The sequence below is a fragment of the Gopherus flavomarginatus genome, chromosome 5, assembly GCF_025201925.1.
Source record: "Gopherus flavomarginatus isolate rGopFla2 chromosome 5, rGopFla2.mat.asm, whole genome shotgun sequence".
NCBI lineage: Eukaryota > Metazoa > Chordata > Testudines > Testudinidae > Gopherus > Gopherus flavomarginatus.
In genome coordinates, this window is record NC_066621.1 from 46,182,458 (window position 1) to 46,441,268 (window position 258,811).

General features: G+C 46.7%; 5 protein-coding genes and 1 long non-coding RNA gene across 7 annotated transcripts in view; 3 read left to right on the forward strand and 3 right to left on the reverse strand.

Moving 5' to 3' along the window:
* Nucleotides 1–40,410: 40,410 nt before the first annotated feature.
* PHRF1 (PHD and ring finger domains 1) lies at nucleotides 40,411–87,395 on the forward strand. 2 transcript variants are annotated; one of them, XM_050952777.1, is made up of 18 exons: nucleotides 40,411–40,612; nucleotides 49,507–49,621; nucleotides 50,035–50,151; nucleotides 52,734–52,972; nucleotides 53,295–53,378; nucleotides 54,512–54,636; nucleotides 57,201–57,301; nucleotides 57,868–58,040; nucleotides 63,308–63,437; nucleotides 64,027–64,151; nucleotides 65,931–66,118; nucleotides 67,781–67,900; nucleotides 74,315–74,469; nucleotides 76,138–78,945; nucleotides 80,266–80,417; nucleotides 80,968–81,228; nucleotides 82,961–83,089; nucleotides 86,419–87,395. In XM_050952777.1, the coding sequence occupies exons 2-18, from the start codon at nucleotides 49,531–49,533 to the stop codon at nucleotides 86,554–86,556; spliced, it is 5,136 nt and encodes a 1,711-aa protein (XP_050808734.1). In that variant the 5' UTR covers nucleotides 40,411–40,612; nucleotides 49,507–49,530; the 3' UTR covers nucleotides 86,557–87,395. The 2 variants fall into 2 exon arrangements, with proteins under 2 accessions (XP_050808734.1, XP_050808735.1); XM_050952778.1 differs by having other exon boundaries at nucleotides 40,415–40,612; nucleotides 80,266–80,342.
* A 9,167-nt stretch (nucleotides 87,396–96,562) lies between these two features.
* On the forward strand, nucleotides 96,563–128,319 carry LOC127051030 (malignant fibrous histiocytoma-amplified sequence 1 homolog). Its single transcript, XM_050952843.1, has 11 exons — nucleotides 96,563–96,632; nucleotides 98,268–99,147; nucleotides 99,768–100,059; nucleotides 102,388–102,574; nucleotides 108,354–108,544; nucleotides 117,648–118,129; nucleotides 121,951–122,108; nucleotides 123,445–123,604; nucleotides 124,765–124,835; nucleotides 125,919–126,025; nucleotides 128,028–128,319. Exons 1-11 carry the CDS (start codon nucleotides 96,614–96,616, stop codon nucleotides 128,043–128,045), a joined length of 2,565 nt encoding a protein of 854 aa, XP_050808800.1. The 5' UTR covers nucleotides 96,563–96,613; the 3' UTR covers nucleotides 128,046–128,319.
* Nucleotides 128,320–133,050: 4,731 nt separating this feature from the next.
* On the reverse strand, nucleotides 133,051–148,437 carry IRF7 (interferon regulatory factor 7). Its single transcript, XM_050952866.1, has 11 exons — nucleotides 148,339–148,437; nucleotides 146,829–146,991; nucleotides 144,274–144,481; nucleotides 143,074–143,162; nucleotides 141,313–141,364; nucleotides 140,109–140,318; nucleotides 138,071–138,325; nucleotides 136,628–136,879; nucleotides 135,665–136,048; nucleotides 135,169–135,287; nucleotides 133,051–134,211 (listed from the first exon to the last, which is right to left on the reverse strand). Exons 1-11 carry the CDS (start codon nucleotides 148,359–148,361, stop codon nucleotides 134,062–134,064), a joined length of 1,905 nt encoding a protein of 634 aa, XP_050808823.1. The 5' UTR covers nucleotides 148,362–148,437; the 3' UTR covers nucleotides 133,051–134,061.
* Nucleotides 148,438–167,148: 18,711 nt separating this feature from the next.
* LOC127051105 (proteasome subunit beta type-6-like) lies at nucleotides 167,149–167,449 on the forward strand. The gene has a single exon (XM_050952994.1). The coding sequence runs from the start codon at nucleotides 167,149–167,151 to the stop codon at nucleotides 167,404–167,406; it is 258 nt and encodes an 85-aa protein (XP_050808951.1). The 3' UTR covers nucleotides 167,407–167,449.
* Nucleotides 167,450–198,593: 31,144 nt separating this feature from the next.
* Nucleotides 198,594–204,550, reverse strand: LOC127051117 (uncharacterized). The gene is made up of 4 exons (XR_007774398.1): nucleotides 204,339–204,550; nucleotides 203,458–203,750; nucleotides 202,335–202,520; nucleotides 198,594–199,891 (listed from the first exon to the last, which is right to left on the reverse strand). It is a non-coding gene; the product is annotated as an uncharacterized LOC127051117 (long non-coding RNA).
* Nucleotides 204,551–241,582: 37,032 nt separating this feature from the next.
* Nucleotides 241,583–258,811, reverse strand: part of CDHR5 (cadherin related family member 5) — a 23,320-nt gene continuing 6,091 nt past the window's right edge. The window contains 9 exon segments of the mRNA XM_050955969.1: nucleotides 241,583–242,113; nucleotides 242,587–242,753; nucleotides 249,905–249,977; nucleotides 251,498–251,614; nucleotides 253,421–253,627; nucleotides 254,593–254,690; nucleotides 256,355–256,445; nucleotides 257,809–257,982; nucleotides 258,266–258,372. Of these exon segments, the coding sequence (XP_050811926.1) occupies nucleotides 241,583–242,113; nucleotides 242,587–242,753; nucleotides 249,905–249,977; nucleotides 251,498–251,614; nucleotides 253,421–253,627; nucleotides 254,593–254,690; nucleotides 256,355–256,445; nucleotides 257,809–257,982; nucleotides 258,266–258,372 (1,565 nt within the window).

A 258,811-nucleotide genomic window follows, 5' to 3' on the forward strand; every position in this document is an offset into this window, starting at 1 on the left:
CACTGTATTAGATGACAAATGCAGGGTGGACTAGGCATGTGATCAGGCGAAGTGGAAACATTTAATTGGCTTCCCTAGGTTTGATTCTTTAAAAAAAATAAATCATACACAAACACACGTGCTCACATTAAATATCCACAAAATGACCCACCACTAATATCTGATCTGAGCCTACTCATCCTCCATCCAGAAAGCCTGAGAACAAAAGCCTTGCGGCAAGAATTAACAGCAGATCTGGTTTCTCTCGGGCCAAGGTGAAGTGTGAGGTCTGTAATAAAGGATCTTTTCACTGCAGATGCCCTGTCATCAGATCCTGCTTGTTTGAAGCTGGAGGCTGTTCGCTTGAGCACCTCAGTTAGATGCATCTGCCATCCTGTTTCACAAGGTAGGAGAGAAATAGGTGTGTTTATACTTTAAAGGAACTGAAGAGTAAATTTGCAGTAACTGAGTAATTGCAGACAAAATTAATATACTAGAAGAATAAACACTGTTGTGTAGCAAAAGAAAACACAGCGGACACCTTGATTACTTACTATATTACTGACTGCTATGTAATCGGCTACTGAAATGGGTACCTGCAGGTCAAAGTCTGGATTTTTCCAGGGAACCAAACCTAGTTAGGTTCCCATCTGCTATTAAATCCCAGTTCAAGCAGCAGCAGGGAGAAAAGCAGAGAAAGAGACAGACTATGGTGCATGTTGCAGACAGACTTCTATAATAAAGCCCTATTTTAGCACTTTTAATCTCTGGTTCAGAAAAACCTGTTTGCCCTGGAACTTTTATTTGGAGGCAGAGGAGAAAGAACATTTCCCCGAAGTTTGAAGAAGAGTCAGACCTGTTCGAGTTGCAGGCTATTTAAAAAAACTTCACTGATTTGAAATGTTGACTTAAGTGTAATGTTTCCTTCCTTTAGTTCGACACCTGCATGTTATTTAACCCCCTCAAACATTCCTTTGAACTGCATGTCTCCAACAACTCATCCACCCACTGGCTATGTAAAATAAATAAATAAATTTGTAATTAAGCAATGCTGTTAACTTCTGGTGAGAGCTTTGGGCTTAATCATGACTAGGTGATTTCAATGGGAGTTCTGTGCCACACTTCAGTGAGAATGCGGAGGAGGGGCCTATGGAGGGGGATGAGTATAGGAGTTCCGGAATCAGTTCTGGTCTTGACTCTGGAGGTGGATGGAGTTTGTTATAGTGACTGGGAAACTTCTTTGTATACATGGTTGCAGACATGATGCTGGTAGAAAAACTTTTAAATCTCATCTTTAAGTCCCCCTCCCCCCAAAAAAAATCCGTATGTTTTCAGAGTTTTAGGGTGAAGTCTCATCATCACCTTTAACATGGTCTGGAACTGATTACTGTGAGATTTAAAAAAAAAATAAAAATAGCGCATTTTAAAAATATTTGGTATCTTACCACATCTTTTACAAAATAGACACAAGCAGAGAAATGAATACAGGTCATTTATCATCTAGAACAGGTGAAAAAATTGTGGAAACTTTTGCCATTGCTTTCTGTAACTTTTTTCACAGTTTTTCCTGGAAATTTAAAAAAAAAAGTATAATGGATTTTTCGGGCTGCCTGCCTAGTTTGGGGTCACTTGAACTTTTTGTTTCCCTTCCTCAAGAGCTGTGACCTCTTCACTGTTGTGTTGGGAGCACGCTGCTGTCACCTGGAAAACATCCTGTTTCACAGGAAATGATCTCCTCGCCTCGTGCTCAGCAGGGACGATTTCTGGAAGTAGTAACAGCAGAAAAACTTTCTAGTAACAACACAACCTTGTAGCTTCCTGCATTTCCTTCTGTATATAACTCAGTGCAAGGAGTTAGGGTTGGCTGCTTGCTATAGGTGTCTTTTCCTCTGACTTTTTAAACCCCTTTTCATAGACTGATAGAATTTGAGGCCAGCAGAGACCATTGTGATCACTGGTCTGACCTCCTCCAGCATGGGTTGTGCCAATGGCTCAAGGTGGTAGAAAAGCTGCATGCCGGGCTAGCACCAACTGGAGCAACTCCTCCAGGGCTGCATCTGCACCAACCATTTTCAGATCTTCTGCCATGGCTGGGCTAGCAGTAGAGCTAGTGCTGAGTAAGAGCATTACTATAGGCCAGGGGCAGGTGTTTGTGGTGTTGGGTCTAGCCAATGCAATGGAAATACTTGCGCCTGGTGTACACCAGCGCTCCTACTGGTGGAGCTGCACTGGTGATAAACCATTTGTGGAGAAATCCTGAAGGAAGAGGTCATATAAGGAATTGGATATTTGGGAAGGGGAAGGGTTTAGTGGTAGTGTCATGACTTGGACTAATGTTGGCTTACGTGCAAGAACACTGCACCCTTTCCCTCACTGGAATTTCTAATTGGAACATACTAAATTATGTCATGCTGCTTTTTTTCCCCACTGACTCCCTTTCCTCTTGCATCAGGTGTCTGATAGCTAAGTACCCTGCCATGCTCTCTGCTCCCAACAGAGGGAGTCCTGCTAGTATCAAAATACCCACCATCCTTCCAGGCAGTGCTGGCAAAGTAGCAGCATAGCAGGGCTCCAATTAGAGGGTGGCTTCAGACTGCAGCAGCTCAGATCCAGATGTGATCAGTTAGTGACTGAACACCTGGGGCCAGCAGCCAGGCAGGTACAAAAGCAGCATTCTATGGAGCCCCCAAGGGGAAAAGGAGCCATGGTTCAGGCTGGGTCCTGAGCAATTTGCTGCTTGTAACCACTCTTCACATCCTCCTCCAAGGCAGGCTGACTAACTGTGGTCAGGTTTAGCTAATAAACCCTGGGCTCCAGCTGCCATTCTATACAGGCCTCTGCTGTACTGTAGTAAACAAACTCCCTTTAGCCTGATGATTGCAATGGATGTGGGAGGGAAATTCTTCTGGTATGCTGCCTTACAGCTGTGGAGCTGCAGCTTTCACATCTCTGACCTGGGAAAGTGGAGGGGAATCTTCCATAGCACAATTCCCTGGGACTGTCAATGGGGTCTGTGCTCCTAAATCCCTTAGGCACATTTGAAAATTGCTCTTGGGTTCAGGTACAGCCCCTCACTTGCTTTTAGCTGAACCTAGCCTCATACAAATTTGATGAGAACATTTAGCCCTTTAGCTGGTCCCCCTCTCAAGTCTATGGATGTGCTTAATTTAGAAGTTAGTGTTGCAGGTGGGAATCCTGAGGTACAGCTGGTTAGGGATGTGCCTGTGGAGTTAGAACCCAGGTGGTCTGAATTTCCATCCTGTGCTCTAACTACCAAATCCCATTAACTCAACTGGATGTTCATTACAACACTTGCAGCTTATTGCAAAGCATCAGACCCTCCCATTCCCGCTGGTTGTTTCTGTATCTGATCCACTAGTTACATATCTAGTGTTAAACTTCCAGCAAATCCCCTGCCCCTCTTTAATGTATGTTGCTTTACCATGTACCATGCTGGTGGTCAAACTGCTCATCTTGTCTTTGTGTGTTTCTATGCTCCTCTTCCATGTCGCTGCACAGGCCTAGAAGGGGGGCAGATTTCAAGGCCTGCAGTTGAAATGAATGGATATCTCCCTTTGAGGCATGAGCTCTCCGAAGCTGTAGTGACTCTGCAGGGCTGATGGTAATAAGTAGCAAAATCACATAGTCAGTTGAGCAGATGTGACTGACTCCACACAGGGAACAGATCTATTGAGTAGAGAGCTGTCATTTTTACCCATGCACTTTTCTGACCACCCCTTCAGTTTAGGTTCAACATGCTCTGAAACTGCTAAGGCAGATTCAGTGTCTGAAGCACTCAGGCTGCATTGGAAAGAAACTGTTTATTGCACACCAGAGACTCAAGGGGTTTGTGTATTTAGATGCTGAGTTTCTGCACATGTGGCTGCTGGAGCATGCCCTCTGCTATGCACACATAACTCTCATTGACTTGGGGGGAAGGTTTTGCATGTGTGCTATCTCTAAGGGTGGAATTTGGCCCTTTCCTTCCAAAGGCAGATTACCATGGCAAATAGGCTGGCTTTCTCCTAGTAAAGTGCTGCTTGTGGCCAGGTTCCTCTCGGGACAGTACCATTTTCAGATTGAGTAGTTGCTCCAGGTCACTTGAATAAAATCCCTATGAATGAATAGGTAGGGTGGCATAGGTCAGGGATTGGATGGCTGTGTAAGCCAAGGAATAATGATTGCGACTTGTGGAAAGGGATGCAGCAGGCATAAAGTGGGACAGAGCTGAACCTCACCACCGAGTCATCAGCCAAGGAGACAGATGCTGCTGGAAAGCAAACAGCTGGAGCACAGCCTCAGATCTGCAGTATGTGCCACAGAAGGAGGGGCAAGCAGGGAGATAGTTCATGAAACACGGGGACAGATGCCCGGGGCCTGCAGTGTAAATAAAATCCAAGCTGGGTTTAAGTTCTCAGCCCAGCACATTGCTTTGCATGGCAGAAGCTGAACTCTTCCCATTCATAAAGGAGGGGAGGGTGTTGAGCCTCATGTGCAGGGCTGATCTGAGCAATGGGCTACACCTGTTCTGTATGGGAGGGAAATCCCCTCCAAAAGGGGCGGGCTTGGCTAAAGATTGAGCTTTCTTCTAGAATAAAAATGGGCTGCAAGGTGCTGCCTTACACTCTGTTTTCCCAACCCCCTGCTTCAAACAAGTCTTTTCTTTTACAAATGAGCTATTTCTCAGGTACGTGCCTTTTGTCCTCAAGAAAGTAAGAGCCCTTGTGATTCCTGCTTGAATGTGAGTGACCCAGCTGCATAGTCATTTTTGCAATATGCAAAAACCAGTCCTCTTTCTCACCCTCCACTCATCAGCTCACTTGTAGTGTTCTCACCGAAGGCTCCTGCTTGCCTATGCCATGCATGGGCTGGATAAAGGGGGCAAGTATATTTCAATTCAGATTAGCTCATGTGCAAGAGGAACTCTGTGTCACTTATAGGGATGGTTTTAAGAAAACTCCACTGGCATGGAAACTCAGCCTTCTCCAAGACTCTAGAGTCTGCTGCATTGCCCTGAATCAGAGCATTTCTAACTCTCCCAGTGGAGTCGTCTCTTAAGCATTATTAATCACGACATTGCTGGTCGAAGTGCCCAGCTCCTGTGTTTAGCTCTTGCAATGGCATGTGGCTCTCAAGGGCCTGATGATTTCATTTATGGGCAAGATGGCTGCAAGTTTGGCTGATAGGAACACTTGATCAGGTGCTCTTTTGCTTACTCCCATAAGTGAGATGCTTGCTCTTGTCATCTCAGAGTCAGCATAGGTATGGAGAGGAGATGGGGGGAGAGGCAGTTTGAAGGCTAAAGTGACCAGCTACATGGTGTTGGATTCCTGCGATGCTGCTAGTGGGATCTGTGGGTCTCGTATAAATCGTGGACCAGCACCTGCAAAGGCAGTTGAGTTTAACAAGGTAACAAATGCCTTTGATAAATGACCCTCCTTGTGTCTTACAATGTCATCTGCCATTACAAAGAGAGGAATAAGGCCAAGTGGAACAGAAAACATGCCCACCAACTTCCCCTCCCTGAGTGTGTGTTAACATCCCTGGAGGAGTCTACTGATGGTGGTAGTGTGCACCTTGATTCTTGAATAGCATCTCCACAGTTAGACAAATGTATATAGATTTCAGTATTACAGTTCCCACTGTTTGGACAACAGGAAAGAGACATGGACAGACTCTCCTCTGCCACTTTTGCAACTCAAAGATTTTTAGATTAGATTGTGCCCCCTCCTTCCTTTACAAATGTTGTGTTGATTGCAACCATGTCCATTAAATTCATCTCCCAAAGCACTTTGAAATGAGTTCACTGGGGAGTAGTGTGAGTTATACCTTCACCAGCTACGGTACAGAAAACACAGTTTGGCAAGGGGGAGACAATTATCACAGCAGGGCCCTGACACAATTAGCACCTGGAGTGAACGTAACAGAGGGACTGAATCATATATTAGTGCAGTGCCTTGGAGTCCACCCCAGGCTGTAGTACAACTAAGATGGATTGGCTGGTACAAGGGAGCTCTGATAATCTATATTAATCGTGTCATGACACTTCTATGTTTTAGGGGGAGCTGGTTACAGCATTTTCTCTACCACATTTAGGGCTTTCTCGAGCCCCTGTCTGAACATCAGCTGTGACCGAGATGTGTAACAGGGATCTAAACACTCTGATTTGATGTAGACAGAACCAATCTCATTAGCAGTTCTCTGGTGAAGACCTCTGGTCACAAATTCACACTATCTGACCCTTTTGTAGCTAGTACTGCTGAAATACTCCCCTGGGGATACATTACTCAGATCTGGCACCTGTTTGGGAAAAGGGCAAAGGTTTTCTGAGCTTTGTTCTTATCAAACTAAATTCTCTGGTCTTGTCTCGGGCTGACTAACTTGTTTAACCTTGGTGCCTTTGTGCTGTAAAGCTCAGAGGCTTGTACTGAAGGAGTACTCCAGGCAGAGTCTCCACGATCCTGCGCACATCCCCCATTCCATTCCAATAAGTGAGCTGAAGTGCCAGAATTCCTCCTAAAATGTCATCTCTGCAGTTCGCAGTAGCTGGACTTCACTGCCCACCATCCCCTCTGCTGTAATAGCTGGAGCAGTAGTGCTGCTACACAACCCAGATCCACGGCAGTGTTCCCTGTGGTGAGCGTTTGCTTCTAGTTAATGCCTTATGCATTTAACCTAACAAGACTGAACAGCGCCCAGAACTCTTAGGCTAACTAGCCACAGCTCTCTGCCTTTTGGCTCTTACATGCTCTAAGGCTGTATCAATAATACATTTTGCCATTGAATATTTTATTGATGATTTGACTTTTGCTGCTTGCCATTCCCATTTGAAGGCAGCCTGATTGTTCCTAATTAAAATTGCATGCCCTGGGAAAACCCTTTGTGCTACAGTGTAGATGATGCTGTCCTTTTCTAGGCCATGACAGAGCAGCAGCAACGAATTATCCTGTGTTGCAAGGCTGAAAAATAAAGTGTACTGGGGAGGGAAGAAGGCTGCTCGTGTGGTTAAGGTGGTGTTCTGGGTGTATGTGCAGAGCTGGCTTCTGTTCCCTGCTCTGTCAGATGTACTATGACCATAGGCAATTAGATGGGTGTGCCTCTGTTTCTCCAGCGGGGGAAATGACTTCTTTCCTCCCAAAGCAGGGGGAGGAAGTGTTAATGGATTTCTAGTGGGGATGCATTCAGGTATGTTGTTGTTAAAACTCCATTGAAAAGCTTGTAAGTGCAATTAGTGACCTATACCATTTAAACAAAAGAAAACTTTCTGATGGAGTCTCCATGCTGCTCTGTCAAATCAGCTTCTCTCACACCTGCTGTTTTTTGTGTTAGAATTAATCTCTTTGGCAAAAGGCAAGATGTCTCTTAACAGGCCAGGGATGAGCCCCAAGGACCACTTCTTTAGTAACATGTAAATCAGGGATTGGCAACTTTTGGCATGTGGCCTGCCAGGGTAAACCCCCTGGCAGGCCAGGCTGGTTTATTTACCTGCTGTATCTGCAGGTTTGGCCAATCACAGCTCCCACTGGCCACAGTTCACCACTCCAGGCCAATGAGGGCTGCAGGAAGCAGCAGACAGCACATCCCTTGGCCTGCAGCCCCCATTGGCCTGGAGCGGCAAACCGAGGCCAGTGGAAGCTGCGATTGGCCAAACCTGCAGATGCAGCAGGTAAATAAGCCGGCCTGGCCCGCCCTACTGGGGGGGCCTACCCTCACAGGCCCTGTGCCAAAGGTTGCCAATCCCTGATATAAATAGTAAGGGAAATAAACTGATGACAGCAGCTGTATTTGTAAAGCAGAGGGAGAGATTTTTAAAAACCTCAAGAGCCAGACACCTCTGGGTTAGGACACTAGCATGTCATCACTGATCAAGTCTGCCAGTTACAAGTGAAGTGAGTTTGCCAGTCTCTGCATGGGAAGGCTCTTGCTGATCAGTAGTAAGACAAGCAAGAGATGCCTAGTGCTGTTTAAGGGGGTGGTGGAAGGAGTAAATCTTGCCCCCTGTCTGCCAAGGTAAAGTCAGTGCTATCTGTCCTTCAGTTAGGAAAAATCCACCCTCTCCCCTCCCTCATTCATTCAGGAAAGCTGATGGCAGCATGGCCATTTTCCCACCAGTTCCTGCAAGCTCTGGGGCTAGTGCAGCTGGTTGGCACAGTCAGGAAGAGTACAGCTTCTAGAACAGCTGTGCAGTAGCAGCAGGTGGCTCAGAGCAGCACTTGAATGCATCAGGGAATGTAACCCTCTATGCAGCTGCAATCCCTCTTCCTCCCAACATGAGGAAAGACCTGAATTCTCCTTCAAATGTAACAGGAAAAGAGCACACAAATGTCAGCTAAAAGAAAAAATTCCCTCTTGCCCTGGACAAATAAAAACAAGATGTCTGTAAGGAAAAGAGAGAGTGACTAGCTGTTAGAGTAATTTTTTCAGGGTGGCTGATGGGTGACTTTAGTGAAACTGGGAGTCTAAAAGGTAGTAAGGAATAGAGAGAAAAATCCCTTGTATTTAAAATGCAGGTAAGCACCTGTCTCGGGTGATGGTGATGACTGTATTATTGTGCAGGCCCAACCCTGGCTTGAATGCTGTTTGTGAGGACAGAAGCATTGATTTCTCCCCCCCCCCCCTTCGCCCCCGATCATTTACCAGTGACAGCATCAGTCACATCTTAACTGTCTAAGGGAGGCCAGAGCACCCAAGGTCTCTCAATGCTGGTGTGCTAAGGCAGTAATGCTCATACTTACCATGCTCATATATCCTGCACTACACCACTGGAATGTGCAGCTCAGCCATAAGCCTCATCACCAATGGCCTCAGGACGGTGGTGAGCACGCTCAGCTAAATTAGAAGTGGCAACAATTCTGAAATTAGTCTGATGTTCCCTGGGCTGCATAAAGGTGAAGAAGAAATGGACACCCAACTACAACACCACCAGTTTCCTTGTCTCACAAGTGGGAAGAAAGGTAACAACTTCTGCAACCTCTCATGTCCTCATCCAAGGTGAACTTACCACTGATGTGGGCTCTCTTATGTCCTTGTATTGACAAAAGCTCTCTCCCCTCCATCCCTAGGAGTCAGGCCATGCCAGTTATAAATACAGTATATCCCTGGTATCACGCTATTCTAGGAAGCTAAAAAAGTAATCGACTAATAAATATGTGGACCAAGCTCTAATATGTTCTGAGAATTACCCCATAAGGGGGAACTACGCTGCATGGCAACTGTTTTCCTCTCCTCCCCTTCACCCTATCTGGTGTCCCTTGACAGCTGTCCCACCCAAAGCCAGTTCATCTGGAACATTCACAATGTGTTCCTTCTGGACAACCTGGGGGGCCTTATGGGAGATGCCAGAGTGATTTGGAACTGGTTGGCTGGATCCATTTGAATAGCAAGCAACTTTTACCCACACCTGGACCTGGTGTGCATTGCATCCCCATGCTTACTCTGGACAGTCAGCAAGCTACAGCCAAGATTGCTCCCGCTCCAGCTCCCACAGAATATAAAACTGCTGCCCAGTACATCCTACAGAGCAAGTTTGACTAAAGCATCCTAGTACATGGCCGCAAACACAGGCAATAGGCATCTTTCAATGTGTTATGAGGGGGCAGAAAATGATGAGTCCAGCAAGAACTCCTGGTTGCTTTAGTTATTTTATAATCTAGGTTGCTTTTGCAACTTCCTGCCATGTCATTAATAGAGGTAACTCCCTGGAGCCCACAACCGCATACTCCTATCTGCATTTTAAAATGTCAGATCCCTCAGCTGCTTCCTCCCGTTGTGTAACTCAGGGCTTTGCTATTTCCAACGTCCCACCAGGAGGAAGGACTCTGCCTCCCTAACAGAACTTCAAGTCCCTGCTTCTTTTCTGCCCATGTAACCACTGCACCAAGACCCCATGTTGCAGCCACTAATCTTCCTGGCCAGAGAGAAATGGATGGGAATTCCTGGCATAGCTGCTGATTGATCACTCAACAGTGCCTCCCTCTGGCAGAGTCTAATCACTCCCTTCCTGAACTGGGGATGGAGCAGGCTGCGGGCGTGGGGCACCAAGAGTCTGTGTGCTGTCCCCTCTGGCGAGTACTGCCATGCATCCCAGCCTGTACCTTGCATTTAAAAACAAACTTAACAGCTACATATTTGTATTTGAAATACAGATACTGTATAGGCAGAGCAGTCAGTCACTCTCTAAAAGCCAAAATGACCCCCATCTGCTGATGTAGATCGTACCAGTATCAGCCATTATGCTAATGGATGGTTTCAGTCTGACTCCAAGCTATACTAAAGTCTATTACAAATGCTTTCAGCTCCCCCTGCAATAGAACTAAATCCACAGACTTCCAGGGACAGCCTGATAGAGCAGGTGCCATATTCAGACAAGCAGACTCTGTCAGAAAGGGCCCTGCCCAGCACATCAGTCCAGGACTACACTGACTTTTTCCAAGCCTAGTTGGCCATGAGTGATATACTGTATTGGATTTACTCTGTTCACCACAGTGGAGGCATTTGATCTTTTTAACCAGATAAAATAAAACCATATAAATAGGTATATCCTAACTGGCCCAGGGTCCACCTAATCCAGCATCTCCAGAATGAGTAAGATTCCCATAATGCACCTACAGCCTACATCAGTATGGAAATCTCCTAGGTGGAAGTAATCAGAGCCACGGGCAGAATTTTAGTCATCTTGTGTCAAGTACATGATTTTACTTCAAAGGTCAGTGAGTCTGCATGCCATGCACTACACTGGAAATAAGTGCCACCATGACTAGATGCAGAGCTGTACTTGGCAACTCTCCACACACTAGTGGCATCTAGAAAAGGGAAACAGGTTTAAAATTGTACATCATAAGAGGAGGAAGAGAGGTGACTGGGAAGAGAGAACATGGATGTAAGACAGGATGCAAAGGACACTGAAAGAGGCTACAGAGAGTAGTCGTTACATCCCTTTACTCCTCTCTCCACCCTAGCGTACAGTGGGTTCTGTCTTTTTACTGTAATAGCCAGTCATATATGGGCATCTGTCCACTCTTCCCACAATTAAATTAAGATCAGAAATTTGTAGTATCTTGTCTTACATGCCGACCCAACCTTCAACATAGCACAAGTTACCAAAAACACATGCACCAAACACTTGTAAAGTCATCTGCCTATCTTATTCCCAGTTCTTATGCCAGGCATTCTGCTTGTTACCCTAAAGCACTTAACAGATTGTTAATGAGCTTATAAGCAATTACTCTAGGCTTTCTGGTTTCTATTAGGTGAAACAAACAGCCACAAAACACGTTTGTTTCATGCAAACTGCAGTTATGAAGTTGCAGTTTAGTGCTCCCAGCCCCTGGTCTGACCCACTGTGGCCATTCTTATGTTCTTAATTCTTGCAAATAGCTTCTACAGAGTGCATTTCTTCAGGATACAGTGCAAGGTGTAGGAAACTAGCAGAACATGCACCTGCTGGCCCCACAGCCTCTCCCAAGTGAGAGACAAGTGCTCCATTTATTGCACCTGGGTGTACAAACCATAGAAGGGGTGATTTGTTTGAGCCATAGAATGAAGATCACTTGATTAACAAAGAACAGAGCAAAGGGAAGTAAAGCACATACTCATAATTTTCCTCTCTGATGAAAGCAGATAATCCCCTACCATGGTAAACAGAGACAAAATAGATTCTACCTTGCTTTATGATTTCTTTCAGTGGTTCTTGCTCTGTCCTGGAGGAGTCTGGGAGATTTGCTTAGTGGTTTATGGATGAGCAAGTTTCTCTCCCAATGGAATCTCCTGCCAGCAGATTTTTTTTTTTTTAAAGTATTATATAAACTCATACTTGCACTTACGTAAAAGTAACAGACTCCCTTTTAACTACTGGTTATTCCTAACATACTAGCTTTTCTCTTCATTGATATTCAGATCTAAACACACCTAATATACACCATGGGATTTGCAAGTGGCATGTGCATTACAAACACAAAAGGGTGCTTCCATTTCCTAGCACTAATAGGTGAACGACAAGTCTCCCAGCCTTCTTTGCAAGGCTTTGCAGTCAAACCAAAATAAATATATTTAAAATATCTGAAGGATCTTTCTGCTTAACAGGCTTCACTTCAGCATCCTCTGCTACTACAAGACACTCACTTTGACTGTACAACACGTTGCACCATTTTTCACCCACGGTTTTTAAGACCTTGCTTTAATTTAGCCCTGAACATTCCTGCTGTAAGTGTGAATTCCATAAGACAGTATGTTTCTTAACAATTCTTAATTTTTTATATTATACAAACCCCTGCCCCCCCATGCAACTGACACACACACACACACACACACACACACTGTTTAACTGGGGATGTATTTTCTCAGCAGACGTGTCTTTCAGAGTGACTATAACCCACCTACATCAACGGTTTTTATGCTTCAAAGCTGAGAGGGTCTTCTCAGAACTATTGGAAAGAGGACAGTAAGGTGAACAACATTTCAGCTTGTTCTAGTATGGAGAGACACCTCCCAACACCACACCTTCAGTGCAGCTAGTCCACTCCACTTTCCTACTCAAGCCAACAGACAGTCCAGTGCTGCTGAGGCAGTGAAAACAGAGGCAAAAACCCCAGAGGCTTTAATATTATGTAGCAGAGATAGTGAAAGGAAGTGATTTACATTTTCAGTTGTTTGGGCCAGCCTATCATGCCTCACAGCTGGATCTGCTTAAGCTTTCACCATCCCAGGGTCATGAATATATACACAGTGATATTGTAGTATTTATTGAGGACTATTGGTGACAACAGGCTAGTCTGATCAGGTCACTAGACTCTTACCATAGAAGCATTATTTCTTAAACCAGCAACACACAATTCTCCATGGGGATATACAAAGGGGGTGGGGGTAGGGAGTTTGTTGCTTCAAGCTCCCCACTTATCTTACTGGAGCTGCACAGGATATACAAGTACAAGAACCTTGTAAATTTGGGGGGAAATATGATTCTCAAATATGGTATTTTCACTTCGGTATCATAGGTAGAAATGCAGCTACCAACTAAGAGGAAATTGAAATCAACATGTCTGCAAAGATGATAATCACATCCAGCAAGTACCAGCCTAGAGAGTCCACACTTTGACACTATAAAGCCTCCTCATGACCAGTCCAAGGGTCTCCTTTTCAGGGTGTTATTGACTATGTACACACATGAAATAAGGAACTGTCCCATTGTATAGGTGTAAGTTTCAGCTGCAGACTTAAGTGGAGGCTTCCATACTACAGCTAAGTTTTGTCATAGTTTGAACTGACAGTCACAGTGAAAGGTGCAAAAGCACCAGGCCTCATCTATACACACTAGTGTTTTTTCAAGTTTCCCCACCAGCGCAGCTCTGTGGGCAGAAACATTTGTGTAGCTAAGCCACTGACTAGTTGTGGGAAATATAAATACTGATCAGAATAGATGGCCTCAGAAACTGACATCCTCTGTTTGTCCGCAGAATTGTTGTGCCACAGCTATCTACAGTACAGGAGTCCCCTGCTCTACTCTTCCACTGACCAGCCTCTTAACTGCCCTAGGAGAAAGCAGTTCTCAGTCTCTCTACTGAGCAAGCCAACTTTGGAGAGGGAGGTTTGAGTGTTTGCATATTCTTGATGGTATATTTGGGGGTCGGGGGAACACCCTGGTCCTATTTTTAGGATTACAAGAGAGCCAGGCAGCTATTGTGTAGATGCAGCCACCAGCAGCTGCCAAAGCTGCTCTCCTCCCTTCCAGGGTATTTGGGCTAAGAGGACACAGCTGTGTTTCTGACCCAGCCAGCTGGACTTAGTTACCCTGATCAGAGGACAGAAGAGTTGACTTCCTCTCAGGAGAGCAAACATGCCGACTTCAGGATGTGAAGGGAAACTGCTTAGCAAGAATAGCTGATCAGGAAGGTACAGACTTACACCTTCTTGCTTTACCTGATTTGTAGCTGTAGAAGAAAGACCTGACTTCAAGCTTTGTGTTATTAAACATGTACAAACAAACCTGAGCCTTTTTGGCTGCTAAAAGAACATCTTTTTCTTTCCCAGGATGAAATGCTCAGTTTCACCCAGGGTCTGGTTGGAATGAGATGGAAAGCACCAAATCATTTCACAGAGGCCACTAAACAGCCATCAGAAAACAATAAGTGGTCTCTACTAACCTGGCTTGGATTCATGAAGTTATCTAGAGGTAAAACAGCCCCACACCACACCCCAAGAGAAAACTCTGTAGCTAGTGAGTTTCCATAATGGAGCAAAACTGAAAGAACTTTATACCAAATGCAATTCGCTTGGTCACTTCCTCTAGCCTCTTCACTGTTGCTATTTAATACAACCACAAAGATCTGAAACTTCCCTCTCATCCCAGCTTTGCTTTCCATGTGATGCAAGCAATGAAATGCTGATTCTGCATTTGTGACATCACATTCTGTTGCTAGAGAAATGAACAGAGTCACTTGTGTTTATCAGTAAGTCTTCACCGCAGGATCAAGCCAGGAGAGAAAACTGGCTTGGAAAAGAGCAGAGCCCTCATTTAAGACACAGCCAGCTACAAGAAACTGCAAAGGTGGTAAGAAAAAAAACTGGAAGGTGAAACTGGTTTATGCTTTACCTTTAAACACAGATTAAGAGTCTTTAAAGTGACTCACCAGGGCAATACCAGGCATAGTTTATTCTGTTAACACACCCTTGGCCTGCAGGAGTTCAATTAGTCATTGACTGGGTACCAAGATGTCACTGGCTGGCTGAAGAGTTTCTCCAGCTAACATGATTTAAACAAAACCCCAAATCACTAGCTTTTTGGAGGGACTGGGTGAGGTGGAGGGAAGCGAGGTCTCATTTTCAAAGATGTGCTACTGCATTTGCAGTCTTCCCAGGAAGACTTTATAACTGCTTCCTGTCACAGCAGCCCTAGCTCATGTCATAATATATACAGTTCACTGGTACTTTTGTTGCAGAATGGCCCAGAAGCATTAAGTCTTTCAATGCTCTGCCACTGAGAGGTTACTAATTAAAAAAAAAAAAAAAAAAAGTAGTAGTAAATACACAGAGCATCTGAAAGGCACAGGTATCAAAGGAAACTCATTGAACATAGTACAATAAATGAACTTATTTTAAGAAAAGGTACTGCGCTCCCTCTCAGCTTGAGTTTTAAGGGAAAAACAAATTGCAAGCAAACTTTTCTGAAGATTTCACAATAGTTCAGGTTGGTGAATGTGTCAGGGGCTGCTGATAGGATGCGAACAGCTCTCCTACATGTTGATGGAAGCTAGGTACAGTCCCCAGGATCCAGTATTGCCTCTTCATGGGGCAGGGTGATGAAGTATATACAGTGATGTCCGAAAAGCAGGTTAGCCGCTGTCACACGCACAGTGGAGTCTTTAACAGCACAATGTGCGTTAGTCAGTGGCTCACCAGCTTCTGGAGGATTAACCCAATGCAGACAGATGCATGCTTCCAGGAAGCCAGCAACAACCTCCCACCCCAGCACACTGATCTGAAACACAGAAGAAACAAATCAGATCCACAACCAGGAAGAGACAAGCTACCATTATGCATTGAGACATGAGTACTATATTTATGACCTTCCCCCGCCTAGGCATAAAACATGTCATCTAGTCAGTCCTTAGAAAACTTTCATGCAGTGCTTGGGTCAGTCACAACTTGCAACGGGGCTGGTGGTTTGTTTGATTAATTTCCTTTTGAGGGTGTCAGTAACAGTCAGGACCCCCATTGAATGACACATACCAAGCTGTGGTCCTTGCCCCAGAGAGTTTACAATCCAATAAAAACTTTTAAATGATGGAAAATCCTCTACTGCATTAGGTCCACGGTCCATCCAGACCAGTATCCTGTTGTCAACAGGGGACAGTACAAGTCTTCAGAGGATGACACAATGCTGTCAGCACTTATCACAGCAAAATCCACTTTAAGCACCCCCTTGTCTAAATGCAACACTTTAATCTCCAAGGTTTCCTATGCATTTTTTAAAAACCTTTTAAAAACACCAACTGCTCAGATGGGCTTTTGCTGATTATTTGTCAGGTTTCACTAGATTATCAACTTTTTTCTTTTTGAAAGGCAAGCTTGGCATATTTTTTAAATCGATGATTGTCATTTTTTTGGGGGGAGAGAAGAGGGCAAGGTGCCGCTTGCTTCAGCCGCACTGACACTGGCAGTTCGACACTTGACATTAGGTTTCGAAGAGCTTCACCCCTAACATTCCCATTGCAAAACTGAAAGCGCATCTGACTCTGCTCGGGGAGTTTGGAGAGGACACAACACGGGGGGCGGGCGTACTTTGCACACACGGTCCATGGTTTGGAGCATGGGGGGAGGCATTGCAAAGCCATGGTGAGAATCATGTCCGCTGCCCGGGCGGAGGAAGGGGAGAGCTGGCCCTGGGGAAGAGCCCCTGCCCGGCCAGGGACGCGGAGAGGGCTGGGTTTGCCAGTGCATCCCTCTGGCAGGGAAGCCCCGATGTCTAGCTCTTTGCTCCCTTCTCCAGCAGCCAGCACTCACCGCCTCTGGTTACCCCTCTTGGAGGGGGCTGCACCCCCAGATAACCGCGCGCCCCGGCCGTGCCCCGCTTCCCAGCCCAGCTCCTCGCTCACCTCAACTTCGGAGGCGCTGGCAGCTCCTGTCTCTGTCTCCCCGGGGCTCGGGCACCCTGCGTCCTGCCCCGGCAGCAGCCGCCAGCAACTTCTCGCCCTGCCCATGCCGCTGCCGTGCAGCCCACCCTCTCCCCCTCCCTCTCCCCCATCCCGCTTCATGCAAATCACACATTGTGACGCGCTGCCGCAGCCTGCCAATGGGGAGTGCGCCTGGAAGCCTTGGGGCCCCGCCCCCTGCCGCGCCCTCCAATCAGCGGGCGTTCCCGCTGCACAGCCGGCTCGGCCGGTCCTCCTTTCCCCTCCCCTGCCAGTTACAGCGCGGGGTGAGGGCGCGTTCGGTTCTGCACGTCCTTATTTTAGGGCGGAACCATTTGTACCTGTTGATCCGTCTCTCGCGCCCCCGCCCCCATCAGAGTCCAGCTCCGAGCAATGGACGGCTCCAGCCAGGAGCTGGTTCTCAGGAAAGCGCCCAGTAGGGGGGAAGGACTGCACCCATTGATGTGGTGGTTGCTCCCATCCCTACATTCCCCCCCTTCGCAGGGAGTGCGCAGTGGTACGGCCCATTTGGGCTTTGCCATGAGGACAGTGTCAATGTGCACGTAGCAAGCGCTGCAGCAGCAGTAGCAGGACAAGACCCTAGTGGCGCGAGGTGCTGGCTGGGGCTGCCCTGCCGCGCGCCACTAGGGGTCACTCCTGCAGCTGTGCGTGCAGGTTTGCCTGCTGGCTGCAGCATCCCTAGGCGAAGCTGTCGCCCTGAGCTGCGCATCCCATTGCGGGGCTGTAGCCTTCTGCTCGTCTCTGGGCAGGGCGCACGTCTGCCTGTGTGACTCGGGGCTATTGAGCGCTAATGATTAAAAGTAAAGTGCAGTCACCTCCGCCACCTGACCTCTGGAGAGGAGGCGGGAAAGGGAGAGATTTTACAGTGCAAGATAGTGCATCTGATTTGCATATTACCAGTCCCTCCCAAAGCACATCGTAAGGAATCTTGTTTAAAGTGCAATGCATAGTAATCTGCACGGAGAACCGAGACGGTGTCGATTATTTGCACTGCGCTCCAGAGCTCCTATGCATTGTATTAATAGTCCAGTGCAATGTGCTTTGCAGAACTAGTGCAGATGTGGGGGGAGGTGGAGAGTGGGAAACTGGTGCAGATAATATTTGAAGAGGGCATGAAGTATTTGTACAGCACTGATAATATGCAATAATACAATCCTCCAAAGTAATGCTAAAACGGCACTTGATGAGGAGAGTTTCAAGTCCCTCATCATCTGATGTATTTTTGTGACTATGCTATATGGACTGTCCACTGGATTGTAAAAATCCTTGGAGCATGCATGGCTGGTGTTTGCAGTATCTCTGCTCCCACCACTAAGCATGTTAGTGGTGCTCAACAAAGTATGATAGGGAAATTGTACAGTACCTATAATTGTGAACTGTATGATTCTATTGGAGAGCACAAATGACACTGCGATGGCGGGGGGTGGTTATATTTTGAAGGTTTTAGTGTGACCAAATAAGTTAGCATTTTCCCAAAAAATATAATGGGCAAATTATAAGACAATCCTTTGAAGGGTCAGATATATTCTCTTTAACCTTTGGGGGTTTGATGCTGTCCTCTCAACAATTGTAGCACTTTCCACTTACATGGTATCTTTCACTTGAGAATCTCAAGAGTGCTAAAACAAGAGTTAAGTAAGCCTAACAACACCCTTGTGAAGTAAATTGTACTAGACCAGGTTTATTTTTACGTATAGATGAACTAAGCCCCAAAGAGTACCTTAGTTGAGGTTACACAATGAGTCAGTGGTAGACTCTGGCATGCAGCTTCAGAATTCTCACTCCCATCCACCCCTGCCGCTCTGACCCTGAAACCACACACTTTCCCTAAAGTTTATTACACTGCACAAATTAGAAACTGATACGCTGCAACACTTCTTTGCTCATCTCACTACCCTCTGAGTGTCCTGCAGAAGTGCAATCACAACAACCAACTTGAATTTGCAGTTTTTGGGACAGCTGGCAAAGCTAAGAGGTGGTCTTCAGGATCAAGATGAAGCATTGTATGCTGGGCCTTGTATTCTGCAGACCACGTTTCTGTAAGTACTAATGAGGGAAGCTCTGTTCCATTTTATGCAAATTTGGTTTGACCATTAGAGTCTTGTAAAGTTGCCAGTGCTGCCCTCAGCTGGGCAAAGTTTGGGCAATCCCGGCTGAAGCTGGTGAAAAATTAATTAAATGTAGGAAAATGGCCACCCACCCAAACTTCAGAGAAGTTTTTGAATGATAAAAACATGATGAAGTCTCATAAATTCTATATACATTATCACCCTTGCCTGGCTTAGAATCAGCTATAGCATTTTTTTTAAATGTCCATGATTATATTTTATATGTAGGTTTCAGTGGTAGCCGTGTTAGTCTGTATCAGCAAAAAAAATGAGGCATCCTTGTGACGCCTTAGAGGCTAACACATTTACTTGGGCATAAGCTTATAGGTGCCACAAGGACTCTTCATTTTATTTTATATGTAGTGTCCTATTCAGCATTCCTTACTCAAGCAAAATTCCCTTGGGCCCTGATTCAGCTCTCATTTACACTGTTGTATATCCAGAGTAATGCCATGTAAGCCAACAGAGTTATATGGGTGTAAAAGCACTGTGAGATCAGAATCAGGTCCATTGACTTCACTGGGAATTTTGCACAAAATGTAAAGATCCCCCTGCAGAGGTCATCAACAAGATTTGGGGAAAAAAAAGCTTCAGCATCTTCTACCTCTTGAGGAACTTCATTAGCTGGTAGCAAGCTGCTGTCATCTAGTAAATCAATCACTACAGGGGATCAAGGCACACAGGTTGCCAGAGTGTGTCAGGAACATTCACAGCCAATTCAGACATTATGACCAAATGATCCTCCACTAATCAGCACACAACACAACAGTAAGGGGAAAAGAGATGTGGTTCAAATGTCCTCGGTCAAGTCCCTTTTCTTATGAAGAATGCCATGGATCTTTATAGACAGGCATCTGGTTAGGTTGCAGGATAAAGGCTTTTGCACAGTAAACTGCACAGATCCAAGTTTATTTTCACTGGAAAGACGAAGGGCTGAGACAACACTGCTGAGAGTTGAATCTGGGGCTCTCAGGATTTCAAACTTGACATTTAACTGACTAGACCATCCCAATTAGGTTGTCTTTGCTAATCTTTGCCCCAGAGATAAATGTTACAGCCATGATGTGAACTCACCAGAATAGGGTTTCTGAGGGGAACGTAGCTGCTGTTCTAATTATCACAGTGCCTAGCTGTGCGTGACACACAGTGGAGAGCAAAGCTTGGAGTAGGTTCAAATCCACAGTGTGAAGACAATAGGTGGTTTTTACTCAGAAGCCAAAGTACACTTCCTCACTGTGTAACACTAAAGATATTACATGCTGTAATATAGAGAACTGGTGCTAGCCAGTACATGTGCCTCTGAAAGAGGTGGTGCCCATCCACCACTCCAAACAGCAATGACATTTTCATTTTTTTTAAATTATTTATTTATTTGGGATGCTTTAACAAGTTTACAAATCCTTGCCATGCAAACATCAGAAATGAAACAATGAGTACAATAGGTTTCAGAGTAGCAGCCGTGTTAGTCTGTATCCGCAAAAAGAATAAGAGTACTTGTGGCACCTTAGAGACTAACAAATGAGTACAATACTTAGCTTTTGTTTACAGAGACATTATACAGAAATACTGTCATCAGAGCTTTCTATTTGACAGAGTATTACCATATTGCAGAGTAAGCATCATCACACTACCTCTGTTGGTTCTAGTGATGTTATTAACAGCAGTGACATCTTCTATGCCATGACTCTCCGATGTGTGGCCAGTTTGGGGGAGTAGAATGAGGCATGTGTACTTCTGTGTGATAACGCAGATAATGGCAATCTCTGGTATTTCCGAGGGTCAGCCAGAGATTATTCAGGGCCTTGGGAACAATCAGATGTATGGATCTGAGGAGTCTGCCTGAGTCTCTGCCCATCTTACAAATACATCAGTCTACGATTCTAGTCAGAGTCAAATATGGAATACTGGGGTCAAGGAAGGCACTCGTCATGGGGAGGATCAGGAGGGCTTTGACAGCCAAAAAGAAGACCCTGGGGGGTCATTGGAGAACTCAATTTCCCTCCTCAGCTTCATTTAGCAGCATCTTATGGGGGACTGGCACCTGGCCATTTGTCCTGCTCTCTGCAGCAGCATGCTGGAAACACAGCTGATACTATGAACCTGGCCTATGCCTGACCATGGGGATGAATGCGACAGAGTGCACATCACTGTAAGGGAATCTGCAGGATTAATAGCACTTTATAGGAACAGAGATGGCTGAAGAGCCTGTGCTCACTGGTGGCCTTTGGTGTGCCGTCCCTGACTTGGGAAGCCATAGAGTGGACCCAAAAAGCAGGGATTGATATGCTTCTCTGTGCAGTTACTTTGCAGGACACAAACCTGGCTCTTTCCGGCCATTTGCTTTTGGCTTCATTTTGGCAGTTGCATCACATGATTCCATGGTAACTGATTGACCTAAAATTCCTTTTGGATGTTTAACAAAGGGGGCTAAATTCAACCACTTACGTAATCTGGTGCAATCTCCTTAGAAGTCAATGGGAGTGCCACTTGCTTGCACCAGGGTTACCTTTGGCCCTGTTTTTGTACACTGAGTGGTTTATTTCTCCATCCTGCCTGAGTTCTGCTTGAGCACAGTGGAAAGGGAACCTAGAAAGCTGGCTGCTGTTTCCTGATCCACAGATGTGCAGCCCCAGTGTAAGAGCCCTTCCCACTACCCTCTCTGTGCCTCACACTTTGAACCAGGGACAGTCCTACAGCTTTCCACGGGCAGAGCTTCCTTGGGCAGGGCCAATTCTCCACTGGCTCTCTCTCAAAGAGGCTTTAAGGCCACTTTGTGCTGCTATGAAGCAGACCGGAGAATCTGATCCTGATACATATATGCATTCAGAAATGAAGGCTAAAGCAATGATTTGTCTCTTTGCTTTTCTGCCTGAATCTGGCCTGGTTGATCTTGTAAACACAGTAGAAGAGGAACTGAGGAGAATCATGTGAAAGCCAACTTGATTAATTCCTCTGCTGTGTTCCCTACTCACAACTTAAGTTCTGACTATGGTTAACAACCTCGGCGTTGGAGTTACTAGAGCCATCCCTCTTTCTGCAAAACTCTTCTGCCACTGGCTATATTTCACAAGTGCTTCAACCTTTCCTGTGAGTCGAGATGGACCAGTAGATTTCTGTGATGCTGATGTTAGTTTAACTTCCAAGACACACTTCATCCCCTTTGTGCTATGACAGATCTAAAGTTTTCTCATGTAAAATGTGATCCTTACAAACTGTTGTTATTTATTTATTTATTACTTTATATTGCAGCAGTGCCCCCGGGCCCACATCAGGGATGGAGGCCCCCTTGTGCTAGACACTATAAATCTGCATGCAAGCCTTAGGTGAAAAGCAAAGGAGATCTGGAGTGTGTTTTCAAAGCAGCTCTGGGTGGCTTAGCTGCATGATTCCCACTGTTAATACAGTAAGTGTTGCACACGACTAAATCTCTGTGCCTCATATTGAAAACATATAGTGTAAAGCAGGGGCTGAAACCAAGACAACACAGCAATATGGAAAGAAGCAGCTCTATTTGCTATACTGGAAAATGGAAGAGGTGTGATTTTAAGGTCCAGTTCTGTATCCACTGATGTAAGCTGAAAGACCCTCCACTGACTTCAAAGGAGGATGGATCCAGCTTTTAGTCTCTGGGACATTCGTGGGAATACCTCAATGTACTTCAAAGGAGTAGGACTTGCTAACCCAAATGGAGAATTTGGCCCTTTGTCTCCAGCTCAGTTTCAAATCACATTGAAACCAAGAATTCGCAAAAGATTAAATTTATTTTTAAAGACCATCATTTTTTGGGATGATGGAAGGTGTCCTGCTCTGGTATAGTCTAGGATAGGAATCAGCATGGCCTCTCTCCTTGCTAGGATCATTGCCAAGCTGAACCTGATATCAGAACTGGCATAAACAAAGAGGAACAAAATTATTTTGTTTGTTCTGTTAGTAAAAAGAGACCAGGATGGGACTTTTCCTGCTCCCTGTAATAAGAATGATTCTCTCAGTGGGCCACAAATGCTGTTTTGTATCAAAACCGTGCAATTCCAAATTCCTAACAATATCTAATTAATATTTTCATAATGAAGGGCTTATTTTTCTTTTAAAGTGTACAGTGGTTAGTAGCTGTTGCTTTAAGGCAGCCTTCTACCTTCTCTTACTTCATCTCTCTCTCAGATCGGTGAGAAAATAATAGAATACACTGGCACATTCACTTAGCTACATTTGTATCATCGGGGAAGGGAATTCTGTTTCTCTCTTTCATCAGCTTCTGACAAGGTGCCAGTCCAGTGCTGACCCTGGAACATGCCTGTTTCTTGGTTGTATGTGTGCACCTGTATGTAATTGCTCTACAGATTTCACAGATCCTGTGCTTTATTTTGCTTCCTTTTTTCATAAATAGGGCAGTTTTCTTGACTGACTCATAGGTAATGTGGGTTCAGTTCCCCTTTCCAATGGACTGTCAAGTTTTAAAGACCAATAGAAGACTGTAGAGGATGAAATAATACAGAAAGAATTATTTTCTCCCTACTTGTGTGATTTCCCCAGCAGGTGAGCCAAATGTTTGAGTTGAGCTCAGCTGTACAGATTTGAGAGGGAAATCTCAAATTTTCAACCAGGAACTAACCTGGGAGTGAGGAATAGTTCAGTGGTTTGAGCATTGGCCTGCTAAATCTAGGGTTGTGAGGTCAGCCCTTAAGTGGGCCATTAAGGGAACTGAGGTAAAAATCTGTCTAGATATTGGTCTTGTTTTGAGCAGGGGGTTGGATTAGATGACCTCCTGAGGTCCCTTCCAACCCTGATATTCTATGATTCTAACTTGGTTGCTTAAAAAAGATATATAAAAATCTTTAAATATTCTAATATGTTATATTGTGTATTAATTTTATTTCCAGTGAGTTATTTTATGTTAATTTCAGCTTTCACTTCTGTAACATGTCTCGGGGGACCCATTACAATGAAGCCAGACCCCCCAATTCCTGTGACCTTTTGTACAATTTTTAATCAGGATAATCTCAGCAAATGTCTCAGGCTGACATGTCACAGGGAATAATCCTCACCGGCCCATGCGAGCTAACTAGGTTAAAAAAACCTCTCTAGCAAAACAATCTGATGGTGGAAGGGGCATGGTTAGCAATTACCTCAAACACCTCAGCTCCTGGGCCAGGAAAATCAAGGGAGAATGAGAAAGAGGGTTGGGTATAGGTAAAATGATAAAACTATAAAGAAACCAATATAGATCCACACCCCTGTGATGTGATTCACTCTTGTTTCATTTACTTAGTTCCGTAGGTAGTGGGCGTCAATCCTGTAAATAAAGAAAGAGCCTGCTGGTTAACATGGCATCTGATAACACAGCCTACAGTATAAACACAAATTAAGCAAAGCTGCTATCCTGCTGGTTCTGTGTCTTTGTGCATCTGCTAGAAAATAGGAATGCTGCTACTGGCCACTTTCATTAGTAAATGAGAGATAATGTGGGGGAGGGAGGGTCAGCTCAAATCCCAAGCAGAGAGAGAAACAGGATGTCTGACAAGGGAGTTACAGTCCAGCAAATTCAGAGGTGTTCTGAGTGAGAGCTGATAGGCTGATGGTGAACTCCTTGTTGCCAGGGGTCTGACTAGATGGCACAAGGGATTCCTTCCAACCCTTTCATCTATACGTAGAAATACCAGCATTTTCTTTTCAAAATGAGATTCCCCAAACCATAGTCTGGGTTTTTTTTCATGCATGATGGAGCTTACATATCTTTATGGAGTTAGAGAAAGACGCCCGAATGAAGTCCTCTGCTTATCCACTGAACAAACCATGAGAGTCCAAGTTTTCCTGACACAGCCTTTCCTTGTGCCTGAACCTTGTTTGAGGTGGGAGAGGATCACTTCTAGGGAATCAGAGGGAAATTCTGTTTCGTCTTCCTGGTGCGACTGCTGAAAATGCTGGCTCTAAACAAAGGAGGATTTTGCAGTATTAACACCTTGCGGGCCTGATGAAACAGTTGGGGGCCTGATCTAAAATTCTCCAAAGCCAAACTCCTTTCACATTGGACATCAACCTTCAGATGGTAAAAACTTCCAGCCTGGAGTTAAGCTGGTGACCTAGTGTCACGGAGTCAGTGGGGCGATGCTCTGGAACTACTCCATACAAAGCCAGTCAGGACTCTGGGGAGCCTCCTCTCTCTGAGCGTATACTGTTCCAGGGCAAGAAGCTAACACAGCTTTGACCTTCCTGGGTCTGACCTTGGAGAATTCAGCATCCCCTTCCACACAGTGGGCTTCCTGCAGCCAGGGCTGTCCCACAACATTTTGGCACCTGAGGCGGGAAGCTCAAATGATGCCCTCATGCCCCCACGCTTGGGTCAAAACTTTGAAAGGTCTCAATTCTGCCTTCTTCCTGTTCTACTCCTCTCATGATACAGCTCTGTTACCTACCCCAATAAAGGAGCACTAACAACTTAAAATGCCTTGTTCAAAAATTTTAAGTAACACTTAACTTTCAAATGCCTGAACAGCAAATGTAACTTTTTTTGTCTGCATAGTAAACACTGGCATTTTTATCTGTTTGAATAATCAAAGTGGTGCTTTCCCTGCCTTCTTGGTTGCAAAGATTTGAACTGCTTCCTGAAGGTCCACAGTCTGGGCCAGCTCATGCTCTACGGAGATGGTTGCAAGGCCGACTAGCCTCTCCCGTGTCATTGTGGAACGTAGATGTGTTTTTATTAACTTCAGCTTGGAGAAGCTGCGTTCTCCACTGGCAACTGTTACAGGAAGTGTTAGAAGTATGCACAGAGCAACAAAAGCATTTGGAAAGAGGGTGGTCATCTTATTGGTGCACATATATTCCAGGACAGCCTTTGGAGTTGATCCTGCTGAAATGTATCTTGAAAGAGCTTTCACTTCATCACCTAAATCACTCGCATCAATATTGCGCATGAAATCATGTGTCAACACTGTTTCTAGTGCCCTACATTGCTGGTGTAGGTCTTCTTCGGGTATAGTGAGGAGTTTTGGAATATCATACAACATCCCAAATATACTGCTGGGTCCTTGAGCTGCATGAAACGTTCTTCAACTGACTGTATTGCACAATCTATCACCTGGTTAAAGAATTCAACTTTGAATTGTTGTTTGGGGTCTCTTATGGGATTATCGCATGCCTTGTAATCAAAATGTCTTTTTCTTTGGTGACTCTTGTATTCTTGAATGGGTGGGAAAATAGCTTCAGTATGAAGTTCCTCTGCCAACTTCTGTGCACTCTTCAAAACGTTTTGAAATCCCTCATCTGACCGGTAAGATTGTAGATATAGTTACTCAAAATTGGGCCAGCTAGTAAGCTTAGGGAGGACTAATGACCCACCAGAGTTTGGCAGAAAGCAGCACGTTTATTATACTTCCCAGGACAGGCACAGCACTGGAGATGTTAGGATCCTTGAAGGTAAGTGTCCCACAGCGCAGTGATGGATGGTGTAATGAAGGTAAGTCTTCCCGAGGCACGATGAAATGCAACGCAGCGAACCACTGGCCAAGCGGTCCAGGCGAAGGGCCTTTATGGGAGGTACACACTTGTGAATGCATTCCTGAACACATGGCCCCTTCCCCTTTTAAGGACCCGCTCCTCATGGCCTGCGACTAGAGATGATTTGGCCGCATCTGGTTGGTCACACTCCACCTCGGGCAGTGTCCATGCACTGGGTGTGTGATCGCAGCCTAATTAGAGTCCCAGACACCTTGTCTACCTGGAAGCTCTTCTGATCTTCCAGCTGTTCAAGCAGCCCATTCATCCCACAAGCATTCCAGGAGGGGGGGTGGAGAGGGAAAACCACTTCACAGGTATTCAGAGAGGGAGAGGAGACAAAAGGGGTGGGGGAAGTATAACAGACCTTTTGAATATACAGGTTATACATAGCATAGTTATACAGAGCATACAGATCACTGCTGCTCCTACAACGAGTATGACTTTGCTTTGTCCAGTTGTTCCATTGCCCCAGATATATCAAGGTCAACACCTTGGAGTCTCTTGCTTACAACATTTATTTCAAGCAGTATGTCATGCCACAACACTAATTTGAAGTTATGTGTGTTTCTGGTGATTCCATTTCCCTCTGCCACTGTTCTCCCACGAACAGTTCTTTTCATAGCATTATCCTCCATAATGGCAACTATGGCATCATCTATCTTCCCAATTTGCTGTTTGATAGACTTTATCGCCTCCAGTCAACTTTCCCATCATGTAGCTCTCAGTGGTTTTAGTGTCAGAGAGGAAGTTCCCAGATGTTGCTTCAAAATTTGCCACCGATGAGTTGATGCAGAGAAAAATACATAGATGCTTTGAATTACATTAAAAAAATTCAGCAGCCTCACTAGAAGCTGTTGCTGCATCACTGACCACCAAGTTCAATGAATGAGAACTGCACGAGGGTTGAACTCTCGGATCCCCATGTCTACATTCCTCTGTTCTTTCCTCTCATGTTGGCACCATTATCGAAGCCCTGACCTCTCATATCAGATATCGCAATTCCCATATGTTCCAGCTTTTTAAGAAGCACATTTGTCATACCACCTCCTGTAGTATCATCAATGTCAATAAATTCTAGAAAATGCTCTCTGACAGTCACCATTGCAGGGATATTTTCACTAAGTTCTGTTGTTGTTACAAAACACACCATTAAAGTCATTTGTTCCGTATGGCTGACGTCAGGTGTGCAGTCCAGAATAACAGAGTAATGTCTTGCTGACTTCAGATCTGCCACACTCTTCTGTTTGACTTTTGTTGCCAATAACTGTATGATCTCATTTTGAATTTTTTCCCAAGGTAGTGGTGTTTGTACATTTCTTGGGTGGTGACTCTTCTTAGATGCTCCTGGAGTACAGCATCAAACTCAGCCATCAGATCCACAATTTGAAGGAAGTTTCCATTGTTTGTTACATACAGCTGATCTGAAGTGCCACACAGTGCTAGGTTTTGGGTAGCAAGCATTCTCACAATGGCAATGAGCCTTTTCAAAACATTAAAGTTAGTAAAGAGACTCTGATGCAATCTTCTCTTGATGCTGATCACCTATGGTGGCCTTTAATCTTAGTCTCATCTCAAGATCTTTCCACCTATGGAATGCTCTCTGGTGATTTGCTGCCTTCTCATGGCCTGCTAGTTTTCTAGCCAGATTTTTTCCAGTCCTTTTGTGACGTTATCGATATAAACTGGAACCATACAGAACATGGTTTGCAACCAAGGTCCTGTAGTGGCACCAAGTCTTATGTAAAGGGGGTCATATAAGGTGTCTAAGACCAAGTTATGAGTTACTGGTTATGATTATGCTGTCTGTATGTCTGTATCATTTTGTAGTTGAAGTTATAAGTATTGGCTCTATACTGTCTATATTTCAAACTTGTGCTGTGTTACTGGGAAAGATCCGAGACAAGTTGGTGTCAGCTCTGTTTAGCCTGCTTGATGGCCCATTAAGGACCATCACCTACACAATTGTCCCATCGAGAGAAGGCAGTTACACCCTGTGACTCAGCAGGGTGTGCAGAAACTGGCCCATGTGACTGCAAACTCCATTTTGCTGTAACTTTCCACAGCAGGAACAAAGGAGTGTTCTTACACTTGGAAAAGCCTATATAAGGTGGAGGCCTCATCTCCATTTGGTCTTCAATCCTGCTTCTTACCTCTGGAGGGACTTTGCTACAAAGAGAAGCTCTGCACAAAGGACTGAATGACCCATCCCAACTGGGGATGTTCTCCAGAGACTTGATTTGAACCTGCAGTTTACTCCATCACTGCTACAAGCCTGAACTAAGAACTTTGCCATTACTGTATGTAATTGATTCCATTTAACCAATTCTAGCTCTCATCTCTATCTTTTTCCTTTTATAAATAAACCTTTAGATTTTAGATTCTAAAGGATTGGCAACAGCGTGCTTTGTGGGTAAGATCTGATGTGTATATTGACCTGGATCTGGGGCTTGGTCCTTTGGGATCGAGAGAACCTTTTTCTTTCACTGGGGTGTTGGTTTTCATAACCATTCATCCCCAGGACGGGTGGCACTGGTGGTGATACTAGGAGACTGGAGTGTCTAAGGAAATTGCTTGGGGTACTTGTGGTTAGCCAGTGGGGTGAAACCGAAGTCATTTTTGTCTGGCTGGTTTGGTTTGCCTTAGAGGTGGAAAAACCCCAGCCTAGGGCTGTAACTGCCCTGTTTGAGCAATTGGTCCTGAATTGGCACTCTCAGTTGGGTCCCGCCAGAACCGCATCGTCACACCTTTGTTCCTGTAGAACCCAATGTGGCTGGAACATTAGACTGGAAAAGTTTGCAACAAAAACAGTATGCAGCATTCTGGGTTTTTGAGTACATAAGCCCTGGCCTTTCCACTTTGTTGCCATTGGGGATTTCACGCCAGTAATGTGTTGGATGGAAACTTCTGTTTTCATTGTCTTTGGGGAACATGAATTTTTTCACTTGCTGTGGCCCATGCAGTAAAAGGAACTCCCTTAGGCTACTACTCAAGTGGGTCCACAGTCCTGGATCATCTAGCTTTAAGGAACTAAACTCAGCAGCAGCAGTTTCTTGGGCCGCCACCATAATCTTCTCTGATCTACACTTTTCTTCAGGAATGTGCATGGTTACATCCATTTGAGATGCAGATATGGATGCTGCAGTAGCTGCCAGGTCACCTGCACTCTGACTAATTGGAAGATCAGGCATCTCCTCTCCACTCACATCCTCACTGGGGCCGGAAAGCTCACCGTGAACATTTGGGTCTATGTATCTCAGGAGAGCTCCTTCCTGCTTAGATAGAACAGCTTCCTTTGCTTTCTTTCTTTTTCTGAATGCTGCCCCAGAGGGGCATTTTCTTCTTTCACTCACGACTGCTGTTCTGTGCCAGCTATAGTGGCTCTCAACACTCAACTGAAGGGGACAAATAAGCAGGCTGGTAGCAGGGCCTGAGTGAGGGAAGATATCAGTGTCTTAAGGGCCTAACTGGCTCCTACTACTTCAGTTGACTGCCTGTTCTCCTCAAGTGGGTTCAGGGAAGCAGCAGGAAACTGGAAGCTCCTTGAGAAGCTGGTGTTAATCAGTCCAGGCTCCTGGGGGTGCTAGGGAGGCACATAAGAGGCTCCTCCTTCTCTCTCTCCCTGCAGCTCCTGCTGCTTTCTGTTATTCCCTCTCACCTTTTCTCCTGCCTGCCTGTTATGTATCTTGTGCCCTCCTTCCTCCAGTACAGCACTCCAACATCTCTTTGCATCTAGAGCAGAGAGAATACATATGCACCAGCTGCAGACACAATCTTCTACACTCTGGGTTCTAGTGATGCCCCCCCGCCCCCCCCCGCCACCCGCCCACAGTCTGGCACCTGTGGTGACTGCCTCAGTTTGCCTCATGATAAGGCCAGCCCTGCCTTCAGTGAGTCTGCACAGGCGGGGCTCCTGGGGAAGCCAGAGGGCCCTGCACCCCAACTCCACAGTCAGACATGACTCTAAGCCAGTCAGTAAAACAGTACGTTTATTAGATGACAGGAACACGCAGGGCCATCCTTACCCATATGCAAAGTATGCAGCTGCGTAGGGCACCAGGAAGTTTGCCCTGCCTTTTCCCACCCCTGCTCCACCTCAGCCCACCCCCACTCCACACCTTCTGGAAAGCCTCTGCACCGCCCACTCCACCTCTTCCTGCCCCTGTCCTGCCCTTTCCCCACCCCAGCCCCGCCTCTTCCCACCGCTGCTTCTCCCCAGTCCTGCCCCCACGCCTCTGAGGAGTGGAGCAGGGCTGGGTCTGCACACACCGATGGCGGGAAGTGCAGCAGCCCGGCCCCAGTGAGTGCTGGGGGGTTGTTCCCCCCTGTCTCCCCAAGCCAGCCTCCCTCCTCACACAGAGGCCTGGGGCCCTGGCCAGCCTGATCCCCAGGCCAGCTGAGCCAGCCAGGAAAGCTCTCCCGCCCCTACCCCACATCTTCTGATCCCTGCTCCGCCCCCACCCTGCCTCTTCCCACCCCTTCGCCTGGCAACATCCCGGGGGACTGCAGCAGGGGTTGGGCCTGCCCTGCACTCACTGGGTGGCGGGAAGTGGAGCGATCCGGCCCCAGCCCGGTCTGCTGTCCTGGCTTCCAGCTACGCTGCCGGTGAGTGCTGGGGGATGGTTCCCCCCATACTCCCTAGTCCCAAGGCTGGGAGCCAGGGGAGCAGAGTGGGCTGGGGCCAGGTCGCTCCACTTCCTGCTGCCCCGTGAGTGCGGGGTCGGGTGGCAGAAAGTGGAGCGACCCGACCCCAACCTGCTCTGCTGGCTTGTGGTGGGGGCGGTTCCGCCCTGCTCTTCAAGCCTGGGATGGAGATGGAGCAGTGAGGAGAAGGAAGGGGGTGGGATGGGGAGGAGATGGAGTGGTAGGGAAGGGGCATGGGATGGGAAAGAGAAGGTGGCAGGGGAAGCAGGGGCCCAGCGTGTGGATCCCCTTGGCAGCAGCTGGGGCTCCCCGTTAAGCAGGGCCATCAAACCCTCACCCTGACAAGCCTCACTTCCCCTGCATCTGTACCACTCTGATGAGCCCCCACCCGACACCCTCCCCACTGAGCCCCAACCATCTTCACCTGGACCCCCACTCAAATGAACCCTACCTCTCCTGCATCCAGACACCCCTCTGCTGAGCTCCAACCACTTTCACTTGGTCTCCCCGGAGATTCCCATTGCCCCTGCACTTGGAACTTCCCTGTGTATCCAGATCCCCCGCTGAGCTGCCTGCACCTAGACTGCCCCCCACAGAACCCTCTTACCCCCATCTGAATACCCCCACACTAAGTCCCTCTGCACTTGGATTCTGCTGTCAGGCTGAGCCTCCCTGCCCACATTTGTTGCGCCTGGAGCAAAAGGGGCCGGGTCCCAGGATGTTTTTGTGGCAGGCATGGCCCTTGTGCTGTGTCAGGGTCAGGTCAGCCTCACTGCCAAGTCCCTGTCCCGGTATTCTCCCACCTCTGTGCAGTCAGTGGCCTGTACTCCCCACTGCCATGGTGGAGCTTCCACTTTTTTTTTTTTTTACAATAAATAAAAGTGAAGAATTTTAAAATATTATGCACAGAATTTGATGCAGAATTCCCTCAGGAATATGGAGTGCTGTACAGCTGTGGTAGCGGGACTGTGAAGGGGGTGCTGGACAGTACGGGATCACTGGGTGGGAGAGCTGGGCAGGCAGTATGGTGTGCAGGGTGCTGTGCAGTTGTGGTGTAGGTCAGCCTGAGGGGTCTCTGGGCAGGGGGTGCTGGGCATAGGGCTCTGTGGGGGAGGGCTCTGGGCGAGGGGGCGCTGGGCATAGGGCTCTGTGGGGGGAAGTCTCTGGGTGAGGGGGTGCTAGACATAAGAGCAGGGGGCAGTGTGGAAGGGGCACTCTGGGCAGCCCTAGCAGTTGTGGGTTTGTAAACAGTGCCCTTGTGCTGGGCTGAGTGGGGCCACTCCTGCTGCACTGTGCCTCATTGCCCCCAACCAGCCCCTCGCTCTGCGGACCGCCCCCCCCCATCACATGCCCTATTTCCCCAATAGGGGCCCACAAATATGTTTGGCACCGGGTCCACAAAAACCTAATCTGGCCCTGCTAGAAGCTCTATATCCTGTCACCAACCCTTCTCCCTTCTATAGCCAACTGTTAGTATATTGACAGTGCAACAGCCATCTTGGGAGCTTGGGCCCAGCTCCACAGAGGTATACAGGCTCCTAACTTCCATTGATTTCAATGCAAGTTAAGAGCCTAATACCTTTGTGAATGTGGGCCCTAGGCAAAGGGACTGCAGCCCCATGCAAGCCCCATCTACACTAGAGAATCACACTGTGCAACTTTAGCTCTTATCCCACAATGCCTAATGTTTATGATTAGGTATCAAATGTATGTTTGCATCTGTTATATATTTGTTTAGTTGCTCCAATAACTGCTTTGAAATGTTCTGTCCTACATGGGATTCTGAACTATGCGTCATGTGAGGCAGAGGCCATACACTCACACCATCAATGAAGATGTCATGGTAAAGGGTCACCAGCCTTTCCCCAAGTCACTGCCTGCATTGAATCTGGGCCTGGATGAGGCAAGAAGTATATTACTCACTGGTGCAGATTTTGTCTTTTCCCGAGGAGTGCTTGACCCCTGCTCCGCCCCAGGCCCTGCCTCCACTCCACTCCTTCCCCCAAGCCCCTGCCCTGCCTCTTCCTGCCGCATTCTGCCCTCTCCCCTGAGTGCAACTTGCTCTTCCTCCTTCCCCCCAGCACCTCCTGCACGCTGCTAAACAGCTGATCCGGGGGAGGTGCTGGGGGGAGGTGCTGATCAGTGGGGCCGCCGCCAGGTGGGAGGCACTGGGAGCACCCATGGAGTCAGCACCTATGATATTACTATTTAGTCTCTGTTATAACTCTATTTTCTTTTCATTCCCTCCCATGTTTTTTTAGAGGGGGAAGAGGATTGCTCTTGTTTGTAGCTGAACTACCTATTTCCTGTTCACCCTTCCTCCAAGGGATGGGAATGGCCCAGTTCAGGAGGGAAGCTATCCTTCCATAAATCCCAGTAGAGTTCTTCCCTCCCCCAGTTAATACAGTGGGGACCCCGGAGAATGTACCATTAGTGGCATGATAGCTGGGTGTTGGGATACTACGAAGAAGCGATCAGGCTGGCAGTAACTGGGGATGGGAGGAATGTGAGGTTGCCTTGTTGTGTTATCTTTATCTGTGCCCCCATTCCGCAATTTGCAGGGTGGGGGGAAACACTGATAAAGCAGGATCAGGACTTGTGTAGCAACCTCCATTAAAGTGAGCACCTTGAGGTATCTGTGTCAGCAGACAGACTGCTTATCAGCTTTCGAGTTTTGCTCTTTTTTGTTATTCAGGTGAACTCCCATCAGGTGAGGATGAACTCCCAATCTATGTATTGGTCACATGTTTCCAGTGTGTTGTTAAAACCATATGTTTGCAGCATCCCTTTATGTCCTTCATTGCTGCTCTGGAGTTGAAGGTCTCAGCGACACATAAGTGCAGTGGAGTAGAGGTCAGCTGACTACCGCTTAGGTGCTCTCAGACATGCATGCAGCCAGTAGATGAGTGGTTATCAGCAGTTCTTTTCATCCTGCCTAGTTTCTAGTCTCTGGCTGCATGGAGACAGCTGTGTTCTCTCCTCCGGCTCTGAGCATTAATAGCAGTAGGCTTCTCCCTTCTATAAACGGTGATACGAGAAACAAGGTGGGTGAGGTAATATCTTTTATTGGACCAACTTCTGCTGGTGACAGATACAAGCTTTCGAGCCACACAGAGCTCTTCTTCAGGTCTGGGAAAGGTACTCGCGGTGTCGCAGCAAAAGGCAAGGTGGAACAAAACATGGGTGGCAGGTCAACCCCTTCTTTGGGGAGGCTAGCCTGCTGGCCCTGTCTTTCCCCTCCATCCTCCCGTAACAGGAGAAGCCCTGAGGGGCCTTCCTGGGACTGGAGGAGGCCTGGTCCGCCCCAGCCATTCCGGGCTGCGCCACTGCCCCACTGCCCCCGAGTGCCGGGCCAGAGCCAATGCCGCCGGCTCCCCCACTCCTGATGGCCTCCCCAGTCGACACCAGCCCCATCTGCCAGCACCAGGCCAAGCCACCAGCCCCCTGGGCACCAAGCTGGCTGCAGCACCAGACCGAGCCACCGCCCCCATCCCTGAAGGTCCTTCCCTAGCTGAGCTACTGCCCCCCCGAGCACCAGGCCAGCCCCCCAAGTGCCTGGGTCCAGTCGCCCTTGAAGGTCCCTCGCCCCTTGTCCGAACCACTGGCCCGTGCCCAGCCGAGCCTCCTCACTCCCCCCGCCCGCCGCTAGCTCTCCACGTCCCTCCTCACTCCCCTGTCCCTGAGGAGGAGGGATGTGGCAAGCAGCGGGGACCTCCGGGATGTGATGGGGACTGGAGGAGACATGGCAGGCAGGCAGCAGCAGCAGGTGGTGGGGGCCTCGAGGAAGGGGCGGGACCACTGTGGCCCAAGTGTCTGGCGGCTAAGCCTTCCCTGATCTTATACCTGCGGCCCATGGAACAAAATGCCGCCCACCAATAATCCTGGCGCCCTAGGCGATTGCCTAGGCCACCTAAATGGAAGCGCCAGCCCTGCACCAGCAGACTTTGGTCCAATAAAAGATATTACCTCACTCAGCTTGTCTCTAATATCCTGGGACGGCCACAGCTATCCCTACACTGCAGATAACATACATTGTCCCTGGGCTAGTCAGATAGGAGGGTGCAGTGTTCTTAATGAGTATAGGAGAGACCTCTAGTGGTGGAGCTAGTGTATTGTCTCCTTTATCACACCCTCAAACGTGTATTTGAGAACATGCGAAGGCCAGAGTTTTCAAAAGATCTCAGCACTCACAATCGCAGCTAGAATTTCATAAGCTCAGGACGTCAGATGATCCCCTGTTTTGAAAATCTGGCCATAACGTCACTATGGGAGCAGCTGTCTACTGAGCCCTTTGGAAAACTTCAGAAGTGCTGAGTCCTTACACCTGCAGTTGACTTCAGTAGATCAGTAGTATCCCTATAAAACCAGGCCCTAAACATTTATAAGCAGCAATCTGCTTCTCGTTCTTGTTCTTTTCACCATTCTAGCTTGCTTCTTCACCATACTCCCACTGTCATTTCCAGTATTGCCAGTCCCAGGCATTCAAAAGTCATTAGTCACACTCACAAAAATCATGAGATTGGCTAGAAAATCACAAGAGGTTTTTTTTTCCCCCCCAAAATTGTACATTTTGAGCAGGGTTTGGGGTTTTTTTGCATTCTGGTTTCTGAGCTTTTAGAGTGCATTCGATTAACCTCTCAAGATTTTCTCATGCTCGATAGATTCCAGCAGTTGGGCTTTTAGAAAAATAACAAGTATCAGAAGAATTGTGATTAAATCACAAAAGTTGGCAACGCTACAATCCTCTTCCTCAGGTAAAAAAATTCCAGGGGCTGAAATCCTAGTAGTAAGAAGGTCATGCAAGTTTTGCTATTGACTCCAACAGAACCAGAATTTCATCTTCGATGCTTCCTAGTTTGCAATCTCTGTAGTTATGTCAGGATGTTCATTTTAAAACCTTCCTCCCATTTTCACGTGCTCGTAACATTCTGAAACATGTTGGCGTTGAAACTTTCCATGCTTGGCGTAGCCTGGAGTTGATGACGATGTTTTGACAGGTGGAGGAAAATCTCTTGACCTATCTGAATTACTGGACAATGAATAAATAGATAAATAGCTAAAATATGTAAGTTTTTTCTTATCTCCAATAACTCAAGTGTCTGAACTCCACCAACCTCTGTGGCTTGTCTTCACCAGGAAAAAAGGTTTGCTCTTATCCTGAGTTATGTAGCTAGAAGCAAAATCCTAGTGATAGGGCAATCTGTAGGTTTCAACTGAGATAGGAGGTCAAGGTCACCTAAGGCTGCCTCAGACTCTTTAACTTGACTAGGGATTTCAGGCTTTGGTTCTAGGCCTGATGCTGCTCAATATTTTTATCAACAATCTGGAAATAAATATAAAATCACTTCTAAAAAAATGTGCGGTTGACACAGTGCTTGGCAGACTGGTAAATAGTGATGAGGACACAGCAGTCGTACGGAGTGATTTGGATCACTGGGTAACCTGGGCCCATTCAAACAAAATGTGTTTTAATACAGTCAAATAAAAGGTCATAGTCTAGGAACAAGGAAAGCAAGCCATACCTACAGAATGAGGACTGTATCCTGGAAAGCAGTAACTCTGAAAAGGTTTTATGGGTCACAATGGACAAACAACTTAATGTGAGCTCCCAGCTTGACGCTGTGGCAAAAAGGTCTAATGTGATCCTTGCATATATAAATGGGTGAGTAAGAGCAGAGAGGTGATTTTATCTTTGTAAATAGTATGTGGCATACAGTTTTAGTGTCCCTATTTTAAAAAAGATGTTGAAAAATTGTAGAGGATTCAGAAGAGAGCTACAAAAATGATTGCAGACTGGAGAAAATGACATAGCAAGAGGCTTAAAGAGCTTAGTCTGTTATTGAAAAGAAGATCGATAGGTGATTTGAGTGTACAAGCATAAGTACCTTCACAGGGAGTACAAAAAAATGACTCTTTAATCTAGCATCCTGCCCCACTGCCCAAAAAAAAGGCATAACAAGAACCAGTGGCTGGCAGCTGAAGCCAGATAAATTCAAATGAAAAATAAGGCACATTTTTTCCTAAGTGAAAGTGATTAGCCATTGGAACAAACTACCAAGGAGATGATGGATTCTTCATCCTTGGATAAAGACTGAATACCCTTCTGGAAAATATGCTTTAATCAAACACAAGTAACTGGGCTCAAAACAGGGGTAGCTTGGTGAAATTCTATAACCTGTGTAATACAGGACATCAGCCTAGATTTAATGGTCCCCTGGTCTTAAAATCTATGAACAATAGTTATTCAGAAGTCAAGTTAAGATGATTTTTTTTAATGATATGGGCAAATCCCTTTTTTTTGGTGGATGTTGCCCTTTATTTGCTGGTGTCCTAGGCCTGTAGCCTATATCCTTGAGTAAAGAAAGAAAAGGTAAACGGGGGAGATATTCAACTAGAATGAAGCATCCTAGAGCAGGGGAAAGCAAAATATTTGTAAGTATCTACATGGGGAACAAATATTTAATAATGGGCTCTTCAGTCTAGCAGAGAAAGGTATAACATGATCCAATGGCTGGAAGTTCAAGCTAGACAAATTCAGAATGGATATTAGGTGTAAATTTTAAATTTCTAATTAACCATTGGAACAATTTACCGAAGGTTGTGCTGGATTCTCCATCACTGAACATTTTAAAATGGATGTTTTTCTAAAAGAGCTGCTCTCAGAATAATGCTGTGGAAGTGCTATGGCCTGTGTTACACAGGTCAGACTAGATGATCACAGGTCTGGGCTACTACACTACAGTTAGGTCAATGTAAGGCAGCTTACACCAACCTAACTGTAAGCATCTACACTACAACATTGCTACCACTGATATAAGTCACCCACTGCACCAACCTACTCCACCTCCGTGAGAGGCATACTGCTTAGGTCGATGTAGTTAGGGTGACACAGTGTTCATGTAGACACTGTTACTTACTTCACCGGCTGGCTGTCAGCCCTGCGCGGGCTCACAGCTGGAGCCCATCTGCCTCAGGGCTGGTAGGCCAAGTTGTCAGCCCTGTGCAGGTGGAGAGAGGGGCTCCAGCTGTGAGCCCTCCACACATCAGTGCAAGTTCTCCTGGGAGGAGAGTAGTGTGGACATGAAAAGCTGCAATATTTGCTCCAGTGGCTGTATTTTGACCTCACTTAGACTGACTTAATTTTGTAGCATAGATGAGGACATAATGGTCCCATTTGACCTTGGAACCCATGACGGCATGGGCAATGGGCCCAGCATGTCCTAGGCTGCAGGTCATGTGGCCTGTGGCCATGGCAGATCCCTGCCTGGCAGGCACCACTCACATGCTAGCAGCAAGGCACATAGCTTGCCCCGCCCAGTTTCTGTGGGCTGTGTACTGAGGATGGGGCAGCGCTGGTGAGGTGTTGGTGTCTGGTTCCTACTGGGACAACAAAACCTGTGTGAGCGGCTCCCCTGCCCACCAGTATTTGCTGGGGCCAGTGCCAGGGTGGGATGATTGGTGTGTGCCCCCCCACATAGCAGCCAGCGCTACGGGGGAAACCATAGACTCATAGACTCATAGACTCCAGGACTGGAAGGGACCTCGAGAGGTCATCGAGTCCAGTCCCTTGCCCTCATGGCAGGACCAAATATTGTCTAGACCATCCCTAATAGACATTTATCTAATCTACTCTTAAATATCTCCAGAGATAGAGATTCCACAACTTCCCTAGGCAATCTATTCCAGTGTTTAACTACTCTGACAGTTAGGAACTTTTTCCTAATGTCCAACCTAAATCTCCCTTGCTGCAGTTTAAGCCCATTGCTTCTTGTTCTATCATTGGAGGCTAAGGTGAACAAGTTTTCTCCCTCCTCCTGATGACACCCTTTTAGATACCTGAAAACTGCTATCATGTCCCCTCTCAGTCTTCTCTTTTCCAAACTAAACAAACCCAATTCCTTCAGCCTTCCTTCATAGGTCATGTTCTCAAGACCTTTAATCATTCTTGTTGCTCTTCTCTGGACCCTCTCCAGTTTCTCCACATCTTTCTTGAAATGCGGTGCCCAGAACTGGACACAATACTCCAGCTGAGGCCTGACCAGCGCAGAGTAAAGCCGAAGAATGACTTCTCGTGTCTTGTTTACAACACACCTGTTAATGCATCCCAGAATCACGTTTGCTTTTTTGCAACAGTATCACACTGTTGATTCATATTAAGCTTGTGGTCTACTATGACCTCTAGATCTCTTTCTGCCATACTCCTTCCTAGACAGTCTCTTCCCATTCTGTATGTGTGAAACTGATTGTTCCTTCCTAAGTGGAGCACTTTGCATTTATCTTTATTGAACTTCATCCTGTTTACCTCAGACCATTTCTCCAATTTGTCCAGATCGTTTTGAATTTTGACCCTTTCTTCCAAGCAGTTGCAATCCCTCCCAGTTTGGTATCGTCTGCAAACTTAATAAGCGTACTTTCTATGCCAACATCTAAATCGTTGATGAAGATATTGAACAGAACCGGTCCCAAAACAGACCCCTGCGGAACCCCACTTGTTATACCTTTCCAGCAGGATTGGGAGCCATTAACAACTACTCTCTGAGTACGGTTATCCAGCCAGTTATGCACCCACCTTATAGTAGCCCCGTCTAAATTGTACTTTCCTAGTTTATCTATAAGAATATCATGCGAGACCGTATCAAATGCCTCACTAAAGTCTAGGTATATCACATCCACCGCTTCTCCCTTATCCACAAGGCTCGTTATCCTATCAAAGAACGCTATCAGATTAGTTTGACACGATTTGTTCTTTACAAATCCATGCTGGCTATTCCCTATCACCTTACCACCTTCCAAGTGTTTGCAGATGATTTCTTTAATTACCTGCTCCATTATCTTCCCTGGCACAGAAGTTAAACTAACTGGTCTGTAGTTGCCTGGGTTGTTTTTATTTCCCTTTTTATAGATGGGCACTATATTTGCCCCCTTCCAGTCTTCTGGAATCTCCCCCGTCTCCCATGATTTCCCAAAGATAATAGCTAGAGGCTCAGATACCTCCTCTATTAACTCCTTGAGTATTCTAGGATGCATTTCATCAGGCCCTGGTGACTTGCAGGCATCTAACTTTTCTAAGTGATTTTTTACTTGCTCTTTTTTTATTTTATCTTCTAAACCTACCCTCTTCCCGTAAGCATTCACTATATTAGACATTCCTTCAGACTTCTCAGTGAAGACCGAAACAAAGAAGTCATTAAGCATCTCTGCCATTTCCAAGTCTCCTGTTACTGTTTCCCCCTCCTTACTGAGCAGTGGGCCTACCCTGTCCTTGGTCTTCCTCTTGCTTCTAGCTAGGGGGAATGCTCCTTAGCAGCAGTTACTGAGCCGCCCTGAATTTGTACATGCAAAATGCAACCTAGCTCCCGTGTGCACGGCCCAGGCAGGGCAAAGATACACGCTCCCCCCCTTACAGTCACTCAGTGGTTCAGCCCGACAGCCTGCACTGGCTCCTCCACCCCAATGGTTCGATCCGCTGCTTTGCACTCCCCATCCCCTCACCCCCGTCGTAGACTCAATGGTTCGACCCACCAGCTTGTGTCCCCTCCCTTTGGGGGAGCGGAGCTCGCTGCGTGACCCGGAAGTGCTGCGAGCCTGGTTCCGGTGGGGATCCCAGCGGCATTGCTCCCCCCTCAGTGTCCCGGCCTACTCTCCCCTCCCCCCGCGTCTCCCGGTTCCTTGTCAGCCGGTCAGCGCAGCGGCGGCGCGTTCGCTGAGTGAGGCCGCGACGGCGGCGCTGGCTCTTCTCCGGGGGTGAGTCGCTGAGGCCGGGAGCGGAGCGCTCCCTCCCCCACCCGGGCGGCCCGCGGGTGGGCAGCCCGCCCTAAGAATCGCGCGCGAGGCGGGGGAGTCTGCTAGCCGCGCTCGGGCTCCGGTGCCTGGCGGCGGGCGGGGATGGGTTGGGAGTTTGGCGTGTTTGGTGCGGGGCTTGTCCTGGCTACTCATCTTACTTGGCCGCGGACAACATCGCTTCCCCGCACCCACCAGCGGGCCTCCGTGCGGGCGGGCGACTCCACCACCAGGCAGCTCCGCGGCGTATGCTCCGCTGTCTCTCTAGCTCAGGGTGGCGGAGTCCCAGCTCTCGCCAGCTCCGCTTGTATAATCGGTAGCAACAGGCCTTGGAGGTGCTGGAGGTTACATTTCCGTAACGCTGTTTTTCTACTAAGCGAATGTGTGGCAGGGGCCGTTTTCTCAATGTGACTTAGGGGCGGGAATGCAGTTCTGTCAAATCAAAGGCTGGCGATCTGGTTGCTGCCAATCCCATCCAGCAAGGTGGGCTAGGGTTTTAAAAGCTCAGAGCTGTAACTTCTGGGTGTCTCTTAATAAACCTTTAAAATATTATTAGAAAAACTATCTTATTGTAGTAAATGCAGTATCGAGCCCTTAGGCAGAGAATAGTAACGTAAGTAACTGTCACAAAGTGTGGACCATCACAAAACTGCTTACTTCATTGGTATGGGCCCTGTGTGGCAGGGCTTTGGAGCTGTGCTCCGGCTCCACTCCAGGCAAAAAAACTCTGCAGCTCCACTTCTCCGCTCTCCAGCTCTGGGCTCCGCTCCAAGCCCTGTTGTGTGGCTTGATCTCAGTGTTTTGAATGTCCTCTGAAGTACAGTTTTATAATTTACATCCAGTTTTATTGCTGAAAGACTTATTGAGGTGAGTATAGCTTGCCCCAGGGGTGTTGGGTGTAGTAATTGCCCTGTTTGCAGTGCCTCTTACTGATCATATGAAACATACAGAAAGATAAGAAAACTAGCTAGTTTGGTTGATATGATTACATATCATTATTGGATATAGTGTATCTGTATATGTATATGTATGTGTGTGTGATATCAACAGCCAGTGGGAAAAAGCTTCAGTTTTTTGCATGTTTTAAACTATTTTGTAATATTTAGAATTAGTCCACAAGATGGCATCTCAGCTAACTGCATAGGTAAGGCTTGTATGGAACCTGTTTGCCTATGAATATAAACTTTTCACAACATTTAAATTGTGTCTAGATTTGGAAGGAGACTATTAGTATTAGCACCACAGGGTCAAATTTTTGCATCGGTGTATTCTTCTCAAAGATGGATTACCTTGTGTTATCTAATTTCATTTTAACATTGTTCAGCTAGCACTGGTGCCTGGCATTCAGTGCCTTTCGTTATTTGACTGGAGTGTGATTCTTGCAACTTAAGTTGCTAAATGCAATCTCTGATCTACTGATATGAGAGATAATAATCAAATACTGGTACATAATGATAATTGTTATGAGTATTATAGTATGATGTTTGCTACATGGATGCAAAGTATTAAGGTAGTTCTGGATGTTTTCACACATCTACAGGAAGCCAGACAATGGCTGTGGATAACCCAATAAGTGATACTTACCAGGTCTTGACCCCTGTATTGTTTTGTTGTTGGTGTCCCCGTCCAAGGGGGACACAACTGATCTGTTTTTGTCCCTATCCATAGAAGGTGGGAGAATGGAAAAGCCTCAGGGGAATGACAGTGGAGAAGCTGTTGGTAAAAGGAGACTCTATAGCAAAGCGTGGTGTGGAGGGGGCTGCTTGCTGCCCTGTCAACCTGTGATTGAAGAGTTCTAATAAATCATGTGCTGTCCCCCTTAAAAAAAAAAAAAAAAAAAAAAAAAAAGAGAGAGAGTTCAGAACCAAAAGAGGAGTGAGTGTGTGTGTGTATATGCGCACGCAAGCAAGCAAAAGGATGCGGGACTCTCTGAAGGACACACATCTCTCAGGAGGTTGAGGAAACTGGGGAAGGGTCTTGCTTTGCAGGTGGGTATTTTTCCATATATCTGTATCTCTCTTTTGCTTTCTCTGAGTGAAGTGTGTAAGGTTTAAAGATGTTTTGTAAAGTCTATGTTACTTGCTTCAATTCTCATGAGGTCCCTGAAAGGCTAAACAGTAACCCAGAGAGCCCATGGTGGAGCTTGAGGGGGGGACATGCATAAGATACTGGGCAGACTTGAGGCGCTAGCACTAGCTTTGGGGCTCAGGGTAGCTGGACTGTGGGGTCCCACATCCAAGAAGGAGTGGAGTCTGTACCCTGACATTGGGCCTGAAAGGGCCAGTCTAAGAGGGACAGCTGTTTGGACACAGCTTGGATCCAGTATGTTTAAAAGTACATGGGATCAAAGGATTGGGTCCAGTACAGCAGCCTGATGATGGCTTACAAGGGAACACTCAGCCAGGGCTGTAACATGCTGGTCTTTCACCTCGGAAGTGTCAGTGGGTTATCTAGTGAAAGCCACTGTAGGCCAGCGAGTAGTTAATTAGTAAGTTGCAGACCTCCACTCCTGCCCCTCATGCTATCTAACCCCATGCAAGTTAAGTTAAACTCTGGCTTTCTGATTCTCTGAGTTCCTGTAATATTTTGAGATCCATTTATTCTTACTACTCTGATTTAGCTGCTTTGGCCTATTTATTAGAGCAATGGTCCCCAATATGGTGCCTGTGAGTGTCATGGCGCCCGCCAGGGCATCTGTGTGCACCCACATACTGTCCGGTGGACGAGCATCAGCCGAAATGCCACTGAGAAGCAGCGTCATTCGGAGGTGTCGCTGATGAAATGCTGCTGCTTGTCGGCGGCATTTCGGCGGTGACGCCTATTGACGTTACTGCTTCTCGGCGGCATTTCAGTGGATGCTCTTCCACCGGCCATTGTCCTCGGTGGCTCGTTGTCTGGCGCCCACCAGATGGAAAAGGTTGGGGACCACTGTATTAGAGCACCTAATACTCCTCAGAAGAATGGGAGCCCTTAGAGATCTCACACTAAACAATACTGAGACTGCAATCTTTAGTCAAGATTCAAGTCTTGTGATACATGCACTGATTGCCTTTTCTCATGCTAAAAGCTTGTCAGATGGCTTCTGTCACTGGAAGCCTCTTTAGGCCAGATATTAAAACCCAAGTCAGATGCTTATGGAGAGATCTGAAATAGTCTGATTCCTCATTTTGAGGGAAGAGGTGTCACATATTTTGCAGTTATGGGTTCTGGGACTCTAGGAAATTGATTATGTTGTTCTGCATCATTCTTTACAGTTATTTAAAATATAGGCTTTGGTTGGGTGGTTCAAATTCCTAGTATGTAGGCTGCCTGGAATAACGATTTAGACTTATTGTACTAGTTCTAAAGTTCTGTTGCAAGTTCCAACATTACATATAATGTATGTGAAATTGTATAGGAGTAAACTGTAGATAAACTTTGGGTTAGCAATAACACAATAATTCATCTAGTGTGTCTAAGTCTATTCTTTTTTTGAGTCAATTTAAGTTCTTGTTGCTTTACATTCAGGATATCATGGTGGTTGTTAACCTCTGTATCTCCAGCCTTTTTCTCAACCTCATGAGTCTTTGATCTTTATAACTTTTGTGTGTGTTTCAGTTACTGCAGATTCTGAAACCTGAATCACATCCAGTAATTTTCTGATGTCAGACATTAAGTGGGAACTGCACAATTTCAGTAGTATGAAACCCAAATAAAATAGACATTTCCTGGTTAGTGAAGTCTGGAAGTTACATAATGAGTCTTTAGGAAATTTAAGTTTAGTTGTAGGTGTTCTCTGGTGTATATCTTCCCAATTACTGTCAACAAAACAAAACAAATGATCAAAATAATGAAAACCTCAAAGATATGAGAAAATCTAACTGACTTCTGCTTTCTTGTCTTGAGAGTCTCCGTAATCCAGAATGCTTCTGAAGTAAACTAAAATAAATATTTTCATTTTTTTAAATGAATGCTACACCTAAAGACTGCTCAAAGTACCCAAAATAAGAAGTGACAGTGCTGTTGGATTAAAATGTTGATTTACAAAAATGTCAGGCTCTTGAGTAATTTTTTTAAAATTACCTATTGTACTCCTTTCCCCACAAAACAAGTTCATTCAACATTTGATTTTTTTGTTTGTTCAGAGAACCTCTTGCAAGTACAAGTCTGAAAATCACTTTTTAACTATTTGATAATTAAATGTAAATGATTTAAAACTTTCCATGTTGAGACTAATAAATAACTTTCACAGTAAATTATGGTGTTATTGTATATATTATGGTCGACCTCACAGTGTGCTGTGCGCACACACACACCCACAGAAGACAGTCTCTGCGCTAAGTTCACAGTTTATAAACATGAAGACAGTAGAAGAGTGAGGGAAAGGATCAACATACAAGCAGTGATCTGGGCAACTGACATTTACTTATTGTTTTGTATATAAATGTTTTATTAAGATGTTGCAGAGTTCATCTTTTTTATTTATTTTTTTACAGATATTTGAATGGTTTTTTTTGCGGGGGGTGAGATTATTTCCAGGGCTTATTTAAATTGCTGTACATAAGATGTGTACAAGTTCTGTGAATAGTGCATAAACTATATGCACAGCATTTTTTATGAATTTGAAGTAAATAGTAACACCCTTCTCCCTCTTAGCTTTATTTTTGTGTGTGAGACATTTGTTGGGATTGAAGATAAGGAGGAAGAATGGTGGGAAGGGGTTGGGAGAGTGTGAAGGGGAATATGGAAAGAGGGAGGGAATTCATAGGGGGAGAAGGAGAGAATGATAGGGCACAATGAACAGGTGTAGTGAGATTGAATAACTGAGGAGGTGGACAGGATGCAAGTGGACCAGCACCTAGTGGCAAGACACACTCAAGCAGAAAACATCCGGAGTGCAAGTTTTTTTTAGAGTTAAGTGAATAGCAGGAGGCTGTGAAGGTCTCTTTGGGTTTGGTGTGGTGGTGGATGGATACTGATGGTAATACTGATACAGTGATAGTACTGTGTAAGCTTCCCCAGCTTCAGACTTACTCTACAAAGTCTGCTGGTGCCTCTCCTTCATGACCTGCGAGTGTGGTATTCCAGTACTTCTGCTTTCCAAAAAAGAGACTATTATTTCTGACAGCATGTTTAATTTTGAGGGTCTGGACAGTGTTTAATTAGTCTTCACTGGTGGCCCAAACCAAATTTGCACCCACATTTCCAGTTGTGAAAGGCTAACATATGTAAATGTACAAATGATATACTCCAGAGCTGGTGACTTAAAAAAAAAAGATCATCTTGCTCTAAAAGTGGCTAGGCTTAGGCTCAGTGGAGTTGAATTCCAGAAACAATGGACCTGAGCCATTGAGAATATACTGCTTCTTAAATGCATTGAATTGTCATCAGTTTTTCTTTTAAAGGGCAACTGTCGAGTATGATTTTGTTTTTTGTGAACTCCATTTTTTGCTCTCTTTAGAAACTAGAATCTGTTTTAGCTTCAGTTTGTCACCTTATATTTGCAAAGGCTGTGTCTTTCCCCTTCTCTATCCCAAATTTCTCATGGAACAAATGCCTATGTGAAGTTTTCTTTTTTGGGGCTTGATTCTGTGTCCTTTATGAATGCAAAGTTCCCATTAACTTAATTGAGTGTTCTGAGTACTGTATGTTGCAAATGCAGCATGTGGCCTTGGTCATAACTGCCATCAGTTATATCAGCTAGGTTTTTGGAGTAACAGTGGCTAATTTGTGCTCTATTTGTATTTCATGGATACTTTTCATTGGAGAAGAGCAGAAATATTGTACAAATTAGATAGTATTAGTGGCTATGTCATTCCAAAGCAACAGAATGAATGAATATATGTACATTTGCAATCATGAAGACATCTACTTGACCATTCCTTAGAACTATCACTAAAAGTCTGATTCTTACTCTTCCAGTTCACTTCTTGTCTGATATATTTATTTTTGTAATAAGCTTCATAGGGTTATTCAAGTTCATTTGTAAGCCATGGGACAGAGAGAAAAGATGGAAACTCATGCTATAAAGAGAGTGGGGAAAGGAGAGAAGGTGAACTTCATGATAAAGCTGAATTTTAGCTATGGATTCCATAACTTTCACTTTTTCTTTAAAATTTTGGACCTCTGATAGTTTGGAAATTGTGTAAAAGGGTGAGTGTGGATGATAACAGTCAAAAGATAAAGAGGAAATACACCCGAGCTATATTGATGGAACATTAAGATGAAAAATTAAAATAAAGGTCAGGAAGTACAAATATTAAGGTTCTTATAGTGATGTGAACTGGGTCACATTGCTCGTCCTGTGTACTTTGTGATGATTCATTTAACAATAATAGAAATATTAACTAAAATATCAAGTTGTACTCTATAAATTTAACAAGCATTTCTAAAAAACCTAACCATCTCAGCAATGTAGCTTGACTAAAGTTGCTCTGGGAATCTTAGCGTTGGAATTTCCCAACTTTACCACAATATTGTGGTTGTATAATTAATGCAACTAGTGTACCATTTAATTATATTTTATATAATGAAGTTGAGACTAATTTTAAATACCTAAATATGCACTGCTGAAACTTTAAAAACTGATAATGGAAACTAGCAGATTTAAAGTGCTTCTTATCCTTTCAGTTACATCACATTGTGATTGCCTTTAACTGAAAGTGATTTGGTCTTCATCAAATGTATATGTTTTTTAATCACTCCTGTTACTAAATCAGCTAGAAGCCAATGGAACTTTTGACTAAGGATACACTTTTTGCTTTTTTCACTTAACATTAAAGAGTGCTTTTACAGTTTAGTCCTATGGGTTAGTGAAACCTGCATTTTTAAGGCAGTTAATTTAGTGCAGGGTTATGCTACATGGCTTCAAAAGGAAATGACTGAGTGAAGATGTTTAATTCAGGGCACATCATGAACATCTGCATAAAACATACAGTGCTATGATGTTTCAGAGCTTATTTTAGTATCTATTATATGCAGTGTGAAGTTGGGAGGGAGGGAGAATGAGGCAACTAGTTAGAACCTCATTATCACATTCATAAGAGAATGTCTATATCCCTTTTTTGAAGAGAGCCTCTAGGAATCCTGACATAACGCACGTCTTTTTAAACAAGATTTCTGTAACCAAGCCAGAGATTAATATATTTAATTGCACAGTAATCTTTGTTTCTTAGTTTGTATTTGTAGCATGTGGAGGAAAAGCAATGGCTTGATTGTCATTAATTATGGATTTGGATCATGGCACATCTCTCAGTGTTTCAGTTTATTACCAGCCTCTACCCACAACAATTAATTTTAGTTGCATTAATGTGCACTAAACCATGTCTCCTTGTTTCTTTGAAAGATTGGTCATGGGATCTGTGGTGTTTTTTTGTTACACCTCATTATGGAGCTGTGCAGGGAAAAGACTTATTTAGACTGTCTGAAACACGATGTTCTTTTGCCTGGTTTTTTGACTTGGAAAAAATATTGAGATTGTGCTTTGGTACTTTAATAGTTTCTTTTCAGTTAGTCCTTGAATGCTGCTGGGAATTGGAATTTATGTACTCATATACTGTAGACATTGATATCTGTAACTTCCTCTAAATGGTCCACTCAGGCCATGGCTACACTGGCGCTTTACAGCGCTGCAACTTTCGCGCTCAGGGGTGTGAAAAAAACACCCCCCTGAGCGCTGCAAGATACAGTGCTGTAAAGCCTCAATGTAAATAGTGCCGCAGCGCTGGGAGCGCGGCTCCCAGCGCTGCAAGCTACACCCGTAGAGGATGTGGAGTACGTGCAGCGCTGGGAGAGCTCTCTCCCAGCGCTGGCGCTGCGACCACACTCGAAACTTCAGGTGCAAGTGTAGCCATACCCTCAGTGTCCTTGACATTTGCAAATTGACTTCTTGCCACTCTGAACTTCTAACAACCAAGGAAGCAAAAAAAACCCTTACAGATGTGACTCTTGGATATAACATGGGATACTCTTTTCACTGTTTTTGTTCTCGCTGGTCCAAATGAAGAAATTTTGAATTGTAAGTTTCAGAGGGATAGTCCTGTTAGTCTGGATCTGTAAAATGCAACAAAGAGTCCTGTGGCACCTTACAGACTAACAGATGGATTGGAGCATGAGCTTTCGTGAGTGAATACCCACTTCATCAGATCAGACATCGGATGAAGTGGGTATTCACCCACTTATGCTCCAATACATCTGTTAGTCTATAAGGTGCCACAGAATTCTTTGTTGAACTGTAAGTGTAAACCAAACTTGAGGAAAAAGCTGCATCTATTTAGCTCATCACGACATTCTAAAACTTTTACTTGACAAAATATGGTTCTCTGGGGATCCTCTGTGAAATGAATTGGAAAACAGTTTCTAATTACATTTTGTATCCTTGAATCTAGTGGGCGTGGCCACTTTCAGTAAGTTACTAGTTTGGGAGCGCAGTGTAAAGCCAGTTTCCAGCTTACATAAGTGATAAGTAATCAAAGAAAAACTGTTTTTAAGGAGTAACAATTGAAGTGTTTAATATTTTGCTTTAATATTAGTAGTCTTATATTGGGATCCTATGGTGCTGTTAGAAATGCCACTTTTCAGCAAGAGGGATGTCAGGTGCAGGACTGAAAAATTTAACTACAAATTTGGGAACAAATTTTACATTCTTCTGATCCATAATGTGTATCTCTGATAATTGGAAAAAGTTACACATTTGAGGGATTTGCATTTTGGCTTTTTCACTTAAAGCATGGTATGCATTTTACCGATGTGCATATACCTCTCTAGATTCACTGTTTCTCATCGTGTGCTGAGCAAAAAAAAATATTATGCTTATTCAAACAGTGAGCTGTCAAACTGTTTGGAACTTTGTGTTTTACTTGAGTCTTCTTTTTTTTCAGGGAACTGATTCCCAATGCCCTGCAATGGATGATGACAGTCAGGATGAACTGATAAACAAGAATGCTGCACTAGGCAAAGGCAAAAGATCAAATTTAGTGCTCCTAAGTGAAGCAGGTATCTCAAACCATGCTCTGTACTTGTATACTTCCTGTTTTAGGTTTTAAACAGTGTTTGCCTATCCAAATAAATAGTAGTTGTAGATAAATATCTGTTCTGAGGGAGAAAAAACTTAAATCTTTGGGCCATCTCGTAGGTTATGTGCCTCCAGCTATTGGCTTCTTTACACTACTAGCCAATTAAATGCTGAACAGTGCTGTCACAGCTTGATAATAAATGATACTCAAAAAAGTGCTGCAAAAAGCACCTTGGAAATCTGTTGTTTCAGCTTCTGTATGGATTTGCCCGCAGCAGGATTTCTGATATATATTTGGCTATCCCACATACTTCTTATTTGCAGTATATTCTTAGTGAGGGGTCATGTGCAAAGTAGATGCAATTAGTGTTTTCTCTTTTGTCATTTTTAAAAGAAAGCAATGATGGAAATAGTGGGGATTCAGAAGACGATACAGGAAGTGAGGAAGAAGATGGCACTGATGAAGATGAGGGTGAGGAGGAGGAAGAAGGTGAAGATGAAGATTTAGAAGGTGAGTCTGTTAAACTTGCTTGTGTATGTTTGTTTGCTTCAAATATTTTTGATGGCTGGAAGAGAGAAACTGGGGTTATGGCTTTCCTTCCAAAAAGTAGCAACAAAATGTAAATCCGATGTTTGTGAGTATTTTCGTGATTCTTTAAAAGAGGAATCTAAGCATTTTTGGCTCTTGTTTGGCTAAAATGCTCATATTTAAGATAATAAAGTAGAATTTAGTGACTGTTTCCCTTCCTTCAACTGCCTCTTGGTAAGAAATGGACTGGAGACACTCTTACACATGCCATATAAATGGATGTTTTTTATTTATTAAATGTTCTATGACATCTGTCACCATCGTATATTAGTAATACTGTAGTATTACACCTGCTAATTATTCAAAAGTGTTGTGTTTTTTCCCAATTCATTTTTAATTTCTATTCAAATGTAACATCCTTGTTGGCAAAATGATGTTATGGAGGGTGAAGACCCCACACTTATAAACAGCAGACAAACAGAAGCATGCCGCTAACTTACCCAGGGAAAATAATCTAACAATTTTAGGTGATAAGTGGTGCAGAGGAGTCTCTCAAAGTTTCACAGTGGAAATGGTACACTCAAACTAAAGTAGGATTTTGTAACTTCTGTTTCTTTTACATGCAGTGGTAAAATGGGGTGTATGTCTGTTTGGTTTTGCATTTATTACTCATCTGCCTATACAGATATTACGTGACTGGTTATATTTTTGTCTGTCACTCTGAAAGTAATGGTGAAATGGACTGTCCTCAGGCTAATCTAACTGAAGTCCTGAAAGTGCTGAGTCTGTGCTAAGTGCTTTTTAGGGAAATTTGTTAAAGAAATGCAGTTAACAACTATTATACTTGTTGTGCACATATTTAATTAGTTTTGATATCATCCTAATTTCTTTAGTTGTATGTTCTATACCTTTTCCTCACCTGTCTGTCTCCTTATAGCTTGTATTCTCTAGGGCAGAGATTGTTTTCCTTTGTGTCTAGGAAATGAATAATATGTTTTGGGTGCAACCGCACTCTAAATAGGCATTAAAAAAAAAATTAAAAGAAACAATGCCATGTGGTTTTAAAAAATAAAAAGCTTGCAGCTGTTGTGGAATGTACTGAGTTCTCTGCTGCTGCTAGGCCAATCTTGTGCCCAAGCAATATGTTAAAATTGACAAAAACAGTATTTCCTGGGTATGTTAAAGAACCAGAATCTTGTATATTGCAATAGTACCTGCTTGCCCAAGTGGCACTGTAACAAAGTAGCAGAGGTGTACTTGTGTCCCAGGTTGCATATTAAATTGCTGTAAGATTGCCAGTAATTCATACTACAGCTTATTACAAAAAGCAAGTGTTTCTCGTAAGTATGAGGTTACAAAGCTAAAATTGTGAGCATAACCCTTGGAAACAAAGTGCTGTGACTTTTTTCAGGTTTTTCAAGGTGTTTGACCTTGACAATGTTCACTTAACGCCCCCCCCCCAACAACAAAAAACTGAAGCAGAGAGAAATTAATAGAATTTCACAATAATTATGTGATTATTGTCTGCTTGTATAGACTAGTGCTCTACTGAAACTGAGGTTCAACTGCCAGAAAGAAATATTTTAGGATTTTAATTATTTCTTCAGCACATCTTGCAGGTTGCTGGGAGTGCACCAGTGTTTTCCAAGTCACTTTGATTAGATTGAGCATGGATTTGATTTGAGCACGTGCCAAAAATATATTAATCAGTCCTCTAAAATATTGTAGTCATTCTTGAGCCTTGACTCTGAAATATACAATACAATACAATACATGCTATTCTTGGTTTGTGAGGAAAGTATTACACAGTGTTTTGGTGTTATCTGATAGCTGCATTAGCAGCCTTTCTGAAGATGTTATGTGTGTGTTGGACACGAAGCCTTTTTCTCAAAATTATGAATTGAGCAATGCCATGGTATTTGCCTAGAATGATTATTAATACTAGTGAGTGAGTAGTGATTTTTGGATCTCAAATTTTGGGTGCACAACTGAAGACACCGTAGTAGGCCTGGTGTGTGGTGTTTTACTTTTTTTCCTTTTTTTTTTTTTTTTTTTTTGGGAGGGAGGGTGAATGACTCTGCACCTTAACGAGACTTTAATGTCCCAAAATCACTAGTTGCTTCAGAGAAATCTTGTCCCTATTCTGGAATGATTGGGAACATCTAGCAGTGCTCTATACCCTTTACAGTTCCTATGAAAAAGTGAATGAATACTCGTTTTGAAAATTATGCAGAAATATCACCAACTTGATTTATACGATTTCACCGCCACCAGAGAGAGGCTTCTTATTTTGCTGTCTCTCTCCTTTTAATCTTCTGCAAGCGTAATCACAACTCTGATTACCAAGATATTTAATAGATCCTTTTTTTAAAAGGAATATCTAGTTTTTAATAAAGTCGAAGGGAAAAATAGGGAGAAGAATCAATCTAGCTTGTGATAAAAAGATTGTGTTTACCCTTCCCTCTCAAAAGCAACCCCTCGATCAGGATTCTTTCTGGTTTAATATTTTCCCATGCTGGAACCCTGCAGTACATTAAAGCTTTTTTTTTTTTTTTTTTCTTAAGATTCTGAAGATGAGGAGGAAGATGATGACTACGCTGAAGAGGAAGAAATGGAAACTGCTGTTGCGGAAGCAACTGTTTCTCTGAAAACAACGCCACAGACAAATGGAGGGGACATTTCTTCTGATGATGATGCTGAAAACTGCCCCATCTGCCTCAACACCTTTAGGAATCAGGCTGTTGGAACTCCTGAGAGCTGTGCCCATTACTTCTGCTTGGACTGTATTGTGGAGTGGTCTAAAGTAAGTCCTTTTTCTCTATTCTTGTTCTTTTATCCAAGATAACGTGTTAAGCTTTCACACCTGTCTGTCTTCTGATCAGCCTGCAGTAATATCTTGGTAAAGATCTATTGAGTTGTGGTAAGGATATCAGCAAGCAGCTGGAATATTCAAATCCATTTTCTTAAGATTTAATTGAGAGCAGTGAATGCAAGATAACAAAGCGCTTCTGCTCCACAGACTCTTGGTAATTGAAAACAGCCCTTTTAAAACTGATTTGAGTTGAGAACTGCTTATGATCCATGCTGATGGGACAGGTACTAAATTTTTTCTTTTTTCCTTCTAGAATGCCAATTCCTGTCCAGTTGATCGAATCCTCTTTAAATATATTTGCATTCGGGTGCGATTTGGTGGTGATATCTTAAAAAAGGTAGGCCGTCTACTAACCTTCAAAAAACTAAAGTCAGTGTAACCAGAAAATAGTTATCCAGAGATTTTTCTCTCATAGAGTTTATTTAATATTCAGTTGTTATATGGATTACCTCCATCCTAATTTGATCACTTTTTCGGGAAAGTTTGTTTTTAGCTTTTTAAAATCTTCTATTTATACTACTCGATGGTACATGACAAAGTGTGGTGCCTTATTTAAGTCAGAAGGAATGGGTATATGCTATGTTTAACTTTCATAACTACCTCTTTTTCAAAATAGGAATTAGATTGTAAACTCTTCTGGACAGAGACCATCTTTGTCTAAGTAGAAAGTGTCTAGAACTGTGTGCATGCTGCTGTAATATAAATAGGAATAAACCCTGGTTAAATGTATGTGGAGAGATAAGGCAATGGATTCTTCTCATTAGCACTGTTTTGTATTGGTAAATAGTTGTGCAAGAGGAGATCACGTATCAGATATTGGAGTCTCAATTCCTAGCACCAGAGCTTCAATGTATTGATAACTTCTAATAATTTGTGGTCTTGAGGAGTTAGCATTGTCCATTTTTCTTTAATGTGTCAGTCAGCATACTGTCTGTCTTGAAGACACAACCTCTCTTAGAATTCTGGGGATCTGGTGGCATCTTATGATAGTTTATGTATTTCTACTGTGTCTCCTATTTATTTTAATCATATTTTGTTTCTGTGAAGTTAATTTGAAATAATCAGCTCATAGTGCTACTTTCATAACTACCAGGGGTATTTCTTTGTGGCATCTCACTAATGTCAAGGAATTCAGAAGCATCTAAACCTGAAATTTTCTTAGTTATACACCTCTTGGGCTTTTCTCATCTCAGACTTATTCAGAATTTGACTTAACTTATTGATTTAAATGGCAATTTTCTGTTGCTGACAATATCCAGTCAAACCCACAACAAATAAGGAAGATGGATGGTGGAAGTTGTAGCACTTACCTCATAAATGATCATGTTCTAGATACTTTGAATAAAATGGAGGTTCTGTTAGGGTAGAACAGGCGGTCACTGTAGCAATGAACTACTATTGTTGCTGATGTAAGAGTGTGGATAAAAAGAATAGAAGCTTCTACTTAAAATATGAAACTCTCTTGTTTAGATTCCTGTTGAGAATACAAAAGCTCAGGATGGTGATAGCGGGGAGGATGATCCAACTTTTTGTGAGGTGTGTGGCAGAAGTGACAGAGAAGACCGCCTGCTGCTGTGTGATGGCTGTGATGCAGGGTAAGAATGGTTGAAGGCCTGAGTTTGTGACCGCAAACAAAGGGCACCCTCTGAGGGAGTGAAGTGGTTATAATTCACAGCTGTTTTTCAGCACACTGATTCTTTGTGGGCTACCATTCATAACGAGGTGATTATTATAGTGGGAGAGGAAAAGGGTCTATTTACCTTTCTCCTCGCTCTCCTTGTTTTTCCTTAATTTAGAATAAGCAAAAGGTAGTATCTTCAAGGCAATTTAAACTCTTATTTTAAATATTGGAATACAGATGCATCGTGGTACTTAAATATAGCTTGTGGCTAAACTCTGGTGCAAGGGTTTAAAGCTGTTATACCATTTATATCAACTTTGCAAAATTGTCCATTGATATCCATTCAGTTTGTTAAATTTCAGTAAGTATAGCCTTGTTTGTGCCTTCACAGTCTATAGTCCCCAGGGAATTTAAACATTCATGGTTGGGATTGAGAGGTAGAAGCTATGAGGTCAGGCATATTGCTGAAACACTGAACAAATATAGTAAATATTCATAATTAAAGAACTCCTAACAAAATAAGATTTGATAAGTAGAACTCTTAACTCAAGTCCTTACTTGTGCAAGTCTGTCCTCACTTTGTTTTGTGTTCTAATTATTATTATTATTATTTTTTTTTTTTTTTTTTTAAGTATCAGAGGGGTAGCCGTGTTAGTCTGGATCTGTAAAATCAGCGAAGAGTCCTGCAGCACCTTATAGACTAACAGACTGTTTCCTTTGTTTGACTTGTCTGTTAGTCTATAAGGTGCCGCAGGACTCTTTGCTGCTTTTTTTTTTTTAAGTGACAGTTTCAGCTAATTTTGTATGCAGAGTTGTTGTGGCCATATTGGTCCCAGGGTATTAGAGAGACAACTCGCCAATGGAAACTGGTCCAGTAAAAGATATTACCTCATCCACCTTGTGTCTCAGCTAATTTTGTTTTTCTCAAAATAAGTTTTACTCTTAGAAATATCTGTTCTTTGCAGAACTACAACTTTTTCAGTGCTTTTTTCTCAGAAAGTGCTTTTCATCTCTTCTGGCTCTCTCTTGTAGGACTCTGTGGCTAGGATAAGTCCTAAAGAAATTTAGGATTATTTTCTTCTAATTTTAAGTCTCCTAACTTCTAAGATTACCAGTGTCTCAGTGATCTGAAACAGGAACAATAATTATATTTCCCATTTTTGTTCATTGTTCACCCTTTTATAGCTTGTAACCACATATATAGGGGCATCCTTCTCTTTTAATGGAGAAAGTGTCACGTGCTCCAAGAAAACAGGTCCAGATTTTCTCTATGTGCAGGAATTGCATGAGGGATTTCCTTTGTGGCAAAAAGCATCAATTATAGAAACATACTAATCTGATAGTTGATATTGGCTTAAATCTGTGCTGGAGAGAGCCACTAATACAATGTTTAACCTCAGGCATGGAACTCAGTCCAAGCATTTAGCTTTTTAGGTTGGGTAATTCACTGGAAAAAAATCCATTTAACACTGGTTATGTCTTGTAGCCATGTAGTTTGAGTAGAAGCTGCTTCAAAACATTAAACACTTTACTGACAATCCTGACTTTAGCTAATGCTATGCTGTCTTGTATTAACTGTGTTGAAGATGGAACAGAATCAATAATAAAGGAACAGAATTGCATAATCTTAAAAAGCTTAATGGTACAGCTTCTGTTGACTACAGTTGGTGAGACAATTTGATCTAGTAATCCAAATCACTAGGCAAATAACATTTTAACGTATTTATTATGGAATGAGCGTTATCCCATTTTTTGTCTTTAAAAATTGAACTGGACATATGCACCTCTGTATAAGGTTATGTGGAGGACTGCAAACTTGGGCCCCAGGTGTGTAGACAGCTCCTTATATGGGTGAACCCTTGAGAGCGTGTGAAGCTCCTAGCCTGTGTAGTCATACAAGGTTATGGTATTGTGGAAAACTTCAACAGACATTAGTCATCTCTGAGTGATGCCTGGATTATATTTGATGTATGGGTCTTGTATTCACAACTACACAATCTAAGAGGCAGGTCCAGTCTGTGATGTATGGCAAAGTAAAGATTTCAACAATACCACTTTTTTTAATCCTTGGAAACCAGCATTATTTCAAGTTAATGTCTGTTTTACCCTTTCCACTGCTTTTAATTTCTCCAGAGCACCTTGAAGTTTTTTTCCTGCTCTGTATTTGCTATCTCTTTCTGTGAATTTGATTCCAGTCACAACAAGCACTTAACAAAACACGAAGCAACCACTGAGGGTGCAGAATTTTCTAGGTTTAGAACTTGAAGCGATTAAAGGAACTTCTGGAAATCCTGGAAGAATCCATGACACTTGTATAACTATCAGGAAACATTATTGCTTTGGAAACTAATAGAAGCAGCTCCATAGACTCCATGGACTGCAGTTTACAGCAGTGGTTCTCAGAGAATTATTAGATGCCTGTTTGCATAGGAGATGATGACCTTATATAGCCCTTGGATGGAATTAAAAAAAAAAAACAAGAAACTTTTTTTCTTTCAGTGTTGATAAGAATCTCATTGTCTGTTGCTCTTGTATTAGATACCACATGGAATGCCTTAATCCACCTCTGAGTGAGGTACCTGTGGATGAATGGTTTTGTCCAGCATGTGCACCAGCTAATGCTGCTGTTGCTGCTGCTGGTAAGTATTTTGATCAAATCACACTTTTTACCCTGATTCAGATCACGGAAGACAGCTGATCTTTGTAAGAAGATGCTGTCCAGTTGTTTAGGCCCCAGATTTGACACCTCCTCCCCCCCTAGTTGTTTTGGTGGGCAGCCTCTTTTGGGCTTATTGACTGGGAAAACAGTGTTTGTATATTAAGATTTTATTCAGGGATTGTAAGCTACGTTGTGTTGTCTTGAAAGTGGGTCTATTACTAGCCCTAGCCTGGCTGGGAATGACAGGGTAGAAGCAACTCTTCTCAATGGCCAGCAAATTATCTAACTGGCTGAAGGAGTGACGTTATCTGGCTTTGGATATATTTGTGCTGCCTTCTTTGCCAAAGGGTCAGTTTGCAGAGATGGAGGGTGTGTGTGTGTGTGTGTGTGTGTGTGTAGTTGGGGGGGCGGGGGAGGAGATGGGATGGATCGATGTCCGGTTCAGAAAACAGAATGAGTATCTTGATTTCGGATTCTATAGTAAAACTTTCAACTCCTTGAAGGAATGTATACTGATAAGTGACCCAGAGGGCTTTTCCTTTTCAGAGACAGATCATGTGAGCGAAGAAGAGGTTGCTGCCCTCATAGCTGATGTCACCCCTACCACCAGTAGGCTACGTCTTAACGTCCGAACTCGAGCAATAGCCAGGACTCGGCAAAGTGAACGAGTTAGGGCAACAGTGAACAGAAACAGAATAACAACTGCACAGCAAATTCAGGTATTGAGAAGTGTCCAGTTAACTTAGAAATATGAACTTAAAATTTGTAATCAGGTCTCTGAAAGACTCTCGTAAGAGAGTTAAAACAAGTCCACTCATTACTAGCTCAGCAGGCTTGGTAGCAATTGAAATCTGACTTCCAGGATTCATAAATTCATAGACTCTAGGACTGGAAGGGACCTCGAGATGGAGATTCCACAACCTCCCTAGGCAATTTATTCCAGTATTTAACCACCCTGACAGTTAGGAACTTTTTCCTAATGTCCAACCTGAACCTCTCTTGCTGCTGTTTAAGCCCATTGCTGCTTGTTCTGTCATTAAAGGCTAATGTTGAGAGTTTTCTCCCTCTTCCTGATGACACCCTTTTAGATACCTGAAAACTGCTATCATGTCTCCTCTGTCTTCTCTTTTCCAAACTAACCACACCCAATTTTTTCAGGCTTCCTTCATAGGTCCTGTTCTCAAGACCTTTAATCATTCTTGTTGCTCTTCTCTGAACCCTCTCCAATTTCTCCACATCTTTCTTGAAATGCAGTGCCCAGAACCCGACACAATACTCCAGTTGAGGCCTAACCAGCGCAGAGTAGAACGGAAGAATGACTGCTTGTGTCTTGCTAACAACACACGTGTTAATGCATCCCAGAATCACGTTTGCTTTTTTTTGCAACAGCATCACACTGTTAACTCATATTAAGCTTGTGGTCCACTATAACCCCCAGATCTCTTTCTGCCGTACTCCTTCCTAGACAGTCTCTTCCCATTCTGTATGTGTGAAACTGATTGTTCCTTCCTAAGTGGAGCACTTTGCATTTGTTTTTATTAAACTTCATCCGGTTTACCTCAGACTGTTTCTCCAATTTGTCCAGATCATTTTGAATTATGACCCTGTCCTCCAGAGCAGTTGCAGTCCCTCCCAGTTTGGTATCATCTGCAAACTTAATAAGCGTACTTTCTATGCCAACATCTAAGTCATTGATGAAGATATTGAACAGAGCCGGTCCCAAAACAGACCCCTGCAGAACCTCATTTGTTATACCTTTCCAGCAGGATTGGGAACCGTTAACAACTACTCTCTGAGTACGGTTATCCAGCCAGTTACGCACCCACCTTATAGTAGGCCCATCTAAATTGTATTTGCCTACTTTATCTGTAAGAATATCATGCGAGACCGTATCAAATGCCTTACTAAAGTCTAGATATACCACATCCACCGCTTCCTCCTTATCCACAAGACTCGTTATCCTATCAAAGAAAGCTATCAGATTGGTTTGATGCGATTTGTCCTTTACAAATCCATGTTGGCTATTCCCTATCACTTTACCACCTTCTAAGTGTTTGCAGATGATTTCCTTAAATTACTTGCTCCATTATCTTCCCTGGCACAGAAGTTAAACTAACTGGTCTGCAGTTTCCTGGGTTGTTTTTATTTCCCTTATTTAAATGATTGCATTCTGGTAAATTGAGACTAATTACAGTACCAGTTGTGCAATGTGTCAGCAAATTGTATAGATGCAAAATTGATTTGAAAAGTGCACTAATTTGCATATCTCTCTGGAGACCTGCATTTTAATACTTGAGTCACAAATGGAATTGAATTTACCATCCTGAATCCCCAGAGGATATTAGTCCACAGTGCAAAGTGCTCCCACAGTTGTGCAAAAGTCTTAGTTTTTTCTTCCATGGTCATGATTGGAATAATTAAGTTCCTTCAGATGAGAACTACTGATGTGTATTGAAAACTCAGGAAGCTCTTGTATATGCTTTAAGCCAATGCTGTTAGGGCTTCACTTGCATAAACCTTGAAAACTCATAATTCATGCCCCAACCTGTCATGGCTTATAGACTGTTCAGAGGTTATTTCTGTACCCGTGATTGGTGGTATATCTTGGGGTTCTTTTTAATGGTTTCAGACACTTAATCTTTTAGTAACACTGTAGAGGTTATCCCTTCTCTCTTGTTTGCTGGAAGTACAGGAAAACTGGCAAGTTGCAAAACCCTTTATGTTTCAGTTGTTAAAAATATCGAAGTTGCAGCCAAAACGTTCTCTACATACTTGCAGAGCTGCAAGTTTTGTCAAGTCAAATTCTACAGAGGCAGTCAAACATAGATAAGAGAGAAGACAGTAGAAGGGAGAGGAAAAAAGAATAGGTTTCTTTTCATAGTCCAGTGGTGGATGAGTGGGTGGTGATTGTCAGTTTGAGGTTGGTGTCAGTTTAAGTGATGCGCAAAGTATCTAATCATCCTGAGGTCTGGTTTGGAAAAAAACTGGATCAGAGGTGAGGTCCATGTTGGATGATGCGTCTCTTCCCTTCCTCCCATCCCCACAGTGGTTAAAGCTGACTATCAGACAAGTCGGTAAAACAAAATCTAGATGAAACCTGAGGAAAAGCCATGGCCTGATGCTCAATAGCCTTGATACCTATAATTAGGAACAAAAAATAAAGAAAAACGAAATAGAGACATAAAGAAGCAACAAAATGACAAAAGCAGAATGAAAGACCAAGACTTTCCCTTCTAAGTTACTCAGTCTAAGATACTTTGTCTCAGTTTCCCGTGGTCTGAGAAGTATATCAGACTGTTAATCACTGTCCTTTCAAAGTTTTCCAGTAGTGCATCTACTCCAAACAATCCTATTTAAAAACAGATCTTGAGCAAACTCAAAGCAATCTGAAATATAGCAACAAGTCCAGTCATCAAAACAAAGTGCAAACAACGTTCCAGCATGCATTCTTAACGTGGTTTAAGTTAAGTGATTTTACGACTTCCCCAAAGAGCCCTAATAAGCCTTAAATTTGTCTCTTTTCTGGAGATATGTCACGTCAGATGGTATGTTGACCCAATTCCTAACTCCCAATATTCAGCCCCCCAAATTTAAAAAGGATCAATAGCACAGTAAAAATCCCACACATTGCTGGATGTACTTTTGAAAAATATAGATGAAAGCAGTTGGTAGATGTTGTTCCCTTTCTCACCCTAGATGCTAACTGCTTAATACAGTTACACTAGAAAAGTGTCTTGAAATCAAAGGTTTTACAGGGTGACTGCTAGTGCTTTTACTCTCTCTCCCTACCTGTTGTTTTAGAAATACAGTGTGTAGCTGTCTCCCTGCAGATGAGAGAGGTGGTGCCCGGGGACTTAATCGTTGCATAGTAGTGCAAGACTGGGTGCCAAGTACTTCCTGTTCAAGAAACCATTCCGAGCTCCACTTCTCCAATCTGCAGAGATGATTACAAACTTTCCCTAGAAAGGTATTATTGCTCACATCATTTTTTTTTTTAAAAAAGCACACCTCTCTTACTCTAGTTGACACTTAGATTTGACTCAAGAGCACAAGTAAAAATCCAATAGCTAAGAGAAGCTCTTCTGCTGTGCCCCTTGTCACATACCGAAGGGTGTTGATTTCAGATTCTCAGATACCTTTGGTATTTGGAGAGGCAGAAACTTCACTCTGTAATTCATGCATTATTCCAGATGTACCCGGTATAGTTAAAATCTGCAATGTTCAGGTACCACCTACTCCGCTCCCCTCCCACCCCCCAACAGAAAATGTTTGTGTGGGGCACATGTTGGCACTCTCAGAGCTTAAAATGCAGTTCTGCCCTAATGAATACCTTTGAAGAAAAAGTTTGGTAGGGTGTTTGACATTTAAAGGATGTTCAGTAGGCTTCAATGCTAACACTACATTGAGATGAAATTTCTTCTGTCAGCTATAGTTTATATTAATTTCCCATTTTGTTTGTTTGTTTACAACCATAAAACACTCCTAAAGCAGTTTTTCTGTAATGTATATGCTATGTATAGTAGTTTATAGGTAAGTCATTTTTCGTAAGTTTATATATTTTATGTAAATATATACAAAGTGTAATAGGCTGATACACTGTAAGCATTGTATCAGCATGAGTTACTCTAAAGAAGTGCGATAATATCTCTTGTACCACATTTATGGTGGTTTGAAATTGCTTTCCCCCTTGACCCCCCAATGTAATATGTGGCGTAGAGGTGGCTTTCACAAAACCATAGCACTTAACCAAGCTGGTTAGGTTAGAGCAGTAGTTCTCAACCTTTGCATGCTACTGTACCTCTGAAGCTGAAACCCCGCCGCTTGGGGAAGAAGCATGTAACTTAGCTTCATGAAGCTCTCTGTGGCTTGATTGCCACTCCCTAATGCCAGCCTTGCACTTGCGACTCCCCTGAACCTCTTCCGCCACTCCAGTGTTGAGAAACACTGATCTAGATGAGTTGATGTACCCCTGGAACACATCTGAGTACCCCCAATGGCCCTGGTTGAGAACTACTGGGTTAGAGTATGTTGTTGTTTACCTTTTTACTAAAAGGTAATGATAGTTGTGCTACCACTGGACAATCAAGGGAGCTCTCTGTTCTCCTCTGGATGATCAGAGTTTGGGTATGTCTACACAAGCCACTCCCCTTCCTGGGCTTCAGAGCCTGAGCTCCAGCCTGAGCCACAGCTTCAGAGCGTTGTCTATACAGCTGTTTTTTAGAGCACTTGTGCAATCTCCACTAGCTGGCATCTGTCAGCCCTGGTTGGGAGCTTGCTTAAAAAGGCTGTGTAGACATACCCTTCATGTACTGAGCTTCGCACTTCAACTCAGGATCTTCAGGAGCTGGATCTTGGAGTTGGGTGCACACCTCTTGTGCAAGGGAAAAGGGACTTGAGCCATGAAATAGTAGTTCCTGCTTATTGTGAGGAAGTGATACTGAAGAGGAGTCTCTCTTATCCTTAAACTGAGCTCCAGGATGTTGGTATTGAGATTTGCTGCCTTTGATGCGTCTGTTGGGTTTTAAGGGGAAAATTTAGCCTGAAAAATGAGGAAGCTAAGATCTTGGGCCCCACGCTGCCTTGACTTTGCTTTCATTTTCGGTCAGTATGGATTAGTATTGCTTTGGGAGAAGCCAGTGGACAGTTGTGTGGGTTTGGGGAAGTTTTGCAGTGACAATGGATGTGATATTCTCCCACTAGAATAAATCATTGGAGTACAAATGTCCCTGGCTTCAAACATTGAGGTAGATTTAAAAAGCCATGGCAATTTTCACTTGAGATGCAGCATGTGCTGGTGACACAGGTGACTTAATTTTAAAGGTGAACCATTTCTTGTTGAGAGCCTGATTCATGATGGTTGGGGAAAAGGGAACCTCAGTGCTGGATCACAAATCCCTTTTTAAACAAGTGCAACAAAACTATCTCAAACTTTTGTTGCTCATTTATGGTATGTATAACTTACGTGTTTTCTTGTTCTGAAATGCAGCGTGTGCCAAGGTATCTGATGTCTTCTCTTCTTGATGAAACAATTGAGGCAGTTGCAGCAGGGCTAAGCACAGCAGTATACCAGCGACCTCTGACACCACGGGCTCCAACCAGGCAGAAAAGGAAAACAGGTAAGGGGATCAGAACCCTTCCAGGATTCCTTGTCTACAAAGTAAAAGGTTTGCGCGAACAAAGTATGAGACAAACTGAAAACAGTACAGCAGATATGTCTGCGTGCCTCCATGATACTGCATGATTACATCACTCTAAAGCTTTTAAAGAGAACTTTTATTCAGTTAAAAAACAGTGATGCACTGAAGCCGAGCTTTTATATCCCTACCCTTCCAACTGCACTATTTAATTCCAGTTTAGAATTATTTGCAGCACATCACAACTTTTTCTTTTGTAAACTTGTTTGTAGTCTGTAGGGGAACTTTGCAGGTTTGTGTGTGTGTGTGCGCGTGCACGTGTGGGGGGAAGGATAGCTCAGTGGTTTGAGCATTGGCCTGCTAAACCCAGGGCTGTGAGTTCAATCCTTGAGGGGGCCACTTAAGGATCTGGGGCAAAAAAATTGGTCCTGCTAGTGAAGGCAGGGGGCTGTACTCAATGACCTTTCGAGGTTCCTTCCAGTTCTAGGAGATTGATATATCTCCATTTTTTTTTTTTTTTTTACGCAGTTCTGTCCTTTATTCAAATACTTTGCTATGCTTAACTCTTCAGGTAGAAAGAAGAAAGCAGGCAAAAAAAGAACTCAGGCAAAGTCTTCTGTTGGAAAAAAGAGTTCAGGGACACGGATCAAGAGACGTAAGCGTCGAGTAAAGAGGAGAAAGGGGAAGAAGATACGAGTAAGTTCAGATGTTAGTTTATGCTGATATAAAAGATCTCTACCATTACTTTAATTTCTCTGGTGTAACGCTGTAAATCTGCTATAAGCCATCGCACACTAAATACATTGTCATAATGGCAGCAGGCATGACTTGAATACAGGCAAATTATGTACAATGTATATAATATAGTCCTAGGAGAATGATACTTAACAGAGGAGCTTTTTTTCATCTATTTTTACTACTCAATACTGTCTTCAGTAAATTTAGAACATAAGAGTGGCCATACTGGGTCAGGCCAAAGGTCCATCTAGCCCAATAGCTTGTCTTCCGACAATGGCCAGAGGGAATGAACAGAACAGGTAATCATCAAATGATCCACCCCGTCGCCCATTCCCAGCTTCTGGCAAACAGAGGCTAGAGACACCATTCCTGCCCATCCTGGCTAATCGCCATTGATGGGCGTATCCTGCATTAATTTATCTAGTTCTTTTTTGAATCCTGTTATAGTCTTGGCCTTCACAACATCCTCTGGCACAATCTGCCTTGGACTTAACTATCTTGAGTAGTTTTATATCATCTGCAAATTTTGCCACCTCACTGTTTACCCGTTTTTCCAGATCATTTATGAATATGTTGAATAGGACTGGTCCCAGTACAGACCCCTGGGGAACACCACTATTTACCTCTCCCCATTCTGAAAACTTATTCCTACCCTTTGTTTCTTATCTTTTAACCAGTTACCAGTCCATGAGAGGACCTTCCCTCTTATACCATGAGCGCTTAATGTTGAGAGTGCTACTGTTCCTACTGTAGCACTATATGAAAAGAGCTTCATCATGTTTCTGATCTGGACCAGTAGTGCTAGGGATTGAGCATTCTTCCCCTAACTCTTCCACTGAAATCCCTGGGAAACGAGTTTCTTCACTTCTGCAGTATGGGAGAATGGGAAGTTAGTCTTCTTGAACTAACTTCTACGCATATTTGCGTGGCTTGCTGGGAAACCCTGGAATTAAACATACGGTTCACTGTATAAACTGAACCCTGCAGATTTCGCACTGCTGTCTTGCCAATGAACTGCCGCTCTTGTTTGACACCAGTCCATGCTCACTTGAAATGTGAGTCTCCATCGTCCTCTGTTCTAAGTCCACTGATTAAGCTATGGAATTTTTGCATCAATATCAAACTTAAGGGTGTGTCTACACTGCAAGTGGTACAGTGTCACAACTGCAGCGCTGCAGCTTGTCATGCTCTGCTTTAAATGGTGATGATTCCCTACAGTTACAACTTTCCCTTGCCACAGTCTCTAGAGTAGTTAAGATAATGGGGAGTTTGATAGCATCCCTTTTGAATGACAGACTCTTCTGTTAAGGTATTGTATTTCAGAAATGGAAATGACCACTCAAGTTAATGTAATATGTGCAACTTACTGAGTGTATATGTAAAATTACCCTCATCAACCTATGCAGGTTCCATTATACTGTCTATAATACACTAAATAAAAATAGTAAACAATGTAGTCCTCCCCATATCAGATGTACACTAGTGAGAGAAGTTAGGGCCTCTAACACAGAGCACACTCATGCCCACCACCTGCAGGCCTCGCTCATTCTTAACTTGCTTGCTCTGCAAACTTCACCCCAAATCAAAGTAAAATATCTTTTTGTAAACTGCCACATGCTTTTAGTGCCAGGTATCACCCCCTCTTCCCTCCTTGCACTTGTAGCTAATTTGGATGTTGATAGAAGCCTGTCTTACAATGCATAGTAGTCGTCAACTTTTTTTTCTTCACCTGTCCAGGTGAAAAATGACGTTACTGCTCGCTCCCGTATTGCAAGAACCCTTGGCCTTGGTAGACCTGTACGTGGAGCTTCAATCCCTTCTGTATATAAACCGATAGAACCCTCACTTGGCCTTATGAGAGCAGATATTGGTGCAGCTTCTCTGTCTGTGTTTGGAGATCCCTATGAACTGGACCCATATGACAGGTAAGATCTTGGGATCAAGACCACAGATCTGATAATTTATCAGATGTTTTTTAATGCTGTTAAAATATTTTAATACTAAATATCTGGATGCTTTCAAAATTAAATATTTCAAATATATATGTTTTTGGAGGGAGGTCAGAATGAAGCCTAAGATTATGTCACAGAGGTCATGGAAGTCACAGATTCCGTGAATTCCAGAGATCTCTGTGACATTTTCTGCTTCAGTCCTGGGGCAGTGGAGCTGGAGCTGTCAGGTGGCAGGGGACCTCCCACACCTCTGAGCTGCTGTTGGGGGCAGGTGCTGGATCACCCCCCACCACTGCAGCAGGGCTCAGGCTTGGGGTTGCATCACCCTCTCAGTACTATTTTGTCACTGTTATTTTTAGTAAAAAGTCAGGGATAGGTCACAGGCTTCCATGAATTTTTGTTTGTTGTCCATGACCTGTCCCTGACTTTTTAAAAATAATGGTGACAAAATCTTAGCCTTAGTCATAATATTTACCAGTACACCTCTACCCTGCTATAATGCGACCCGATATAACACGGGTTTGCATATAGTGCGGTAGCAGTGGGGCTCTGGCTGCTGCAGGGAGCCCCGGACGCCTTCAGTCACTGCCGGAGCCCTGCTGCTGCCACCTCGGGGCTGTGGCAGTGGGGCTCGGACGGCGCTTTAAAGAGTCTGGCCTCCCTGCAGCAGCTGGAGGCTGGAGCTCTTTAAATCACTGCTGGAGCCCTGCCACCCCTACTCTGATATATCGGGGTTTCAGCTATAACATGGTAGGGATTTTTGACTCCCTACGACCACGTTATAGCGGGGTAGAGGTGTGATATAAAACTGCAGACCAAAAGATGACTAGTGGTTGTGCCCAATTTCAGACCTTTTAGAGGGGCCTGATTTTCAGAAATTGCTGAGGATATCCACCCTCTGAAAATTAGGCCTTTTTAAGAAGTTTTAATGTTGGGCATACAGAAATCATTAGTCGCTTTTGTCATTTTGTGTGTGAAGCTACTTAAGTGTCTTTAGAATGTGATTCTTGTTAACTAACTAGTGACTGACTGATATTCTTTATTAAGAAGTAGTTAGCAAATTTTGGGGGGTATAATGATGCAGTGCCTTAACTCTAAAAGTACAATGAATCTGTGGAGTTATATGGGTCTCTTCTCTCTCATTCCCTTCAATTTTTAAACCTTGAATCAGAAGAAATCCCGCCAGATCATGTCAAAATGCCACTTCTGAGTCACTTATCTCATGAAGAAATCTGAAACTCCTTTTTAAAGCATAATCTTAAATTGAAAAGCATATTTGACCACTGTCATTACAGGGATACTGCCCATTTGAAGTCTAATAGTCTTTAAATTTTTTCTAAAATATGTTTCAGATAAGACACTTTCCCTTGAATATCCCCCTAACTTTTGTAATTTTTATAGTTACGTTTACCTATATGTTTAAAAAAAAAAATCTTTCCTGTTGCAGTTTGAGACACCATACAAACAAGTATAAAGAACTATTGTATGCAAAAGTTAGGAAAAAAGTTTCTTCCCTTTATTTTGGTTATATTCTTACAGGTCTAGTAGCCTTTACTGTGATGTCAAGAGTAGATAATTGTTTAAACAAGGGTTTTGAAGTTGACTGTTTCTCTTTGTGTTTGTTTGTGTCTGCAGTAATGAAGAGATTCCAGCCAACCCAGCTTCACCTGTGAGCGCTAAAAGGAGAATTCTTTCCCAGTCTGCATTAAGATCTCATCGGCCTGTGGCTAGACCCATTTCTGTGGGACTTTCTGGGTAAGGTAGCCAAATTATTATTATTTTTTTTATTGTATGAAACAGACATTATAGAAGGAATCTGGGTCATAAGACTGAGTGAGCTTTTCTGGGTATCCAGAATCAGAGCACATTTTGGCCCTTCTTGGGCAGTTACTAAGGAACTATAACTAAGGCTCCGTGTTTGTCATAGAGATCACAGAAGTCATGGATGTGCCTGGTCTGGGGGCCGCCTGAGCAGCTTGGACAGTCCCCAAGCCAGGCGCACTGGTCACTGCTGGGGCAGTCTTGGGCCCTCCTCTGCCCCCCAGCAGCAGGAGTTTGGGTGTGGGGGGGCTCAGGGTTGGGGTGCGGGGCAGTGCTTACCTCGGGAGGCTCCCCAAAAGGGTGACAGGAACTCCCCTCCCTCAGCTCCTAGCTCCGTATGCTGTCCCTGCCTGCAGGCACTGCCCCTGGAGCTCCCATTGGCCATGGTTCCCAGCCAATGGGAGCTGCAGACCTGGGGCTTGGTGTGGAGCGGAGGCAGCACATGGAGCTAGGAGCTGGGGTTGCTTCCCAGGAGCTGGGTAAGGAGCTTACCCCAGCCCCACCAACCCTTTGCCCCCACATGCACCTGAGGGCACCCCCTGGGCCATAACCCTCCCCCCCAAGAGCACCCGGCATGCCCCCCAGCAGCTGCTGCATCCCCCTATCATGCCCACCCAGCACCTGCCAGGCCCCCAGGGCCGCCCTCCTGAGCTGCCCGCACCCCCCATTTTAGTCAGAGACATATAGTAAAAGTCATGGACAGGTCATCACGGGCCAAGAATTTTTGTTTATTGCCTGTGACCTGTCTATGACTTTTACTAAAAATACGTGACTAAAACATAGCCTTAACCATAACACAGTTTACACTAATAACAGTTCAATTAATGTAGTTACGTTGAGACACTTGCAGTTGTTGTTGTGTTGTTTTTGTTTTTTTTAAGGCACTTAGCCTTGTGCTTTGAACTCAACAATGCTTTCTTTGGCTGTTTTTCCTCGTGATTCACTCTGTCTCATTTTTATATCATCCTTGCTTGCTCTTCATTCAGTAGATCTAACTAACATATTGAAATTTCAAATTCGGAAGTTATCCCTTCTTGTTCTGACATGGTCTGGCCATTTTTTACTTTAAATGTTGCACTTTAAACATATGTCTGGGAGCACTGAGCAACCCTGCAGTCTCTTTCAGTTAAAACTTGTGTCTAAGAAGTGGTGTGCACCACAAAAAAGGATCCTCATATAGCACTTCAGAAGAGTGGGCACATAACTGGTTCTACACAATGTGGTGCAGCAAGCTGCATATAACCTGAGGAGGAGATCAGTAAACTAGCAGATGATTTGGGTGACTAATCTGTTTCCTCTGCCATTTGGTAGAATTTAGGAGACTGAGGAATGAGTGTTCACTTTCAACCTCTGCTTATATGTACTGGGCAGTCAATGATTCAGCTTTCCTCTGTTCAAATAAGCAGCAGAATATTTGGGACAATATCCCTTTAATAAACTAAACAGGGATGGAATGCTGGAGCTGGGACATTCTGTTGCAGTTGAATGGAGGAGTTGGCTGAAGGAAATGCAGTGAGAGCTTCAGGATTCCAGTGTGTTGGTGGCGGGGGGAGAGGATGGGGTGTAGGGAGTCCGGGGACAAATTAGGGAGCTGCAGGTTGTCATCTCACTGCCCTGGTGGTGTGATGGGTTTACGTGGCTGCCTGTCTTTAGTTTATCTTGCTTGAATAATGTGGTTGTGCCTCTTGGCTATTTGGTATTTTTCTCCACTTTCCCACTTCTCGTTTGGAGGAGGAGGAGGTTATGGGAAGTCTCAGTGATCCTGTGGGATGGCTTTGAGGATAGCTTCTTGTTCAGAAGGCAGAATTATTTACCTGTAATTCAGCATCTCATAGACTCATAGACTCTAGGACTGGAAGGGACCTCGAGAGGTCATCAACTCCAGTCCCCTGCCCTCATGGCAGGACCAAATACTGTCTAGACCATCCCGGATGGACATTTATCTAACCTACTCTTAAATATCTCCAGAGATGGAGATTCCACAACTTCCCTAGGCAATCTACTCCAGTGTTTAACTACCCTGACAGTTAGGAACTTTTTCCTAATGTCCAACCTAAATCTCCCTTGCTGCAGTTTAAGCCCATTGCTTCTTGTTCTATCATTGGAGGCTAAGGTGAACAAGTTTTCTCCCTCCTCCTGATGACACCCTTTTAGATACCTGAAAACTGCTATCATGTCCCATCTCAGTCTTCTCTTTTCCAAACTAAACAAACCCAATTCCTTCAGCCTTCCTTCATAGGTCATGTTCTCAAGACCTTTAATCATTCTTGTTGCTCTTCTCTGGACCCTCTCCAATTTCTCCACATCTTTCTTGAAATGTGGTGCCCAGAACTGAACACAATACTCCAGTTGAGGCCTAACCAGCGCAGAGTAAAGCGGAAGAATGACTTCTCGTGTCTTGTTTACAACACACCTGTTAATGCATCCCAGAATCACGTTTGCTTTTTTTGCAACAGTATCACACTGTTGACTCATATTAAGCTTGTGGTCCACTATGACCCCTAGATCTCTTTCTGCCATACTCCTTCCTAGACAGTCTCTTCCCATTCTGTATGTGTGAAACTGATTGTTCCCTCTTAAATGGAGCACTTTGCATTTATCTTTATTGAACTTCATCCTGTTTACCTCAGACCATTTCTCCAATTTGTCCAGATCGTTTTGAATTTTGACCCTGTCCTCCAAAGCAGTTGCAATCCCTCCCAGTTTGGTATCGTCTGCAAACTTAATAAGCGTACTTTCTATGCCAACATCTAAATCGTTGATGATGAAGATATTGAACAGAGCCGGTCCCAAAACAGACCCCTGCGGAACCCCACTTGTTATACCTTTCCAGCAGGATTGGGAGCCATTAACAACTACTCTCTGAGTACGGTTATCCAGCCAGTTATGCACCCACCTTATAGTAGCCCCATCTAAATTGTACTTTCTTAGTTTATCTATAAGAATATCATGCGAGACCGTACCAAATGCCTCACTAAAGTCTAGGTATATCACATCCACCGCTTCTCCCTTATCCACAAGGCTCATTATCCTATCAAAGAATGCTATCAGATTAGTTTGACACGATTTGTTCTTTACAAATCCATGCTGGCTATTCCCTATCACCTTACCACCTTCCAAGTGTTTGCAGATGATTTCTTTAATTACTTGCTCCATTATCTTCCCTGGCACAGAAGTTAAACTAACTGGTCAGTAGTTGCCTGGGTTGTTTATATTTCCCTTTTTATAGATGGGCACTATATTTGCCCTTTTCCAGTCTTCTGGAATCTCCCCCGTCTCCCATGATTTCCCAAAGATAATAGCTAGAGGCTCAGATACCTCCTCTATTAACTCCTTGAGTATTCTAGGATGCATTTCATCAGGCCCTGGTTACTTGCAGGCATCTAACTTTTCTAAGTGATTTTTTACTTGCTCTTTTTTTATTTTATCTTCTAAACCTACCCTCTTCCCATAAGCATTCACTATATTAGACATTCCTTCAGACTTCTCAGTGAAGACCGAAACAAAGAAGTCATTAAGCATCTCTGCCATTTCCAAGTCTCCTGTTACTGTTTCCCCCTCCTCACTGAGCAGTGGGCCTACCCTGTCCTTGGTCTTCCTCTTGCTTCTAATGTATTGATAAAAAGTCTTCTTGTTTCCCTTTATTCCCATAGCTAGTTTGAGCTCATTTTGTGCCTTTACCTTTCTAATCTTGCCTCTGCATTCCTGCGTTATTTGCCTATATTCATCCTTTGTAATCTGACCTAGTTTCCATTTTTTATATGACGCCTTTTTATTTTGTAGGTCACGCAAGATCTCGTGGTTAAGCCATGGTGGTCTTTTGCCACATTTTCTATCTTTCCTAACCATCGGAATAGCTTGCTTTTGGGCCCTTAATAGCGTCCCTTTTGAAAAACTGCCAACTCTCCTCAGTTGTTTTTCCCCTCAGTCTCGATTCCCATGGGACCTTACCTATCAGCTCCCAGAGCTTACCAAAATCCGCCTTCCTGAAATCCATTGTCTCTATTTTGCTGTACTCCCTTCTACCCTTCCTTAGAATTGCAAACTCTATGATTTCATGATCACTTTCACCCAAGCTTCCTTCTACTTTCAAATTCTCAACGAGTTCCTCCCTATTTGTTAAAATCAAGTCTAGAACAGCTTCCCCCCTAGTAGCTTTTTCAACTTTCTGAAATAAAAAGTTGTCTGCAATGCAGTCCAGGAACTTATTGGATAGTCTGTGCCCCACGGTGTTATTTTCCCAACATATATCTGGATAGTTGAAGTCCCCCATCACCACCAAATCTTGGGCTTTCGATGATTTTGTTAGTTGTTTGGAAAAAGCCTCATCCACCTCTTCCACCTGATTAGGTGGCCTGTAGTAGACTCCCAGCACGACATCACCTGTGTTTTTTACCCCTTTTAGCCTAACCCAGAGACTCTCAACACTTCCATCTCCTATGTCCATCTCCACCTCAGTCCAAGTGTGTACGTTTTTAATATATAAGGCAACACCTCCTCCCTTTTTTCCCTGTCTATCCTTCCTGAGCGAACTATACCCATCCACACCAACATTCCAGTCGTGTGTATTATCCCACCAAGTTTCAGTAATGCCAACAATCTCGTAGTTGCATTTATTTATTAGCACTTCCAGTTCTTCCTGCTTATTACCCATACTTCTTGCATTTGTATATAGGCATCTAAGATACTGGTTTGATCCTGCCTCCCAGTTTTGCCCTGACCCTCCTTCCTCTCTGCCATTATAGCCCACTCTCCCTCCTGTGTCCGACCCATCTCCCAGGTCTTGTTCCCCACTTACCTGTGGGGTTTGCTCACCTGTCCCCGTCGAACCTAGTTTAAAGCCCTCCTTACTAGGCTAGCCAGTCTGTGCGCAAATAAGGCGTTTCCCCTCCTCGAAAGTTGAACGCCATCTCCGCCTAGCAGTCCTTCCTCAAATAGCATCCCGTGGTCGAGGAAGCCAAAGCCCTCCTGGCGACACCATCTTTGCAGCCAGGCATTCACCTCCACGATGCATCTGTCTCTGCCCAGGCCCCTACCTTCAACAGGAAGAATCGAAGAGAATACCACCTGTGCTCCAAAATCCTTAACCCGTACTCCCAGAGCCCTGTAGTCACTCTTGATCTGCTCAGTGTCACACCTCACAGTATCATTTGTGCCCACATGGATGAGTAGCATGGGGTAGTAGTCAGAAGGCCGGATAATCCTCGACAATGCCTCTGTAACATCTCGGATACGGGCCCCTGGCAGGCAGCATATCTCCCGGGATGAACGGTCAGGGCAACAGATGCGTGTCTCCGTCCCCCTCAGCAGAGTGTCTCCAACCACCACTACCCTACGTTTCTTATTATCAGAAGACATCACTTGACTGGATTACTGCTCATCTTGCCATCAGAGCTGGGAGGCAAACATTTTTGTACTGTGTGGTAGTTCTGTCATATAGGCATATACTTCTGGCATAAATAATACTTTAAAGGTTGGACTGTTGTTTGCTTTGTGCTCATCATGAACTGATGTAGAGTGCCCCAAAAGGCACTGAGGCATTGGCACTTGGTCTGTCCTTCAGATATGCCTACGGATGCCTCAGTGAGCCAATAATACTTGAGAGTTATGGAAGTTTTAGAAACAAGACCCAAGAGTGTAGGCATCCAGTAAAATGATGTCTCCAGAGGAGACAAAGTATAGGTAAGTAATTTCCCTAATGGTTAGGTAATGCAGGGAGAGGGCCTAGTATTGTCTATAGTTGAGCCCATTAATATGACTCTTGGATTTAATTTATCATGCACTCCGGTTCCTTTACAATAGGTGCCCATAAACCACTAAGGTAACTTAAGTAAATTCTTTGAGATAGTAATTTTAGGTCTGCTGAGAAGTAAACTGGTAGTACTGCTGGAATGGGGAGGAAAGGTCGAGATAGACCAGACCAGCTATGATGGGAGATATGCTTATAGTAAACTTCTGAACGACACATTATGGTTATTAAAAAATGTGTAGCTTGTCAAACAACTGAGTGACACTCCCAAGTATTGTTATTTCAGGTGTCCACTGTGGTGGCTGAAGGCATTTGGCCTTAATTCTGATCTCATGCAGGTGTCTGATATAACCACTCACTTTGCCATTATATGGCACCAGTCCAGAGAGTAGGTATTTTGAACACCTCTCAGCAGAGGGAGGCAGAAGCTGAATGCCTTTTGTGACGCTCACTCTTATAAAGGGAACTGTACTGGCTGAGCACACCAGTCTTTTGCATGCCCCTGAGAGCTGATCTTAGTTTCATTGTAATATAATCCATTTGTATAGTCTGAGAGCACTGTAAAGGGAAGAAAAATGTAACCCTTCTGTAACATGCAGGAGAAGTGTGCCTGTCTTGATTCCTGATCAAGAAACCGAAGCTCCCCCTGCGCCTGACCTGTTGGGAAGTATTCTGTCTGGACAGAGCCTCCTCATGATGAGTGGGTCTGATGTGGTCATCAACAGAGATGGTTCACTAACAGCAAAGAGGGCAGGTGAGGGTTTGGCTTCTCAGTTCTTAATTAACTGTTTGATATTTAGTCATATGGGTCTCTGTCCTGCAAACACTACTTATGTGCTTAACTTTGAGTATATAAATAAATGTTTATGGGATCAGAGCGGTAGGTACTGATTAGAGTTTTTGACATATATATCCATGCTTCTATTTTAATTGCATAGTGATAAGGTCATTGGAATAACTGGTTTAATGGGAGGTGGTGGTTGTCACCTGTATAAGCAGGGCCCTACCAAATTCACAGTCTATTTTGCTCGATTTCATGGTCATAGGAATTTAATAGTCATGATTTCAGCTATTTAAATCTGAAATTTCATAGTGTTGTAATTGTAAGACTCCTGACCCAAAAAGGAGCGGTGTGTGTGTGTGTGTTTGGGGGGGAGGAAGGGAGGTATCGCAAGGTTGTAGGGGGTGTTATGGTACTGCTACCCTTACTTCTGTGCTGCTGTTGATTGTGGTGCTACCTTCATTGCTGGAGAGCGGTGGCTGCTGGCTGGGAGTCCAACTCTGAAGGCAGAGCCGCTGCAAGCAGCAGCCAAGAAGTAACGATGGTATGGTACAGTATTGTCCCTTACTCATGCACGGCTGCCTGCAGAGCTGGGCCCTCAGTAAGCAGCTGCCACTCTCTGGCCGTCTAGCTCTGAGGGCAGCAGCACAGGAATATGGGTGGCATGGTATGGTATTACCAGCCTTACTTCTGTGCTGCTGCTGGCAGGGCGCTGCCTTCAAAACTGGATACCCAGCCAACAGCCACTGCTCTCTGGCTGCCCAGCTCTGAAGGCAGTGCAGACATAAGGATGACACTACTGTGACTCCTCTAAAATAACCTTGCAAACCCCTTCCGCCCCTACAATTCCTGTTTGGGTCAGAACTTCCAATTTGAGAAATACTGGTCTCCTCATGTGAAATCTATATAGTATGGGATAAAAGCACACACAAGGCCATATTTCACAGTCCGTGACATGTTTTTCATGACCGTGAATTTGGTAGGGCCCTATATGTAAGTACTTCGCTGTAGCTGTTTTGTCATTTGCCACAACTCTCAGTGAATTGGATGAAGCAAAGAGACCTTAAAACCCAATTTTCCTGAAATTTCACATGCTTACTGCCTTCTTATTTGTGAAATACATGGTGAATGTTATGAACAGACAGCTCAAAGTACAGCGATGAGGAGCTGGGCAAAAAAATTAAATTAAATACTTGGTATAGTAGGTGCTGTATTCATATATTCAGGTACATTCACTCTCCTGACTTAATCATTCTTATCTTGGAAAATATCTGTTCATATTGAAATCTTAAACATAATTCTTAAAACTAATTATCCTTTAATTCTCCACATATCACTGTCCACGTATGTTAATCAGTCTCTAGCTAAAAGATTAGAAGCAGTCTTATTATATGGCACTTTGGTGTTTCCAAGTGCACTTGCTACTCTACTAGTGATATTTGGTTGCCATAAAGACACCATTGTCCAACATAAGCCTTGAGCATTTACTAAAATGGTACCGGGCGTGGTGGCTTGCTGTTGCCAAGGATGCTTCCACAGGCAAAAATGGAAGATTAAGACTGGTACAGAGTTAATGCTCCTTTAATTTTGGAGTAAAAAGAGTAAATGTTGAAAAGATTCTTTTTCTTTTGTATGTTTTAGTTCCGTCACTGCAGAGAAACTCACTTAGTGACTTGAGAGTGGAAGATGGATCAGGAGAAAATCTTCAACCAAGTACATTGCACTCAGGGACCACAGCAAGCAGCTCCAGTGCAGAACCTTCAGTTTCATTGGGGCTGAATCCTCACACCAGACCCACCTCATCAAGCTTATTTTCAACATCATCCTCATTAAGCAGGTTCAAGAAGGCAGTGAACCCCACACAGACCACTGGAAGAGCAGCTGTTAGATTAGAATATTCAATGACTCCTAGATCTGTTCAGACTCTCAGTGTGGCAAATCCGAGCAGACCTGGTCTAAAATCAGATGAAATGCCTAGATTTAATGGGGATTCTAAACATGCAGTGCCCTCTCGCTCCACATCTTTGAAACCCTTCAACAGTAACTCTAATTTGAGTTCAAAAAGTGTAGCTGTGAGACAGCTGCTAAAACCAGCAGCTCCCAAGAGGATTGATATCTCTGAGCTTCCCAGGATACCAAAGATTAAAAAGGAAATCGTCAGCAGGCATTCAGAATCAGAACCTTCAGAGAACCAAAGCTGTGACATCCCCAATTCCTGTATAACGCAGCTGACTGGCAAAGGGAGCACTAATCAGTCAGGAAAAGGGAGCAAGATGGAAAGCAACAAGTCAAATACCAAGGAATCTCAACAACAGACACACACAAGTGGAGGCTCTTTTTCCACAAATTCAAGTGTCTATGGAAGTACAACATTGTTGGGGTCATCAAGGAGTAAAGGTGTAAGCTCTTCTTTTGAGAGCTTTAAGATTAATATCCCTGGAAATGCAGGGCATTCCAGCAGACTGTCTAATCCTGGGTTTTGTAATACCTTCCGCCCTGTAGACAACAAAGTGCAACAGAAAGAGAATCCTTCCCCTCTCTTCTCAATTAAAAAACCAAAGCAGATCAAAAGCGAAATATTATACGATCCCTTTGATCCAACAGGCTCAGATTCAAGTTCAACAAACAGCAGTCCTGAAAGGCTTGTCTCAGGAGTGCCGCTAACAAACATCACCAGAACCATTTCGATTGAAAGTCCCAGAATTCAAACATTTCAAACTGTGCGTCGTTTTACCCCTTACACGTTAGAAAATATCTTTGGATCGGGTGCTGAATCATCTGATGTTCCATCAAGTAACACAGAGTCTCATGATGATGTGACAATAGAGGGGAGGATTGTGGAACAGATCTCCGATACTGAACAAGAGAAAATGGATGAGGAAGAATCTCAAAGCAGGCCCTGTACTTCATCTGCAGTCAAACGAACTTCTAACCTGGAGTATTTAGAAGAAGAAAGTAGAGAAAGTCCTAGAGTGTTCTTTGATGCAGAAGACCTAGCTAGAGCTAATGTGAAGCTGGAGTCAGATAGCCACTCTAGTAATGATGGGCAGCAAAAAATCCATAAAAGAGAACAAATGGAGAGAGAGTCACGTTCCCGATCCCGGTCAAACTCCAGCTCCCGAAGCCGGAAAAAATTGAAAAGAAAAAAGGCAGTCCTCAAAGAACATAAGAGAATCCCATCAAGGTCCAGGTCGAGAACACGCTCGAAGGAAAGAAGCTCCAGGTCCGCCTCTTGGTCAGCTGAAGAGGACTACAGCAAAATGCACAAATTGAAATCCAAGAACAGGAGGTCATCTAGTGATCGTTCCAGTAGTCATGAACGATCGAAAAAAAAGAAAGCAAAGGATAAAACGAAAGACAAAAAAGCAAAAGGTTCCTGGTCCAGGGACAGAAAGAAATCCAGGTCACGCTCAGGGAGTCCTGACAGTTCTTCTTTTGAGTTTTATGAAAGCCGAAAAAAGAAAAGGCGATCTGGCTCTTGGTCAAGAGGAAGAGAGCGTTCCCGATCAAATAGCACTGAGAGAACTAAAAGGCGGAAGCACAGGAGAGACAAAAGCTATGAGAGATATGATAAAAAAGATGGTAGCTCAAGGCCAAGGGAGAGAAAGAGATCAAGATCCAGGTCACGGGAAAGGAGAAAATGGAGATCTAGGTCACCCTCTGTATCGAGGTCCAAGGAGCACAAAAGCACTAAATCTAGGGGGAAAAGGCCACGATCTAGATCACGCTCCAAGGAAAGAAAGCACAAGCCAAAAGAGGGGTCTTCGCTTTCTCCTCCAGAGAAGGATCAGAGATCATCAGATGAGAATGTATCCAGTGTTTTTGTACATTGTCATTCTTTGAAACAAGAGCTGGAAGAGCCAGTGCCAGAAGAAGTTTCCTTAAACCTCCAATCAGCCATCATACCTGAAAAGGAGACTCTGAGAGAGACTGCTATACAACATGAAAATGCTCAAGAAAGTGCAGAGATGGAGCAGATCTCTGAGGAATTTACAGATGAAGCTGCCCTCCCGCTGCCAGAGAACACAAGTTTTCTTGCTTCACATGACAGTATAGATGCTTCCCTTGAGAAGGAATTAATAGATGGGACTGATTCAGCTGTGGTTAGTAGCCACAATAGTGCAAACCTGGAGGAGACGGCAACTAAAATAGCAGATGTTGAAGAGTGTCCATCTCTAATAGAATCACCTCAAGAGAAGGAAGTTATTGTGCAGGATGAAAGTGAGGCAACACCAACCCAAAGCTTATCTGAAAATCAAGTTGCAGTGTGTGTGAAAGATGCTAATGATGAGTGCCCTGTATTAGATAAAAAAGCCAATGATGTAAATAAGCCTGAGCCGGAGGCAGTACCTCAGGGTCCTGTGTTGAAAGCTAAAACACTTGTGAAAAGGGTTACATGGAATTTGCAAGAGGAAGAAAGTGATGCATTATCTGCTGAAAAAACACCAAGTAAGTTTGTTTGTTTTTGCCCAAAAATAAAAAGTCATAACTAAGGATATAATTTGATCACAGATTCCGTGACTTCAGCAGATCTCTTTGACTGCTTCAGCTCGGGCTTCAGCCCCACCATGACCATACCATGATTTTGTACATTTTTACTATGACTTCTCTGTGAATTTTGTGTAATTTTACTGTGACAAAATCATATCCATAATCGTAATGCACTGAGTATGTTGTCTGTAAGGGACTGTCAGTGAAATAGAAAGCTGTCTTTCACTTCTGAAGTGAAACTCTGAAGAAAAGTCATTGTCATAACTGTATGTGTCTACCCTACAAGCTGCACAGCTGCAACTACACGGCATAGATAGTTGCTGCAGCTATAGAAGGGATTTTTCCATTGCTGTAGTAAACCTACCCTCTTGAGAGGCAGTAGCTAGGTAGTCAGAAAAATTCTTCCATCAGCCTGGCTGCATCTACTTGGGAGGTGTGGGGTAGGGTTAGATTAATTACATCACACAGGGTGTGAAATTTTTCACAGCCCTGTGTGATGTAGCTGGGTCAATCTAATTTTTAGGTGCAGACCAGGTCTCTCATGGTCTAAAGTGACCAGCTCTTCACTCTTGTTAGCCCTGCAGATCTAACACAGCTAAGATAGATGTAACTGGATTTTGTTCCTCCTTGTGCATCAACTGCATTATTTGACAAGTTCCAATCAGTTATACTTGTTCAAACCCAGTAAAACAATAAGCTTGCACAAGTGTCTCTTGGCTCATAATTGAAAGGCACTGAGATTGTTCAGGTGTAGCCACAGACCTTCTTTGTCCTGCGAAGCCTCGGTGCTGGGTATGATTGTGATGGAAGGAATCCAGCTGGACTCGGAGCCCAGGTTGAGTTTGCAAGACTAGGAGAAAAATCCATCTTTTCACTTAGCACATGTGATATGGAAATCATTGAGACAATGTGAACATAGGGCCGTCCCTGTGAGGCTGTTAAACCTCTTACAGAGGAGAACTGCATCACAAACATCTTAATGGGGCATGATTTTCAAGAAGTGATGAGCAGCCTCTAAAATTCAGGTGTTTCAAGCTGGTCACCCAAAATTGCTAGTTACTTTTGAAAATGTGGGCTAGTGTGTGTAATCAGATTTTCTTTTTGCATCTGAAAATCCTCACTTAGCAGAATTTGTGAAATATAAAATTGGTCACTGCACAGAATTCTTTCTTAGCCAGTCACATTGCTAGATTTTTGCTTTTCTTACAGCTCACTTTGTACTTGTGATGTATTGGGTTTATCACTGTTCTTAAATGCTTTTTTTCTTGGGAATTTTAGGGGTGCCGTTTTACAAACTTCAGAGAGCAAAGGAAGGGGCCTGGAAAGCAGAGGACTTGAGCCAAACATTAAATCAGGTGCAGTTAAATGAGCCTCCTCCAACCAATTATATGATTCCTGAGCCTATGTTTCCTGATCTAGATTCTTCTCAGGTTGGTTCCCACTCCAGAAGCGAAGTGTCATGGAAGGCCATTCCACCTCATCCGTGACCTCGTTGTGCCCCGCCCCTTCCTCTGCGTGTAGTACATTCCATACAGCCCATGCGCTTCAGCAATCCAGTAACTGCTTATTCCTTCAATCCGTCCTCACACTTATATTTAAAAATCAAAGTTCATTCCTTTACTTTGCAATATACCTATAACTTCTGCTTTCCAGCATTTATTTGCACCCCCTAAGTCTTGCTTTTGGGGAACAAATTGTCTTGCTGTAAAACCCAGCTTTCTGGCCACGGTTCATACTATTTATGCTTGTCCATCTATACTGCCCACCCTGTGAGAAGTTGAGTAGGAGTAGTGCTGGCTGCTGGAGCACAGAAGTCTTGCTGTGGCATGGAAACGCCAGCCCTTTTGACTTAAAGAAATGTTTAGCAGTAAGTCACTTCTCTGTTTCAGTAGGTAAAAGCTGCTTTTAAATTCCCTAAACTCTGCTTTTCTGCACTGTGATATCAAGAAGCATTTGCCAAAGAGTGTCTCTATTTCACAGGTATACAGTCAAAACATACCTTTGACACCGCCTCTGCCCTCAAGTCTGCCACCCTATGCACCAGTCAGTCAGCCCACAGTTCAGTTCATAATGCAAGGGAGTCTTCCTCTGCTTGGCTGTGTGGCAGGACAGAGTTTGACTCCAGAGCCAGACAGCCTGGCTACGGCTTCTGAACCAGGAAATCAGACTGCTTCGGTTGGAGACGTGGAAGAGAAAATCAAAGCACCTAAACCTCCTCTGGATAAAACAAAAAATGAAGAAGTGAGTGAAAGCCCTGATATTAACATATATCTAGAGTTGTGTACTCAGGCTGTGCCAATCCCACTGAGGCATTTGTGTGTTGTCATAAATCATGAGCAACACTTCCGTGGCTTATCACTATAATTAGAAATTAGAGATGAATGAGATGTTCTGTTTTGTTTAACTTGCTTTAGGATCACAAATATTATTTCATGCTATGTGACTTCACTGTCCATACTGCCACAGAGTGACTAACTTTGCTTCGGATCACTGTGCTACCTGTGGAACACTGGACCAAGCTCGTCTTTGGTTTATCTGGGTCTTCCTCTGTGTGACAACTTTTTTGTGTCAGAGCCCTTCCTCGGTCTTTGCCCTAATTAGTTTCACTCTGCAGCTTCTGCTAGACCACAGTAGCAGACCTCTGCTGTAGCTGAATGCTCTTAGAAAGAGGAGGTGAGGCTCTTTTCTGCATAGCCACCTACCCCTCTCCCCTGCCCATCACAGTGAAACTGACTAGGACTGCATCAGTTTCTTGCTTTGATTTGTCGGCATCAGTTTCTCTGTGAGGGAGTTTGAGTGCAATTTAAAACATTTGGGATGCTTGAGCTACTACCAAATGCCAAATTCCTGAAAGCCAGAATATTCAAACTTGTATAAATACCTGAATTCATTCTCTTCTGTTTTGAAATGGACATAATTTGGGTACAGCCGAAGTCTAGATCCTTTAGTTAGAGAATCATAGAAATGTAGGGCTGGAGTGGACTTCAGGAAGTTATCTAGTCCATCCCCCTTTGCTGAGGAGGACAAAATTATACCTAGACCATTCCTCACAGGTAGTTTCTCACTTGTTCTTAAAAACCTCCAATGACATAAATTCCACAGCCTCCTTCAGTAACATATTTTAGTACTTAGTTATCCTTATTATTAGAAACTTTTTCCTGCTATCTAACATAACCTAATTTCCTTTGCTATAGATTAAGTTCATTACTACTTGTCCTACCTGCATTATATCCACTGCCACTGCATTGATGCTGAGTTGGGTTTCTTGATTATATTCACTATCTATCTTTGGGCCTGTAATAGTTATTAACACCGATGTGCAAGTCCTAAAAATCACTTTTACTATATTTACTGCTGAGTCCATTAAAAAAATGGCTTACTAACACTGAAAATCCGTGACTGAGCCGCAATTTTTATGTAGTGTGAATTCAGTTACAACAGAAGAATTGTAAGCTGCTTTTGATGTGATTTGTAATACTTTATCTTGGAGACCTCTCTACTACCCATCTTTTCTGTGTAATGTTAGAGCTATTTGAAGTTGAAGTATTCTCTTCCCAGCTACGATTTGCCTTCATAAACAATCTCAGAGCCTTTTAGGTACTTTTTTTTTTTTTTTTATCAATGGATGGATGCTTCACATTCAAGGCTGCTGGATTAGGGGAGGTTAGTCCAAAAAACAAAACAAAACAAAACAAAAACCAATTGAATTGAGGAATGACTGTCAAAATACAGTAGAACCCTCATTTTTCTCAGAGTAATTTAGCACTGAGCAGGGGTTCACTGGAGCAGTAATTGTAGTTTGCACGACGTGTGACTTCCATTCTAGTTCACTATAAGTGGGTTTCACTTCACTTGTAACTCTAAGTCTTGAAATAAATCTTCACTTTGTCAGCTGACTTTTTTAATAGGGCTGGACTCAGGAGGCTGCTTACAGATAATCTTGGGTTACTCATTCTTCATTTGTGCTTTGTAGTATATGAAGAAACTCCACATGCAGGAGAGGGCTGTGGAAGAAGTGAAACTTGCCATTAAGCCCTTTTACCAGAAGAGGGAGATTACCAAGGAGGAATACAAAGATATTCTCCGAAAAGCCGTACAAAAGGTAAAAAAAGAAAGAAAGAAAGAAAGAAAGAAAAAAAAAGGAAACGTTGACTTTTAAAACAGAAGGGGAACTGCGGACAGTTAGGTGTCAAAGTTTGGATTACATTTATAAGCTCTTGTAGCTGCATGCTGTAACAGAGTGGCAGATTCTAGAACTCTGCATAGGATCTTTCAAAGCTCTGACATAAGTACTAGGTGTTTTAGGCAGGGCTGATAGAATCACCTATTATTAAAGTTCTATGACACTTCCTATTTTAATACCCTGTTTTTCGAGTCCGAATAACTTTGCCAAGCTTTAACTAGTTGGGCTGAGATTTTCCATGTTGGGAGTCTGCCTCAGGCTGAATTTTCTTTGGAAAATTTCAGCCAAGAGAGTCTCGTTTCCAAGAATGAGTTAGGGAAGTATATGTTGGTTTTTCTCCTGCTAAATTCTGTAATCTTTTCTTGGAACAGCTCATGTCCCCAAGCTTTGGAGCAAGGACTTGAAATTTGGCAGGAGGTCGCCTTTGCATCAAGGATGTGCCTTTTGCCATCCCCCTGAAAATCTGCCCAAGTTGTAAGCCTTTGAAAAATCGCAGTTCATGCATACTTGGACGACTTTCGTTTTAGCTTCTAAAATGGAAAAAGAATCTAACTTCACTGAGCTACTTTGAGCCTCTCTCAGCCTCTCTTAGTGCTGACCAGGCTGCACATGCACCATCCCCACGGAGTGGCTGAGCATGCTCCCTCCAGCCCAGTGCTCCAGGGGCAAAGTCAGACTTTCCTTGAAATGGTTGCTCCCAACTGCTCTGGGGTGGGCAGGGCATTGGCAGTGAGAGCAGGGAGCCTGTCTCTTCTGCACTCTCAGTGACTCCTCCCTGCTGGCATCTATGTAACTTGGAGGAAGCGTCTGATTCAAATACAGAGCGAATAAAAACTGGACTGGGGGAGAGCAAGGTTAGATTCAGGCTTGGAGTCTGAGACTGGGAGGGAATGGTTGGGGGAGAAAAACTGGCACAGGCTAGGAAGAGTCTGAGATTGGGAGCTGCTGGGGAGGGTAGGCTGAGACTGGTTGGGCAAGGAGACAGTTTTGAAACCAGCGGGAAGGAGACTAGAACTTGGAGCTAATGAGGGAAATGGAGGGGTGGAGAACAAGAGTTGGGGTTGGACCATTGATACTGGATGAGGAGACTGGGCTGGCTAAGCTGGGCAAGGAGCCAGGGATGAGAGATGTAAAAGGAGGCTGAAATTGAATGAGAATGACTGACTGTGAGTGGGAGTCAGTGAGGAGGAAGCGGGAGAGAGTGGATGCGAAACTGGAAGGAGGAAACTGGGAGAGGGAGAGACTGGCAGTGTGTGGGAGAGATTGAGATTTAGGGAGTTTGGAGACTGTTACTAGGACCGATAGGGCAAGGAGACTGGGGACTGATGAGTGGAACTGTAGATTTGGGGGGAAAAAGGCGAACGGTACTGGAATAGGGAGCCAGGGATATGTAAGAAACTGGACTGGGACAGGGCAGAAGGGATCAGGCTTGCAGGGGAACAGGCAAAAATAGTCTGCCTACTAGATGATACTCACCTCCAGATTCTGGAATAGAATCAGAGATTCCTGAGTCTCGCCATTTCTCTGCTGTCAGCAAATATCAGTGAATCCTACTGGCACAGTATGTGTCTCATCCTAGTCTAAGTGCTGGTCCCCATAGAGAGTGACAACTTACTACTATCAGGTAGTCTATTAGGTCTGTGCAGTTGATGTGAAGGTTTTAACCCTGCTGTTGACCCATGGGAGTGTGTACATGATACCACGTAATAGAATTTCTATACTTTGAATCTGCTTTGTTGCAAAACCTAGGAAATTACACACAGACTACATTTTAAAAAAACATTAAGGTTGGAAAGTCAAGTACTCAGTTAGGAAATGCCAGAATTTAGATTGCTTATGCAACCTTAATTCATCCCTTTTGTGTGGATTCATTATGATGCAGCCTTTAATTACATGATCATGCAGCACAGTGCTCAGTTCTTGAGCAGCTTTTAATATGCTTACTGTTCTGTGTGGGGCTTTAAAACTTATTTGTTGCTCGCTAATCAAATTCTTCTTTCAAGACACAATTATTAATTTCCTCATGGGCTTTAGTGGCGTTCATTACAATAGTATCCAAGTGCTTCACAAATATTATCTTCATAATACCTCTGGGTAGTGGTGAGTGGTATTATCCCCATTTTGCAGATAGGCAACTGAGGCACGAGAAGCCAAAAGAATCCACTATTTTGAGTGCCCAATTTGAGAAACCAAGAAGCTGATTTTTTTCAGAGTTCTTAGGCTTATATAGCACTTCATACATTCAAAGCACAGCTCCTATTGACTTCATGCTCAGCACTTCTGCAAGTCAGCTACTCTGAAATTAAGGAACACATAATTATAGATCACCTGTGAAAAGTTTGGTTTAAGTAACTTGTCCAGCGTTACTGAGAAACTCTGTGGCAAAGGCAGGGATGGAATCCAGTTCTCTAAGGTAGCATTCAACTGCCTTAACCATGAGACTGTCCTTCCTCTTCCTTCAATCTCCTGACTCCTTCATTGCACACATTCCAACTTCTGCAAACATTTAAGCTGGGGATCCGTCAGACAACAGGCTGATTCACTGCACAACCCTGATTCATTGCTAGAGCAGATCCATCCTGCTCCCTGAATGAGGCAGGAGGCCTGTGGAACATATAATATATGGATCATGAACTTAAAGACCTTATCAAATGCATAAACACGAGGGGGCTGAATTAAGGTTGCACAGGCAACCTGAATTCTGGCATTTCCTAACTTTTGAGCATTTGACTTTGCAACTGTAAAATGTTCTTTTAAATGTAGCTTTTTGTGTTTTTTATTTTGGGTCACTCTGAGTCAGGATTTTGAATTCTGCATAGACATGCAGAGATTTTTGCCAAGCCACTTTGACATTATGTCCAATAAGCTTCATTGTAGGTACAAAAGAGAAGTCAAAGTCTTTCTGAAATGATGAGAATCATACTCCAGTGACAGAAATCCTCCAGGGAAAACTTCAGAGGAGCCCTTTCTGCGGAGCAAGCTTAGACTGACATCTTTGTTCTGTTATGTTTGAGTTACCACTAAAGCCAGCTAAAGGATAGACTTGGAGTGCACACAGTGCTATATGCTGTCTGCTCACATGTTAATTTTTTATGCTTTTTATCAGCTAGTCTTTCATATTACACAATGAATGCATAATTGGGAAAGCAAGTCTGAAGTACAAGTGGTAGTTTGACACCTGTTTCTCACCCTTCTGGACACTTGTAATAATATTTATTAACTGAATGACCTGGTTTTTTGTCCTGTAGATTTGTCATAGCAAAAGTGGAGAAATCAATCCCATGAAGGTGGCCAATTTGGTAAAGGCATATGTTGAGAAATACAAACATATGAGGAAACACAAGAAGACAGACACTGAAGAAGAACTGCACGAAATGGAGAATTGAAGTAAGACCCATCATGAGACAAATTGGGATTATTCTGGCCAAGGACGTTATTCTGGAGGGAATAAATAGCCTGCAGTTGCATCTCATTGAAAAGAAGACATAAAGAAGCTGGATGTAATAGGATTTGTCTGCCGAAGGAAGCTTGAATTGTTTTCCACGTGGGAATAGAATTTCTTGTCTTGCATGAACTACAGTTGTAGATCCAAACGACAGAAATCAAATGCCCCCAAACCAGCAGCATAGTTCAGCAGAGACTTAGAAAATATTAAACTTTGGGGGCTCTCAAGTTGCGACAGTTTTTAGGGTTTACTTTGATCACATTTTTGGTCTGTGCACCTGTCTTGCTAACAGTTTAAAACTGGACACCATTTTTATATTCAGTACATAAAGAGAGATACTGTTTCCATTGTGTTATTTATCAAACTATGGATTGTCTTTAAAAACTTCTCATACGTTGATTTAATACTTGAAATGTGGTATTTTTAGCCTGCTCGATGGTGAGTGAAACTTTGAGTCGCTCTCAGTTGTTCAGGAGTTGCAAAAGTGAGCTAACCTTTATAAATTGTCTTCAGAAAACACTGCTCAAGATGTGGCATTTATTTACATTCTGTTGAAGTATCTTGTTAATGAGAATCTTAATTTTTTTGAAGGGGGGCAGATTATGTTGCAATTTTGTAAATAATGTGCCGATGGCTGTTTTTGTGTTTTACTAAGCTGCCTTTCAGAGAAAACAAAGAGCAAAGATTGTGAATTTTCAATAACAAGCTTGAGGAATGAGAGGGAACGATGTACAAATCAAAAATGTGACAGAATTTATAAAGTTATTTTCAATGGTTTTAGCCATGCAGAAAGTGTCATTTATTTGTCCTTATCCTTGCATCTTACTTTCAGTAGCTGTTCTGTATAAATCTCCACTCTTGGGTCTTAAATAGATTCTGAGGTATCCTTTTAAGGCCTGGCCTACATCTAAATATTAGATTGACCCAGCTACATCATTCAGGGCTATGAAACATTTCATACCATCTGCAAAGTAGTTAGGTTTGGCTAACTCTTTGTGTAGCTATGGATGGTTTGATGGAAGAATTCTTCTGTTGACCTAGTTACCACCTCTTGGAGAGGTGGAATACCTATATTGATGGAAAAATCCGTTCCTTCGATGTAGGAAGTATCTACGCTACGGCTATAGTGCTATAGCTGTTCCGCTGTAGTGTAAACATACCCCTTGTGTTGGGTGTGTAATTTCTTGAATTAGTATGTTTCCTATTTTTAGGATGGCTGGTGCTCACGTTATTGAGGAACAATACATGTAATGAGTTCTGAACACCTCGGACGTCTTCATAATAGCAATGCTTGTCCCTGGGTACTGCAGAATCAGGCTGACCCAAATCTTTTCCAAGACAGATGCCTAGAAAGTAATGGCTGATGAGTGGTTTAGGGTGTTTTTTTTTTTTTTTGGTGGGTTTAATATTCTGAACTGATCAGTGTCCATGTTGTTGTTTGGGAAGGGGAGGGAATTATATGTTAGGAAATGATTAGGCTACAGATCAGGAAAGGACTCTCACATAAGAATTAGAATATAATATACGTGACTTTAAGAAGCTGTGGAAGGTAGTAGTAAAAGTTAAGACGAATGCTTATCTAACCTCTTGGAGCATATTTGGATACACTGTGCCTTACTGATTGGTGGGTTCATCTGCCAAGAACAAGGCACCCTACAGGTGGTGGTGGTATTATTTTTATTTATTATATAAATAAATCTGAGCCCCCCCCCCCCCTTTTTTTTTTTTTTGGCCAAGGTGTTTAACTAAAACCTCACATGTGACAGAACTTCCTTAGCCGCTCTTATATTGCCCTTTTGAATATCTTCAGCTATCTTATCTTTCCAGTATTTACCTTGGGCTTTCTTTTCCATCTAAGCTCTGTGGTTGGGTCACGATTCGGAGTTGCTATGTTACTATTTGATTTTAAAATATGAGACACTCCAGGTAACACAGGGCTTTACAATGTGTGTAAACAGCCTGGATTTGTGAGGATAATTGCTTAGAGTACAGTACGCCAGCAGTTCTCAAGCGGGGTCTGGGCCGCCCTGGGGAACCCTGAGCAGGTTTCAGGGGGTCCACCAAAATAAACCAAAGAGCAGGGCCAGCATTAGACTTGTTGGGGCTCAGGGGGCCCAGAAAGTTGAAGCCCAATCCCCCCAGGGCTGAAGCGGGAGCCTGAGCAACTTAGCTTCGCAGGGCTGCCTGTTGTGTCGGGCCTCAGGCCATTCCCTTGCTTGCTACGCCCTAGTGCTGGCCCTGGCTTTTAATCTGTATGTGCAGAAAAACCGTTGTGGCACAGGTGGGCCATGGAATTTTTATGGCATGTTGCAGGGACCTCAGAAGGAAAGAGGGTTGAGAACCCCTGCAGTACTCTACCCTCTTATGCCTTCATTAGCCTTGGTAATTGGTATGTGTATGTAACTGGAAGCTGATTTTGGTTGACTGCAATAGTAGACAAATTAAATGATTGACATTTTCAAAGCTCACTAAGGCATCTAGCCACACTACTTCCAATAATTTGAATGCAAATTGTGTGGCTGAACACCCTAGTTGGCTCTGAAAAAAATCTCAGCCCATGTTTTTTTTAAGTGCATAGGCACTGCTGCCAGGAGAAAAGGGGGAGAGAGGTCTTCTGTCCTTCTGACCACTTCCCAGAAAATAGCAGCATTCACTAGCTTGTAGATGATCCCGTCAGCACAGCTGCAGGGCTCATGCACGGCTCTCAGATCTGGTCTCCCTTTTATTTGTTTCAGCTCTACATGAAAGTGTGAACGTTCTACTTATTTGAATAGGATATTGACCCATTATTAGAAAAACACCCCCAAACCCACAGCTTATTAGGCACATTTTTGTTCCCCTTGCTGCAAAGCCGTTACTTTGGTCCTATAGTTCAGGGCCATATGGAAGCAAAAGAATATCTGGACAAGATGTTGAAGTGAGCTCTTGTTCTGAACTCGAGCTTGTAGATTCAATCATTATGTTGGGTGCATATGTACTCTGTGTAACTACTTTTCTGATGAATTGATCACTAAAATGTTCTCACTGGGGGTGTTGAGATGTAAATATTGCTGCCAGACTTTCATAAAAAAAAAGTGGACTTTTAAACAACTTTTGACTGTTTCTTAATTTGTATTTTCTTGCAGCATCAGTCTTGAACTTGTCAAGAATTGTTCAGAGGTAAATGTGGTGCTATATGTTAAGAGAACATCTGCAATATATTTATTACAATTATAGTTTTGAAATTCATTACGCCTATGTATAGGACCGTACCAAATTCACGGCCATGAAAAATGCGTCACGGACTGTGAAATCTGGTCTTGTGTGCTTTTTACCCTATACTATACAGATTTCATAGGGGAGACCAGCATTTCTCAAATTGGGGATCCTGACCCAAAAGAGTGTTGCAGGGGGCTTGCAAGGTTATTTTAGAGGGGGTTGTAGTATTGCCACCTTTACCTCTGCACTGCCTTCAGAGCTGAGCAGCCAGAGAGCGGCGGCTGTTGGCCAGGTGCCCAGCTTTGAAGGCAGTGCCCCGCCAGCAGCAGTGCAGAAGTAAGGCTGACAATACCATTCCATGCTATCCTTATTTCTGCACCGCTCCTAGCAGCGGCTCTGCCTTCAGAGCTAGGCTCCCGGCCAGCAGCTGCCACTCTCCACATGCCGAGCACTGAAGGCAGTGCCGCCGGTGGCAGCAGTGCAGAAGTAAGGGTAGCAGTACCGCAACCCCCTTATAATAACATTGCAAGCCTCTCCACCCCCTCCACCACCACAACAACTTTTTGGGTCAAGGCTTCTACAGTTACAACACTGTGAAATTTCAGATTTAAATAGCTGTAATCATGAAATTTACTATTTTTAAATTCCTATGACTGAAATTGACCAAAATGGACCATGAATTTGGTAGGGGCCCTACTTATATGTGATATCACCCGTGGTAGGATTACATGGTGGTAGAAGGAAAACACATCAAGGCATGCAGTCTGCATTTGCCATGTTCTCAGGTTACAAGATCACAAGTACACTGATAATAGACTCGAACTGCTCTGCCATTGTTTGGAATAAATCCGACAGTGGGAAAATCAGTTGTTGAGATCAACTGCATGAAAAATATGTATAAAAGTACATAAGGTGTGTGAATTTGTCCTTCTTGCTATATTTAACATACCAGGAAATCTTGTTTCTTACTTAACTACCTCAGTGTTTTTACATTGTTGCATTCTTTTTGACATGAGTTCACAGCTATTTCAACTGAATACTTTATAGATAGTTCAATGGTAATTGGATAAATTGCCCAATTTTATTATGTGGCTTAGAACAACCCTTTCTGTCCCCTTCTTTCCCTTACATCTGTCCAGTTTAAAAAAGAACACTGTCTTAAGAACCACTAACTCAGAGATTCTCAAACTGTGGTCATGGACCACCAGTGGTCCGCGGATAGTTCCCTCTAAGGTGTGCACTTCGGTGGCCGCACATGAGAGAACGAAGGGCCATCCACCTAATTAGTGGAGCCACTCAGGCATGGCTCCACTAATTAGGTGTCTGGACCCTGGAGAAGACCCACATGTAAGGTGAGGTGGAAGGGGGCAGTGGGGTGAGAAGAGGAGGTAGGGGAATTTGGGACGCCAAATTTGGGATTTGGAATTTGGGACGCTGCAGCCGCCAGAGAAAGAGACAACTTTCCCAGCTCCAGGGCTGTGGCTGCCAGGGAGAGACAGCCCTCCTTCCCAGCCCCAGCGTTGTGGGTGCTGTGGCAGGGGAGACGGGGAAATCCATGGCTTGAGAAAGGTAAGACTACTGATATTAAAATGAGTTATGTGCTTTTATTTGTAGAACAAATAAACTTTATTATTAAGGGGTTTTTTGTATAGCACTTTTATCCAAAGCGCTTTACAATAGCTAGCTAATGATGTAACCAACATTTGGAAAAATTGTGGTCCGTTGAGATTCTCTGCAATTTTCAAGTGGTCCATGAAAAAAAAAGTTTGAGAACCACTGCACTAACTGAATAAATGCTGTTTAAAGGCAGACACTATTTTTAATGAGCCACCACTGTCCTTGCCTTGTACTGGAACTTCATGACTGCCTTCAACATCTAATGTGTATAGATTCTTTTCAGGAGAAGGAATTCTTGAAACCAGGTGGCAACAGAGGGGAGCAGGAAAGATTAATCTGCATTTTAACAAACATGGAACCTCTTTCACCATGAGACTCCGTGTCTCTGTCCTCATGGTGGGAAGGAACTTTATCTGGGGTGATCCTCAGGAAAGTGCATTTCAAAAGGTAACTGGATTTTAAAAGTGAGGGGCAAAAACACCTGTGTGTATTTCTATATGTACACACGCGCACACACAGACATAAGAATGGCCATACTGGGTCAGTCCAAAGGTCCATCAAGCCCAGTATCCTGTCCTCTGACAGTGGCCAGTGGCAGGAGCTCCAAATGGAATGAACAGACAGGTTATCATCAAGTGATCCATGCCCTGTCACCCATTCCCAGCTTTTGGCAAACAGGGGCCAGGAACACCATTCCTGCAATCCTGGCTAATAGCCATTGATGGACCTATCATCCATGAATCTATCTAGCTCCCTTTTGAACCCCATTATAGTATTGGCCTTCAACACGCTCTGGCAAAGAGTTCCAGAGGCAGACCATGTGTTGCGTGAAAAAATACTTCCTTGTGTTTGTTTTAAACCTGCAACCTATTAATTTCATTTGGTGACCCTTTGCTCTTGTATTATGAGAAGTAGAAATAACACCTCCTTATTTACTTTCTGTATGCACCTGTACCACTCATGATTTTATAGACCTTTATCATATCCCCCCTTAGTCGCCTTTTTTCCAAGCTGAAAATACCAGTCTTATTAATCTCTCATATGGAAGCCATTCTGTACCCCTAGTAATTTTTGTTGCCCTTTTTCTGAACCTTTTCCCATTCCAATATATCTCTTTTGAGATGGGGCGACCACATCTGCACGCAGTGTTCAAGGTGTGGGCGTACCATGGATTTATATAGAGGCAATATATTTTCTGTTTTATTATCTATCCCTTTCTTGATGATTCCCAACATTATGTTCGCTTTTTTGGACTATTGCTGCACATTGAATGGATGATTTCAGAGAACTATCCACAATGACTCCAAGATCTTTCTTGAGTGATAACTAATTTAGACCCCATCATTGTATATCTATAGTTAGGAGTATGTTTTCCAATGTACATTACTTTGCATTTATCTACATTAAATTTCATATGCCATTTTGTTGCCCAGTCACCCAGTTTTGTGAGAGCCTTTTGTAGTTCTTCGCAGTCTGCCTGGGACTTAACTATCTTGAGTAGTTTAGTATCATCTGCAAATTTTGCCAGCTCACTGTTTACCCCTTTTCCCAGATTGTTTATGAATATGTTAAAAAGGACTGGGCCCAGTACAGATACTGGGAGACACCACTATTTACCTCTCTCCATTCTGAAAGTTGACCATTTATTCCTACCCTTTGTTTCCTATCTTTTAACCAGATACCAATCCATGAGAGAACCTTCCCTCCTATCCCATGACTGCTTATTTTGCTTAAGAGCCTTTGGTGAGGGACCTTGTCAAAGGCTTTCTGAAAATCTAAATACACTATATCCACTGGATCTCCTTTGTCCACATGCTTGTTGACCTCCCTCTGAGAATTCTAGTAGATTGGTGAGGCATGATTTCCCTTTGCAAAAACCATGTTGACTCTTTCCCCCCCCCCCAACAAATTATATTCATCTATGTGTCTGACAATTTTTTTCTTTACGATAGTTTCAACCAATTTGGTCACCTCTGGAGCCCTTTTTAAAAATTGGCATCACATTAGCTATCCTCCTGTCATTTGTTATAGAAGCTGATTTAAATGATAGGTTACAGATGACAATTATTAGTCCTGCAGTTTCACATTTGAGTACCTTCAGAATATTTGGGTGAATACCATTAGGTCCTGGAGACTTATTACTGTTTAGTTTATCAATTTGTTCCAAAACCACCTCTAATACACCTCAATTTGGGACAGTTCCTCAGATCTGTCCCCCAGAAAGAATGGCTTAGGTTTGGGAATCTCCCTCACATCCTCAACAGCAAAGACTTATGCAAAGAATTCCTTTAGTTTCTCCGCAATGGCCTTATCATCCTTGATTGCTCCTTTAGCATCTCAATCATCCAGTGGCCACACTGGTTATCAGGCTTTCTGCTTCTGATGTATTTAAAAAAATGTTTGCTATTACTTTTGGAGTCTTTGCTAGCTGTTCTTCAAATTCTTTTTTGGTCTTTCTAATTATATTTTTACATTTCATTTGCCAGAGTTTATGCTCTTTTCTATTTTCCTCATTAAGATTTATCTTCCTCTTTTTAAAGGATGCCTTTTTGCCTCTCACCACTTCTTTTACTTTGTTGTTACGCACGTACATCCGCACCCCTTTGGGAGGGATTCTGACCTGACAATCTGGTCAACCCTGTTGCTAGGAACATGTGGTAAGCATTTCACCTTGCACCAAGTCTAGTTTAAGTTTTGGTTACTAGAGAGCATTTTATCTTTTTCTGTTGTAACCATTTCTGACTTTAACGCTTTACACTTGTACTCACTTAAAATCTGTCTTGTTGGGGTTAAACTTGTTTCATTCTTTAATCAAACTAATCCAGTCTTGTGTTTTAAACTGAATTGTTTGGTAAATCCAATTAAAATAGTGAATTGTTGTATATTAACCCCTTATGGGGGCAATGAACCTATAATATCTGAACTGTCAAGGAGAGGGCTGGACAGAGCAGAACACATGTTTTTATGGAAAGTTCAGAACTAGGAGTGTGGTGGGGTCAACCTGCAGGTAGTAGCCAAAGCTGCTGGAAGCCAAAGTGCGGCTGGAGGTTGCTAACAGGCGGCTGGGGTCAGAGTTGCTGGGCCAGGACTGTAGCTGTACACAGAACTCAGGGTGTCACCGGCAGGCTGATTGTGAGTGACTCAAGTTGGGAGCTACAATAGTAAAGCATTGTGAGGCGCCCAAGGTTGCAGGGCAGGTGGTGACACAACCCCTGACTAGCCTGGGTTGCACCATGAATTGTGATACTCTCCCATCTTGGTATCATCTGCAAACTTGATAAATGTACTTTCTATGCCATCATGCAAATCGTTTATGAAGATATTGAACAGAGCTGGACTCAGGACAGATCCCTGTGGGATATCCCACTCGATAGCCCTTCACAGTTGACTTCACAGCTTGAACCATTGATAACTACTCTCTGAGTACAATTTTCCAACCAGCTGTGCACCCACCTTATAGTAGGTTCTTCTAGGCTATATTTCCCTAGTTTGTCTCACTTTCTCATAAACCACCTCATGACTTTCTCATAAGCATTGTCAAGCCTTACTAAGGTCGAGATATATCACATCATCTGCTCTCCCTCTACACACAAGGCTTGCATCCTGTCAAATGAGGATATTAGGCTGGTTTGACACGATTTGTTCTTGGCAAATCCATTATCACCTTATGTTCTAGATGCTTACACATTGATTATTTTGCTCCATTATCCTTCTGGGTACTGAAGTTAAGCTGACTGGTCTATAATTCCCTCAGTTGTCCTTATTCACGTTTTCATAGAGAGATAGGTACTATATTTGCTCTCTGGGATCTCTCCCATCCTCCATGGGTTCTCAAAGGTAATTGCTAATGGCTGAGAGATCTTTCAGTGTTCTAGGATATATTTTTGTCAGGCCCTGATTTAACTTGTCCTTTCTCTATTTCAGCCTCAAATCCTACCCCATTCTGTTCACTGTTTAATTACTGTTAACCTTGTTAGTGAAAACTGAAACACAAAAGCATTTGTCAAGTATCAGAGGGGTAGCCGTGTTAGTCTGTATCCATAAAAACAAGGAGTCTGGTGGCACCTTAAAGACTAACAGATTTATTTGTGTACAAGCTTCCGTGGGTAAAAAAACACTTCTTCAGATAGAAAGCTTATGCCCAAATAAATCTGTTAGTCTTTAAGATGCCACCAGAATCTTCATTGTTTTAAAAAAGCATTTCCCACTTCAGCTATTGCTTCATTTTCTCTTATTGTCTTTTCCTTCTCGTTGAGTAACGGGCCTGATATTCTTGTTTAGATGTTTCGGACCCTGCTGACAGTGGCTGATGAGTGAGTGGTAACTGTGAAGTTAAGGGCAGGTCCTATTCCAAGCAGACAGTGCTCTGGCTTTAAAATGCTGTCTCTTGCTGGGGGGGAGGGGACCTCCTGGGAGAAAAACTTTGTCTATTTTACATGGTCTTGGAAATGCTTGTCAGATGTCAGTTGTATTCTGGGCACATCTGCCGGACATCCACATGTGCTGAACCAGTTATCCTTTTAACCATAGCATAGAGAAGGCTTGTGGCTGGTCTGGACAGTGTGACTTGGGCATGATCTTAGAACTGGCATGTAGACCCTAAGCTCTTCAAGGTAAAAACTGTCTGCTATGATTTGTACAGAACTTAGCGCAATCTTCATTCCTGGTTGGTCCCTAGACACTGTTGTGATAAGTTTCCGAAGAATGGCCATCTATCCCTGAGAATGTGATATCAATTGCCCCAAAGATTGTTGGGGTTTGGGGATAAGTGAGCCATCAGTGGTTAATATGTTTACTGCTTTTCCGTCATGCAGCCACATCACCCTGTCCTGCCTTGCAAAAGGCAGTTCATTAGGAAAGGACAGGACCCCATTTGAGGAGTGAGGAACAGCCAACTTACCAACACCTTTACCTGCAGTCCCTAATAATTGGAATCTGCTGGAAGTGAACAGCTGGGATCTCAAGGGAATCTCTCTTTTTACTGGGTGTACTAATGAATACCCAATTCCTTCTCACTGTGCCTTATGCAAGAAGAATGATACAGAGATTTTGAAATCACCTTCTAGGGTGGAGGAGGGAGGGGTCGAAAGAACGTTTCCAAGGGAGGAGGGAACTGCAGAAGGCATGTTTGAGCTTCAGAAAGGATCCAGCTGTTGCAGCTGCTGCAGGCCGGCAGGGACAGGATGGCCCAGCACAGAGCCTGTGAGTAGCAAGCAACCCCTTTCCCCTATTGCTGCTGCCCAGCCCTAAACTCCTTGTAGGGGAGGGAGGGAGGGAGAAAGTGAGATAGATTTACCTTTGCATTTCAGAGACTGCCCCAGCAGAGGGGTGTGTGTGGGGAAATGGGGAGAGGCAGATGTATTTTCTCTGCCCTGTGTGGGGCTAGAGAGAGGGGGATGTAGTGGGAAGGGGGAAGGTGTTTTAGTTCTTTTTCAGTGAAGGGTGAGACCTCCCAAGGATCTGCACTGTGGGGAGAGTCATTTGAGTTCAGCTCCTGAGCTCCGAGCTGTGTGCGAGGATGAACTACAGCCATGGGCCTAGACAGGAAGCAGAATGGAGAAGTTGGTCTTGTTTACTTTGGCTTAGAACAGCCCTCTCTGCCCATGTGGAGATCCCTCCCCCAGCATTTACCCCTCTGCTGTAAGTACCCTTCCTATCTGGGCTGGGGATGGCCAGCTAGGCTTCTGCTTGAGGGGTTTAATCCCTCTGAGTCCCTGGGGGTGGTTCTTCACCCAGCTACTCCTCCCACCCAGACCCCTCTGCTCACAACGCTAGTCCCTCTGCAGTTCCCAAGCTGCCACTCCTTGTGTCTGTAACAAGGATACCCCCTGGGCATCCCATTAAATCTGCCTGGGGGTCCTAGACTTCAAGGGCAGTGAGGGAAGGTCCTGAACTCATCTCCTGACCACTGAGCATGAATACATCTAGCTGGCTACAGCTGTAGTGGTCTGCCTGCACTGTGATCCTCTCTTTTGCCAACGAAGAGAATGGGTTGGCTCAGTAGTTCCCTGAGGGGAAACCCATTAGTGACTCAGTATGTAGCACTTCTTGCTGAGTCAGCCCTGAGCCAACTGCCCGGGGGGCCCTGAGCTGTTGGCGTGAAAGATCCCCTGGCACTTTGGGGGAGAGAGTAGGGCTTCTCTAAAATTGTCTCCTAGTCAAATTTCAAGTCAGGTAATTTAAGGGCTGCTGTGACGAGGATGGTGATCAGTGGACAAGGAGAACAGTTGGATGTTGGATAAGAAGCAATGGGCTTAATCTGCAGCAAGGGAGATTTAGCATAGGTATTAGGAAATGCTTTCTAATGATTGGGGTAGTTAAGCTCTGGAGTAGGCTTGTGGAATCCCTGTCCTTGGAAGTTTGTAAGAGCAGATTGGACAAAAACCTGTCAGGGATGGTCTAGCCCAGCCTCAGCATAGGGGGCTGGGCTGGATGACCTCTCGTGATCTCTTCCAGCCCTGCAGTTCTATTCTGCCTCCTCAACTTCCTCTTGCAGCTTCAATCAGACACAATATTCACTTCCTCTTCTAGCCTGTTGTGCTGTGTAAGGGGTGCAGTGCCGGTACTGTCTGTGTGCTGCTAAAACAGCTCCCATGCTTCACTGCTACAGCAGCAGCCGCTTTTCATTGATGTGTAAATGATCCTTTAGAGTTTGTGATGGGCTTTAAGAGCCTCAGGGATGAAAAGTGTTACATGAACATGGGGCTAAAGGAGCTCGGCCACCAACATGTTCTTTTCAGGCCCCTAAATGAGCAGCCAGATTTCCAGGCGTGAGCGCAGTGGGAGCACTCTCAGAAATCCTGCTCACAAGCTGTCATGATCTGTTCCATCCATTAGGTCAGGAGCAAGATGACTGCGTGAGGAAAGTGACTCTCTCCACGATGAGGCTCAGAGTGCTGCCTCCTGCGGTCCTGCAGGACCCCAGAGTGGAGAGCCTGAACCTGGACCGGAACAAGCTGAAACACATCCCCGGGATTTCAAAGCTTGGCAACTTGAGAAAGCTGATCTTGTCCAAGAATGAGATCGCGGACTTCCCTGAGGAAATCCAGAGTCTGGTCCACCTGGAGAAGTTGGAACTGAATCAGAACCAAATCCGGGTCATCCCGGAGGGGATCTTCTCCTGTCTTCCCAGGCTCAAACACTTGCGGCTGAACAACAATCGCCTCAGTGCTTTGCCCAAGGACTTGGCCACCTGCAGCAGCAGCCTCCAGTACCTCAACCTGTCCAACAACTTGTTCCGAGCTGTACCCCAAGCTGTCCTGGAGCTGGTGAGTTTACAGGAGTTCTATGTGCAGAACAACATGCTGCGCCAGCTCCCCAGGGAGCTGTTCGAAGGGAGGCCGCTGAAGATGTTCAAGGCACATGGGAACCCACTGCAGCAGCCTCCCAACGAAGTCTGCGCTGGGGGAATCCAGCAGATCCTGAGCTACTTCAGCCAATTGCAGAACTGCCAAGGGGAGGAAGACAGGAGGGTGAAGACCATGTTCCTGGGAGCCTCACTGGCAGGAAAATCCACTATCTGTAAGAGCCTGAAGCAGAGGCAAGTGGTTCTGGTGTCTGAGGAGGAGCGAACAGTTGGGATTGAGATCAGCGAATTCCACATCCAGGACTTCACTTTTCTCTTCTGGGACTTTGCTGGGCAGCTGGAGTACTATGTGACCCACCATGTGTTCATCACCCCACAGGCCCTCGTCATCCTGGTCATTAACTTCCAGAAGTAAGTGTTATGCAATGGGTTTGTTTGAAGAGCTCACAATCTAACCAGTTCAGACAGACATGGTGTGTTTGTGGGCGGGGGAAACACAGGCACGGCGCAGGGAGATGACATGGCCAAGGTCCCTCAGTGGCGCTGAGGATAGAACCCAGGGCTCCCAAGGTGCAGTCCTATGTCCTATCCACTAAGCATGCTGCCTGTCCTCTCTGCAATGAGACTGCCAGCCCCTTGGATGGAGATCAAACTCCTTTTACATAAGCCACTGAACAGCCGCTGCATCTAGTGCTGATCGTGGAATGTGTGAGTCTGTACCAGTTGGGCCATGCCTATAAAATGATCATCCAGTCTCATGTATCCAACACCAGCTGTTTTAGAGGAAGGTGCTGAGATAACCCACTGTTCAGTGTATGTTGTCCTCTTTGCCTTGTCTACAGAGGGAAACGAGTCTGCTACAGACCCCAGTTAGAGGAGACAGTCCTTTAGCTCAAGCTGTAGAGATGTATGCTCTTTACTGTGGCAGCGCTGTGTTCAATCCTCAGGATGACCCCCAGGGCACATTGACACACCCTGCACTGATAGTAACTGGCTGAGAGTTGGTTTGATTGATTTCATTTTTTTTTCAGGTACCAGCTCAATGATGACGTCTTCCAGGAGCTGGTTGGCTTCTGGATCAATAACCTCTTCATGCGAGTCCCAAACTCTGTGGTCCTGCCTCTGGGAACCCACACAGACTGCTGCACTGAGGAGGAAGTGGAGTTAAAGAAGTGGGACATCATGAGCAAGATCCAGGCCATGCTGGAGGAAAGGAGTGCAAACCTCACCCACTTCATCAACAACCTGGAAAGCAGTGAGGAGTCTGAATTCTACGTGGACCAGTGGGACAGACTGAAGGAGATGGAGAGCTGCACCTTGACTGTAGGGCTATTGGTTGGCTATTGCACAGCACCACTGGTGTGCACAATGCTGTACAGGCCAATAGGAGACTTGGTCCCTTCTCCAAGGAGCTTATAGTGCTCATCCCCAGGGAGGTTAACTAAGTATCTGCTTTTAATTTAATCTCTGGATCATGAGCCCATCACCGGGGTTCCCTCAGGCTACAAAGAGCTGTTATATGGTGAATTTTGTGGAAATCTGTATTATTAGAGCTGCTTTATTTAAAAACAAGATGGACAAAAAAGGGGGAGGATGGGGGAAATATTTAGCAACAAATTTTGACTCCTTCCCCACTTTTTCATCAAAATTTATCATTTTTTGTCAAATTAAGAGTTTAAAATATTCTGTCCAGCCTGCTCTAGTATTAAGAAATCATTTTTGTTTTGTTTCTCCCCTGACACATTCTGTGTTTCTCTTTTATTCCCTCTCACCCCATCTCTTATTCTTGGGGACATCTTAATGGAAACAATCTTTCAAAGCGCTCCTGTGTCTGCTACTTACTTTTCCCATGAAATTAGATCCCTCTGGGACACTGCTATCTATCTAAGGTACCTATATTGGCCCTGTGTAGTAGGAGCAATCTCTAATATTAATCCTTGCAACACTCCTAGGAGATAGGGAAGTACAATTATCCCCATTTTACAGATGGGGAGCTGAGAGACAGAGGAATGACATGACTTGCCCAAGGTCACAGAGAAAGCTGTGGCAGAGCTGGGAACTGAACCTAGGTCTTCCAAGTCCTAGGCCAGCACGCTAACCACTGGGCAATCCTCCTTCTCAGTCCATGATTACTAGCTGCTTAACACCTTTATAAATGATGAACACAACACCCGCCACCACCACAAGCCACCAAAAAATGTCAGCATTTGGCTTTGGTCATCACCTGAAGAGGACTGTGGTACCGTTTATGTATTAGTACATGCTGTCCGGGCTTGAGCTAGACCAGGGGTTGGCAACCTTTCAGAAATGGTATGAGGAGTCTTCATGTATTCACTCTGATTTAAGGTTTCACGTGCCAGTAATACATTTTAACATTCTTAGAAGGTCTCTTTCTATAAGTCTATAATATATAATTAAACTATTGTTGTATGTAAAGTAAATAAGATTTTAAAAATGTTTAAGAAGCTTCATTTAAAATTAAATTAAAATGCAGAGCCCCCCAGACAGGTGGCCAGGACCCAGGCAGTGTGAGTGCCACTGAAAATCAGCTCGCGTGCCGCCAGCGGCATGCGTGCCATAGGTTGCCTACCCCTGAGCTAGACGTATGACCTGTGGTTCGCTTTTCTGCCTTCTGTAGTCTTTCCTCACGGTTTTTTGCTGCATTGTGCTTTAATACTACTGACAGTAACACATGGGAAGAGCTATTTTTTCCTCCATTTCTCTGATTTTTTTCAAAAAAGTCTTATTTATAGCTTTTAACATTGCACTTACTTCATCAGCTTTTCATCAGTTGAATATTCTGTCTGGTCAGTTTCCCTGGTTCCTGTGTAGAGTCAGTCAGTTTCCCCTGTTTGTGTGGGTCTCTTGCACAGCAGCAAGAGAGAGAGAGAAACATTTAAAAACAGTATATAGGCAAGTGTGATTATAAAATCACAACAACTGGCCAGGGAGTGGAGACAGCTCCAGGGCAGGCTTAGTGCCTGCAACTACTTTTAACTGCATTTAATCAAAAAATGGTATAATCCTGTACCGGGCTGGTGCAAGGATGTTTTGCACCCTGAGGCACCCCCAACCCCACGGCAGCTACCTTCCTCCACCCTGAGGTGCCTCCCTTGTGGCAGCTCCCCACCCCCACCCTCCACCCTGAGGCACCCCGCCCCAACTCCCCCTGCTCCGTGCACGAGCACCCCGAGCACGCCATGGCTGCTTCACTTCTCCTGCCTCCTGATTGGCGCCACAAGCCTGGGAGGTGGGAGAAGTGAAGCAGCCACAGCATGCTCAGATAGGAGGTGGGGCAGGGGTGAGTTGGGGTGAGGAGTTCCCCTGCATGCTGCACTCCCCCACACTTGTTGCAGGTGGCCCTCCCCGTGCTCCCCTGCCCCAGCTCCCTCCACCTAAATGCCGGTGGCAACCGGGGCAGCAGAAGATCTGGCCGCCACGGTCGCTGCCAAAGAAAATGGCGCCCCCTAAATCCCAGCACCCTAGGCGATCGCCAAGGTCGCCTAAATGGTTGCACTGGCCCTGATCCTGTATGTAGGAAGAAGGGTGCTATATAGAAACCAAATCCCCTCTCTGTTCCAGCTGGACCATGCACCCTGAGTCTTCTGTAGTAACAGAGCGCTGTTGAACTCTGTTTTTCTTTCGTTCCAGATTTTAAACCTTGTTCCCGTCAATTGCACTGATTACTGGGATATTAAAAAACTTGAAACGACTATTTTGGAGCACGTCAAGAATGAAGAAATATTTCCTAACGTTATCCGAGTGCTGCCTCCCGTATATAAGGAAGTGGAAGCTGCAATTGTAGATATTGTGCAGAGTGAGGAGACCGCAGACTATGGTACATATCAATAGATCTTCTCTTCTCCCCGCCACCCTTCCTCACTGAGAGTTCACTGCTTTAGGGGTCCTACGCCCCACAGCCATCATCTTTTTGCCTAAGGAGGGCTGGCCAAGGACTCCCTCTGGTGCCCGATAAACTCCCTATTCTACTGGAGACGTGTTGGCAGTTCAGAGGTTCAACACTATCTCCAGTCTAGGAGCTAAGCAGGTGGTGGTCTGTAGCAGTTCCAGGCAGGGGCAGCAGGTTATATGGGCTCAAGGTGCTCAAGCACCAGGAATATTCAAGGCTGAGGGCTGTGCTCCACCAATATTTGGAGCTGGGTTTCTCCCGTGGCCCCGTCTCAGAGCTTCCCTGCCTGAAAGAAAACAGCCAGTGCCTCTCTCCCTTGTTTTGTGCTGCTTCTGCCTAAGGCTATAGAGATCAGTGGCCGGCAGCCTCTTGGAGCACCGGGGGAGGGGAAGAGGGAGAGAGGAGGGGGACGGAGACACACACATGCTTGGGAGCTCTCTCTCCCCCCCCCCCGGCACCCACGGGCAGCAGCAGGGGAGGCCACAAGTGATGGCAGCCGCCCCCCAGCCCCGGTACCCACCATAGGGGAGGCGAGTGGGCTTTCTGGACCTGAAATAGTCCCTAGGAGCATGTGCAGTGACTGTGGTGCAGAGTGAGTGTGCTGCGGGGAGAGGAGGGGTCCCTCCCCTGGAGCTTGCTGCTGCCAGTAAGTGGGGGGAGTCCTCTCTGGCCCTAGCCCTGGGGCAGCCTGTCTGTATCCCAAGTTCCTTATCCCCAGCCCTGCCTCACCCCAGTACCCCACCCTGAGCACCCTCTTGCACTGTGAACCCCTCATCCCTAGCCCCACCCCAGAGCCCTCATTTGAGGGGAAAAACATGCAACTTAAATTTGGTGGTCAGTTTGGAGTATCATTGTGTTTAGCACAATACTTGATTATTTTACATCCTTTAACATATACAGGTGTTACAAAGGGGGAATGTTCTTAATGTTGTCTCTGAATTGTGTGGGTGCCTCAGTTTCCCCTATGCATTTCTCAAGGATCTAGATGGTGGGATAAGGGTGTGTGGTTGTTGTAGAGCTCTAGAGTGCCAGTGTGATGCCGTCTGCACAGAGAATGGCCAAAACCCTGTCTCCGGGCAACTGATGTCCTGGGCCGCTCTCCTGCAAGGTGCCAACTGAAGGCGTTGGAGAACAAAGAGATCAGGTGGTCTCCTAATGCCTGGGAAAGAGACAAAGGCCAGAGGAGGGAGTGTCAGTGCCTGTGCAGACTTCCGGGAAGTGCATGGTGTGGAAGGGATGCGTTGGAACTACTCCATACAAAGCCAGTCAGAACTCTGGGGGAGCCTTCTCACTTTGAGCATACTGCCTCCGGGGCAAGAAGCTTACACCTTCCTGGGTCTGACCTCAGAGCATTCAGCATGCCTTTCCACACTGTGTGCTTTCCACAGCGAGTGTGCCTAGGCAGGTCCTGGGGCAGCCAGAGGTCCCTGCACCCCAAGTCTGCAGTCAGACGTGACTCTCATCCAGCCGGTAAAACAGAAGGTTTATTAGACGACAGGAACACAGTCTAAAACAGAGCTTGTAGGTACAGAAAACAGGACCCCTCAGTCAGGTCCGTCTTAGAGGGTGGGGAGCATAGACCCAAGTTCTAGGCCTCTACCTGTTTCCCCAGCCAGCTCCAAACTGACACTCCCTCCTTTAGCCTTTGTGGCTCTTCTGGACAAGGAGGCCACCTGATCTCTTTGTCCCCAACACCTTCAGTTGGCACTTTGCAGGGGAAACTGAGGCACGCACACAGTATTCAGAGAAAACATTAAGAACATTCCCACTTTGTCACAACAGGTGCAACAAAATGTAATACTGTATATTGAAGCAGGCAAGTGCTGCTTCTGACTTTCCACTTTTAATTGACCCTTGTAATCTTGTAGTGCTGATGCGTTGTAGCTTCATTTTATATCTGTTTACAGAGTGGGAGCAGGGGAGGCATCACCATTTTGGGCACCACCATAAATTATACAAGCCTGCTGCCTATGGACTTCCAGGTGCTGCACAGTTAGGGGGTGAGAGATTGGGACGCAAACCTCATTCTCTTGCAGAGCATTAGTATTTAACCATATATCTAGTCAATTCTGTCTTCCATTTATTCTTGTCTCAGCACGATGGGGGCTGCAATTTCACTGGATGTCTAGTAACCAAGGAGCTCTGCTGCTTCTAGCACTATCCCCACACATGGCCATCCTAGTTATGTTCTAAAATAGCCCACCTTGCATTAGCCTAGACCTAGAGAGGCTCTAGAGATAATGAGCAACTGGAGATTCTGGAGGCAGATAGGATCTCCTGGCTGCTGTGTAGATCTTTCCTGTGCCTGCTCCTATTGGCTCAACCTACAAGAGCCAGGGGGATGTCAGAAATAGAAGTTAGGCTGAAATGCCATCTCAGCGCTCCAGGCGCTGTTCCTCTTGTGTGGATTTTCTCTTCCTGCGTTGTGTGGATTAAGGGGAAGAGTACCAGCCCAGATGAGTCTCCATGCTGTGTTCACTGGGAGTAAATAAGTTTGTTCTTATTTACATTGGACTAGAGTGAGCTGCATTAAGTTCCTTAGAGGAACATATTAGCAGTGCACAGCCAAAGCGGGCCAGATCCTGCATTCCTCATGTAAATGGTTAGACTTTAGTGGAGCTATTAGTCTGAGTAGGGACTTTCAGACTAGACTCATAGACTCTAGGACTGGAAGGGACCTCGAGAGGTCATCGAGTCCAGTCCCCTGCCCTCATGGCAGGAACAAATACTGTCTAGACCATTCCTGATAGACATTTATCTAACCTACTCTTAAATATCTCCAGAGATGGAGATTCCACAACTTCCCTAGGCAATTTACTCCAGTGTTTAACTACCCTGACAGTTAGGAACTTTTTCCTAATGTCCAACCTACATCTCCCTTGCTGCAGTTTAAGCCCATTGCTGCTTGTTCTATCATTGGAGGCTAAGGTGAACAAGTTTTCTCCCTCCTCCTGATGACACCCTTTTAGATACCTGAAAACTGCTATCATGTCCCCTCTCAGTCTTCTCTTTTCCAAACTAAACAAACCCAATTCCTTCAGCCTTCCTTCATAGGTCATGTTCTCAAGACCTTTAATCATTCTTGTTGCTCTTCTCTGGACCCTCTCCAATTTCTCCACATCTTTCTTGAAATGCAGTGCCCAGAACTGGACACAATACTCCAGTTGAGGCCTAACCAGCGCAGAGTAAAGCGGAAGAATGACTTCTCGTGACTTCTCGTATCTTGTTTACTACACACCTGTTAATGCATCCCAGAATCACGTTTGCTTTTTTTGCAACAGTATCACACTGTTGACTCATATTAAGCTTGTGGTCCACTATGACCCCTAGATCTCTCTCTGCCATATTCCTTCCTAGACAGTCTCTTCCCATTCTGTATGTGTGAAACTGATTGTTCCTTCCTAAGTGGAGCACTTTGCATTTATCTTCATTGAACTTCATCCTGTTTACCTCAGACCATTTCTCCAATTTGTCCAGATTGTTTTGAATTTTGACCCTGTCCTCCAAAGCAGTTGCAATCCCTCCCAGTTTGGTATCGTCTGCAAACTTAATAAGCGTACTTTCTATGCCAACATCTAAATCGTTGATGATGAAGATATTGAACAGAGCCGGTCCCAAAACAGACCCCTGCGGAACCCCACTTGTTATACCTTCCCAGCAGGATTGGGAGCCATTAATAACTACTCTCTTGAGTACGGTTATCCAGCCAGTTATGCACCCACCTTATAGTAGCCCCATCTAAATTGTACTTTCCTAGTTTATCTATAAGAATATCATGCGAGACCGTATCAAATGCCTTACTAAAGTCTAGATATATCACATCCACCACTTCTCCTTTATCCACAAGGCTCGTTATCCTATCAAAGAATGTTATCAGATTAGTTTGACACGATTTGTTCTTTACAAATCCATGCTGGCTATTCCCTATCACCTTACCACCTTCCAAGTGTTTGCAGATGATTTCTTTAATTACTTGCTCCATTATCTTCCCTGGCACAGAAGTTAAACTAACTGGTCTGTAGTTTCCTGGATTGTTTTTATTTCCCTTTTTATAGATGGGCACTATATTTGCCCCCTTCCAGTCTTCTGGAATCTCCCCCGTCTCCCATGATTTCCCGAAGATAATAGCTAGAGGCTCAGATACCTCCTCTATTAACTCCTTGAGTATTCTAGGATGCATTTCATCAGGCCCTGGTGACTTGCAGGCATCTAACTTTTCTAAGTGATTTTTTACTTGCTCTTTTTTTATTTTATCTTCTAAACCTACCCTCTTCCCGTAAGCATTCACTATACTAGACATTCCTTCAGACTTCTCAGTGAGGACCGAAACAAAGAAGTCATTAAGCATCTCTGCATTTCCAAGTCTCCCGTTACTGTTTCCCCCTCCTCACTGAGCAGTGGGCCTATCCTGTCCTTGGTCTTCCTCTTGCTTCTAATGTATTGATAAAAAGTCTTCTTGTTTCCCTTTATTCCCATAGCTAGTTTGAGCTCATTTTGTGCCTTTGCCTTTCTAATCTTGCCTCTGCATTCCTGTGTTATTTGCCTATATTTGTCCTTTGTAATCTGACCTAGTTTCCATTTTTTTATATGACGCCTTTTTATTTTGTAGGTCACGCAAGATCTCGTGGTTAAGCCAAGGTCGTCTTTTGCCACATTTTCTATCTTTCCTAAACATCGGAATAGCTTGCTTTTGGGCCCTTAATAGCGTCCCTTTGAAAAACTGCCAACTCTCCTCAGTTGTTTTTCCCCTCAGTCTTGATTCCCATGGGACCTTACCTATCAGCTCTCTGAGCTTACCAAAATCCGCCTTCCTGAAATCCATTGTCTCTATTTTGCTGTACTCCCTTCTACCCTTCCTTAGAATTGCAAACTCTATGATTTCATGATCACTTTCACCCAAGCTTCCTTCTGCTTTCAAATTCTCAACGAGTTCCTCCCTATTTGTTAAAATCAAGTCTAGAACAGCTTCCCCCCTAATAGCTTTTTCAACTTTCTGAAATAAAAAGTTGTCTGCAATGCAGTCCAGGAATTTATTGGATAGTCTGTGCCCCGCGGTGTTATTTTCCCAACATATATCTGGATAGTTGAAGTCCCCCATCACCACCAAATCTTGGGCTTTGGATGAATTTGTTAGTTGTTAGACTAGGTCCATAACAGGGTGGTCTGTGTATTTCAGTAACCTTTTCAAAGAGACTGGTACATATCTGTCTACGTGTGCATATCTACTTACCTCTGGCTTGTTCTGAACACTCCTACCATAGCCCTGCAATGAAATAGCTGAGAGTTAGAAAAGCACCCTGGGTACTGTCATGCAGATAAAGACACTCAGCTTCCCCTGTACTTTGGGATTCCTGTGTCCAGTTCTGCTTGAAGTCACTTTTGACCTGGAGTGGGATTTGCCAAGTCATGGTAAGGTGACCAGACAGCAAGTGTGAAAAATCAGGACGGGGGTGGGGGAAAGTAGAAGCCTATATAAGAGACCCAAAAATTGGGACTGTCCCTATAAAATCAGTCACCCTAAAATATAAATAAATATAAAATATAAATATAAAAATAAAATCTGGTCACCCTAAGTCATGGGTGTTAGCACTGATGTACATTGGCCCTTTTAGAATTCCACCTTGGGCCAGCCCCCACTTACTGACATTTCAGCTGCTGTTCGAAACCCTGTGTTAGTCATTTCCATGTGATCCTGTTCTCTCTCTAGGCATGATGGACCTCAACCACTTACTCTGTGAAATCACCCACCGAGAGCACCTGAGCCATCTGGGCACAGAGCTTTTCCAGGACATCCTGAGATACCTCCACCGCATTGGGCTGATTATATGGTATGAAGAAATCAAGCAGCTGGAAAGCACAGTCTTTCTCCGGCCCGCCTTTCTGATAACCATGTTCAAGGTGAGTGCATGGGTACCTGTAGAACCCTCTCTCCATGACCAGGTTATTTCTTCTTCGAGTGATTGCTCACATCCATTCCAGTTAGGTGTGCGCGCCGCGCGTGCACGTTCGTCGGAAACTTTTTACCCTAGCAACTCCAGTGGGCCGGCAGGTCGCCCCCTGGAGTGGCGCCGCCATGGCGCTCAATATATATCCCTGCCGGCCCACCCGCTCCTCAGTTCCTTCTTACCGCCGTGTCGGTCGTTGGAACTGTGGAGCGCGGCATAGCTGTCCTCCACGTCCCTAGCTCTCCTTGTTATCTCTCGTTATTGTTAATAGTCGTTAGTTAGATCGTTAAGTTAGTTAGTAAGTAATTAAGTGTAAATAGGTTGTAAATAGTTGTTAGCCGGGGGCTGTAGCCCTTCCCGGCACCCGGCACCGGGCTCATGCCTGGTTCGCCGGGCTTTAAGCAGTGTGCGGCCTGTAAAAAGCCTATGCCTACCAGCGACCCCCACGACGCGTGCCTGAAGTGCCTGGGGGAATCGCACAGATCGGACAAGTGCCGCATCTGCAAGGCTTTTAAGCCTAGGACAAAAAAGGAGAGAGACCAAAGACTCCGGACTCTCCTTATGGAGGCGGCACTTGACCTGGCGGCTTCGCAGGCCGTGATCTCGGCGCCGGCACCGGATCGCACCGGCACCGGAAAGACTCCCCGGCACCGACCTTCTCCGGCACCGGGTGCAGAACCAAGACCGTCAGCGTCTGCTACTCCAGCCAGGCAGACCCGACTGGAGCGCCCGGCCTCAACATCGGCCGCGGCGCCGCCGGCACCGTCGACTCCGGGCCCGGCGGGTCCGTCGAGTCCGGTGCCGCCAAGCTCCCCCATGAGATCTGGGGTTGAGATTTTGGTCCCATCCACGCCGGAGACCTTCGCCTCGGCACGGGACCTTATTGCCTTGACAGAGCCTACTCAGCTGCCACCCCCGGTACCTCCGGTGCGGGTCGTATCTAGAGGCAAGCCCATGATGTCGGCACCGTCTCGGGACTCGCGCTCGCGGTCCAGGTCCCGACGTCACGGCAGGTCAAGATCTCATCGCCGCTCGCAGTCCCGGCACCGCTCCCCTCGGCGGTACCGGTCGCACTCGCGGCACCGATCGACCTCTAGACGGTCGCAGTCTGACTCCAGCCGCCGATACCGGCACCGTGACTCCAGGAGCCAGTCCCGCCGTCACTCGCCGCGCCGGTCGACCTCCCGGCACCGAGCTGGTGGCAGGTCCCGGTCCCGGTCGACCTCCCGGCACCGCGTCGGTGGCAGGTCCCGGTCCCAATCCCGGCACCGAAGCGGCGGCCGGTACCGGTCCAGATCCCGGCACCGAGACAGAACCCGGTCCCGGTCCCGATCCCGGCACCGCTATGACTCCCGGTACCGATCCCTGGCACCGAGAAGATCGTCGCTGCCGACCCGCGCAGAACCTTACCAGCCAGGGTCGGCCCCGCCATGGCCTTCTAGGCAACCGTCGGTCTCTTCGCAAACGGACAGCGGGTATGCGCTGGGCACCGACCGGGAGGCGGCGCTCTTTTCAGACCCGCCACAACAAGACCAAGGCCCGCAGCAGTGGGGGTTTTGGATCCCATGGGCATACCATCAAGCCCAGGGCCCCCAACAGCTTCCTGCTAGGCCTGTGACGGCGGAGCACAGGGTGCCGGAAGCCTCGTTGTCTCGCCCCCCTCCCTCCCCGGATGGAGAGGAAGGGTCCAAGCAGCAGGACTCCGCTCTGGCTCCTGAGACAGAGGCGAGGGCCGAGGGGGACCCCCCATTGGACACTTGCTTGCCGGGGGTCTCCTCATCCTCCTCCCCTGATGAAGCGGTGGCTGGCACCTCCTCCAGTAGCCCCCCCCCCCCCCCCCGCTGGATCTCAGGGCACACCAAGACCTCCTTAGGCGAGTAGCTCAGAATCTGAGCCTACAAGCCGAGGAGGTCTCTGAGATCGAGGATCCAATTGTCACCATCCTCTCCTCGGATGCTCCCATCAGGGTCGCCCTACCCTTCATAAGGACGATCCAGGCCAATGCCAATACCATCTGGCAGTCACTGGCCTCCATCCCCCCTACGGCGAGGGGCGTCGAGAGGAAGTACATGGCCCCCTCTAAAGGCTATGAGTACCTCCATATCCACCCGACACCGTGTTCCCTGGTGGTACAGTCAGTAAATGACAAAGAGCGTCATGGGCAGGAAGCTCCAGCCCCCAAATCCAGGGAGGCCAGGCGTATGGACCTCCTTGGACGCAAAGTATACTCGGCTGGGGCGCTGCAGCTCAGGGTTTCAAACCAACAAGCCCTGCTCAGCAGGTACGCTTTCAACTCATGGGTGGCAGCGGACAAATTTAAAGAGCTGCTGCCACAAGACGCCCGCCAAGAATTTGCAGCCATCCTAGATGAGGGCAAGAAGGTTGCGCGTACATCATTGCAAGCTTCTTTGGACGCTGCAGACTCGGCTGCCCGCACCCTCGCTTCGGGGGTAACGATGCGCCGTATCTCCTGGCTGCAGGTCTCTGGCCTTCCTCCGGAGCTCCAACATACCATCCAGGACCTCCCGTTCGAAGGCCAGGGCCTGTTTTCGGAGAAGACAGACCCCAGACTTAAGAGTCTAAAGGACAATCGGGTCATTATGCGCTCCCTCGGGATGCACACACCGGGAACGCAGCGCAGACCCTTCCGGCCACAGCAGCAACAGCAGCGCAGGCCATATCCCCAGTTCCGCCAACGGCAGGACCTTAATAGGCGCCGTGGCAGGAATGGAAGGCGCAGGCATTCGGGGAACCAAGGGGGGCAGAATCAAGGCTCCTCTAAGCCCCCGCCTGGACCCAAGCCTTCATTTTGAAGGTGCGCCCGAGGGCGCAGTAACAGTTTCCCCCACGGATCCTTCCCCCCCGTTTTCCAACCGCCTTTCGTTTTTCCTCCCGGCGTGGACCCAAATAACATCGGACCGCTGGGTCTTACGCACGGTGCAGACAGGATACCGCCTGCAGTTTATATCGTTTCCTCCTTCCCGCCCCCCTTCCTCGTCCCTCTTCAGGGACCCCTCTCACGAGCAATTCCTTCGGCAGGAGGTACAGGCGCTCCTCAGCAAAGGAGCTATAGAGGCGGTTCCGGAAAACGAGAAAGGCAAGGGGTTTTATTCCCGTTACTTTCTGATCCCCAAGGCCAAGGGAGGCCTCAGGCCTATCCTTGACCTGCGAGAGCTCAACAAATACCTGGTGAAGTTGAAGTTCCGCATGGTATCCCTGGGGACCATTATCCCATCCCTGGATCCGGGAGACTGGTACGCCGCCCTCGACATGCAGGACGCTTATTTTCACATTGCCATTTGGCCACACCACAGACGTTTCCTTCGGTTCGTGGTGGGCTCCCTTCACTACCAATTTGCAGTCCTCCCATTTGGCCTTTCTACGGCCCCGAGGGTATTTACAAAATGCATGGCAGTTGTTGTGGCACATCTTCGGCGCAGTCGTATCCACGTGTTCCCTTACCTAGACAATTGGTTAATCCGGGGCACGTCGGAACTGCAAGTTTGCAGCCATGTCTGCGTGATCACCGGCCTGTTTGCTACTTTGGGCCTCTTGATCAACATGGACAAGTCCACCCTGATCCCCACGCAGAGGGTGGAGTTCATCGGGGCCGTCCTGGACGCCACCGTGGCCAGGGCTCTTCTGCCGTTGCCGAGGTTCCAGGCATTGTCGGCGATCGTTCAACGACTACGGGCAGCCCCCTTGACATCAGTGCGGACATGTCTAACCCTGTTAGGCCACATGGCAGCATGCACGTTTGTGACCGGTTATGCTCGGCTCCGCATGAGGCCCCTCCAGTTGTGGCTCATTGAGCATTACCGGCCGGCAAGGCAGCCGCTAGACATGCTGATCACGATCCCCCAAGGGGTGTTAGATTCTCTCGACTGGTGGCTAGACCAGTCCGTAGTGTGTGCGGGGCTCCCTTTCCACCCACCTCAGCCCTCGGTGTCCCTGACAACGGATGCCTCAGATCTCGGCTGGGGGGCCCACCTGGGAACCCTGAGAACGCAGGGCCTGTGGTCCCCGCAGGAGGTGAGGTTGCACATCAACATGCGGGAGTTGAGAGCGGTCCGCCTTGCTTGTCAGACGTTCTGCCACCAGCTTCGAGGTCGTTGTGTCGCGGTGTTTACCGACAACATGACAACCATGTACTATATCAACAAGCAGGGCGGCACCAGATCCTCTCCCCTGTGTCACGAGGCGATGCGACTCTGGGACTTTTGTGTAGCCCATTCCATTCACCTCACGGCTTCCTTCCTCCCCGGAGTACGGAACACGCTGGTGGATCGCTTGAGCAGATCCTTCCTATCGCACGAGTGGTCCCTTCGCCCGGACGTCGCTCTCTCCATCTTCCAGAGGTGGGGTTATCCCCGTGTGGACCTCTTCGCGTCCGGGGGGAACAAGAAGTGCCAGGCGTTCTGCTCCTTTCAAGGCAGGGAGCCCGGGTCGATAGCGGATGCCTTCCTTATTCCGTGGACGACTCACTTGTACTACGCGTTTCCCCCGTTTCCTCTGGTTCACAAGGTCCTTCTGAAGGTGCGCAGGGACAGGGCTCGCGTGATCATGGTAGCCCCGGCGTGGCCCAGGCAGCATTGGTACCCCATGCTGCTGGACCTGGCCATAGCCGACCCAGTTCCCCTGCCCCTTCACCCGGACCTGATTACCCAGGAGCACGGGTCTCTCTGTCACCCGGACCTGCAGTCGCTGCACCTAGCGGCGTGGTTCCTGCGTGGCTGACCGGCTCTGAACTGCGCTGCTCCACACCGGTACGGGAGGTGCTTTTGGGCAGCAGGAAGCCTTCCACGAGAGCGACATACTCGGCCAAGTGGAAGCGTTTCTCCTGTTGGTGCGTGGAGAAAGGTCTCCGCCCTATGGAAGTTTCGGTGGCCAATATCTTAGACTACGTTTGGTCCCTCAAACAACAGGGTCTGGCGATATCGTCGTTGCGAGTCCACCTGGCAGCTATCTCCACCTTTCACCCGGGTGGGGATGGTCGCTCTGTTTTTTCTCACCCGACGGTGTCTAGATTCCTTAAGGGGCTGGAACGTTTATACCCTAACGTCCGACTCCCTGCTCCAACCTGGGATCTTAACCTGGTGTTGTCTCGGCTCATGGGGCCCCCCTTTGAGCCGTTAGCTACTTGCTCCCTGCTGTACCTCTCTTGGAAGACTGCCTTTTTGGTAGCTATCACCTCAGCTAGGCCGGTGTCGGAACTCCGGGCTCTCACGGTAGACCCCCCGTATACAGTCTTCCACAGAGATAAGGTGCAGCTGAGGCCACACCCTGCCTTTCTCCCCAAGGTAGTCTCGACCTTCCACATCAACCAAGAGATATTCCTTCCGGTTTTTTTCCCGAAACCTCACTCTTCAGGCAGGGAGCAGCAGCTCCACTCGCTTGATGTCCGTAGGGCTCTCGCGTTCTATGTGGAAAGGACCAAACCCTTCCGCAAATCCCCCCAGCTTTTCGTGGCGGTAGTGGACCGCATGAAGGGGCTTCCTATCTCCTCCCAGAGGTTATCCTCATGGGTAACGTCCTGTATCAGGACCTGCTATGACTTGGCCCACGTCCCTACGGGCCGGGTGACTGCGCATTCTACCAGGGCGCAGGCGTCGTCGCTGGCTTTCCTCGCCCGTGTGCCCATCCAGGAAATCTGTCGGGCAGCGACCTGGTCATCGGTCCACACCTTTGCTTCCCACTACGCCCTTGTCCAGCAGTCTAGAGAGGATGCGGCCTTCGGATCTGCAGTGCTCCATGCCGCGACTTCTCACTCCGACCCCACCGCCTAGGTATGGCTTGGGATTCACCTAACTGGAATGGATGTGAGCAATCACTCGAAGAAGAAAAGACGGTTACTCACCTTTGTAACTGTTGTTCTTCGAGATGTGTTGCTCACATCCATTCCACACCTGCCCTCCTTCCCCACTGTCGGAGTAGCCGGCAAGAAGGAACTGAGGAGCGGGTGGGCCGGCAGGGATATATATTGAGCGCCATGGCGGCGCCACTCCAGGGGGCGACCTGCCGGCCCACTGGAGTTGCTAGGGTAAAAAGTTTCCGACGAACGTGCACGCGCGGCGCGCACACCTAACTGGAATGGATGTGAGCAACACATCTCGAAGAACAACAGTTACAAAGGTGAGTAACCGTCTTTTCTCTGGGAAGCAGCATCCTGCCTCCCTGCATGTTCTGTTTCGTGCCACCTTGCATGCCATTGTCCAGGCACAAGAGTGATGGGTGGTTTGGGAAGAATAAGCCTTATTTTGCTCTCCAGCCATACCTCAGTTTCTGGGGCAAGTCTCAGATATGATCTTACACTTTAAGGCCAGTCAGCTGGGTTTCTCAAAGGACTTTGCAAGCAATCAATTACACCTAACAGTTATGTGTGAGAGAGCCAGCATTATAGGTAAATGGAAGCAAAATACCTAAGGTCATGCTGCAAATCATGGACTGGAATAGAACCTACGAGTCTTTAATTCCAGTCTCCTGGTCTCACCTCTGTGATGTGGACACTGTCTACTAGGAACTGGACTGAGGCCTCTTATTCATCTTCACAGCCAGCAGATTTCAACATTTTATTAAAGCTCATGTTGAAATTATATAATACACAGATTAAGGAAAGAGTGTTTATACATCTGGGTATAGTGCTTAGATTATCCACAAACACAAAGTTTGGCTTAAAAGTCATAATACATATAGTACATTAACCCAGATTTTGGTGAATAAGTTTAACAATACAGTTTAGACCCTGCTCGTACCAACCTGGCTTAGATGATCCTCTCCCCAGTCTCTTGGAGCCATCCAATAGCCATTGAATGTATCTTGAAGAGCAAATGAATGCCTCTGATTCAGATTCTCCTCCCCCACCCCCTTTTTAAAAATTTCCTTGTAGAGTGTGGACTCACCCCTTCAGCGCCTCCTGCTGGTTGTCCTGGGAATTAGCTCACTGACAGCCAGGAGAGTCCTCTGCAGGCCGGTGATCCACCTGTCACCTGGCCTCCGTGTCCCTCCCTGGACCCTGGTGCCCTGTTAGCTGGGGTGCTGCCCCCAAGTAGTAACCACTTTCTCTCAGGGTCTCCCTTTCCTGGAGAACCCCCACCCACTATCCCCACCTCACCTCAGTATATGGCTAGTGCCAGTCATTGTCTAGCCCCTGCACCCTGGGGCAGACTGCAGTATCAGCCTACTCATCACTGGCAAGGAGGGTTTGGACCTGCTGCCTTGGCCTATCCCTGGGCTGCCCTCTGAAACCCCCAGTACCTATTGGCCTTGTGCTAGGCCAGAGCCTGGGGCTCTGCAGGCTGGAGCTCCCCAGCAACTCTGCCTTTCCCCAGCCCTGCTCCACTCAAGTACCTTGTCTCTAGCTCCCTGCAGCCAGGCCCTTCTCTCTCTACAGGCAGAGGGAGACTGTTTGGGCTTCTGGCTCACAGCCTTTTATAGAGGCCAGCTGGGCCTGACTGGGACATGGCCACAGCTAGGCCTGCTTTCCCCCAATCAGCCCAGGCTTCTTGCCCTAGCCACAGCCCTCTCCTGGGCTGTTTTAAGCCCTGAAGGGCAGGAGTGGGTAACCACCCCACTACAGTCCTTTTCAGGGCTCTCCAGACCTTGTACTCCCCGGCGCATACTCCAGGAGGTGGAGGCCGCTTTGCCGCCCGCTGCTCGGGCCTACCTCGACCGGGTCCTGCGGGAGGGCACGCCCCGCCCACCCCCCACCCCAAGCCCTCTGGACCTTTTCATCGGGTCCCTGCCCCGTAGGCCCGACCGGCCCCCCCATCCCTTCTCCGCAAGCCGGCTGCACGACCTGCAGCCGGTCCGTTTCCAAACCGCGCCGAGGAAACAGCTCTACCCGCTCGTGCTCCACACCCTTCACTTCCTCACCCTCGTGTCCCGCCCTGATACGAAGTGGCGGGACCTCTTGCCACCTCTGGAGGGTGAGGAGCCCCGGTGGGCCAGCCTCTACTCCACCCTGGTCCCAAGGCCCACTGGGGATATCAGTTGGAGGCTCCTCCATGGGGCCGTGAGCACGGGCGTGTACTTGGCGCGGTTTACCCGTCCCGGACACCTGCCCCTTCTGCGGCGTGAGGGAGACCCTGGCGCATGTTTACTTAGATTGCGCCAGGTTGCAGCCCCTACACCGGCTCCTCACAGCCATCCTCTTACGTTTCTGGTTACACTTTTCCCCTCACCTCCTTTTGTATGCACTCCCTATCCGTGGCCCCACGAAGTCCCGGGACCTCCTGGTCAACCTCCTCCTCGCCCTGGCGAAAAAGGCCATCCACGCGACCAGGGAGGGGAGGTTGGCCGATGGAGACTCCGGTGGCTGTGGGGCTTGCTTCTGCTCCATGGTCCGATCACGCATCCAGGCGGAGTTCCTCTGGGCGGCGTCCACTGGCTCCCTTGACGCCTTCGAGGAGCAGTGGGCGCTGTCCGGGGTTCTCTGCTCGGTGTCCCCATTAGGTTCTCTCCTTCTGACCCTTTGACCTCACTCCTGTCCCTGTTCTTTTATTAGTTGTCCCCCGCACTCAGTGGGTTCTGTGGCCCTGTGGTTCCTCCCCGTAGGCTGGGGGAGGATCCTTTAGCAGTGGGCGGGCTTCGCCCGCCCACTTCCCAAACACCCAATAGATACAGTCCTTTTCAACTCAGTTCAACTACGGCCTCTGTTTTTCCTCATTCTGGTGTGTGCTGTGTAGAAGGGCCCTGGTCCCATTCCCTGCGATTGCTGGAGGAGCCTTGTGCCTCTTGTGTTGCTGGGAGATGAGGCTAGGAGGGAGGATAGGATGCTAGCTGAGGACTTGGGAGTACCAGGTTCAATTCTTGCTCGTCTACAGGCTTCCTCTGTGACCTTGGACAAGCTGCTTAGTTTCTCTGTGCTTCAGTTGCCAATGCATAAAATGGGGATTAGAGCACTTCCCTCCCTCATGGGTGTTGTGAGGACAGATACAATAAAGACTGTGAGACCCTCAGATAAAATGGTGATGTGAGTGTTGTAAGTACCTAAGCAAAACTGCATCCATTATTGAATTCTTTCCTGGCTCACTGAGCTTTTGTTTCTTCCCGTTCAGATTCTTGTTAGATATCGTCTGGTGCAGCAGCTGGAGAGCATCTCCATAGACCTGCTGGTCGGAGAACATGCTACTATCCGAGACCAGTCCAACTGGGTGTGGACGTTCAAGTCGAAGGCCATGCTGTGCCAGCGGGCCATGCGAGCGTTGGTCAAGCACCAGCTCTACTCAGAAGGGATGAGGGACATCTTTGAGGAGATGGTGGGGCACAAGACCAAGAAGGGGAAGCTGTTCAGCCTTCTAGAGCACTTTGAGATCTGCCTGGAGGTGAGGAATGCCAAGGACCTCAACCCAGGGGCCAGGGAGTTTGTGCCAGGGAAGCCATGGGAAACAACGCAGGACAGCGGCGAGGCTTATTACTTGTTTCCCACATATCTCAACCAGAGCGAGGAGGTTTCTGAGAGGTGGGGAGGAGATCATCTGGAGGATCTCCATATCCGGGCTTACTTCTCACCTGAGATCCCAGAGGGCTTCTTCCAAAGGTAACGAGCCAGCCTACTTGTGTTAACCATTTGCTGCTGCCTGGCTGCATATCCTGAGCTGGGGAGCCTGTCAGCGCAGGGATCATTCCTTCTTGTCTGTCTGGGAAGCATGTCATTGGTACTGGTATAAACAAACACAATTCATAGTGATCAAAAGGAAGGTTGGCCTAGTGGTTAAGGCCCTGGACTGGGCCTCAAGAGATCTGGGCTTAATTCCTAGACTCTCTGTGCGACCTTGGGCAAATCACTTCATCTCTCCAAGCCTCAGTTCTCCATCTGTGAAATGGGTAGAATAATTCTCCCTCTGTCTGCTGAGAGTGGAAATCTCTTTGGGTGTGTACTGCACCTGGCCCAACAAGGTTATGAACTCAACTGAGGCCTGCAGATGCTACTGTCATATTAATTATTAATAGGGCATGTTAGCAGTGTACTGCCCAGGGATTCATACTGCCTGGTTCCCATTTGTGTTGACTGGCGTTGCATGTGTAAGTCATTGCATATTGTTTTGGTGATGTGCCCCCCTATGGCTTTATTTCTGTTCATTCAGGTGTCCCAGTCAGGGATGTCCCTAGCTATTTGGGTTCCCTATGCAGCCTCCCCACAGGTGGGCTATGTGGGGCCTCAGGCCTCCTTCCCCTCTCAGCGTCTTGGAGGAAGGAGCTGTGGGGGGCCACTTTTGGGGGCCCCACAGGCCCAGAATGGCCTGGGGGATTAGCTGGGGGCTGGGAGCAGTCCGCTGCACTTTCCTTGCCTCGGGCCCAGTCGGTTCTACTCCGCCAGCTCCCAGCCACAGTGCTCCGTTTCCCGCCGCCGGTGAGATCCGTGGTGGTCCTTTCCCCAACCCGAGCCACATGCCTGGGGCCAGGGCAAGGGAAGCGAAGCGGGCTGGGGCCGCGTCTCTCTGCTTTCCACCACCAGTGAGTGCCCTATTTCATGGTGCCCTTTGCAGCTGCATGTGCTGTGTATGCCTAAGGTTGGCCCTGGTCCCAGTAATCCTGACAGCCGGGAGTGGGCAAACCACATGAATGTGGAGATTTGTGCTGGGAGGTGGGTACTATGGAGCGTTGGTGTCCTGCCTTTATGGGTCCACTAAGCCATCTATTAGTGCCTAGAAGAGCTGCACAAAGTAACTGCAGGGACCATTGTGGAGGGGAGAACAGGGGAACTGAGAGGACACTTTCATAATCCCATTTGCTGAGCCATGTTCTCTTTCACGATGCCCTAGCACACCCAAACTAATTCCACAGGCAGCCATTCTACCTAGCGTGAGCTCCTTGGAATCATCCCTTTTGTGGGGGAAAAACCAAACTGCGGATGCCGTGCTGAAGGAGTGCATCTTCTACTTAGCCTCATGAGCTCAGACAGTCCTGGATGACTTGCTGGGTCACTGCCTTCCCCTGTGAGTCTGGCTGCCTGTGACTTGTGAGTAAGCGCAGAAAAAAACCAAATGCAGCTATTTACCTGTCTGGCTGGTCTCTGCTTACAGCCAAGAGGGCAAGACTGAGAGTCAGAGTCATTGTAATACAAGGAAGTTGTAAGCTTTCCTCCTCCGGCAGTTCAGTTGATCTTGTACCCTGTAGGGTAGCCCGTCTCTGAACCTTCACAAACACTGATCTTCACCTGGTCATGGGGACGAGTTTGGACACAATGTGTCGTGATCTGGATTCATCGCCTCTTGAGTTAATGATCAGCCATATCATACCATCCAGTCAGGATCTGGGGTTCCCCAATGTTCAAAGGAACATCTAATTCTATTCTCACTGTATAGGTTTCTATGCTGCACTCATCATTGTAGTATCTGTGTGTCTTCCAGTTGTGCATTAAGCAACCTGACTGCATCTGTCACCTGTTGGTTGTTCTCTCATCCTGTTCCCTAAGGGAGAAGCCAGTGCAGTGGAATGTCTTGGTTTGGTGGTAATTAATAGGCCACCAAGCTTCAGTTCATGCAGCTTTTAAAGCATTGAGGGGTTTTAACAACAGCTGGTGGGGAAGGTGGGCCTCTCCGCTGAACAGTGCACTAGAGCCCAGGGCATTTCTTCCCTTCCAGAAAATGAATGGCAGACTCAACTATCGATTCTAAAGTCTCTTATCTCTGCATAAAGAAGTGATTTGTACCCAACGGATCCATGTTGGCAAGGTAGCTTGTTCAAATCAGTGTCATCTTGCTGCATCAAGAGTGAGAGAAGCAGGAAGAGGCACTCCCCAAGATGCATGTATGAAGCCATCCATACTAATAATATTGCAGTTTGCCTGTGGGATTGTTAGCTACCCAATGTGTACCAAGCACCCAGGCTGTCCAATGCATGGGGCAGCTATTTACTTTAGGAAGAAGCTTTTGACTGCTGGCCTTTCCAGGGCTAGAAGGGAAGGAAAAGCCAGCAAGAAGGAGAGACAAATGAGTGAGTGAGTTTGTGTGTGTGTGAGAGAAGCCACTCTCATTGCCACTTCAAAAATTATTTTTCCTTCCTTGGTATTCTGCTGTTAATTGATTTGTCTCGTTAGACTGACCTCTTCCATCAGCTCCAATCCTTTCATGTATTTATATCTGCTCCCGTATTTTCCACTCCATGCATCTGATGAAGTGGGTTCTAGCCCACGAAAGCTTATGCCCAAATACATTTGTTAATCTCTAAGGTGCTACAAGGACTCCTCGTTGTTTTTGCACTAGGAAAATGTGAGTCTTTGTCATCCTCTAGTGGCTGATCCTCAGAAGAGGTTAGTGCAATGATACCCTGACCTCAGTGGTTCAGGAGTCAAATAAGGGATCAACATTACCCAAAAGAGCCACAGGAGCATGAATTCATTGTTTCATTTACTATAGTACAATATATTCATATTTAAAAGTATGATGGGGAAATATCTAGTGTGTTTATATACACTAAATATTATATACTATATAATATATACTAAGTGTGTGTGTATGTGTGCACATGCACATGCTGAATCAATCTCTCTCTCTCAGCAAAATGACTGACCAAGTATTGGTATTTTATCAACTGCAATTCGTTAATAAAATAGTGTAAACATCCTGATTGGTTAATAACTATGATTGGTGAATAATTAAATCACAGTGTTCTAATATCATGTGCTGCAAAGAGACACAGGAGACGCATTAAAGAGTGAGCCCCTTGTGCCTTGCGAGCTTCAGTCTGAGTATCACTGGGTTAATGATTAGGGCAGCCCAGAAAACATTTCAATTATTGCAAAAAATTCAGAGGTTTTAGAGTTCTGATGTGGAACAGAACCAATACCTTTCAAAATTTGTTGTGCAAAAAGTGACAGAGGCTCCTTCCACCGCAGACTAGCCAATGGTGATTAAGGCACAGATCTGGGATACAGAGATCCAGGTTCAAGACACTACTCTGAATCAGTTAAAGCCAGGGACTTGCCTCACCCCTGAGCTCTGGACTATTCTGGGCACTTGGTCTGATATTTTTTTTTTTTTTTTTTTTACCAGAAATTCCATCCTGGATCTGAGGACCTTTGCTGATGAAAGTTTTGTTGAATCTAGAACATTTTTGCAAAAAGTTTTGGTTCCGATGAATCTGCATGTTGAGCAGAAAAATTCCCAACCAGCTCTCTTAATGGGTCTGCTACAGCTGCTAGTAATGGGACTCAGTCCTTTCACTCCAGTGGTAGAGGCTCATGTTTTTAATACAGTATGAGAGGTCCCTGGTTCAATCCCCATTGTCGTCCCACCTGGGGTTGGCTACATATATTTTGGCAGTAGATGGGGCTTAAAATAGTTTCCATGATACTGGAGCTGGAGGGCAGAACTGTTTCAATCTTTTGGCTGATGTCTCTCTCCAATCTCATTGCAGGCTCATGGTGAAAGCTTGCTCCTTCTACTCGGCCCACTGGGTTGCGAAGGTCACGTGCCTGCTCATATGCAGTGGCAAACCCTTGCTAATCAAAGAGAACAACCAGAAAGGCTATAGTTATATTGAACTCCGGAGCAGAAAGCCAGTTCAAAGGAAAGGTGAGAGGGAAACCCCAGGCACTGTTTTCTCTCGAGTACGTTCTCTTTGGCTTCTTGGGCCTGGAAATGGAGGGCAGTTGTCCACTTGCCATCTGCTCTCTTGCACTGCATCTGAACCTCCCTAAACAAACTGGCACCTGTGCTGCATGCTGGGCCAATGCATGTACAGCATTATCCCTACTTATTGGCTTTTGGTTAGCTACAGATTGGTTGTGTGTCCAAGCATTGAACTCTCTGAAGCTCCTTAGCCTAGGGAGGACCATGTGACTTCATAGAATATCAGGGTTGGAAAGGACCTCAGGAGGTCATCTAGTCCCATCTCCTGCTCAAAGCAGGACCAATCCCCAAATGGCCCCCTCAAGGATTGAGTTCCCAACCCTGGGTTTAGCAGGCCAATGCTCAAACCACTGAGCTATCCCTCCTCCCCCTGGCCTGTCCCATTGGAGCATCTCTCTCTAACCCGAGGAAACCCTGATTAATAGAACTTCCAACTTCTTAAAGATTTGAGTTTCCCAAGATGTTAATGAAATTTGGGGTCCCACAGTGGCTCTCTCAAAATAAATGCAATGGGATGACACAAGACTGATTCCACATTTAAGATTGGGTTGAACTTTTTCAAAGTAAACTCTTTTTTTTTCTCCCTTTCGTTAAGTTTTATATTTTACCCTAGAATGAGGAGTGATATCCTCAAATCGCATCTTCCCTGTTCTTGCTGGAGGGTTGGAGATAGAATTTTCTCAGCCTTCAAAGGGGAGAGTCAGATTGAAGCTTTCACAAAGAGAACTCCTCTTCTTGATGTTCGAGTTACACAGACATTGACTGGCACAACCATCCCCTCCTAAAAGAGTTTTAAACATTTCCCTCCCCTCCCCCTCCCCCGAAACTGCTCAGTGTCTTGGTGTCATAGGCCTACTAGTTTTCTGCTCCTCACTACCATAATGGCAATAAAAGCAGAAAAATACTTCTTAATAAAAGTTTGAGGCCATGAGCTCTGTTGGGCAGGAACCATCTTTTTGTTCTGTTTATACAGCTCCTAGCACCTCGGGGTTCTGGTCTATGCCTGGGGCTGCTCGGTGTTACGACAATACAAATAATAAGCAAAGAAGGGCACAACGTGGCTTTTGGGGACTGTTTTTTGGTTCACCTTTAAATTGCCCCTCAAGGGTGTCTGGTCTGGATGAATTGGAAAGAACCCAGCTGGTGCAACTGTTGCCTATAACCCAGCCTACAAGTAACTCTTGCTCACTCATTACCATTTGTGGTCTAAATGGGCTAATTCAGTCCAGGTAACTGTGATGATTAACAGCAGCCAGTTCTTTCCCTTCTTCATCTAAAGAATTCCAGTTCACATGGGATTTTTTCATGGCTATCATCTTCATCATCCGGAGGCTCTCAGAGGAGTGGCCTGGTCTGCACATGTGCATGAAGGCGCCTTGTCGAACGGCAGGATGTCCTGCAGAATTTTTCTGGCCAGATGTGGACGGCAAGAACACAGTGTACGTATGTCCTCTAACCTGTTTTGCCTACAGGAAACACTGGCGGTGGGGTGTGAGCACCTGCTACCACAGTACAAATGGTGATCAGTTCTAAAAAAGACCTGTTCTTTGCTTGTCTGTGATAACCTTCCATCAGAGCCGGGCAAGTCACATTACAAAGGTCTGAATCCTCACTACATGCCAGTGAAGCAAATAACTACTAACCCTATTCTACAGAACAGGAAACAGAAGCGTCAAGAGGTTAAGGACACAATTTTCAAACTTGGGTGTCCAACACTGGGCACTTAAATGGCTATGCAGCAAAGCACTTAAGTGTGCATTTCACTTTATTATTATTTATTTGTATTGCAGTAGCTCCTAGAAGCCCTGGTCACAGACTGCATTGTGCTAGGTGCTGTACAAACACAGAACAGACAGTCCCTACCCCCAGACAGCCAAGTAATTCAATACCTAATTATTGCTGAATCAGGCCTTAAATCCATATTTAGGCATCCAAACCAAAGCAGACTGGCTTTCAAAGGAGCGAAGTGCCTCTGAAGTTTCATTGACCCCACAGGGAGTTGAGTGCTTCTGAAAATTGATGTGCTTTGATTGTGGTGTGTAAATATGGATTATGGGTGGGATTTTTCAAAAGCACTGAGCCTGGCCTAACTCTGCTCCTCTTGAAGTTGATGGTGACTCGAATGGGAACACTGCTGAGCCCTTTTGGAAATGGGACCCTACATCTGTATTAAAACACCTCGGTTTGAAAACTGTGGTACTTCTTTGAGTGACCTCTGCATATTCCCACTCCCCTATGTCATCGGCTTGTGGCCTGGGTGCCTGGGTCCCACAAGCAGGAATATGCAGAGGTTCATCTCAAAAAACTCCATTTGCTGCTATGTAATCTTCATTTTAAGTGGCTTGGCAAAGGTCCCTTAGGAAGCCATGGCAGAGCTGGGAATAAACCCCAGGCTCCCAGTCTAGTACCTCAACTACAAAATCCTCCCTTTAGACCACGGGAAACATTTTCTCTTTCTGGTTTTTGTCCATAACATTTTAGAAAGAGCAATTGGGATTCCAAAAGGGGCATTTCTGAACAGTCTTCCATGGCTGTAAAGGCGTTTAGTGGCGCTTTGTTAATTAGCGTTTTTTTTCTTTTCCTTTCTTTTTATTTTAAGGACGAAGGAAGAAATTAAAACTTGTGGAACATGTGGCCATCGGTTTCGAACTGAGCTGCTTTTACCCAAAGGTACGGGCAGACGGTTGTAATCCTGCTATTGCATAGGAGCCAGTTTAACCCACAAGATGAAGGCAGAAGGATTTCCTGTGTGTCCTTGTACAGGCGGTCATTGAGGGTGTGTCTGCACAGGGATAAAAGCCCCATGGCATGGCCGCGGCTGGCCAGGCTTGTTGGGCTCGGGCTGCAGGGCTAAAAATTGCTGTGTAGACATTCGGGCTTGAGCTGGAGCTCTGGGACCCTCCCTCTTTGCAGGGTCCCAACATTTGGGCTCCAGTCTGAGCCTGGAAGTCTGCACTGCACTTTTTCAGCCCCAGAGGCTGGGGTCAGCTGTTGTTTTTTTTTTTAATCCCTGTGTTGACACATACCCTGAGTCATCTTTCTGTCCTGTGCTTCCCCATCTGTACACTGGGGGTGCTAATACTTCCTCTGTGTGTCTGCTCCTTGTAGCTCATAAGTTGTTTGGTTGAGGCAGGGCCTGTCATTCGCAATGTTTGCACAGTGCCTAGCACAATAGCACCCTTATCTCAGCTGAGTCTTCTAAGTGCACGACTGTAATCAGATAAGCACGACAATAAGCATAGTCCAGCGGTTACAACAAACACAAGGCCTGGGAATTGGGACACCTGGGTTCTAATCCTAGGTCTGCCCTGACCCACATAACCTATTTATCCCTAGTTTCCCTATCTGTAAAAGGCCCGACAATGCAGTGTCCTACAATCCATCTCTGACAGGCAGCTCCCCTGCGTTAAGAACTGCTTCTAATAAACTCCCAAGATTTTCTGAGCAATTTTTTTCACTCTTTTATCTTAAGACAACTGTGACTAGGTGGCCAGTTCTTGCTGGCCCCTTGGCTGTCCCTGCTTATCCGCCTCTCACGTTCTGGGGCAGATGCGCAGCTGGTATAAATCACCCTAACTACACTGAAGTCCAATGGAGCTATGCCAGTTTGCACCGACTGAGGCTCTGCCTCCATTGCCAGGAGGGATGAGTTAATGTGTCAAGCACTTTAGAGGGTCAGTGGGGTAGAGGGTTTTGGGGATTCCTCCATGGCTGTGGCAGGGTGGACTGATGTCTCCTTCTCTTTCCTTTCAGTTCCAAGTGACCTGGGGGTTCCGCAGCCCCCGCCCTCTGCTCACTATTATGTCACTAGCTACGGGACTACAACTTTAGGCCCCAGCAGCATCCATGTCAATCGCCAGGTAACTTGGCGGCAGCTTTGCTCCTTGTGTTTTGTTCTGGGTTTTTGGCTTCTCTATCCTTTTCCTGTTGTGGGGAGCTGGGCTTGTGCTAAGGTGGCCCACGTCAGCTCCTATCATGGTCAATGAGAAGAATGACCCAGTGGTTTAAAGCACTGACTTGGTATTTGGAAGACCCAAGTTCAATTCCCTGCTCTGCTCTGGATTCCTGGTGACTTTTTGGACAAGTCACTTAGCCTCTTTGTGCCTCAGTTCGCCATCTGTAATATGGAAATAATATCCTATCCCTACTTCCCAGGTAGGGTAGTGATCTGTTGATTGATACACTCAGATACATTGATGATCAGGCCATAGGGATAGATAGATGGAATTTTTCCATTGATTTTAATGGGAATTAGAGCAGGTCCTAGAACAATGAGGGAGCCAGTTAGAAGATACCCACTTTGGAACACTGGTCAGATAGGCTTCGTAGACCCATCTGTTTGAAGCCCAGAACACAGCAATGTGATCTAGCCAGACCAGCTGCATAACACAGCATGGAACCTCACCCTGTGATTCCAATGTCAATCATCCTGTCTCAGCATTTGTCCTTCTTTGTTAAGGAATATAGCTAACTGGAAGGATGCCTTTCTGTTGGTGCCCCTCTTCCTTATCAATCTTTCTGTGTCTATCAGTGTTATTCCTAAATGACTTGAGATGCTGTATGTTTAGGCTGAGATTTCTAAAATAGATGGGGATTTGGGGCATCTAAATCCCCAGGTGGACTTTGAAAGCCCTGTCCTTGATGTATATAAAAAGCACTTGGGCGATGGCATGTTAGATTCTAAATCCATAAATGTCAATTCCTTTAAATGCGTAATCGGTGTGTAATCTGAGCCCATCCTTGCGGTACTAAGCACTATTTAGATCATAGCACCATTGGCATATATGGGGTGACAGGGAAATTATGCCCCAAGGCATTTATACTCTAAGGCCTCATTTCTCCAAGGCGTTACCTCCCCATGGAGATTCCCATGGAATTGTCACACAATGAGCCTGTGAAGGGCCTGAGTTAATGGGGGTTACATAAGGAGCAAAGAGAAATGGCAGTTAAACGCTGTAGCAGCATCACTCTGCCGATGGCCTTGTGGATGGTCAAGCTCCCAGCCTGTCCTTGGTAAAAGCATCGTGCAATGGCAGCCCTTGGTCATTGTTCCAGGGCAGCCAATAATTTTTCCCAGTTCCCAGCCTGCATAGTTGGGCTGGGCACTAGGAAAACTTGGTTGTGGGCAAGGGGGAAAATGAAGGAAGTGGCTTTTCCTTCCCAAGCCCTCGGTGTGATTTGAACCCAATATCTAGACGCTGCTTCAGCAGCCTCTAGGTGGCAGCAATCCCACCACTGCAGGGAGCCCCTGCAGAGCTTGGCCATCTCACATGGGGTGTGAACCCCTTGTGTACTTCTCCCCTCTTGCCCAGCGGAACTGCACTGGTTGCATTACCAACCAAGGGGAACCCTGCCGTCTTGGGAGCTGGATGGACCTTTGAGCATCCTTAGCTGCACGCGCACTCACTAAAGGCACTTTTCCAAGTCTTCTCACTGTGGCTGTTGAGTTGGTCAGTGAAGAGGAGCAGATCTTGCTTCAGGCTTTGGAGACCCCCCAGTATAACGTGTGCTGCACAGTCTGGCACGTAGAAGCAGCAATCCCCCCTGGATTTTTCACTTGGAAGATGGAAATGCTGTGCTGTGAACAGCACCATAGAGCCAGGCTGAGGTTTGGTTTATTTGATTTTACTCAAATTCTGTTTTCCCGTTACTGAATGAGGCAGCGCTCCAGGGACTGGCACAGTGTACCTCTTGCACGCCCGAGGGGAGCTCTGGGGCTGGTAGTCTGACAACTTGGGGTTTGGAATTGAAACTCCAGAGCCAAATACTCCCAAACTTTGGGCTGCTTAAACTTCAAGTTTCTTTGCTTTCTAGCAACAGAAGCTGCAACTCTGCAGTTACTCGCTGTCTTTCTTATTTCAGAGTATCTTGGACAAATGACTGGGCCTCCCCAAGAGAGATCCACTGGGAAGGACTTCCTTTTAGCCAAGACTCTTAGTGTGTTGAGCGCCACGCTAAGCAATCTCTTAAGTGCTCTGTACAGCAGGATGCATTTCACTATTTGCAGTGTGTGTACTGGCGGTGTTGTGCAATAAACGATTTCCACCCACTGGAGGACAGTGGAATGTTAGTTTATTTACACAGACACAAGAGCAGAAAAGGGCACTTATCTATGCATCAGCACAGGCAAGAAGAGCATTGTGAACAGAGAGCTTCGCTCACATCAGTTTGCACTGCCCAGATTACACACGAGAAATGGGCACAAAATCTGAAAACTGACCTGGTGTTAGAAGAGAATTACAGTTCACCTCAATTACAGTTCTAAGAAACATTTCTTAAATCAAGATGGAAAGAAGCTTTCAGATTTGACAATACCTTCAGCATTAGCAGCTGGATCCAAACCCCCCTGAAAGGCTTTGGAAAATCTCCTGTTAAGCTTTGGATCAAGGCCCTGTTTCTTCACTAATCAGAAGGGTAGCCATGTTAGTCTGGATCTGTAAAAGCAGCAGAAAATCCTGTGGCACCTTACAGACTAACAGACGTTTTGGAGCATGAGCTTTTGTGGGATGCATCCGATGAAGTGGGTATTCACCCACGAAAGCTCATGCTCCAATACGTCTGTTAGTCTATAAGGTGCCCCAGGACTCTCTGCTGTTTCTTCACTAAGAAACATTATTCACCTCATGCCTGTTAACGAAGAACCAGAACTTCCGGGTCTTTGGATTTGCTGAAAGCATTATTTGTGTAAGGAGCTATGCCAGTTTACAACCTCTGGGGAAGCAGCCTGTTTATTCCATCATATGGGAAGGAGCAGTAATTAACCAAGTATCAAAAAGTACACTAAAAAAATCCATATTTAATTAACACACCCCCACTGATTGCCTCCCAAAGGTGCAGTGCAGATGCTGAGCCATGAAATTTGATTTTCTGGCTCAGTATGAAGAAGCTGGTCATTAGTGTCCTTTTATTTCCTACTTCCTTCTGCGCCCAACTTTTGAAGAGAAGAAAAATGAAAGGCTTTAACGTGTTGCTTTGTATGGAACTCCCATGATCACAACTGGGGTGTGAGAGAACACAATAAATCCCCCTTGAAGCTGTGATGTGAGTTAGGCAATTTTTAAATCAAATCACAAGGGTCATGTTACTAAAAAGGCAAAATTATCTGTAGCACCCAACTCAGATCAGCTTGGCATTTCATAGCAATAGCGAGAGGCCCTCCTACAGTACAGCTTGTACTGCGGCTGCCTCCTTACCCAGTTCATGTCCACACGCTATTGGCAACATAATCCTGTTGGATACACCGTGCTTTGATTTTTCTCGTGAGCATCATTATCAGGCTGTAACTAGGTTCTAAGTGGTCCTTCCTCGTTACAGCAGATAACCACCTAACCGGGTGTGCACTGACAGCCGGTTCTTCTGTCTCCTCGCTGTGTGGGTGGGAGGTCAGCCTGCCCCAAAGCTCATTGTGCCTTATTAAACACCCACAATCTTCTGCCCCTCTCCCCCAGCAGCTGAGGCAGAGTGGGATAGCTGTCCATAATGTACAGCTACAAACATGACTGTGCAGCATGGCATGTGTAGACTAACACTGACATACAGCTGTGCTTGGACAGGAGCGGCACTGTTGATGGGGTGGGGTCGGGAGTGGGTCTCCTGCTCAGTTCCCTGCCAGCACATTCTCAAGATCGGGCTTCTCAAACTTTTTTTGCTGGGACCCTCTTTGAAAATATTTCAGACTGTAATGAACCCCCTGCCAAAAAAAAGTGATGACCCCTCCTATACCATGCCACCCTTACTTCTGCACTGCTGGGCGCCTGGCCAGCAGCCCCTGCTCTCCAGCCACCCAGCTGTGAAGGGCTTGGGCTGACAGCTGGAGCCCTGGCACACCTGGGGGGTTGACAGCTGGAGACTTGACACATGCAGGGCTGACAGCTTGCAAGCCCCCCCCCCCCGAAATAATCTTGTGACCCCCTGAGGGGTCATGATCCCCCGTTTGAAAACCCCTGCTCCAGATGTTCACTCTCTGCCTAAATTAAATTCAGTGGGACGGCTCTGGAGCTGCATTGACTTGGCTGGAGCTAGACATGCTTACATGAGCGAGACTCTGACTCCCTTACAACATCTAGAGACATTCCATAAAATCCATGACCCTGCTTCCGAGTGACTGGCTTGTGACTCATCCATCCCACCCACACACTGCACTAACATTGCTACACACATTATGCCCTGTCAGGCTACCATCTCATTAACCACGGAGCGTTCTCAGGCTGTGCAATCCTCTCCCAGTTAATGCAATTCTTGCTCTACAGAGAGTGCAAACACCCTAGGGCTGCATGAGACATATTAGAAAAACGCATATTAATAAAGTCAAATGTTACTTAAAGTCAACAGCTGAGCTAGAAGCCAGCTCTGGGAGGCCCGAGACCTGCTGCTGCTCTATAGAGAAGATGGAGAAGAGGCTTGGCACATCTTGCCAGTTGTGTGCGGGGCTCTTTTCACCCCTGCTTGCCTTGACCTGCTGCTTTCATGTCTTCCCTCTGCCCGATCCCTTCTCTTGCCCTTGTCCATCTCTTCCTCATGTTATAGGCAAGCAGCCTCTTGAGGCTAATTCACCTCCCCCTGAAAACACTTACTTTGGCCACTGAATTCAAGTGGAGCCAGATTAGACCCCTAAAGCTTTTCTGCTAGTGCTGAAACTACTTCTGTGAGGCCAGCAGCAACAAAGACCAACTCGCTTGCGTAGACATGAACTCCAGTACAAGATGTCAGGAGGAGAGCCCCTCTCTAGCCTCAGGCTGGCCGGGAGAGGGCTGGACAGACACACCAACTGAATTAAACCCTATCCCATGTAAAGGGATTTGTTTCTGTTTGGAAGTTGCAGTATAGCTGCAAAGCCAAAGGCCCCTCTAGCTGCTCAGGTGCTGGTCCTCCAGGTTAGCCCCTGATGGGAACCCGTCAAACAGGTGACATTCCATCCAGGAGCAGGCAATTGTGCACACACCCATAATCACCTACGTTTACGAGTGATTTGCAGGGGGGTTCAGTTTGTGGGTGCTGGTTTGACAGCCTCTGAGAAAGCAGGTGCTCTGCACGTTCTGACAATCAGGCCCTTTTAAAAAATGTCCCCCAATTCACTTTTGAAAACTTAGGCCAAAGTCCTCAGTGGATGAAACACAGAGCCCCTGTGCTAATAAACGGAAGCTAAAAACCAAACATGCACAACTTACTTATGCAATCTAAGCAGTAAAGAAAACCTAGGGAAAGTACCACAGTGGGGCATGTGTTCTATAAATTATACTTTAATATTAGTGCTTAACATTCTGCCAGACACAGCAGGTGAAATCCGGGCTCCTGTGATGTCAATGGCAGGACACCCATTGAATTCAGCAAGGCCAGGATTTCACTCACCCTTTGTAAGGTATGTTGGGCTCCATCAGTGCATACGTTTGGGAAGACCTGCTTCCCTGATTTCTAACCCCCCCTCCCCAACCCTTTTTCTTAATGCCCTTGGCTGGTCAAAGGAAGGGCAGAGGATGAGACTTCTTGGAGTCTATTAAGTTTTCTATTTAAATCAAACTTTTAGCTATCAGTCCTTGAGACACTTGCATTTTTGAGACTTACAGCTCAGTCAGGATGACATGTATAAAGATATAAGCAGCTTTTAAAGGAAAAGGAGGAAGCAATCAGAGCTGCTGGTGTGGATGCCAACCTCTGTGTGTGTTTGTGTAATACACGCACACATTGTGATGACTCATTTACTGCCTCGCTCACCCTCAGTTACTAAATTCATGGGATGCAAGAAATTTAAAATTACATAAAATTTAAACTACCCGGAACCACGTTAACACAACAAATATATACAGCTCAGAATTGTGGGGAGGCAAAAAGAGGAAAAGACACTCATCTTCCTCTTGCTGCTTTCCACAGATATTCAGTGCTCAGATACCACAGTGATACTTGGGTGTCTTAGCAATAGCACAGCTACGCTAGGACATGGAAGGGTCCTAAAGCTAACATCTGTAGGTGGTTTTGGAGGAAAAAAATAATGCCCAGTGTGTGATGGCAGTTTCATACAGGTCTCCTGTCAGAGTCCAAACTGCTTGCGTAACGGTAGCCTACAGCAGTAGGCCTTCCCATACTGACCCAGTGTTGGTCATGACCTAATGTCTTATGACCCATCCCGCCGCATAAGCTTCATTGCTCTGATTGCACAACATCATTGTGGCAACTAGCGCAACTGTTAACATGGGCAAGGCACTGGCGGTACTTAGTGCCTGTGCAGCTGTTTGAAAGGCAATTAATAAATTGAGATTTTTGGCTACGCTGCAGTTAAAAAAAACAAAAACAAAAAAAACAAGCACCCAGCCTAGACTCTGGGTGCCCTTAACAAGCATTCTGAAACTGTACTAAATAAATAAATAAGAAAGATGAGAGAGAGCAGGAAATAAGGAGGATGGTGTAGTCAGTCAGTGAACCATAGTTTAAGAACTGCTGGCCTATGCCCATTAAAACAGGTTTCCCTGAGCACATATGGTTAGGAAAGTGCCAGCTTTATGGATCTGTGCCTATATATGTGTGTGCTCATCAGATGACGTGCATGCTGTGGTGTCCAAGGGAAGTGGGACAGAAAAAGGGGTAGGGAGGCGGTATGGTGGACTATCCTACATGAATGTGGAGCGTGTTTCTCTTGTGGGAATGTGCTTTATGGGGCAAGAAGCTGGCAAAGAATGAAGTGAAGTGTTGTTGGTGTGACTTGGTTTAGACAGATGCAGCTCCCTGCTCAAAGATGACAAGGAGTTGTAGGGTGAAGGGGCTCATACAACATGTGCAGGGCCTGAGTGCAGCTGGGCCTGCAGGCTGACCTCAGGCAGTGTGTGTGGAGAGATTAGAATACAGGGTTGAGCTATAAACTTTAAATTTTCAGCCAGGCACATTTGGGGGCTCCCAGGAAAGTCAATGGCAAAATTCCACTAGGAGCAGGACCAGCCTCTGTCATGGCTTCTGGGCCTCCCCTCCGCTACACTGTTCAGGGTGTTACTCATTCTCCTTCTTTTCCCTCTCATCTCATTGTGGTAAACGGAGGGCATGAGGCATGGGCCAGGTATTTAAAGCAGCCCACCTAGAGATCCTCAGGTATTTAGGCTCCTAACTTCCATTCAAATCAATGGACATTAGGAGCTGGGCCTTAGCCTCTGTCAGATGGATTAGCTCACCCTGTACCAACCCTGTGACCCCAGGAGAGCTGACCAGGGCTATTGTACAATCCACCCCGAGGGCTCCTGCTTCACTCACTTCAGCAACAGGTGATATTAAGGATTCCCCCCCCCCCCCCAAACATCCCCATTTCTTTAAAAATAAACAAACAAAAAAACCCAAACTCAACCTCACTCAGCTTCAAATCCAGCCAGCTCAGCCCAGACTCATTACATGGCAGTGCTGTAGATGAGTATCCCCCCGCCCCCCAATGCCCGACTTTCTTGCTGACATCTGGAAACAGGAAGATTCTCTTGCTTTTACCTTCAGAGCACAGTGCCCTGTTTGTTTCAGCTGAGGAAAAAAATCTCTTTTCAATTGGTGGCCCAGAGCGGGGAAGGCTGATCTGTCTCTTGCCGTAATATCTGAGCACCTCACATGCATTTCTCCTCACAACAACCCTGTGAGGTAAGGAATTATTCCCATTTTACAGATGGGGAAAGTGAGGCCCAGATGCAGTGACATGCCAAGGTCACTAAGGAGGCCAGTGGCACAGCAGGGATTGAACCCAGCTTTACTGAGTCCCAGTGATGTGGCTAAGCCACAAGGCCACCCATCATCTCACCCACATGTTTTCTGATGGCAGCAAACTGATGCAAGTGGACGACGGAAAGGCAGAAGTGTTTTCAGAAGTGCTAGCCAGAGACCTAGGCAAGGACTGGCCAATGCACATGCAGCTTGGGTCCTAGGGTGGGGAGGAGGTTCAGTCAATCTGCATGTTGTACTGCTCAATGAGGTCATACAAGCTGTTGAAGCAGCTGGACAGCTGGAGGCTCACATTCCCGCTGTTCAGGGACGAGGCTCCCTCCCGCAGCACCATGTCATGGAAATACTCACAGAACTTAGGCACCAGCTGCAAGAGAGAAACACACACCCTTCAGGAGGTGTTCACCTGCGCTGCCACGTTGCTATGCATTGCCTCTTCTGAATGAGCCACATGAATGGGCCCATGAGAACCTCCGTCTGGTCCCCTGCCCCCGGGGGTGACTGCTGGGGGAGACGTGCTCTGTCAGCAATGCCCAGAGACAAGGAAGTGAGGGCTTGGGGTGCAAGAGTGGGGCAAGCTCATCTCTCACCTATGTCTGGCAACCCCAGATGCAGCCCTGTGCAGGCTGACCTTGGCCACAGCCTTTCCGGGCTTGATCCACCTCTTCTTTCCTTTCGCTTATGCTCTGCATCGGGGGCTGCTGTGGAAGCAGCATAGGGCTGGTTCTGTGCCTGGACCAAAGGGGTTTCCTGCACTGGGGCTCTTCCCTAGAAGGCCTTCATGCCTACGCTGCAGCCCCATCGGATCAGTCTCGGTTCTTATCCTGGTGCCCATCGTGGTAGTGTCAGAGTGCTGAACGGTATGCGTTCCCATGCCTCGCGAACAGCAGCGAACTAGGACTGGTGCGTGCATTTGCAGGGCTCATGGGAGGGGAATTTGGGTAGTCAAAGAGGACTAATAATTAAGCTGCAAAGAGATGCTTAGTTACTCTCCCAGGACTGTAAAGCTTTAGAGGCAGAGGAGGATTCCCCACGTCTTTGCAGTGTGGCTATGAAATTAAGTGGGTGGGGGTAAATCTCTCCTCACTGGTTATCCAGGGATTTCCACTCAAGCACTAGCTATTCACCAGCTACACGGACCTTTCCATGCAGAAAGGGGTGCAGCCTCTTAGCGGCTCTACATTAACACTAAAGTCAAACAATGGAGTTGGCCATCAGTGAATGAGCACTAACCACTGAACCATCCTGCCAGAGACTAATGATGCTTGGCGTTTAGCTAGCGCGTCCCTCCATAGCTGAGGGAGAACGATGCTTCTTGGCTCACCTTCACCAGGATTAACATGGACTCCTTGGGCTTGGATTTGGAGAAGCACTGCCCAAAGCAAAGGTAGATGGTGAAGTCGGGAGATGCAGCCCTTTGATGTTCCTTAAAATCCTTCAGCTCTGCAAAAGGAACCAGGATGGTTTTAATATCGCAAGGACAAGGAAGGCATTTGGTTGGCTGGATTAAATAAACTGCCCTGGGATGGTCAGGAGATGGTGGCCATGAGAGGAGCTTTCTGATTAGGAGATTCTGGGGTTCCCTCACCCCTGCTCCTGGCTGTTCTCTCTGTTCTCTGAAGTGCCCAGGCAAAACCTGGAGTCCAGTGCTTATGCAGGCTGGGCTCCAGCCCATGATCAGTATATGTGCCTCAACCATATTGGAGCCCCATGGTGCAAACATATGGTAAATAAAGTCCCTTGGAGTTTATCTTGGCTAATCTAACTACTACCCATAAATCTGGCCCCACAGAGTAAGAACTACCCAGCCGCAGACTCACCCTTTGAGAACACCTCATAGTCGAAGATCTCCATCTCTGTGCCACGTGGCAGCAGCTTGGACTCAGGGTTCTGAGCCATGTTTGCCAGTTGCCTGGAGAGGACCCAGAAGACCTTGCATTTTTTCAGGCGCTTGGCATAGATCTTCTTGTGCTTCTGCTCCAGCAGCAGCCCTGCGTTCAGGAGCAGCTGCCTGGTGAACTGGACCTGCTTCTGGTCAGGCAGCTCATCTGGGCTTGGGAAATGGACCACATGCGCGCACCCTGGGACCATGGTAGGGTCTTCGTTATTGTACGTGAACAGGCAGCTGCTGGTGGCCACCTGCACCTCGTGGAGTGACTTCCCTCGGTAATAGATGGTGATGTCCATATTGGGAGGAATGGTTTCTGCAAGAGACAAGGGAATGCTTGGACTATATAGGAGGGCCTGGCAGGAATAGGTGCTCTCTGGTTCCTAACAGGCTGCTTGTCAATGGCCCAATGTAAAGCTCACTGAAGTCACTGAAGACACCTCCACTGACTGCTGGATTAGCCCCTGACATGCTGAGCCCACCGTCCCCACGCCTGGCATCCACTGGTACCCTTGTTGGGAGTCTCAGCAGAGCACTGCCTGAGTGTTATGGTACCCGTTCATCCCTGCAGTTGGTCCCCACTTTCCATACAAGTGCCATGTCTATGAACCCCATGGATCCTCCTGAATCCATCTCCACAAGCAGAGACGGGGCTGCTAAGATGTGGACTGGGGTGGGGCGAGGTGTCTATTTCAAACCTGAAGCCGAGATGTCTAAACCTGCAAGAGAAGGGGTGGAGTGGGAAAGGCCGGTGCCATTCGGTTCCAATAGCTGCGTTTTCCTAAAGTGTTGCCTAGTCTGGCCCAGTTCTTGTTCACCTTCAGAGATAAGAGGCAGGGTTGGGTGACTGATGGACTCTGTGCTTGGGGCAGGCAGCTGGGGTGGCGTCACTGACCTGTATTGGTCCGCGATGGTGCTGTGTTGGGAGGAGGATACTGCTCTGGGAGAGGGGCAGCAGGCTGGGTGAACCTGTTCTGCTCCAGCACTGCTGGGGCTGCCCACTGATTGGCCGGCTGATAACTGTTCTCTCCCAGGCCATTCAGCGTTGGATAGATCACTGTGTTTCCTGTAGGTGCTTCACTCAGGAAAGTGCTTTGAACGCCAGCGTGGTTATTGTAGTGAGGTCTCCCCTCAAACAGGACTTCCGCTAGGATGGAAAACAGGCTTATGAGACAGCTAGGCAGTAATGAACATATTCGTTTCTGCTTAGCTCTGCTCTCCTCACCCACACTGCTCCCTGTGACTAAATGGCCCTTGTATACATGCCACGCAACTGTGCTGTGCCGTGCCCCTATGCCTGGAACCCACCATTGCCTACAGATCTGAACCAATGCCCACAGATACCAATGGGAGTTTCCAGTAGGCCTAGAAGTCCTTCCACTGACTTTAATGGGTGTGGATCAGTCCTCAAGTCAATCACTTTTCCACTCTTCTAAAGTGCCTGCTGAAAACCCCCTGCTTTGAGCCCTAAACTAACTGTCCAAAAAAAAAAAAAAAAAAAAGGATAAATTTTTAAAGAGAAGGAAACAACATAATTCTGCACAAAGGGAAGCACTACACAGACACGTGTACTGCGTCACTGCTTGGTGGTTTTCCTTTTCCTGCCTCCTATCCTCCACACTACGTAGACTGGAAGCTCTTTGGGACCTACACTTTGTCCCCCTAAAGCACCTCACGGCCTGCTGGTGCGGTATGAATAATTACAAGAGAATGGGGGGAGTTTTATATCTAGCAAAGAGCTTCATTTAACTGCTGAACTGGAGCTGAGCTTTTCGGGCAAACTGGCTTCGCGTGCAGTATCAGCTCTAAATAGGCTTGGCAGAGCTCGTTGTTTATTTCTGGTAACTGAGGGACAATGGTGATGGTTTATTTTATGCATTGTTTTTTCAGTTTAAATGTTCAGAGTTGTGGGAACTGAAGGGAGGGGGTCAGACAGCAGGGCAGGCCAGGCACTAATTCTTTAATGACCGACCTTGATTTCCAAAAACTACAGCTTAATAACTGTTAGAACCACAAATCGTCAACATCACTGGTCAGAATGTCCACAGCCCGTAGCCTTAAGCCAAACGCTAGTAAATGGTTAGGCAGAGTAAGAAAAATGCTGCTTATCTGCATAGTTCAGTTTTTATTGATGGAATATTTATTCCTCGGTTTGTGTGTGTAGAGTGAAATCGATGTCTACCGACATTTACTGATTAAAAACCTAACCCCCCCCGAGCCTAGTTACGTATCTGATTCATTTGCTCTTGGGGGAGCATAGCCTTCCATTGTGGGGCTCAATGATCTGACCAGTGCCTGCTTAAACCAGCCAGCTCTCAGATAATGGGGATATACTGACCTGCATTATTAAGAAGCTGACTCATGACAGGAACTGTGCTGGATGGGAGGGGCTGCTGTAGAAGTGAGGCAGCAGAAGGGCCATAAGCATTTTGCATGGTTTGGGTCTCAGCCATTGTTTGGGTCACCCACTGGCCAACTGATTGGTGATAGTTCTCCACTGGTCCATTTGCCACTCCGCTCCCCTGCTGTGAGTAGCTATTATGGCCAATATGTTGGTTTGGATAGCCTGGGCTGTCTTCATATGGCACTTCCTCTGATTGGGGGGAAGAAACCCAGTGTTAATTACCAGAGTTGGTTAAGGCACTGCAGCATGCTAGCAACTGCATTAGACAATTCAGTAGCTGCTGAGTGGGCTCTCTCACCTTTTGGAAATGCCGCAAGATCTTCCTATTGGTTAAAGCTTTGCCATCGCAATGCCCCTCCCATGCTTCCCAACCCTACCCGGAACCTCACTTTTGGGAATCCAAACAGGGAGAGGAGAGGGATTTCATTGCCCTGATCTCACGGGTTGATCCACCCAGCTGTAACACACCCGATGTGGGTGAGTGGCTCAGTGCAGGGCCCTTGCTGCCCACTGCTAGCACAGGTCTGGTCTCAGAGTGGGCAGGGTGAACGACCCATGCCGTTTGTTTGAGATGTGGTGCCAGAGCTTCCCAGCCTGAAGATCAGAGGTCTCAGAAAGGGCAGGGTGGGAAGGTCCCAATCAAAAATTTGGCTTGCTTTCCACTGCTGAGGCAGGCGTGGAACTTACCCAGCAGGACTCCCATGGTGTCACCAACCCATCTTGCTCTCAAATCAACATGCAAGTCCCCGAAAATAACCATTCCCCTGCCCCCAATTTGGGGCTCTTTTCATTTGTCTCTGAAGTTCACAGTTTCAAGCTGTTCTCTGCAACCATGAGGGCTAGGAACTTATTTCTCATTTTTTAAATGAAAGATGGGAATTTTGTATCATCACATGACTCCAGGAGCTGGGGCTTTACAAGATAACAAATAGCCCAGGACTCAAAGCTTAAAATCCTGAGAGTGGACAACACTGTTCCCTTATGTGAGGGCGTCCCCAGCAGGAGCCAAAGTCAGCACAGCTGGCTCCTAGACGTCCTCTCAGCAGCGGGCATGCAGGAGGAGGGGGTCACAGCTATGGGGCAGAGAATCAGAATGGCTCTTCGTTTTCCTTTCTCCTGGGCTGCCCTGGATGACTGTATGGGGAAGGGGAGTAAGTCCTTTGCCAGGCTCTCCCCCAGGACCCACACCGTGCTAGCCAAACTCTTGTCCTGCTTTCTCTATAGCCCCCATAGCCCCATGGGGAAGAGAGCAACCTCTCTTGCTTGTAATGCAGCAGGCAGCCAGCATGGATGCTGCTGAGCAGCTGCAAGGGGAAAGGGAGAGTAGCCGCTCCCTGTGCTTCTGGCTGACACCAGAGCTGCTGAGGGAGATGCAGTGGGTGTTGACTGGGCAGCAGCGCTCCTCTCACCTTGCTGCAGCAACTGGGCTGATACAAACACCGCATTGCAAAGTCACATCGTGCCGCTCAGAGAGACACGTTCAATGAGGACCAAATGTGCATTTTCTTCTACACAGTTGCCCTTAGGGAGGGGGACACAATTAAGAGCCCCGAGGGCCACGGGGTGGGCACCTCTGCTTTAGGTCCTCTCCATTGCTGTTGCTTGGATGCTGTACAATAACCTGCCACTTCGTTTCTGAGCCAAGTACATGGGCTGGAGGGAGCAGCTGTTTAGAGGGATACCTCCTAGACACTTTCCTGCAGCCCATCGGCTTCCTGTCTGGGACTGCTGGTGCTGTGGGAGGAGGCTCTGCTGGTGTGCTGGTATGAGATGGTGAAGAACCACAGCTCTCGACCAGCCCATCAGAAGCAAGGGCAGGATTCCCTCATCCCTGGAATACAACGGGACTGTCCCGACGCTCCCCACCCAACGCTTCTAACACAGGCGCAGTATGAGGAGTCCAATGAGAGCCAGTTGTATTATGAAGCATAGGTGCCTCTGCTCTGCTCTGCTCTTTGAGGCCTCAGCCTACCTGAGCGGTGATCTAAACCTCCATCCAGAGCCCATGGCAGCTGCTGCGGGCTGCAGTCATTCTGGGTTAAGTTGCACTGTTGCAGAATCCACTGGAGTGTGTCGGGGCTGCACTGGTAGCCGTTTGATGCCGAATTATTGGTGGTGTAGCCCTGGGGCGGATTCCTGCCAGGGTCGTAGGCTGGTCTTTCGTTCTGCCCACTATCCATCTCTGTGGAGCAACAAGAGCAGAGGATGATCTCAATCACATGCACTTCTCTCTGCGTGTCACAAGTCTTTTCCCCCACGCACCTCTCCACCTGCCCCACTAGAAACTGGTTTTCCTCAGGAGTTCACTTTGCATGGTGGAAGCCTGCAATAGCCCTGCTCCTACCCATGGGGTTTGGCTAGGACCTCACCATGCATGGCCAAAGGGAGCTGATGGAGGTGTGACACTGTTGGCCAAGTCTGTCTCCCCACTGACCTTAGCACCATGGTTGAACCTGCCTGGTGCTGTTGCCCCCGATGGCATCATGCAGAGGTTCTTTGGCAGACTTGTTGCCACTGACCCACCGACTATGGGGTAGTGTCTCTGACTGATTGCTGGGTTGCAAATTGATCTTGAATAGGCTGGTTTTAAAGGCAATCAGACCACGGTCCAACTGCTGGGCACTAAATCTGAACTGAAGTGAACAGGGATTAAACTTGACTGCTTAGGCGAGTAAAGGTTTCTCAGCTCCGCCATATTGTTGTTCTCTCCTGACTCCTTCCCTAAGCTCCCACTAGGGTTCCCAAGCATGTATTACATTTACTCACTCCTGTTCTATTTGTTAAGAATTAAATGCAACACAGACATTCCACCAGAATTCCAGACAAAGCTGGAAAAGCCTCAGGACTCTTGCACTAGGAGGCAAGGGCTTTGAATCAAAGTCTGTATGCCTCAGGATAATTTCTGGCTAGTTCATCCTGCTTCCTACCCCAGGGCATGGAGAAATGCTGATAGACTCAACCAAGGTGCTGAATGAGTCAGTGGCAGAGCAGAGTACCCTGGGCTCCCAACTCTCAGTCCAGTGGCCAAGCCACTAGGCCTTCAGGAAAGGGATCCGATTCGATGAACAAACAATGGAGGAGCACACGGCCATATGCAGCACCACGGTTTCTAGTCTGGGTTTTATCTTCTCGAATTCAATCATTTGTGTTTAAAAAGAAATCAGCAAGTAACTTACCTTGGGGAGGGTTTTCTAGTGACAACATCTCCAAATCTAATTCTATCTGGGGCTGCAAAACAAAGCACGAGACCATTTTCCTTTTGTTTTATTGGATTCATCACAGAGATATGTGAGACACAAAGTGCATCAGTAAAGCAACATCCCCACAATTAGCTGGGCATTTCTAGGCACCCATTCACAGAGAGACTTTGACCGGTGAAGTGGATTCAGGCATGGCCTCACTCTGTCACTAAACTTGCTACTTCCCAGTGGCCCAGCAGAAACATGAGAGTCCCAGCTCTGGCCAGCCTGAGCCAAGGAGATTGGCTACTCCGATGTATGCAAGCCAAATACGCTTTGTGTTCTTGTCTTGAAGAGGCATCCAAGAGGGAGGGGCTGAGAAACTGCTTGACACAGGGATAAACACCTCTGATGCAAATGGTGTCTTTCTTGTGGACATGAGGGTTTGCAGCTATGGCCACTGGTGGCTGGAATGGAGACAATTCCCCCAGTGTGATCCAGGGGCCATATACTCAAGTGGTGTGAATTAGAGTAGTTCTACAGCAGCCAATAGAATCTTCCCAATATCCTAGGCCTACATGAGAATGCTGCACCAGGTTAACTTAAAACTGATTTCAGCTAAACTGCTACAAACAACCGGGTGGAACTCATTGCAGTTTAAGAGTAGTTTATTCTAGTTTAGCTTTAAACTGATTCCCAATGGACGTAAGCTACACAAACCAAGACTGGTTTAAATGAAACCAGAAGTGTCCGCACGAGGATTTGCCCTCGTTTAGCTTAACTGATTTTGAGTCACACCCTTAGTTAAATTTTAGACTTTTTCCTGTAGACAAGACCTCTGAGAGATGGAAGATTCCTGGAAGAGCTGGAGGGGAGAGAGGGTGTCCTGACTGTTTGGATGTTTTCGTGCCAAAATCAGAACAAGTAAATTTTGTTCCCTCCTCACCTCAATCCACTGTGTGGATGAAAAGGTTACATCAGTAGCAGACAAAAGCCGTTTTCCCCAGCCAAAAACTTTCATTCCATTGTGGAAAAAACTTTTTTCACACTATGAGAAGACTTAGCTGGATCATCGTATGTGATTGCAGCTCAGGAGCTAGCTCCTGTGTGTAGTTCAGTTTGGTATTGCAAACATGAACTCTTGCAAAAAGACATGCATGATCATTTGCCCAGCTGTTTTCCTGGGTCCAGATTCTGTCCCTGCAGTTTACGAGCAACTCCCAGGGACATTGTCTAGAGCAGGGGTTGGCAACCTTTCAAAAGTGGTGGGCCGAGTCTTTATTTATTCACTCTGATTTAAGGTTTCGCAAGCCAGTAATACATTTTAACGTTTTTAGAAGGTCTCTCTCTATAAGTCTATAATATATAACTATAGACTATTGTTGTATGTAAAGTAAATAAGGTTTTAAAAATGTTTAAGAAGCTTCATTTAAAATTAAATTAAAATGCAGAGCCCCCTGGACTGGTGACCAGGATCCGGGCAGTGTGAGTGCTACTGAAAATCAGCTCACGTGCCACCTATGGCATGTATGCCATAGGTTGCTTATCCCTGGTCTAGGGACACAGTCATATGGAGGGCTCTAGCAGTGACGCTGATTGAGACAGAACTCTGCAGCATGGGGGTGGTGGGAAGGAGTTTATCCATTGTAATTTCCCATGAGCCACATAAATTTAGTGAAATGTTATCAGATTCTGATGATTCCAGGGCTCCTTCAAGCTTAACACTTCCCCAGCTTCTCCCATCCCCAGTTCTGGTACCTGTAGTTCCTGTGGCATACGGTGGTGCAGATTAGGGGCTTCTTCAGAATGGGGGTGGATGTCTTCTTTACTGTCATGCAGGTTATTGTCTAAAAGACAACAGCAAATTACACAGGGATGAGGAGGAAAAAAAACAGTGGTTTAGCAAATGGAATTTCTGACACGGGAAGTTAAGCATGATCCATAGTTCCCAGAAGTGGGATTTGCTCAGGGCTTAGGGCCCATATTTTGAAAACTCTTCACTAATTTGGGGTTCCCTCAAGTTTTAGAAGCCCAGTTGGAGCCACCAAGGGCCTAACTTCTCAAAAGGGACTGGTGAATTTGAGTGCCCAACTTGAGACGCTTTGAAGAGGTCTAGTTTTCGGAGGGCAGTTGCAGACCCCTTTCTCAACGTCAGGTCCCTTTATGATGTCTCGAGTTGTGCCCCCAAAAAATCAGTGGGCACTCCTGAAAATGTTGCCCTTAATGCCACCAGTTTATCCGGTTCTTTGTGATCTTTTGGACACTTTGTTGGGAAGCCTTGAAAGCTGCCCTCAGTTACACCTGCGTCACCATAGCCTTCACAGCCCCATTAACTTTACAGGGTAGTGCATGTGTAACTAGGTCAGAGTTTGCTCAGAGCAGAAATCTGCGGGAGAAGGGTAGTGAGATTTCCCTTGGAAAACATCTGGTATTGTTAGCATCTACCCTACCAGCAGGGAGCAGCACTAACACCATGATCTCACTCCAACCATGTCACCCACAGTTCAGGCCACAGGCCCTGATTTTCAAGAGTATTCAGCAGCTCCCATTGACTGAGAAAACTAGGACCTGCTGGGGGATGAGTATTTTTGAAATATTGCCCCCCCTCATGCTCTCTTTTTAAAGGCAGTTGCCTAAAATCCCATCTCTTCTCACATGACACTGGGGGGGAGAGGGATAGCTCAGTGGTTTGCACACTGGCCTGGTAAACCCAGGGTTGTGAATTCAATCTTTGAAGGGGCCATTTAAGGATCTGGGGTAAAAATCTGTCTGGGGGATTGGTCCTGCTTTGAGCAGGGGGTTGGACTAGATGACCTCCTGAGGTCCCTTCCAACCCTGATATTCTATGATTCTATTTGGACTGGTGGCAGGCAGAGAGTAAAAGAATAGAGCTCCTTGCACAAATCAGAACAATGTCTGTCTGCACCTGTCTTCAACCTGTATTACCAGCATCCTTACTTTTAGTAGTCAGGGCATTAGCAGCTGTCACAGCATCAGGGCTTGGGCTGATGATTTCATATACTTTGTGAGGGTCCTCGGAGGTCTTTGAGTTATCCTGCACCATCAGGAACATATTTGTGCTTCTCAGGGCACAGCGGAAGTTGGTTTTCCACTTGGCTAGATCTTTCAGCTTTTCATTGTACTTTCCGCTGGTTATGGCCCAGGCCTTTCCATAAAGAGAGGAATGGGGGGAGAGAAGACAGGTGGGAAGGCATTAAAGAAGGGGCAGTCTGTCAGTGCAGTCAAGCAGAAAGCCATTTTGATCTTAGCCTCACGGGCAGCAGGGCATGAAGATCTCTGTACAGTTCCTTCCAAGCTCTCCATTAGCACCATTGGTTTTTTAAAGGAGCCTGTCAAACGCTCTGCCGTAAGTGTAAACCTCCCCAATCTTTCCCTCCCCAACCTCCACTGATACCACAGTGGTGGAGTAACCCTTTCTGTTTTCATTACTGTGGTCCAGGACTAAAACACAACCCGCAACCCCCACCACCTAAGTGTTTAGAACCTGACCCAACCTTCTCCTAGGCTGCTGAGGTTTCTGGTGCTGATTTTGGCAAGAGTTCAGAAATGTGCTCTGCTTAGGTACATATACAATCTCCCATCATCACAGCATGTTGGACATGGTCCAAATACAGACATGCATCACACAATGCAGCATTGAGTTAAATGGAAAGGAAAGGAGAAATACTAGGAAAAATCATCAGTGGATCTCATTTCCCCCATCCCATTTTCTTATAAGGTACCCCTCAATGGCTGTTGTGCTAGGCTCATTCCTTACAATAGGCTACTGCTGAACTGGTCTGTATTATTATTTATTATATAATGGTAGTGTTTGGGGCCCCATTGTGCTGTACATTATACAAATATAGAGTGATAGAGAGGCCCTGCCCTGAATTGCCTACAATCATAGAATATCAGAGATGGAAGGGACCTTAGGAGGTCATCTAGTCCAACCCCCTGCTCAAAGCAGGACCAATCCCCAGACAGATTTTTGCCCCAGATTCTTAAATGGCTCCCACAAGGATTGAACTCACAACCCTAGGTTTAGCAGGCCAATGCTCAAACCACTGAGCTATCCCTCCCCCAAAGTAGCTTTTCACTCCAGATAGGACTTGAACCCACAATCTCTGGCTTAGAAAGCCAATGCCTTGTTAATACAGCTCTGTCCAACTCTTTGTAACAAGACTCCATTTTCCAAGTCACATGCCAGTTAATTGGCTGCCAAGGGAAAGATCACAAATAAAAGTTAAGCAGAGACAACTGGGAGATTGTTTTTGCTTTTACCAACCATGACACTGCAACTATTGTAATTCTCAGTGTGGTCAGACATCCCAGCTTCAGGATTTTTGAGAGCTATTGCCAGATCAGTCTTTGGAAGGGTGGCATCTAAGGCCTGGTCTGCACAAGAGGGGGGGGATCAATCTAAGTTACGCAACTTCATCTACATGAATAATGTAGCTGAAGTCAACGTACTTAGATCGATTTACTGTGGTGTGTTCACTACGGTGAGTTGACTGCTGCCACTCCCCCGTCGACTCCACCTGCGTCTCTCACGGCGGTGAAGTACAGGATTTGATGGGAGAGCACTCAGGGATCGATTGCTACCTGCCGATCCGGCTGCTAGTGAAGACATACCCTAAGTCTAATCCTACTCTTAGCCGTGCCTTGTGCCGGCTGAAACTGACATTCTCATTCTGCAGGAAATTCTGCAGTTTCAGGGGGAAAAAATTATTCTGGAATGGAACGAAAAATGCAGGTTTGAAACTTCCCAGGGAAGGAGAATTCTGAAATTTCATTTCAGAAAAGTAACATTCTAAAATGTCATTCCAATGTTTTGACAACCTTTCAATTGCCTGTAAGCTGCAGTCTGCAGGGAATACCCCATTAAAATGTGGACAGTCCAGGACATTCCAGAAGGGGCAGAAGCCCTATCATGATGTATAGAAACAGGAGGTATTTATTAAAGAAAATAACTCAAACAACAGACAGAAACAAGCTTCCACACTGGTTGAGTTCCAGCTTTGCCTTCTGTTTACCAGGAACCACCCTCTACTTAGAGATGTATTCAGCACATGGAGCCAGCAAGTGACTGGATGATATACTGCAAAGGAACATGTTACAAACCCCACCAGGGTCATTGAGGTCCTCCCACAGCCATGGGAATTGAAGTTGGTCATTATTCTGAGGCCTGGCGTGCATTCTGCCAAGGAACCCTTCTGTGCTCTGATACCTTGGTGGATGGAGACTCCATCGAATGAAAGGGCACTAGCCAACTACTGCCTGGTGCCACACTGTGACCATGCTGCATCCTTACAATGCAAGATCATCATGCAATGACACACCACTTTAAGGCAAATGCCACAGAACAACATCAGGGCATCAACAGTGATTGTTTTGTCAGTTCCTCTTAATTACCCTGGTGTAAATCCAATGTATGCCCTGGACTGGGACTTGCTTCTGCAGGAAATGATGGTTAGTGGGGATGGGAAAAAAAGCATCATTTGGAATCCTACCTTGAAAATCTTGTAGTCGTTAGGGTTGATATCCTTCCTGGAAGTGTGTTTCCAGGGGATGCGAAACTGAGTGTGGTCCTTGTCTACCCAGCGGAGCCCCTCGTAGTTTTTGCTGTTGATCTGCTTAATCAGCCAGCAGGCAAACCGTAATTTTTGAGAACCCCTGTAATGACAAAGACAGAGGTTATGCCAGGCCTATTGGTCAATGGCAGATCAAAGACCCACCCCTGCAAACAACAACAATTGAGTAATATCAAGGCCGCCAGCGAAGAGCTCTGCTGTTCCAGCTAAGGCTGAACAGTGTGTGCAGCTGAAGAAGAAATTGCAGCCCAAGGAAATGCTGCCTTCTCCCTGGGAATGCATGGGGAGGACAGAACGCCGCGGTCCCTGGAGTGATGAGGGTCCAGGAGTAGAAGGGACACTGGGTGAGGCACCACTGGAAATAGGCATACTGACCTGCAGAGCTAATCCCCAAGACGACCAACAGGAGACACCAGTGTGGTGAGCCCTGGTAAAGCACCTAGCACTGAGTTCCCATCTCACTTGGGCCCTCTAGGCTCAGATCCTCAATGGTATTTAGGCACCGAGCTACTGTTGATTTCAATAAGAGTTAGAAGCCTAGCTACTTTTTTGGCTCTGGGCTGTGGGCGCTGGCACTAAGGGAATACAAATGATAAAGAAAGGGCAGGCAACCCTTAACTTCAAATACTTCACTGAGATGTTCCCATTCCTGTTTCCTGCAGCAGAAAGAAGTGGTCCTATTTCACACCCAGCGCACTTCAACAAACCCGTAATCATGACAGTACTTTTGAATAGCAGTCTCATTTGGCATCCACCATCATTCTGTCAATTCTTTGGCCTGGTCTTATGCACTACAACATTTACATCTTTGTGAGCACAGTTAAGTTGCAAGCAGAGACCAGGAGAGCCCTTGTCGGATCACCAGCTGCTGTCGGTCAGCATCGCTCTGTTAGCTTGATACCAGTTGAGGATCTGGCCCACCGGCATTAGCACCATTCCAGCCAAATGAGCTTAGACAGTTTGACAAAATGGGGCTCAACGCGGTTTGTCATTTTCTATGCTTGTGGCTTAGCAGCTCTCAGCCCAGGCTGAGGTAACCAGTTGCTGAAAGCCATGCTCAGCATCAGTTTATGCTTGTAGCGGAGACAAGGCCATAAACTGCTCCTTCCCTTTGCAAAGCAGTCCTCGGGCATCCATGTGCCACAGCTGCCAGCCACTTAGATGAATGACAGTGGCCGTTACAGCCCCGAGGGCCAGTCTCCAGCGGTTCCTTGGCAGACATTAGCCAGGCATGGCTGCCTTTGCTGCCAGCATGAGATCAGAAAAAAGATTGCTGCTGTATGATCCACCTACCCAGGGGTGTGTCCTCTGAGGCCTGCTGGCAATGGTTACAGCCAGACAGTGCAGGTTGCACTACTGCCATTAGCTTGTGTACGTTGCTCATACTGCACTGACCGCACCCGCGTCCAGCTCCCCCAAATCCACTTACCCCTCGCTCTCGGATGCAGCCATCACACAGCCAGTCTCGGGTTAATTGCGGAAGGAAGGGTTGGGGAGTTCACTCCTTTGCTACCAAACAGAATTCTTGTGGATGAATTGGAAACCTCCGAGCAGGACCTGTATGAATGGGAGGGAGAAGCAGGGAGCGTCATTCACATTAGCCGCCATGATGTAACCCCAAATCAACTCCTGTGTTAGCACCCGGAGCCCTCTCCGGGGTGCGCCGACAACCACTCGAGCAACGCGACTTGTGGCACTGAGCCCCGAGCCATGGCAGTGTGGATGGGGTGGAGCTCCGCTGCCCAGCAGGAACCTCCAGGAGGCACCAGTCTCAGGGAAAGGGAGAGGCACATGCAGCTGGCAGGCTTTGCTGGCAGATGGAGCCGTTTCTCTTTATACTGCATCTGCAGCCCAGGTGCAGTCCTACAATCCCTCCCTCTAAGAGCTTACAGTCTAACGAACAATACAGCTGATGAGGAACCAATACTTAACCTGACTTGCTGGGGTGTTTCTTATAATGCTCCTCTCTGGATTCCTGCTACAAACCACAAGGGAGGGAAGGGGACATGCTGAGCTCCCAACCCTCCTTGACTTTAAGAAAAATCTCCTGCAATTCATGCAACACCTTACTCTTCATAGGCGGCAGGTTTGTATAATTTTTGGTGGTGCCCAAAATGGTGATGCCCGCCCCCCCTGCTCCCTCCCTGTAAGCTGATATAAAATGAAGCTACAACGCATCGGCACCACAAGATTACAAGGGTCAATTAAAAGTGGAAAGTCAGAAGCAGCGCTTGCCTGCTTCAATATACGGTATTATATTTTGTTGCACCTGTTGTGACAAAGTGGGAATGTTCTTAATGTTTTCTCTGAATACTGTGTGAGTGCCTCAGTTTCCCCTGCAAGGTGCCAACTGAAGGTGTTAGGGACAAAGAGATCAGATGGCCTCCTTGTCCAAAAGAGACACAAAGGCTAGAGGAGGGAGTGTCAGTTTGGAGCTGGCTGGGGAAATGGGGAGAGGCCCAGAACTTGGGTCTGTGCTCCCCACCCTCTAAGACGGACCTGACTGAGGGGTCCTGTTTTCTGTACCTACAAGCTGTTTTAGACTGTGATCCTGCTGTCTAATAAACCTTCTGTTTTACCAGCTGGCTGAGAGTCACGTCTGACTGCAGAGTTGGGGTGCAGAGACCTTTGGTTGCCCCAGGACCTGCCTGGGCACACTCGCTGTGGAAAGCACACAGTGTGGAAGGGCATGCTGAATGCTCTGAGGTCAGACTCAGGAAGGTGTAAGCTTCTTGTCCTGGAGACAGTATGCTCAAAGAGAGGAGGCTCCCCCAGAGTCCTGACTGGCTTTGTATGGAGTAGTTCCAAAGCATCCCAGCATCCCCTTCCACACCATGAGCTTCCCGGAAGTCCGCACAGGCAGGGCCGGCCTTAGGATTTATGGTGCCCTAGGCGAGATTATAGTATTGGAAAACTTGCCACATTCACATTATTAAAACCAGTTTAACTTAATTAAGCACACTGTAATGCTGATGGACTAGCACTAAAGAAGCAGCACTATAGAAAAAATTCTGATATGACAGAATGATGCAAATAATATATTTTTTTAATTTATCAAAATTTTATTGGAAATTTATATGAAGAGGTATTGAAACAAAGATTTGTTTTTAATTAAAAGCAATCTTTCTGGCTTTTTTGGCTGCAAAATCAGTAATAATGTCATCGTATGACAAAGACAAAGTCGTGTCTTGTTCGATTGCAAGAATAGCAAGACCAGTCAAGTGTTCCTGACTCATTGTAGAGCGGAGATAGTTTTTAATGAGCTTTAGTTTTGAGAAACTCCATTCTCCTGATGCTACTGTTACAGGAATTGTCAGTAGAATACAAGTGGCAATGTACACATTAGGATATATGTCAACAAGTTTGCAGGTATGAATAAACTGTACAATGTCCATCACCGATTTTGCATGTGGCAACATTGATGACAGTGTACTCAATTCTTCGTACAGTTCAAGTCCATTTAAATCAAAACTATCACCAGTGCTTCAGGAAGCTCTCTAGATTCTTGCACTTCGTCATTAGTTGCTCTTGTTTTCCTATTTCGTTGAATTTAGTTATGTCATACAAAAATCCAAACTGTTCACGGTGTACTTGCAAGGTATTAAACCTTTCATCAACAGCAGATACTGCTTTATCCATCACAACATTAAAAAATTCAACCTCAAATTTCTTTTCTGGATCGTCTATGGGCATGATCTGCTGTACAGATTCTTCACAAAGAAGTGTCCCTGGCCTTTTTAACTCATTAACTATGTATTTACTTTATGAAAGTTGGAGAAAACATTGTGAAAACGTAAAACATTGGCTGCCCAACTTCTGGGCTGGCAAAAGTTATACTGACTCACAGGGAAAAAAAAAAGCAGGAGAATCTTAGTACAACATATGGTCACTCTATACCAGGGGTCGGCAACCTTTCAGAAGTGGTGTGCCAAGTTCACTGTAATTTAAGGTTTCTCGTGCCAGTGATACATTTTAATGTTTGTAGAAGGTTTCTCTCTATGTCTATATTATATAAATAAACTATTGTTATTATCTGAGGTCTTGGCCACCGGTCCTGCTCAGGCCACTGCCAGCTGAGTAAATGAAACCCCAAACCGGCAGCGGGCTGGTGGCTGGAACCCTAGACAAGGATCCCAGGCCCTGCTCAGCCCCCTGCTGGTCTGGGGTTCTGACCACCAACTCCTGCCAGCCAGGATCCTGGCCGCCAACCCCCCCTCAGCTCGCTACCAGCCTGGGATTCTGCTCACCGAGGCTGGCAGGAGGCAGAGTGGAGCTGGCGGCTGAGCTCCTGACTGGCAAGGGGCCGGCAGTCGGAACCCCGGAGTAGCAGTAGGCTGAGTGCTGCTGGCACCCCAGACTGGCAGCAGACTGAGCCACTCAACCCCCCACCGGCCTTGCTCAACCCGCCACCAGCCCACTCAGCCCGCTGCCGGCTGAGTGAATGGAACCCCAGGCTGACAGCAGGTTGAGTGGTTCAGCTGGCCTGCTCAGCCCACTGCCAGCCTGGCGTTCCTTGGGGGTCCCCAGGCCAGCAGCAGGTGCTGAGTGGGGCCGATGGCTGGTATCCCAGCTGGCAATAGGGCAGCAGCCGGAACCCCAGAGCAGTGATGGGCTGAGCCGCTCAGCCTGCTGCTGCATATCATCAAAAATCAGCTCACCTGCCACCTTTGACACGTGTACCGTAGGTTGCCGAACCCTGCTTTATACACTAGTAAGGAGATGAGCATATTACAGTTGTTGAAGGGCTCTTATCAGGAGTAACAGGCTATAGGAAAGTCAGTCAACATTTTTTGTTTCTCTGATGAAAACTGACCCACTCCCTGCCTCAAACCAAACCTGTCACTAATAATTGTCAACAACTTAATTTTCTGTTTTTGGCTAAGATACTGATTTAAAAAAAATTGAAATTGGATTCAGGATTGTTAGCAAGAATTTTTGGCAAACAAGGTTGTTAAATGACAATCTAAATGGCAACACAGTACTGCTTTCATGCTTGGCTCACTCCCCAGCCTGCTGGTCCAACAGCTGCAGTAGAGGAGGAGATAGGTGGAAAACTGCAGGACCCCAAAATCCACCTCTTGGGGTGCAGAGTGGCAACAGCAGCAGCAAACCCTCAGGTCCAATCACACGCCAATGGGCACCGCCGCCAGCCCAACAGACCATGGTGAAGTTAGCACAGCATCTGATCTCAGGGACAGGGCACCCATGGAGCCACAGCAGCTCATCCTGCCCTGTGCAGCTCCCCCCGGATGAGATGGATCGCTGGCAGCTGCCAGCCCGGGGTAGAGGCGCTCCCCAGCTAGGGTGATAGATCCAGATGTCCTGATTTTATAGGGCCAGTCCCGATGTTTGGGGCTTTGTCTTATATAGGCACCAATTACCCCCACCTAGAGTGACCAGACAGAAAGTGTGTAAAATCAGGACAGGGATGGGTGGGGGTGGGGGGTGGGGGTAAAAGGAGCCTATATAAGAAAAAGACCCCAAAATTGGGACTGTCCCTATAAAATAGGGATATCTGCTCACCACACCCCAATCCCCTATCCTGATTTTTCACACATCTGGCTAATCCCAACCCAGCCCTGTGTGACATTCCAATCCTGGCTGCCTGCGGAGGAAGTGAGTTACTTTCACTTTTATTCCTCAGCAGGCAGCCAGCCAGCCTCCCCTCCGCCCCAGCACCTCACTCAACCCAGCCCTGACGGAGGGGAGGGAGGAGGGAGAGAGGGGTGCCACAGAGCCTGCCTCACCTCACCTCAGCTGGGGGGGAAAGAGTCACACTCACAGGTGAGCTCCTTTCCCAACCCCCACCCCCTCCCCTTCCCAGAGACCCCAGCAGCCAATCCCATTCCTCAGACTGTGCAGCATTCGGCTCTCTCTAGGACCCAGCAGCCCTGCTTCTACACTGTCTGGGCTGCCTGCAGAGTGGTGCCCCCGGGCAGAGTGAGGCCCACGCAGCTGCCTATTCTGCCTATGCCTAAGGACGGTCCTGCGCACAGGCACTGACACTCCCTCCTCTGGCCTTTGTCTCTTTCCCAGGTATTAGGAGGCCACCTGATCTCTTTGTTCTCCAATGCCTTCAGTTGGCACCTTGCAGGAGAGCGGCCCAGGACATCAGTTGCCCGGAGACAGGGTTTCGGCCATTCTCTGTGCAGACGGCATCACACTGGCACTCTAGAGCTCTACAACAACCACACACCCTTATCCCACCATCTAGATCCTTGAGAAATGCATAGGGGAAACTGAGGCACCCACACAGTATTCAGAGAAAACATTAAGAACATTCCCACTTTGTTAACACCTGAATACGTTAAAGGGTGTAAAATAATCAAGTATTGTGCTAAACACAATGATACTCCAAACTGACCACCAAATTTAAGTTGCACATTTTTCCCCTCAAGTGAGGGCTCTGGGGTGGGGCTGGGGATGAGGGCTTCACAGTGCAGGAGGGTGCTCAGGGTTGGGGTGCTGAGGGTGCAGGCTCTGGGGTGAGGCTGGGTTGGGGATAAGGAACTTGGGATGCAGACAGGCTGTCCCAGGGCTAGAGCCAGAGAGGACTCCCCCCCCCCACTTACTGGCAGCAGCAAGCTCCAGGGGAGGGACCCCACTTCTCAACCCCCCCTCCCCCCGGCAGCACACTCACTCTGCACCACGGTCACTGCACATACTCCTAAGGCCTCTCTCAGGTCCAGAAAGCCCACTCGCCTCCCCTATGGTGGGTATCGGGGGGGGGGGGTTGCCATCATGTGTGGCCTCCCCTGCTGCTGCCCCTCACCAGAGCCTCACTGGGGATGGGGGATGGGACTGCCCCTTGCCCAGCAAGGGGCAGGAGTGGGGACTGGACGGTGGTGGCTGGGATGGGGGGTAGAGTGTCACAAAATTCACCCAAGCCCCAGCTGCTCAGGTCTAGGAAGCTCCCCTCCTCCATCTCCCCTGTGGTGGGTGGGTGCTGGGGAGCAGGAATGGTGGAGGAACTGCCAGCACATGTGGCTTCCTTCCTCCCCTGCTGCAGCCTGCTGCCCCTCACCCTTGTCTCACTGGGGATGGGCCTGCCCCTTGCCCAGCATTGGGCAGGAGTGGGGGCTGTGGGAGGAGGGGGTGGATCACAGGGTCAAACCTCACCAAAGCCCCAGCAGCTGCTCAGGTGAGTGAGGTCCACCCCAGATGTCCATCTCCTGGCCGGAAGTCCCCTTGGCGTCTCCTCCAGGTGGGTGCCGGGGAACAGGGGAGAGAGCTCCCAAGCACGTGTGTGCCTCCCCCCTCCCCGGTGCTCCAAGAGGCTGCCAGCTGCTGATCTCTATAGCCTTAGGCAGAAGCAACACAAACAAGGGAGAGAGGCACCGCCTGTTTTCTTTCAGGCAGGGAAGCTCCGAGGCAGGGGGACAGGGCCTGCTCCAGGCAGGGCCAGGGGAGAAACCCAGCTCCAAATATTGGTGGAGCACAGCCCCCAGCCTTGAATATTCCTGGTGCTCAAGCACCTTGAGCCCATATAACCTGCCGCCCCTGTCTCCACCATATTCCAACGTTACACAAGATCAGTCTTCCTTCCCCCTTTACTTGCTTGTACCCAGCTGGTACCCATCTTCAGTAGAGAAGATAGCTAAGATATCCCAGGATCATGTAAAGTCTGGCTCTTGAGCCAACCTGATCCCATGGCAGCCTGTCTCATCCATGCGATAGCAAATTCCCTGGAGCGCTGAGGTGGTTCAGAAGGTGAAGCCATAAGGTCACTTGGGTCAGGAGATGCTAAATTCTAATCCTGATTCAACCACTGATTTGCAGCACCATAGTGAGCAAGCCACAAATACCTCTATATGCCTTAGTTCTCCTGCCCCCAACTTTCTATGCCTTAGTTTCCCAACCTATTGCACATGGGTGCTGCAGAGATTCGTAAGGGATAATAGTGTAAAGTGCTTTTGCAAATGCAAAATTGCAATGCAAGTGCTAACTAAACAACTATAAATGCTGAGGAACCAATGTAAAAGTTAGCCTGCTATTTGGCATTGCGCAGACAGGAAATAACAGGTATTTAATTATAAGCGCTGAAACACAAGAAGTCTGTATTATTCCTTCTTCCCTGTTCCCTTCTCTGAATTGCAAACATGGTGCAAATCATGAATGCTGACATTCATAGAGGGAGGAAGGGGGAAGCCACAGCTGTAGGCTGAGGTATGAGTCTTGTCTCGTTATAATATATTTAGCATTTTGAGATATACTTCTGTATCCCTTTCATCTGAGGATCTTAAAGGCCTTTGCAGATATAGGTGAACGTGCCTCAGAGCACCTCTACAAACCACAAGAAAATAGAGAGGAGGAGGAGAAAGGGATTTGCAAAGCTGCAGTACATGCACAGCCAGGAATCAGAGTGTAAAAAAGGAATTGCTCTAGCTTCCATCCTGCAAGTGAATTTGCAGCACTGCCATAAAATCTCTCTCTCACCCCCCACCCCCAGTGCAGTGGTTCTTAAACTTTTGTACTGGTGACCCCTTTCACACAGCAAGCCTTTGAGTGCAACCCCCCTTATACATTAAAAACACTTTAAAATATATTGAATACTATTATAAATGCTGGAGGCAAAGCAAGGTTTGGAGTGGAGGCTGACAGCTCATGACCCCCCCATGTAATAACCTCACAACCCCCAGAGGGGTCCCAACCCCCAGTTTAAGAACCCCTGCTCTAGTGCACCCCCCCAGTGCCCGTGCACACACACCCACACCCCAGTGTGCACAAACATGCACACGAGAGCATGCACTCTCACCCCCCCCAGTGTGCACACACTCACACCCCTAGTGCACCAGTTACCAAGAAATCCAGCCAAAGTTTGTCTCTCCTGGCGCCTATTCAAAACTGCATTGTTGTTTCCAAAGAAGGCAGCTTTATGAGATTGTGATTAATTCTGCTTGCTTTTCCCCAAGAAGCCGTCAAATCTCTTATTTGCAATTCCCTCCTCCTACTTCTCCCCAGCTCTGATCTGTTAATAGAACCTATAAAAAAACAGATCTGTTACCTTTGCTGTTACCAGAGGATGTTACCAGGAATTTTGTGAATAGTTGAATTATCAAAGTACTTCCAGCAAGGAGTCTTCCTTTTATACTCTTCTGGAACATGTCGTCAGCCCAGCTCATTGGCAACAGAGGCCCTGGAGTCACAGCCTGTAGCCAATCAGAATGGACCCCGTACTGAGATGGTGGTTAATAAAACAACAACAAGAAACCCCATCAGAGCATGTTTCTAGCATAGCTGTGGTGATGCAAGTGGTTTCTACTGGTCCTGCCCAAATATGGCACTTCCTTTCCTGGAAATCACATGATCTTCTTGAAAGTAAAAGTTTCATTTCTATTAAGCTACAAGGCTCTCTGAAGGCGGAAGGGTCCACCCAATCTGCTGGGCTATGTTTGCAAATGCAAATGCTACAATCAACAGTCTCAGGGTGCCCTTCTTCTGGATCCCAGCCAGGGACTTCTCCAAAGCTGTTTCAGCAGCACCAGTACCTCCACCAGCCTCATTACTGGGTACTAACATTTTCTGTCTTTCTTTCTTTTTCTTTTCTTTCCATATAAGATTAAATAAAACTGAAAATGGGATGCTTTTTATATCTATAGCTATATCTAATTTATGCAATGTGTCCATCTGTCTTGTTCTGCCATCCCAGAATAGGCACTTTAATCAGAAATCCTGGAAAATGGAGCTGGAACGGATATATTAGATCCTCTAGGCACATCATTGCAGGATTGTTTCTTATGTCATAATTGTTACTTGGCTGTCTGGTGCGGAGTTGTTTTACATCTCCTGAATATGGGTCTTCTGTTATTTCCTGTATCCCTGGATGGAAGCTCGGAAGCAATTGTAGGAAGCGCTGAAGGAAACAGATGTGCTGTAATCCTGTATTAACTGCCCCCAAACTTTATTAGCACAGAGTTACGGTTGCCCAGTGTTGCCTCATGCCCTTCTAGAATGTAGAGGGCAGCTAAACTTAAACCTCTGCAAACCGGCGCATGAAAAGTTAATGTACACACCACCCCTGCAACACAACCTTAGCCTGCAGCCTGAAGCTGATCATCGCCACTGCGAATGGCTCCGCAAGAGTGGTAACAGGTAGACGTGAAGAATAAATAGGAGACTGTGCTGTTGTTTGTGTTGCACTCCAGATGTGAATTCCAGCATTTATCTGCATGCGCTCCAGCTGCTTTCACGGCCTTATAGGTAGCTGTACTGAATGGTGGAGGGATTAGTTGGAGCAGCCTGGCAGTGCTGACAAGAGATGCATGTCAGTCAGTCAAGGCTTTCCCCTGCCCATGTGATGTCTTCAGAGCTGAGAGATCCCCCCTGTTATATGCAGTCTCCTTGCCACATGCCACATCTTCCTCTAGCAGCAGAGGGTGAGGACCATTGCTTCAGAGCCTACCGACATCATATGTGCCTCTAACAGAAGGGGTTGCTAAGGAGCAGCATACAGCTTGCTATTTCAGGACACTCTCTATTTGCTCATGGGATGGCAATAGTTCATTAGACTGCCAGCCCAGCATGCAGCCGTTAGACAGCCCGTGTGCATCCTGAAAAAGGGTCAGCTCTGTTTGGAAAATGTCCTTGCTTCACAGCACATCCCGGTGCAGCCAATGGCTACCATGCAGGAGCAGAGCTGGGTGAATGATGCAAAGCACTCCCCAAGAGTATGGGTTTGAATTTCTTAACCAATTCACTTCAGCCTTACTTATGCTCTTTTGGTGTTTGTGTCTCCTGCTTCTAGTTTGTGTTATGTGACACCCCTCCCCCCCCCCCACCGTTGCACATCCACAGGAGCCATAAGCCAGCTACAGCTCCCAGCTATCGGGGTTGTCCTTTAGCCTAAGCTGCAAGGGCTCATTCTTTAGCACTGGAGGTGGTGTTGTCAACCCCCAGTGACAGACCAAGGTGGCTGTTACCTTTGCTTTCTGCAAATATTCACGCCATCGAGTTTTGCTGGCACAAATGTTTGTGGAACATGACTATTAGGGTCGTACATAAGATGAGTCATGGAAACTGAATGTTTCATTTGCAGCCACTAGAATTCCTGCTGGAAGCGCTCGGATGCTCACCCACTCAGGACACGGAATACCATGTGGCTTTTGTGACCAATCCCTACCAAGCAGCACAAGCATGACTCCTGAGTGCTCATGATTAATGCAAGAATTTAGAGACGATTAATTAATAGAGCAGAAGAAATCGCAATCTGAGCATGAGCAGAGAAAAGATGTTACGTTACCCTAGTAGGTTCCATAATGCAAATCATTCACTCGGCCCAAGCTCCAATAATTCAGGGACCAGCTTCACTCTCAGATCGCAGCCCCTGGTTACAGTAAGCCCATATGGAGCAGGGGTTGCAACCCCCTTGCCCCCCTGCCCCAAGTAATCAAAACTAGCTGCTGGAGCAGCCCGAAAAATGGATGGCGCCAAGCAGGGGCCAGACAGGAGAGACACAGATTCAGTGATAAACTGTTCAGGGCAGGAGCTACGTCTTGGTCTGTTTGCAGAGTGATTTGCACAATAGGGGTCCCGAGCTGCTTCCATATTGTAAATAGTAGTAATAATAATAATGATTCAGTGCTTCTCTGCCTGGATTTCACAGCTGCCCTCCCTGCAGGGGTAAAACTTCCCACTCCAGTGCAACTCCCCCTGCAGATACACCCCTCATGTCTACAGATGGGAATCTGGCCCCTAACTGGGCCATAGTATTTTGCTCTTTATTGCTGCATCCCCTTACAGAGTCTTCCTGGGTGAGATTTCGTGCCCTGCTCACAGACACCAGACGAGCCAGCTTCGCCACCTCTCACCTCAGTTCCTAGGCAATGAAAGGTCTTCATTGGCAGTCTGCGAGGCTGGATTCCTGCCCAGCTTTTCCAGGGGAGGTAAGTGCGTGCTCCATCCGGCATAGTAGGTTAACTCACCTTTGTAGCCACTTTCACAGCTCAGCATCCCTTAATGGCCCCTCCCTCCTTGCTGGGTGACGATGATGGACCCAGCAGGCAAGTTGTGTCAGTGATATGACGCTTTGGCCCTTAGGATGTCTCTGAAGATCCCCATGCTCCCTGTGGTGGTTTTTAGATGTACTCGGCTGATTTGAGCACCTGGAGCACAGGCAGGCAGTCCCCGGGGGGCCTGTACTGCGTCAGCAGGATGTGCATTAAAAACGCATTCAGCTGCCGCTGCGCTGGACGTGTTGTAGGGCTGCCTGGAAAAATTGATATGAAAATGGACCAGACCAGGCACAAAATTGAAAGGCTGGACTTGGTGTAAAGGCCCTGAGATTTGGGTTCAGTTTCGGCTGTGCTACAGATTTCTTGTGTGAGTTTGGGTAAATCACATGATCGCTGTGTCTCTGTTTCCCTGATGTGTATTCATGAGGATGCTTCCTTTCTCCCACTTTTTGTCTGTCTTGTTTATTTAAACTGTAAGCTATTCAGGCCACGAACTCATTGTTTGCTGTGTTTATGCATAATGGAGCCCTGATTCTGGCTGAGGCCTCTAGGTTCTTCTCGGACAATACAAATAACAACAACATTCACAACATTTCCTTCCATTGTAATGGAAGGAAAAAGATGGTTTACCTGCCAGTCAGAAAAAAAAATTAGATGCCCTGGGCAAAGGTGAATAAAGGTGGCCAGTTTGCTTTATATTATATGTCCGTAAGGTATGAAAGTGTTAGTGTATGAATGCATCATTTACTTTAAAGAGCATCCATTGCAGAAGGCAGTTCTGTGATACTAGCAAAGTCCTTGATGAGCCCTGTCCAGAGAATCTCTCAGCTTGTCACTCATAAAACAAGTCTGTCTACTTGGGATGTAAACTGAATGAACCTTACACTAATGCTGCTGTAGCCTCCTACTAGAAGGCCCTGTGCTCCCTGGGGCCGATCCTCAGCTGCTGTCAGATATCACAGCCCCATTGCAGTCAGTGGAGCTATGTCATCACATTTACATGCTGCCCTCTCTTCCACATTCTCCCACAGGCATCTCTAAAGAACGTCCTCCCCCTACCCCTGTGGCCATCTGGTTTATGGCAAACCCATTGTCCCATCATCACGCCCTCCCACTTCCAATCCCAAAGTTGCTCCCACCCCGCCTTCTTCCCCATCACAGGACCCAGGAACAGGAAAGAATGTTAATACTTAAAAATGTTTACAGGTTTTACTTTCATTGCCAGCCTGCACAATTCAGAGGGCTGTGGGGCTAGTTTAACCAGCTGTGAGTGGAGAGGCAGCCCCCCTCCTTTATTACAAAGAATGCTGGAGCAGCAGTAAGCTTTTGCAGTTGATCTCAGAGCCTGTCCGCGCGCTCTAGCAATGGTTTCGGATTTTCCTTGGGTAGGGGAGTTTCCCATTGCTATGCAGCTTTTAACCCCATCCAGCCACCATTCTCTCTTTGAGGCTGCAAACTCTTTCAATCCAGGCAGGGGATTCAGGGTTTTTCCTGGTAGCTGAAAATTCCCATGAGATTTTCCTTTTTTTGAATCAAATGTAGTTTCCCAGGATTCTTAATTGTAAGATCAAGTAAGTTACTCTTATGAAGCTGCTCTAAACATAAGCTCTGCTGTCCTGGGGCCCTGGGAAGCAGAGACCAGCCCTAGGGCAGTACACTCTGGCTATGCCTGCCTGATTCACACTCCACACTGGGGGCTGGCAGCCAGATATTTCCCTACACTCCCCCCCTGAATTTCCCCCAACCCCCTCCCCCAGTTTTGTGAACTAGTTACATGCCAAACCTGGTGGCCGAACTTTGCGACTTTGTCCTCACCCACAACTATTTCAATATATTGGGGACAATATATACCTTCCAGTCAGCGGCACTGCTATGGGTACCCACATGGCCTCATAGTATGCCAACATTTTTATGGCTGACTTAGAAAAATGCATCCTTAGCTCTTATCCCCTAACGCCCCTACTCTACTTGCACTACATTGATGACATCTTCATCATCTGGACCCATGGAAAAGAAGCCTTTGAGGAATTCCGCCATGATTTCAACAATTTCCATCCCACCATCAACCACAGCCTAGACCAATCCACACAAGCAGTCCATTTCCTTGACACTACTGTGCTAATAAGTGATGGTCACATAAACACCAGCCTATACCAGAAACCTACTGACCACTATACTTACCTACATGCCTCCAGCTTCCATCCAGGACACACCACACAATCCATTGTCTACAGCCAAGCTCTAAGATACAACTGCATTTGCTCCAATCCCTCAGACAGAAACAAACACCTACAAGATTTCTATCAAGCATTCTTACAACTACAATACCCACCTGCTGAAATGAAAAAACAGATTGACAGAGCCAGAAGATTACCCAGAAGTCACCTACTACAAGACAGGGCCCAACATAGAAAATAACAGAACACCACTAGCCGTCACTTTCAGCCCCCAACCAGGGGTAGCTCCAGGCCCCAGCACGCCAAGCGCATGCTTGGGGCGGCATGCCGCGGGGGGGTGGGGGGAGGGCGCTCTGCCAGTTGCCGGGAGGGCAGCAGGCAGGCCGCCTTCGGCGGCATGCCTGCAGAGGGTCCACTGGTCCCGCAGCTCCGGTGGAGCCGTGGGACTGGCGGACCCTTCGTAGGCACTCCTGCAGGAGGTCCACCGGAGCCACGGGACCGGTGACCGGCAGAGTGCCCCCCACGCCATGCCGCAGTGCTTGGGGTGGTGAAATGTCTAGAGCCGCCCCTGCCCCCAACTAAAACCTTTCCAGCACATCATCAAAGATCTACAACCTATCCTGAGAGATGATCTCTCACTCTCCCAGATCTTGGGAGACTGGCCAGTCCTTGCTTACAGATAGCCCCGCCAATCTGAAGCAAGTACTCACCAGCAACCACAGACCACACAACAAAAACACTAACCCAGGAACCTATCCTTGCAACAAAGCCCAATGCCAATTCTGTCCACATATCTATTCAATTGACACCATAATAGGACCTAATCACATCAGCCACGCCATCAGGAGCTCGTTCACCTGCACATCTACCAGTGTGATATATGCCATCATATGCCATCAATGCCCCTCTGCCATGTACATTGGCCAAACAGGACAGTCTCTACGCAAAATGGACACAAATCTGACATCAGGAATCATAACATTCAAAAAACAGTAGGAGAACACTTCAACCTCTTTGGACGTTCAGTAACCGATTTAAAGGTGGCAATTTTGCAACAGAAAAGCTTCAGAAACAGACTCCAACTAGAAACTGCTGAACTTGAATTAATATGCAAACTAGATATAATAAATTTAGGCTTAAATAGAGACTGGGAATGGCTGAGCCATTACACGCATTGAATCTATTTCCCCATGTTACGTATCCTCACACCTTCTTGTCGAACTGTCTTTAAATGGGCTATCTTTGATTATCACTACAAAAGTTTTTTTTCTCCTGCTGACAATAGTGCATCTTAATTAATTAGCCTCTTAGAGTTGGTTGGGCAACTCCACCTTTTCATGTTCTCGGTATGTATATATATCTCCTCACTATAAGTTCCATTCTTTGCATCCGATGAAGTGGGCACACAAAAGCTTATGCTCAAATACATTTGTTAGTCTCTAACATGCCACAAGTACTCCTGTTCTTTTTTGTAGATACAGACTAACACGCAGGGCAGGTGCAACCTATTAGGTGACCTAGGCGGTCGCCTAGGGCACTAGGATTTGAGGGGGTGGCATTTTCTTCGGCAGTGGCTGGGCCGGCCGAAGATCCGGCCGCCGCGGTCTCCGCTGGCATTTAGACAGAGGGAGCTGGGGCAGGGGAGCACGGGGAGGGCCACCTGCAGCAAGTAAGGGGGGCGGCATGCAGGGGAACTCCCCGTCCCAGCTCACCCCTGCCCCGCCTCCTCCCCGAGCACGCCGTGGCTGCTGCACTTCTCCCGCCTCCCAGGCTTGCGGTGCCAATCAGCTTAGGCGCCGCAAGCCTGGGAGGCGGCAGAAGTCAAGGAGCGATGGCGTGCTTGGGGAGGAGGTGGAGCAGGGGAGAGCTGGGGTGGGCATCTGCCGCACGGCTCCCCGGGCCGGGGGGGGAAGCTGCCATGACGGGAGGGGCGCCTCAGTGTGGGGAGGGTGGGGAGCTGCTGCACGGCTCCCGGGGGGGGGGAGCTGCCGCAGGGAGGGCGCCTCAGGGCGGAGGGGGGGGAGATGCCACAGGGGGGCCGCGCCTCAGGGCGGAGGGAGCAGGGAGCCACTGCAGGGCTCGAGGTCAGGGGAGGACGCAAGGTGGAAGTTTCGGCTAGGCTGCGAAACATCCTTGCACCGGCCCTGCTAATATGGCTGCTACTCTGAAACATGCCAATTTAGTGACCGTTTGGAAATTTGAATTGAAATTGAAACATTAATACACACTTTAAAAGCATATACAGTGTATGATAAAATACGTGTATCTGAAAGTATAATAGATTTGTAAAGTATGAACATAGACTAGCTTCCTTATACATCTGTTGTTTTTTATGACAGTGTCAGTGCATTCATTTCGGTGATGTTGGCCAACCTAGTAATTTCAAATAATGATTTGTAAACAAAGTCTAAATGAGCTCTTACTGACAGTTAATGATGAGCTGGGACTGGGAGGAAAGGCTTCAGGACCAAATTGTATTTACATTCACACCTAATCTATCTAGGTATCCAGCAAACAGAGCTGTGTTGCCCAAGTGATAGATTTTGGCTGGGGTTGGCTTACAAGTCACTTTAATGCGGGGTGGAGGTGTGTGGGGGGGAATGAAATGTTATTATTCTTATTGTATGAGTAAAGAGCAGTAGAACTGTACTTAGCCTCTGCTGATTGAGGGCATCAAGAGAGAGGGTGGGGACCTGCCCCTTTCCACTGTTAGGCTCCATAGATAGGCTTTTGTTCTGTTAAGTGACCACTGCAGCTGAAATCACTGACAATCAGGTCTAAGTGCTTAGTCCTGCTTTGAGGACAGTGTTCCTGTGGGTACAGTTTTTGTGTAAGAGACAGCCCAGACTGCACTAGCAGCGAGGTTCCCCCACTGAGAGCTCAGCTGAAATCACTGAGAGCTGTGTGGAACCTCAAGAAACCAACTCGCAGGTGGCAGCAGAAGGTGACTGTGCAGGGCCATTGGCAACAGAGTGGTGGAGTGAATGGTGGCACAACAAACAGCCATGGCCAGGGGGAACAGTGAGCAGCTGGAGGAATGAGCAAGGAGCTTTCTGCCCCCCCCACCTGGGAGGTATACTCATGTGAAAGCACCTCTGAACGCTGAGTCTCCACTGACCAAGGACAACACTGGTGAGTGGAGTGCGGTGGAGGGAAAAGTGAGGGACATGTTAAATAAACATTTGTTTGTTGGACTATATTTTAGTCACTTTGCTCCAGAATGCTAGATTTGTGACTGGGAATGGAAACTTATATAAATATGTTTCCTAGTAGGTCAAGATTTTTAAAAGGCATTATTTGCGAAGGTTGTTATCTCACATTGTTGCTATCTTGAGAGGTCATTATGTTGGGGAGTTTCTGTACTAAGCATTTTTATTATTATAATTAATTTTTACATAAGAACGGTCATCCTGGGTCAGACCAATGGTCCATATAGCCCAGTATCCTATCTTCCAACAATGGTCAAGGCCAAGTGCTTCGGAGGGAATGAACAGAACAGGTAATCATCAAGTGATTCATCCCCTGTTGCCCATTCCCAGCTTCTGGCAAACAGGCTAGGGACACTATGGTGTTGCATCCCTCCCCATCCTGGCTAATAGCCACTGATGGACCTATTCTCCAGGAATTTATCTAGTTCTTTTTTTAATCCTGTTATAGTTTTGGTCTTCACAGCATCTCCTGGCAAAGAGTTCCATGGGTTGACTTTATATTGTGTGAAGAAGTACTTCCTTTTGTTTTTGTAAAACCTGCTGCCTATTAATTTCATTGGGTGACTGCTAGTTCTTCTGTTATGTGAAGGATTAAAGAACATTTCCTTATTCACTTTCTTCACACTAGTCAAGATTTGATAGACCTCCATCATATCCCCCCTTAGTCGTCTCTTTTCTAAGCTGAAAATTCCCAGTCATTTTAATTTCTCCTCTTGTTTCATACTCCTAATCATTTTAGCTGCCCATCTCTGTATCTTTTCCATTTCCAATATAGCGTTTTGGGGATGGGGGGACCAGATCTGCACTCAGTATTCAAGATGCACACGTACCATGGATTTATATAGAGGCAATGTGATATTTTCTGTCTTATTACCTATCCCTTTCTTAAAAAAGCAAAGGTTTCAGAGTAGCAGCCGTGTTAGTCTGTATCCGCAAAAAGAACAGGAGTACTTGCAGCACCTTAGAGACTAACAAATTTATTTGAGCATAAGCTTTCATGGGCTACATCCAAAGAAATGGACTGGAGCCCACAAAAGCTTATGCTCAAATAAATGTGTTAGGCCTTGGCTACACTGGTGTTTTACAGCGCTGCAACTGTCTTGCTCAGGGTGTGAAAAAACAACCCCCTGAGCTCAGCAAGTTACAGCACTGCAAAGCGCCAGTGTAAACAGTGCCCCAGAGCTGGGAGCGCGGCTCCCAGCACTGTAAGCTAATCCCCTCGGGGAGGTGGAGTACGTGCAGCGCTGGGAGAGCTCTCTCCCAGCCCTGGCGCTGCAACCACACTCGCACCTCAAAGCGCAGCTGTGGGAGCGCTTTGGAGTTTCGAGTGTAGCCAAGCCCTTAGTCTCTAAGGTGCCACAAGGACTCCTGTTCTTTTTAAAAAAGCAAACAGAATGTTGGGAATCATTGACTGCCGCTGCACATTGAGTGGATGTTTTCAGAGAACTATCCACAATGACTCCAAGATCTCTTTCTTGAGTGTTAACAGCTAATTCAGACTCCTTCATCTTGTATGTATAATTGAGATTGTTTTCCAATGTGCGTTACTTTGCGTTTATCAACATTGAATTTTATCTGCCATTTTGTTGCCCAGTCACCCAGTTTTGTGAGATCCCTTTGTAACTCTTCGCAGTCTACCTGGGACTTAACTATCTTGAATGGTTTTGTATCATCTGCCAATTTTGCCACCTCACTGTTTACCCATTTTTCCAGATCGTTTACAAGTATGTTGAGCAGTAATGGGCCCAGTACCGACCCCTCAGGGATACCACTATTTATCTCTCTCCAGTCTGAAAACTGATCATTTATTCCTACCCTTTGTTTCTCATCTTTTAACCAGTTACTGATCCATGAGAGGACTTCCCTCTTACCCCATGATGGCTTACTTTTCAAAAGGCAATTTAAATTAAATATATATATATATATATATATATATATATTTAGAAATCTAGACCTGTTATGTGTTTTGGTGTAACTTGCATTATCCTTATGTTAAATTTGCATTGTCCTAACAAAACATTTACTTTATTCATATCTCTTTTATATATCTCATTGGTCCTGACACCCCCTACCCTCCATAAATTCAAACACCCCCCTAATTTCAATTCCTGGGAAAACCACTGCTGGCAGCAGGGCTGATGCAGAACCTTTTCACCAGTTCTGCATGGGCTGGGGAAGCCAGCTATGCAGGGGGTATTCTCAAGGGCTGGCTTCCACATACGTTAAGCTCCCTTTATGCTGCCAGAGTGGCTTAAAAGGGCCCCAGGATAACTGAGAAGTGCAGGCCCTCTGGTTTCTATTCTCTCAACACTTTGTCCCCAGAACTCCTGCTCTCGTACCAAGAATCTTTCCCAGGGCTGTGGCTGCACTGCTGCTGCTGCTTCCCTTTGTGGTGACCCAAAAGGAGAACTCTTCCTTAACATTACCGCGAGGACCTCATGGCCAGCATCATCGTCGCCGGCTGGGACAGGTGCAAGGGGAGGCAGGTGTTCGCGGTGCCCATGTGTCACGGAGTGTGGGGGAGTCCGGCCCTGCACCCCTCTTCCTGGGACCCACAGTGACTCTCGGCCAGCCAGTACAACAGAAGGTTTATTGGACAACAGGAACACAGGTTACAGCAGAGCTTGCAGGCACAGTCAGGACCCCTCCACCGAGTCCTTCTGGGCTTTCAGGGTGCTTGGATCCTAGCTAGGATACCCTGAATTCCGCCCACACAGCCCCAAGCCCAAACTCAAACTGCTTCCCTCCTGCCACTCCCTTCCTTTGTCCCCTTCCCGGGCAAAGGTGTTGACCTTTCCCCTCCCTTACCTAGCTCAGGTTACAGGCTCTGGCATCGTCCATCCCCTAAAGTCCTCCCCTGCTCTCCCACTCCCCACACAGACAGTCCCTACTGCATCACACCATGGGCGGGATGATGGTTCGCCAGCCCTTCTCAGTGGGCAGTTCTGGCAGCTCCTACATCTACGGCTTTGTCGACGCCTCCTACAAGCCAGGCATGAGCTGGGAGGAGTGTCTGAGCTTCACGGCCAATGCGCTGGCGCTGGCCATGGAGCGGGACGGCTCCAGCGGTGGGGTGATCCGGCTGGCCGCCATCACAGAGCAGGGCGTGGAGCGCCAGGTCGTCCTGGGCAACCAGCTGCCGCGCTTCTCCTCCCCCTGAGGGGGGCCCCACCCCGACACCCCCTGTAACACACGGATTAAACTATGGGAACCCACAAAAAAAAACAAAAAACATTAACTCCTTTGCAGGCTATTGGTGCATTCCTCCTCCCCCCACCCTCCACACTGTCATGAATCAAGTATTTCATATGTGTCCACTGGTCCTGCCACAAGAGATGAAATGTCTTTATAATGGGATGCTGAGGGGGGGACCCCTCTGTCTGCCTTCCCATTTCTGTACAGCTCTTTTCCCCCTGGATGGCAAAGCACCCTGACAGCTGCATTACACTGACAATTAACTAACTAAGGCTGCTGGAAGGGAGATGAGGGTCATTACCCCTGATTTATGGGTGGGGAAACTGAGGCACAGAGCACTATCACTTGCCCAAGCTTACGTGGCAAGTCAGTGGCAGAGCTGGGACTAGAACTCAGAGGCCAGATTCAGATTCACCCTGAGGGAGCAAGTTTGACTCCTTTGCAGCTGCTTCAGTGGAGGAGGGGCAGGTGGGATTCATCCGATGGGAGCCCAGGTGAGATATTGGAACAGTACATCTTCCCTCCATCTGGCCTGGCCTTGGCTGCTCTGGGGTTAGTCTCTTTATAGACTTGTGGCTGATTTCAGACTCCTCAGCAGGGTAACGGTACATCCTTGCGTCTCTGCATCCTTACTCCTCATTGACTTTCTGCACCCGAGGACCCATTACTGTGCACTGAATCTGGCTCCAGGGGTAAAGCAGGCTCCCTAACTTCTGCTCTGACCATACACACCACTCACTTCCCTTGTGGATTGCTGCTGGACCTGATTGTCACACAGCAGTCGTACACGGCTTGACAAGTCCCCAGGTTACTTGATCCTGGATGTTTGTACCCTGACGTTTTAGGGTGTAATGATGCTGCAGCTTCATGGTTCAGTACTATCGGTGTTGTCGTATGATGCCAAAACTCATGGATTCCAGACCTCCTAGGGTGGTTAAAATTTGAGGTGCTCAGCATGCTGGTGAGCATTGCCTATGGACCTCAGTAGAATTATTTTGTCCTACAGGAAAAAATGCTAAGTTTAGTCACCCTGGTGCCTCCCCTCATTTGATCCCTCATTCTGAAATAAGGTATTTGAGCCCCTGCTCCATTAAAATCACACCACTGTAGAAATGGCAGGTGTGATCCAGGGATAAGGTGCAGGCCAGGGCACAAAGACACAGCACAGATTCTGTACAGTTGCTACTTCCTGTAACACCTTGGCATTCCATGGATGTTTGCGGCTTGGACTTTGCTCCCAAAGCCTCCACAGTGGGGTTTTGAGTTCTAGATCTAATCGTTCCACAGGAGGTCTGTTGGCAGCACCAACCTCACTATGTGTGTGCAGGGGTGGGGGCGAACTCACATAATGTGGCAGGAAGGATCATGGCAAGTATTAGCACTGTGGGAAAGTGAGAGCAGAAATAACCACTCCCGTGCACCCCGTAGCACCTGCGGATCTCAGAGCACCAAACAAACAGTGAGTGAGCCTCACAGCACCCCGTAGGGCAGGTCACTACTACCACCCCCATTTTACAGCAAAGGAAAGGGCCAGATGGTGCCATTTATCCACTGCCCTGTGCTGGAGGTGGTGCTGAACCACCCTTCCCCAGGGAGAGCTCAGGGAGGTACAATCCATTCCTGAGCTCCCTGGCATGCAGGGGGGACACGTGCACTGCACCAGCCCTTAAGAATGCAGCCTGCCCCACACCATGGACTGGTGCAAAGGGGGACAGGGCCATGGCCCTGCATGGTGGGTTCCGGGAGAGAAGTCTCCTTGCACTCTCCTGCCCATCCTGTGCAGGGGCCGGGGAAACTGATCCCTAAATGACTTGCCCGTGGTGACATCGCAAGTCAGTGGTGGAGTTGGGAATGGAACCCAGCGGCTGTCTCCCTGCCCCTAGCTCTAACCATATCACTATGGGTGGCGCGGGACTCCTCCATTTGGGGAGGCTGTGGCCCCACCTGCCCCTTTCCCTGAGGTTTCCCCCCCTCCATCTGCCTCTTGCACCTCTTCCCCTGAGGCCCCTGCCCCACCTGCCTGCCTGCTGACTGGCCAGCTGGCCTGCCCCTCACTACTTGCACGTGCCTCTTCACCCCCATCCCTGAGGCCCCCATTCTGGCAGAGTGGGGATGGGAAAGGGCAGGGCCTCTGGGGGAAAAGAACAAGCGGGAGCGGGGCCTTGGGGCAGACCATGGGCTGGGCCACAACCCAGGCACCCTTTCAGTGGCAGGCTGGCTATTTAGGGAGGCTTAGCCTGCCCTGGCCTCTTACACCTGCTGCCCATGCATACTACCTCTCTTGGCCTAAGAGAGGATGAGACGCTGAAGTCCCCAAGCAGGGGAGAGGAAATACTGAGTCTCCTCTATGCCACGGGAAAGTGTGGCAGTTAGGCTGAAGAAGAGAACAGCCCAAGAGAGGTTGTGAGGGGGTTCCCCTTCCTGTTGTTCAATAGCGTTTATATTAGAAGAATACAAGGAATCTCTGATGCCACCCACACAGATAGCTCTAAGCTCTCCCTCTCCCCACTGCAGGAGGTGGAGCTGGGGAAATTGGCGCTAGTTCCCTCTGACCCAATACAAAGAAATAGAAACTATAACCTTGGAGGCGAGAGACAACCTGATGAAAGGGGAACAATGTTAGCCCAGACATAATGAGAGGGAAGTGATCCCTGGCTTCGCTGTTACACAAATATCCCTGGATGCTGGCCTGCACTTATGCAAGCAGACGAACACATGGCATTAACCCATTCAGCGCTGCACCACATGCAGCTCCCAATGCTGCTCGGAGGTGGTTTACAGGAAGACGGTTTTGTGTGACATGGGATAAGTGGATGGATGGGAAGTTGCACTTTTCAAGGGCATGAGCCACAACAAAACTGTAGCATAGAATAAGGACACAGTAAAGGTGTCCCATGTATCCTGATAGTCAGGACTACCCAGGAGTTATTTTGGTGCAAGCCAAAATGGTAATTCTTCACATTTACAATCCTTAAAACCCTTGAAAACACAAATCACTCCACGCAGCACCTTTGTGAGCCAGGTTGGTGGTATTATTCCTATTTTACCGATAGGGAAACTGAGAAGGAAAGTTGAAATGATTTGGCCAGTGCCCCAGAGGAAGTGAATGTCAGCGCAGGGCATAGACATTCCTAGCTCCCAGTCCTGTGCTCAGAACACTAGTCCATGGATCTCCCTCGCAGCCTAATGCGAGTCCAGTTAAAATGTATTCAAGTACAACAGTGATGGGGCCAGTGTAGTTCGCTAGTTAGAGAGAAGCCAGTCCTAGTGCAATTAATGTTACATGTTACTAAAGGACAGCGTGACACTGTTATAATACAGTGCTTCTCTTCTGCTGTGTGTGTGAGGGGTGCAGCTAACCCAAGTGTTTGGGGTGCTTTCATTTTCTTGAAAGCATAATTTGTCAGTGCCAACGAAGCACAGGGCAGCGAATGCTGTCAAGTCTATTGGCAGTTCACAAGCCGTGTAAAAAATGCCCAGTATTCAAATACACTTATCACAATAACTTAAAGATGGGAGGATGTGCAGGACTCTGGGAGCTGGTAATGGGACTCAGTCTTTCATTGACACAAGCTCAAGTCTAGTCCTGGGCAGGCCAGCAGTTTCCATTGGACAGTTGTTCATTGGACCAGTGTGAAATGAGCCTAGTTGTCTCCTAACTCCTAGCGGACCAGTCTTCACAGCTGGTGCTAATTGGCCCATTTGCTAATAGTCTCAGTCAAGTGGCCAAAGGTCAATCTTTCAGTCAGCCTGATGTCACCCCATTTACATAATTATCAGGGAGGAGTACCAAGCTCCTAGACCCCCAATCCTTGCTAGTGGGGGGGAGTTCACTCATCTCACCCTCTCCCTTTAAAACAGGCCCCAGCTGCATAGTAGGTCTCTTGAGGCCACTCAAAATGGCTGCCAGCATCTGTCCCTGGTTGAGAACTTCACCAGGAGAGTCTCTTAGAGTGGTAAGTGTTGGAAGCGTGACGGGTACCAGTTACCATGCCATGCATGTTCCTAGCACCGGTATTTCCTTTCAAACATGAGGGAGGGAGGGAGGGAGGGGATAAGAGAGCAGGGTTGTGTTGCCTGTCCCAGAAAGCACGACTCCCTGGTTTTGTTAATTGGTAGATCCTGTGACTGTTCATTGGGCAGTGAGGATAAAACCTTCTCCAAACCTGGTGGCCATGGGGTCATTGTCTGCATCAGATGCCTGCAAGCAAACTGTGTAACCTTAGAATGTTCCAGAGCTCAGATGTTAGGTAAGAGCTTTCTCCTTCCCTGGCAACAGCTCTTGGTTAATTTGACAGCTACCATATGCCACATAATTACATGCCCTTGCATGATAATGGGAAAACTATGTAGCTCCTGCAAGTACCAGATGCTGTAGCTTTGACCCAACTTTCAGGGAAATATAATGAAGAGCTTGCGAAAGAGGAGCTCATTAGAGACCCTTGCTTACATCTCCATCAGGAGAAAGATGACTTTAAACCCCTTCCATCCCTTTTCCACCCAACTCTAGCACTGCAGACCAGAGGATGAGAGGGGCTTTGACTACATGTGATTTATAATGGCTTATCCACTGCCATGCCTGTGGGGGTGCAGCAGGGTGTGAGCATACAGGACCTGCCCACCTGATCAGTGTGCAATTGTGTGAGTAACCTGGCTGGAGGAAGAGCGAAGGTGATGATGCATTCAGTCTAAACCAACATGACTAAATACCCTGCTGATATAGATTGGTGCAGATCCAGTGAGGTTAATAGAGCTGAAATGGTCTACACCAGCAGAGAATCAGGTACAGTAACTCCTCATTTAAATAGTCCCGATTAATGTTTCATTGTTACATTGCTGATCAATTAGGGAACGTGCTCGTTTAAAGTTGTGCAATGGTCCCTTCTAACATTGTTTGGCAGCCGCCTGCTTTGTCTACTGCTTGCAGGAAGAGCAGCCCGTTGCAGCTAGCTGGTGGGGGCTTGGAACCAGGGTGGACCGGCAGCCCCCCTATCAGCCCCCTGCTCCCCTAAGTTCCTGGTACAGTAGCTTCCCAGCAGACTAGCAATTGCAGCTGTCCCTCCCTCCATTGCCATGTGCTGCTCCTGCCCTCTGCCTTGGATCTGCTCCCCGAGACTCCTGCTTGCTATGGGGGGGAGGGGAAGGAAGAGAAGCACTAATGGCAGGGTGTCCCCCTCCCCCCTGCTCCTGCACCCCACTTATCCCATCTTCCATAGAGCAGGGGGGATACAGCAGGGCTCAGGATGGAGGGAGCTTGCAGCAGCTGGTCTCAGCAAGCTGATGTAATTAACAAGGCAGTGTACTTAAAGGGGAAATGTGCATATCTCTCTCTCTCTAACATACCCCCTCCCTCCATTCCTGCTGCCTTGTGTAGAGAGAGAGTTAACCCTTGAGGGCTCAGCCAATTGCTAGTTCATCATTTAGCAGTAAGGGAAATATCTCACCCTCTGACTCCTCCACCTCAACCAAGCTTCACAATCATCATCACTGTGTACCAGTATTAAATTGTTTAAAACTTTTAGTGTGTGTGTGTGTGTGTGTGTGTGTGTGTGTGTGTGTGTGTGTGTGTGTGTGTGTGTGTGTGTGTGTGTGTGTGTGTGTGTGTGAAAAACATTTCCCTGGAACCTAACCCCCTCATTTACATTAATTCTTATGGGGAAATTGGATTTGCTTAACATCGTTTCGCTTAAAGTCACATTTTTCAGGAACATAACTACGATGTTAAGTGAGGAGTTACCGTACCACCTGTTAAATTCGAGTCCATTAACTCTTATTTCTCAGTGCTGGATTGTTGCCTCTTGCTCTGGGAAGATTCATGTTAGCCACCTATTCTGTTGTACCAATGGCAGGAATGTGTTTCTCCTAATTCCACAGCAAGCCTTTGTGCAGACAATGCTTTAGGTGCTTAATTCTTCTGTATAAATTGAGCCTTGCTCTGACTTCACCTCTCCACTGCCGTAAATAAACTCTGTGGGTTGATCCAGGCAGTGGTGTGGTCACACCTCATTATACAGGGTTCCAAGCAAAAGAAATCTTATTGATGCCCCAGCAAACTGGGGCAAGTGCTTGGTACCTGCAAATAGGTGACAATACTGGGAGTCCAGTAAAGGACTGCCCCTCCCTCAGTACACCAGTGTTACGATGAAGACAAGTAATCCCTTAATTCCTGACCAACTTAATCCCTTCACAGATAATCTGAGGTGCTCAGTTACAACTGTGATATGGGTGGTTATAAGAACCTAGGTCAGCCTGGCTTGCTGTGCTTGTCTCCAGAGCAGCTGGTGGCCTTTGGAATCGAGTTCTGGTTGCTCCATTAGAAAAGGACGCTTCCCTGAGGGGCCCATTTAGTCCTTCAACAATGAAGATGGAAGGGTTAAAAGTGGCGTCAATGAAAGAGATGAGCAGACACTCTGAACAAGATAGGCATTGGCCTTGAAAACTGTTGCAGCTGTATGGGGGAGGAGAGGAGTTGACTAAAGAAGGTATTCCTGGGATTCAAGGATTCTGCTATTAAGAGTCTAGTTTCTGGAGTCTGTGTTTAGAAGGGGAGACACTGAAAACAGTCTGTGGATAATGTTATACTAACAAGTCATGCCTGCTATGGAGGAGGATTACTATAGCTATGCCTAGGGAAGGAGGTGAATGGGTGAGACATACTTTCCACAGAGTAGCTAAAGATATCAACTTAATTTGGCCCACACAGACTGCAAATAATCCCTGTTAAGAGGTCAAAATTTGGACTTGGGAGTTTAGTTTCAACATGGTGCTCAACTTTAGTAGACAGCTGGATTTCTCATGTCTGGCTCAATCCTGCAAGGTGCTGAGGACTCTGGCCCCAGTCAGCAAAGCACGTAAGCACATGCTTAACTTTAAACATGGGAGTAGTGCAGTTGACTTGAATGAGATTGTTCATGTGCGTAACGTAAGCATATGCTTTGTTGGAGCCCTTACTGTAGATCAATCTCTTCCCTCTGAACGGGCTCTGGCTGGTAACCTATCCCTCTAGGCTTCTGGCATCCGTGTGCCAATGCAAAAGGGTCTCTTGTCAAGTAGGAACATAGTCAACCAAATGCATGGCACTGCAGCGACAAAAGGAAACAGTTGGGTGACGCTCATGATTTACTATTATGATTTATATTTAACCATACTCCCCCTACCCCTCACACACACACATTGGAAAAACAGCACTGTTCAGAGTTTCTGAACTGATGTCGTGGTCCTCTGAGAGTATTTGACGTCATGTCATATGAGTTGATGCAGGAGATGCAGCAAAATGACTGGGTGAGATTTTCAAAGACAGCCAAGTGACTTGGCACAATGGAGTTTCAATGGATTTCTGCTTTTGAGTTGCTTAGGCATTCTTGAAAATCCCACTCATCTTCGGTTTTTTGACCAGGGAATATTTCCAAGATTTCTTCATATTAAGGGGCTACTAAATGAAGAGTCTGGAGGGGAGAACATTTCAATGTATGTTCTCCTTGTTAAAAAGACTTGCATGATTTTCCTTGCAGATTAATTCAGGTGAAAGCCTGCATCTGAGGTTAGTCTATTCATCACACACATTGGCAAACGATCTAGAACAGAGGTTCTCAAACTGTTGGTTGAGACCCCATTTTAATGGGGTTGCCAAGGCTGGTGTTGGCCCTGGACCCCAGCAAGTCTGAAGCCCCAGCCCAAGCCCCATTGCCCAGGGCTAAGGTTACATGCCCCCCTCCCAGGGCAGAAGCCCTTGGGCTTCAGCTTTGCCCCCCTGCCCCACCCGAGGTGGCGGGGCTGAGGCAGGCTCAGTCATCAGTCCCTGCTCCTGGGGTTGTGTAGTAATTCTTGTTGTCAGAAATGGGTCACGATGTAATAAAGTTTGAGAACCGCTGATCTAGAAGATTTTAATGGGAAGTAGCTACCAACAGGAAGTTTAGGTGGCAGAGAACTGCTCCAGTGGAGGGGGAATCACAAAATGTGGACCTTGTCTAACAATGCTAATAACTACTGATCTCTTGGGCTAGTTTCTAGAAACAGAGAAGAGACTCAAATAATGCAGATGTGCAGTCCCAGCTCTAAAGAATCCCAAGGAATACTTTAGTCTCTGGGTACTGCCATTTCTTCTCCAGCACGTCAGGATGAGGAACTGAGTTGGACAAAGCAGAGCCATTAGTTCTGCAGACTTCTTCTGGGTTGCTGGCCTGTACATAGTTGTGTTTGATAACTGCATGCCCATGAATGATCACCTTTTTAAACTAAAGGTGACCTACAAAGGTGTAAGGTGGGAATTCACTTGTTTTGTTTTTTTTCTTATGAAGATTTAAATACCTTCAGTCAAAAAGAGTGGGTGGGGGAGTGGAGAAAGTTGGGGGAGTTTCTGCTTGTTTGATAAAGTGGAAATCTGGTCTCTTCTGCCATGGATGACTGGCAATTGGAGACATAGTGTGGTTGTGACATCACGAGAGATGAGAGTGAAAGCTAAGCTAATGAGAAGTTATGTTTAATTGGACTGTCTGAAACTGATTTGTGTGTGTTTTTTATTAGCACATGTTTAAGAGCAACACATAACGCTTGAGGGAAAGGTAGTCTTTTCTTAAAGATTCATTTCCCCTTATTTTTAGTTGAGGTGTAACAGCTCACAGCAAACATCACCTGAGACCTCCACCCGCACCCCAAGAAATCCTCTGGCAAAACAAGATGAGATTTGACGTTCTTGATATTTCTAAAATAATAAAAAAAAGCTGGAACTCATCTGTTCTTTCTGCTACTTAAACCTTACAGGTGATTTCTTCACTTCATAAAGAACAATGGAGCACAAACCCAATTACAAACAAACCCCCTTGCCTGTTGCCTTTAAGAGATGGGGTTTGAACAGATGCTTGTGTTTACAATTAAGGGCGTTTTCTTGAACTCTTGGATCTCTGGCATGGCTGTATCTCAGTTTGCCAGGTGGCTTGTTGGGATCTTATTTTCCCACTTCTAAAAACACATGGCATCAGGCCCAGATGTGATAAGCTCAGAACCCCTCTTATGATTTATTTTGAATTCTTCTGGTACAGCATGGAGTCTCCCTGGTGCCTTGGCAAGATCATCAGCCTGCTCCAGGCTGGTGACTGATCTCCCAAGGAAAATGTTGTAAGTGCCATTCCTTGAGGTCTCTATACAGGACAAAGCTCTTTAGAATATACCATAGAGAGTAATCTGCCCAGGCCCTGAGGAATGGACTAGTTGATCTAATAGATCAGTCCTTTCTCTTAATTTCTATGTTGCTGATGTAGAGTAAAGCGTTTCTGGGCTTGATTGATTGTTGCCATATGGCTCCATAGCACCATCTTAGCTGGCACAAAGAAGCTGTAGAGCAAGTGTAAGCTGCCCCTCCAAGGAATATACCTGGTGCAGGGGGAAATCTCTGCTGCCTCTGAGGCATTCGTCCCCTGCTCCCCTTCAACTCTGAGTAGGGTGGGCCAGAATAGGAGGGCCGCCTGGCTGGGCTGTTCCTGTGCCCTGGGGATTCTTCTCCCCGTAATGGCAACAGGGGCAAGAGGAGTGTAATTTACACTTGCCATACCCTGTGCCAGGGGCTGAGCCAGCCCCAAGAGATCCTGGGTAGGGGAGGCATAAGGCTCCTTGTCTTTCTCCCTGAATAGTTCTAGCCCAGGCGTGAATCTGTCCCTCTGAGAATCAGCAATGATTTCCCTCTTTCAGTGAGAGGCCCACGGCTCTTGTGCATGTGTTACGGTGCATGTAGCCTACTTTACATCTGTCCCTGCTCCTGCTTCTCATTCACTAGCTGGTCTATGGGACCTTGGCTGCCGCATTCACTCAGTTTGCCCTTCAGCCTCTTTCCCCTTCCACTGCTTCACGCATGAGTAAGAATACAGTGAAACTGTACTGAAGCTGCCCAATTCCCTTAGGGCCTGGCTGGCTTTCATATTGTATGAAATGACTTGCAGCTATTTCCTACAGGGGGTTACCAGTTTTTTGGTCTGCTTCCTCTGCTATTTTTTTGTGGTTAGTGGTCACATCATCTGATGTGCTGAAATGGGTTAGAGGAATTTGGGGACAACTTTCTATTTTAATGATCCAGTTATTTATATATTTCATGCTTCTTATAGCACTCTGTGCCAACGGAGGAGTTGTCATTGGAGGATCTTAAAGCTCTTCACAAGTTGGAGATATTGGTTGTGTGCTATAGATGAAGAAACTGAGACACATAGCCTCCATGTGACTAGAGTCCTGCACAGTAAATCAGTGGCATTTTGGAGTAGAACCTACATCTCTTGAATCCCATTCTCCAATCATTAGACTCCTTACTTCAGGGGTGACCAACCTGTGGCTCTGGAGCCACATATGGTTCTTCAGAAGTTAATATGCTGCTCCTTGTACAGGCACTGACTCAGGGCTGGAGCTACAGGCACCAACTTTCCAATGGGCCAGGGGATGCTCACTGCTCAACCCCCTGGCTCTGCCACAGGCCCTGCCCCCACTCAACCCCTTCTCATCCCCTCCCCTGAGCCTGTCATGCCCTTGCTCTTCCCTCCTCCCCCCTAGACCCTCCTGCACACCATGAAACAGCTGATCAGGAGGTGTGGGCAGGGAGGGGGAGGCGGTGATCGGCAGGGCTGTCGGTGGGTGGGAAGCACTGAGGGTGGGGGGAGCTCACGGGAGGCTGCTGACATATTACTGTGGCTCTTTGGCAATGTACACTGGTTAATTCTGGCTCCTTCTTAGGCTCAGATTGGCCACCCCTGCCTTACTTTCATCCTGTCTCCCATTGCGGGTTTAAATTTACCTTCTCACACCTGTCCTCCATGTAATCTATGGATAAATGAGACACAGTCCTGAAGTATTAAATGCTACTGTGCTGGTGATCTGAAAGTCAGGAAGATAGGCTTCATAGGCTACGGCTACACTATTGAAATTTGACTCCCATCTAGTACAGGCTGATAGGGCTGAGGGCTGTTGTGAACAGATGGCTACAGGGTGTTCATTATTTTAGATAAAGTGAGTTGAATGGTTATATGAAGTGAGTTTTGTTTCAGCATCTAACAGACAGGAGTCCATGTCCCCTAAATCACCTGGACAGAGATGTATGCACATTGAGAGCTGGCAAGGATGTTGCAATCCTTGAATTTCAAGAATTTAAAAAACTTGGATTATATTCCCTAGTCTAAACTGAAGTGCACCAGGATTCTGTTATCGTTTCACATCCCTGTTTCTCCCACCTGGAAAACACTGGCCATTTTGTTAAGGTGCTTTTCTCGCGTTCTCAGTCTTCATCACTTGCAAAGAATCTAGCAGCTTTAGTGTAGGATGCCTGGTTTATTCACGAGTGGCACAACTCTGAGTGCACCTCCTAAACGAGTGCCAATACAATTGTTCTGCTGCATTCTATATGTGTTGCTTGAGATTTTCAAAGTCAACTACCACGAGATTTAACCATACAACTTAAAATAGGAATTTCATGGCTGAATCTACTAAGTCAGTGGTCCCCAAAGTGTGGGGCATGCCCCCCTTTGGAGGGTACAATGGAACATTCAAGGGCCAGCCCCCACAGAGGGCGGGAAGGGAGCACGACCTAGCTTCAGTCCCACCCCTAGCCCCAGCTCTGGCTCCAGCCCCAGCCTTGATCCCCCACTCACAGCCCTGCTCTCAGCTGCAGCTCCAGCCCCTGTCCCCCCATCCTAGCCATGGCCTCCTGCTCCCATCCACGGCTCCTGGGTGGGCATGACCAAAAAAGCTTGGGGACTACTTCCCTAGGTGGTTTTGAAAATCTCATCTTTTTACATATATTTGTGCATGTGTCTTTAGAGTTGCCAGTTTTGGTTGGATGTATTCCTAGGGATTTCATCACATGATATAATCTTTAATTAAAGATTAATCTTTAACTCCTGGAGACTCCAGGCCAATCCTGGGGGGTTGGCAACCATACGTGTCTCTGCTTTCTATTAGGTAGCAGGTATCCTAAATCAAAGCAGTAGCTCAGGCTGAGGCTTACTGAGTGCCTTATTATAAATGCCTTCTGTTAGGGTCATAAAGGACTTTTGATATCAAAAGCAAATGGATCCTGACATTGCTGAGGTTAAATTCTGTACTTCGGTTGATTCACTCTAGACAGTGACAAATTGCTTAGACATCTGCATCAAAGCGCAACTTGCTGGTCTTGTGGTAAACTGAGCTTCATGGAAAAATTCTAGGGGGAAATCAGGTCACGGGTAAAGCCTATGAAAAGGACGTGATCCATAGCCCATTGAAAAACCCCTGCTGAGTGACTTTTGGATCAAACCCCGCTTGTTAACTTTATTTCTAAGTGTGCTCCAAGGAACAGAAAATTCCCACGCCCGATAAACTTCCAAGAGGAAGAGATACTGTGCCTCAAGCTGAGGGAGCAACTCACCGTCACTTCAGCCTGTCTGCTGTGTTATTACAAAGCATCAGCTCCAGGCCAGGTTCTCTTTCAGACTGGTAGGAGTATACATGCACCATGCTTCAACTCTGTAGCTGCCCAGGGGTCCGGATGCTCCAGACGCTGCCAGTACCTCTGCATCCAGAACAGTATCTATTCAAATGCCCCTCTTGGCCTACATCTGCTGCTATTGACTTCAGTGGAAATTTTACTATTGACTTTAACTGGAGCAGAAATAGGCCAAGGCTGGGTGTCTTTGATGATCCAGTCCTAGAGCACCTGCAGCATAGGATGCTTTTTGCTTAGCATGAACCCCACGACTTCCCTCTTCCCTAGATGTCAGAACAAACGTCCCCCACAGCACTTCTCAATGGAAGGCCTGTTTGCATGACTGGGGAGCAAAGGTCTCCTGTCCCAGGACTGTCTGGCCGTGTTTGAGGAGCACACTCCACAGACCATCGTGGCCAGTGTTTGCTTCAGAGCTTAGTGATGTGTCCTGCAGGCAGGCTTGAGTGGTAAGAATGGGTTCAGGTAAATCTGAAACCCCGCCCCCTCTCACTGCAAGCTACTGCCTTAAAAGCCCTTCCCTCCTGGGCACTAGATACACTATGTGAATTGTGCCTTCCACCCCCCAAAAACCACACTCTTCTCCCAAACCCTTCTGCCAGACCTGTTAGGTGAGGTTAGTCCCAGGGGGCAGGAGGAAATATATTCCAAATGGTGTTTGTGGAGGGAGCCGAGGGAACGCTGTATGAAGACTGCCTCTTAAATGTGAGTGGGCTGAGGGGGAGCCCTTCATACCCCATCCAGGACTGTGATAAAGTAGAGATGATCTGGGAGAAGAAGGTGGTGTGGCCCTGTGGCTGCAGGCATAGCAACATTGTCTGAACTGGCTCTGTGATGGAACTGTGGGTAACTGGCTGCAGTGTGATTGTAAATGAGCTATTCGCTGGTTAGGTTAGGTTAGTTTTCATGCTGTCACTTGGACAGTGTAGGGGTCATTGAATGTGTTATGAGCCTCCGTGATGTCCTGTCCTGTGCCAAATCAAATGTGTTACAGGGTATGAGTCTGTAAAGAAGTCTGATGCCATCCAGTCATCATGTTTTAGGTCTTCCAGGAGGGTCTCTTCCATCCTGCATTCATAGGGGCAAAGTCGAAGATGATTTTCTCAGGAGTGCTGGTAAGCATTTGGAGCAGATACCAATATTACCTTTGAGTGGTGGACCTGTGTAGTTTGAAAATGGATCTCTGTTCAACTTGAATTCATGCCATTTGTTTTTGATCATTCAGAGATACTTCATCGGAATTGTGTTCAACTTAAAGTTCTTTCTTAAAGTTGGCCAATCACAGATGAATCACAGGTGCTCTCGACTCGGTGACTACCACTAAGATGACACAGCCTGCAGCGTGTTCAGAATGGACAACCAGAAGAATTTTGGTCTTACCCCCAATTAATTTTCAGACCAACTCTTGCTACTGAACTTTGCAGGGTTTTAAGTGCTGCAACTAGTTTTTCCATAGATTTGGCAACTAGCACTATGCGAATGGTAAACAGCTGGTCTTAAAGTTGGGCATTTCTCTGCACTCTCCTCTGCAAACTGAAATCTGACCTAACTCTTGAATGATGTGGGAGGGAAATGACTATCCAGTCTGGAAATTGATCTAAATCAAAATCCTTGACCCAAATATTCTGAACTCTGGTGACATCTGGTTCTGAGTGCCCCAGACGCCCACATCTCTAAGGACTAAACAAAACCCTGGCAACAGACACCCCAGAGCTAACGATGTCTAGATACAGCCCTGGAACACAGCTTTGGGTAAGCCAGTTTCTCATAGTTAGGAGCTAGTGAATGAAGATTAAGGGAGGACAGTCCTGATAAAGCAGTCAGCCAGCAGGAATGATTGCACTAAAACACAGCCCCCACTTTATTCCTGCCTATCACATTTACTGAGCCCCAGAATGAATTGGGGCTCAGTAAATGTGATAGGTATGAATTTTCACTGGGGCAATGGAAAGAGAGATGGAGGAACCTGTGTAATGGGATCCTGTCTTTGGACTTGTCTTATGCTGAGACTTAATTGATCTCACACCTCCCCAAAATAATGATAATCTTTCCAGGTCTGTTTTGTGTGCTCTGCGTGTAGGGCTGGATCCCACTCCCACAAAAATCTTAGACTCACATTTATAGATGAGTTGAATGGGCCCATAAAACTGTCAATGTGTGACATGCTGCCAGCCACAGAAGATGGTCACTGTGCTAGATGCTGTCCTCAGTAGAGGATGGAGGAGGTGTAATGGCCTAATGTACTTGGTCAGTCAATCTATGTCCTCTCTCTCTACTGAAAGGTAAGGAAGTGGGGGTTTCCTTCCATGAGAGAGGTGCTGCTTTTTTTTATCATTGGAAATTCTGAGTAGGGGAAGAGGGTGGGATCTCATTCAAAAGGAAACTGCTGCCTAATCTTGTGAAAGCAATGTGTATGGTGCAGCTACATTGTGCCTGAAAGCTCTGCTGACCCAAGTTTCTTGACTGAGGGTTTTGGCTGATACTTGGCAGAGCTAATGCAAGCAGGTGTCCCACCCTCAGTGAACACTGATCTGATAGCTGTGATGAGGCATACAGACAGGAAGCTCTTTCGAAGCCAAGAAGGGAAAAGTGGCCTGGGGTGCTGACCTCAAACGACAATATGTTCAGTCAAGGGTATGGCAAAAAATAAAACAACCTGCTGACCAGGGTTTCCTTCCATTCAAAGACCAATCAAATTGTGCAGAGATATTGGTAATTTCCCCCATGATAGGCAGAGGGAATGAGTGTACTAGAAAGAGGAAGCTTTACAAGCCCTACAGACTGCAGCTGGCTTACGGTAATTCTCTCATGGTTCTCCAGCATGCCTCTAGCTGGTCTGGCTTAGGCTGGTCTACACTTAAAACTAGCAGCAAAGAATCCTGTGGCACCGTATAGACTAACAGACGTTTTGGAGCATGAGCTTTCGTGGGTGAATACCCACTTTGTCGGATGCATGCATGTATTCACCCATGAAAGCTCATGCTCCAAAACGTCTGTTAGTCTATAAGGTGCCACAGGATTCGTTGCTGCTTTTACAGATCCAGACTAACCCGGCCACCCCTCTGATACTTGACTTAAAACTAGGACTGTCAATTAATCGCAGTTAACTCACGCAATTAACTCAAAAAAATTAATTGCACCATCGTTAAGCAATAGAATACCAATTGAAATGTATTAAATATTTCTGAATGTTTTTCTACATTTTCAAAGATATTGATTTCTATTACAACACAGAATATCAAGTGTACCGTGCTCACTTTATATAATTTTTATTTCAAATATTTACACTGTAAAAATGATAAAAGAAATAGTATTTTTCAATTCACCTCATACAAGTACTGTAGTGCAATCTCTTTATCATGAAAGTGCACCTTACAAATGTAGATTTTTTTTTTGTTACATAACTGCTCTCAAAAACAAGACGATGTAAACCTTTAGCACCTATAAGTCCACTCAGTCCTTCTTCTCGTTCAGCCAATCGCTAAGACAAACATGTTGGTTTACATTGACAGGAGATACTTCTGCCTGCTTCTTATTTACAATGTCACCTGAAAGTGAGAACAGGCGTTCCGTGGCACTTCTGCAGCCGGCGTTGCAAGGTATTTACATGCCAGATATGCTAAACATTTGCATGCCCCTTCATGCTTCAGCCACCATTCCAGAGGACATGCTTCCATGCTGATAATGGTTATTAAAAAATAACGCGTTAATTAAATTTGTGATAGAACTCCTTGGGGGACAACTATGTCTTCGACTGTTTTACCTCCATTCTGCTATATATTTCATATTATAGTAGTCTCAGATGATGACCCAGCACATGTTTGTTTTAAGAACACTTTCACAGCAGATTTGACAAAACACAAAGAAGGTACCAATGTGAGATTTCTAAAAATAGCTACAGCATTTGACCCAAGGTTTAAGAATCTGAAGTGCCTTCCAAAATCTGAGAGGAACAAGGTGCGGAGCATGCTTTCAAAAGTCTTAAAAGACCAACACTCAGAGGTGGAAACTACAGAACCCGAACCACTGAAAAAAAGAATCAACCTTCTGCTGGTGGCATCTGATTCAGATGATGGAAAATGAACATGCATTGGTCCGCTCTGTTTTGGATTGTTATCAAGCAGAACCCATCAACAGCATGGAGGCATGTCCTATGGAATGGTGGCTGAAGATAAAGGGACATATGAATCTTTAGCGCATCTGGCACGAAAATATCTTGTGACGCCGGCCTGCGAATGCCAGTTTTCACTTTCAGGTGACACTGTAAACAAGAAGTGGGCAGCATTATCTCCTGCAAATTGTAACCAAGTTTGTTTGGCTGAGCGTTTGGCTGATGTAGGACTGAGTGGACTTGTAGGCGCTAAAGTTTTACATTGTTTTATTTTTCAATGCAAATTTTTTTTGTACGTAATTCTACATTTGTTAAGTTTAACTTTAATGATAAAGAGATTGCCTCATACAAGTACTGTAGTGCAAATTGAAAAATGCTATTTCTTTTTTACAGTGCAAATAATAGTAATCAAAAATAAATATAAAGTGGGCACTATACACTTTGTATTCTGTGTTGTAATTGAAATCAATATATTTGAAAACGAAGAAAACATCAAAAAATATTTAAATAAATGGTATTCTATTGTTTAACAATGCAATTGATCGCATAATTAATCGCAATTAAATTTTTTAATCGCTTGACAGCCCTACTGAAAACATTACAGCCGCACAGCTGCAGCGCGTCAGTGTAGGCATTACAGAGACGGGACGGGACGGGGGGCAAGGAGGATGTTTGACCTGTGTGCCCTGCCCACCCTCTGATCATGATTTCAGAAATGAAGAGTCATTTTGGAAAAAGACCGTGGCAATAGTGGCAATTTCCAGAAAACACTGGCCCTGCTCCTCACGGGGTTGCTTCTGGAGGCTGTGCTTTTGCATAACTGGAGGTGGGGAATTGCATTCACCTCCTCCTAGAGATTACCCTTGACACTGTTTGTCCCCACGTGTCTATTCTTATCTCGTCTTGTCTTGTTCAGTTTAGTTCTTTTGAAGTTCATAATACTTCCCAGCGTTCACGTTCCATCTCCCCCTCTAGAGAGAGGTTACATACAATCCTGGCCCAGAATAATGCGTAAACCCTTCATTTAATGCAATGGACTCCAAAGAGACTTAGGCTAACGCCTCTCATTGGGGGTGGAAGTTTTTTGTCAGCAGGAAAGTGCTCGGTGGATCAGCAGCTTCCCCCTCCCTCCCCACGTCTCCGGCCTCCCACAATCAGCTGTTTCATGGCGTGCAGGAGGCTGGAAGGGAGGAGGGAGGAACGAGGATGTGGTGCATTCGGGGGAGGGGCGGAACTGGGTGGGATGAGGTGGAGCTTAGAGGGAAGGGGTGGAGTGGGGGCAGGACCTGGGGCAAAGCCAGGGATCAGGCACCCCACGGCATAGTGGAAAGTCGGTGACTGTGCCTTTACTATGAGGGGCAGAGTGCAGCACAGAAAAATGGAGGGAAACCTGCCACTGAAGGGTGTTGGAGGAATGTGGCAAGCAAAAGGATGTTCCTACTGATCTAGAAAATACTGAGGCCAAATTCTGACCCTGCTCCAGCACTACCATACAGGCTTATAGGCAACTTAACCAGCCAGCTGGGGCACAATCTTGATCTGAAAGCCAGAGAGAGAAGATTTATGGAGCCCATAATGCGTATTTCAGAGATGACTTTTTGACTCTTAACCAGGCTTTAAACCCTATTTTCGAATCAGCTTTGGTGTGCTGCTGAAAGGACGGTGGATATCTCAGATGGTGTTTGGGCTTGTCAAGAGTTAATCAGAGGCTTGCCTAGAAAATGGCTGGTGAGACAAAGTATGGGTCAAGAATCAGAGCTGGTCATGAATGTCCCCATATTTTGAGTGTGTTGAATTTTGTGTTCTAGCTTGGCTCATTAGTGAGCAGCCAGTGTGTTTAGAAGTTTAAATACAGAGGGTTTGAGTAGGACTTTAGTGGCACACAGGCCTGGTGGTGTAGGTTCTCTGCACGGAGGTGAATTACAAATCCACATTTTGGGTGTGTGACAAAGTTCGTCCTTTACCTAGGTGGGTCCTGCGTTTATTGGCAGATTTGCACACCTCAGTGATCTTCCCCTCTGGTGGAACCCACAGTCTGGGTCAACTCCTTCTGTGTCTGATCAGGAGTTGGGAGGTTTGGGGGAAACCCAGGCCCACCCTCTAGTCTGGGTTCCAGCCCAGCGTCCTGTGGATCGCAGCTGTCTAGAGTGCCTCCTGTAACAGCTGCATGACAGCTACAATTCCCTGGTCTACTTCCCCATGGCCTCCTCCAAACACCTTTATCCTCATCACAGGACCTTCCTCCTGGTGTCTGATAACACTTGTACTCCTTAGTCCTCCAGCAGCACAGCCTCCCACTCTCAGCTCCTTGTGCCTCTTGCTCCCAGCTCCTCACACTCCACCCCCCAAAAACTGAAGTGAGCTCCTTTTTAAACCCAAGTGCCCTGATTAGCCTGCCTTGATTGGCTACAGGTGTTCTAATCATCCTGTCTACGTTAATTGGTTCTAGCAGGTTCCTGATTACTCTAGTGCAGCCCCTGCTCTGGTCACTCAGGGAACAGAAAACTACTCATCCAGTGACCAGACTCCAGTATCCCACTGGTCTGGGTCTGTCACAGGTGGAAGGCTCCCTTCCGCTGAGGTACTGCATCCAGCTATCTTTAAACAAGCACTGCCATAAAAGCAAACAGAGAAGGGCTGTATTTCCTTGAATATGGCACACACCCATATTGCATACAAAGTTTCTTTTTACCTAGTGCAGTTGTGGCATTCCTCCAAAAAAAAAAAAAAAAAAAAAAGCATAACAGCCATCATGGCCAGCGGCCAGTAACAGTGAAACAAACATCTCTTTGAATGAGTCTGGAAGATAGGTCGAAATAAAGAATATCCTATTCCCAAATAAGGAAATGCAGAGAATTCCGGGGTAAGGGCTCCTGGAGAAATATGAAAATTCCCTGTGATTCATGCAGGTAGATTCAGAAAGTGGCTCCTCCTGCTCCACAGCTGAAATTGCTTAAAGGCTTCTTGGCATGCGTGGATAGAAGCAGGAAAAGGTTCTAACCTATTGGTCCTATGTGTCCTACAAATATGTGTCTGTTTATGGAGCACCTTTCGTCAGAAGGATCCTAAAGTAATAGCACTCCATGCATGCCAAGAAGCCTTTAAGCAATTTCAGCTGTGGAGCAGGAGGAGCCACTTTTTGAATCTACCTGCATGAATCACAGGGAATTTTCATATTTCTCCAGGAGCCCTTACCCCGGAATTCTCTGCATTTCCTTATTTGGGAATAGGATATTCTTTATTTCGACCTATCTTCCAGACTCATTCAAAGAGATGTTTATTTCACTGTTACTGGCAGCTGGCCATGATGGCTGTTATGCATTTTTTTTTTTTTTTTGGAGGAATGCCACAACTGCGCTAGGTAAAAATAATCTTTGTATGCAATATGGGTGTGTGCCATATTCAAGGAAATACAGCCCTTCTCTGTTTGCTTTTATGGCAGTGCTTGTTTAAAGATAGCTGGATGCAGTACCTCAGTGGAAGGGAGCCTTCCACCTGTGACAGACTCAGACCAGTGGGATACAGGAGTCTGGTCACTGGATGATTAGTTTTCTGTTCCCTGAGTGACCAGAGCAGGGGCTGCGCTAGAGTAATCAGGAACCTGCTAGAATCAATATGCAAACTACATATATGCAGGCACTGCTGTCTGCCACAGTAATGGTGCTGGCTCTGGGGTGGAAAGGCAGTGACCAACCAGAGCGACACCCAGGGCCGGCTCTAGGCCACAGCGCGCCAAGCGCGTGCTTGGGGCAGCATGCCGCAGGGGGTGCTCTGCCGATTGCTGGGAGGGTGGCACGTGGTTCTGGTGGACCTCCCGCAGGTGTGCCTTCGGAGGGTCTGCCAGCCCCGTGGCTCCAGTGGAGCATCCGCAGGTACACCTGTGGGAGGTCCACCGGCGCCGCGGGACCAGCGGACCCTCCACAGAGACACCTACGGGAGGTTCACCTTAGCCGCGGGACCGGCAAGGGGCAGAGCTCCCCGCGCGGCGTGCCACCTTGCTTGGGGTGGCGAAATTGCTAGAGCCAGCCCTGGCGACACCACACAACATTGCCAGTGGACACTTGTCCAAGGATGCCAGATTAAAATCTCTACTCTCCCCCGAAGTGTCATGGGGTCTTTAACGGCCAGCCAAAATCTTCAGAATGGGATTTGATCTGCTTCTGGCAGATGGAGGGCTGTGTTCACCCTGTTGGATTTGAACCAGGACTTCCAGGCAATCTGGGTATTTCCAGCCAGACACCAGACAGATACCGAACCCATAAATAATTATAATTATGCTTATTGGTCTACCTCTAACAATCAGAGGCAAACCATCTAGGCAGTGTGAATCATTTCTCAGAGCCAGATTCATCTCTACAGTGGCACAGAGACAGAGGTAGATGACTGCCCCTGCCTTATTCAGAGGCTGTAGGGACTGGCACAACCCTGCTTCAGTGGCCCCTATTGGCTTCATAGGAGCGCAGAATAGCCAGGGTGCAGCACTGCCCCTTTCCTCCTCCTCTGGCCCCTGCCCTGGGCCCACTCTAGAAGGAACCCTGGTTTTGTGGCTCCCCGAGGGACCTTCATGGTGGCAGTGTCCATTCCAAGAGTCATCAAGGATGAGACTTTGCAGAGGCTAGCTAGACCTAAACCATACTTTCCACAGCTCCTAGCTAAACTGCACAACAATTCAAGACAGGAAGCAAATACTGTATCCAACTGAAACCAGTGGGGAATCTCATCTAGGCAACTGGAATTTGGGGAAACTGCCAGGGCTGCTATGAAAAGTGTTTGGCTCTTTAGTGATCTAGTAACAACCTCATTGTTAGATGTAAGAAAATGCAGAAAGGCTCAACTTGGTTGATTGATATATATGGTACATTCCTATATACCATGATCGACCTGGTACGTTTTGTGGCATTCCTCTAAAGAGGTGTAATAGCTGTCCTGGTTGGTAGCTGTTTACAAAAATCACTTTCTGTTGAATGAGTTGAGGGGAAAGCCTGTATAAGGAATGTTTATGGGTTTTGTTTATTTTAAAATATGGAAATGCCAAATGCTCCAGGAAAATGTCCGAGTCAGTGCCCAAACTCAGAAGGGGCAGCTCGCCTGATACGGAACCAGTGCACCTCTTCTTGCAGCACCTGGGGATTTTCTTTGCAGTTTCATAGTCAGATATTGGGTAGGCGTGTCCCTGTTTAGCTTATGAGATCAGATATGATCACAGTGTGAGACGTGCAGCTACAGGCACAGGTGGGATTCTGCTACATTCTATAGTTCTCAATGTTCAGTGATTTCCAGGTAAACAGCCACAGGCTGTGATCTCTTTAGATTTCCCTGTGACTGAGGGTATGTCTACATCTACAATTTTGCAGCGCTGGTTGTTACAGCTGTATTAGTACAGCTGTATAGGGCCAGCGCTGCAGAGTGGCCACACTTACAGCAACCAGCGCTGCAAGTGGTGTTAGATGTGGCCACACTGCAGCGCTGTTGGGCGGCTTCAAGGGGGGTTCGGGGAACGCGAGAGCAAACCGGGGAAGGAGACCAGCTTCGCCGCGGTTTGCTCTCGCGTTCCCCGAACCCCCCTGCAAACCACAGGGAAGGAGACCTGCTTGCTCGGGGGTTCGGGGAACACGAGAGCAAACCGGGGAAGGAGACCTGCTTGATTACCAGAGGCTTCCTCAGGTATGCTGGGATACCTGCTTATTCCACGGAGGTCAAGAAAAGCGCTGGTAAGTGTCTATACTTGATTACCAGCGCTGGATCACCAGCGCTGGATCCTCTACACCCGAGACAAAACGGGAGTATGGCCAGCGCTGCAAACAGGGAGTTGCAGTGCTGGTGATGCCCTGCAGATGTGTACACCTCCTAAGTTGCAGCGCTGTAACCCCCTCACCAGCGCTGCAACTTTGTGATGTAGACAAGCCCTAAGTGCTCTGAAGCAATCTTGCTCACTGCAACCCTAATACCCCCTCAGTGCCAACTGGCAAGGGACTGTCGTAAACAGATAGTTAAAGGTTAATGTCTCTCTTACCTGTAAAGGGTTAACAAACAGGGACCCCAAACACCTGACCAGAGGACCAATCAGAAGACAAGATACTTTCAAATCTCATGGGAGGGAAGCCTTTGTTTGTGGGTTTTGGGTTTGGCTTTGTTCTCTCTGGGTCCTGGATGGGACTAGAGGTGCAACCAGGTTTCTGCCAATCTCCCTGCTACAGTCTCTTATCTATTCAGAATTGTGAGTAAGAACAAAGGCGGTTATAGTCTTTTAATTTTTCTTATTTGCATATGTGTACTTGCTGGAAGTAGCTTAAATTGTGTTTCTGCTGGAGAAAGTTTCTTTCTATTGTTTATAAGTTGAAAGACCCTGTAACTGTTTATCATCTAAAGTGCAGAGATAAACCTTTTACTTTTTTCTTTCTTTCTTATTAAAAATTTTGCTTTTAAGACCTGTTTAATTTTTTTCTCCTAGTTAAGGTTCAAGGGAATTGGTGGGGAGAAGGGAAAGATAAATTTTCTCTTTGTGTTATATTCACTCACGCAGCTTGTATTGCCTCTGGGTGAGGGGGAAGGTAACACTCTTCTCGGTGTGGTGATTCAAAAAGTTGAATCAGGCGATCTCCTAGTGTTCCCAGGGCGGGAAGGAGCTGGGAGGAAGAAGGGAGTGGGGAGGGAATGGCTTATTTCCCTTTGTTGTGAGACTCAAGGAATCTGGGTCTTGGGGTCCCCTGGGAAGGTTTTGGGGGGACCAGAGGGTATCAGGCCCTATAATTCCTGATTGGTGGCAGCCTATCAGATCTAAGCTGGTAATTAAGCTTAGGGGAATTCATGCTAGTACCCATATTTTGGACGCTAAGGTCCAGAATTGGGAATTATACTTGACAGGGACCCACTATACTTCTCTCATGTGAGGCCTGACACACTCACTACCCCTAACACACCGTTGTTCTAAAATGTATCCAGAAGGTGTCTTGTAAGGTATCATATAAAAATTGGTGACATACTGGTCATTAATAGGGCCAGTCTTTTCTGGCAATGAAATCAGAGTCATTTCAGATTTTCAGAGCTTTCTATTTCGGATAGGCATTATGTTAATACAACATATACATGTACTATATTCCCCCTGTATTTCTGATTTTCATTTTGTCATGCAAGCACACCAGTAATTGTGAATGCTGCTTCGCTGCTGTCACATCGCTGCTCTCTGCCCTTTGTTTTCTTTTTTCCATTGCTGCAACATGACGTGGGCCTTTCATGTCACCGACTATACGGTCCTTTTTAACATGGCCAAGAACTGCGCTGCAAATTGTACCATATAACTTCCCTCCACCCACATGGAGCCCATCTTTGCCAAATTCTTTAAGTCTATTCTAAGCCTTAACCATTTTAGGCATCGGTAGTAAATGCCTTTGAAGGGCCAAAGCGCAAGGTGGAAAATCAGAAGGAATCAGCATGCAGGAGGGTCAGGGAGAGGCTCTAGCTGTGAGAGAACAGCACTGAGCCTGCAGGCGGCTGGGGCAAGGTCCAGCTGTGTGCAGGAGTGAGATGTGAGCTGGGTGCCTAGAGCCAGCTGTGTGCTGGAGGGAGGGAGCAGGACCCAGCTGTGTGCAGGGGAGGTGAGCGGGGGAGAGGTGCTGTGGATGTTGCCGAGAGCAGGCGCGAGTGCCGTCCACTCTGCAGCATGGTGAGAGAGCCCAGTGCCCCCCTGCCAACTGCCCTGCCCACCCAGGGGAAGTTCTGTGGCAGTTTTGCTGTGTGAGAAGGGAAGTTGGCAGCGAGTCTCAGCACCAGTCAGCCCCCAGCCACTGCCCTGCGCCGTTGGGAAGAGGCAGATGTTTCCTGGCAGAAATCTGGGGGACAGCTGTCTCTTGACCCTGTGTGCCCTCACCATGCATTGCCTCTGATTGGTGCTTCCAGAAAGTAAAGATGATTTCAGAAAAAAAGTGGCAATTTCCTGAAAACACTAGCCCTCATCATTAATATTATTGTGTGATGTACGTGCGGTTAGCGTGGAAAGAATGATGTATGTTTGCTGAAAATATGTTCCAAAAATATGTTTGGACCAAGCAATCTGAGGAGAGCGGATAAACAAGCTTGTCATAGACAAAATACTGTTGTTTCCCGTGTTTGCCAGTGTCTCCAGTGTAAATTGAACAAGGTAAGGCCAGAGACAATGGAAGTATAGTTACGTCTAAAGTGAACAAAGCAATCAAGCTAAAGCTGGGGAGGAAACAGCTTAGTGAGCATAGCAGGGGGGCTGAGTCTGCACCCTCAGGAAGTTTTCCTGGCTCTTGAGACAATGGACTCTGGATAATATAAAGCAGTGGTCTCCAACCTTTTTATGCCCAAGATCACTTTTTGAATCTAAGTGCCACCCAGGATTTACCCGACCCCTTCCCCGAGACCCCACCCCTTCCCCAAAGCCCCACCCCACTCACTCCATCCCCACCCTCACTCACTTTCACCAGGATGGGGTAGGGGGTTGCGGATGGGGTTAGGGAGGGGGTGCGGGCTCTGGGCTGGGGCCAAGGGGTTCGTAGTGTGGGAAGGGGCTCCGGGATGAGCCTGGGGCAGGGGGTTGGGGTGCAGGAGGGGGTGAGGGGTGCAAGCTCTAAGAGAGAGTTTAGGTGCAGGAGGGGGTTCTGGGCTGGAGCAGAGGGTTGGGGTGCAGGAGGGGGTACAGGGTGCTGGCTCTGGCAAGGGGTCAGGACTGGGGCTTTGGTGCAGGAGGAGGTTTGGGGTGCAGAAGGGGGTATGGGTTGCTGGCTCCTGGAGGCAGCTTAGGGCTGGGTGTTGGAGTCCAGGAGAGGGTTTGGGGTGCTGGCTCTGGTAGGGGGCTCAGGGTGGGACTTGGGGTGCAGGAGGGGGTATGGAGTGTTGGATCCGGAAGGGGGATCAGGGCTGGAGGTTGGGGTGTGGCTTCTTGCCGGGCACCCCTTACCTCCGGTGGCTTCTGGTTGGCAGTGGACGCAGCGAGGCTAAGGGCAGGCTCCCTGCCTAGCCTGGCCCCACACTGCTCCCAGAAGGGGCCAACGGACCCCTGCGGCCCCTAGGGAGGGGATGAGGGGCATGTGGCTCTGTGTGCTGTCCCTCTCTGCAAGCACTGACACCGCAACTCTCCTGGCCAATGGGAGCTTGGGGGCAGTGCTTGCAATCAGGAGCAGCACGCAGAAAACATCCTTTCTCTCTCCTATGTTCCTTAGGAAAATTCTGGCAGTAATAGCACCACCCTCTGTGCTGGCCGCTGTAGTGGGAGAGGGTGGAGCAGCTGGGCTCAGCTCCCCTCATTTCCCTCCTAACACCCAATACATAGTCCTAACATCCTCACCCCTCCTCTGGAGGGCCTGCAGCAAGCAGTAGTGGTATAGACTGAATTCCCAAACTGCACGTTCCAGTTTGGCAAAACCTACCTAAGCTCCAGCTACTGCCAGAGAGGATGAAAGCTCACCCAAGCTGGCCGTGCCATCCAAACAGGGTGGGGAGCAAGGTGTACCCAGGGCCGACGAGACGGGGGGAAGCCTGTACAAATTACTGGGGCCCGGCTTCCCCGACTTTGTCAGCCCTGTTTAGCTGGTCTGCCATTGCTGGGGGTCCCGAAAATTTTTTTTCCCTGGAGTGTAAACCCGCTCTTGGCGGCCCTAGGTGTAGCTGCCTGATGGGTGCGGGGAGTCGGTGACTGTGTATATTGATCAGGAGTACCTGCTGGTGGGGGGCAGAAACGGGTCATAGGCAAGGAGGGAGCTGTGTTGACCTGTGCATATGCTCCGTCACGTATGGCCTCACAAACCTTAGCCCTATCCCTGTAACCTAACTCCTAAGCAACTTATCATGTAGAAATGGAGTCTCTTACACTAAGGCTCAGCACACTGAAAATCGTGGTAGAGGGGACTCTGAATTGGAATCAGAGCATTAGATTGTGCAGAATGTTGTTTGTGTTGCTAGACCCTCGCGATGAGAGCTGGAGGAATCATCGTATAAATAATAACTGACCCCCAACCATCGCCTAAAACGCAAATCAAAACTGAACACTTTTGGAGTCTTAGAAATGTGTGGTTTTGTTACTTCCACTTTTCCCTGAACTTTCTGGTTTACAGTGGCCAGCGGAAGTAAAACTCTGTCCTTGTGATATTTTGGTCAGAACTAGAAAGCACTGGATATCTCATTAGAAAGCCTCGTCCGACGAGCTTTGCAGTCTGATATTACTAGAGCAAAGAAGTTAGCCTGAAAGAAAGAACAGTCTAGCCTTTGTATTACAGTTGCTTCTTAGCTAGGGCCTATTGTATGGCATGTATGAAGGCAGGTTGACAAGATGCCAAAGTGAAGTTTAATTGGCCATGAAAGAATTGCCACATTCTTCCATAACCTGATTCCTATTAATTACTATGATAACCATTTCAAACAATGACCTTACAGGTGGAGAGGGTTAACTTCCATCTGGTGTGAGGATTCAGAAACTGCCTGCATTGCTGATGCCCCTTCTGTAGGATTTGTCAGTCGTGTCCCCAACTGTTCTGGAAACTGCTGCAATTTACGAGGTGTCACAGATTCCCGGGTGATGCTCTGGAACTGCTCCCCACAAAGCCTGTCAGGACTTTGGGGAGCCTCCTGTCCCTTGGACCAGACTTTTTCAGGGCAAGAAGCTCACACATCTTCACCTCCTGGGTCTCTCCTTGGAGTATTCAGCATCCTCTGCCCCTCCGTGCGCTTCCCACAATGAGCCCACCCCAGCGGGGTCCTGGGGAAGCCACAGGGTCCTGCACCCCCACTTCGCAGTCAGATGTGACTCTTAGCCAACCAGTAAAACAGAGGTTTATTCGATAACAGGAACACGGTCTAAAACAGAGCTTGTAGGTACTGCTAACTGGACCCCTCGGCCGGGTCCATTCTGGGGCCCAGCGAGGCAGACCCCCACGTCTGCCCTCACTCCTCGTCCCAAGCCAGCCCCAGACTGTCAACCCCCTCCATCCCCTCCTCCTCTGCTCAGTTCCTTTCCTGGGCCAGGATATCACCCGACCTCTTTGTCTCCAACATCTACAGCTGGCACCTTTGCTGAGAAGAAGGGGCCCAGGCCATCAGTTACTAGGAGACCGAGTGCCAGGCATTTAGGTGCACTGGCTCCTTGCTCTGCAGCAATCACACACCCTTATTCCACCACCTAGATACTTAAGAACTGCATAGGGAACACTGAGGCAACAACACAGTATTCAGAAAAAACATTAAGAACATTCCCACTTTGCCGCACAAGGCCGAGGCCTCTGCTGGACCAGGCAGTCCCTACTGCTTCCTATTCAGTTTGTATGGACAGTAGAACCTCAAGAGTTACGCACATCTCGGGAACGGAGGTTGTTCAGAACTCTGAAATGTTCATAACTGAACAAAACATGGTGGTTGTTCTTTCAAAATCTTACAAATGAACATTGCCTTAATACAGCTTTGAAACTTGACTATGCAGAAGAAAAATGCTGCTTTCCCTTTATTTATTTTTTAGTAGTTTACATTTAATAGAGTACTGTCCTATATTTGCTTTTTTGGGGGGAGTGGAGTGGGGAGGGGTTCATCTCTGCTGCTGCCTGATTATGTACTTCCTGGTTCAAATGAGGTGTGTGGTTGACTGGTCAGTTAGTAACTCTGGTGTTCATAACTCTGAGATTCTACTGTACTTCAATGGAGATGATGCAGGCCTGGGATTTGGGACCGCCCAAGTTCCTTGGTAGGTGAAAGAATGCACTGTTGAACGGGATGCCACTCTGGACTCAGATGCTTAACGTTTAAGACCCTGATCTCAGACCTCTTGAAGTCTCCCATTGACCTCCATGGTCTTTGGATCAGAAGACAAAGAGAGGGAGCAGGCAGTCCTGGTAGAGACACATCTCAGTGGCTGGTCAGAGGGCATTGCCCCACCACTCCTGTTGGACCTGTGAATTCTAACATATTTTGCTGCCAATACTGTTTGATAGCTCTGTATCTAGCTTGGTCTTGATTCGGTGTAAGCCTTGTTGGGCTGCTTCAAGTGAAACTGCGTTCCAAGAGGCTGCTGCAGTTTTGTTTAAGGTTGAGGCAAGGAGCTGAAGTTATCTCATCCGTTCCAAAAAAGGGAAACACTAGAGAATCTGGGACTCTCTTGTCAGTTTAAGGCAGGGCCAGCTTCAGGCACCAGTGAAGAAAGCAGGTGCCAGGGGTAGCCAACAGAAAGGGGAGGCACTCTGTCCATGATTGGGGTGGCACATCCGGGTTTTCAGTGGCAATTTGGCAGCGGGCCCTTTACTCCCCTTCTTCTTCAGCAGCACTTCGGCGGCAGCTCAATTGGGCTTTTTTTTTTTTCTTCTTCTTCGCCACTTGGGGCTGCAAAAAAGCTGGAGCCAGCCCTGGGTTAAGGGGAAGTGTGTGGTTTCTGTGTAGGAAGTATATGACCATTACATATTCACCACTGGCGCTGAAGTTGCAGAGGAAATGGCCTCCCACTACCTCATGTAGGAAAAGTAGAGAGCTCTGTGACTAGACATTGAAATAGATGAGGGCAGTTGTGGTTAGGTGCTTGATGGAGACGGTCTGATACCACATTCGCAGAGTCTGTCTGAAGGCTTGAAATCTTAGGACAGGGCTGGCCAAAAACTTTGTATTCAAACTTTTTTTTTTTCCCTCCAAAAACTGGGTTTTTGATTCAACATTTTTTGGGGGCAGAAAATGTCTGTGCGCCTCAAACTTTCAAACCTTTTTTTAAAAATGAAAAGTCCAAAATTTTCTGCAGGAACATAAAAAACAGCCAAACTTAGTCAGACCAAAGGTCCATCTAGCCCAGTATCCTGCCAGGTGCCCCAGAGGGAATGAACAGAACAGGTAATCATCAAGTGATCCCTCCCCTGTCACCCATTCCCAGTTCTGACCAGCTCTGTTAGTCCTGGATTCTGCCACCCTTATTCATATTAAATAGTACCTTACGCCTCTTGAAATCCCACTGCTTTCTATGAGATATCTCAAGGAGTAAGGAAAGCAGTACTGATAGATTAGCAATCAGGAGTCCCTGGCTCTCTGCCTTCAGCTCACACTAGGCCATGCTGTCGCAGTAAGAATCAATACCCCTGTTCCCTTCTAAAAAGGGGCTTAGATTTTTAACAGACAAGTGGTCTCTGGACCTTAGTTTTGTATGTAAGCATGGTCTGAATGAACTCTCCCCTGACAGCTAGTTGGGGAGGGAACGAGACTTCAGGAGCAAACTGTATGTACATGAACACACCTACTCTGAGTAGATATCCAGCAGACGGAAGCTGTGTAGCTCCAAGTGATCAGCTTTGGTTGGTGTTGGGTTACAAATCACTTTAGCACTGAATGCAGGGGTAGTGAAATGTTATCAATGTTGTTGTCTTTATTGTCTGAGTAAAGAGGAGCAGAACTGTGCTCAACCTGTCCCAAACGAGGAGGTCATCCTCAGATGAAATAACCTCCTTAAGCCAGGAGCTCAAATGCCAGACCTCTATGAAAGCAGAGAGGGATGGGGACAAGGGTCCCAGCCAGGAGGGGTGGACTCTCCCTAAGGGACTTGGGTCTGGTTTAACCTGTTCCTCCCCACTGTTCAAAGATAGAGCTAACTGGGCTCCATTAGGAGCCTTTTGTTATTTTAAGTGCTTAAAAGAGCTGACAATCACTTGTGGTGGGAATCACGGCAGAAAGGCAGATGGCAGAAGGTGACCAGTGGAGCAGAACTAGCAGCTGGTGGGGCAGCCAGCAGAGTGGAGCGATTGGCTAGCAGGGTGGCCAGTGGAGGAAGTGCTCAGATGGCAGAGCAAGCAAGGTGCCTTCTTCCCCAGATCCATCTCTGAACCTTGGGTCCTCACTGACCAAGGACAACCCCTGTGAGTGGCATATGGTGAGTGAGCAGAGAGGGGCACAGAAAAGGAAATTCTGGTTGTAGAACTCAAGAACCTGAGGCAGAAAGCACTGTCCCACTCACTCTGGGGTGAGTATCCTACTCAGTTTTATGATTCTGAATCCTGCTTGTGGCATTTTCCCTAATTAATCAACTTCCCTCCTTTCATTAAAAGTTTCTTTTCTGCACTCAGAATCTGTGCTTGCAAGTGGGGAAGTATTGCCTTTCAGAGGCGCCCGGGGTGATGTGTAATTTTCCCAGATTACTGGGTGGGGACTCAAGCAAGTTCTGTGTTGCACTGTTGAAAAAGAACCCTAAGATACTGAACCCAGCCCTGGTTGCTGCTAGCTCCACCTGACAGAAGGGTTACATATATCTCATCTGAAAGATGGCAGCTCCAGCAACCCAGCATCTGCTCACTTCTGACTCAGCTAAGGGCACTTGCTGCAGCACACTGGGTTTTCCTTAGAGATCTCCCATCAAACTACTGATGAGGGCTGGAGGATCAGTATATCTCATGGGATTTGGCAGTGAGAGCTCATTCCAAGGTGGTATGGCTGCTTGAGATAAGGCAAAAGCACTCTAATGCTGTTCTACCTTCAGGAAACACGTCTGGACCCCTTCTTCCATCCCCAAAACTGTACGGGGAGCATTTGAAACTCCTGAAATAAACTGGAAATGAAAGTGTCGACAGCTTTTGACTTGCTATTTATTAAAAATCTTTAACATGTTGCAAAACCAGCTCCTTAATGACATATGTTTCAGCAGGTCCAGTTGATGCGGTCACAAGGTAGGCAAGCCTTCACACACAGCTCTTCTAGGGCAAGTTCTTCCTGATTTGGAGAACAGATGTTTGATAGGCTTCTTCCTTTGGGGCTGCATGGCCAAAGTTGTAGCAGCAGGGACTTTTGAAGAGGATGGAGCTTAGGAGGAGAGAGAAATACATGAAATGACAACATAGCCTACTGCATAACTCACTTGGCTTTGTTATGTTCATGGCACACAAAAGACGTTAGATAAAAACTCTTGCTGGAAAGTTGCACTGTAACAGAAATTTTTCTGAGAATCATAATGATGACACACAAGAACCCCAAAACAAAGAGAGAACAGGCTGCTCCCTAAAAGAGGCACACTTCACCCCACCTGACTCGAGGCTGTCCATATGCAGACTCCCTGCTGTTGGGCCTAGATTGCACACTTCCCTACTGAGCCCCGTAGGCTGCAAGCAGGACCAGGAAACCCTCTGAAATTTCAAGTGACTGATCACAATTTTAATACCATTTTCAATATAACAAGCTTTTGATCAGAAGATTGAAGGTTTTGAGTCCTTTTGTGGTGGGCTATAGAGGTAACATAGTCCAGTGGTTCAGGGCGCTGGCCCAGGCCTCACGAGGACTAAGCTTGATGCCTGACTCCTCTGCTGATGTGCTGTGTGAGACTTCAGGCTGACACTCCGCTTCTCTGTGCTTTAATGTTTCTGATCTGCATCGTCCTCTTATCCTGACTCGACTCTTTATTTGCTGTTTCTTCAGAGATAAAATGCAGAAGTAAATATCCTTATCAGGCCAGTTTCAATTACCCCTCCGTGTTAATGTTGCTCACAAGATTAAACCATAAGGAGGGCCAGAAAAGGAGAGGAAATTAAATGACTGCTGGGTATGTCTCAGTGATAAGGTGCATAGTTTTAAACTTGAGTCACTTTATTGACATGACAAGATGCTCAGGTACTAGTAAAGTCAGTTTGTGGAGGGCGTGACGATAACATCTACCTCTCACAGTAGAACCAGGAGTACAGTCCAGGTCTTCTGAGGCATAAGTCTAATGTGCTATCCACTAGGCCACACTGCTCTGGAGAGACACTCAATCCTCATCTCATGTAAATACATGTGGCTCCGTTGAGGTGACTGGTGCTATGCCCATTCATGCCTGATGACAATCTGGCTCCAAGTATCTATTTCCCAGTTTTGTGGTAGTAGTGAAATGCAATGCACTGTGTTTGCTGACTTTTGTATTGCTGTCCATTTCTGGGTTCTGATTATGGCTGGCTGGAAAACAAGAACTCCATTTTGTCAAAAAGAAGAGGGGGCGGGGGTGTTTTGAAATCTGGTTTTGCAATACAAAAATGAGACCATTGGAAAATTGTCATGAAAAATTTGATCATGAGAGAGTGAGCCTCAACCCCAGATGAGCCAACCCCCAGGTTTAGGTCCCTGCTGTGCCTGATTTGGAACAGGGACTTGAAGCTGGGTCTCCCTCTCCCACATCCAGGGCCGGCTCCAGGCCACAGCGCGCCAAGCGCATGCTTGGGGCGGCACGCCGCGGGGGGCGCTCTGCCAGTTGCTGGGAGGGCTGCAGGCAGCTCCGGTGGAGCTGCCGCAGGTGCGGCTGCGGACTGTCTGCTGCTCCTGTGGACCTCCTGCAGACACGCCTGCAGCAGGTCCACTGGAGCCGTGGGACCAGCGAGCGGGAGAGAGCCCCCCACGGCAAGCCGCCGTGCTTGGGACGGCGAAATTGCTAGAGCCGGCCCTGCCCACATCCTAGGTGAGTGCCCTAACCGTCAGGCTGCTGATTATTCTGGAGTGCCTCACTCCTGAAATTCCACCCTGGTTCTCAGAAAGCTTCACCAAAACAGAGATGTTCCCATGAAATGTTTTGTTTTTGACAAATCGGCATCTTCCACACACCCCTCCCAACACCACCCAAAAATAAAAAAAAATTGCCAAAATTCCTGCCCAGCTCTGGGTCCTGATTCTTTGGCAGCAGGATATGAGTGATTCCCATTGACTTCAATAGCATCGCAATGGGGGAACAAGGCCACTTTTGCCATCTCTACTCTTCTCCTTGAATTTATACAGTTATTCTTCCTGGTTTTTGAGTGGGGACAGGGATGTTTCTCTTACAGCTTCCAATAGTTTGAGGAAATAGTTTCTCCTTTAGAAGAATGTGTCTCTCAGCTTCTTCACCATGCCAACAAAATATGCACTAGAAATGAGGCCAACACAACCCACCCTCTCAGATCCAAACAACCCCACTCCCTGGAGGATTTGCATCCAAATCTGAATGTTGTGGCTTGGGCCTATCTCTGCTGTGCGCGGGGGGGGGCTAGATCCAGAGGAACTTCGCTGACTTGTGCTATGTGAGGAATTAGCTCTTAGAACAAAGCCAGAACCTTTGGAAGAGATGATCAGGGCTGTGACCCTGGGTCATTATTCTTCTCATGAAAGAGAATGCGGCAGAGTTCTTTCTGCCCAGGAACTGTACCAACATGGCACTGGTAGTCGGGGGTGGGGAGCATCCCCTGTTCAGCACTATGTTCTAAAAGTAACTCTCTGAATTCTTACTCTCCTGATTTGGGGCTTCCCCCTTTTCAGTTTCAAGCTTCCTCTGAGGCACAGATATAACTACGGCATTGTGCTTCAGTTTCCATGAGTACTTACCAGTCTAATGCTATGCTTGGGGGTCACCCTCTGAGCTACACTCCATTCCTCCTGGCTGCAGATCGGCACTGAGAAGTTGGCTAGCTCCCTGTCTCTGAAATGCTGCCTGGAACTCGGGAGAGACTATGCCGAGTACACCTGACTCCAACAAGTGTAAGCAAATGAGACCGAGAATGTCTTGGCAACAATACATCCCCCTGTATTTTAAAGGGCCAATGTGCTCCCCGGGAAGCTGGCATTAACTGGATCCCTGAGACAGAAGGTTTGCCAGAAGGGAGACTGCAGTGATAGTAAGTGGCTGCATCATCTCTACCAGGGGAGCCTATGAGACCTGAATCATACAGCTGTATGAGACCTGTGTAGCCCAAAGAGGAGGCAGTGCTCGCTAAGGGGGGCTGCAGCCAGGATAAGCACTAATTCAGTGTAGCCCAACCTGCTGTGGCTGCTATGGAGCCAATATTAACGGTGCCCCTACGTAGTGGAAACTCCAGTGTGGGACAGGTGGAGTGACACCCCTGTTTACAAATGGTGTCCACCCATCCACATGGAGCCTAGAGGGCCCAGCTGGTGTAACTTATACCTCCTTGCCCCAGCATCAGTGAAGTGAGCTCATAAGTAGACTTCCAAAAACAGATCACAGAAAACTTCCCACTTACAAAGTGGACCTGTTTCGGCTGCAGCTCTGCTCCCTGGCAGCAAATAAACAGGCTCAATCCCCTCCAACAGCTTGTCTGAATGGCAGCAGAAGCCTTTCAGCTGTTCTCTCTGTGCCCTGGGGTTCGCATCACACACAGCTCAGACTGCCCCATGATGCAAGGTCCAGGGCACATGGAGAGTCTCTGAAATGCTGAAGGCATCAGCTGTCATTCAGACAAAGGGAGGCAGGACTCCATGCAGTCATTTACCACACACACACAAATTCCCCCGCTCACACATGGTTATTTTTTTCACTGTGCAATCCCCGCTCAGCAAACATTGCTACAGCCCTGCCTACATCTCTCACCTTGTTTACACCAGGGTATTTTAGAAAGAAAATTCCCATCAGGGCTACCTGGAGTTCAGCGGAATCAGCACTAGTGCTTCTGGGGGCAATAGCATGGACACTTTGCTTCTTGGTCAATTCAACTGACAGTTTGTTGGCAGTTTTGGAAGTTTGCCGACTGGCTGCTGCATTCTTTCCTCCTGCTTTACAGAGACCTTTGCTCCGGTTGTTGTTTTGGTTAAACCACCAGAACCCCTGAAATTTGATGGAGGGAGGTTTTTTATATTTAAAGTTTGGTCTCCTGTGAAGTGCTTCTCTCTGTTCAGACTCTGGCCCTGGTAGAAACCACTTCCACAGTTTCTTCATCTGTGTTTAGGCTAAGGCCGTAACAAGGGGAATCCCTCGCACTTCTGAATTGCCTCATCGGGGAGAGAGAACCATCTCTCCATAGTTAATGTGACTGGCTCAGTGTTGCCAACTTCAGAAGTTCAAAAATCGCGAGTCAGCAGCAAAATCCATCAGATTTTTGTGTTTTTTGGGGGTCTGTCTTCTGAGTTGTGAACTCCCTTCCTCTCATGTGGCTGAGTGTTGCCAACGCTCGATGTACTCTATGAATTCGGGACTTTGGCCGTACTACAGAAGCTCTTGCTGGGAGCCCCAGCTGAAACCAAATTACACACATCTGTTTGAAATACTGTGGTGTTTCCAGCTTCTTCCCAACCCCCCAAATTCTGATTAAGCCTGTGCCCCACATCTGCCCATCCCCCACCCCAGCAATTAATTATGCCTCCCCAACCCTCACATCAATTCTACCCCCAGAGCATCTCCACTCCTCTTGCATTTCCCCCACCCCCATCCCCAGACCTGGGAAAGCCCCCCAGGAGTCCTTCACTTCTTCTCACCCAGATGTGGTGTTGCAGGGATGGGGAGGGGAGGGTGGAAGAGTAGAGGTGATGACTCACTTCACAGGAGGGACAGGGGGAGCAGAGCCACTCTGAGGTGTGGAGTTCTTTATGCTCCCCCCCTCCCATCATGTGACGGCTGCTCCTTCTCTTCCATCATTTCAGGGGATGGAGTTTTGCAGGGAGGGGATGGGGGGAGAGCTCTGCCTGCCCCCTGCAGCATTCTGATTGGCTGCTCTTCCCCAGGAGGCAGGGAAGTGGGGAAGGCAACTAATAGGAGGATATCTTACCACAATTGTTCAAGCAGGAGCTAAAATTTCTTCCTGGCCATTGGGTGTTTTGGTAACATTGGCCAATTCCGGTTTTTGGGTTTAGCATGTGAGTGCGAGGTGATCAATATACAGAAGGTCAGAGTAGGCGATCTGGTAGGCCCTTTTGGTCTGAAACTCTGCCTGTGACTCTATGATACTGCTAGCTTCCTGTTACGATATTCCATGCTCCTAATGTCACTGACCCTCAACCAATCCTTCTGTCTTCTTGTTTGTACTTTCCTGGCAGAGGAGATCTTATTTGGCAATAAAACCTAAGCCAGAGAAATGACAGTTGCAAAGAGAGGTTTAGGATGAAGGGACCAAATGCCTGGAAAATTGTTTTGGCAGAGATATTCTCCCTGCAAAATGCTTAGGACCAGATCCCAAGCCCTCAAATATGATGTTTTTGTACTCTGGAAACTGCCCTAACCAGGCAACCGGAATTCCCAGTGCTTAGCGGGAATCCCTGAATGCTCTGAGACCAGATTAACTAGTTCTGTGCTACCTGATCCTGACTCCCCCTCCAGCAGGGCTGGCTCTGGCTTTTTTGCTGCCCCAAGCAAAAAAAAAAAGGGGAGGGGAGGTGGCCGGAGCAGCAAAGCAGGGGAAAAAAAAAAAAAAAAAAAAGAACACGGCGTGGCCTGAGTGGCAAAGCGGGCAGGGGGGGTGGGGAAACACAGCACGGCCAGAGCAGCACAGCAAGGGGGCGGGAACAAACAAAAAAACGGTGCGGCTGGAGCGGCAAAGCGGGCGGGGGCGGGGAACACGGTGCAGCTAAAGCAGCAAAGCTGGAGGGGGAGAACAAAACAAAAACGGCGCGGCTGGCAAAGCAGGGAAAAAAACAAAAGAAAAAACCGTACAGGGCGGCCGGAGCCAGGGTGCAGAGGCACTCCCTGTGCTGCAGAGTGCGTGCCCGATCTAGTGGAGGGGAGGGAGCGGCGGGGAGAGAGAGAAGGGGGCAGCCAGCGCTTCAGCGGGGTGCTCACCATGCACCCCCCGACTGCCACGCTGCCTGCCAGGAGGGCTCCACGCCGCTCCGGTGGGCGGGGAGGGAAGGACGTGGGCTGCCCTGCCGAGTTTGCTGCAGGGCGCTCCCCAACTCTGCGCCGCTGCCCCCTACAGGGCGGCCAGAGCAGCAAACAAACAAAAACAAGAAAGGCGGCCGTGCTGCCCTAGGTTTGGAGGGAATGCTGCCCCCTAGAATCTGCTGCCTCAAGCACGAGCTGCTGGGCTGGTACCTGGAACCGGCCCTGCCCTCCAGTCCCCACTGCAATAGAGGGGGTTTCCTGGGGCTGGAGGGGGCGTAGCTAAAGCACATCACCCTCTGGCAAAACCAGGGGAAACAGCCCTTCCAGATGGCCTAGGTTAGAGCAACACTGAGAACCAGGTCCCTGGCTAACCCTAGAATCAGGGCCTTGGATGGTGCCAAAGGACAGTGAAAAGCCACCACTGCCCCACCCCTCTTCATGTGCACTGATGGTGGGGGAGAGGGGGAGGATATGGGGTGGACTTTTCCAAAGTGCCTAAGGGATTTAGAAGCACCAGTCCCATTGAAAGGCAATCGGACTAGTGCCCCTACATCTCTCTAGGCACCTTTTGAGAATGTCCCCAATGGCCCTGAAAATCTACAAGTCCTGAACTCTTCCCCCTTCCTGCTTTGATACACTCTTGTGAAAGGAGAGTATCACATATTTGGAATTCCCTTAGCCCAACCTTGCATAATTGCCCAGAATTTACCAGTCCAGGCACAGAATCAATCTACCTTTCCTTTACCAAGATGAGGATGGGAAATGAAGCAGGTTTTCTTTGCCTCTCTCAAAAGAGTAATTTTGCACAGTTGCCTCAGTCTTCTGAACCACCCTTGTTTTCTCCATAGGAGAGCTTCATTTTGTGATACTGCTTAAAATGCCTTGACAGATAGAGCTAGTATTTTAAGGAGCTGAACCAAACCTGGTCTAAGTCAGTGCAGTGTTACCAACCCCTAGCCTTAAAACAACATGAGTCAACCCACCCGTGCCCCCACCACCCAAAATCATGATTTAAAAAAAAATGGGGGGGGAGTTGTTTAGCACTTAGGGTGCACTTTGGTTACATTTCTAAGCTTTCCTCTGCAACCACCAAGACTAGAATTTTTTTTTTTAATTAAAGTTGGCATTCTCCCTTAATCATGTGACTCCAGAAGCTAGGACTTTAAGGAAACACACAAAATATAATGAGACTTGCGATAAAAATCACAAGAGTGGGCAACACTACCCTGGGAATCTTTCCATAGATTTCAGTGGGCTTTGGATTGGGCCTAAAATGAATAGGGGTTCCCCAGGAGGTCCTTTCTGCCTTCTTTTACCAGGCTGGCTGACTCTTTTAAAGGAAATGTTGGTGTAGCCATGTCAGTCCCAGAATATTAAAGCAACAAGGTAGTCAAGGTCATATGTTTGATTGGATCCACTTCTGCTGCTGAGAGAGACAAGAAGAGCTCTGTGTGGCTTGAAAGCTTGTCTCACACACCAACAGAAGTGGGTCTAATCAAAGAAATATTGTTGCCCACCTTGTCCCTTTATATGGAGTCAGACTCACCCTGGCCTGTGGCCTAGCAGCTATCCTGCAGCTGGTTCTGATTTGGCAGCTTAATTATAATTAGTGATCTCAGCTGTGAAAGTCAGGACAGCCTACATGAAGAGGGAGACTGCGGTGAGGCTGTAGAGAGGTTCTATTGGTTGAAGAAGGTCACTAGGATGGAGTTGCATGCCATGGCGGGTACCAGGAAGCTAGAGAGAGGTGCTCCAGAGGGACTGGCCTTCCACAGAAGGTGGGTGGAGCTAGGGGAGAGGCTGTGAGGAAGCAGCACAAAGAGGCTTAGGGGTAGAAAGTGGTCCAGGGAAATGGCTGTGTATCTGAAGGAGTAGGCCTAACTGCTTAATACAGGGTCCCTGGCCTGGAGCAGAGGGTGGGCCTATTCCCCTACCAGCCCTGAGGAAGTGGTATGCAAGTCTGATGTAAGGGCTGTTGTGTGTTCAGGGTGGGACTGAAGAGGGAATGTGAAGGACAAGCTGAGGAATGGTCCTAGCCTCTCATTTTGGGACTTTCATTTGTACTTTTGTTACCCTGGAAGGGGTCTAGATCAGGTGGGACTTAGCCTGAGTCCATCCACAACTTAGCCCCCTGGCTATCTCAGAGTCCTAGTGACAATCAACAGGGGTTTTAGGGGTGCAGACCTCTGCAGTGCCATACTCTCTGCCATAACACCCCCTGGGATCAGGGCAACTGCTTTCCCCCTGGCAGGAGCTAGGCTCCACAATGACTCTGAAGCAAACTGGTATAGAGTGACAGGGATACAGACTAACACGGCTACTCCTGAGACTTGGTAAAGAGTGGTTTCACGGGAACCAAATGAACAGTGCAAAGATTTACAGAACACAATAGCAGAGTAATGAGGAACTAAAACTTAGTGTGAGGGTCAGAGTGACCCTGTTTGGCGGCGGCTGGGCTCATTCCTGTGTTGCTCTGTCATAGCTTTGCAGAAGTGTGAAGTTCTCCTGCTACAGACAACGGGTGGCAGTTTCTCGTTGGACTCTTAGCTCACAACCTAACTACTTTCTCCACTGTATCATGGCTTCCATCAGTACAAACCTCCCAGGAAGATATCTCAAAACCGCATCTCCACCAGAGAGCATTCTTGCTCACACTAAGGGTACAGCTATGCAGCAGCTGGGAGGTGAGAGTCACAGCTCGGCTACGTGTACCAGCTCAATTGAATTTGTGCCAGAGAATAGCAATGGGGCTGCGGTGGCATGGGCTCGCTATCTGAGTATAATCCTGCCTGACCCCTGGGGTACGTACCTGGGCGGCTAGGCCCTGTGGCTGCAGCCACACTACTGTTTTTAGTTGCTAGCTCAAGCAGAGGGGGGTGTGTTCATGTACATACCTGAGCTGGGAAATACCTCACAGCTGCTGCATGGACATACCCTAAGAGGACCCCTTCATAATGCTTTAGCAATGGAAAGGGACCATAAAGTGGCTGTGAACTTATGCTTCTAGAGCAGTGTGAAGGGGCCTTCTAGTAATCATAGAATATTAGGGTTGGAAGGGACCTCAGGAGGTCATCTAATCCAACCCCTTGCTCAAAGCAGGACTAATCCCCAGACAGAATTTTACCCCAGTTCCCTAAATGGCCTCCTCAAGGATTGAACTCAACCCTGGGTTTAGCAGGCCAATGCTCAAACCACTTACTCTCTCCCATAGGAACCCCCACACCTGGTAAAGGGGGAACTGCTGGCTGAACCACAGAGTAGAATCATGAGGCCATATTCGTTTGCCTTTAACTCTTAGTAAATTGTGCTTGTGCAAATATCCCCTGCCCTTTCCCCTCCTCCCCACTCAGGTGCAGCATCCCTTGCAGTTGCAGGGGTTTGCACCTCCTGAATCAGTCCCAGGTGTCTGAATAGTCTCTTGCTCCAGGTGTTTGCTGTCTGTGCTATTGTAACTGGACACTGAAACTCAGGCAGCCTTGGCTTGTACAGCTTGAGGTGTTTGTTTTACTGACTGGTCAATTTAGATGCTGGGGAAACAGACCTGCACAGCAGACATATAAAAAAAAAAAAAAGCTCTGAGGTGATGGTTACATGCTGATGCCAGGCTTTTGGGGTAGGGGGGATCCCCCCCTGACATTGCATTTCAGTGTTGGGAGACTTCTGCCCTTTTCCTTCCATTGCCACTGGTGCCCCTCTGACCTACCACCCTCCATTCCTGTCCTGCAAATGTGTACATAGTTCCTCTCCAACGTAAGTCTGGCTGAGGTCATCTGGGTCACAGCAAGGGCTCATTCTACTTTCAGGGCTTGCTGCAATATCCCTCTGCGTGTCATGACGTGCTGTGGCAATGAATGGCATCTATTGTCTGCTTGACTTCCATGCTAGGTGTTTGAGCCATGAAATTCCTCTTCACAGTTAGCACTTTTATAGAGTCTCAGTGGGGCTGACTAAGCCCTGGCCTACACAAAGAGGTTAGGTCGAATTTAGCTGTATTAGATCAATTTTACAATGAATGTGTCTACACAAGCAACCCCATTCTGTCGACCTAAAGGGCTCTTAAAATCGACTTCTGAGCTCCTCCCCGGCAAGGGGAGTAGCGCTAAAATCGAACTTGCTGGGTTGCATTTGAGGTAGTGTGGATGCAAATTGAAGGTTTTGGCCTCCAGGAGCTATCCCAGAGTGCTCCAGTGTGACCACTCTGGACAGCACTTTCAACTCCACTGCACTAGCCAGGTACACAGGAAAAGCCCTAGGAACTTTTGGATTTAATTTCCTGTTTGTTCAGCATGGCGAGCTCAGCAGTATTCAGCAGCCCAGGTGACCATGCAGTCCCCCCAGAATCGTAGATCATAGAATGTTTCTACGCTCCACCTATCATCTCCATCCCTGAGGTTATCGCAGGTTAGAAAGTGAAAAAACCACACTTGTGATTGCATGTTTTCTGAGCTCATGCAGTCCTCCTGCACTGATAGGGCACAGCTTAATTCATGGAGGCATTCAGTGTCAGAGGCCAGGAAAGAATTAAGTGAGCATGAAAAGCAGAGTCAGGATGTGATGCTGAGGCTAATGGGGGAGCAAACAGACATGATGAAGCATCTGTTGGAGCTGCAGGAAAGCCACCAAGAGCACAACCCCCTACTGCATCCACTGTATAACCACCTTCCCATACTCCATAGCTTCCTCGCCCAGATGCCCAAGAATGCAGGGGGGGGAGGCTCTGGGCACCCAGCCACTCCATTCCAGAGGATGGCCCAAGCAACAGAAGGCTGTCATTCAGTTTGATTTTTAGTGTGGCTACAATAAGCAATGTGGCCTCGTCCTTCCCTCCTCCCCTACCCCACCCAGACTACCATGTCCGTTCTCTCATTTTTTTTAATTAATAAAGAAAGTGCATGGTTTCAAATCAATAGTTACTTTATTTCAAAGCTGGGAGGGTGGTTGGCTTACAGGGAATTAAAATCAACAAAGGGGGTGGGTTTGCATCAAGAAGAAACACACAACTGTCACATTGAAGCCTAGCCAGTCATGAAACTAGCTTTCAAAGCCTCTCTGATGTGCAGCGCACCTTGCTGCGCTCTTCTAATCACCCTGGTGTCTGGCTGCTCAAAATCAGATGCCAGGTGATTTGCCACAACCTCTCACCCCACCATAAACGTCTCCCCCTTACTCTCACAGATATTATGGAGCACACAGCAAGCAGCAATAACAATGGGAATGGTGGTTGTGCTGAAATCAGACCAACAGCGCCAGCGAGCTTTTAAAAGTCCAAAGGCACACTCTACTACCATTCTGCTGTTGCTCATGCTTTCTGTGGTATGACATCTGCACGGGTAACCAAGGAAAAAAGGCACAAAACAATTGTCTGCTGTTACTTTCATGGAGGAAGGGGTGACTGACAACATGTACCCAAAACTACCCACAACAATGTTTTTACCCCATCAGGCAGTGGGAGCTTAACCCTGAATTCCAATGGGTGGCGGAGACTGTGGGATAGCTACCCACAGTGCACTGCTCCGTAAGTCAATGCTAGCTGCAGTATTGAGGACACACTCTGCTGACTTAACGTGCTTAGTGGGGACAAAAGCAATCAACTGTATAAAATCGATTTCTAAAAATCAACTTCAATAAAATTGACCTAATTCTATACTGTAGCCATACCCTTAGAGAGAGGTTGCAGGAGCTTCTGCTGACTCTCTTCTTTGTTGGGCTTTGTTCACTCGAGAGTTTCCACGTTTTGGCAGCAAGTCACCCAGCATGTGAAAATAAGTAAGTGTGGCTAATGCAAAATTAAGCAGCTCTGCAGCATTACCATTCAGTCTAGAGCTTTCAAATGACTGACTTCCCAACAGAGGGGTCGTTCATGTACAGCGCACTCACCAGGTCCCGTCCTTCATTAGCTCTTACTGCCCCGTATCCTACTTGTATCTGTAACAAGCGCTGTGGAAGACAAAACCAGCACCCTCTGCTGTATTTATTTGAAATAACAGGCTCTTCATTTTGCTTCAAGCATGAACTTGGGTCTCGGGAACTGCTGAACTAAGCCATCTGCAGGATCTTGTGCCCAGACACAATTCTCACTACGTATAAACTGAGAATGTGAAACTGATCAGGCCTGGCTGGCTGGCCTCAAAGAAGGGTATGTCTACACTGTAGCCTGCTATGAGCTGCTCAGCCCCAGTAGACAGACTCCTGCTAGCAGGGCTTGAGTTACTGAGCTAAAAAGTAGCAATGTGGACATCTCAGGCTCTGAAGCTTAGAAGTGGGTCAGGTGAGCTTGAGAGCCTGAGCTAGAATGTCCACACTGCTAATTTTAGCACACTGAATGCACAGCTATTGGCTTCTTCCTTTCCCCGGGGCTGCTCAGCCCCATGCACCCACCTCTGCTCTTCCTGCCCCCCGCTCTGCCCCTGCCGCACCTCTTCCGACCCAGTTTTGCCCTCTTCCCCAAGCACACCCCATACCTGCTCCTCCCCCTCCCAGCGCCTCCTGCACGCTGTGGAACAGCTGATCGTGGTGAGTGGGAGGCACTGTGAGAGAAGGAGAGGAGTTGATCAGGGCTGCCGGTGGAGCGGAGGAGGGGGGGCAGCTGGCTGCTGGTGGGTGCTAAGCACCCACTAATTTTTTTCCGTGGATGCTCCAGCCCTGCTAGCATGAGTCTGTCTGCCTACACTGGGAGACTCTCCCAGTTGCAGTATAAACACACCCAAAAGCTAGGGCAGGGGCGTTCTGCTTTTGCAAGCTGCCTGCTTGGATCTGGCAACGAGATGACTTTGTGTATCGGTTCATTCATTAATAAGATGGGTCTATTCTTAAATTCTTCACAACAAGAAGGGACTTCTTTTAACACTGACATATGCACTTCCTGTAACGAGACCCAATAGGAATAAGCCAGGGGCTGAAATGTCTGAGTTGTTCAAGTAGATGTGGGTCTGAGTTGCAAAATCCCAATGTGGATCCGAAGTTCGGTGGTGTGGTGGCCTAGGCTTCTCTGTGGAATTTCCTGATGTACGATAGGGCCTGGCGTCCCTAGAGAAATCCAGGTTACAGCCTCCTTTGTCTAGCCTTATTCTTGCCATAGAGGATACCCAAGACTCTGGGAGCTGATGTGCATGGGCTGGACAACTTTCTTGAAAATGTCCATCTCATTCAAGCCCTGATCCAGCAAAGCATTTAAGCTCAGGTTTCGTTTTAAGGGCCTGGGTCGTCCCATTGACGTCAACCGGTTTTCAGGAATGCTTTAAGTTAAGCAAAGCGTAAGTGCTTTGCTGGCAAGGGCCTCCATGAGAATCTGTTGAAAATGATGCGGCTTTGCAGTGGAGGGAGAACAAAGATTTTGTGGTCAGACTGGCCTGACCTTCCCCTGCATGATCTTCCCTTCAATGATGGTCAAGAAACTCAAGACTAGGAGTCAGGAGATGGTTTAATTCCTGGTTCTGACTTCTCTGTGTGAGCCCAGGCAAATCATTTTCTCTCTGTCTAGTTCCCCATCTGTAAATTGGGGACAATACTTCCTGTCCCTGTAGGGATGCAGGGAAGTGTTGCTTGTTCATGTCTGCAAAGAGCTGGAATGTGCAATGGAAAGCTGGAGTAATCACTGGGTTATTCTAGTGCCTGCTGTGCTCCCCTCAGTGTAGCTGAGGAAGCTGAGTGGGGATGAATGCTGCAGACAGTGGAGGCAGGAAGTAGAAAGGGACAGGACGGCAGCCTTCAGGTTAAAATATGGGACAGGAAGGCAGCAGAGCTCGGTTTTAGTGCTGGCTCTACCACAGCTTTCCTGTGACCTGTCATTTCACTTCTGTGACTTGGTTTCCCTGTTAGGTAGGGGTTAGCTCCGTTTTTTTTTTTTTCAAATTCACAAGGGCCTGAGCAGGGCCGAATTAACTTTTTGCAGGCCCGGCGCCAAACATATTTGTGGGCCCCCATTGGGGAAATGGGGCATGTGATGGGGGGAGCGGTCCGCAGAGCAAGGGGCTGGTTGGGGCAATGAGGTGCAGTGCAGCAGGAGTGGCCCCACTCAGCCCAGCACAAGGGCACTGTTTACAAACCCACAACTGCTAGATGCACACCGACCTGCCCAGCCCTGTGCTGACAGCGCACCCCTTCCACACTGTCCCCCTGCCCAGTGCCCTGCCCTTATGCCAGCGCCCCCTCACCCAGAGATTTCCCCACAGATCCCTATGCCCAATGCCCCCAGACCTGCTATGCCCAGCACCCCCTGCCCAGAGACCCCTCCAGCTGATCTCCCACCACAACTGCACAGCACTCTGCATGCCATACTCCCTGGCCAGCTCCCCACCCACAGATCCCCTCCTGTCCATCACCCATTCACAGTCCCATCATCACAGCTGTACAGTGTCCCATATTCTGCATCAAATTCCGTGCATAATATTTTAAAATTCTGCAAATTTTTTCTTCTTTTTTTTTTACAATAAATAAATGTGGAAGCTCCACGGTGGCACTGTGGAGCACAGGCCACTGAGGTGGGAGAATACCCTGCAGCCTCCCCCCCGGGACAGGGACTTGGCAGTGAGGCTGAACCTGACCCTGACACAGCACAAGGGCCAGGCCTGCCACAGAAACACCCTGGGGTCCTGCCCCTTTTACGCCAGGTGTACCAGATGTGGACAGGGAGGCTCAGCCTGGCAGCAGGATCCAAGTGCAGAGGGATCCAGATGGGGGTAAGAGGGTTCTGTGGGGGGCAGTCTGGGTGCAGGCAGTTCAGTGGGGGATCTGGATGCACAGGAAGGTTCCTGGTACAGGGGCAATGGGAGTCTGCAGGGGGGACCAAGTGAAAGTTGTTGGAGCTCAGTGGGGGATCTGGGTGCAGCGGAGGTGGGGTTCATTTGGGTGGGTGTTCAGCTGTAGGTGGTTGAGGCTCAGTGGGGAAAGTGTTGGGAGGGGCTCATTGGGGTGGTACAGATGCAGGCATAGGTGCTGACTTTTGGTTTTGCCGGTGGGTGCCCCATCCTGGCCCTGCCCCCTTCCCCAAGGCCCTGCCCTCACTCTGCCCCACTCCACCTCTTTCTGCCCCCTCCTGCTTTGAAGGCGAGGTGTGTGTTTGGGAGGACTCAGCCTCCCCCCAAAACGGGCAATTTTCAGCATATTTATGCACTTCTTTCATATTCTGTTATTGAATGTGTGTCTATCATTGGCATCTTAACAATGCAATCATTATTAAAATAGTAACGAAATATATCATTACATTGTCATGAATTACAGTCTATTAAAATCATTACACTCAGCTACAAGCTGTCTTCACTAACATCCCAGTTTAAAGACATTATGTTCACTCTGGGCTTCACACCTGCTTAGGGGCTGTTTGGGAGCTGAGGGCTACTGATGGCTGTGGGAAGAAGGTGGATGGGAGGGACAAGCAGGGGAGAGTCTTTCCCCTCTTTCTGCTGGGTTCCTCTTTCTCCTGGGTCCTTTCGCTCCCCCTGCCCCTTTTCCTTTCTCTTGTTTCTTCTCTAAGTCCTTGCTCCCCTTCCTCATATTTCCTCCTTCTTGCTTCCCACCCATTTCCCTTTTCCCATCTCTCTCTGCTCCCCATCTCCTAGTGGCTCTGTCTAGTGCCTGCTCTCACCCACAGTGGCAGAGGAGGTTCCCTTCTCCTTGGGTGGGAACGGTTGCCTAATGGTTAAGGCACAGGCCTCAGGATCAGGCGTTCTGGGTTTGATTCTCTGCTCAGCCACAGAGTCCATGCTTAGCCTTGGGAAAGTCACTTCACCTCTGTGTGCCCTAGATCTCACCTGCCAAATGGGGCTAATGCTGACTCTGCCTCCTAGGCTAAATCCATTCATGGTAGTGTGATGATGGGGGCAGTGGCAGTACCAAGGTGGGTAGATTTGGGCTGAATTTCTCCACAGCCTGAGAATGAGAGCCAGCTCCATGCAGAGTGAATGGGACATAGGGGCTCAGGCCAGCTCCGCACAGAGTGGGGTTGGAGCTTCAGCCCTGGAGCTTCTGCCACTAGAGTGGCTGAGGCTCCCGAGCCAGGGACTTCAGCCCCACATCTTTTGCCAGAGTCCAGGGCTTCTCCCCCACTTCCCCCGGCGCGGATCCTGCTGGGTCCAGGGCTTCTCCTCCCCTAATCCACCACTGCACCGAGCCCTAGCCTAGCTGGGCTCCCTTGGGTCACCTGATACCTGCTGTGGCCAGAGTCAAGCCTGGCTGGCAGGGAGCAGCCATACACATGGATGCCATGTCCCTCAGCCCAAGAGCTGTGGGGTGGCCCTAGGTGAGCAGGTGCTGGCTGTGCTGCTGCTGCTAGCCCAGCACTCCTGCCCACACCAACCGTAAGGCAGCTGTTTGTTTGTTTGTTTGTTTGTTTTTTTGTGAGACTCACTCAGCCCCTGAGAGACTCAGAGAGGCACAAAACAGTTGATCTGAGCCTGCCTGCCAAACAGCTGATTGCAGCTGCCTGCAGGCTACCCATATGAAACAGCTCATCTGCTGAGGCACCTGCAAAACAGTCGGGCTGGCCGGATCCCCTTCTGACTCTGGGCCCGGTGCCATGGTAAATCCGGTACTGGGTGTGGGAGCAGTAAAGGCCTTCTGCTCTCATTGAACCAAATGACAAAACTCCCGTTGACTGCCATGGTGCAGGATCATGGTGCAGGATTCATTAAGATTTGAGAGGCACTCAGACCACGGAGCTGAGTGCCATAAAAATGCCCATAAATAAGGGCCAAATTATGACATACTTCCTCCTGCTGAATCCTCAGCAGAGAGTCCCACTGAAGACAGAGAGGGGAAGTCATCTTGGCGTGAGGTGCTACCAAAGTGATTAATGCATCCGGTTTAATATCAGTCCTAGGCTAAAGTGGGAGAGATTGGGAGTTTTGGGTAAATTGGGCAGCACAGGAGGAATAAGTGACTCCCCACTCTGTAGAACTGCGGGGAAGGAACAGAGAAGATCTCAAGACGGGAGATGCTGAGCAGGCAGATGGATGAGATTACAGGAACCGGAATGAGTCCTTTTTCAATTTGTCCTGAGTCCAGGAATTAGGTATCATCACAGTACTTCTTCCCTTTCAATATATCTGCACAAAGCTGAGTCACTTGCACCATCTACTGGATTTGCTGTGCATTACCAGTTTGAGGATGTAACGAAAACACTTCCTAAAAGCAATAACACAAATGCAAGAAGAGCGTGTCACTGTGCTGTGAGATGTACATAATTTTTGGGGGGTGGGGAAGAGGGTGGCTGAATAGTAATCAAAATGACAATACCCACATAGAGCACCGCCATTTACGCAGAGTTGTGGCATGTTCTGCTAACGTTAAGTAAGGCACGTAAGGGGTACGTAGGTATCACATTGCTCACCGCTGAAATGCAGCCTTTGTTGTGGAATGTGGTGGCTGTTTAAGAGTGCACAGAACACTCTGTGCGACAGGAGGAGATGAATGCTGTTTCCAGCTGAAATGTCTATGGAATTCAAACACAGAGGATTTGCAATCAATCAATATGCAGAATACAATCACAGAGGTTTGAATTTAGCTGGGATGCTGCAGTCCTGCCCTTATTAATAGTGCTGTGTGCTCTGATGACCTGAGTTTAAGACCTGAATTTGTGTGTGATGTGAAGGATAGCTGAAGGTGTGTTTCGCTGAATTTACCACAACATACTCAAAGCATGTACGTGTCCCATGTTACTGCATACTTAGTCACTTTATATATTAGGATCCCTATGTGTGACAATTTAATTACTGATATTGGCTGTACATTAGCCTAATCAGTGCACTGTTGCTTTAATATATAAGGTTATTGGTGCAGCATGATGTTAGTTACACGACAGTACATCCATCATGTTGGAGTGGATTGAAAATTCTATTCGGACGCTGAAGAATTCCCAGCTCTCCAACTGGAGTAGGATAGGGTATAAATACCACTGAGAGGATGGAAGATATCTGCTCTTGTGAATGAGTGAGAGAGATTGGCTTGGAAAAGAGTTTATTCATTTTATAGCATATTAATAAAATAGTGGATGAGGGTCTTTGTGCTTTGACCATTGTAACTAGCATTGTATTTTGAAACAGCTTCTTTTTGTGGTATGAAAACCGTCTCTTTTCGTTTGCTCTCTCATGTTAAGTATTGATACTTGGCACACACCAGTAACCACTTTCATCCAGGAATCTCAAATCACTGAGTGAATTTACCTTCACAAATACAGATAGGAGGTAGATAAGTATTAACTCACTTTTCCTACTGAATAAAGTAATCCACAGAGAGTCCACAGCAAGACAAGTGATAGTTTGGGAATAAAACCTGAACTCCTGGTTCACAGTCCCTAATAATTAGATACAGCCACCTTCCAAATAAAAATCCAGGCATCCTGACTCCCGTGGGTCCCAACTATAACCAGTGACACTCCTGATCTGAGCCAGATTTTCAGAACTGCAGGTGCAGAACCACATACCATATTACAGTTTACAGTTGTGTTAATTTCACATGCAAATTTCACATACATTTTTGCATGCATGTAACCATTGGCACTGCAAATCTGACTTAGTGTTTTCCATGTTCTGCTTTCCGGCTTTTCTTACCAACAGTTTAAACCATTTTTTCTAACCATGTTTTAATCTTCTGTTTGGGTGTTTCCAGGTGCTTTAGTATTGTGATCAGGTTTCTGCATTCATATGTATGAAAATCAGGGGCATATGCGGCTTCTAATCAATGTATATAGCTCTCAAAGCCATCAAATTGGCGCAAGATCATTCTGTGGATCCAAATAATTTACGAGAGAATATCATGGGCTATTTTCTATTGTGTATCATTTGTTGTAATCAATCACATTTTTCCTATGTGCAGATTTTGTTTTTCCTGGGGAAGTTCCTGCTAATCTCATAGTTGTGAGGACAGTGTCCTTCATTGGAAAGAATGAGCTGATCATTTGCAACACAATGCTGTTATGGCAGTGATCAGTATCCCCGCAACCATAAGGGGGCAGTAAGTGTACGCACAATTGTTTTGGATAGGCAGGCCAATAATTCATAGCAAATTCTCCATGAGCAGCCTTATGATTTTCTGAAATGCAAATACCTGTTGCAGGAAAATAATGTTTAGTTTGTAAGTTCACAAATAGTTCATTGATATCTATTTTTAAAACTGCCTAAAGTTAGGCTCCTAAATCCATATTTAGTCACTTGAGTAGAATGGGAGCTGCTGGCTGCTCAATGCTTTTGAATATTGATCAGTTTATTTAGGTGCCTATAAACAGTGTTGGAAACCTGACTTTAGGGCACGCATCTTTTAAATTCCTGGCCTGTATTTGATATCTGAGCACATGGGCTAGTGTTGATTAGACACAGGGCCGGATTAAAACCTTTAGAGGCCCTAAGCACTGAAAAGTTTATGGCGCCCCCCCACATATGTAATTCAAAATAAAAACAATACTATACCGTAAAATACAATTTTATTTTTTGAAATGACACAAAACTTACATGTATGCTGAAATTAAAATAGCTTCTTTCCAGATTTTCTGATTGCAAAATTATGGATAAGTTCATTGAAGGTGACTCGACGAAGCATGTCCGCTTCCATACGCAATAGGGAAAGTGAATCAAGTCTGTCCTGACACATTGTTGTTCTCTGAGGGTTTTTTATTCTTTTCAGCTGAGAAAAAGAGTGTTTTGCAGAGCAGTTAGTAGTCATCAATGTTAGAAAAATACGTAGTGCGATCTCTACAATGTGTATTCTGTCTTTCAATATTGTGTCATGAAGATCAATGTGACTGAATTTCATTTTTCCTGTTTCATTAAACTTTGCGCGCATATAACAGTGGAACTGCTGTACTTCTCCACAGAGATTCAGGTTCAAGTCAACAGGGTATGAGTCAACTAGCTTTTGGGAACCTTGTGAATATTGTTCATCAGATAAGTCCATATCATTTAGAAAAGGAAATCTACTTGATACTTCTTTGTACACTTCACCTCTCCTCTTCATATGAGCTTCAAGTGTATCAATTATAGCTTAGTAAGTAGATACATGAAATTTGTCTCTAGGATTCAATGCTGTTTTTGTTGCACTGCTATCAATTGCTTGTTTCTTCCTGATTTGCTTGTGGAACTGGGCTTCTTTGTAGTTAGTATCAGGCAAGATATCTATTGATATGTCTTCAAATCTTTTAAAACAATTCCTCAAAGTGTGTAAGTGGTCTGCTAATGATTGACAGAGGTCTGCACATGTTTTCAAATCCAATTCTTTTTCTTGGAGAGCTTGACTTGTGTGGTAGAAGTATTGCTGTAAAATTTCATTCCACATAGTCGACATGAATACAAACTCTAGTTCTTGCATCTTGTTTGCAATGTTTTCTGCCTCTCGTATAGTTTCTCCCTTTTGTGATTGGTCTTCAGCTATACTTTCTAATGCATCGACAATCTTTGAGTAGGACTCCAGAATTGCACTTATTGCCTCTGCATGTGTCCCAGCGAGTATTAGAAAGACATTTCAGCACACGATCATTGCCCAAATATGTTTTAAGAACTGCCCATCCGTGTGTTGAGGCAAAGAAAAATGTATAAAGTAACTGGACTGTTGAGAAAAACCTTACTGCCACCGGACAACAATCAACAGCACTATGGCCAACAAGATTGAGAGAGTGTGCAGCACACGGTATGAATATGGTGTATTTGTTCTGTTCTAAAAGCTTCTTCTGCATTCCTTGATAACGCCCTGACATGTTGGCAGTGTTGTCATAAGATTGACCTCTGCACTTTGAGAAATCTATTTTGCAAACTTGGCACAGATAATGCAGTACTTGAGTTGTAATTTTTTCACCAGTGCGGCTTTTCAAATTGAGGAATGTTATAAATTGTTCAACTGGTTTTTCCATCTGTGGGAGACACATATCTTAGTACAATACTCAACTGATCAATATGTGAAAGGTAAACTGAAGTATCCAGCAGTACTTATTTCATCCACAATAGCTGAACGAACTTTGTCACTCATTAGACCAATGAGTTCATCACATATTGTCTTGGATAGGTATGATGGGTTACCTTTGCCAGCATTCCCATCTTTTGAGATATGGCATGTTAAAAATGGGTCAAACTGAGCCACAAGCTCCAACACTCCTAAGAAATTTCCATTCTGCAATGATCCAGATGTGTCATTTGATCTCCGGAAAGGCAGACCACGTTCAGCTAATGTTTGAATAACAGCTATAACATGCGGCAAAACACATTGCCAGTATTCACGCTCCCCTTTAATTTGTTCTTCCAATTTTTGTGTCAATCCAAAGCCCTGTCTTTGATTTAAATATGTCAACATTGAAATCTCTGTGAGTAGTGCTATTTTCATGTTGTTCGATTAAAGCAGTATTCCGCCAGTCACTAAATCCATCTGCAGCAAACTGGGATGTTGAAGGTTTATATGCAAGAAGTTTGCAAACAAACCAGTACACAGACCCTGTTGATGGTGAATACAGTAGCCATTCTCGAGTGTATTTTTCACCATTCGCTTTCATGCCAAAAAATATTTTGTGGACAATATCTTATTTGTTTGCCACTGGTAAATTTCCCACATGATTTCTCAAATGGCCCAGTGTGGTGTTGACAGTCATTTGGTCCACGATCTATCCAGTAAGCTACATCATCAGTACTGAAATCAACCCACATACCAGGATCTTTTGTCCTATTATTTACAGCATGAGCAGGTTCAATCTCTGACACATCCACACCTTCTAGAACAATGTCTGTTTTTACCACCAGGAGTGGGATGATCAGTTACAGTCTCTGATTTCCTCACATTATTTTGATCTACGTTAGTAGGACACCTCCCTGGTTTAGGTGGGGATAAGTAATACAAAGAGAACAGAAAACCAGTGAACAGTGCGTAGTGGAGTGTAAGGAAGTCTAGCAAAGTTCTGATTTTTCCCATGATTACTACTTCGATGATATTTCAAAAAAAGCAAATATCTTTTTTTTTTTTTTTTTAAAACAACACCTCTGTTTTTGGTGCCTCCTGCTTTGCAGGTGCCCTAAGCATGTGCTTAGTCTGCCTATTGGGTAATCCAGCCCTGACTGGACACAAGTCACATGGTATCGTTTCTGTTCTCTGGCTGGCTGAGTGTAACTCTTAAAATCAGGTTTCTGGTGAGAACTCACATTTGCCTTCAGCAATTACTTACACAAATACCAAATATTCAGTGAAACTTCTTTAACACACAAATAATCACAGGAACAGCCAGAGTACTTGCTATAAGTGAACTCAGGAAGCAAATTCCTTCTTTCAGTTTCCATTCCACTCTCCTTTTTCTTTATTTGAGCCTCCAAATACCTCAACCCTTTCCGCAGATATTTAGGTTTTAGTTATGGGCATTTTGGACTGAACACCAAAACCTCCTATAGTGGTAAACCTCTTTTTGCCTTGCTACTTCTGTCTAAAATACCATAGCTATTGCTTTAAGGAACTTATGGCATTCTTAGGGGAGTAGTGATGATGAGAAATCCAGGTGTATTTGCATTTAAATACTGCTAGAAAATTCCCTAAATATACTATCGAGAAATTTCACCCTCTGATGGATTATGCCACACCTTACACACTATTGTAATAATCTTTGTACAAAATATTCCTTGTGAGATATCATTTAAAAACTAGGTTTCAGAGTAGCAGCTGTGTTAGTCTGTATCTGCAAAAAGAACAGAAGTACTTGTAGCACCTTAGAAACTAACAAATTTATTTGGGCATAAGCTTTCGTGGGTTACAGCCTGTGATGCAGTAGGGACCGTCTGTGTGGGGAGTGGGAGAGCAGGGGAGGACTTTAGGGGATGGACGGTGCCGGGGCCTGTGACCTGGGCTGGGTAGGGGGGGGAAAGGTCAACACCTTTGCCCGGGAAGGGGACAAAGGAAGGGAGTGGCAGGAGGGGAGCAGTTTTGAGTTTGGGCTTGGGGCTGTGTGGGCGGAATTCAGGGGTATCCTAGCTAGGATCCAAGCACCCTGAAAGCCCAGAAGGACTCGGTGGAGGGGTCCTGACTGTGCCTGCAAGCTCTGCTGTAACCTGTGTTCCTGTTGTCCAATAAACCTTCTGTTTTACTGGCTGGCCGAGAGTCACGGTGGGTCCCAGGAAGAGGGGTGCAGGGCCGGACTCCCCCACACTCCATGACAACTGGTGGCAGCGGCGGGAGATACTGCACCCCGTGGACGGCGCTTCCTGCAGTAAGTGACTGGAGAGCAGTAAAACGAAGGGGTGATTAACCCCTGGGAGTGGGTGCCCAGTGAGAAGGACTTTGCAGTAACAGGGTCCCCCGGAGGATTGCAGCGAGCGGTCCCAGGGGCGGAGGAGTCTACAGTTCATCCCTGGCAGAGAGGTGGTGACCTCAAGAAGGGCTGGTGCACTAGGGGTCCCCCTGGAAACCGTGGGGAGCGGCGAGCACCCCGGCCTGAGAGTGGCCAGCAGGAAGATGTATGCCAAGCGGTGCAAGTGTGACCTGGTGGAGCTGTGCAAGCAGAGGGGGCTGCACCCAGGGAGGCTCAGCAAGGACCAGCTGATTGCCCAGCTGGAGCAGGGAGACTGCATGAATGAACGGAGCCCTGTCTCTGAGGGAAGCAGTCGGGCAGATGCAGCGCAGGCACCAGTGTCTGTCCCCGCTGGGAATGGTCAGCCGGCGGACGAGGGCTTCCCGAGACCCCCCCTTCCTAGGCCTAGGGGAAGGGCGGGGAGGAGCCCAGTGTATACCGAGGGCACCGTGACACCCCCGGCCAGCAGGGGATCCGCCCGGCGAAGCCCACCCCCCAGCAGAGGATCCTCCCGGCAACGCTCGGCATCCGTGGAGCGGACGCGGCTGGAATATGAAAGGGAGAAGCTCGAGTTAAAGAGGCAAGAGCTGGAGGAGAAGGCGAAACAGTGTAAACATGAGGAGAACCAGCGCCAGCATGAGTGGGAGGAGAAGGAGAAACAGCGTAAACATGAGCTGGACCTGGCCCAGCTGGCGAGCAGTGGGGCCCCGGCTGCGGTGAGTGAGGGGGGACCCAAGCCTACAAAGAGCTTTGATAAGCACTTGCTGCCCTGGCGTAAGGAGGGGGAGGACATAGATACCTTCCTGACGGCCTTTGAGAATGCCTGCGAGCTGCACAGGGTTGACCCTGCAGACAGGATCGCAGTTCTCACCCCCTTACTGGACTCCACAACCGTGGAGGTGTACAGCCGACTGAAAGGGGCGGAGGCAGGGAACTACGAACTGTTCAAACAGGCCCTGCTCCGCGACTTTGGGCTGACTCCTGAGATGTACTGGAAAAAGTTCCGGAGCCAGCGTAAAACCCGTGAGGTCACATACCTACAACTGGTCAACCGGGCGCAGGGGTATGCCTGCAAGTGGACAGCTGGGGCCCAAACTAAAGAGGACCTGCTTGACCTATTCATACTGGAGCACCTGTACGAGCAGTGCCCGTCTGACTTGAGGCTGTGGTTGATGGACCAGAAGCCGGAGAACCCACAGCATGCAGGCCAGCTGGCCGACCAATTTGTGGACAGTCGGGCAGGGGATGGCAGGGAGGAGTCTCGAAGGAGCAAGCCTGCCTCAACGCAGAGAGAGAGTCATCATGGGACCTCCCAGCGGGGTCCTATGGAGAACCCCCCCAAAAGGGAAACATCCAGCGGCAGGTCCCTCCGACCCACTCAAGGGGACCCACGAGACATGGGCTGCTATCGCTGTGGCCAACGAGGTCACATACGGGCCCAGTGCCCCAAGCTCAGGGACAGACCAAGCAGACCCAACCCGCAGAGGGTGGACTGGGTAAAAACCCAATCGGAGGAGGAGCTACATTCCCAGGAAAGGGAGGCTGGCAACATACCACTTGTGGATGCTCCAGGCTCCGGGTTTGTGGTTTACCGGGTGGGCGCGGGGCTGCCCCTCCGGAAGGAGTGCATTGTTTCCCTGGAGGTAGATGGGAGGAAGGTCACTGGGTACTGGGACACGGGCGCAGAGGTGACGCTGGCCCGGCCCGAGGTGGTGGCCTCAGATCGGATAGTGCCCAACACCTACCTGACCCTGATGGGCATGGGCGGGACCCCATTCAAGGTGCCCGTGGCAAGGGTACACCTGAAATGGGGGGCCAAGGAGGGCCCCAAGGATGTGGGGGTACACCGATATTTGCCCACTGACGTGTTAATGGGAGGGGACCTCGAGGATTGGCCTAGTAACACCCAGAGTGCCCTGGTCGTGACTCGTAGTCAAAGTCGGCAAAGGGCACTGCACCCCGACAACGGGGAAGGTACTTGACCCGAGGTGCAGGACCCTAACCCAGGGAGCGGGGAACGCCCAGGGGCATGGTGCAGAGAGGCTGCGGCCTCAGACCCAGCCAGCAAGAGAGAGCCGGTCCCCATCCCTGTCCCAGCTGCTGAGTTCCAGGCCGAGTTGCAGAAAGATCCCTCCTTGCGGAAGCACGGGGACCGGGCTGACCTTAGTGCAGTACAGACCATGAGGAGAGGTTGCAAGGAGAGGTTCCTGTGGGAGAAGGGGTTCCTGTACCAAGAATGGGCTCCCCCAGGGGAAGTAGAGTCATGGGGGATCAGGAGGCAGCTGGTGGTTCCCCAGAAGTTTCGTCACAAGCTGCTGTACCTGGCCCATAACATCCCTCTCGCAGGGCACCAGGGAATCCGACGCACCAGGCAGAGGCTGCTACAGAACTTTTACTGGCCTGGGGTCTTTACCCATGTCCGACAGTACTGCCAATCCTGTGACCCCTGCCAGAGGGTGGGGAAGGCCCGGGACAAGGGGAAAGCGGCTTTGAGGCCTTTACCCATCATAGAAGAACCTTTCCAGAAGGTGGCCATGGACATAGTGGGACCCCTCAGCAAGATGACCTGGTCAGGGAAGAAATACATCCTGGTGGTGGTGGATTTTGCCACTCGCTACCCCGAGGCGGTGGCCTTGTCCTCTATCGAAGCCGACACAGTGGCAGATGCGCTGCTGACAATTTTCAGCCGGGTGGGGTTCCCCAAGGAGGTCTTAACAGACCAGGGGTCCAACTTCATGTCGGCCCTGCTCCGGTCCTTATGGCAGAAATGTGGGGTCCAGCACAACTGGGCCTCAGCGTATCACCCCCAGTCCAACAGGCTGGTAGAAAGGTTCAACGGGACGCTGAAGATGATGCTAAAAACATTTATGAACCAGCACCCGCAGGACTGGGACAAGTACTTACCTCACCTGCTGTTTGTGTACAGGGAGGTGCCCCAGGAATCTACCGGATTTTCACCTTTCGAACTGTTGTATGGAAGGCGGGTAAGGGGGCCCTTAGACCTGATGAGGGACGAATGGGAGGGGAAGGCCTCTCCCGAGGGAGAGTCAGTGGTGGAGTATGTCCTGACCTTCCGGGAAGGACTGGCCGAGCTCATGGGCCTGGCCAGGGAGAATCTGGCCCAAGCCCAGAGGAGGCAGAAGGTCTGGTATGACCGCACGGCATGGGCCCGTGCCTTCGCCACCGGAGATCAGGTGATGGTTCTCATCCCCGTGAGGAGAAAAACTCCAGGCCGCCTGGGAAGGGCCCTTCAAGGTTATCAAGCAACTGAATGAGGTAAACTATGTGGTGGAGCTGTCAAACCGGGCACATCACCGTCGGGTGTACCATGTGAACATGATGAAACCATACTATGACAGGGGGAATGTGGTGTTGGCCGTGTGTGGACATTGGGAGGGGCAGGGAGATGACCCCTTAGTAGATCTATTCCCTGGGACAAAAGCTGGTTCCCCCCTGGAGGCGATTCCCCTCTCTGATCAGCTGACCCCGGGCCAGCACGCTGAGATCAGAGGGGTGCTGCATCTATACCGACAGCTGTTTTCCAACCAGCCTGGACGCACTAATTTGACTGTCCACTGGGTGGAGACCGGGTCACATCCCCCTATAAGATGCTCCCCTTTTCGGGTCACTGGTAAAACTGCCCAGGATCTTGAAAGAGAGGTCAGGGACATGCTGGCTTTGGGGGTGATCCAGCCGTCTTCCAGCCCTTGGGCCTCGCCAGTGGTGCTGGTTCCCAAGAAGGATGGGTCAATCCGGTTCTGTGTGGACTATCGAAAGCTCAATGCCATCACCGTATCTGATGCCTACCCTATGCCCAGGCCTGACGAGCTCCTAGACAAGCTGGGAGGTGCTCGGTACCTCACCACTATGGATCTTACCAAAGGCTACTGGCAAGTGCCGCTGGACGCAGATGCCAGGCTGAAATTGGCCTTTATCACCCCTCTGGGGCTCTATGAGTTTCTGATCCTGCCCTTCGGCCTCAAGGGAGCACCGGCCACCTTCCAGCGCCTGGTGGATCAGCTACTGAGGGGGATGGAGAGTTTTGCCGTGGCGTATATTGACGACATCTGCGTCTTCAGCCAGACCTGGGAGGACCACATGTCCCAGGTTAAACAAGTCCTAGACCGACTCCGAAAGGCTGGGTTAACAGTAAAGGCTGAGAAGTGCAAGGTGGGGATGGCTGAAGTATCTTACCTGGGCCATCGGGTGGGGAGCGGCTGCCTGAAGCCGGAACCAGCCAAGGTGGAGGTGATCAGAGACTGGCCTGCTCCCCAAACCAAAAAGCAGGTCCAGGCCTTTATTGGGATGGCGGGGTACTATCGAAGGATCGTGCCCCACTTCAGTGCCATAGCCGGCCCCATCACTGAACTGTGCAAAAAGGGGAAGCCAGACAAGGTGATCTGGACTGAGCAGTGCCAGGAGGCTTTCCGGGCACTGAAGGAGGCTCTAGTTAGCGACCCAGTTCTGGCAAACCCAGATTTTGACAAACCCTTTATGGTGTTCACCGATGCCTCAGACACGGGAATGGGGGCGGTGTTAATACAGGAGGATGAAAAGGGGGAGAGACACCCCATTGTGTACCTGAGTAAGAAGCTGCTACCCCGGGAACAAAGCTACGCGGCCATCGAGAAGGAATGCCTGGCCATGGTGTGGGCCCTTAAGAAGCTAGAGCCATATCTCTTTGGGCGACACTTCACCGTGTACACCGACCACTCTCCCCTGACCTGGCTGCACCAGATGAAAGGAGCCAACGCTAAGCTCCTGAGGTGGAGCCTGCTCCTGCAGGACTATGACATGGACGTGGTCCATGTGAAGGGAAGTGCCAACCTGACAGCGGATGCGTTGTCCCGGAGAGGGGACCCTGAACTTCCCCAGGTCACTGGGCAGAGTGACCCTGCTCAGTTCAGTCTCGAAGGGGGGAGAGATGTGATGCAGTAGGGACTGTCTGTGTGGGGAGTGGGAGAGCAGGGGAGGACTTTAGGGGATGGACGGTGCTGGGGCCTGTGACCTGGTCTGGGTGGGGGGGGGAAAGGTCAACACCTTTGCCCGGGAAGGGGACAAAGGAAGGGAGTGGCAGGAGGGGAGCAGTTTTCAGCTGCAGCGGCACAGGAGGCGGCGAACAGAGCGGCTAACAGGGGAGTTTCAGTGGGAGTGCTGTTGGAGGAGCAGGTTGTTGTAGTTTGTGGTGTTTGTGTGTGAGTGAGTGTGTGGGCAGGCTGCTAGGGGCTGTGTGCTGGGAGCGAGGCTGAGCCCTGAGTTGGGGGCGGGGCTTACCTGATTAGGGGTCCTATATAAGGAGCCAGGCACTCAGGCAGCGGCACAGTCAGCTGCAGCGGCACAGGAGGCGGCGAACAGAGCGGCTAACAGGAGAGTTTCAGTGGGAGTGCTGTTGGGGGAGGTTGCAGGGGAGACCAAGGCAGAGGAACCAGGAAGGCAGACTAGGGAAGAGGCAGGGGTCTGCCAGCAGCCCTGCGCTTGCCGGTGGCCTGCGGTGCGGTGTGAGCTGTGGATTGCCAGGCACAGAGTTGCAGCGCTACAATGGAGGCAGAGGCAGCAGGTGCAGACACACTGAGGATGACTGGATGCGGTAGCTGCGGCATGTACATGGTCCTAGAGGGAGCACCTGAAAGGAGTTTCATCTGCATGAAGTGCCGCCTGATAGAGCTGCTGGAGGAAAAGGTAAGGGGACTGGAGATGCAAGTGGAAACTCTGGCTGAGTTTAGAAGGGGATTTGAGCAGATGATGGAACACAGACATGATGAGGCACAGGGGACAAGCGCAGACGAGCAGATAAAAGCAGGACCTAAGGACTCTGAGGAGGGACTGCTGGGTGAGGAAAGTGGACGGTGGAAGCATGTCACTAGGAGAACCAGGCAGAGGAAAAGACGGGCCAGCGATGGACAAATAGAACTCAGGAACAGGTTTGCTGAGTTGGGAAATGAAGATGGAACACAGCAGGCTGCTGAAGGAGAAAGGGCGAGGAAGAAGAGGCAAGCAGCTAGTCCTGCAGAAGGAGGGGAGCAGTCACTGGAGGCAACATCAAGTACGAGCCCTAGGAGGATTGTAAGGGCGAATTCAAATCGAGAGGAATCGCGGCCAGCTGCTGTGGGGGATAGACCGGAGAATCGCACTGTCGCCAGGAAAAGGCAAGTCTACGTGATTGGAGACTCTTTACTGAGAAGAGTAGACAGGCCTGTAACTAGACCTGATCGGGAGAACAGAAGAGTGTGCTGTATGCCAGGGGCTAAGATACAGGATGTGGACTTGAGGCTGAATACGATCTTAGCGGGAGCGGGAAAGAATCCGTTGATTATCCTTCATGTGGGAACGAATGACACGGCTAGTTACTCGCTGGACTGTATCAAGGAGGACTATGCCAGACTGGGGAAGAGGCTTAAAGACATCGAGGCTCAGGTGATCTTCAGTGGGATTCTGCCGGTTCCTAGAGCGGGGCGACGAAGGAGTGACAAGATTATGGCGATCAACAGATGGCTCAGGGAGTGGTGTTATAAGGAGGGCTTTGGGATGTACGGTCACTGGGAAGCATTTACAGATAGACGACTGTTCGCTCAGGATGGACTTCATCTCAGCAAGGAGGGAAATAGAATTCTAGGATGGAGGCTCGCCGACCTCATCAAGAGGGCTTTAAACTAGGAAGTTGGGGGAGATGGTTGGGAGATGTTCGGGAGATCTCCACGCCAGAATATAACCTGGAGAGGGAAGTAAACAAAGTGAGCGGGGATACCCTTGCGACCCCAAGATTTGATCCAAGGAGGAATAGTGGAGTAGAAACCAGAGTAACGGGTGATGCTGGTGGTAGAAAGTTTGTGCACGACGAGGGAAAGAATGTCACTGATGCCAAACGCCGAAAATTAAAAGGTCTGTACACTAATGCGAGGAGCCTAGGTAACAAGATGGAGGAACTGGAGTTACTAGTGCAGGAAGTGAAGCCGGATATTATAGGGATTACCGAAACCTGGTGGAATAGTACTCATGACTGGAGCACGGGTATTGAAGGCTATGTGCTGTTTAGAAAAGACAGGAAGAAAGGCAAAGGTGGTGGAGTAGCCTTGTACATCAATGATGAAATTAAATGTAGCGAAATAAGAAGCGATGGAATGGATAAGACAGAATCTGTCTGGGCAAAAATCACACTGGGTAAAAAAGCAACTAGAGCTTCCCCTGAGATAGTGCTTGGGGTGTGCTACAGACCGCCGGGTTCGGATTGGGATATGGATAGAGACCTCTTTAATGTCTTTAATGAAGTAAACACAAAGGGGAAATGTGTGATTATGGGGGACTTCAACTTCCCGGATATAGACTGGAGGACGAGTTCTTGCAAGAATAATAGGGGTCAGATTTTTCTGGATGTGATAGCGGATGGATTTCTTCATCAAGTAGTTGAAGCACCTACAAGAGGGGATGCCATTTTAGATTTGGTGTTGGTGAGCAGTGAGGACCTCGTAGAAGAAATGGTGGTAGGGGACAACCTTGGTTCGAGTGATCATGAGCTGATTCAGTTCAAACTAGATGGAAGGATAAACAAATGTAGATCTGGGATTAGGGTTTTTGACTTCTCGAGGGCTAATTTCAAAGAGTTAAGGAAATTAGTTAGGGAAGTGGATTGGATGGAGGAATTAGTGGATTTAAATGTGGAGGAGGCCTGGAATTACTTTAAGTCGCAGCTGCGGAGACTGTCGGAAGCCTGCATCCCGAGAAAGGGGAAAAAAAACCATGGGCAGGAGTTGTAGGCCAAACTGGATGAGCAAACAACTCAGAGAGGGGATTAGACAAAAGCAGAAAGCTTACAGGGAATGGAAGGAAGGCAGGATCAGTAAGGAAAGCTACCTTGCTGAGGTCAGAACATGTAGGGATAAAGTGAGGAAGGCTAAAAGCCACATTGAACTGGAACTTGCCAAGGGAATCAAAACCAATAGTAAAAGGTTCTACAGCCACATAAATAAGAAGAAAACAAAGAAAGAAGAAGTGGGGCCGCTATACACTGAGGATGGAATGGAGGTTAAGGATAACCTAGGCATGGCCCAACATCTAAACAAGTACTTTGCCTCAGTTTTTAATAAGACTAGTGAGGAACCTTGCGATGATGGAGGGATGATAAACGGGAATGTGGATATGGAAGTGGATATTACCGCAACTGAGGTAGAGGCCGTACTTGAACAGCTCGATGGGACGAAGTCGGAGGGCCCGGACAATCTCCATCCAAGGATATTAAAGGAACTGGCGAGTGAAATTGCGAGCCCGTTAGCGAGAATTTTTAAGCAATCGATAAACTCGGGGGTTGTGCCGTATGACTGGAGGATTGCTAATGTAGTTCCTATTTTTAAGAAAGGGAATAAGAGTGATCCGGGTAATTATAGGCCTGTTAGCTTGACGTCTGTAGTATGTAAGGTCTTGGAAAAAATTTTAAGGGAGAAAGTAGTTAAGGACATAGAGGTCAATGGTAATTGTGACGAATTGCAACATGGATTTACTAAAGGTAGATCGTGCCAAACCAATCTGATCTCCTTCTTTGAGAAGGTGACGGATTACTTAGATAAAGGAAATGCGGTAGATATAATTTACCTAGATTTCAGTAAGGCGTTCGACACGGTTCCGCACAGGGAGCTGTTAGTTAAATTGGAAGAGATGGGAGTGAATATGAAAGTTGTAAGGTGGATAAGGAACTGGTTAAAGGGGAGACTCCAGAGGGTCGTATTGAAAGGTGAACTGTTGGGCTGGAAGGAGGTCACCAGTGGAGTCCCTCAAGGATCGGTTTTGGGACCGATCTTATTTAACCTTTTTATTACTGACCTTGGCACAAAGAGCGGGAATGTGCTAATAAAGTTTGCAGATGACACGAAGCTGGGAGGTATTGCTAACACGGAGAAGGACAGGGATACTATTCAGGAAGATCTGAACCACCTTGTAAACTAGAGTAATAGAAATAGGATGAAATACAACAGTGAAAAGTGCAAGGTCATGCATTTAGGAATTAATAATAAGAATTTTGGATATACGTTGGGGGCGCATCAGTTGGAAGCGACGGAGGAGGAGAAGGACCTTGGGGTACTGGTTGATAGCAGGATGACTATGAGTCGCCAATGTGATACGGCTGTTAAAAAAGCAAATGCGATTTTGGGATGCATCAGGCGGGGTATTTCCTGCAAGGATAAGGAGGTGTTAGTACCGTTATATAAGGCGTTGGTGAGACCCCATCTGGAATACTGTGTGCAGTTTTGGTGTCCCATGTTCAAGAAGCATGAATTCAAACTGGAACAGGTTCAGAGACGGGCTACAAGGATGATCCGAGGAATGGAAAAACTGCCTTATGAAAGGAGACTCAAAGAGCTTGGCTTGTTTAGCCTGGCCAAAAGAAGGCTGAGGGGGGATATGCTCACTCTATATAAATATATCAAGGGGGTTAACGTTAGGGAGGGAGAGGAATTATTTAAGTTTAGTACTAATGTAGACACGAGGACGAATGGGTATAAACTGGATATTAGGAAGTTTAGACTTGAAATTAGACTAAGGTTTCTGACCATTAGGGGAGTGAAGTTCTGGAATAGCCTTCCGAGGGAAGTAGTGGGGGCAAAAGACTTTCCTGGCTTTAAGACAAAGCTTGATAAGTATATGGAGGGGATGTTATGATAGGATCGTTAATTTGGGCAATTGATCTTGAATTACCACCAGACAGGTCTGCTCAGTGGTCTGCGGGGAGATGTTGGATGCGATGGGTACTGAGTTGCTGCAGAGAATTCCTTCTTGGGTGCTAGCTGGTGACTCTTGCCCACATGCTCAGGGTTTAGCTGATCGCCATATTTGGGGTCAGGAAGGAATTTTCCTCCACGCCAGATTGGCAGGTGCCCTGGAGGTTTTTCGCCTTCCCCTGCAGCGTGGGGCATGGGTCGCTTGCTGGTGGTTTCTCTGCAGCTTGAGGTCTTCAAACCATTTTTGAGGATTTCAATAACTCGGTCCTGGGATAGGGGTTGTTATAAAATTGGATGGGTGGGGTTCTGTGGCCTGCCTTGTGCAGGAGGTCAGACTAGATGATCAGATTGGTCCCTTCTGACCTATGAGTCTATGAGTTTGGGCTTGGGGCTGTGTGGGCGGAATTCAGGGGTATCCTAGCTAGGATCCAAGCACCCTGAAAGCCCAGAAGGACTCGGTGGAGGGGTCCTGACTGTGCCTGCAAGCTCTGCTGTAACCTGTGTTCCTGTTGTCCAATAAACCTTCTGTTTTACTGGCTGGTCGAGAGTCACGGTGGGTCCCAGGAAGAGGGGTGCAGGGCCGGACTCCCCCACACTCCGTGACACAGCCCACTTCTTCGGATGCATAGAATGGAACATATAGTGAGGAGTTATATATACCCATACAGAGAGCATGAAAAGGTGGGAGTTGTCTAACCAATTCTGAGAGGCCAATTAAGTAAGAGAAAAAAACTTTTGAAGTGATAATCAAGATAGCCCAGTACAGACAGTTTGATAAGAAGTGTGAGAATACTTACAAGGGGAGATAGATTCAATGTTTGTAATGGCTCAGCCATTCCCAGTCCCTATTCAAGCCTAAATTAATTGTATCTAATTTGCATATCAATTCCAGCTCAGCAGTTTCTCGTTGGAGTCTGTTTTTGAAGCTTTTTCCGTTGCAAAATTGCCACCCGTAGGTCTGTCATTGAATGACCAGACAGGTAAAAGTGTTCTCCTACTGATTTTTGAGTATTATGATTCCTGATGTCAGATTTGTGTCCATTAATTCTTTTGCCTAGAGACTGTCCGGTTTGGCGAATGTATATGGCAGAGGGGCAAATCCTACATGCATGTGAGTAAATTTACTCATGAGAGGAGTCCCACTGACTTAAATGTGGATCATTTGTGCGAGTATAGCTTAATCCTGCAAACACTTATGCACTTGAGAAACTGTTAATAATTCATCAGTATCATATAATGCTGTTAATACACTTGGGATCAAATTCTGTGAGCATCCACTGAAGTCAATGTACCTTTGTGCAAGGGCAACATATGATTCTTTGCACCATTAGTGTGAAAGTTGAATGCACTGGGATGGACTCTTGCCTGTATTGGAACTCTACCTTCTTGATAAAGTCTTGTCTCTCTGATCTGTAGTTTCCTGGTTAATAAAAGGGATCAGGAATCTTGCAGTTGGGCTCTTTGCCACCTGTCATCAGTCAGAAATTTTTCAAGTCATTATGCCACATGAAAGCCGCTCAAAGCTCTATATACAGTAGGCAGCATGACTGATCTGTGCCTAAAATTAGCAGAGTTCTGATGTCGGCTGAGCAGAGCCACGAAAAGAAAACAGTATGGGCCTTTCCTACCCTCACCTCTCTTCTTTTCCCCCATCCCCGCCCCCCCCATGACAAGTATTCTCCTTGTTCCTTTCCATGCTCCCTTGTATTCACCTGCCCACCTTCCTGCCTTTCACTCCATACACACAACTTACAAAAAAGACTACTTGCCTGGCACTGACTCCTCTTCTTCCCCGCCACCACCATCAGTATATCAGGGCTATGCTGGGAACACACTCTATATAGCATCAGCACTGAGTACACTTCTTGTAATCAGCTCTCTATTCTTAGGGTATGTCCAGACTACCCGCTGTATTGGCAGGTAGCGATCGATTTATTGGGGATCGCTATATCGTGTCTCATCTAGACGCGATATATCGATCCCCAAACGCGCTCCTGTCAACTCCGGAACTCCATCAGAGCAAGCGGCGGTAGCGGAGTTGGAGGGGGAGCTGTGGACATTGATCCCACACAGTGAGGATGGGAGGTAAGTCAGAATAAGATACTTCGACTTCAGCTACAGCTGAACTTGCGTATCTTACATCGACACCCCCCCCCTAGTGTAGACCAGGCCTTACAGTGCATATTTTCCCATGGGATGTAGAGGACAGCCCCTTTTTTGAGTGAAGCTGGTCTGGGCAAAGCGCTGAAGAATATAAACTAGACAGAGCACAATCTGGCTCTGAACTAGATGATCTAGCAGGGCCTTTTCCATCTCAAAGCACAGGTGTAAACCAGGGTAGCTCCACTGACTTCTGCTAAAAGCTAGGCTGACTTACAGTAGCTGAAGATCTGCTCCTAGAAGGCTGTGACAGAGCCTGAAGTTCAGTGATGATGGAGAGGTTGGTGCACTAGGGGAAGTATCTTTTCATGTGCTGTGTATTTATACAGCTGTCAAAGTTAGAATCAGGACTCACAATTTGTCAGACCACTCTGTTTTATTAGCACAGCGCTCTGCCAATAACATTTAGAATATGTGAGCGGCCATGCAAGGCCAAAACAGTCTTATTTATACAGATAAAAAAGCGGGAATTAGACAAAGGAACAAAGAAAGCAAAACTGTAAAATTCACCTGGGGCACAGCATGCATATTCTACTTTCTTACTAACTCTTTATGGATCTGAGGCTAATACTTCACCAATTGCCCTTAAATGGTGCAATTGTTCTATGTGAATGTCTGTATTCCTGACACCTGGATTGCAGCATTCCAACAGTTTTTTTTAAAGGTACAGACAGCATTTCTTTAAACCTTTCTATTTTTACAATATAATTCATTCTACTTTCACAATCCCTCCTTTTGGTCAAGCGCACGCCATGACCAACAATTACTGGGTTCCACAAATTAACCGTTTCTTATTTTTTTGTTCATCAGTGATATTTAAAATCATTATATTAGCACTCTGTTTTGGGGCAGCCATCTGGGTGACACAATTCTGGATACAACAGATTAACTGAAAGCATACAAAAATCACTAAGATTTCAAACAGGATAGTTAGGGCTCCCTGAAACAACCAGTTTTCTATGCCAGAGAAATTGAACAGGTTACTTAGCCACTTTCATAAAGAACTCAGCTCTTCATGAGGAAGATATGCGATTTGTTCTAAGTGGCTGTAGCGATCTATTACCTTATTGGTATTGTATAAACATACAACATTGTTTTCCAGTGAGAGCACAGGTCCCTCCTTTGGCCGTGAGCACTATGTCCAATGCCTGACGGTTCTGGAGGGCCACCTGTCCGATCGCCTTTGTTTCCTTGGCCAGGGCTTTTAAACTTTTTCTGGTTTTATTTGCCATTATTTAACTACTTAGGAGCCTTTTTGCCTGGTGTATTGCTCCCCCAAGTGGGGTAAAGGAACTGCCAATAGCCTCTTCCCAGGTGTTATTACTGTTCCATATTGTGTTAAACAGACAAGGTCCTCCAGTGAGGTCTGGGGAATTGAGTGGGATAGCCAGGACAGGAACACCAGTTTGAGAGTGGGCTGGGATGTGGCTGCAGACCCAGCATTTAGAAATAATAAGGATCTGAGCTATCCACACTTGCTGCTGGATAAAAGAATTGTCATTGTGTGCACCCCAGACCTTAAGATACCAGCAGCCGAGGAACAGGCGCTACCAGAGCTGCATGTTGGAGGCAAGGCCCTTCTGGTTCTGACAACCTCAACTGAGGGAACTGCACTCACAGTTTTATGTCCACCAGGCAGCAGGCGCTTGGCTCACTACTGCTTCTTCTTGGGCCTTGCTTTATGTAGTCATCTGCTTCTGGCAACCCTTACGAGAGCGTAGATTGTAAGGTATTGCAGGCTGTTCCTCTACGTCTTCTTCTGGAGTCAAAAAAATTGACTCTGCGTGGTCCTGAGGTGGTGATTGGTTCACTGGGGTTTGTGCATTCTTACACTGCGAAGCATGTATCCACTCTGAGATGCCAGACAGTTTAACAGCCGTCCCTTGACTCTGTCCCTTGACTCTGGCTGTAACAATGGCCTTCACACCTTATCTTTTCCTGATGCATACATTCCTCATTCACACAAATAGATTTGAGAATACAAACAGTAGTATTTTATATAGAACAAAAAAAGCATTGCAAATTAAACCTTGCTAAGTTTTACAATTGATAACTAAGACAATTTACATTGAGACCCAGGCCTTTAATGTTTCTCTAATTTACTTAACACAGACACAATAGAGAATCCTGTCTCTTACTACCTAAATCTTAAAACAAAGAGTTAGAGAGGGCCCAATTTGTAATGCATATGGGAAAACAGAATCCTATAGTCCCAGGGGGTCATTTCTTTCTGCTATTTAAAAATAGTGACTAGCAGGATGAAATCAAATTATACTTTAATTCTTATGGGATATTATAAAATCCTGCTCCTACATATCCCCCTTTTGACACTAAGATTATTAATCGCCAGTGTCACTTCTTATTTAGTCCACGTAATAGAAAATACTGGGAGGTGATTTGGGCCTGTGGCTTTAGCTTTACATACATTTGTTTTATCCACCAGCACATTTTAAACATTTCAATTAAACACATACAATGTAAAACCAAAAACAATTAGGGTAGTAATATTAGTATGCCAGTAGTTGTGGGAGACCATGCAGAAAATGTTATACCAATGGTAAGCTGTTATGCTTTTATGCAGTGGCAATTTTTAACATGTCCCCATTTGCGTGTATAATATGAACAGTTCAGTTTTACATTTTTGTTTTTATTTTTTTTTTTAGGAGCCATGTTACCTTTTTACCTTTTAACAGATGATTGGTAACTGTTTGCCATTTAATGCCAAGGTTGATAGAGAATTTAGCTAAATCAGTGCTTACAGTAAGCGGAGACTGTTTTGTTGTTGTTGTTGTGGCAAATAGTAAATGTGATTATTGGTAAACACAGTACTTACATTACATTTACATTTGTCTTCTGGTGGGTTGCTAGCACTTTTTAAACAAAAAGGAAAGGGACCAGGAAGGTTGGGGGCTAGTTGAGGAGCTTCCCCCGCCCCGAGCCTTGCTGAATTGGTAGTGGGACACTATAAAGAATCAGTTTCTGAGGCAGACAACAAAGGGGAACAGAACAAGGGACTTTTTGTCCTTTTTACAATGAGATGGGAGTATGAAGGGGTTTGGATCGATCCGGGGTTTGGAGAACGGGGTAAAGGGGAGCGCTCGGTCTAGTGGTGGGAGAGGAGGCTTTTAATAAAGCTTTTAACTTATTATTTGAATAAGTGAGAGAGGCCAGTTTTGATTTTGTCCACCTATGATTTGCCTCTTCTCACCACTGCATGAAACAATTAACCTCTCCTTTAGCCAATTTAGTTTTAGGTTGGCCGAGTTTGTCCTTTAAGACGTCCACTCAGTCTTTGTTCCAAGATTTTAACAGTGGCCACTGAGTTTTGGGATCCCCCTGAGTTAGCCTAGACCATTTTCCCAGAAATTTACAGGAGTCTTGACCCTTTTTACAGGAGTCTGGACCCATCCTAAATACATAAAATGAGCCGGCGTTCATTTAGGGAACTGTCCCGACTTAGACGTCTGGTTACCAGTACAGGAGGACTTTTCCCACACCAATCACACAAGAAGGAAATTCAGGTTCGTCAGAGCGATGCCTGCTGCAACACATAAAAGGAGCCCACAGGCTACTGCCTCAATTGCCCTTGCTTTCACACTAAGGGTTTTACCCAAGGTGTGTTGCGGCTGCAATTGTGCAGATTTCACTCACTCAGACCGCGGGGACAGGAACCCCTTGGTCGGCCGATCCCCAGACAGAGACAGCACCCAGACTCAAACACTCCACAAGAGGACAGATAGACACAGAGACAGGACAGTCCTCAGTCCGGACAAAACACAGAAATAATTACCTGACCAGATTCCTGATGTCAGATCCCGGGATCCCTACCAGAACAGAGTGGGAACCAACAGGTTCGATGGCGTAGACCTCACTGTGGCTGTGCGCCTTTCCGCTCTAGTGGGGGACCGCTTGGGCCAAATGCCCAGGTGCCGGCTGCCACGGTCATCCCACAAAAACAGTCAGGAATCACACAGCCCCAGTGAAGACGTTTGCCATCTCGGTGGAACCTCCAAATTGTCAAAGTTAGAATCAGGACTCACAATTTGTCAGACCACTCTGTTTTATTAGCACAGCGCTCTGCCAATAACATTCAGAATATGTGAGCGGCCATGCAAGGCCAAAACAGTCTTATTTATACAGATAAAAAAGCGGGAATTAGACAAAGGAACAAAGAAAGCAAAACTGTAAAATTCACCTGGGGCACAGCATGCATATTCTACTTCCTTACTAACTCTTTATGGATCTGAGGCTAATACTTCACCAATTGCCCTTAAATGGTGCAATTGTTCTATGTGAATGTCTGTATTCCTGACACCTGGATTGCAGCATTCCAACAGTTTTTTTTAAAGGTACAGACAGCATTTCTTTAAACCTTTCTATTTTTACAATATAATTCATTCTACTTTCACACAGCCTACTGTATTTTCCACTCCATGCATCTGATGAAGTGGGTTCTAGCCCACGAAAGCTTATGCCCAAATTAATTTGTTAGTCTCTAAGTGTGCCACAAGAACTCCTCATTGGCTTTTTTTAGGTGACATGGAAGAGAAGAGATTCTCTCTTGCCCTGCACCTTGTGTTGTCAATTGTCGTGTCCGTCCCCCCACCTCACACAAAGGTGGGCTTCAAATGCTACTAAATCAGAATGGTAACTATTGCATCCACTCTTCCCTGGGCCAGTAGCAGCACAAGAATCTGGCCTGGGTTATTTTGGGCCAGTAGCAGCACAAGGTCAAAAAACACTAGGACCAGGAGTGAGCCAGAGCCAAAGGGAACGCTGGGACAACTTCCACAGTAAACAATTCTCATCTGCGATTGTATTGCAGTGGAGATGGCTGCCCATTCCATATCCTCCTATATGATGTTGATTCAAGGTGACAGGCTCAGCAATTTGCTATTGAGAAATTTTTGTGATGTCAATGGACGCTTTATGCCTTTACAGCCTGAGATCCTTTTATGCAGATGGGACTAATGCTTGTCTTCCGCCATTATCTGATAAACTGTACGTATTCTAAGCCACAGAGACTTCCTTGTCTAACTCCCACCCTCTGCAAGGCAGCTGCTCCATGGAAACCTAGGTGTGGTCATTCAAACACACAGATTCAGCAGCCAAAGTACAGTAGCACCAAGGGATAGTAATAGAGACCAGAGGAGATAGATGAAACAAAGTCCAGAAGATGATTTGTCTGCCTGACTTCAGTGGAGCTGCATGGGTGTAAATGAGTTGGATTTTGCCCCAAATTTGCACCCTAGCTTATCAATGCATGTAAGATTCTGTTTTGCCTTTTGATGATGATAATGAGCGTCTTAAAACAGAATTCTGCTGTCAGCTACACTGGTGTCAATTGGAGTAACCCCACTGAAGCCAGTGGTGTCAGTGAAAGTTCAATTTGGCCACAAGTTTATAAATCAGGAGTGGGTGTGGTTGTGCATTGCTGTCAGATCTCTAAAAAAACGGACTTATTTTGATGAAACCCTGATACCATAGGAAGCAGAACAAGTGGAATAAACCAGAAGTCATGCTCTACTAAGGCCCTGCCCATGATGAATAACTCTCAGTGCCATTTGACAAAAGCCAGGTTACTTAATGGTACCAGTCAGTGTCATTGGCACTAACATCGGAAAACGGAGAGCAGCATGCATTTTACCTAGATAGATAATTGGATTCAGACACACAGGTGGTGTAAATTTGGTGTCGCTCCCTGGAAGTCAACAGTGACATTGATTTACACCAGCTGAGAATCTGGCCCAAAGAGTTGATCCCACAGTCTGGAAGCACCTTGTTCCTTGGGGATTCCCAATGGCTGACACAAGGACTAGTTGTGATGGGCCGTAAAGGAAGCAATGGTATAGTCACCCCTCCACACTGTAGAAAGATTCATGGCAGTATAAAGGGGGTACTAGAGGAGGGCTATAAGGAGAAGACAAAACCAAGCTTCTGTGAAACCAAACCATAGAACATAGCAGGAAATCTGTGGGGTTTTTAATGTATCCCATGGCAGCTGGTTCCCTGCCCCTTTGAGAGGATCTGATCTGCTTTCAGGCTGGTTACTGTACTAAGCCTCTTCGGTTTGGTTCTGATGGTGTTAGATTATTCTGCTTTCCTCCTATAAGAGGCAGAGAGAACCTGCTGGGGCAAGGGATCACTATTGATTTTATTGTGGGTTTAAGTGTAGCTGCTGGAGCCAGTGGGGACCAGCCTCTGTCCTGAGATAGGGTTACAAAAGGCCAACACCCATGCCTGGTGATGAGCCAAGAAATAAAGATGATAATCTTATCTGTACTCCTGGATGCCACAGCTTTATTGCAGAGAAATGCGTGATCCATTTGGCTTAGCATGACAGTGATCAGAGAACCATAAAAAACCCACTTTGATCATTATCTAAATATGAAACCAGGAGTCCTCTACTAACTCATGGCCCAGGTGCCCTCTCATTGGCCCAGGTGTGACTCCCTCTGAAGAGAGTCGTATACCAGTGTCCCTGTGGATTTGGGAAAGGGCTCTGTGAAGGAGAAGTTACCTTCTTCTGCCCCACCAATAGATGAGATCAATGAACAAGCCAAGTGCAATACTGTTCCCAAAGCAGAGGACTATTTTCCAGTAGTTGCCGGCAGCAGCACATGCTAAAATCCTCTGTAAATTAATAGGTTTAATTCTTCATTGTGGTCTTTATGGTTAGTAAAATGCTGGATCAGGTCTAGGTCCTGCAAACACATGTGTGCTTTGCCCTATTGACTTCACTGGGACTACTCCCACGCATAAACTTAAGCATGTGCCTAAATGTCGGCAGGACTGGGGCCTGGCTTTGGACTCACTAAGCCATAGTGGGGCACATGCCTATCCTAAATTGCACCAGTGAAAATCAAGAGTAACGGCATTGATATCACAGCAGTGAGCCCCTGAGAAGAATCAAGTCTTAAATTAAAAACAATAAAGAATAAAATACTCCATTACAGTGTTACCAGTTTGTGTAAATAAACAGTCCTGATGTGGGGAGGATGTGACTAAGCTATGCTACCAACAGGAAATGTGTAATGGTCTTTCCCACTACGCTTGTTTCTATGCTCTCTAGCTCCTCTGGGCAGAGTGAGAGCAGAATGAGCTTGCAGTGAAGGGGGAAGCTGTTAATTTTGCCTGGGGAGTGAATGAGGCTCATTCAGTCTCAGTGGGAAGCTCTGTGCTTGCCTTAGTTTTGTGCCACTAAATGGTGGTGCCTCAGTGGTGTAACTAGCACTGGGATTTAAATGAGATTCAAAGCAAACTTCTGTGGCAATTGCCTGTTTCATATCAAAACCAATTAAAATGGACTCTAGACTCTGCATCATTTTGAAGCAAAACCTGATGTTGTCACTGGGGACTTCCCCACTAATTAACTTGGGAGAGGTTCATCTGTAGGGAGAGCCCTAGGAAATTCCCATCTGTTCAGCCATGTCAAGGGAGGCTTAAGGGTGTCTAGATCACTTCCAATGAGTTCTCCTGATTGCCCCTCAGAAAAACTGAAAGGAGAGGGCAGAAGCATTTTTGGAGCCCCCTGGCTGAAGAAAGACCTGGGAGTAGTGCTGGTGGCCTAATGGCTAAGGCACTGGCCTCTGAAGCTAGGAACTGTGGATTGGACTCTCCTCTGGAGTAAGACGATATTTGATTTAAATCAATATCCGCTCTGAAGGAGATGGTCTAGCTTAACCCCAAGTTATTGGGCCCAGTGCAGGCATTACTGTGTGAAGCTTTATGGCCTGTGCTATGAAGGTCAGACTAAATAATCACGATGGGCCCAGCTGGCCTTAAAATCTATTTACTCTACACCTGAAGGCAGGAGGGGATCACAGAGCATATGTTTGTGAAATCTGCCAGCCACCATTGTTTGCTAGCAGACCTGTCTCTATCACAGCACAAAGAACCTGGGACCCTTACTCAGAAAAGTGGCTTCAAATTACCCAGTTTCCAGACTGGCAAAACTCACTTTGCTGAGCCTATAAAAAAAAGTCGTCTCCTGTGTCTGCATCCTGGTCAGGTTTGAGGTTCCCATTCGTTGCTTGGAGCTGAGCTCTCTCTAGAATGAAGGACACCACTGGGTCACCATGCTGACTTCTGTGCTCATCCTCCTCATCCTTATCCTCATCACTATCATCTTCCTCTTCAACCTGGTCTTCAATCACTACAACATCATCCTTGGTGTCTGGATCAATTTCATCCTTAAACCACACAGCTTTGTATCCATCGTCCACTGTCTTCTTGTCCTTGGTGAGGATAGATTTCACTTCTTTATCGCTGTCTGTGTTCTTTCCCTCTTTGTTCTCTTCCCCGTCCTTGATGGCGGCGGAAGCTGTTGCGATGCTGCTCTCCACTGTGGGCTCCGGAGGAGGGAAGCCATCTGACTGCCTCTGCACAACAGGGGTACCGTTCTCTGAAGTGTCGCTTCTTAGTGATTCGTTGTCTTTTGTGCTCCAAAGAGGATTTTCATCATCTTGGTAGCCTTGGTTACTGAAATCCTCAACGGGATCCTGGGGGAATGGCAAGAGCAGAAATGTCTCATGATTATAGGGGGAAGAAATGAAATGGGGAAAAAAACATGGGAGCTTGAAATGCTTGGGCACAGCTCTGCGGACATCAGTGGAATTGCAGCCCTGATGTCAGCTGAGGATCAGGCTGCTGAGGGGGCCCAGACAGGAGGCATGCGGTGCGGACTCTATGGGTGGAGCACCCATGGAAAAAAATGGTGGAGGTTTAGCACTCAGTGGCCACAGCTGATGGGTGGGTGGGCGGCAGCAGCTGTGCCAATCAGCTGATGGGGTTGGGGAGGGTGGAGGGCAGGAGGAGGCAGGGAGCCTTGGAGAGGGGGCAGGAAGAGGCAGAGTGGGGCAGAATGGGGATGGAGCATCCTCAGGGAAAAGTAAAAGTTGGCGCCTATGCCAAGACATGATTTCCTAGCTCTAAGGCAACCCTGAAATGAACTAGTTACAAATTAACCACTCACTTCGCCTCTCCTTATTCCAACCATACGCTCAGCTTCTTTTCTATAATGCTTGAAGACAATCAATCCAAGCATGAGTAAGGCGATTACCAGCAATACCGCCAATGTGGCGCCTAGAGCAGCCATGTCCTGTGCAGTGTAGCGCAAGTTAGCTCTCTCGTCTTTTGTGCCTGTGAGGAAAACAAATGGATGTTACACTTCTAAGAATCATTCATACATGGTCTTTAATGCAAGACTTGATTGTAGGAGAAGACGAATTCACTTTTCTAAGATCAAGGACAAAGCTCTCCTGCAGGGTGCAAGGGGTGAAATGGACCCATTTAATCTGACAGGGTGCACTGCAGTGCCGTGCTTGAGGCATCGGCTTTTGGAAGGACCCTGAATGGGACTTCAGAACTTTCAATCAATAAAAAGAGGTGGGAACTTACAAAGGTGAATTTCCCATTTAAACAAATGGGGAATTTTTCCTGGGAAATAATTGTTGGACTGGGACAGGAGTGTTGCGTTGACATTTTGCTTATCACGTTTAAACCCCAAAGCATCCTTTCCTTAACCACGGCTCCTCATCATGGACCTTGAATGAGGTGAGAGCTAAGGTGCACAATGCGATAGGGATCAATACCTGTGGCTTAGCAAAATGTCTGTGGCATGTTCTATACCGTGCCAGACAAAAATTTACACCCATGGTGAGAAAGTAGATGGTGGCTGGAGTTTATTACTTTAAGTTTCAAATTTTTAAAAGGCTAGTAGGATCCATTCTCATCCCAGTATCATCTTATTACTGGCTAGACTGTGTAAGTGAATGAGCAAATAAACAGTGGTGTTTCCCAGAGCAGAGCTGTGTGACAATTTTTGCTTTACAAATTTCCACCAGCAAAAGAAAACACTTCTTTGTTTTCTTGTGGAAACTGAGGCATCCTTTCTGCAGTGTTCTAGCCCAGAGATTCAGGGCCAAGTAAAAACAGGGAATAAAAAATTACCAGAATAGCATTCTGATCTCTGTTACATGGCTGCAATCTGCACTGACGTCAGTGGGATCTGAGAAGCACCCTCTACCCTCTTGTCTATTAAAGGTGGATTTATTGTGCCATAATACAGCTGCAATGCTGATAAAAGCCACGATACTGCCCACTGTGCTTGTTGCTATGCTGCAGTAAAGCGCAGAGGAAAGTGACTTGGGAGTTGCTTTAAGTTGCACTATTTTAAAGTGTGTTTAATCCTTCGTCGATGATGAATTGCCAGCTTTTCCTGGCTGTAAGTTTGGGTTACGCTTTCAGCACTTAGCAGGTACAAGAAGCCTAAGGATCAACATCAAAACTGAGATACGGTACTATACTTCCAGAGGATTCGTCTATTTAGTTTGCCTCTAGGAATATTTGTTTCTTATTCCATCCTCACTTTGAATCGTAAACCAATTTCTTTCAAGTTTCATGATAATTAATAGCATGTTTTGCCCTTTCGCTGGCATGTTTTCATTGTGGACTTTGAATATTACCTGGGCCAGTGACAGCTCCAACAGTTTATTATTAACGTGACAGTGGATGACTAGCATTTGTATGAAATTTTACTACTTAATTGTGTTTGATGCCATGATTAGTGATGGGAAATGCAGCCTGCAGAACTGATGCAAGACTCCATCTTTCTGATGAGTTATCCCTTTGGTGCACGTGTCCTAGAAATTAAAGTGTAGTTCAGCATCCACCTCCTGTAAATTGAGTATTATTAAACTGTACTGTAACTTTTCCACTGACTTCTTCAATGGGATTTGGCTCACATCCTTAAAGTACATTCCGGTCCTTAGCATAGAAATCCCTTGACTCCAAAGAACAGTCTTGGGGACAGGAATCAAAGCAATTAGACACAGAACAGGCCTATTGGCTCATTCCTCCTTGCCTTTGCTAGTGCTGACTTGGCCCTCTGAAATATACTATGTATACAGGAAAATAGGGCAGTATTCTGTCACTTTAAGTACCGCAAGCTAGCATATTTTTAGTACAGTACTGAAACCATTTCATTGCCTAGTTACCAGTATGTTGTTTGTTTGATAAATAGACACTAAGGGCCAAATTTTTAAAGTCACATCTGTGTTTGGGTGCCTTGGTTTCTGGTGTTTCAATCTCAGATACTTTAGATACCAAGATTTGAAAATGTTGGCCTAATTCTGGCACTCAATAACTTGCCGGGGTGGGGAGAGGGAAGGTGTGTTTTTGTTTTTCCATCAGAGAGTCTGAAGCACCTGCAACTCCCCCTGAAGTCATTGGGCACTGGAGGTGCTCGGCATTTCTGAAAATAAGGCCACATCAGTCTAACTGTGGGCATCCAGAAATGGAGGTACCCATTCTGGCCTGGATCTTGGAGAAAAGCACAGGCTGGAGGAGGGAAACATTTGGAGAAGGCAACAAGAACTCCATTTGTGTGCACATGGCTAGAATGCTAGCTGCAGCACCTCTGCAAATAGTTCTCTTCCTAAAGAGCCAGTTTAGTTTTAGAAACATGAACTCCTCTCATGTTGTTACTCAGAATGCAGTATATGAAACCATGGTGACAGCGGTCAATCTAGTGAGACCCATAGCAAGGAAGAGAGTATGATTAACAGGCAAACAAAGCAGCACCTAGAAATAGAGCAATCAGGTAGCATAGAGGGACTGGGAAAGCTGGATGTCCACACACAAATCTTTGCACGAGCAGGGAAGCAGTGGAAGCAAGAATTGAGTTCTATACAGAGCTGACCAAGGAAGATAACTATGAGAAAAAGAAAATAAAGCTTTTTTACTACCTCTTTGGGGATGAGACATGAGTGAGACATTGGAACAGCTGATGAAAGTGTTTGTGTACTGTGGTCTCAAGAATGAGACTGTAGAGACAGGTGATTGTTTATTTTTCACCCAACACCAAGAAGCTGAAAAGAGAATAGATGCTTACACTACAGAGCTGAGAACTCTGGCATCCACATGTAACTTTGGATCCATAATTTAGAGACAGTCGTTTGTGGGATACCTGATTCCAGTTTACAAGAGAGATTGTGAAGGGAAAACAGTCTAGCCCTAATGAAAGGCTTCTAAATAGCAAGAGCATCTGAACTGTCCAGGGAAAAGAACAAAACAGTGATAGCCATTAGTGCAGAACAAATACACAGACTCAGGAAGCAGGACAGAGATGGATGGACTGAGAACGTAAGCATCGTTGTCCAGCGTATGTACTGCGCAAAGCAACATAACAAGGAAAAAAGAATTATCCAGCCAATGGGCAGTGTTGTAAGGAGTGTGGGAAACAAGAACCACTTTGTCCCAGAGCTGCAGCTCCCCTGGAAAGAAAGAAGCAGCAGTACATGCTGTGATTTGTGGAGGTAGAGGCTTCCAATGAAGAAAAGTACATCTGCAGTGTGACTCCAGCAACTCCAAAGACTATCTGTCTATGTGCACTGCCAAAGAAGGCTTCAGCCATTCCGCTGCTGTATTTGTGACTAAGCTATTAGCACAATGACCAATCTGATTCCAGCTGAATTGTGGAGCCAGCAACAATGTAATCCCAGCAACAGTGAAACAGCAATATTAGATGGGAGAAATGTGGTTTCATTGTACACCACCAGGACTTGGTCATTCTGAGAACAGTAGGCTGTTGATAAAAAAGACTTTTTTTGTTTCATGGGTATCGCTTGAAGTCTATAATAGTTGATGCACAGTAGCACCAGCCCTTGAATATCCTCCACATGAGAGAGGAGGAAGAACAGTCAGTAGGGCCCTGTCCCGCATTTTAACAGAATATAAAGCCATATTTGAAGATGGGCACCTAAAGGGCAAGCTGAAGTTTGAAAACCATCCCCACATGCTGCCGGTGAGATCTCTTAAACAGAGTTTTAGCCCCGAGGAATCCACTGACAGAGCAACTGGCAAGTCTGAAAAGAAGCAAGACTGCACAGAGGCATCATTTCACCAGTTGAAACTAGCACAAAATGTATCAACAGCCTAGTAGTGGTGAGAGAATCTTCAGGTAAACTGAGGATTTGCAGTGATCCAGATCCACTTAACAGAGCATTGAAAAGAAGTCATTATACAGTTGAGGACCTGCTACCTGACTTATCCAGGGCAAAAGTCTTCATACTTTGTGATGTTTAGAATGTGCTCTGGCACACTGAGATAGATGAGCCATTCAGGCCCCGACAGTGCTGGCAGGAAGCTGTGGTTTGACAGATACAGAAAACCAAAAACTGAGAAACTGAAATTTTTCAGAAAACTGAAAATCTCTGAAAGTGAAATAAATTTTCAATAAATTTCTTGTTGGGGGGAAAAAAATGTCAAATAAACCCAGAAATTGTTCCATTTCCAAAACCAGTCGAATTGAATTTTTTTCACAAAAACATTTTGCCATTTTTCAAACAGCTCTATTAAAAACACAGACTACATTATTAGTAGGGAGCAATATAGATAATAATGCAAAATTTAAAAAATTCAAAATGAAAAGTTTCAAAACAAAAAAAGTCAAAACATTTTTATTCCAAAAAATGTCCAAAGGTCCCATTTTGACAATGTCAGAACCATTTTTTCTAATTTTTTTTCTTCTGAAATTTAAATTCTGGCAAAATGTATCTGATTTTACAATGTGTTTTTTGATTTTTGACAGAATATGGTTCCATCAAAATTTCTTTGACCAGCTTTAGTCAGCAGCAATGAAGTGCTACCCTCCTGAGTACTGGTAGAATTGTGAGCTGGAGAGGGGTCTCCGAGCCACAATGCCCTTCACGGCTGCATCTGGGGTGGAGCACCTTACACTTAACTGCCTTCAAAGGGCTGTTTCTAAAGTCCCAATCTATTTAGTATGTTTCATCTGAAAGAATTCCAAAGCAATTCACAAACTATATGGACACAGGAGTCCCTTTCTCCAGCACTGAAATGCAGCCCCCTCAGAAATGCAGTAGTTTGACAGCACAGGGCAATATCGTGCAACATTTGAGAACAGGACTTGAAGAAGACTGCTGTATCTGGTAAAAGCTGCACTGGGATTTTAGTTAGGCACTAAAAAGTAATTATCCAGATTGGGCTTTCCCCAGGACATGGGGGCTTAGCCCCCCTCCTCTTCCAAAAAGTGCCATGGGACCTTGATGACACCAAGCGGTCAGAGCCTTGCTGTGCACCCCAAAAAAGCGCTATCTTCAGTAGTGCAGTGTTTCCCCAATAGCATACTGCTATGATGAGGAATATTGATCCCAAAGGGTGAGTGCATCCTACTGAGTCACCAATACTGCAGCAGTTCTTGAGACTTCCTTGGAAACCTCTCCCATTTGTAAGAAGGACAAATCAGAAACAGACAGCGAGAATGAAACTGAATTTGCTGAGTGCAGAGATATGGGTGGGGTGGGGTGGGGTGGAAACGCCTTGATTCTGAGTAGCGCACACATCTATCTACCTGTCTGATGGCTGTTTGTGAAGGATGTTTGAGAAGACACGGGGTCTGATGGCCTCGGAGATCTGCTTGCTACTGCAGTTGATGTAAGATGAGGGCTGGACCCGCCAGATGGGGAAGATGGCAGAGCAGTGGATTGAACAGTTCCACCTGGGTTTGTTCCTGTTATGGGGAATTTGGTGGTTCTGGATTCTGAAGGCCCCACTGGATGCATGCTGGATACTGCGCTGGTAGAAGACTTTGTGGTAGCAGGCTTCGTTGTGGTTACAAGAGGAGAGATAAATGAGCCTGAGGGAGTACCTGTCACAGGCTTTCCGGTGGGCCCAAGTGTGCCAGCACTGTTGGTTGTCATGTTCACTGAAGAAGTGGATTTTGTGGATCCAGAATTGGCTGTAGAGGCTGTGTTAGTTACTCCAGGTGGTGAAGCTGATGATGAACCAGAAGGTTTTGGAGTGGTGGTTCCTGTCCCAGCAGCAGCAGAGGTGGTGGTGGTGGTGGTAGGAGTAGGAAGAGTAGTTGTACCTGGAGACCAAACAGGTACCCGAGGTTGTGTTGGTTAACTTTTTGGCTACATGTTACTTTATTTTTGACAATGGCAAAACATGTTATTCATCTGAACAGAGCAAAAGTAAAGCAGGTGACGACTGATACAACAAGCCATACGGTTTCAATATAAATAACCCAGAAAGGTGTGTGTTCTACCGGCTGGAGGAGAAGGAGCTAAAATTTCTCTCTCCTTGCAACCCTTTAAAAGTGGGATTATGTTAATGGGCAGGCAGAATTTTAAACCTACTCAAGTCCAGGACTGGCATGAATGTTGAGAATCAGCAGAAAACTCGTGGAGCCATATTTTAAAAGGGCCTCCAAAATGCACCAGCAATATTTGTGAGTGCAGGCAAATCTGCATTTATAAGGGGACTCCTCCTGCATGTGATTACCAGTTTTTGCACATGCAAATGTCTGTCTGTATGTGAAGCTGCAGGTGTTTGCCCACACAGATGGGTGTGTCCTCAGAGAGCATGGTCATATTTCAGGAAAACCTTTTGCCACTTGGCCTGTCATATCCTTCTGTCATGTCTAAGCGTCATTTTGCTGGTGTTGTCCAAATATAGTTGTAGTGGTGAGGTAATGCAGGATATCAACTGCAACATTCTGCAAGGTGTAGTCGGATATAAACCAAGAAGGCTGTTTGGCAAGGTGGCCTGGGGTTTCTGACCCACTCTGTGTGTTTAATGTGCAATACTCACGCAGACTACAAGGAGCTCACCAAGCTTCAGATCTGATTGACTTATAAATTCTATCCAACAGCAATTGCTAACGAGTATGGAAGGCACAAACTACCTTGTTCCAAAGAGGTTCCGTGATGGCCAGGGGGCCAACTGAAGAGTTCTATGCATTGCCATTTGGCTACCCTATTCTGCATGAATCACAGCTCCATATTAGTAAGAGCTAAAGATCCCAGAAGTTAATGTTCCATCTTGACCTGAGCAGGAGGGATCAAGAAGAAGCGCTATTTGCTGGGACCTCTTGGCTTCCCCTCTCTTTTTAAAGATAAGAGCAGCTGCCATCTGCTCCTTCTTAAGCAAACTAGGAAAAACCTGTTAGCAAGGTACACTTGTGACTCTCACTTGTGCCAACATTCAGCATCCCTCTTCATTCTGACCAATAAAATGAAGCAGTACATGATCCTAGCTCTAGTCACGCGGATAAAATACATGGGAAAAGGAAAATGAGCTGGCGAAGGCTAAATCCCTGACACTTTGGGTAGGGGGAGGTTGAGAGTGCACAATGGCTATTGTGGAGGATAGAATAGAGCCTCCCATGGGATACCAATGGGCTTTGAATTGGGCCCATAGTCTCTAATGTGTGATCTGTGTTCTCTAGATGGCTGGGGGCAATGTAAAATAAATGCCCAACGTACCTGTGGAAGGTGTGACCTCCACAGTGATCGTAGTGTTTGCCTTCTGCAGACTCTCCTCATCGACAGCAGTAGCCTATGCAGACATGAGAAGGAGATGATATTGGCTGCTTGCTACATTCATTCATTCTCTGAACATCCCCTGAAGTGAAAGTACTCTGTACACTCCCACAGCACCTCCCGCTTGAGGCACTCGGAGCTCTATACATATTCTGTAACAATCTTTGCAGCATCCTTTGCAACTATGAAGTGGGGAAACATTTTCTTTGTCGTTTTACAGATGGGGACTTTGAAGCATGAAGGGGTAAAGTAACTTGCTCAAATTCACGCAGGAAGTCTGGCAGATCTGGAATCAGAACTCAGATCTCCTGAGCTCCAGTTCTGTGCTTTAAACACCAGACCATATTTCCTTCAGAAATGCCTCAGGGAACAATCCTGCACTGGCGGAAGGATACACAATGTGACAAAAAAGGCCTATCCTTTAAGAAAACCCAAAGGCATAAGTCACCTTTCTTGCTCAGAGAGGGAAAAAAACCAAAAGGTTTTATCAGAGGATTTCAGAGACCATACTCCCTACAACTGGTGCATATACCAAATCACCAAAAGTCTTTATCTCTCATCAGTCCCTTTGGACATAGCTCCCAGTTAAGTCATTGGTGACTTTGTGTGTCTACGGAAGGCAGATTCTTAATTTTAAGAAACATTGCCCCTCTTTGTGTAAACCCTTCTGTGTGCATGATCGTCTGGAAAAAGCCAGCTCCGAGGAAAAATCCTACACAAAAGAGAGCTCTTAACATTGTTATGACAATCGTAAATAACTTAAAATATTAAGTGCCAGCTCCTCAGCTGTTGGAACATGGCACAGCTCCACTCATGCTGACTTACACCCACCAAGGATGAGTCCCTTAGTATTTCATCTTCCCAACAAGAGCTGGTCTGTATCCTAAATAGGAACCTGATAGATACGAACAGTGTTAATTGCACAGTCAACCTTTTAGCTGGGTCCTAAAGTCTTCCAAGAAGACAAATTTTGTTTTCTTTTCATTAAATTCTGTGCATATGTAACATCAGGTTTGCAATGATTAGTAGATAGCGGAGCTCATTGAAATCTTTCTGTCAATTTTTTTTCCTGTGGAAAACTGGACTTTTGACTAAACAAAAAATTTTGTGAAAAATGTCTGATTTCTTTGAAACTTGTTAACTTTTCATTGGAAAACCTGATATTTTTCCTGTGTTTAGGGTTTTGTTTTGTTTTAAATTAAAAGTTGAAATTTTCTACCAAAAAACTCTGGAAAACTTTGAGTGTGTGTGTCCATTGACATTTTCCACTGCCAAAAGGAAAAACCCATTTCTTGCATGGCTCTAGCAGATAGTCCTGTGTTTTGCAGGCTTCTCAGGCATGTTAGCTCTATGATCCCTGTTACCTTGACCTCCCTATCGCCTCAGCTGTTGTCTCATCATATGTTTCTATTGTAAGGTCTCTGGGGCAGGGACTGCCATTTTTATGATATCTAGCTCCGATCAGGAACCTCATATACTCTGGGAGCTACTGCAATACAAATAACTATCCTCTGCCTATCAGGAAAGCTGACATACCCACACTGTTATAGTTGCGGCTGACTGCAGCGTTGTGTTTGTCAGGACAAGTCCATCTCTGGTTACGGTGAAATCGCTGCTGTTTTGAATGTTGTACGTGATTTGAGGGTTGAGTTTCTGAAAAATTAGATAAGAAATTGAGCTAAGCGTCTGCATTGGCTGTCTGTGTTTTCCTCGAAATTGTTACCCATAACATTGAGGGAAATCCTTACTCCTATAAAAATGGTTCCCTCAGGGTGGAATTTGTTCCCATGCAAAGAACCAGCACAACCAAATCCTGTTGAGAAGGTTTAAATGGGACAAAAATGTTGCATAAGCCTCATGCTGGTCTTCTGGACTGGGCTGATTGTTGCTGTGTCTATAAAATGTTGTTTCACTGTTAGGTCCTGTTCCTGTCACAGGCTGGCTGGCCCTTTAAAGCAAGCAAGGCTTAGCAGCTGAGCTATCCCACAGCCTCACAGGTGATGCAGTGAATTAGTGATCCCAGCTGGGAGTGATGGAACTAGGGTGACCAGATAGTAAGGCCTGGTCCACACTAGTCTGTTAAACCGATTTTAACAGCGTTAAATCGATTTAATGCTGCACCCGTCCACACTACACTGCTCTTTATATCGATTTAAAGGGCTCTTTAAATCGATTTCTGTACTCCTACAAAACGAGAGGAGTAACCCTAAAATCGATATTACTATATCGATTTTGGGTTAGTGTGGACACAAATCGATGTTATTGGCCTCATTCTTTTACAGTAGCTACCCACAGTGCACCGCTCCAGAAATTGACGCTAGCCTCAGACCACGGACGCACGCCACCGAATTAATGTGCCTAGTGTGGACGCGCACAATTGACTTTATAATATCTGTTTTATAAAATCGGTTTAAGCTAATTCGAATTTATCCTGTAGTGTAGAAATACCCTAAGTGTGAAAAATTGGGAAGGGGTTGGTGGGTAATTGGCACCTATATAAGAAAAAGCCCCAAATATCAGGACTGTCCCTATAAAATCAGGACATCTGGTCGCCCTAGATGGAGCTTAATTACAGTGACAGACCCCAGCAGCAGGGCCTCAGAACGAGGTCCATTTAAATGGAGCTGTGAACTCAGCCCTGAGAGGAGATCAGAACAAGGGGAGTTGCCTCTCTGGGAAGGGCCTTGGGGAGTCAAGCTGGAATGCCCACAGGGAGTAGGGTAGGTTCCTATGAGGGAGCTTAAGATAGGGCCTGCAAAGTGCAGGGAGATCCCTGTGAGGAGGTGAGGGTGTGGGGGAACCTGTTGGAAGGAAGTAGCATAGGAGAAACTCTGTAGAGGGGCTGAGGGAAGCAGCCAAAAGCAGTAAACGTCAGTGGAGCCCGAGAGGGTATTTATTTGGACTTGAAGAAGAAGGAGGCTGGCTGGAGGGCCAGGCCATGGAAGACTTGGAGAGAGAGAGACCATGGCAGGCCTGAAGAAATGGTCAACAAAGGGTGCAAGAGAGACAAAGTCCACCCGATGCAATGCTGCATCCAAGCCTCAGTGAGTGCCCCTGAGGTGAGAGTGCACCATAACAGGTACCCATCCTGTGTCCCTGGCTGCCCTTACACCAATTAAAACTGTCAATCTCCTCTCTTTACCCAGTATCAATCACTCCATTGCAGACAAATAAATCCCTATCCTCACTTGCTCCTGTCAGTAATGTCCCCCTCAAGCTGAGCCCTCCTTCAAAGTCTGAGCAAATGATGGGCCTTGCAGTGAGACTGAAAGGCTATAAGATCCAGACTCAGGATTTCTGGGCTTCCCTGTCACAGTGGATGTCATCAGCAGCTTTCAATAGGCTTGATCCGGTTTCCACTCAAGTCAGCGGCAAACCCTTCCCTCCCATCCCCCACCCCAATCCAGATCCACGCATGAAGTATGTAGAGCAACAGACCAGACCCTTCCAGTTCCTTACATTAGGGAAGTCGTTATCAGCTGCAAAGATCTTCAGGGGTATTAAAGGTGCTTTAGAGTCCATGACCAGACTGAGAGGGGCCAGCCCAGCAGACACCATCCCTGTGTACCTGGAGTTTTCAAAATATGGAGCGTAGTTACTTTTAGCGATGACCTTGATCTCTACTGTGGTGAAGGAGTATCTCAGTGCATTGTTGGCCTGGGTGGCCTATAGAGAAAGGAGACAATACAGACACACAACTATTGCATTGTTGTTGAGACACAAGAGGTCATGGGGCCAGATCCAAAGTCCATTCAAGTCAAAGGGATTCTTTCTATTGATTAAATGGGCTTTGGATCAGGCCCATGATGGGAGGCTGGGATAGGACTAAGTTAACATTTAGAGCAAGGGGCTGATGGTTAGAACTGCTGTGTTCTAGTCCAGTCTCTGCCACTGGCTTTCTCTGTGACCTTGAACAAGTCTCTTAGCCTTCTTGTGCCTAAAATTTTCCACCTATCACATGGAGGTGCTTGAGGCTTAATTTGTATATGTAAAGTGCCTTCAATTCTTCAATGCCAAGGGCTACAGAAGTGCAAAATATTAATAGGGTAGGATGATCCGAATCAGCAAACACCGCTATGCTGCATAACATCAAGAGGTTCCACCAGCAGCTGTGTTTACAGCCTGATAATCTAGAGTTTTGCACGTATTTTCTCCCAAAAATGGTTTAAAACTCGTGACTTCCCTTGGATTATATTCTAGTTGGAAAATGAGCTTGTTCATATGGGCTGATTAAATAACTGCCTTTGTGCACACACAGATCATGCCCAAGTCCCCCAGCTCTAGTCCTTTCTGTTAAGCTTATGATAATTTTAATCCAAATGGATGGCTCTTCAGTTACGATTGCTTTTCCTATGTCCTGATTTGAGGGCACAATCCAGTCATTTTTACACAGGTCAAAATTCCCACTGAAAATCCCAGCAGGATTTTTGCTTGTAGGAACAAAGCACCCGTTTCCAGACACCTGTCGCACACTGGATGCTTTAAGAAGAAAGCACATGCTTAATTACTCTACATCACATGCCGAAGCACTGTGGTTTCCTGGACTTCTAGCACATGTAAAGTCACTGTCCTCCTGGGAGGCCAGAACTCTGGAGCTGAGACCTGGGGTTCTGGAATGTCAACAGACTTACCATGACATGCAAAATGAATGTGTCTGTAGTATTTGCTGCTTTGTTCATAGTTATATTCCCTGTATCACTGTTCAATAAGAATACATCGTCCTTGTTTCCTGAAGAAAATGGGAAGGTTAATTAGGACTAGTATGGACCGTAAGAGATACTTTAAACTTATCTAGAGCTTTAAGAAATGTTGCTGCTGTGGCTCATGTATTTTGCACCTCGGATATTGCAACCCACGACCTCATCTCCTTATCGCCCTGCCAGGCTTTAAGACTGGACACGCATAACATGGACACAATGCTACCTCAAAGTGTGGATTTGGCCTGATGAGAACAACAGAAGACACATGCAAGCCTGATGAAGGAGGTAGGAGAGCAACGCTTCTTATTTATTTCTATCACAGTAGCACTTAGTGGCCCTAGTTGATGTATGAGCCAGTCTGTGCTAGTACATACATAGAAAGAGTCAGTCCCTACCTCAGAGAGATTACAATCTAACAGGACAAAGGAAGTGCTCTCCTCATTTTACCGATGGGGGGAAGTGAAGAACAGAGAGATTAAGTGACATGGCTAGGATCACCCAGGAAGTTTGTGGGGCTGAGCCAGGAGTTGAATCTGGATCTCCTGGGTCCCAGTCCAGTGCCTTAGTAACAACACAAGCCTTGGGAAGCAATGAAGAGATTTTTTACAACATTTTTGCAACATCATGTTCCCTACTCCGTTCTGTATTGCCATAAGGGTATGCAGATAGGCCACGCCTTACAGAACAAATAAAGAAGATCAGAGAACTAACAATCTGTCTGATATGGATGGATTGTATTTGTCAATCAACTGACCTCCTTTTTAAAAAAAAAACAAAACAAAAAAACTTTGAAATAATGTTCTGTTCATTCATTGAGAAATCAGCTGATTATAGTCAAGCCTTATCTTTTGAAATCAAGACTAACACGTGGAATCCCAATCAGAGCTTTTTGCAATGTACAGTTGTGCGAATACAAAATTCTCGACTAAAAATGCAGATTAAGAGGGTTTCAGGAATTTTTGGTTCAGGCAGGTTGAAGACTAGCTGGAATCAGTGTGACTGGAATGGAAAAAGTCAGCCCCAGTCATTAAGATAAAGATCTGTTTCACAGGAGCGGTGCCAGGGTTTTTGGCGCCCTTGGCGGGGGTCCTTCCACGCTCCCAGTCGTTGGCGGCAATTCTGTGGCGGGGGCGATCCTTCCACGCTCCCGGTCTTCAGGGCACTTCGGCAGCGGGTCCCAGAGCGAGTGAAGGACCCGCTGCAGAATTGCTGACGACGACCCAGAGCACGGAAGGACCCCCCGCCGCTGAATTGCCGCCACGGGCGGCAAAATGCCATCTTCCCAAATCCTGGTGCCCTAGGCGACTGCCTAGATCGCCTAAATGGAAGCACTGACCCTGCTGTTTCAACTAAGAGAAAAGAGCCCCCCCAACAAACACTGCACTGAGTTCTGGTTGTAGAGATGCGCTTCTCCCTTTCTCCCCATCTCTGCAGTCTAAAGAGACAAGAAACCTATGAGGTTCCCACTGTGTGTCTGTACAGCACCTCGCATAATGGAGGCCCTGAGTCTATCCTGTTGGGGCCTCTAGACACTACAGGAACATAGGCAATTAATTGCGATAATTTTTTTTCTGATCTAGAGCTATGTTGCTGTGACTGGATATTAATTCTGAGGTTTCCTCCCACTGGTGGGGGAAACTTGGCAATATTACTGATGGAAATGAATGTTTGGGAAGATAGGAACTTTACTCACCAGCAACAATGCTATACACTATTTTTTCATTCAAAGTGTAGTCAGGGTCAATGGCAGAGAGGGGCCCAGGTTCTAGGCTCAGCGGTTCAGTCTGCAACAACAAGGCAAGACTCTTAAAATCAAAACACTAGATGCCTGCAGAACTTTCCAATCCAAGTGATACCTAGCTCACGTGCACTATTGCAGAGAAGAGATGATAGAGAATAGGATTTGGGGTTGTGCAGATCCTTCCTTGCTCTAGGTATGCATCAAAAGAAATTAACTCTCTGCTGCTGGGAATTTTCAGTCTCAGTGGTTAACTCAGACTTGCCATTGCACTGACTTGTCCTAATTTATGACTGGAGTCAAAAGTCTGCTCATGACTAAGTGATACAGCCGGTACTGGGCATGGTCCTTAGGGGAGAGGGTGACTTATTGTCAGTGTAACCAGTCTTGTCGCAGCCTTCCCAACATGCATTATTCTGCTGAACATAGTCTCAAATGGTCACTGAGGAAAACAAACCATCTTCTGTGTGGAGTGTGAAGACACAAAAAGAGCTGTCTCATGGAACAGAGCTGAGCAAACCCCACAAAGGGTCCAGTCCTGCAGTCCGTCCTTGGGCAAGAGAGAGACCAATGTGTACAAGATTTTCCAAATGCCTCATGAACTGAGCTGGTCAGTGCTAGACAGGGGTGCAGAGTTGACATTCTAGCATCGTTATTATCGTTCCTCCCTATTGAGAGGGAGCTGTTGGAGCTCGCATTACAAAGCCTTCATTTCCCAAAGGGCTTTTTGAGCAACTGTTTTGCTAAGCACATCCATGCTGACTCTATGCCAATGCTCTCATCTCTCTTAGGATGGTAATACCATGCTGGGAACTCAAGCAACAAGCATGTCTGGTGCAGTATGGTGATGGCGTAGATATGGGCTGCATCACATGGGTGCAGGAGGAGGCACCTCTCCTAAGCAGACAAACAACTTTTTCAGAGAAAAGGCCCTGTATCGAGGCTGGATTGAAGCCCTAGACACATCCTGACATTGGGGTTGTTACCATGGCCTACACCCTAGTAGAGGGGTGAACTAGAGGGGTGGTCACCTTCATGCTTCCAGCAATGAAAGAGATGGTGGTAGGATGCCTGCCAAATATGGCAAGCCCCTTCCCCAAGGAGTGGGCCTGGTCTGCTCCCTGATGGTGGCTGCTGCAAGACCAGTTGGCTTCCTCCCCGACGACTGTGCTGCAGACTCAGGGAGAAGTCACTGCCTTGACTTATGTGTGGCTCACGTTTTCAAGCTTTTCTGCACTACGATGGTAGCTAGGAACATAATCATATAAAGTTGAGGTTCCAACATCGCGTGAATCTGGGAATCAGGGCCTTAAGCCTCTGCTGTGATCTAACCTGGACCATATTTGTGGTGCTAAAGACCTGTCCTCGGATACAGACTGAAAGCATACGCTCCTGTGTTCGCTGCCTACCGTTTTCTCTGAGATGTTGACCCTTCCAGTGTAGCCATTGCTGATGCAAACTTTCTTGTCTGCGTTAATGAAAGTACATGGTTGGAACCAGGGCGGTTTGGTGTCGGTTTGTTGGATGTCTATGTTTATTGTTGCCGTGGCTGTATTACCATCTGGGTTGCCAGGTGCCCTGTCCTATACAGAAAATCAGAACGTTCCTGTTAGATTCAAGGAATATTTCCAACCGTAGAACCCCCTTTCCTGGAGCCCCTGCAAAATCTGGGCTGGATCCTTAGCTGATATAAACCAGTGTATCTTCATCGATTTTTCAATGGAGCTATGCCAGCTTATACTAGCTGAGAATCTAGACCTGCAACTATTGTTAGTATGACAATTACAGCTATACTGGTGGATAGAATACACACCAGGACGTAGCAGCTGTGAATAATGAGATGTTTTGCTCACTTATAAAACTCACCCTTGCATACAAGATTAACTGCATAAATTTATATTTATCATAGTCCAGAGTTTTGAGCAAATAAATGCTTGGGTTATTAATTCCTTGTATGTTAAAGTAGTCAGTTGCTTCCTGAAAAACAAGAGGGTGGGGGGGAGAGAGAGAATGATACCTATCTCAATCACAGACGCATACTCTGAAATACTGTTAGCTGCTTAACATACATAATATCCAAGGCTGGGTATTTATAGGAGAGATACATGCATAGTTCAACTGTTGATGATTTGAACTCTTTGGTCTCTTGCTAGTAAAATGGAATCATCTCTGGTATCTCAGTATGGATCATTAGTGGAATTTTGAACATTCTTCTCTCAAAATGATCATAGGGCTGAATTCAGAATTAAATCAGTGTAACAGAGAACAAAACTTGGCACATCGCCTTCTACCGTAGTTGGAAATAACGGGCTTGGCTTTGCTTTCACTTACACCAGCGCCTTTTCATAGCGTTCTTCCTGATTTATAGCATTCTGAGGCCAGAATCTGGCCTGACAGGTGAACTCATTTACA

Coding starts and splice junctions, on each gene's coding strand:
- IRF7 (XM_050952866.1), bottom strand. CDS start 148,361: ATGGCTGCATCCGAGAGCGAGGG. Junction 136,880..138,070: donor TCAGCTTCTTAATAATGCAG/GTCAGTATATCC, acceptor TTTCCATCCTAG/CGGAAGTCCTGTTTGAGGGG. Junction 136,049..136,627: donor ACCATCGCGGACCAATACAG/GTCAGTGACGCC, acceptor TGTCTCTTGCAG/AAACCATTCCTCCCAATATG.
- LOC127051105 (XM_050952994.1), top strand. CDS start 167,149: ATGGGCGGGATGATGGTTCGCCAGCCCTTCTCAGTGGGCAGTTCTGGC.
- LOC127051030 (XM_050952843.1), top strand. Junction 100,060..102,387: donor TGGAGAGCTGCACCTTGACT/GTAGGGCTATTG, acceptor CTTTCGTTCCAG/ATTTTAAACCTTGTTCCCGT. Junction 124,836..125,918: donor TGAGCTGCTTTTACCCAAAG/GTACGGGCAGAC, acceptor CTTTCCTTTCAG/TTCCAAGTGACCTGGGGGTT.
- PHRF1 (XM_050952777.1), top strand. CDS start 49,531: ATGGATGATGACAGTCAGGATGAACTGATAAACAAGAATGCTGCACTA. Junction 67,901..74,314: donor ATTTCTGTGGGACTTTCTGG/GTAAGGTAGCCA, acceptor TGTAACATGCAG/GAGAAGTGTGCCTGTCTTGA. Junction 74,470..76,137: donor ACTAACAGCAAAGAGGGCAG/GTGAGGGTTTGG, acceptor TGTATGTTTTAG/TTCCGTCACTGCAGAGAAAC.